General features: G+C 56.0%; 1 protein-coding gene across 5 annotated transcripts; it reads left to right on the top strand.

The window, feature by feature from the left end:
* Positions 1-92,680: 92,680 nt before the first annotated feature.
* Positions 92,681-218,075, top strand: LOC116943970 (thyroid hormone receptor beta). Of its 5 annotated transcripts, XM_076068032.1 has the most exons (12): positions 92,681-93,515; positions 128,605-128,871; positions 131,707-131,865; positions 155,142-155,299; positions 196,770-196,849; positions 202,937-203,263; positions 206,716-206,822; positions 207,718-207,865; positions 215,279-215,484; positions 215,815-215,961; positions 216,747-217,005; positions 217,176-218,075. In XM_076068032.1, the coding sequence occupies exons 5-12, from the start codon at positions 196,843-196,845 to the stop codon at positions 217,415-217,417; spliced, it is 1,443 nt and encodes a 480-aa protein (XP_075924147.1). In that variant the 5' UTR covers positions 92,681-93,515; positions 128,605-128,871; positions 131,707-131,865; positions 155,142-155,299; positions 196,770-196,842; the 3' UTR covers positions 217,418-218,075. The 5 variants fall into 5 exon arrangements, with proteins under 5 accessions (XP_075924147.1, XP_075924149.1, XP_075924145.1 ...); XM_076068034.1 differs by lacking the exon at positions 128,605-128,871 and having other exon boundaries at positions 206,719-206,822; XM_076068030.1 differs by lacking the exon at positions 128,605-128,871.
* Positions 218,076-219,467: the final 1,392 nt, after the last annotated feature.

Raw genomic sequence — 219,467 nt, 5'->3', positions numbered from 1 at the left:
CAGCCAGTCATCTCAGTCAGTCGACCCGTGGCACCTGGGTCTGCCCCGTGACCTCCTGCCAGCGGGCGTTCGACACTTCACGTGGCCTCAGGGTGCACATAGCCTGGCACAAGCGTCGTGGTGACGTCACCCCCACTTAGTGGTGAATGGCGGTTGTTGTTGTTGTGTGTGGAGAGTGTGTGTGTAGTGTGTAGAGTGAGTGTGTGTGTGTAGTGTGTGTAGTGTGTGTGTAGAGTGTGTGTGCAGAGTGAGTGTGTGTGTAGTGTGTATGTGTAGAGTGAGTGTGTGTGTAGTGTGTGTGTGTAGTGTGTGTGTGTAGAGTGTGTGTGTAGAGTGTGTGTAGATTGAGTGTGTGTAGTGTGTGTAGAGTGTGTGTGTAGAATGAGTGTGTGTGTAGTGTGTGTGTAGAGTGAGTGTGTGTGTAGTGTGTGTGTAGAGTGAGTCTGTGTGTAGAGTGAGTGTGTAGTGTGTGTGGTGTGTGTAGTGTGTGTGTAGAGTGAGTGTGTGTGTAGTGTGTGTGTAGAGTGTGTGTGTAGTGTGTGTGTGTGGTGTGAGTGTGTGTGTAGAGTGTGTGTGTAGTGTGTGTAGAGTGTGTGTAGTGTGTGTGTAGTGTGTGTGTAGTGTGTGTGTGTAGTGTGTGTGTAGAGTGTGTGTGTAGTGTGTGTGTGTAGAGTGAGTGTGTGTGGTGTGTGTGTAGAGTGAGTGTGTGTGTTGTGCGTGTGTGTTGTCTGTGTGTGTAGTGTGTGTGTAGAGTGTGTGTGTGTAGTGTGTGTGTGTAGAGTGAGTGTGTGTGTAGTGTGTGTGTAGAGTGAGTGTGTAGTGTGTGTGTAGAGTGAGTGTGCGTGTAGAGTGAGTGTGTGTGTAGTGTGTGTGTGTAGTCTCTGTGTGTAGTGTGTGTGTAGAGTGTGTGTGTGTAGAGTGTGTGTGTAGTGTGTGTGTAGAGTGAGTGTGTAGTGTGTGTGGTGTGTGTAGTGTGTGTTTAGAGTGAGTCTGTGTGTAGAGTGAGTGTGTAGTGTGTGTGGTGTGTGTAGTGTGTGTGTAGAGTGAGTGAGTGTGTAGTGTGTGTGTAGAGTGTGTGTGTAGTGTGTGTGTGTGGTGTGAGTGTGTGTGTAGAGTGTGTGTGTAGTGTGTGTGTGTGGTGTGAGTGTGTGTGTGTGTAGTGTGTGTGTAGTGTGTGTGTGTAGTGTGTGTGTGTAGTGTGTGTGTGTAGTGTGTGTGTAGAGTGTGTGTGTAGTGTGTGTGTAGAGTGAGTGTGTGTGGTGTGTGTGTGTAGAGTGAGTGTGTGTGTAGTGCGTGTGTGTAGTCTGTGTGTGTAGTGTGTGTGTAGAGTATGTGTGTGTGTGTAGTATGTGTGTGTGTAGATTGAGTGTATGTGTAGTGTGTGTGTAGTGTGTGTGTAGAGTGAGTGTGTATAGTGTGTGTGTGTAGTGTGTGTGTGTAGAGTGAGTGTGTGTGTAGTGTGTGTGTAGAGTGAGTGTGTAGTGTGTGTGTAGAGTGAGTGTGCGTGTAGAGTGAGTGTGTGTAGTGTGTGTGTGTAGAGTGAGTGTTGTGTAGTGCGTGTAGTCTGTGTGTGTAGTGTGTGTGTAGAGTGTGTGTGTGTAGAGTGTGTGTGTAGTGTGTGTGTAGAGTGTGTGTGTAGTGTGTGTGTAGAGTGTGTGTGTAGTGTGTGTGTAGAGTGTGTGTGTAGTGTGTGTTTAGAGTGAGTGTAGTGAGTGTGTGTGTAGAGTGAGTGTGTGTATAGTGTGTGTGTGTAGTGTGTGTGTAGTGTGTGTGTAGAGTGAGTGTGTGTGTAGTGTGTGTGTATAGTGTGTGTGTAGAGTGAGTGTGTAGTGTGTGTTTAGAGTGAGTGTGTGTGTAGTGAGTGTGTGTGTAGAGTGAGTGTGTGTGTAGTGTGTGTAGCGTGTGTAGTGTGTGTGTAGTGTGTGTGTAGTGTGTGTGTAGAGTGAGTGTGTGTGTAGTGTGTGTGTAGTGTGTGTGTAGTGTGTGTGTAGAGTGAGTGCGTGTGTAGTGTGTGTGTGTAGAGTGAGTGTGTGGTGTGTGTAGTGTGTGTAGTGTGTGTGTAGTGTGTGTGTGTAGTGTGTGTGTGTAGTGTGTGTGTGTAGTGTGTGTGTAGAGTGTGTGTGTAGTGTGTGTGTAGAGTGAGTGTGTGTGGTGTGTGTGTGTAGAGTGAGTGTGTGTGTAGTGCGTGTGTGTAGTCTGTGTGTGTAGTGTGTGTGTAGAGTGAGTGTGTGTGTAGTGTGTGTGTAGTGTGTGTGTAGTGTGTGTGTAGAGTGAGTGTGTGTGTAGTGTGTGTGTAGTGTGTGTGTAGTGTGTGTGTAGAGTGAGTGCGTGTGTAGTGTGTGTGTGTAGAGTGAGTGTGTGGTGTGTGTAGTGTGTGTAGTGTGTGTGTAGTGTGTGTGTGTAGTGTGTGTGTGTAGTGTGTGTGTGTAGTGTGTGTGTAGAGTGTGTGTGTAGTGTGTGTGTAGAGTGAGTGTGTGTGGTGTGTGTGTGTAGAGTGAGTGTGTGTGTAGTGCGTGTGTGTAGTCTGTGTGTGTAGTGTGTGTGTAGAGTATGTGTGTGTGTGTAGTATGTGTGTGTGTAGATTGAGTGTATGTGTAGTGTGTGTGTAGTGTGTGTGTAGAGTGAGTGTGTATAGTGTGTGTGTGTAGTGTGTGTGTGTAGAGTGAGTGTGTGTGTAGTGTGTGTGTAGAGTGAGTGTGTAGTGTGTGTGTAGAGTGAGTGTGCGTGTAGAGTGAGTGTGTGTAGTGTGTGTGTGTAGAGTGAGTGTTGTGTAGTGCGTGTAGTCTGTGTGTGTAGTGTGTGTGTAGAGTGTGTGTGTGTAGAGTGTGTGTGTAGTGTGTGTGTAGAGTGTGTGTGTAGTGTGTGTGTAGAGTGTGTGTGTAGTGTGTGTGTAGAGTGTGTGTGTAGTGTGTGTTTAGAGTGAGTGTAGTGAGTGTGTGTGTAGAGTGAGTGTGTGTATAGTGTGTGTGTGTAGTGTGTGTGTAGTGTGTGTGTAGAGTGAGTGTGTGTGTAGTGTATGTGTATAGTGTGTGTGTAGAGTGAGTGTGTAGTGTGTGTTTAGAGTGAGTGTGTGTGTAGTGAGTGTGTGTGTAGAGTGAGTGTGTGTATAGTGTGTGTGTGTAGTGTGTGTGTAGTGTGTGTGTAGAGTGAGTGTGTGTGTAGTGTGTGTAGCGTGTGTAGTGTGTGTGTAGTGTGTGTGTAGTGTGTGTGTAGAGTGAGTGTGTGTGTAGTGTGTGTGTAGTGTGTGTGTAGTGTGTGTGTAGAGTGAGTGCGTGTGTAGTGTGTGTGTGTAGAGTGAGTGTGTGGTGTGTGTAGTGTGTGTAGTGTGTGTGTGTGTAGTGTGTGTAGTGTGTGTGTAGTGTGAGTGTGTGTGTAGTGTGTGTGTGTAGAGTGTGTGTGTGTGGTGTGTGTGTGTAGAGTGAGTGTGTGTAGTGCGTGTGTGTAGTGTGTGTGTGGTGTGTGTGTAGTGTGTGTGTAGAGTGTGTGTGTGTAGAGTGAGTGTGTGTGTAGAGTGTGTGTGTAGTGCGTGTGTGTAGTGAGTGTGTGTGTAGTGTGTGTGTGTAGTGTGTGTGTGTAGTGTGTGTAGAGTGAGTGTGTGTGTAGTGTGTGTGTGTAGTGTGTGTGTGTAGAGTGAGTGTGTGTAGTGTGTGTAGCGTGTGTGTGTAGTGTGTGTAGTGTGTGTGTGTAGTAGGTGTGTGTGTAGTGTGTGTATGGTGTGTGTAGTGTGTGTGTAGAGTGAGTGTGTGTGTAGTGTGTGTGTAGAGTGTGTGTGTGTAGAGTGAGTGTGTGTGTAGTGCGTGTGTGTAGTGCGTGTGTGTAGTGCGTGTGTGTAGTGCGTGTGTGTAGTGTGTGTGTGTTTAGAGTGAGTGTGTGTGTAGTGTGTGTATAGTGAGTGTGTGGTGTGTGTGTGTGTATATAGCGTGTGTGTGTAGTGTGTGTAGTGTGTTGGTGTAGTGTGTGTGTAGAGTGTGTAGTGTGTGTGTGTAGTGTGTGTGTAGAGTGTGTGTAGAGTGAGTGTGTGTGTAGTGTGTGTGTGTAGAGTGAGTGTGTAGTGTGTGTAGTGTGTGTAGTGTGTGTGTGTAGTGTGTGTAGTGTGTGTGTAGTGTGAGTGTGTGTGTAGTGTGTGTGTGTAGAGTGTGTGTGGTGTGTGTGTGTAGAGTGAGTGTGTGTGTAGTGCGTGTGTGTAGTGTGTGTATAGAGTGTGTGTGTGTAGAGTGAGTGTGTGTGTAGAGTGTGTGTGTAGTGCGTGTAGTGTATGTGTGTAGTGAGTGTGTGTGTAGTGTGTGTGTGTAGAGTGAGTGTGTGTGTAGTGTGTGTGTAGAGTGAGTGTGTGTAGTGTGTGTGTAGAGTGTGTGTGTGTAGAGTGAGTGTGTGTGTAGTGTGTGTGTAGAGTGTGTGTGTGTGTAGTGTGTGTAGAGTGTGTAGTGTGTGTGTGTAGTGTGTGTGTAGTGTGTGTGTGTAGTGTGTGTGTGTAGTGTGTGTGTAGTGTGTGTGTATTGTGTGTTCTCTCCTTGATCTGCGTGGGTTTCCTCCGGCTTCCCCCCGTAATTAAACCCAATTAATGAAAAATGTCACCAACGCCGACAATATGATTAACAATTAATTATTCCTCCTCCGAGCCAGGCGACTGAGAGCGACTTGGGTCTCGCCAACAGTGGAGTCGCCCCCCCCGCCCCCCTCGTGAGCCGACTGCAGGGGCCCCGCTCGCTCGCTCGGCTCCACCTCGCCCCGCTCAGCTCCACCTCGCCCCCCTCAGCTCCACCTCCCCCCCAGCTCTCCCCCCGCTCAGCTCCACCTCCCCCCGCTCAGCTCCACCTCCCCCCGCTCAGCTCCACCTCCCCCCGCTCGCCCCTCCCCCCGCTCGGCTCCACCTCCCCCCGCTCGGCTCCACCTCCCCCCGCTCGCCCCTCCCCCCCCGGCTCTCGGCGTCTTCTCGCCGCCGCGTGGCGACATCGCCAGAGCCACGCGCAGCTCGGGGCCCCGGGCTGGGATGGTGGTGATGGTGATGATGGTGATGTTGGTGGTGGTGATGGTGGTGGTGATGTTGGTGGTGGTGATGTTGGTGGTGATGGTGGTGGTGGTGATGTTGGTGGTGATGGTGGTGGTGGTGATGGTGGTGGTGATATTGGTGGTGATGTTGGTGGTGGTGATGGTGGTGATGGTGGTGGTGGTGGTGATGTTGGTGGTGGTGATGGTCGTGGTGGTGATGGTCGTGGTGGTGATGATCGTGGTGATGTTGGTGGTGGTGATGTTGGTGGTGGTGATGGTCGTCGTGGTGATGTTGGTGGTGGTGATGTTCGTGGTGGTGGTGATGTTGATGGTGGCGGCAATGCGTATTATGTGACCACCACCACCCCACGTGGCCACCACCACCCCTCGTGGCCACCACCACCCCACGTGGCCACCACCACCCCACGTGGCCACCACCACCCCACGTGGCCACCACCACCCCTCGTGGCCACCACCACCCCACGTGGCCACCACCACCCCTCGTGGCCACCACCACCCCACGTGGCCACCACCACCCCACGTGGCCACCACCACCCCTCGTGGCCACCACCACCCCACGTGGCCACCACCACCCCTCGTGGCCACCACCACCCCACGTGGCCACCACCACCCCTCGTGGCCACCACCACCCCACGTGGCCACCACCACCCCTCGTGGCCACCACCACCCCTCGTGGCCACCACCACCCTTCGTGGCCACCACCACCCCACGTGGCCACCACCACCCCACGTGACCACCACATGCAGTAAAGCGCCTCTCGCTACGGGGCCGTGGCCGCTCATCGCCACGTTCCCGTCTGGCTCCAGTTCACTCCTCCGCTTGACCAGAGGCCCGCACATTTATTCCGTGAACACCGAAACGGAGTCCCCAGCTCGCTCCGCCTCCGTGACGGATGGGTCCCTCCCGCGAGTTATTCCCGAAATCGTTGATCGTAAAAAAAAATGTGAACATTTATTCCCCTAGCAGAGCTCACGGAGGCGCCCAGCGAGGGTAGATGCCCATCCTCCGTGTCCGCGTTTTCAGCGCTTCGCCTCGTTTATTCGCACCTCACCCCGCCAGCCCCGCAGTAAATCGTCACCACGTCGCGAGCGCAGCGCGAACCGCGTCAGCGGTGCCCCAGCCGGCAGGAGGCCGAGAGCGGCCTCGCTCTGCCTCCCGGACAGACCCACGCACGTGACGTGGGTGTTGGCGATTTTAGCGGTCACCTCTGATCCACGTGGCGAGGTTCCCGCAGAGAAAGTCTCCACGCTCGCGTCTGTCTCGTACCCGACCAAGCTCCCTGGGAGTGAATGGGACCCCCACGTTACAGACGGAGACAGCTCCTGCCGAGTTCACGCAACGGGGGGGTGGGGGTGGCGATGCTGCTGCTGCTCTTGCTCTGTCAGCCCACACGAGTAATTCGCAGTGTCATTTGTCAGCATGCGGGATGTTTGTGACCAATACAAGCAGTGACGTTGGGGATTTTGTTTTCGCTATGCGAGGGAACTGGAGAGCTCAGAGGACAGCCTTCCAGAGTAGGGCGAGACGCAACATGCACAGTCCACACAGACAGGCGCCGAGTTGAGACCCGGACCCAGGCGCTACTCGTGGCGTAAGGCGCGAGGGGGACCCCTGTGCCACTGGGGGTGTGCCGGGGCTGGCGGGGGGGCTCACGGGTGGAACACGGCCACGTGGACCCGAGCCCTGGAGCCGACCCTGGGCCACTCCCGGGCCACGCGGTGGCTCCCAGCCACGGACGCCCCCCCCCCGCCGCGGTAAAGCGCCACGTGGAGGAAACATCATCAACACCGTCTCTTTAATGTGATGGCGGCTCTGATCGTAGGGTTGTTTGTCAAATTCCTGGTTAGATTCCCTCTCGAGGCTGACGACGTTGGCGTGGCCAGGGCGAGAGAAGTCGCCACAGCGGAGTCGAGGGGGCTCATTCGCAAGAGTGCCCCGTGAACACAAGTCAGTGAATACACCACGTGACTGCAAGTCAGTGAATACACCACGTGACTGCAAGTCAGTCAATACACCACGTGACTACAAGTCAGTCAATACACCACGTGACTACAAGTCAGTCAATACAACCCTGACTACAAGTCAGTCAATACACCACGTGACTACAAGTCGGTCAATACACCACGTGACTACAAGTCGGTCAATACAACCCTGACTACAAGTCAGTAAATACACCACGTGACTACAAGTCAGTAAATACACCACGTGACTACAAGTCAGTGAATACAACCCTGACTACAAGTCAGTAAATACAACCCTGACTACAAGTCAGTAAATACACCACGTGACTACAAGTCAGTCAATACACCACGTGACTACAAGTAGTCAATACAACCCTGACTACAAGTCAGTAAATACACCACGTGACTACAAGTCAGTAAATACACCACGTGACTACAAGTCAGTGAATACAACCTTGACTACATGTCAGTCAATACACCACGTGACTACAAGTCAGTAAATACACCACGTGACTACATGTCAGTCAATACACCACGTGACTACAAGTCAGTCAATACAACCCTGACTACAAGTCAGTCAATACACCACGTGACTACAAGTCAGTAAATACACCACGTGACTACAAGTCAGTCAATACACCACGTGACTACAAGTCAGTGAATACAACCCTGACTACAAGTCAGTAAATACACCACGTGACTACATGTCAGTCAATACACCACGTGACTACAAGTCAGTAAATACACCACGTGACTACAAGTCAGTCAATACAACCCTGACTACAAGTCAGTAAATACACCACGTGACTACATGTCAGTCAATACACCACGTGACTACAAGTCAGTCAATACACCACGTGACTACAAGTCAGTCAATACACCACGTGACTACAAGTCAGTCAATACAACCCTGACTACAAGTCAGTCAATACACCACGTGACTACAAGTCAGTAAATACACCACGTGACTACAAGTCCATGAATACACCACGTGACTACAAGTCAGTCAATACACCACGTGACTACAAGTCAGTCAATACACCACGTGACTACAAGTAGTCAATACAACCCTGACTACAAGTCAGTAAATACACCACGTGACTACAAGTCAGTAAATACACCACGTGACTACAAGTCAGTGAATACAACCTTGACTACATGTCAGTCAATACACCACGTGACTACAAGTCAGTAAATACACCACGTGACTACATGTCAGTCAATACACCACGTGACTACAAGTCAGTCAATACAACCCTGACTACAAGTCAGTCAATACACCACGTGACTACAAGTCAGTAAATACACCACGTGACTACAAGTCAGTCAATACACCACGTGACTACAAGTCAGTGAATACAACCCTGACTACAAGTCAGTAAATACACCACGTGACTACATGTCAGTCAATACACCACGTGACTACAAGTCAGTAAATACACCACGTGACTACAAGTCAGTCAATACAACCCTGACTACAAGTCAGTAAATACACCACGTGACTACATGTCAGTCAATACACCACGTGACTACAAGTCAGTCAATACACCACGTGACTACAAGTCAGTCAATACACCACGTGACTACAAGTCAGTCAATACAACCCTGACTACAAGTCAGTCAATACACCACGTGACTACAAGTCAGTAAATACACCACGTGACTACAAGTCCATGAATACACCACGTGACTACAAGTCCATGAATACACCACGTGACTACAAGTCAGTCAATACAACCGTAAAAGCTAACAGAAAGCTCCGCATGCATCCAAGAGAGAACTCGAACGTGCGCACAAAAAACCCATCTCGACATTCATTCAAATACAGAAAGTTGGCTGGGACGGTTCACGTTTAACCCGTCCATGGCCCAATAAAGATATGGCAACAACAACACGGATCGAGAAGAACTGCACCGATTAGCATAACCCCGATGAGCTGCCAGGCGGGCGAACCACCTTCCAGCCAGGACACGGGGAGTCCTTCATCCAGCAGTGGATTGATCGCGGCTGATGTTGGCGATGCTTGATGAGGAGGTGTGCCACGTGACTCGCAGGACGAACTCGTTTTCCAGTCGCATCGCTCTCGGGGCAGGGAGGGAGGAAGGCGCCGCGAACGGCGCTGGCCGCGGGTTCTGTGTAAATATTTTGGGTCCGAAGTGGATTTATTGGTGGCGATGTTTGGATTCAGGACCTCCCGCCTCGTGTTTACGCAGCGAGTCAGTGAGTTCCGCAACTGCAACTCCACACACGTGTACACACACACACGTGTACACGTGTACACACACACAGACATACATACATACAAAGATACAAAGATTAAGATCCCCCGTATAGCCTTAGCAGGCTCTAGGGGCAAGTGCTGTTAGCGAGCACTTATGAAGGCCGGAACAGTACACGAGGGGGTGGGTGGCCAGCACCACGCCCGACCGCCTTTGTCTCCCCAGTGGCGATGTTTTTATCCACCGCACCAGGTACTCATTTGAGGCTGAGTCGACCTAGGGGAGGCCCAGGACCGGTTCAGATAATCGTCACTGGTGTTGGCCGTGAGCGAGAATCGAACCCGGGTCGCCAGGTTCATAGCACAGCGCGCTACCCGCTACACTACCGCTCCCCAGAGCACACACACACACGTGTGTACACGCACACACACGCGCGCGCGCACACACGTGTGGCCGTGTGATTGATGGACGCAGCGCGCACCACGTGGTTCAGCTGCTTTCGGAGCGGAGGTCTGAGCACAACATCGCCGTCAGCAAGTCGTGGAAGAAGCTCCTCTTGACGAGAGAGTGGCATTGTAAGTAATCATTGATAACTATTGGTAATTAAGGGGTGTGCGTGCTCCTGATCGAGGTGGATACAACCCGTGCATGGTAAAGGCGCAGCCCTGCAAGTGCTCGCTCACGCCCGCGCTGACGAACAGGGGGCCTCTACTCGAAGCGAGCTCTAGGCAGTGAGTACTTGGCCTACTCTTCCACGCTCGCCAGACGTTTTGGAAGAGAAGGGAGTTACCTGCACGCTTTACCCCACCGCACTGGTGTGTGGACAGGGGCGAGCGGTGTCTCTGGAGGGTTTAAGAATCCTGCACCGTTGATCCAAGCGCCGCGCCGCGAGAGGGATTGGAACCGGCGGCCTCTGCGTGTGTGGTGCGCGGACCACGACGGCGCCAGCTCGTGACAACATTAGAACGCGGCCGGGCAGCGAGTTCAAATCCTCGTTGGTAGAGGGGGAGTTGGCTCAGCCAATCATCCCTGCGCGGTCGATACAATATGTACCACTTTGGAGAAGTCAACAGCGGTTGTCCTGTGGAGAGACTCGCCCCCGTCGTAGCAATGTGGAATTTCTAACACTGCCTCAGGACTGTAATCGGCAAATGAACAGCACCAATGATGGCAATGCTCATGGAGCCGCAAGTCGCTCTGAGTTTAGTTAAAAATACCAATTAAAGTATTAATTAAATTGTCGACGTAGTGGTAAATAGTAAATGAATTACTCCTCCCGCCTGACGCAGCGCCCCCACCCCGCCCGCGGCGGTGGCCGGGAAAACGATGACGATGGTGGTGGTGGCGATGATAATTAATCATGGATAATGATGATGGTGGATGATGGATAATCATGGATAATGATGATGGTGGATGATGGATAATGATGGATAATGATGATGGTGGATGATGGATAATGATGATGGTGGATGATTAATGATGGATAATGATGATAGTGGATGATGGATAATGATGATGGTGGATGATGGATAATGATGATGGTGGATGATGGATAATGATGATGGTGGATGATGGATAATGATGATGGTGGATGATGGATAATGATGATGGTGGATGATGGATAATGATGATGGTGGATGATGGTTAATGATGGATAATGATGATAGATAATGATGGATGATGACGATTGCTAATGGATAATTATATGTTCACGCGTGTGCTTGAGTGTTCACTCACTCACGTGAGTGAACACTCACGTGAGTGTTCACTCACGTGAGTGTTCACTCACGCACACGTGCGCGCACCGTCGCCGCGTCGCGAACGGCGGAATAAATGGATGAGGGGAGTGCGAGGAGGAGGAGGAGGAGGCGGTAATTAGATGAGCGACTTAACGAGCACAGCCAACGGGAACACAAACACTTTGATTGGCCGCACTTCGGCTGTCGCTGCGGCTCAACCAGTGCCGTGAGGGACGCGGTGCGAGGCCGCGTGATTAATGAAGGGAACTGGAGCCAGCCGGCATCTGGCGAGGCTGTCTGCCGCTGCTGCTGCTGCACCCTGCACCAGGGTGACGCGGGTTCAACCCCTGGCTGGGCTCTACCGCTGCTCTGCGTTTCTTGGCACAAAGCCGCTCGTTCTGTAATAGGGGAACGGGAAGGAGGGGAAGGGGGAAGGAAGGGGGGGGAAGGGGGAGGGAGGGGAGAGGGATCCATGACCAAAATCAACCCTCGAGTCTGCAGCGATTCGAGAGCTCAGACCATGTCTCGACGCGACCGTGCGCTGGGTTCGTTGGCACAGAGCCCCCCCTCCCCCCTCTCTCTGAACGAAAAAAAACAGAGAAACGAGAGAAGGAGGCAGAGAGGAAAGGAGAGGAGGGAGGGGGGGAACAAATCAAGAAAATTGGAGCGACCAATTTGTGCAGTGAGTCTGACTCAACCCCAGCGTGGACTCCGCGACGCGCCGAGTTTCTTGGCACGGAGCCCTCGCTCTGGGGAAGGAGGGCGGCAACAAAACAGCAGGGAAATGCGAGAGAGGAAGGGAGAATGGAGAGGGAGGAGGGAGGGGAGTTGGAGCAAATCAAGCAATTTGGAGCAGCCAATTTTTTCTGCAAAAAAAAAAACCACCCCCCCCCCCTCCTCCCTTGTACTGCGGATGCCAAAAAAGTATAACCCTCAAATTCCGGGGCTTCAGTCGAGCAGTGGAGAGAGCCTGAGGGGTTAGGACCCTCGCCACTCTGTCCACGCCTAACGTTTATTCCAGCGAGGAGTCACACGCGCACCCCCACGCACACCCCCAAACTGACCATCAGAATGGCCCTTGTGTTTGTAGGAGGCCCTCTGAGTGTTGTGCGCGCAGCGACACGCGGCTGGCTCCCAGACACGGGGCCCGTCCCGAACGCAGCAGCGCCACCGTCCCTCCGGGGTCGACTAGAATTGGGTGCGACTCTGTGGGCGAGTCAACAAACCGCCGGTGACCCAGGGGTTCCATTCCCGGCGGGAACCGAGCCTAATCCTCCTTTACACCAGCCGGCCCTGACCAGGCGTGGCGAAGTACGGGCATACAAGTCCGCACGACCGACACGGCGCGGGTGGACCTTCATCCAGCAGTGGATTGACACAACTAGACCATGGAGAGTGGAGGTGCGAATCGAAATACATCCACAACTCGGAGAGAGGTCAAACTCCCGGCCACACGCATGGGTCACGAGGTCCGTGTTGGTTTTGGAGTTAGGCCACGCGATTGTAGTTTTGTGCCAAAAAAATGCTGGTCATTGATTAACCCTCCACCACCCGACGTCAATGTGACGTCTAAACAGTTATTATATTTGCGTAACCAATGCACTGATCAAATCTAACGATGGTGACATTCAGTCGTGACACGGCCTTGAGCCCCGCTGCAGCAGCGAGCTGGGGCTCTGTGGATTTGGTGACCACAGCGGCCCCAGTCACCACCAGCGACAGCCGCAAGAGCTGTGTCGGGTGGTGGAGGGTTCATGACAACAATTTGGGGGCGGGGGGGAGGGGAAACGTGTCACCACGTGGCCTGAGGCAAACAACAAAGACGGACTCGAGGTACCGGCCACGCTAGGCACGGCCCACGGCTACACTGTCCTCGTCGAGAGGGCGCGAGGCGAGCCGGCGAGCCGGCGAGCGGCAGACACTCGGGGAGCCGCGCGTCGCCCACCAGGGGTCACTGCGGGCCCAGTTCGCACAGTCCGGGGTGGTGGGGGGAGGGGTGGTGGGGGGAGGGAGTGGGGGGGGAGGGAGTGGGGGGGGAGGGGTGGTGGGGGGAGGGAGTGGGGGGGAGGGAGTGGGGGGGTGTAGACGTTAACTCGAGGACGTGGAGACTGCACACGTGAGCTCGTGTGTGCGCTGCCGCCACGGCGCCAGAACAGTCCGTGTGTCAATCTACTGCTGGATGAGGGCCCTACCCACGCCCTGCAGGGGGGGTCGTATATGTTATTGGACCATACTTCACCGCTGGTCAGTGCGGATTTGTAATGGCGGGGAGCATCGACGTCGCATCGCAGCGCAGTAACAGCTGGAAAGGCGGCAGGTCCGCTGGCCACCGCTTCAGGCATCCCCGTCGCTGACGGTAGCCGTGAGCGGGACTCGAACTCGGGCTCCGCCGATTTTGTAGCGAGCTGAAGACTTCTGACGAACCGGGAATGCCCCCCCCCGCCCCCCCCTAAATCACCCCCGCCCCCCCTAAATCACCCCCCCACCCCCGCCCCCCATGTCGGCACGTGCTGGTGAGCAGGCGGGCCGTGTTCTCCGCGACGCGCCGAGCGCGAGACGCATTTCTGGGTGAGCGCGAGCGGGGGATGAGGAGCCGTGGCCGGGGCGATGTAACGCGGCCCCGCTCGTGCCCTGTGCAGAGAGGGGGGGGGGGGGTGATCAGCGCCACGCTGTGCAACGAACCCGGCCCACCCGAGTTCCATTCCCGCTCACAGACACCGACGATTATCTAAATCGCGTACCTGGTGCAGTGTGTCAACGTCGGCACTGGGAAGACAAAGGCGGACGGATGTGGTGCTGGCCACCTACGGCACTTGCCCCAACAGTCTGTAAAAGTTATATGGGGCATCTTTGTGTTTGTCTGTGAAAACGCAGCGTGTATGTGAGCGTGCATCTGCCGGTCATCTCAGTCGACCCATGACACCTGGGTCTGTTCCGTGATCTCCCGCCAGCGAGCGTTCAACACTTCGTGGCCTTAAAGTGCACCTACAGTGAGGGAAACAAGTATTTGATCCCCTGCTGATTTTGTACGTTTGCCCACTGACAAAGAAATGACCAGCCTATAATTTTAATGGTAGGTTTATTTGAACAGCGAGAGACAGAATAACAACAAAATCCAGAAAAACGCATGTCAAAAATGTTATAAATTGATTTGCATTTTAATGAGGGAAATAAGTATATGACCCCCTCTCAATCAGAAAGATTTCTGGCTCCCAGGTGTCTTTTATACAGGTAACGAGCGGAGATTAGGAGCACACTTTTAAAGGGAGTGCTCCTAATCTCAGCTTGTTACCTGTATAAAAGACACCTGTCCACAGAAGCAATCAATCAATCAGATTCCAAACTCTCCACCATGGCCAAGACCAAAGAGCTCTCCAAGGATGTCAGGGACAAGATTGTAGACCTACACAAGGCTGGAATGGGCTACAAGACCATTGCCAAGCAGCTTGGTGAGAAGGTGACAACAGTTGGTGCGATTATTCGCAAATGGAAGAAACACAAAATAATTGTCAATCTCCCTCGGCCTGGGGCTCCATGCAAGACCTCCCCTCGTGGAGTTGCAATGATCATGAGAACGGTGAGGAATCAGCCCAGAACTACACGGGAGGATCTTGTCAATGAACTCAAGGCAGCTGGAACCATAGTCACCAAGAAAACAATTGGTAACACACTACGCCGTGAAGGATTGAAATCCTGCAGCGCCCGCAAGGTCCCCCTGCTCAAGAAAGCACATATACATGCCCGTCTGAAGTTTGCCAATTAACATCTGAATGATTCAGGACAACTGGGTGAAAGTGCTGTGGTCAGATGAGACTAAAATGGAGCTCTTTGGCATCAAATCAACTCGCCGTGTTTGGAGGAGGAGGAATGCTGCCTATGACCCCAAGAAACACCATCCCCACCGTCAAACATGGAGGTGGAAACATTATGCTTTGGGGGTGTCTTTCTGCTAAGGGGACAGGACAACTTCACCGCATAAAAGGGACGATGGGCTGGGCCATGTACCGTCAAATCTTGGGTGAGAACCTCCTTCCCTCAGCCAGGGCATTGAAAATGGGTCGTGGATGGGTATTCCAGCATGACAATGACCCAAAACACACGGCCAAGGCAACAAAGGAGTGGCTCAAGAAGAAGCACATTAAGGTCCTGGAGTGGTCTAGCCAGTCTCCAGACCTTAATCCCATAGAAAATCTGTGGAGGGAGCTGAAGGTTCGAGTTGCCAAACGTCAGCCTCGAAACCTTAATGACTTGGAGAAGATCTGCAAAGAGGAGTGGGACAAAATCCCTCCTGAGATGTGTGCAAACCTGGTGACCAACTACAAGAAACATCTGACCTCTGTGATTGCCAACAAGGGTTTTGCCACCAAGTACTAAGTCATGTTTTGCAGAGGGGTCAAACAAATTCTTATTTCCCTCATTAAAATGCAAATCAATTTCTAACATTTTTGACATGCGTTTTTCAGGATTTTTGTTGTTTTTTGTCTCTCACTGTTCAAATAAACCTACCATTAAAATTATAGACTGATCATTTCTTTGTCAGTGGGCAAACGTACAAAATCAGCAGGGGATCAAATACTTTTTTCCCTCACTGTAGTTTGGCACACGCACCGTGTGAGCGAATGGCGGTTGTTATATACGGGAGCGGTGGCGCAGTGGTTAGTGCACTGCGCCATGAATCCCAGCGACCCGATTTGAATACCTTAACCTGTTACCAGGCCTCCCCTAGGTCGACTCAGCCTTAAATGTCTACCTGGTGCTGTATGCAGACAGCAGCACTGGAAAAACAAAGGCGGCCCGGAGTGGTGGTAGCCACTCCACCCAATCGTGCTGGCCTTCATAGGTGCTGATCGCTGTCAACACTTGGCGCAACAGTCGAATGAGGCTATACGGGAGATCTTTGTATTTGTCTCTATGTGAGTGCGCACGCAGGGCTTCATTTCTCACTCGATAATATCCAGAACGCTGCGAGGCCGACTTGGAGCAGGGATTACCGGAGTAAGGCACTACCACTCGTGTTCAAGGTGCCGCCTCTCCACATTGCACCGCGTATGCCCTACAACGCGAGGCATCACGAGGACAACCCCGGGCGAGGTTGGATGTGGTCGGCACCGTGTTCCGTTTTCTTCCAGCAGCAGCAGCAAGCGAGTGCTGCGGTTGTGGTTCGTGGCAAGTGGTGGTTGTTGTTGTTATTGCCATCACGACGGCTGCGGTTGTTGCTGGCGGTTGTCATTGCGGTTACAATTGACGCGGTGGTTCGCGGGCAGCTTGAGCTCAGCAGCAGCAGCGGCGGCAGCGGCAGCGGCGGCAGCGGCAGCAGCGGCGGCAGCCCTCGACCTCCTCGTCTTGGCCGCTGTTCAAGCCGCTCGGGGCTCTGGCTCTGGGCTCTGGCCGCGGCCCGAGCGGCTTCTCTGTAATCAGAGCCAAGCGCCGCATTCCTGCGCGCAGCGCCGCTCCGACGATGCGGGGTCACATCAGTGCTCGCGCGCGCACGTGGCGACTCACTCACCTACTTACTCACGCGGCCACTCAGCCACTCACACGCTCACTCACCCAGCCACTCACTACACTCACACACTCACCCAGCCACGCACTCGCCCACTAAATCACCCAGCCACTCACTCACTCACCCAGCCACTCACTTCACTCAGACACTCACCCAGCCACGCACTCGCCCACTAAATCACCCAGCCACTCACTCACCCACTCACCCGTTCACTCAGCCACTCATTCACTCACTCAACGAGAGCCGGACTCGAACCCACACTCACTCACACAGAGTGCTTTCCGTGTAGCCAGGCACGAATCTGCTTAGCTCTTGAGGTCTGAATGGATGGGCGTATCTCGGGTGACTTGGTGGAGGCTGATGCCACGGCACGGACGCTAAACTCAAATCCCCACCACTGGACATTCGTCACGCGGCGCTGCAGCTGGCGCGAGACACTGCGTGGGACCGCTGAGAGGCTGGGTTCGAATCCAGGTTCGGGTTTCACCTGTGGTGAGATGATGGTATGAGCCTGGTCACGAGTAACTTACACAAAGATGCCCATAGCTTCGCAGAGAGACCCATAGACTCATAGAGAGACCCATAGACTCACACAAAGACCCATAGACTCACACAGATGCCCATAGGCTCACACAGAGACCCATAAACTCATAGAGAGGCCCATAGACTCACACAGATACCCATAGACTCATAGAGATACCCATAGACTCACACAGAAACCCATAGACTCACACAGATACCCATAGACTCATAGAGAGACCCATAGACTCACACAGATACCCATAGACTCACACAGAGACCCATAGACTCACACAGAGACCCATAGACTCACACAGAGACCCATAGACTCACACAGATACCCATAGACTCACACAGATACCCATAGACTCACACAGAGACCCATAGACTCATACAGATACCCATAGACTCACACAGATACCAATAGACTCACACAGATACCCATAGACTCACACAGAGACCCATAGACTCACACATATACCCATAGACTCACACAGAGACCCATAGAGAGAACAATAGACTCACACAAAGACCCATAGACTCACACAGATACCCATAGACTCACACAGATACCCATAGACTCACACAGAGACCCATAGACTCATAGAGAGACCCATAGACTCACACAAAGACCCATAGACTCACACAGATGCCCATAGGCTCACACAGAGACCCATAGACTCATAGAGAGACCCATAGACTCACACAAAGACCCATAGACTCACACAGATACCCATAGACTCATAGAGAGACCCATAGACTCACACAGATACCCATAGACTCATAGAGATACCCATAGACTCACACAGAGACCCATAGACTCACACAGATACCCATAGAATCATAGAGAGACCCATAGACTCACACAGATACCCATAGACTCACACAGAGACCCATAGACTCACACAAAGACCCATAGACTCACACAGAGACCCATAGACTCACACAGAGACCCATAGACTCACACAGATACCCATAGACTCACACAGATACCCATAGACTCACACAGATACCCATAGACTCATACAGATACCCATAGACTCACACAGATACCAATAGACTCACACAGATACCCATAGACTCACACAGATACCAATAGACTCACACAGATACCCATAGACTCACACAGATACCAATAGACTCACACAGATACCCATAGACTCACACAGAGACCCATAGACTCATAGAGAGACCCATAGACTCACACAGAGACCCATAGACTCATAGAGAGACCCATAGACTCACACAAAGACCCATAGACTCACACAGATGCCCATAGGCTCACACAGAGACCCATAGACTCATAGAGAGACCCATAGACTCACACAAAGACCCATAGACTCACACAGATACCCATAGAATCATAGAGAGACCCATAGACTCACACAGATACCCATAGACTCATAGAGATACCCATAGACTCACACAGAGAACCATAGACTCACACAGATACCCATAGAATCATAGAGAGACCCATAGACTCACACAGATACCCATAGACTCACACAGAGACCCATAGACTCACACAGAGACCCATAGACTCACACAGAGACCCATAGACTCACACAGATACCCATAGACTCACACAGATACCCATAGACTCACACAGATACCCATAGACTCACACAGAGACCCATAGACTCACACAGAGACCCATAGACTCACACAGATACCCATAGACTCACACAGAGACCCATAGAGAGAACCATAGACTCATGCAAAGACCCATAGACTCACACAGATACCCATAGACTCACACAGATACCCATAGACTCACACAGAGACCCATAGACTCATAGAGAGACCCATAGACTCACACAGATACCCATAGACTAACACAAAGACCCATAGACTCACACAGATACCAATAGACTCACACAGATGCCAATAGACTCACACAGAGACCCATAGACTCATAGAGAGACCCATAGACTCACACAAAGACCCATAGTATCGCACAGATACCTATAGACTCACACAGATACCAATTAACTCACACAGAGACCCATAGACTCACACAGATACCTATAGACTCACACAGATACCAATAGACACACACAGACCCATAGACTCACACAAATACCCATAGACTCATAGAGAAGCCCATAAACTCACACAAAGACCCATAGACTCACACAAATACCCATAGACTCACACAGATACCCATAGACTCACAGATAACCATAGACTCACACAGAGACCCATAGACTCACACAGATACCCATAGACTCACACAGATACCCATAGACTCACACAGAGACCCATAGACTCACACAGATACCCATAGACTCACACAGAGACCCATAGCCTCATAGAGAGACCCATAGAATCACGCAAAGACCCATAGACTCACACAGATACCCATAGACTCACACAAAGACCCATAGACTCACACAAATACCCATAGACTCACACAGATACCCATAGACTCACAGATACCCATAGACTCACACAGATACCCATAGACTCACACAGAGACCCATAGACTCACACAGATACCAATAGACTCACACAGATACCCATAGACTCACACAGAGACCCATAGACTCACACAGATACCCATAGACTCACACAGAGACCCATAGCCTCATAGAGAGACCCATAGACTCACGCAAAGATCCATATACTCACACAGATACCCATATTCTCACACAAAGACCCATAGACTCACACAGATACCAATAGACTCATACAGATACCCATAGACTCACACAGATACCCATAGACTCACACAGAGACCCGTAGACTCACACAGATACCAATAGACTCACACAGATACCCATAGACTCACACACATACCAATAGACTCACACAGATACCCATAGACTCACACAGATACCCATAGACTCACACAGTGACCCATAGACTCATAGAGAGACCTATAGACTCACGCAGAGACCCATAGACTCACACAGATACCCATAGACTCACACAAAGAACCCATAGACTCACACAGATACCAATAGACTCATACAGAGACCCATAGACTCACACAGATACCAATAGACTCACACAGATGCCAAAAGACTCACACAGATACCCATAGACTCATAGAGAGACCCATAGACTCACACAAAGACCCATAGACTCACACAGATACCTATAGATTCACACAAAGACATAGATTCGCACAGATACCAATAGACTCACACAGATACCAATAGACTCACACAGATACCAATAGACTCACACAGACCCATAGACTCACACAGATACCCATAGACTCATAGAGAGACCCATAGACTCACATAAAGACCCATAGACTCACACAAATACCCATAGACTCAAACAAAGACCTATAGACTCACACAGATACCCATAGACTCACACAGAGACCCATAGACTCACACAGATACCCATAGACTCACACAGATACCAATATACTCACACAGAGACCCATAGACTCATAGAGAGACCCATAGACTCACACAGATACCCATAGACTCACACAGATACCTATAGACTCACACATACCTATTGACTCACACAGATATCCATAGACTCACACAGATACCAATAGACTCACACAGAGACCTATAGACACACAGATACCAATAGACTCACACAGAGACCTATAGACTCACACAGATACCAATAGACTCAGAGACCTATAGACTCACACAGATACCCATAGACTCATAGAGAGACCCATAAACTCACACAAAGACCCAGAGGCTCATACAGACCGAGTGGCAATTAAACCGTGGCTCAAATATTTCGAGTTAATGGGCACATCACAGTCGTCAATGACTGACCCAGAGACCCATAGACTTACCCAGAGACCCATACCCTCAAATATAAACCCGTAGACTTATACAGAGCCGCACAGACTCACACATAGACGCATCGACTGAAATAGAAACCCTGAGACTCGCATAGAGTCGCAGTGTCTCACACAAAGACACAGACCCGTACAAAATAAAGATTATCGCATTACATTTGGTTCTCCACTTAATTTATCCAAATCCCAGTTCTGAGAATTAAAAACAAAGCTCGGGTTAGCCGTGAGGCGACGGTGGCAGGGCGAGTGGGGCGGTGGCAGGACGAGTGGGGCGGTGCCGTTCCTTACTTGGTGGAGCAGAGGTCATTTGAAGAAGGGGCCTCAGAGGTTGCTCTGTGGTACCCACTTCCGCGGGCCGTTCTCCAACACAACGGGAGAGTTGCAGTGCTCCGCGAGATTCCCGATAACAGAATCGGGATTGATTTAGCGGGGCGCGCGGGGGGTATGGGAAATACTAAATAATAAATAAAAATATTAAAATGAAATCCCTTTGTGCAGCCACGCGGACCTCAAGCGTCACAGATCCGAGTTTATCCCTCCCAGATCCCCAGCGCTTCTTATTATGCGGGAGTTGGGTGGGTGGGGATGGCAGTGGGATAGGAGTGGAGGCGAGGAAGCCAAAATCCCTAAGCAGTACAGAGATAAATAAATAAATAAGTCGCCCGCCGCGCCGCGGCTGCTCCGGAATCTTCCCGCCCGGCTGCGCGCGGCTCTCTCCCGCACTGCGCCTCCCAGCGGAGACAAGCAAATCATATGCGACGTTTCGGATCACGGCGCTTCGTGGCATATAGAGGAAGAGGGAGATGAAGGATTAAGAAGGGCCATGGCCCGAAACGTCGTCTGTGTTTTCCTGTGCGCCACTGCTAACGCAGCAGCAGCATCACACGACGCGACAAGGCTCGTGTGTGGGGTGTGTGTGTGTGGAAGGCGAGGGAGACACTGCGTGAGTGGGATGTGAGTGTGTGGAAGGCGAGGGCTTGTGTGAGTGTGTGGAAGGCGAGGGAGACACTGCGTGTGTGAGTGTGTGTGGAAGGCGAGGGAGACACTGCGTGTGTGAGTGTGTGAGAGTGTGGAAGGCGAGGGAGACACTGCGTGAGTGGGGTGTGAGTGTGTGAAGGCGAGGGAGACACTGCGTGTGTGGGATGTGAGTGTGTGGAAGGCGAGGGCTTGTGTGAGTGTGTGGAAGGCGAGGGAGACACTGCGTGTGTGGGGTGTGTGGAAGGCGAGGGAGACACTGCGTGTGTGTGGAAGGCGAGGGAGACACTGCGTGTGTGTGGAAGGCGAGGGAGACACTGCGTGTGTGAGTGTGTGGAAGGCGAGGGAGACACTGCGTGTGTGAGTGTGTGGAAGGCGAGGGAGACACTGCGTGTGTGAGTGTGTGGAAGGCGAGGGAGACACTGCGTGTGTGAGGTGTGAGAGTGTGGAAGGCGAGGGAGACACTGCGTGTGTGAGTGTGGAAGGCGAGGGAGACACTGCGTGTGTGAGTGTGTGGAAGGCGAGGGAGACACTGCGTGTGAGTGTGTGGAAGGCGAGGGAGACACTGCGTGTGTGAGTGTGTGGAAGGCGAGGGAGACACTGCGTGTGTGGCCTGAGACGCTCACACGTGCGCGTGTGATCTGATTGCACGCTACCGCACGTGGCGCGGGGTGGCATGGTGGTGACCCAGAGGTCAGAGTGCTGAGCTGGCACCACTGAAGTTCGAGTTCGGATCCAGGTCTGAGCCGGGTGCGTAACTTGGTTAAACCCAACTTGATGGAAAAAAAAGATATCGGCTTGACCGTCACGCAACGAGTGTCATGAGCAGTACCGCCTGAACGCTCCCACCGCGCGTGGGCCACGTACGGTGTGAAAGAGGTTCAGCACCACGTACGGTGTGAAAGAGGTTCAACACACACACACTCGAGTCGCTCTGTGGTGTCCACTTCCGTGGGCCGTTCTCCCGCCCGAGCCACCGGTCCGTGCTGCCGCGCGAGAGATCCAACCGGTGGAGTCCTCGTCCCGCGGCGCTACACCGAGAGCGCCATCGACACAACAACAATGACAACAACAACAATGACAACAACTATGAACAACCTAAATCACCCACGTGGCCGCGCGAACCTCCCAGCCTGCACCGCTGCCGCTCTGCGCGGTTGCTGCGGCCGCACTGAGATTTGTGTCCAAGCGGCGGGGGCGTGATGCTTCTCATCGGACGGACAACTCTGGCAATGGTCTGATGATGCCGGCTGCAGCTATCGGGCAGCACGTCCCAACCCGCTCGTTAAATGTCGTCACGTCGCTCTCCAACACGCTGCTGCTGCTGTAATTAATTGTACACGTTTGTTCATCACGTGACAACGTTATTAATTGGCTGTGTCGGCTGGAGGAGGGTTTACGACAAAAATGTTTGACGAATCAGCCCGGGATACCCCGGGCTCGGGGGTCCCCCCGGGGGAGAGGGGAGTGGTCTCGTCCTCGCTCGCCAGACTTTACCCCCCCCCCCCACCGCAGCAGCAGCGGCTCAGCTTAGAGCCACGCCGCGCTTTTGCCTCTACCGTCCCGTAGATCTTTGTTGTTGTGGAGCAAGCAACGCAGCCGACTCCCCCGCACCACCATCTCTTCCCGAAATCTCTCTCGCCTACTGGCAGAATCGTCCCGAGGGTGCCACGAATCGGGGCGACTGCCCCGGGCCCCGCGCGTTAAGGGGGGGGGGGCGCTTCGACGTCACGGTGTCAGATGTAACACTTCCAGTGAAGTTTAAATTCCAACACCCCCCCACCACAACCCTTTCTGTCAAATTCCAAACCACCCTTGTAGCCCCGCGTGGGGCCTCGGTGCAGTTGCAGCGCCTGCGCCGCTGACCTGCTGACCTGCTGACCTGCTGACCTGCTGACCTGCACGCCTGGACGGAGCGACCGCGCAGGGCGCATCGCGGTGGGGACTCTGCTCCACCAGCGTCCCCGTCCCCCCCACGGCCTCCAAGGCGGGCACGGCCTGGGAGGGCCTTCACCCAGCAGTAGATTTACATGGCTGTGGATAAGAGAGAGAGAGAGAACCGACTAACAGCTCGGGTTGGGCAGACAGCAGTGCGCGCATCTCGGCTCCGAGGGCGCTCGCTTGGAGAATGGCGATGATGGTGACGATGGTGATAATGTATTCATGGTGCTGATGTATTCTTGGTGATGATGGTTATAATGTATTCATGGTGCTGATGTAATCTTGGTGATAATGGTTATAATGTATTCATGGTGCTGATGTAATCTTGGTGATGATGGTGATAATGTATTCATGGTGCTGATGTATTCTTGGTGATGATGGTTATAATGTATTCATGGTGCTGATGTAATCTTGGTGATGATGGTTATAATGTATTCATGGTGATGATGTATTCTTGGTGATGATGGTTATAATGTATTCATGGTGCTGATGTATTCTTGGTGCTGATGTATTCTGGGTGATGATGGTGCTGATGATGTTGCATTAATGGTGATGGTGGTAGTAGTGGTGGTGGGGATGATGGTGATGATGTATAGGAACTCGAAAGTCCCAGACCAGGAAACCGGGCGAGTCATGTCCCGTCATGTTGTCATGAGCATTGAGAGGTCGTCAAGTGCATAGCTGTACGACTGCCAAGAGGAGACGGGAGAGAAAAAAAAGAAAAGAGACGGGAGAGAGGGGAGAGAGAAAGCGGGAGGGAGGGAGGGAGGCATTCAGCCCACGCCGCTCAGCGCGGGAGAGAGACGAGGGGGGAGGGGTGCCATTATCGTGGTATTCATCCTCACGGTTGCTCGAGAGTCTGAAAAGGAAGACGAGGCGCTTTTAAAAATTCTCTTCTCGGCGTTGAGTAAAACGTGGAGAATTCACGCGGCAGCAGCAGCTCTTTAAACACGAAGAGTCGTCCATCCAACTCAGAGGCTCCTCGGGAGAGATCGAGCTGCTGCTGCTGGATGTGTGGTGACTGTGCTGCTGCGGTTGAGCCTGCGGCTGAGTCCCTGGTAAAAATCGTGGTGGATTCACGGTTAAGTCTCCGTTGAGGTGCAATGGACTCATTGGAAGAGTCTCAGTGGGGTGGTAATGGCTGGGCCGTGGTGGATGTATGGTGAATCAATGATTGAGGCAAGATTGAGCCACGCTTAACCAATCGGTGACCCGCGGTGAGCGCGAAGTCGCTTTCTGTGAAACCGCCGTGGAAGCGATTTTGAAAATCGAGTGCAGACTCGCTCACTCATTCGCGGAGGGTAGGGGGTAGGGGGTAGGGGGCGAGGGGCACGTGGGGAGGGGTGGCCTCATAATTTCTCAGCTTCGTTTGCTGAGCAGTGTTTAAAAAAAAAAACCTGACCCCAAAAAATCCTGAGATTGCTGCTGGCCTGGAAACATCTGCTGGTGTTCTGCACAATTGCTCCGAGGAGCCGTGGAACGAGGCGATGCCGTTGATGGTTGAACACAACCCCCCCCCCACACACCACCACCACCGCCGTGCCCGTGTTTATTTTTGGTTTAATTTCGCAGGAAACTGCCTCGGTTACAGCGTTTTCATGAACCCCGATGTAAGGGAACAATTCTCTTTTTTCTCTCTCTTCATATATCTGGCTGAAGAAAAATTGAATCACCATGTCGCATTATTTACCGTCAAAGACAAAGATCCCCCGTGTAGCCTTAACAGACTGTTGGGGCAAGTGCTGCTAACAAGTAGCACCTACGAAGATCGGCACGGCAAAACGAGGGGGTTGGGTGGCCAACACCACGCCCGGCCGCCTTTGTCTACCTAGTGGCGATTGTTATGCATCGCACCAGGTGCTCATTTGAGGCTGAGTCGCCCTAGGGGATTGCCAAGGCCGGTTCAGATAATCGTCACTGGTGTTGGTGGCCGTCAGCGAGAATCTAACTCGGGTCGCCGGGTTCGTAACGCAGCGCGCTTACCGCTGCAGAACCACTCCCCGTAGACACACACACACACACGTGTACAAACACACACACTGCACCCACAGACACTCGCACACACACACTAGCACACACCCATACACTAGCACACACACAGACACTCGCACACACACATACATTAGCACAGACACATACACTGGCACACACACACTATCACACACCCACTGGCACACTCCCATACACTAGCACACACGCATACACTAGCACACACTCACTAGCACACACACACTAGCATACAACAACAACCGCCATTCGCCACTAAGTGGCGGTGACGTCACCACGACGCTTGTGCCAGGCCATGTGCACCTTGAGGTCACGTGAAGTGTCGAACGCCCGCTGGCAGCAGGTCACGGGGCAGACCCAGGTGCCACGGGTCGACTGACTGGGATGACTGAGATGACTGGCTGATGCACCACCTGTGCCCCCTACTGTGCCAACCTGCTGTGCTTTAGCCACCCGGCGCTCCGCTCGTTGTTGTGAGCGTCGCTCCTCCGCCCTCCGTTGTTGTTGGAGGGCGACTGCCTCCAACTGCCCAGTAGCGTCCTTCACGAGCACACACACACAGACACTAGCACACACACACAGACACACAGACACTAGCACACACACAGACACACACACCACACTAACGAGTTTATTCCCCCCCCCCAGTACCCTCACCCCACCTCCGCCTCTGCCCACGCAGTAATATGAATGGGTACTCCGCAGTGTGTCGATCGCCAGGTCACGTGTGGCGGGGTGGAGTTGGGGTATCCCGGTTCTTTAGGTCACGTGTGGCGGGGTGGAGTGGGGGTATCCCGGTTCTTTAGGTCACGTGTGGCGGGGTGGAGTTGGGGTATCCCGGTTCTTTAGGTCACGTGTGGTGGGGTGGAGTGGGGGTATCCCGGTTCTTTAGGTCACGTGTGGCGGGGTGGAGTTGGGGTATCCCGGTTCTTTAGGTCACGTGTGGTGGGGTGGAGTGGGGGTATCCCGGTTCTTTAGGTCACGTGTGGCGGGGTGGAGTGGGGGTATCCCGGTTCTTTAGGTCACGTGTGGTGGGGTGGAGTGGGGGTATCCCGCTTCTTTAGGTCACGTGTGGCGGGGTGGAGTGGGGGTATCCCGGTTCTTTAGGTCACGTGTGGCGGGGTGGAGTGGGGGTTTCCCGGTTCTTTAGGTCACGTGTGGCGGGGTGGAGTGGGGGTAAATACTCCCTTAGAGGGGGTTGCCTGGAGCTACCCCTCTTGGTAGTGGCCCCTTCCGCAGCAGGGACGTGGGCGAGCCATTGCGGGGCTGCGCTTTTACCTTTTGTCCTGCGCGCGCAGGTGCCTCGATGCGTCCCGCAGGGCGCTGTCCGAGTCACGGCGCTGTTGGCGAGCGCCGACCGAGGTCGTCACGGTCGGGGGAGGGGGTAGCGTGGGGACATCTCGCGAGCTCGGTCGTCTTTGTCTCTCCACTGCTGATGCACACCGCGCCGCGCTCGTGGCCTGTTGTGTAACGCGGCGTCGGTGATTCTTCTCACTTCGCTTTCATCGATTTCAGTGACAAACCCCAAAGGGACGCGCGCGCCTCTCTCTGTGTTACGCAACTGGCCACAAGTTTTCCTTTCGGGCCAAGTCGACCTAGTGGATGCACAGGCCGCGTTGACCGCGCCTCTTGTCCACGCGCACAGCCCCCCCCCCCTGCCCCGCCGATCCACTGCTGGATGAGGGCCTCCACCTCGCTGTGCCGGTCGTGGAAGTTATTTGACCATACTTCACACCACGCTGGTCAGTGCGGGTTGGTGAATCCCAGGAACGCAGTACAAGAAGTGCTTCGCCTGCCGCAGCCTATAGCGTCAGCCACAGCCTACAGCGCCTGCCGCAGCTTATAGCGTCAGCCACAGCCTAAAGCGTGAGCCACAACCTACAGCGCCTGCCGCAGCCTATAGCGCCAGCCACAGCCTATAGCACCTGCCGCAGCCTATAGCGCCAGCCACAGCCTATAGCACCTGCCGCAGCCTATAGCACCTGCCACAGCCTATAGCGTCAGCCACAGCCTATAGCACCTGCCACAGCCTATAGCGTCAGCCACAGCCTATAGCGTCAGCCACAGCCTATAGCACCTGCCACAGCCTATAGCGTCAGCCACAGCCTACAGCGTCAGCCACAGCGTATAGCGTTAGCCACAGCCTATAGCACCTGCCACAGCCTATAGCACCTGCCACAGCCTATAGCACCTGCCACAGCCTATAGCGCCAGCCACAGCCTATAGCGTCAGCCACAGCCTATAGCACCTGCCACAGCCTATAGCACCTGCCACAGCCTATAGCGTCAGCCACAGCCTATAGCGTCAGCCACAGCCTACAGCACCTGCCGCAGCCTATAGCACCTGCCACAGCCTACAGCACCTGCCGCAGCCTATAGCACCTGCCGCAGCCTATAGCGCCTGCCGCAGCCTACAGCGTCAGCCGCAGCCTATAGCACCTGCCACAGCCTATAGCACCTGCCACAGCCTATAGCACCTGCCGCAGCCTATAGCGCCTGCCACAGCCTATAGCACCTGCCACAGCCTATAGCACCTGCCGCAGCCTATAGCGTCAGCCACAGCCTACAGCGTCAGCCACAGCGTATAGCGTTAGCCACAGCCTATAGCACCTGCCACAGCCTATAGCACCTGCCACAGCCTATAGCGCCAGCCACAGCCTATAGCGTCAGCCACAGCCTATAGCACCTGCCACAGCCTATAGCACCTGCCACAGCCTATAGCGTCAGCCACAGCCTATAGCGTCAGCCACAGCCTACAGCACCTGCCGCAGCCTATAGCACCTGCCACAGCCTACAGCACCTGCCGCAGCCTATAGCACCTGCCGCAGCCTATAGCGCCTGCCGCAGCCTACAGCGTCAGCCGCAGCCTATAGCACCTGCCGCAGCCTATAGCGCCTGCCACAGCCTATAGCACCTGCCACAGCCTATAGCGTCAGCCACAGCCTATAGCGTCAGCCACAGCCTATAGCACCTGCCACAGCCTATAGCGTCAGCCACAGCCTACAGCGTCAGCCACAGCGTATAGCGTTAGCCACAGCCTATAGCACCTGCCACAGCCTATAGCACCTGCCACAGCCTATAGCACCTGCCACAGCCTATAGCACCTGCCACAGCCTATAGCGCCAGCCACAGCCTATAGCGTCAGCCACAGCCTATAGCACCTGCCACAGCCTATAGCACCTGCCACAGCCTATAGCGTCAGCCACAGCCTATAGCGTCAGCCACAGCCTACAGCACCTGCCGCAGCCTATAGCACCTGCCACAGCCTACAGCACCTGCCGCAGCCTATAGCACCTGCCGCAGCCTATAGCGCCTGCCGCAGCCTACAGCGTCAGCCGCAGCCTATAGCACCTGCCACAGCCTATAGCACCTGCCACAGCCTATAGCACCTGCCGCAGCCTATAGCGCCTGCCACAGCCTATAGCACCTGCCACAGCCTATAGCACCTGCCGCAGCCTATAGCGTCAGCCACAGCCTACAGCGTCAGCCACAGCGTATAGCGTTAGCCACAGCCTATAGCACCTGCCACAGCCTATAGCACCTGCCACAGCCTATAGCGCCAGCCACAGCCTATAGCGTCAGCCACAGCCTATAGCACCTGCCACAGCCTATAGCACCTGCCACAGCCTATAGCGTCAGCCACAGCCTATAGCGTCAGCCACAGCCTACAGCACCTGCCGCAGCCTATAGCACCTGCCACAGCCTACAGCACCTGCCGCAGCCTATAGCACCTGCCGCAGCCTATAGCGCCTGCCGCAGCCTACAGCGTCAGCCGCAGCCTATAGCACCTGCCGCAGCCTATAGCGCCTGCCACAGCCTATAGCATCTGCCACAGCCTATAGCACCTGCCACAGCCTATAGCACCTGCCACAGCCTATAGCACCTGCCACGTTGTAACCGCCTCACGCGCGTCAGTCGACTCCCGCCCCCACCCCGTGAGGCGTTGCCTGTGGCCCGCTGACTGGGGCCCAGGGCCCCCCATCACCTCTTCCCCCCCCCCTTCCTACCCCTTCCAACTCCCCTCCTCCCCCCACCGCCCCCCACCCCCGATTTTCTACCCCCACCTCCCAACGCCCCCTCCGCCCGCCCGCGTCTCGCAATGCGCGCTCATCATTCATCTGGGCGTGACACGTGGTTCGATGAGGAGGAGGAGCTGGGAGGGAGGGAGCGGAAGGCACGGAGGGAGGAAAAGATAGATTGGGGAGGAGATGGAGAGAGGGGGAGATGGAGGGATGGAGAGAGGGGGAGAATAAGAGATGGATGAATGGAGTGATGGAGAGATGGAGAGAGGGGGAGAATAAGAGATGGAGTGATCCATTCCCAAGTGATCCACCCCCGAGTGATCCACGAGTGGTAGGTGGGTGAGGGCTTGGAGTGATGACGATGTTGCTGTTGATGATGAACAACTCCACTCACGTGAGCAGCACAGTGCGCCACGAGACAACGAGGGGGGGGTGGGGGCGGGGTGTGGAAGAGAGGTGGGGGAGGGGGGACTGATGATTAATTTAATTAAGGGGCTCATTAGCAGGAGGCACCGTGCGCTCTGTGCGCGCATTAGTCGCGACCCAACGCATTCCACTGCGCATATCGCGGCCTCCAGTGGCGAGAATCCACTCACGTGGCGTGCGCACGGGGCGTGGTGCATGGCGAACTTCTTTCGCACGCCCTGTGGAGCGGCGATCTTAAAACTGGGACATCATCTGAAGACTTGGGGGACACTGAACCGAGTTGCTGAATCAGCTCCCGGCACGTAGAGCGAAACGCCGGACATCAATCCGACTGGTACGCGGGTCTAGCCCGCAAGCACATTGAGAGAGCTACGTCCACCCAGGAGCAATCCCCCCAGCCCCTCCCACCTCCTCCCTTAAACACTCCTTACCCCCCACTTCGCAGCCGCCCCCCACCAACGTCCTGAATCAAGTCGTGGCACGAGAACATTTTGTTTTGGCGCTTTCGTTGCTGTAGCCCAGGGTCCTCACCACGCAGGGACGCGCTGCTGCCTTGGACAAGAGACACGGGCTGCCGTGCGGCCACAGTCGGGCGGCAGTGATCGGTGCGTGGCTTACCCGAGGGGCACCCCCAGTGGCAGCTATCCCTGTGTTGCACAAGGCCACCATCGCGACGGAAGCCGCCACTGTGTTTCACAAATAGACACGGGCCGCCGTGGGGTCACCGTACGGGACCAGGCTACAGCTACAGCTGCAGCTGGTCCCAGTTGAGAGACCCGCGGAGCGATTTTTCAAATTGGGGCCCGTGACGTCAGAACGCGTGGCTTTCCCCGCTTCCGAATCGCGCCACGCGGTCCGTCCACTCTGTAGGCACGCCACGGGTTCCCAAACTACAGTCCTGGCGACCCAACACCACGCCACAGCGTTCCGCTTTTACCCATTGACTGCTCCCCGTTCAAATACTGGTGAACTCGTTTCGTGCTGCACGCGCCCGATGGTTGTTAGACACGTCCCACGTGACGCGCTGTTTGAGCCTCGTGGATCACGTGCGCACGCATCGCGTGGAACACGTACACACACACGCGTGGAACATGTGCACACACACACACGTGGAACACGTACACACACACACGTGGAACACGTGCACACACACAAACGCGTGGAACACGTGCACACACACACACACGTGGAACACGTGCACACACACACACGCGTGGAACACGTGCACACACACACACACGCGTGGAACACGTACACACACACGTGGAACACGTGCACACACACACACGCGTGGAACACGTGCACACACACACGCGTGGAACACGTGCACACACACACACGCGTGGAACACATGCACACACACACACGTGGAACACGTGCACACGCACACACACACGCGTGGAACACGTGCACACACACATGCGTGGAAGACGTGCACACACACACACGCGTGGAAGACGTGCACACACACACACACGCGTGGAACACGTGCACACACACACGCGCATTCAGATCTCAATCTGAATTTGAATCGGCTCATTCAACGCAGACAGCGTTGATTGCTTAGCGCGTTACGTGGGACGTGTTTAACAATCATCGGGCGCGTACAGCGTGAAACGAGTCAATTTGTATTTGATTGGGGGAGGATTGAATGGGGAGGGGCCGCGATGACTGAGTTTAGGAAACTGGCGTGCGAAGTAGGTTAGGGGTAATACACCCGCAGTATTGACCAGGGCGGGCGCGGGGCTCGCACCGCGACCCCCCCCCCCCCCTCTCTCTCTGTGCCTGCGCAGAGGGAGGCTCTCAGTGCTGTTGCAGAGGGAGGTTCATTAGGGGCGGACAGCGCACACGTGCTGGGCAATCACTGCGTAATTACACCGCCCGCTCTCCCCCTGCCTCTCTCTCCCCCTACCCCCTCTCTCCCCCTACCCCCTCTCTCTCCCCCTACCTCCTCTCTCCCCCTGCCCCCTCTCTCTCCCCGCTTCTCTTGCCCCCCTCCCTCTCTCTCCCCCCTCTCTCTTAGACGCAAATTACTGCACCGTGAGAATGAATGGGCGCATTTGTTCAACCGGCCAATCTCTCTCGCGCCCTCTCTCCATCTCTCTCTCTCTCTGTCTCCCTCGATTTCACTCTCACCCGCTCTCTCATCCCTCCCTCTCTTCCCACCTCCTCTCTCTCTCTCGTCCCTCTTCTTTCTCATCCATCCTTCCCTCACACAAACTCTCATCTTCATCGCTCCCACGGTCTCTCTCCTACTTTCTCAATCTCTCATCCATCCCTTCCTCGTTACCTCTCTCGCGTGTCCATCTCCTTTCTCTCCCTCTCTCTCATTCGTCTCATATTTTCTCTCACTCCCTGTCTCCCTCCTCTCTCACCCTCTCTCCATCTCCCTCCAGCAATCTTTCTGTCACCCCCCCCCCCCCACCACCACTACTGGACATATGTGAAAAAAAGCTTTATTGCTCAACGGATTCCTCCATTATAAATACATATTCTGATTCTGATCTGTCCAACTCCCTCTCTCTCCACCTACCGTCTCATCCCTCTCGTCTCTCCCTCGAGATGATGGCATTGAGCAAAGCAAAGCATAAAAGCATAAAAAACAAAAAAAAACGAAATGATGAACGGAGCAAAGTGCCGACTACACCGAGCATCTTCTTGTTTCTTCTGATCGTAAAAAAAAATGGCATTGAGCACTCCGCATCATCACCACCCCCTGTGTCTGGGCCCGGTAACGTCGTCTCAACCGTCGGACCCGTTCCACGTGCGGCCTTCGAAGGGGCCGGGGTTCCCGCTGGTGTTCACCGCGACACGGTCCCCACGCACAAGGGGCCCACGCACAAGGGGCCCACGCACACGGGGCCACGCACACGGCCCCACGCACAAGGGCCCGCTGTGCGTAAATTATCGGAAGTGTGTCGAGAGCGAAGCGAATTCTTGTGAGAAGCTTCCACAGCAACGAAGTCGGCGGAGACAAAAGGGGCAGAGATGACGATGATGATGCCTCTCCACGCCCCCACAAAGCGGGAGGGGGGGGGGCGTCTGCGTGGTGACCGCTCGAGGTGGTGCGCAGGCATTGAGAGTGGCGGCGAGTCGGGCGTCACGTGTCCTCGTGTGGACATCCGGCGAGTGGACGGGCAGATCCACACCCTCGCACAACATAGAAAGATCCCCCGATAGCCTGGACAGACTTTTGCTGAAAGTGTTGTAAGCGAGCACAGCACCTATGAAGGGCGGCAAGGCACACGAGGGAGTTCGGTGGCCAGCACCACGCCCGGTCGCCTTTGTCTCCCCAGTGGCCATGTTTATACACCGCACGAGTTAGTCATTTGAGGCTGATTCAGATCTTCGTCACTGGTGTTAGACGTGAGCGGGGATCGAACTTGGGTTGCAGGCTTCGCAGCACCCCAATAGTCTGTTCAGGCGATACGGGGGAACTCTGTTTTTTATGGTGGTGGTGGTGAAGATGGTGGTGTTGATTCTGTATCTCGGCCAACTCGGTATGTTCATCATATGAAGGTGAACTCTGTCATCACTTATCGACCATATTGACGGCAAATATCCAATGGATGATTTCCTCTCGAACGCTGCTCGGCTCGCTTGGAGTCGACACTTCTCGGCGTAAGGCACTACCAATGGAATGCAAGGTATACGCCTGTCCATAACAATCCTTTTTCTGTATTATGTTACCCCATATTCATTCATACGATCCTATTGTGACAAAGGAAGGCGAGAGAGATATCGTCAGAAGCAGTGGGGCTATAACGACTCACAATGCGGAGCGCCGGCCTCAATAGACGCTCGCAAACCGCAGGCGCTTTGTGGACAGCTGGGACTAAATACGAGACGTGGATGAAAGGACGCGAGGCGTGGCGGGGGTCGTGCGGCGCCTTTGAGGTTCCGCGTGGAGAGCGACGGCGGCGGAGGTCCGCACGACCCCGCCACGCTCGCCGCCTCTGCTTGTGAAGCGGCAGCGCCCATTGTCATTCAATTCGGATGTTGTTAGTAAGCGCATACAATTCGTTACTAATGTGCTCATGCATAAACGCACGCGCGCGCGTGTGTGGAGGTGTGGGGCTGGTGTCTCGTGTGTTCGTGGGGGAGCGGTGGCGCAGTGGTTAGCGCACCGCGATACGAACCCGGCTACCCGAGTTCGATTCCCACTCGCGGTCAACACCACTGTGTGTATGTTGAACTTCTTTCGCACCGTACGTAGCCAACCGTGCTAATCGAAGGTGCGTGACGGTTCAGATATTCAGCGACGAATATTTGAACCGGTCCTGGGCATCCCCGAGGTCGACTTAGCATCAAACGAGTACCTGGTGTAGCGGTGTGTAGTAAACATCGCTAGCACTGGGGAGACAAAGGCGGTCTGGCGTGGTGCTGCTGGCCACCCACCCCCCCCCCCATCGTGTGCCGCGTCGGCCTTCATCGGTGCTGCTCGCCAACAGCACAGGGGGTGTCCCCGCCACGGGAGCGAACCTGGCGGGCGTCACCCGTCCACCGCTCTGGCCTCTCTGTTTACGTGCTGTGAAGAAGGCACATTGCCCGAAACGTCGCCGATTATGTCTATGTCCTCTGAGGGCCACGGTGTTACTAGCAGAACACGTGGTTCTGCTATGAACTTTATCCTGAGCCCAACGATCATCTCCCGCAGAGGTCACTCGTTCCTATTCCACGTTACCACGACGGTGTCATTGGAATACATCAAACACAAATCTGCGATTGGTTCTCACATTCTCTTGTTGAAACCGCTGCCTTCACCTGCCCAATCAAATACTCGGGGGCGTGTAACGGAACTTCTGTGGTGTCGCGGGGTGTGAATGACGCTCAGGGTGAGAGTGGGGGCACGATATGTGACCCCCCCACCCCACCACACCCCACGCGTGGACTCTTCTCGGCGCAGCTGGACACTCCCCACGTGTTCCTCACATCTCAGGCACGCAATTTGTAGTCGTCCGTTGCCATGCCAATGCGGTTAATGGGATATAGGGGCTGGCCGTACTTGAGCCAGGCGCGATCCTAATGAAAGAGGTGGCCCGGAGCGGTGCTTCACGACTCCACCGTGGTAATCAATTTCGAGCACCGCACTCCACAACGTCGTGCTGCTCACCGCCAGCTCTCTGGAGCTAATTGAAAATATCCGGCGTTGCTATCCGAGTTGAACAGCTGGCGGAACGTAACCGCTCATCCCACGCGATTCCACTTTCCGTGCTATTCCGAGCGCACGCCGCTCTCTGGCTCTCTCGCCCTCCTCCTTTGCGTACTTTTCAGACGTAGTTCCACTTGAATTGCCAACAAGTTCCAGACACCGCGCGACATCAAGCAGAGAGGGAAAGAGAGAGATGGATGCGCGCTTGGGTTGACGCCCAGGCGGTACAGACGCACGCGGGTTGGAGAACGCCAGCAGGGTTAGAGGCGCGCCGTGGCTGGGATGGACGCTTCTTAAGTCGTGGTCGAGACTAAGCACGGAGTGGCAGCCAGCCAATCATCAGCCAATCATTCAAATCAATCAAGAGTCAGTCTGAAAGTAAATACATCGATCGGAATTCAAACGAGAAATCAGTTCAGCAATATATGATGAATCAGTCAATTAATCAATTAGCCAGGTAGTCAATTAGTCAGCGAACCGATCATTCAGTCAAATAACCAGTAAATCAGTGTGCCAACCGATCCATCAGCCGAAGCACGAGTCAAACGATAACACATTCAGTCACAAAGGTAAAGGCTCAGCGCTGCAATTCCTCGATCACTGCCTCTGCTGGTGGAAGGGGTCTCCGAGAGCGGGAGCTGCGAGGAAGGCCCTCTCGAGGGGGTTTGGGTCTCCTCTGTCACGCCCGCCAGACGTCTTGCAAGAGGGATTCCATCACTCGATCAACAGTTCAGCCCATGACCAGTGGCACCGGGCGCCAACCCATGGGGACAATCGTCACGCGGACCCCCGGCGGCCGAGGGGATGAGGTGGCAAGGGAGGGGGGTCCTTGGGGAGCCGGGAGGGGGGCTACGGGGAGATTCCCAGGCGCTGGCGCTGCTGAGCTGGCGATGTTGCTAGGCGCTGCTGCTGGCGCTGCTGCTGCTGCTACTGCTGCTGTTGATACTGCTGCTGTTGCTGGCGCTGCTGCTGGCGCTGTTGCTGCTGGCGCTGCTGCTGGCGCTGCTGCTGCTGCTACTGCTGCTGCTACTGCTGCTGTTGCTGGCGCTGCTGCTGGCGCTGCTGTTGCTGCTGTTGCTGCTGCTGGCGCTGCTGCTGCTGGCGCTGCTGTTGCTGCTGGCGCTGCTGTTGCTGCTGGCGCTGCTGCTGCTGGCGCTGCTGCTGCTGGCGCTGCTGCTGCTACTGTTGCTGCTGCTGTTGCTGGCGCTGCTGCTGCTGCTACTACTGCTGTTGCTGCTGGCGCTGCTGCTGCTGTTGCTAGGCGCTGCTGCTGCTGCTGGCGCTGCTGCTGTTGTCGCTGTTGTAATAAATCGGAGTGAATTGGCTGTGACGCACAGCGAAGTCGTCATCGACTTTTTCTTGGAATTCCTCACAGATCCCACGAAGTGTTGGCAGCCAATACCGCGAACTCGGCGTTTACCGCCGCCGCCGCTGCTGCTGCTGCGGGGCCACTCCGCACGAGGCGGGGGAGGGGGCAGGGGAGGGGCGGGGGGTTGGTGGATCACCCAAACACTTCCTGCTGGGTCCAAACACGAGTCTGGAGACTCCGTGATCCCTTCCCTGATCAACTAGATCATCATCGACATCATCTCTAATCATTGGATTGCAGCTGCGAGTTGGGAGGTCTGGTGGTGGCGGTTGTGGTGGTGGTGGTGGTTGTCGTGGTGATGGTTGTGGTGGTGTTGGGGTTCACACCTCGGCGCCTGGGCTCCTCGTGGAGGACGAGACAATATCAACCCGGCACTTGACACACACCGCACGTGTCTCATGATTGGTGCACAGGAATCGCCGTGCGTGGTGTGCGAGTTCACTTGGACCCGGTGGGGCGGGGGGGTCGACTAGCGAGGGGCGAGGGACGACTCCGCGTGTCGCGTGCTCCACCACAACCCTCACCACAACCCTCACCACAACCCCCACCACAACCCCCACCACAACCCTCACCACAACCCTCACCACAACCCCCACCACAACCCTCACCACAACCCCCACCACAACCCCCACCACAACCCCCACCACAACCCCCACCACAACCTCCACCACAACCCCCACCACAACCCCCACCACAACCCCCACCACAACCTCCACCACAACCCTCACCACAACCTCCACCACGACCCTCACCACAACCCCCACCACAACCCTCACCACAACCTCCACCACAACCCTCACCACAACCTCCACCACAACCCTCACCACAACCTCCACCACAACCCCCACCTCAACCCTCATCACAACCTCTACCACATCCTGCACCACAACCCTCACCACAACCCCCACCACAACCTCCACCACAACCCCCACCACAACTCTCACCACAACCTCCACCACAACCCCCACCACAACCTCCACCCCCTCCTGCACTCCCTTGCCCCCCCCTCTCTCGCCCCGTCCTCTTCACACAGGGGGCGCTGCGGCAACAGGAGACGATAAGGGACTCGGATTGCGTGAGAGGTGGGGAGCCGTGCGTGAGAGATGCGTGAGAGGTGGGGAGCCGTGCGTGAGAGATGCGTGAGAGGCGGGGAGCCGTGCGTGAGAGGTGGGTAGCCGTGCGTGAGAGATGCGTGAGAGATGGGGAGCCGTGCGTGAGAGGTGGGAAGGTGTTGCTGGTCAGGACACCCATCATCAACATCGTCATCAGCAGCCGACACATCCTCCTCTTATCGAGGCGCCCACGCATCGGCCCAGGGTGAGGCGATTGGGGGTACCGTAGTGTCCAGAGTAGTTGCCCACCGTCGCGGGACGTCGGGTCTCGTCTGCGGTGTATTACGGTAGCGGGCACGTGGCCTCGTCACGCACGGCACCCATCCCGGACACTGCATCCACGCAGCGCGGCTCCAGTGACGGTGGCCACGTGGATGTCGCAAAGCGTCGGAGAGTCTTCTTCAGTGTGACAGTGACGTCACTTCAGTGTGATGGTGTCGTCACTTCAGTGTGCCAGTGACGTCACTTCAGTGTGATGGTGTCGTCACTTCAGTGTGATGGTGTCGTCACTTCAGTGTGACAGTGTCGTCACTTCAGTGTGACAGTGACGTCACTTCAGTGTGCCGGTGTCGTCACTTCAGTGTGCCAGTGTCGTCACTTCAGTGTGGCGGTGTCGTCACTTCAGTGTGATGGTGTCGTCACTTCAGTGTGACAGTGTCGTCACTTCAGTGTGCCAGTGTCGTCACTTCAGTGTGCCAGTGTCGTCACTTCAGTGTGATGGTGTCGTCACTTCAGTGTGACAGTGTCGTCACTTCAGTGTGCCAGTGTCGTCACTTCAGTGTGCCAGTGTCGTCACTTCAGTGTGATGGTGTCGTCACTTCAGTGTGACGGTGTCGTCACTTCAGTGTGCCAGTGTCGTCACTTCAGTGTGATGGTGTCGTCACTTCAGTGTGATGGTGTCGTCACTTCAGTGTGCCAGTGTCGTCACTTCAGTGTGCCAGTGACGTCACTTCAGTGTGACGGTGTCGTCACTTCAGTGTGCCAGTGTCGTCACTTCAGTGTGACGGTGTCGTCACTTCAGTGTGCCAGTGTCGTCACTTCAGTGTGACAGTGTCGTCACTTCAGTGTGACGGTGTCGTCACTTCAGTGTGATGGTGTCGTCACTTCAGTGTGCCAGTGTCGTCACTTCAGTGTGCTGGTGTCGTCACTTCAGTGTGACGGTGTCGTCACTTCAGTGTGGCGGTGTCGTCACTTCAGTGTGATGGTGTCGTCACTTCAGTGTGATGGTGTCGTCACTTCAGTGTGATGGTGTCGTCACTTCAGTGTGACGGTGTCGTCACGTCAGTGTGTCAGTGTCGTCACTTCAGTGTGGCGGTGTCGTCACTTCAGTGTGATGGTGTCGTCACTTCAGTGTGATGGTGTCGTCACTTCAGTGTGATGGTGTCGTCACGTCAGTGTGTCAGTGTCGTCACTTCAGTGTGCCAGTGTCGTCACTTCAGTGTGCCAGTGACGTCACTTCAGTGTGATGGTGTCGTCACTTCAGTGTGACGGTGTCGTCACTTCAGTGTGCCAGTGTCGTCACTTCAGTGTGCCAGTGTCGTCACTTCAGTGTGCCAGTGACGTCACTTCAGTGTGATGGTGTCGTCACTTCAGTGTGCCAGTGTTGTCACTTCAGTGTGACGGTGTCGTCACTTCAGTGTGCCAGTGTCGTCACTTCAGTGTGATGGTGTCGTCACTTCAGTGTGCCAGTGTCGTCACTTCAGTGTGACGGTGTCGTCACTTCAGTGTGATGGTGTCGTCACTTCAGTGTGATGGTGTCGTCACTTCAGTGTGCCAGTGTCGTCACTTCAGTGTGCCAGTGACGTCACTTCAGTGTGCCAGTGTCGTCACTTCAGTGTGACAGTGTCGTCACTTCAGTGTGACAGTGTCGTCACTTCAGTGTGCCAGTGTCGTCACTTCAGTGTGATGGTGTCGTCACTTCAGTGTGACGGTGTCGTCACTTCAGTGTGATGGTGTCGTCACTTCAGTGTGCCAGTGTCGTCACTTCAGTGTGATGGTGTCGTCACTTCAGTGTGACAGTGTCGTCACTTCAGTGTGCCGGTGTTGTCACTTCAGTGTGCCAGTGTCGTCACTTCAGTGTGCCGGTGTTGTCACTTCAGTGTGCCAGTGTCGTTACTTCAGTGTGCCAGTGTCGTCACTTCAGTGTGGCGGTGTCGTCACTTCAGTGTGCCGGTGTCGTCACTTCAGTGTGCCAGTGACGTCACTTCAGTGTGATGGTGTCGTCACTTCAGTGTGACAGTGTCGTCACTTCAGTGTGCCAGTGTCGTCACTTCAGTGTGCCAGTGACGTCACTTCAGTGTGATGGTGTCGTCACTTCAGTGTGCCAGTGTCGTCACTTCAGTGTGACAGTGTCGTCACTTCAGTGTGCCAGTGTCGTCACTTCAGTGTGACGGTGTCGTCACTTCAGTGTGATGGTGTCGTCACTTCAGTGTGCCAGTGTCGTCACTTCAGTGTGACGGTGTCGTCACTTCAGTGTGCCAGTGTCGTCACTTCAGTGTGCCAGTGTCGTCACTTCAGTGTGATGGTGTCGTCACTTCAGTGTGCCAGTGTCGTCACTTCAGTGTGCCAGTGTCGTCACTTCAGTGTGACGGTGTCATCACTTCAGTGTGCCAGTGTCGTCACTTCAGTGTGACAGTGACGTCACTTCAGTGTGCCGGTGTCGTCACTTCAGTGTGCCAGTGTCGTCACTTCAGTGTGGCGGTGTCGTCACTTCAGTGTGATGGTGTCGTCACTTCAGTGTGACAGTGTCGTCACTTCAGTGTGCCAGTGTCGTCACTTCAGTGTGACGGTGTCATCACTTCAGTGTGCCAGTGTCGTCACTTCAGTGTGTGTAGAAGTGTGTAGGTGTGTGTAGGTTAGAAACATTTAGGCTGGCCTCCCTACGTTCCATCCTGGGTTTAACCAGGCTGGATTGCGTGAGGAGCTCACAAACCCTTGAAAGATCTGGGCAAGGTCCCATCGGTGAGCTCCAACGGCAGACAAGGCTGCGCTGGCTGGGTCATGTAGCCCGCATGCCCAGTCACCGCATGCCGAAACAGCTTTTGTTCGGCCGGATCGAGGATGGCTAAACGGGCGCGGCACGGGCTAGAGAAGAGATAGAGCGATGTGGTACAGGAGGATGTGGAGCTGAGTGGACTTGCCGATGACTAGTACCAGCGGTGTCAAGATCGGCCTCTGTGGAGGAGGCTCGTGAAGATGCTACTAGGCAGTTGGAGGCAGTCGCCGTCCACCAACAACGGAGGGCGACTGCCCTCCGTTGTTGTGTAGGAGTGTGTAGGTATGTGTAGGTGTGTAGGAGTATGTAGGTGTGTTTAGTTCTGTGTAGGTGTGTGTAGGTGTGTAGATGTGTGTAGGAGTGTTGAGGTGTGTGTAGGAGTGTGTAGGTGTGTGTAGGAGTGTGGATGTGTGTGTAGGTGTGTAGGAGTGTGTAGGTGTGTAGGAGTGTGTAGGAGTGTGTAGGTGTGTGTAGTTGTGTGTAGGAGTGTGTATGAGTGTGTAGGTGTGTGTAGGAGTGTGTAGGAGTGTGTAGGAGTGTGTAGGTGTGTGTAGGAGTGTGTAGGAGTAAGTAGGAGTGTGTAGGTATGTGTAGGAGTGTGTAGGTGTGTAGGAGTGTGTAGGTGTGTGTAGGTGTGTAAGTGTGTGTAGGTGTGTGTAGGAGTGTGTAGGTGTGTGTAGGAGTGTGTAGGTGTGTGTAGGTGTGTAGGTGTGTGTAGGAGTGTGTAGGAGTGTGTAGGTGTGTGTAGGAGTGTGTAGGGGTATGTAGGAGTGTGTAGGTGTGTGTAGGAGTATGTAGGAGTAAGTAGGAGTGTGTAGGTGTGTGTAGGAGTGTGTAGGTGTGTAGGAGTGTGTAGGAGTGTGTAGAAGTGTGTAGGTGTGTGTAGGTGTGTAGGTGTGTAGGTGTGTGTAGGTGTGTAGGAGTGTGTAGGAGTGTGTCGGTGTGTAGGTATGTGTAGGAGTGTGTAGGAGTGTGTAGGTGTGTGTAGGAGTGTGTAGGTGTGTAGGAGTGTGTAGGTGTGTAGGAGTGTGTAGGAGTGTGTAGGTGTGTGTAGGAGTGTGTAGGTGTGTGTAGGAGTGTGTAGGTGTGTGTAGGAGTGTGTAGGTGTGTAGGAGTGTGTAGGAGTGTGTAGGTGTGTAGGAGTGTGTAGGAGTGTGTAGGTGTGTGTAGGAGTGTGTAGGAGTGTGTAGGTGTGTGTAGGAGTGTGTAGGTGTGTAGGAGTGTGTAGGAGTGTGTAGGTGTGTAGGAGTGTGTAGGAGTGTGTCGGTGTGTAGGTATGTGTAGGAGTGTGTAGGAGTGTGTAGGTGTGTGTAGGAGTGTGTAGGTGTGTATGAGTGTGTAGGTGTGTGTAGGAGTGTGTAGGAGTGTGTAGGAGTGTGTAGGAGTGTGTAGGTGTGTAGGTGTGTAGGTGTGTAGGAGTGTGTATGTGTGTGTAGGAGTGTGTAGGTGTGTGTAGGAGTGTGTAGGTGTGTGTAGGTGTGTGTATGTGTGTGTGTGTAGCGTGGTGAAGTATGGCTAAACACGGGAGCCAGGCTCTCATCCAGCAGTGGATTGGCATGCATCACTGTTTTGTGATACAAAGGCGGCCGTGACGGAAGCGGCACGCGCGTCAGTCGCTGCTTCTGAGTAGCCATGCGGGGGCGGTGAGGAGGGGGTGAGGAGATGTGGGGGTGGTGAGGATGATGAGGGAGGGGGTGATGGGTGAGGGGTTGGGGTGAGGGGAGGGGTTGGGGTGAGGGGTTGGGGTGAGGGGAGGGGTTGGGGTGAGGGGAGGGGGGTGAGGGGAGGGGTTGGGGTGAGGGGTTGGGGTGAGGGGTTGGGGTGAGGGGTTGGGGTGAGGGGTTGGGGTGAGGGGTTGGGGTGAGGGGTTGGGGTGAGGGGTTGGGGTGAGGGGTTGGGGTGAGGGGTTGGGGTGAGGGGAAGGGTTGGGATGAGGGGAGGGGTTTGGGTGAGGGGAGGGGTTGGGGTGAGGGGAGGGGGTGAGGGGAGGGGGTGAGGGGAGGGGTTGGGGTGAGGGGAGGGGCTGTTGGGAGTGATTGGTAGACGCTAATGACTGCACTGGGCCTGAGTGAGCACCACGGCAGATGCCTCCACTGCTCTGTGTTTACACACAGAGACGACACAGCAGACAAAGATCCCCCGCATAGCCTTAGCAGACTGGAGGGGCAAGTGCTGTTGGCGAGCAGCACCTACGAAGACCGGCACGGCACACGAGGGGGTTGGGTGGCCAGCACCACGCCCGGCCGCCTTTGTCTCCCCGGTGCGAATGTTTACACATCGCACCGGGTGCCCGTTTGACGCTGAGTCGACCTGGCGGAGATGGAGATATCCCTCACTCAAGTCAGCCGTGACCGGGAATTCAGGTTGCCGTGCTCGAAGCGCAGCGTAACGCGCTAAGCACTGCGCCACGACTCCCCATGCTCCTCCACGCCCCCTCCCACCTGTACACCCCCTCCCCCCAAAAAAATTAACACCCCCCACCCGCACCCTCTCGGGCCCCCCCTCACACCTGTCAGCCCCCCTCCCTCGAGGAGCCGTCACAGATGCGTGCGCGCAGAGAGAGCTGCAGTGTGTGCGTCACGCAGTGACAGCGCCCTGCCCCGCGCCTTCCACGTGTGCAGCCTCGTACTTACGTCGTGTGTGTGTGTCTGTGTGTGTCTGTGTCTGTATGTGTCTGTGTGTGTCTGTGTGTGTGTCTGTGTCTGTGTGTCTGTGTGTCTGTCTGTGTGTGTGTGTCTGTGTGTGTGTGTCTGTGTGTGTGTGTGTGTCTGTGTGTGTGTGTGTGTCTGTGTGTCTGTGTGTGTCTGTGTGTGTGTCTGTGTGTGTGTCTGTGTGTGTGTGTCTGTGTGTGTCTGTGTGTGTCTGTGTCTGTGTGTGTCTGTGTGTGTCTGTGTGTGTGTGTGTCTGTGTGTGTGTCTGTGTGTGTCTGTGTGTGTCTGTGTGTCTGTGTGTCTGTGTGTGTGTCTGTGTGTCTGTGTGTGTCTGTGTGTGTGTCTGTGTGTGTCTGTGTGTGTGTCTGTGTGTGTCTGTGTGTCTGTGTGTGTGTCTGTGTGTCTGTGTCTGTGTGTGTCTGTGTGTGTGTCTGTGTGTCTGTGTGTGTCTGTGTCTGTGTGTGTCTGTGTGTATGTGTCTGTGTGTCTGTGTCTGTGTGTGTCTGTGTGTCTGTGTCTGTGTGTGTGTGTGTCTGTGTGTGTGTCTGTGTGTGTGTGTGTCTGTGTCTGTGTGTGTGTGTCTGTGTGTGTGTGTGTGTCTGTGTCTGTGTGTCTGTGTCTGTGTGTCTGTGTCTGTGAGTCTGTGTGTCTGTGTCTGTGTGTGTGTGTCTGTGTGTCTGTGTGTGTCTGTGTGTCTGTGTGTGTCTGTGTGTCTGTGTGTGTGTCTGTGTGTGTGTCTGTGTGTGTGTCTGTGTGTGTCTGTGTCTGTGTGTGTCTGTGTGTGTGTGTCTGTGTGTCTGTGTGTGTGTCTGTGTGTGTGTCTGTGTGTGTGTGTCTGTGTGTGTGTGTCTGTGTGTGTGTGTCTGTGTGTCTGTGTGTGTCTGTGTGTCTGTGTGTGTCTGTGTGTGTGTCTGTGTGTGTCTGTGTGTGTGTCTGTGTGTGTGTGTCTGTGTGTGTGTGTGTCTGTGTGTGTGCGTGCAAAACAACCCCCTACTTCCTCGCGGTGCCGGACGGGCAACTCTGTCGTGGACAGTGCTGTGGGGAGAGGGCCAATTCCGATTGGCCCCTCCCCTCATGGCGTCGGTGACCACCACAGGGGCTAAACGGGGGCTCTGGATGGGTGCGAGGGGCTGGTAACCCCTCCACCTTCAAAAAATTACCACGAAACCACGACTTAAATATCTAACTAATAAGCTTGTGCCGCAGGCCCCGGGGGGACAGGCGTCAATGACGTCTCCTGGCCAAACCCCAATTGGCGGAGCCAGGAGATTGAATCTCTACTCTCGGGGCTCCTCCAGAAACAACGAAAAGCCACTTCGTGTGGCCACGTGGAATGTTCGAACGCTCACTGCGGAGGAGAGTCTGCCACTCCTCTGTCGGGAGCTGGACCGGTACCGCCTGGATCTCTGTGGCATTCAGGAGGTCCGGTGGACCGGTTCTGGCTCCTGCCACCATGAGGGGTGGACAGTCCTCTACTAGGGGCAGCAGACTGCCAAACAACAGGGTGTGGCTCTTCTTTTGAACAAAAGAATGAAGGGTGCGTGGGAGCGTGGCGGTGAGGTGTGGGAAGCTGTAAGCCCCAGGCTACTTTGGGCTCGCCTTCCCATCAACCGGAGGCGAGGAGTGGTGGTCGTGGTTACTTATGCCCCCACCGAAGACGAACATCCGGGTAGGGATGCAGGCAAAGCCGATGAGTCAGATGCCTTCTATGACCTCTTGTCACAGGTGCTGGCTAAAATGGCCCCTCAGAATAGAGTCTTGTTGGGTGACTTCAATGCCCGAGTTGGTCATGATGCTGGCACCTGGTCTGGAGTGATTGGAGGGCATGGGCCAGATCAGCTCAATAACAACTGTACGAGGCTGCTAGATTTTTGTGCAGCCCATGGGCTTGTAATTACCAACACGCTGTTCCGGCATCGACGCATCCACGACCTACGGTGGAGCTGATCTGCCCTCTGACCATCGACTAGTCATCTGTAAGATGCGCCTGCCATTCTTCCACTCCGGTGGTGGGTGTACACCCAGGACCCCATTCCAACCTAAAGTAGCCTGGTCTCAGTTATCTGATGAAAGTTGCAAGCGAGAATTTCATCATCGATTGCGGCTGGGGTTGGCATCGTCCCCCACTCCTCCTGATGTCGAGGGTAAATGGGCGAGGTTTAGGACTGTGACTCATGCAGCTGCAAAGGCTGCTTTGGGTACGCGGTCCAGACCGCCCCAGAGACCCTGGCTGACAGAGGAGGTGTTCAGGATAGTTGAGAAAAAACGACAGGCCCACTGTCATCGGCTACAGAATCCCACGTCAGAGAATGAAGAGGCTTACCGCTGCCTTCGCTCGGAGGTTCGGAGAGCCGTGAGGCGCTGCAAGGATGGGTGGTGGTCGCGGGTTGCTGAGGAGATGGAGTCTGCCTCAGTGGCCAGCAATCACAAATCTCTCTTTAATTCTATAAAAAAAGTAACCTGCAGCGCAACACCTATTACCATCATTAAGGGAAAAAACGGTGATCCCATCTTCGACCCCCAGGAACAGGTTTGCAGATTTGCTGAGCATTTCTGTGAAGTCCTGGGGGAGGAGAAATCCCTCAGCGAGGAAAACATCGTGGCACAAAGTGGGGATGACCCTGCTGAGGCTGCAGTGCCTCAAATATTGGAAGAAGTCACACCCTGTGAGTGGCTGGCTGAGGTACCATCTGTTGAGGAAGTACTGAGGGCGATCCGGAGTCTGATACCAGGAAAGGCACCGGATAGAGATGATCTCCCAAGCGAAATGCTGAGGGAGGGTGGCGTTTGTGCACTGACTGCCCTATATGACATCATAACAACAGTCTGGGCCACTGAACGGGTTCCGCATGATTGGAAGGATGCCCTGGTGGTCCCCCTCTTTAAGAAGGGAGACCGCACAGACTGTAACAACTACAGGGGCATCTCACTCCTTAGTGTGCCGGGAAAGGTCCTGGCAAGGATTATTCAACATCGCCTTGCCAGGCACACTGAGGAGAGGCTTGCGTAGCCCCAGTGCGGTTTCAGGAAAGGACGGTCCTGCACAGATGCCATATTTTCTGTCCGTCTGCTACAGCAGAGGTGTAGGGAATTCCAGCAAGACCTACATCTCTGCTTTATTGACCTGCTCAAGGCCTATGATACCATCAGTAGGCCTGGGCTTTGGGTTGTTCTTCGTGATTTTGGAGTCCCTGACCCTCTGCTCACGATCATTAAAAACCTTCATGATGGTGAGCGGGCCCGGATAAAACTACGTGGCCGGGAGTCAAAGCCATTCCCTGTACACCTTGGGGTGCGACAGGGATGTTCTCTGGCTCCCACATTATTTAACGTATATTTTGACCACGTAGTTCATGAAGCCTTCAATAGCTGTACCGGGGGGAATTTCCATTTGGTACAGATATAATGGGAGGCTGATCGATGCCCGGGTGCGGTCAAGGGATGGCTCCCTATTGCTCAACCACGTTATGTATGCCGATGATTTGGTAATAGCTGCTCATTCAGAGGAGGATTTGGAGACGCTGCTGCTGAGACTGGAGCGTGTCACTAAGAGTTGCGGCCTTACCATCAGCCCCACCAAAACTAAGCACCTGCCTGGGTATTTTGTACCATCGGACACTCCACCCCCACAACTCCCAATCGGTGATGGGGCAGTTGTGGAGAGAGTGGAGAGTTTCCCATATCTGGGCAGTGTGCTTATGACCGGCTCCAGTTTAACAGCAGAGGTCTCACTCCGAATCAGTCGAGCGGCAATATCTTTTCATCGGTTGCGTAACGCTGTGTGGAAGCTACTTGGTCTGTCGCTCCGCACTAAGCGTCAGGTCTTCTCGGCCACGGTCATTCTCTCCCTTCTCTACGCTTGCGAAACGTGGACCCCCCTAATGGAACATCTTCGCCGGAGGAGCGACGCTCACAACAACGAGCGGAGCGCCGGGTGGCTAAAGCACAGCAGGTTAGCACAGTAGGGGGCACAGGTGGTGCATCAGCCAGTCATCTCAGTCAGTCGACCCGTGGCACCTGGGTCTGCCCCGTGACCTCCTGTCAGCGGGCATTCGACACTTCACGTGGCCTCAAGGTGCACATGGCCTGGCACAAGCGTCGTGGTGACATCACCGCCACTTGGCGAATGGCGGTTGTTGTTGTGTGCGTGCGTGTGTGTGTGCGTGCGATTGTGCGTGTGTGTGTGCGTGTGTATGTGTGCGTGTGTGTGCATGTGTGTGCGCGTGTGCGTGCGTGTGTGCGTGCGTGTGTGTGCTTGTTGTGGAACTTCTTTCGCGCGGTACGTAGCTAAAAGTGGCGGTGTGATGCTCTCCAAGAGGGTCCACGCATCGTGCGACATTTGGCCAATTTCTGAAGGCGATATTTGTTTGCGTTTCGGTAGAAAAGCCACGCGTGAGATGTGTTAGTGTACATCGCTTGTACTCATGTTCACATTGTACACAGATGTGTTAGTGTACATCGCTTGTACTCATGTTCACATTGTATACAGATGTGTAAGTGTACATCGCTTGTACTTATGTGCACATTGTATACAGATGTGTTAGTGTACATCGCTTGTACTCATGTTCACATTGTATACAGATGTGTTAGTGTACATCGCTTGTACTTATGTTCACATTGTATACAGATGTGTTAGTGTACATCGCTTGTACTTATGTTCACATTGTATACAGATGTGTTAGTGTACATCGCTTGTACTTATGTTCACATTGTATACAGATGTGTTAGTGTACATCGCTTGTACTCATGTTCACATTGTATACAGATGTGTTAGTGTACATCGCTTGTACTTATGTTCACATTGTATACAGATGTGTTAGTGTGCATGGCTTGTACTCATGTTCACATTGTATACAGATGTGTTAGTGTACATCGCTTGTACTCATGTTCACATTGTATACAGATGTGTTAGTGTACATCGCTTGTACTTATGTTCACATTGTATACAGATGTGTTAGTGTGCATCGCTTGTACTCATGTTCACATTGTATACAGATGTGTTAGTGTACATCGCTTGTACTTATGTTCACATTGTATACAGATGTGTTAGTGTACATCGCTTTTACTTATGTTCACATTGTATACAGATGTGTTAGTGTACATCGCTTGTACTTATGTTCACATTGTATACAGATGTGTTAGTGTACATCGCTTGTACTCATGTTCACATTGTACACAGATGTGTTAGTGTACATCGCTTGTACTCATGTTCACATTGTATACAGATGTGTTAGTGTACATCGCTTGTACTCATGTTCACATTGTATACAGATGTGTTAGTGTACATCGCTTGTACTCATGCGCACATTGTATACAGATGTGTTAGTGTACATCGCTTGTACTCATGTGCACATTGTATACAGATGTGTTAGTGTACATCGCTTGTACTCATGTGCACATTGTATACAGAGACCACCTGGGAGATGGAGCGATGAACATTGGTTCCTGTGCACGTGCTGGATGGATGATTACATAGCAGGATGGTGAGAGGTGGCGGTGGTATCATCCAGCAGTGGATTGACCATGGCTGATAATGATATAACGTGTGGCCCTCTGTCAATCCACTGCAGGACGAAGGCCTCACCAACGTCGTGTCGGACACGGAGACTGTTTGTCCATACTTCCTCATGCTGGTCACCGGTTCAGGTATCGCCACTCACCAATGACGTTCGCCGCTGCCGAGAATAGCAGCTGGGGTCGCCGCTGTGTTGATGGCGCAGTGCGCTAACGGCGGCGCCACCGCTCCCTAGCGCCCCCGCGACACTGCCACTCAGCGCTGAGGCTCCACGCACGGGCAACGCGCTCCACTTTCTTGCTCCACTGCCTCGTACGGCCGCACGCGCCGATTTTCACGCCGTGAAGCAGAGGCCAAGCAGCGCCACTTGGCCCCCACCCCCGTGGCGCAGGGGGGGAGGGCGACCCCCCCCCCCAATGGAGTGTGGGCACCCGTGCCCCCCACCACCACCCCCACCCCGCACGGCCCGTCTGGCAGCCTCACACAGACCCCACCACGTCCCGTTCACATATAATAATAGTGATATCATAGTGATTTAATAGTGATATAGTGGTTTAATAGTGATATAATAGTCATTTAATAGTGATATCATAGTGATTTAATAGTGATATAATAGTGATTTAATAGTGATATTAAAGTGATATAATAGTGATATAATAGTGATTTAATAGTGATATCATAGTGATTTAATAGTGATATAGTGATTTAATAGTGATATAATAGTTATTTAATAGTGATATCATAGTGATTTAATAGTGATATAATAGTGATTTAATAGTGATATAGTGATTTAATAGTGATATCATAGTGATTTAATAGTGATATCATAGTGAGTACACCACAAGTGTCGTCCTTGACGGCTTCCACTGGGCGAGGTTGAATGGACGATCAGGGCCATCATCCCGCAGAGCGACTGCCACGATCAGCATTGCGGTCTAGGGGAGTCTACGTGAGTCTATGGGTCTCTACGTGAGACTGTCGGTCTCTACGTGAGACTGTCGGTCTCTACGTGAGTCTATGGGTCTCTACGTGAGTCTATGGGTCTCTATGTGAGTCTATGGGTCTCTGTGTGAGTCTATGGGTCTCTATGTGAGTCTATGGGTCTCTACGTGAGTCTATGGGTCTCTACGTGAGACTGTCGGTCTCTACGTGAGACTGTCGGTCTCTACGTGAGTCTATGGGTCTCTACGTGAGTCTATGGGTCTCTATGTGAGTCTATGGGTCTCTGTGTGAGTCTATGGGTCTCTACGTGAGTCTATGGGTCTCTATGTGAGTCTATGGGTCTCTGTGTGAGTCTATGGGTCTCTATGTGAGTCTATGGGTCTCTACGTGAGTCTATGGGTCTCTACGTGAGACTGTCGGTCTCTACGTGAGACTGTCGGTCTCTACGTGAGTCTATGGGTCTCTACGTGAGTCTATGGGTCTCTATGTGAGTCTATGGGTCTCTGTGTGAGTCTATGGGTCTCTATGTGAGTCTATGGGTCTCTACGTGAGTCTATGGGTCTCTACGTGAGACTGTCGGTCTCTACGTGAGACTGTCGGTCTCTACGTGAGTCTATGGGTCTCTACGTGAGTCTATGGGTCTCTATGTGAGTCTATGGGTCTCTGTGTGAGTCTATGGGTCTCTACGTGAGTCTATGGGTCTCTATGTGAGTCTATGGGTCTCTGTGTGAGTCTATGGGTCTCTATATGAGTCTATGGGTCTCTACGTGAGTCTATGGGTCTCTACGTGAGACTGTCGGTCTCTACGTGAGACTGTCGGTCTCTACGTGAGTCTATGGGTCTCTACGTGAGTCTATGGGTCTCTATGTGAGTCTATGGGTCTCTGTGTGAGTCTATGGGTCTCTATGTGAGTCTATGGGTCTCTACGTGAGTCTGTGGTTCTCTGTGTGAGTCTGTGGGTCTCTACGTGAGTCTATGGGTCTCTGTGTGAGTCTCTGGGTCTCTGTGTGAGTCGATGGGTCTCTATGTGAGTCTATGGGTCTCTACGTGAGTCTGTGGTTCTCTGTGTGAGTCTGTGGGTCTCTGTGTGAGTCTGTGGGTCTCTATGTGAGTCTATGGGTCTCTGTGTAAGTCTGTGGGTCTCTATGTGAGTCTATGGGTCTCTGTGTGAGTCTGTGGGTCTCTACATGAGACTGTCGGTCTCTACGTGAGTCTATAGGTCTCTACGTGAGTCTGTAGGGGGGGTGAGAGAGAGTTGAAGGGGGGGGTGAGAGAGTTGGAAGGGGGGGTGAGAGAGTTGGGGGGGGGTGAGAGGGTTGGGGGGGGGTGAGAGAGCGTTGGGGGGGGGTGAGAGAGGGTTGGGGGGGTGAGAGAGAGAGTTGAGGGGGGGGTGAGAGAGTTGGGGGGGGGTGAGAGAGAGTTGGGGGGGGTGAGAGAGAGTTGGGGGGGTGAGAGAGTTGAAGGGGGGGGTGAGAGAGAGTTGGGGGGGGGGGGAGAGTGAGTTGGAGGGAATGTTGCTGCATCTTGAGTTGAGTTCCCCAGGGTCGATAGAAGTGACAGCTCCAGCACGTGGAGGGCGTGACGCTCTGACGGAGGCGAGAGAGGAGAGAGAAAACGAGAGGGTGAGATAGAGAGGGAGTGCGAGCGCGTGGGCAGGTGGAGGGAGATTGGGGGGAGAGAGAAATGGAGGGAGGTGGACGAAGAAGGAGAGAGGGGGGCGGGGAGAGAGATAATTGTCTAATAAGTCAGAGAGGGAGAGAAGGGGAGGAAGAGTGTAGCTTCATGCAGATGTAGTAGTCGTGTTTGGAGACGGAGTCGTAGTAGGAAGCAACACGTTTTATTTAGATCTTTAACAACAATCACTAGGACTTAACATGAAGGGGTAATGGCCCCTTCCACCCACAACCTGTGGAGGTACAGCCTCCGGGCTATCTATCCTAGCCACTGACCTACTCCTATAGCCCTCCGGCTGGCTGGAGCTAAGGAGGCTGACCCACCGCTGGCACCGGTGGGTCTCTGACCACTGGCCCGTCCAGACCCGGCCCTCAGAAGGACGTCGGGCTGAGGGAACCTCAGGCTCCTAGCCTCCCGACCTCTGGCACCGCACCGAGCCCCGGCCCTCAGAAGGACGTCGGGGATTGGGGTCCAGGGTCTCGTCTCCAGGTGGCTCCTCGACTTGGGCTTGAGGCGAACTGAGCTCTGCTCTCAGGAGCCCGCCTTTTATACGATTCCCCACCGAGGGGCGGGGTTCTGAGGGATCACAGATCCCCCACAGCCCCCTCCCCCCAGGAGGGGTTCTGGCCACAGGTAGTCCAACCGATCTGTGTTTGTTTATCCCGCTTTCTGCCTAGGGGCGGGTTCTGGGGGATCACACACACACACTCACAACACACACACTCACAACACTCACAACACACACACTCACAACACACACATACACTCCACAGCCTCCACCCCTCAGGCGGGGTCTTGGTCAGGGTTATCAATGACCCCGCTCTGGTAGGTACTGTGTAGCGTGTGCGTGTTTACAGAGTGACCACCACACAGAGATGCGTGGAGAGGGAGGGAGGGAAGGGGAGATGGGCGGTGTGTGTCTGTATGTCTGTCTGTATGTCTGTCTGTCTGTATGTCTGTCTGTGGGGACCGGTAGTGTAGCGGTTAGCGCGCTGCGCTATGAACCTGGCGACCCGAGTTCGATTCCCGCTCACGGCCAATACCCAGTGACGACTGTCTGAACCGGTCCTGGGCCTTCTCAGGGTCGACTCAGCCTCAAATGAGTACCCGGTGCGTTGTTTGAGCATTGCCACTCGTCGTGTTGGCCACCCACCCCCTCGTGTGCCGTGCCGGCCTTCATAGGTGCTGCTCGCTAACAGCACTTGCCCCAACAGTCTGTTAATGCTATACAGAGGATCTTTGTCTTTGTGCGTGTGTGTTGGTCTGTTTGTTTCCCTCTCCGGCAAAAACAACCCCCTACCTCCTCGTGGTGCCTGGCGGCAACATTGTGGTGGGCAGTGCCGTGGGGGGAGGGCCAACTGAGTTTGGCCTTTCCCCTCATGGCGTCTGTAACCACCACAGCGGCCAAATGGGGGCGGGTGCGAGGGGCTGGTGACCCCTCCACCTTCAATTAATTACCACTAAACCACGACTGAAAAATGTAATAATAAGCTTGTACCGGAGACCCCGGGGGGACAGGCGTCTATGACGTCTCCTGGCCAAACCCCATTTGGCGGAGCCAGGAGAATGAATCTTTACCCTCGGGGCTCCTCCAGAAACATCAAAAAGCCACTTCGTGTGGCCACGTGGAATGTTTGAACGCTCACTGCGGAAGAGAGGCTGTAACTCCTCTGTCGGACCGGTACCGCCTGGATCTCTGTGGTATTCAGGAGGTCCGGTGGACCGGCTCTGGCTCCTGCCACAGTCCTCTTCTCGGGGCAGGAGACTGCCAAACAACAGAATGAAGGGGGCGTGGGAGTGTTGCGGTGAGGTGTGGGAAGCTGTAAGCCCCAGGCTACTTTGGGCTCGCCTTCCCATCAATCAGAGGTGAAGAGTGGTGGTCGTGGTTACTTATGCCCCCACCGAAGACGAACATCCATGGAGGGATGCAGGCAAGGCCGATGAGTCAGATGGCTTCTATGAACGCCTGTCACAGGTGCTAGCTAAAGTGGCCCCTCGGGTTGGTCATGATGCTGGCACCTGGTCTGGAGTGATTGGAAAGCATGGGCCAGATCAGCTCAATAACAACGGTAGGAGGCTGCTAGATTTTTGTGCAGCCCATGGGGTTGTAATTACCAACAAGCTGTTCTGGCATCGGCGCATCCACACAACATCATGGATGCAGGCCGGGTCCAAGTAAGAACATCTGCTGCACTACGTAGTGACGGAACAGCGGATGCGGGCCCATGTCCTTGACACCAGGACCTACCGTGGAGCTGATCTGCCCACTGACCATCGACTTGTCATCTGTAAGATGCGCCTGCCATTCTTCCACCCCGGTGGTGGGTGTACACCCAGGACCCCATTCAAACCCTTAGTGGCATGGTCTCAGCTAGCTCATGAAAGTTGCAAGCGAGAATTTCATCATCGCCTGCGGCTGGGGTTGGCATCGTCCCCCACTCCTCCTGATGTCGAGGGGAAATGGGCGAGGTTTAGGACTGTGGCTCATGCAGCTGCAATGGCTGCTTTGGGTACACGGTCCAGACCACCCCAGAGACCCTGGCTGACAAAGGAGGTGTTCAAGCTGGCAGATAAAAAGTGACAGGCACATACTCATTGGCTACAGCATCCCACGTCGGAGAATGATGAGGCTTACCGCAGCCTTCGTTCAGAGGTTCGGAGAGCCGTGAGGTGCTGTAAGGATGGGTGGTGGTCGCGGGTTGCTGAGGAGATGGAGTCTGCCTCAATGGCCCGCGATCACAAATCTCTCTTTAATTCCATCAAAAAAGTAACCTGCAGCGCCACACCTATTACCATCATTAGGGGAAAGAATGGTGATCCAATCTCCGACCCTCAGGAACAGGTTTGCAGATTTGCTGAGCATTTATGTGAGGTCCTGGGGGAGGGGAGGCTGCGGTGCCTCAAATATTGGAAGACGTCACCCCCTGTGAGTGGCTGGCTGAGGTGCCATCTGTTGAGGAAGTACTGAAGGCGATCCAGAGTCTGAGACCAGGAAAGGCACCGGGCAGAGATGGTCTCCCAAGCGAAATGCTGAGGGAGGGTGGCGTTTGATGCCCTAACAATCCTACATGACATCATAACAACAGTCTGGACCACTGGACGGGTTCCGCGGGACTGGAAGGATGCCCTGGTGGTCCCCCTCTTTAGGAAGAGGGGCCGCACAGACTGTAACAACTACAGGAGCATCTCACTCCTCAGTGTGCCAGGAAAGGTCCTGGCAAGGATTATTCAACATCGCCTTGCCAGGCACACTGAGGAGAAGCTTGCAAAGCCCCAATGCGATTTCAGGAAAGGGCGGTCCTGCTCAGATGCCATATTTTCTGTCCGTCTGCTACAGCAGAGTTGTAGGGAATTCCAACAAGACCTACATCTCTGCTTTATTGACCTGGTCAAGGCCTATGATACCATCAGTAGGCCTAGGCTCTGGGTTGTTCTTCGCACTTTCGGAGTCCCTGACCCTCTGCTCACGATCATTAACGACCTCCATGATGGCGAGCAGGCCAGGGTAAAACTACGTAGCCGGGAGTCGGAGCAATTCCCTGTACACCTTGGGGTGCGACAGGGATGTCCTCTGGCTCCCACATTATATAACATCTTTTTCGACCACGTAGTTTGTGAAGCCTTCAATAGCTGTACCGGAGGAATTTCCATCTGGTACAGATATAATGGGAGGCTGATCGATGCCCGGGTGCGGTCAAGGGATGGCTCCCCATTGCTCAACCACGCTATTTATGCCGATGATCGGGTAATTGCGGCACACTCAAAGGAGGAGTTGGAGGCGCTGCCGCTGAAACTGGAGCGTGCCACTAAGAGGTGTGGCCATACCATCAGCCCCACCAAAACGAAGCACCTGCCTGGGTATTTTGTACCATCGGACACTCCACCCCCACAACTCCCAATCGGTGATGGGGCAGTTGTGGAGAGAGTGGAGAGTTTCCCATACCTGAGCAGTGTGCTCATGACCGGCTCCAGTTTAACAGCAGAGGTCTCACTCCGAATCAGTCGAACGGGATTATCTTTCATCGGTTGCGAAAACGCTGTGTGGAAGCTACCTGGTCTGTCGCTCCGCACTAAGCTTCAGGTCTTCTCGGCCACGGTCATTCCCTACCTTCTCTACGCTTGCGAAACGTGGACCCCCATAATGGAACATCTCCGCCGGTTAGAAACATTTAGGCTGGCCTGCCTACGATCAATCCTGGGTTTAACCAAAGTCCCATCGGTGAGCTCCTCCCGCAGGCAAGGCTGCGTTGGCTGGGCCATGTAGCCCGCATGCCCAATCACCGCATACCCAAACACCGCATGCCCAAACAGCTTTTGTTCGGCCGGATCGAGGGGGCTAAACGGGCGCAGAACGAGCTAGAGAAGAGATGGAATAATGTGGTACAGGGGGATGTGGAGCGGAGGGGACTTGCCGATGACTGGTACCAGCGGTGTCAAGATCGTCCTCTGTGGAGGAGGCTCGTGAAGGACGCTACTGGGCAGTTGGAGGCAGTCGCCCTCCAACAACAACGGAGGGCAGAGGAGCGACGCTCACAACAACGAGCGGAGCGCCGGGTGGCTCAAGCACAGCAGGCACAGTAGGGGGCACAGGTGGTGCATCAGCCAGTCATCTCAGTCGTCTCAGTCAGTCGACCCGTGGCACCTGCTGGGTCTGCCCCGTGACCTCCTGCCAGCGGGCGTTCGATACTTCACGTTGCCTCAAGGTGCACATGTCCTGGCACAAGCGTCGTGGTGATGTCACCGCCACGTAGTGGCGAACGGCGGTTGTTGTTGTGGGGAGCGGTCGTGTAGCGGTTAGCGCACTGCGCTATGAACCTGGCGACCCGGGTTCGATTCCCGCTCACGACCAACACCGGTGACGATTATGTGAACCGGTCCTGGGCATCCCCTAGGTCGACTCAGCCTATAATGAGCACCTTGTGCGGTGTGTAAACATCGCCACTGGGGAGACAAAGGCGGCCGGGCGTGTTGCTGGCCACCGGCCTCTTCGTGTTACCGTGCCAGCCTTCATAGGTGCTACTCGCAAACAGCACTTGCCCCAACAGTGTGTGAAGGCTACACGGGGGATCTTTGTCTTTGTGTAGTGATTGAGGTGGTGGTGTGTGAGTGGCGTTGGGGGTGAAGTTTCCACAGCTTCAGTGACCACGCGTGGGGGGAGGGGCTGGCATCCCCTCCACCCAAAACCCCCCTCCACCCCCAACACTTCCTGCTATTTTGCTCTAATAATAGTGAACAACTCGGATCCTCGTGCCTTCAGTCGCACGCTCTCTGCAAGCTGCGGGGAGAGAGAAGAGGAGAGGGGGAGGAGGAGAGGGGAAGACGAGGGAAGAGGAGTAGGGGGGAGGTGAAAGGGGGGAGGGGTCAGGGTTCAGGAACCCCTCTCTCTTCTTTTCCCGATGCCCGCGACCATCAACCCCGCGGTTGAAGAAGACCTGCTTCTCTAGAGCCGCTTTTGGTGTTGAGTGTTGTTGTCCTTCCCTCCCGCGCCTCCGATTAGGGGGTGGAGTGAGAGTTGGAGGGGGTGGGGTGAGTGAGAGAGAGTTGGAGGGGGGAGACGGTTGGCTACGTACGGTGGGAAAGAAGTTCAACGTCGGAGCAGACAGCGCGGGGCAACGACAGCGATGCGCGCTTGGCATGGACAGGAAGGAGAACACGTGGACTGGGGAGCAGTCCACGGGCTTGGCCAGGACGAGAGGACGCCGATACGAGATGGGTCCAGCATGGAGACGGAGGGGCAGTCAAGGAACGGAACGCGCCCGTGCGGAGATGGAGCGATGGAATCAGCTCGTTGGATGGATTCATTGTTACTCTCACACACACACACACCCTGCTCACAAAGACAAAGGTCCTCTCTGTAGCATTTTCAGGCTGTCGGGGAAAGTGCTGAGTGGATCATTACATCGCAGGATCGTGAGAGATGGCTACGGATTCCGGAGGGAGGGCTTCATCCAGCAGTGGATTGACCCTGGCTGGTGGTGGGGATGACGACGGCGATGATGCTGAATCTCGCGTCGTCATCTAAGGAGGGTGCAGCTCTGACTCTCTCGGCAAGGATTCTGTAAACCCCCCTCTGCCCCGTCCCGTCTTAGCGGCTGATTGAGCAGGAAATTAGAGAATTAGATAATTCGACAATTGGGGCCAGGCGCCGCGCGGCTGCTCACCCCGTAGCGGCCTTAATAGGCGCTCGCTAACTTCACCAAAGCTGACAGTCTGTGCGATGCGTGAGCGCAGTGTCGCCCGCCCGGGCTCTTGCGTTTGATTTCCTCCGAGTTTTCCAGTTTCCTGCAAAGAGCGCTGACTTGTGAATAACAGAGCAGCATGGCCGAATGCACGCACGGAGACTCCTATCGAAACAAAGACAAATGTCCCCCGTGTAGACTTCGGCAGGCTGTTGGGGCAAGTGCTGTTAGCGAGCACCACGCAGGAACGAGCGGGTGGGTGGCCAGCACAGCGCCTAGCCGCCTTTATCTTCCCAGTTGCAGATGTTACACACACGCACACACACACGAGGTACTGTTTAAAGGCTGCAACGCCGTTCCCCACACGTGAAAGAAGGCCCATTGCCTAAAACGTCGCAGATTATATATTGTCTTTATTTATTTGAAGACATTGTTATTCACGAATGTGTCGAGCTTTATTATTGATCAATTTTGCCCACACATCGTAAACTCCTCGCAAGGACACACACACACACTGTGTTGGGGCGAATGCTGTCAGCGCGCACCATTGAAGGCCGGAACGGCACACGATGGCGCGCGGTGGCCGGCACCACGCCCGGCCGCCTTCGACTCTCGAGCGGCGATGATGTTTTATAGACACCGCACCAGAGGCTGAGTCGACTTAGGCGAGGCCCGGGACCGGTTCAAGTGAGCGGGAATCGAACCCAGGTCGCCGGGTTCGTAGCGCGGCGCGCTAACCGCTGCACCACCGCTCACGCGCGCTCGTCGCACTCTCGGAGCCCGACCCACACAAATCCGCGTCCCACTTCGCTGCAAACATTTTTCCCCCGACCCATTTTTCACTCAACGTCACCGCGGCCGCGTTCGTTCCGCCCGGGCTGATTTCATTTTGCGCGGAATGGGCGGCGGCCCTCGAGTGGCTCGGCACCGAGTTGTGGCCCTGGCCGGGATCTCCTCCGTCACCTTGGCAACAGCCTCGGTGAGGGCAGATCTCCAGCAGCGGTTCGGGCGAGCCTGGGTCTGCTGATGAGAGTGCGAATGTCGAAACCGCCGCAGAAGTGTTGCTCGTGTTGCACCAGCGCTGCTGCTGCTGCGAGGATTCACTCTCGCATCGCGATCACTTGTCACCCTCGTCATCATCCTCGTCACCCTCGTCATCATCCTCGTCACCCTCGTCATCATCCTCGTCACCCTCGTCATCATCCTCGTCATCATCCTCGTCATCATCCTCGTCATCACCCTCGTCATCATCCTCGTCACCCTCGTCATCATCCTCATCATCATCCTCGTCATCATCCTCGTCACCCTCGTCATCATCCTCGTCACCCTCGTCACCATCCTCATCATCATCCTCGTCATTATCCTCGTCATCCTCGTCATCCTCGTCATCATCCTCGTCACCCTCGTCATCATCCTCGTCATCATCCTCGTCATCATCCTCATCATCCTCATCATCATCCTCGTCATCCTCGTCATCACCCTCGTCACCCTCGTCATCATCCTCGTCATCATCCTTGTTACCCTCGTCATCATCCTCATCATCATTCTCGTCACCCTCGTCATCATCCTCGTTACCCTCGTCATCATCCTCGTCATCACCCTCGTCATCATCCTCGTCATCACCCTCGTCATCATCCTCGTCACCCTCGTCACCATCCTCGTCATCAGCCTCGTCACCCTCGTCACCATCCTCATCATCATCCTCGTTATCATCCTCGTCACCCTCGTCATCATCCTCGTCATCATCCTCGTCACCATCCTCGTCATCATCCTCGTCACCCTCGTCACCATCCTCATCATCATCCTCGTCATCATCCTCATCATCACCCTCGTCATCATCCTCATCATCACCCTCGTCATCATCCTCATCATCACCCTCGTCATCATCCTCATCATCACCCTCGTCATCATCCTCGTCACCCTCGTCAGTGTGCTCACAACGCGGGTGTCAGTGCACAACCCCCGAAGTTCGCTAGTGTCTTACCCCCTATCCTTACCCCCACCCCCATCCCTAACCCTGCCCCTAACCCTGCCCCTAACCCTGCCCCTAACCCTGCCCCTAACCCTGCCCCTAACCCTGCCCACTCTCCACGCATCTCCCCGTGAACCTGACACTGCCGACCCTGGCTCGCGGCGTGGTCCGGGTCCCCGTGTCCCCTCGACGCGGGGTTCGCACCGCTCCCTCCCCGCTCCCTCCCCGCTCCCTCCCCTCTCCCTCCCCGCTCCCTCCCCTCTCCCTCCCCGCTCCCTCCCCTCTCCCTCCCCGCTCCCTCCCTCTCCGTGTCACCGCTTAACGCGCGCGTGCGTGTGTGTTTGTTTGTTGTTTTCATCTCCAGATTGTTTGTTGTATTTTTATATCGCGCGCCAAGCGTGCGACTTCGAATCTCAAACCCCTGCAGAGACCCCAGACAAGCGGGAAGGCAGCAGCTGTAGCTGGCGCCAACAATTGCCCAAGTTCTGCGGTCCTACATTGGGACGTTTAGCCAACAGCATGAATCAGTGTCTATACGGTGCAGCGAGTAGACCAGAGGGCGCAGACAACCCCCATGTGTGCGAGGGGAGGTAACGATCAATCGCCAAAGACTCATCTTTCAAATGAGTATTGCGCTTGGCGGCGATGTTTAAACATCGCCACTGGGAAGACAAAGGCGGCCGGGCGTGGTACTGACCACTCACCCCCTCGTGTGCCATTCCGGCTTTCATTGGTGCTGCTACGTCTGCCACCTCCACCGCCATCACCACCAGTACCACCATTGCCACCACCTCCACCGCCATCACCACCAGCACCACCATTACCACCACCTCCACCGCCATCACCACCAGCACCACCATTGCCACCACCTCCACCGCCGCGCCGTGATGAACCCCTCTCTAAGTGGGGGGGGTTATTCGATTGCACTGTACGGGCGGAGCGCCGCGTTCTGAATGTTTATGCGGAGATGAGAGTGGAGGGTGCGAGTGTGTGAGGATGATTGCGTGAGGGTGTGTGAGAGTGCGTGAGAGTGTGAGAGTGTGTGAGTGCGCGTGTGTCAGTGCGTGTGTGAGAGAGAGAGTTGACGCAGTGGGGACCACGGGTGATGCATCTGCCAGTCATCTCAGTCAGTCAACCCGAGTCACCTGGGGCTGTCCCGTGACCTCCTGCCAGCAGCGAGCCTTCGACACGTCACGTGATAGCGTCAAGGTGCGTGGAGCTGACCAACCACCCCCTCTGTTTGCCACAGTGCCGGCCTTCATAGGTGCTCGCTCACAGCACTTGCCCCAAAAGTCTGTTAAGGCTATACGGAGCATCTTTGTCTTTGTGTGTGTGAGAGAGAAATAGCGAAGTGTGTTTGTGGGGTTTCAGTGGTTTGCATTCTGAGCTCCAAACTTGGAGACCTGAGTTCTATTCCTGACAATTACCGCCATCATAAGTGGCTAATAACATCAGGACCAGTCTTGCACGGGCCTCCCTTAGGAAATGACCACCTCTTGTCGCATGACCAACATCACCCCTGGAGAGACAAAGGTGGCCGAGCTCGCAGGCGATCTTCCCACACCACACATCACCAGTGCGCCCTGTCAGCCTTAATAGGCGCTCGCTAACAGCGGTTTCCCGACAGTCTATAGGGATAGAATTAGCGGACCAGAGAAAAATCATCATCGTCATCACCATCAGCCATGGCCAACCCACTGCTGGATGTAGGTCTCCCCAAACTGTTGCCATCTCACGATCCTGCGAAGTCACAAGCCACCCGGCACTTGCCCCCAACAGGATGAAGGAGCAACATAGCGGGGAACCTTTGGCTTTGTGAGAAGAGAGCGTGTGCGAGCGTGGATCCACGCCGACTGAGTCGCTCCGTCTCCACGGCGGAGGCCCTCCCGGGCGCGTCCCGTCACCAGGGTGCTGTTCGCTCTGCTCTCCGGCTACTTGGGGCTGGGGCTGCCCCGGCGCTCACGCGAATCTCGAGCGGAACGTCACGGCCACGCGCACAGGCGCGGTATTGATAGAGGGAGGGAGGGATTAGAGGGAGTGACGAGAGGGAGAGACGAGAGGAAGGAGAGGGAGGAGAGGGAGGGAGGGGGGAGGGGAGGTAGGTGAGGGAGGGAGGGAGGGCAGGGAGCAAAGAGAGGGAGGGAGGGGGGAGGAGAGGGAGGGAGGGGGGAGGTGAGGGAGGGAGGGAGGGGGGAGGAGATGGAGGGAGGAAGGGGGGAGGAGAGGGAGGGGGAGGAGAGAGAGGAGATGGAGGGAGGGGAGAGGAGAGGGAGGGGAGGAGGGAGGGGAGGAGGGAGGAGAGGGAGGGAGGGGGAAGGAGAGGGAGGGGGAAGGAGAGGGAGGGGGTAGGAGAGGGAGGAGAGGGAGGGAGGGGGGAGGAGAGGGAGGGAGGGGGGAGGAGAGGGAGGGGGGAGGAGAGGGAGGGAGGGGGGAGGAGAGGGAGGGAGGGGAGGGGGGAGGAGGGAGGAGAGGGAGGAAGGGGGAAGGGGAGGGAGGGGGGAGGAGAGGGAGGAGAGGGAGGGAGGGGAGGGGGAAGGAGAGGGAGGAGGGGTAGGGGTGGTTCTTTGGGTGATGGAGAGAGAACGAGAAGTGCGATGGAGGGAGCCAGGGATATGGAGGGAGGGAGGGAGGGGAGATTGAAGGAGTTGGAGGGAGCGAGCGAGCGAGTTGGTGGGGGTGGTTTGGGTGGTGGAGAGAGAGAGGGAGGGAGAGTCTTTGTGGACACCGAGATGCCTGGAGAATCTCCCTCCGCCAGTTAATCACTTCGCTTCCCTGGCACGGGACGTCTCATCGCTCCCACGGAGCGGAGAGCAGAGGAGGTAGAGGGGGAGGAGTGGGAGGAGGAGTGGGAGGGAGAGGAGGTGGAGGAGAGGGAGGGGGTGAGATGTGGGGGGAGGCTGTAGCAGAAGTCTCCGCTCCGCCCCTCGTGCTGCTTCCAGGTTGAGAGGACATCAGCAGCAGTCGGGCAAATTGGGGAGAATCCGTGGTGGACAACTGTACAGTTGTCCTTGTCACCCGGGGTGAGTCCCATCTCGTCAAAGCTGGGAAGTTGCCCAGCGTTGAGCCTGGCGGTTGTCAAGGGGGGGCCCCCATCTCGTAGCTTTGCCCATTAGGGGGGGGGGTGCCAGGCACCCCGTGCCCCACGCTCGTGACGCCGCTGGATCCGTGGCTTGCCGGGTTCAGGAGCGACTGGAGGCCCCTCCTCTGTTGGAGGATTCGCGACGATCGATCGCCGCCGCTACCTCGGCCCCCCGGTGACGAGCACGCACGATCTGTTACCGCTTTAACCGGCCCCGCCTCACTGTTGTGGGCAGTCGAGGCGATGCGCGCGTCAGATGAGAATCATTTCAGCCGGAACTGTCCCTGATCCAGGTAGCCTGGCCGTGTCCGCATTTTATAATCCTATAAACCGGTTCACAGAGCCGTATCGGAGTATAGGTTACATGCATATTTGATCATCATATATACGGGTATATTTTACTCTAGTGGCAGTGCCTTACGCCGAAAATACCGAGTGAGAGGCGAAGCCGTGGGTATGGGCGTCTCGACTCGCCTTGGCAGTCCCTGGCTGGCCATGGGGACTCGAACAGCACCAATACCCAAGGTTCTCTCTGGCAGTCCGTATCTTGGCAGTGCTCGCTGATGATCTCGAGCGAACACGATGACCCACGCGACACCGCGAGCCTGCCCTGGCAGTCGACGACCCTGGCATGGCAACCCTGACGAGCCGTAATGGTGACGACGACCTCCACCGGGCTCCTCTTGGCAGCCTGCAGCTGGACAATGTCTCGCTGGTGATCGCTAATGAGAGCAAAACGCCTCCTCGTCTTCCCCTCCCATATCCCTCCAGTTGCCCCTCTCCCGTGCCCCGCGATGGGGGGGGGGGTATTTGTATTCACGCCGTGCCCCGCGTGGGGGCTCGCGCTGCTGCTTCTGCTGCTGCAGCTCTCCCGCGGCGCTTTCGGAGTCGCACAGCAGTGTGGTTGCTCGGCGCAACGTCCGACGTTTCGCTCCGCGTGCCGCGCACATTTTTCGGGAACGAGAAGACGCTACCAGCGCAGTGCGTGCAGCGACCGCCGTCGGGCGTCGTGCAAAACGGGTTACGGGATCGAAGCTACCGGCACGTGGAGAGAAACGTCCGACGGCACCGCGGCCCCGACACGACCCCGAGCCGCCAGTACCCGGGACGAAGCGCAGGCGGGCGCAAGCCTGGATGCGAACCCAGGCTCGCAGCGCTCGCGGCTCGGCGCTGTGACCTTTGAGCCCCCGGGCCTCTCTCCCCGTGCTGGGATCTTCATTTACTGCTCCCGGCTCGGGAGGAGCCGGGAGCCGAGAGAGAGACTGAGAGAGACTGAGAGAGTAATTTACTCGTTCAAAACGCGTGCCTCCCCTGGGACTGAAACCCATTGCGCTGGGGCCCGAGATGTCTTGTCGCACACGGCCCGCTCCACTGCCGCTGCGCTTTCAATTAATTCCCTTTTTGTCTCGTTCTGGCTCCGGCCAGGGTCTCGTGGGGTGGCCGGTGAGGAGCGGTGGCGCGGTGGTTGGCGCGCCGCGTGGCAGCAGGCCGCGCCGTCGCCCGTCGCGAACGTTTTTGAGGGAGGCCACGCGAGGCGAGCCTCGTGGGGGAGATCTCCATCCAGCCGCGGAGAGACGAAGACAATAAAGCAATGAATGTGGTTAGGGCGCTGCGCTACGAACTATACGATCGTGTTTGTGTATAAGGCAGTGACAGATTGCCGATCCCGGCTAACATCGGTGACGTGTTACATCTGAACCCCCTCCCTCCACCCCGCTTCACTAATCCGTGCTGACAATCATGGTGAAGTATGCTCAAACAACCGCCATTTCCCAGACGGTGGAGTGAGGAGGGCCTCATCCAGCAGTGGATTGACAAAGGTGAGAGGGTTGGGGGAGTGGTGTAGAGACGTCGATGGCGCTGCCCCTTGCCGCTCACAGCGCCTGCCGCGGCCGTAGGTGCTGCGCGGTGTGAGCGTGGCACCCAAACTACAGGCGCAGTGGGCAGATGCATTAAAGTCTGCTTTGAAAACCCATCTCTCTAAAGTGGCCTTCCCTCTTTAGTTTGGTCGGTTGCCCCTGGCTCTGGTTGTTTCCTGATTTCCATGCGTTGCGCATTGGGATCCTAGGATGGAATGCCGCATTACACATTTGAATTATTATAATTACATCGGTCGCCTATGCAATCACCGCAATCGAGACTCAACCCTGCTCGGTCGATAGCAGTCTTCTCTTCAACAAGAGTTTAACACTACAACATGCAATGCACCAACAATATGTGATACTAAAATACAATCAAACGCCCTCGATTAGCCCTCTTCAAGAGGGCCGTTTGTTGCTGGCCGCTTGGGATTGTGGCCTCAGCAACCGAGATTTTTATTTTAAAAGCAAAGCCAAAGTACAGACAATCCAGATACCTTTTCACGCAGCAAAAGAAAACGCACTGACACACACACCGACACACTGACACAGTACACACTGACACAGTAAACACACACACACTGACACAGTAGACACACACTGACACAGTAACACACCGACACACACCGACACACTGACACACCGACACACTGACACACCGACACACTGACACAGTACTCACACTGACACAGTAAACACACACACACTGACACAGTACACACACTGACACAGTACACACACACACACTGACACAGTACACACACACGGTGACACTACGCACACACTGACACATCAACACAAACACACTGACACAGTACACACACACACTGACACAGTAAACACACTGACACAGTACACATACACACACACTGACACAGTACACACACACACACTGGCACAATACAAACAAAGACAAAGATCCCCCATATAGCCATTAACAGACTGTAGGGGCAAGTGCTGTTAGCGAGCACCTATGAAGGCCGGTAACGGTACACCAGGGGGTGGGTACACACACACTGACACAGTAACACACTGACACACCAACACACCGACACACACCGACACACACTGACACACCGACACACACTGACACACACTCACACACCGACACACACCGACACACACTGACACACCGACACACACCGACACACACTGACACACTGACACACCGACACACACTGACACACACTCACACACCGACACACACCGACACACTGACACACCGACACACTGACACACTGACACAGTACACACACTGACACAGTAAACACACTGACACAGTACACACACACTGACACACTACACATACACACTGACACAGTACACACACACACTGACACAGTACACACACACTGACACAGTAAACACACACACACTGACACAGTACACACACAATGACACAGTACACACACACACACACTGGCACAGTACACACACACTGACACAGTAACACACTGACACACCGACACACACCGACACACACTGACACACTAACACACCGACACACTGACACACCGACACACTGACACACACACACTGCCACACTGACACACCGACACACTGACACACCGACACACTGACACACCGACACACACCGACACACACTGACACACTGACACACACTGACACACCGACACACTGACACACACACACCGACACACTGACACACACACACTGACACACTGACACACCGACACACTGACACTCACACACCGACACACTGACACACCGACACACTGACACAAACACACTGACACACTGACACACCGACACACCGACACACTGACACACTGATACACTGACACACACACACTGACACACTGACACACCGACACACCGACACACTGACACACACACACTGACACACTGACACACCGACACACTGACACACTGACACACACACACTGACACACTGACACACCGACACACACACACAGCAGTCAGTCGGTCAGATTGACCCGAATTTATCTCGATTTTCCTTCCCCCGCACCTGCGATTGGCTACGTACGGTGCGAAAGAAGTTCAATATACGACACACAAACCATCCCACACGGACACGCGCACAGATGAAACGCACGCTCATTGTAATCCTTGGAAAGCGCAGCGACGGTGGTGACCTCGAGAGACAGGGGCGGTGCGGGCTGCGATAACCGCAATCAGAGGGACATCTCCTCGACACGACGCTGCGCGCACTTCGAGGAAGAGAGAGAGAGAGGCGAGAGAGACACACGCACGCACACACACACGTGTGTGTGCGTGCGTGCGCGTGTGTGCAGCGTCGTAAATTATTAATCAGCACCCTCGCCATTCAGCCGCAGTCACCGCGACTTAACCCCTCACTTGCCGGCCGAAGCAGTCCCAGACTCGCCTCGTGGCACGTGGCAGGCGGAGCGGTCCACCGTGAACCGCGGGGTGACCTGTGACCCATATCCCGTGCGTGCTTGTGTGGTGCGTGTTAGCGCGCTGCACCATGAACCCGCTGACACAGGTTCGATTCCCGCTCACGGCCACCACCAGCGACGATGATCTCAACCGGTCCTGGGCCTCACCTAGATCGACTCAGTCTTAAATGAGTAGCTGATGCAGTGTGTAAACATCGCCACTAGGGAGACAAAGGCGGTCGGGCGTGGTGCTGGTCAACCTACCTCCATCGTGTACTGTGCCGGTCTTCATAGGTGCTCGCTGACAGCACTTGTCCCAAACGTCTGGGACGATTATACGTGGATCTTTGCCTTTGTGTGTTTAAGTTACAATCACTGTATGTATCCAAAATAGAGGTTGTTTTGGGTTAGATCGCGTCAAAATATAAATGTATCGTTAAAACCGCAATCACCCGACACAGCCAACTAGTAAGGGTTGTCACGTAAACAGAACGTGGCCAATTCGTCACTAGTACAACACACCGGAGTGCTGTACTAGTATACTACACTACACACTAGTGCTGTACTAGTATACTACACTACACACTAGTGCTGTACTAGTATACTACACTATACACTAGTGCTGTACTAGTATACTACACTATACACTAGTGCTGTACTAGTATACTACACTCCACACTAGTGCTGTACTAGTATACTACACTACACACTAGTGCTGTACTAGTATACTACACTCCACACTAGTGCTGTACTAGTATACTACACTTCACACTAGTGCTGTACTAGTATACTACACTACACACTAGTGCTGTACTAGTATACTACACTCCACACTAGTGCTGTACTAGTATACTACACTACACACGAGTGCTGTACTAGTATACTACACTACACACTAGTGCTGTACTAGTATACTACACTATACACTAGTGCTGTACTAGTATACTACACTACACACTAGTGCTGTACTAGTATACTACACTACACACTAGTGCTGTACTAGTATACTACACTACACACTAGTGCTGTACTAGTATACTACACTACACACTAGTGCTGTACTAGTATACTACACTACACACTAGTGCTGTACTAGTATACTACACTACACACTAGTGCTGTACTAGTATACTACACTACACACTAGTGCTGTACTAGTATACTACACTACACACTAGTGCTGTACTAGTATACTACACTACACACTAGTGCTGTACTAGTATACTACACTACACACTAGTGCTCTACTAGTATACTACACTACACACTAGTTCTGTACTAGTATACTACACTACACACTAGTGCTGTACTAGTATACTACACTACACACTAGTGCTGTACTAGTATACTACACTACACACTAGTGCTGTACTAGTATACTACACTACACACTAGTGCTGTACTAGTATACTACACTACACACTAGTGCTGTACTAGTATACTACACTACACACTAGTGCTGTACTAGTATACTACACTACACACTAGTGCTGTACTAGTATACTACACTCCACACTAGTGCTGTACTAGTATACTACACTATACACTAGTGCTGTACTAGTATACTACACTACACACTAGTGCTGTACTAGTATACTACACTACACACTAGTGCTGTACTAGTATACTACACTACACACTAGTGCTCTACTAGTATACTACACTACACACTAGTTCTGTACTAGTATACTACACTACACACTAGTGCTGTACTAGTATACTACACTACACACTAGTGCTGTACTAGTATACTACACTACACACTAGTGCTGTACTAGTATACTACACTACACACTAGTGCTGTACTAGTATACTACACTACACACTAGTGCTGTACTAGTATACTACACTACACACTAGTGCTGTACTAGTATACTACACTACACACTAGTGCTGTACTAGTATACTACACTCCACACTAGTGCTGTACTAGTATACTACACTATACACTAGTGCTGTACTAGTATACTACACTACACACTAGTGCTGTACTAGTATACTACACTCCACACTAGTGCTGTACTAGTATACTACACTACACACTAGTGCTGTACTAGTATACTACACTACACACTAGTGCTGTACTAGTATACTACACTACACACTAATGCTGTACTAGTATACTACACTACACACTAATGCTGTACTAGTATACTACACTCCACACTAGTGCTGTACTAGTATACTACACTACACACTAGTGCTGTACTAGTATACTACACTACACACTAATGCTGTACTAGTATACTACACTACACACTAGTGCTGTACTAGTATACTACACTACACACTAGTGCTGTACTAGTATACTACACTCCACACGAGCGCTGTACTAGTATACTACACTACACACTAGTGCTGTACTAGTATACTACACTACACACTAGTGCTGTACTAGTATACTACACTACACACTAGTGCTGTACTAGTATACTACACTCCACACTAGTGCTGTACTAGTATACTACACTCCACACTAGTGCTGTACTAGTATACTACACTACACACTAGTGCTGTACTAGTATACTACACTACACACTAGTGCTGTACTAGTATACTACACTACACACTAGTGCTGTACTAGTATACTACACTACACACTAATGCTGTACTAGTATACTACACTACACACTAATGCTGTACTAGTATACTACACTACACACTAATGCTGTACTAGTATACTACACTCCACACTAGTGCTGTACTAGTATACTACACTACACACTAGTGCTGTACTAGTATACTACACTACACACTAGTGCTGTACTAGTATACTACACTACACACTAGTGCTGTACTAGTATACTACACTACACACTAGTGCTGTACTAGTATACTACACTCCACACTAGTGCTGTACTAGTATACTACACTCCACACTAGTGCTGTACTAGTATACTACACTACACACTAGTGCTGTACTAGTATACTACACTACACACTAGTGCTGTACTAGTATACTACACTACACACTAGTGCTGTACTAGTATACTACACTACACACTAATGCTGTACTAGTATACTACACTACACACTAGTGCTGTACTAGTATACTACACTACACACTAGTGCTGTACGAGTATACTACACTACACACTAGTGCTGTACTAGTATACTACACTACACACTAGTGCTGTACTAGTATACTACACTACACACTAGTGCTGTACTAGTATACTACACTACACACTAGTGCTGTACTAGTATACTACACTATACACTAGTGCTGTACTAGTATACTACACTACACACTAGTGCTGTACTAGTATACTACACTATACACTAGTGCTGTACTAGTATACTACACTATACACTAGTGCTGTACTAGTATACTACACTACACACTAGTGCTGTACTAGTATACTACACTACACACTAGTGCTGTACTAGTATACTACAACACACACTAGTGCTGTACTAGTATACTACACTACACACTAGTGCTGTACTAGTATACTACACTACACACTAGTGCAGCACTAGTATACTACACTATACACTAGTGCTGTACTAATATACTACACTATACACTAGTGCTGTACTAGTATACTACACTACACACTAGTGCTGTACTAGTATACTACACTACACACTAGTGCTGTACTAGTATACTACACTACACACTAGTGCTGTACTAGTATACTACACTACACACTAGTGCTGTACTAGTATACTACACTACACACTAGTGCAGCACTAGTATACTACACTACACACTAGTGCTGTACTAGTATACTACACTCCACACTAGTGCTGTACTAGTATACTACACTATATACTAGTGCTGTACTAATATACTACACTATACACTAGTGCTGTACTAGTATACTACACTACACACTAGTGCTGTACTAGTATACTACACTACACACTAGTGCTGTACTAGTATACTACACTACACACTAGTGCTGTACTAGTATACTACACTACACACTAGTGCTGTACTAGTATACTACACTACACACTAGTGCTGTACTAGTATACTACACTACACACTAATGCTGTACTAGTATACTACACTACACACTAGTGCTGTACTAGTATACTACACTACACACTAGTGCTGTACGAGTATACTACACTACACACTAGTGCTGTACTAGTATACTACACTACACACTAGTGCTGTACTAGTATACTACACTACACACTAGTGCTGTACTAGTATACTACACTACACACTAGTGCTGTACTAGTATACTACACTATACACTAGTGCTGTACTAGTATACTACACTATACACTAGTGCTGTACTAGTATACTACACTACACACTAGTGCTGTACTAGTATACTACACTACACACTAGTGCTGTACTAGTATACTACAACACACACTAGTGCTGTACTAGTATACTACACTACACACTAGTGCTGTACTAGTATACTACACTACACACTAGTGCAGCACTAGTATACTACACTATACACTAGTGCTGTACTAATATACTACACTATACACTAGTGCTGTACTAGTATACTACACTACACACTAGTGCTGTACTAGTATACTACACTACACACTAGTGCTGTACTAGTATACTACACTACACACTAGTGCTGTACTAGTATACTACACTACACACTAGTGCTGTACTAGTATACTACACTACACACTAGTGCAGCACTAGTATACTACACTACACACTAGTGCTGTACTAGTATACTACACTATACACTAGTGCTGTACTAGTATACTACACTACACACTAGTGCTGTACTAGTATACTACACTACACACTAGTGCTGTACTAGTATACTACAACACACACTAGTGCTGTACTAGTATACTACACTACACACTAGTGCTGTACTAGTATACTACACTACACACTAGTGCAGCACTAGTATACTACACTATACACTAGTGCTGTACTAATATACTACACTATACACTAGTGCTGTACTAGTATACTACACTACACACTAGTGCTGTACTAGTATACTACACTACACACTAGTGCTGTACTAGTATACTACACTACACACTAGTGCTGTACTAGTATACTACACTACACACTAGTGCTGTACTAGTATACTACACTACACACTAGTGCAGCACTAGTATACTACACTACACACTAGTGCTGTACTAGTATACTACACTCCACACTAGTGCTGTACTAGTATACTACACTATATACTAGTGCTGTACTAATATACTACACTATACACTAGTGCTGTACTAGTATACTACACTACACACTAGTGCTGTACTAGTATACTACACTACACACTAGTGCTGTACTAGTATACTACACTACACACTAGTGCAGCACTAGTATACTACACTACACACTAGTGCTGTACTAGTATACTACACTCCACACTAGTGCTGTACTAGTATACTACACTATATACTAGTGCTGTACTAATATACTACACTATACACTAGTGCTGTACTAGTATACTACACTACACACTAGTGCTGTACTAGTATACTACACTACACACTAGTGCTGTACTAGTATACTACACTACACACTAGTGCTGTACTAGTATACTACACTACACACTAGTGCTGTACTAGTATACTACACTACACACTAGTGCTGTACTAGTATACTACACTACACACTAGTGCTGTACTAGTGACGAATTGGCCACGTTCTGTTTACGTGACAACCCTTACTAGTTGGCTGTGTCGGGTGGTGGGGGTTTTAACGACACATTTATATATTTACACGATCTAATCCAAAAACCTCTTATGGATGATATTGGCACGCAAAAGCCTACGAGTTAAACTTACTGTATGTATGTTGAACTTCTTTCGCACCGTACTTAGCCAACCGCACAAATCCCAGGTTCGGAAGACAGAAAACAAACTAAACACAAAAAGCGATTTATTATAAAATGAGTACAAATAAAAATTGTTTCCATAGTGATAGGGAGCGGTTGTGCAACGAAAGGCAGCACACGGCACTATCGAACCCGGCTATCCGAGTTCGATTCCCACTCAAGGCCAACATTGGCGAGGAATATCTGAAGCGGTCCTGGGCCTTTGCTCGGCCTTACAATGAGTGTCTGACTTGTGGGCCTTCGCTCGGCCTTACAATGAGTGTCTGACTTGTGGGCCTTCGCTCGGCCTTACAATGAGTGTCTGACTTGTGGGCCTTCACTCGGCCTTACAATGAGTGTCTGACTTGTGGGCCTTCACTCGGCCTTACAATGAGTCTGACTTGTGGGCCTTCGCTCGGCCTTACAATGAGTGTCTGACTCCTGGGCCTTCACTCTGCCTTACAATGAGTGTCTGACTTGTGGGCCTTCACTCGGCCTTACAATGAGTGTCTGACTTGTGGGCCTTCGCTCGGCCTTACAATGCGTGTCTGACTTGTGGGCCTTCACTCGGCCTTACAATGAGTGTCTGACTTGTGGGCCTTCGCTCGGCCTTACAATGAGTGTGACTTGTGGGCCTTCGCTCGGCCTTACAATGAGTGTCTGACTTGTGGGCCTTCACTCGGCCTTACAATGAGAGTCTGACTTATGGGCCTTCGCTCGGCCTTACAATGAGTGTCTGACTTGTGGGCCTTCACTCGGCCTTACAATGAGTGTCTGACTTGTGGGCCTTCACTCGGCCTTACAATGAGAGTCTGACTTGTGGGCCTTCGCTCGGCCTTACAATGAGTGTCTGACTTGTGGGCCTTCACTCGGCCTTACAATGAGTGTCTGACTTGTGGGCCTTCGCTCGGCCTTACAATGAGTGTCTGACTTGTGGGCCTTCACTCTGCCTTACAATGAGAGTGACTCATGGGCCTTCACTCGGCCTTACAATGAGTGTCTGACTCCTGGGCCTTCACTCGGCCTTACAATGAGAGTCTAACTCCTGGGCCTTCACTCGGCCTTACAATGAGTGTCTGACTTGTGGGCCTTCACTCGGCCTTACAATGAGAGTCTGACTCCTGGGCCTTCACTCGGCCTTACAATGAGAGTCTGACTCCTGGGCCTTCACTCTGCCTTACAATGAGAGTCTGACTTGTGGGCCTTCACTCTGGCTTACAATGAGTGTCTGACTCCGTAAAACAAATCAGTCCCAAGTAGACAAAGGCGGTCGGGCGTGTTTCTGTTTGGCCACAGCCGCGTGCACCGCACGGGCCTTGGGAGATGCTCACACCTATCAAGGCACTTGCCCCAACAGCCTGTGAGGCTACACGGGGGACCTTCGCCTGTGTCCCTACGAGGCATACACGCCCCGTACCGCTCTGGGCGGGGAAGACGAAGAAATAAAATTCTTCACAGAGCGCTCATGCATCGCGTGCAGGTACCCGCGGGTATTGATGGATGGCAGCGGTGAGCGGGCAGCCAGAACCCACGACGAAGAGCCCCCATATAGTCTCGACAGGCTGTTGGTACAAGTGCTGTCGGCGCCTATTAGGCCGGCAGGACACGCGACGAGGTGGCGTGGCCAACAGCACGCCCGGCCGCATTTGTCTCCAGAGTGCTGATGTTTTAAACACCCCCCAACACCTCCATACAAAACAAAGACAAAGATCCCCCGTATAGCCTCGACAGACTGTTGGGGCAAGCGCTGTTAGCGAGCAGCTATGATGAAGGTCGGCACGGCACGGGAGGCGGTGAGTGGCCAGCACCACGCCCGGCCGCCTTTGTCTCCTCGGTGGCGATCTTTACAGCCGGAGCTGTCCGGGGCTGAGCTCCGGAATATATATCTGGTGAGAAACGACCACCCCGCTGCTCATGATCACAACGCGAATCACAGACCGCAGGAGGAGGTGCAGTCACTCGCCCCGTTCACTGGAGCTGCGCCTCCCCCCTGCCCTCCCCCCTACTCCCCCGCGAGGCGGGGGGTAGCAATTAGCGGTGCGACGTGCCACGCGCCTACGCGTGAACACTGCCTCGTATGCAAATGAGCTGCGGCAATTACCGCATTAATGTCTGCTAATGATGTCACGGAGCGCGTGTCCGCGAGGCGCGAACCTACAGATTTGTGTTCACGCCTCGCCACGCCAGCCCCCAGTGGGGCGGGGGGAGGGGCGGGGGGAGGGGGCGGGGGGGAGGGGTGGGGGGAGGGGTGGAGGGGGCGGGGGGGAGGGGTGGGGGGGAGGGGGTGGGGGGAGGGGCGGTTGGAGGGGCGGGGGTGAGGGGCGGGGGAGGGGCGGGGGTGAGGGGCGGGGGGAGGAGGCGGGGTGAGGGGCGGGGGGAGGAGGCGGGGGGAGGGGGAGCGGGGGGAGGGGGCGGGGGGGAGGGGCGGGGGGAGGGGCGGGGGGAGGGGGCGGGGGGGGGTAAAATCGCGCGGCCCTGCGGCTGGGTGCTCACGCCGCAGCTGTTTAGACCTCCACGATGTGGAGCTGCTGCTGCTGTGGAGGTATTTGGCTGCTCGGCTTTTCCACGTTGACCAGACGTTTTTGGTAGAGGTGGGAGTACCCACACTTCACCCCACCTGGGCATCTGCACGTGTTGTGTGCGAGCTCACGGGCCAGCCTGGGCCAGGCGGTGCAGTGGTGGAGCGCCTCTGCCACTAAGTCGAGAATTCGCAGGGCATCAGTCGAGGCGCCCCAGTGCGACTCTACAGTTGTACTTCTTCACAGATCTCTTGTACGTGGGGCTTGAAGGTCAAGGCTTCTCTCCATGATCACTCCTCGTATGTATCTGGGAGCGGAGTCGTAGCGCATTTGGGCTCTCACATCAGGGCACACCATTGGTGGCACCTGCTGCGTGATTGTTCAGGTGGAGGAGCGCGTTGCGGTGGCTTTGGAAGGATTTGGTCGGAGTCTCCAGCGTCGGAAATATGCTGCCTCCAATCAAGCGAGATCAGCTGTCGTTAGAGTCGTGGCGATGTCTGCGGGGTTTATGTCCTGTGCAGCAAGGGCTCTGTCCGCTGCTGGGTTGACACTTGACACCAGCTGCACCACAGGTGATGTCATCATCGAGGGTGCTGGGTTGACACTTGACATCAGCTGCACCACACGTGATGTCATCATCGAGTGTGGTGCAGCCTCTGTCCACTGCTGGGTTGACACTTGACACCAGCTGCACCACAGGTGATGTCATCATCGAGGGTGGTGCAGCCTCTGTCCACTGCTGGGTTGACACTTGACACCAGCTGCACCACAGGTGATGTCATCATCAGTGTGGTGCAGCGTCTGTCCACTGCTGGGTTGACAGAGGCGGGGAAAGATCTCAGAGGCTGGCCCCATTGCCTTAGCTGCCGCGCCGGGAGATGGAATCGACCGTCGACCTCTGGGGTCGCAAGTCCGTGACGGCACCGCTGCTGCTTCCTGTGGGCGCATCAGTGAGGCGCGTAAAGTGTGAGCGTGCAGGTGTGTGTGTGTATGTAGGGGTGTGTAGGGGTGTGTGTGTGTAGGGGTGTGTGTGTAGGTGTGTGTATGTAGGGGTGTGTAGGGGTGTGTGTGTGTAGGGGTGTGTGTAGGTGTGTGTATGTAGGGGTGTGTAGGGGTGTGTGTGTGTAGATGTGTGTATGTAGGGGTGTGTAGGGGTGTGTGTGTGTAGGGGTGTGTGTGTGTAGGTGTGTGTATGTAGGGGTGTGTGTGTTGGGGTGTGTGTGTGTAGGTGTGTGTATGTAGGGGTGTGTGTGTGTGTAGGGGTGTGTATGTAGGGGTGTGTAGGGGTGTGTGGCTGGACTGGGTCATGTAGCCCGCATGCCCAGCCACCGCATGCCGACACAGCTTTTGTTCGGCCGGATCGAGGAGGCTAAACGGGCGCGGCACGGGCTAGAGAAGAGATGGAGTGATGTGGTACAGGAGGACGTGGAGCTGAGTGGACTTGCACGAGCCTCCTCCACAGAGATCGGCCTCTGTGGAGGAGGCTCGTGAAGGATGCTACTGGGCAGTTGGAGGCAGTCGCCCTCCAACAACAACGGAGGGCGGAAGAGCGACGCTCACAACAACGAGCGGAGCACCGGGTGGCTAAAGCACAGCAGGTTGGCACAGTAGGGGGCACAGGTGGTGCATCAGCCAGTCATCTCAGTCAGTCGACCCGTGGCACCTAGGTCTGCCCCGTGACCTCCTGCCAGCGGGCGTTCGACACTTCACGTGGCCTCAAGGTGCACATGGCCTGGCACAAGCGTCGTGGTGACGTCACCGCCATTTAGTGGCGAATGGCGGTTGTTGTTGTGTATGTAGGGGCGTGTAGGGGTGTGTGTGTGTGTAGGGGTGTGTGTATGTAGGGGTGTGTGTGTGTAGGTGTGTGTGTGTAGGTGTGTGTGTAGGGGTGCGATAGTGTAGCGGTAAGCGCGCTGCGCTATGAACCTGGCGACCCCGCTTCGATTCCCGCTCACGGCCAACACCAGTGACGATTATCTGAACCGGTCCCGGGCCTCCCCTAGGTCGACTCAGCCTCAAATGAGTACCTGGTGCGGTGTGTAAACATTGCCACTAGGGAGACAAAGGCGGTCGGGCGTGGTGCTGCCCACTCACTCCCTCGTGTGCCGTTCTGGCCTTCTTAGGTGCTCGCTAACAGCACTTGCCCCAACAGTCTGTTAAGGCTACACGGGAGATCTCTATCTTTGTAGAGGTCTGTGTGTGTAGACGCAGCGTTAACCACTGCACTTCCGTGACCTCAGTTCCATTCCTGGCCATGGATAATATCAGTAGCAATCATCTTAGTCTTAAACGAGTACTGTACTCTGAACATGGGGAAGACAAAGGCGGCGGGGCGTGATTGCTGACCACTCACTCGCTCGTGTGCCGTGACACGGCCTTCATAGGTGCTCGCTAGCGGCACTTGTCCCAACAGTCTGTTAAGGCTATAGGGGGGACCTTTGTGCGTGTGCACATGTGTGCACATGTGTGTACGGGGGATGATGTGTTCAGAACCACGCCCTGCCACTTTTGTCTCCCCACTGCTGGCTTTAACATGAACTTGCCTGAGCAGCCTGTGCAGAGTGCACGCAGGGGAGATATTGTCTGTCTGTGTGTCTGTCTGTGTGTGTCTGTCTGTGTGTCTGTCTGTGTCTGTCTGTGTGTGTGTGTATCTGTGTGTGTGTGTCTGCCTCAGTGGCCCGCGATCACAAATTTCTATTTAACTCCATCAAAAAAGTAACCTACAGCACCACACCTATTAACATCATTAGGGGAAAAAACGGTGATCCAATCTCCGACCCCCAGGAACAGGTTTGCAGATTTGCTGAGCATTTGTGTGAGGTCCTGGGGGAGGGGAAATCCCTCAGCTAGGAAAACATCGTGGCACAAAGTGGGGATGACCCTGCTGACGCTGCGGTGCCTCAAATATTGGAAGAAGTCACCCCCTGTGAGTGGCTGGCTGAGGTGCCATCTGTTGAGGAAGTACTGAAGGCGATCCGGAGTCTGAGACCAGGAAAGGCAGGGGGCAGAGATGATCTCCCAAGCGAAATGCTGAGGGAGGGTGGCTTTGTGCACAGACTGCCCTATATGACATCATAACAACAATCTGGACCACTGGACGGGTTCCGCAGGATTGAAAGCATGCCCTGGTGGTCCCCCTCTTTAAGAAGGGGGACCGCACAGACTGTAACAACTACAGGGGCATATCACTCCTCAGTGTGCCGGGAAAGGTCCTGGCAAGGATTATTCAACATCGCCTTGCCAGGCACGCTGAGGAGAGGAATGCGGAGCCCCAATGCAGTTTCAAGAAATGGCGGTCCTGCACAGATGCCATATTTTCTGTCCGTCTGCTACAGCAGAGGTGTAGGGAATTCCAGCAAGACCTACATCTCTACTTTATTGACCTGGTCAAGGCCTATGATACCATCAGTAGGCCTGGGCTCTGGGTTGTTCTTCGTGCTTTTGGAGTCCCTGACCCTCTGCTCATGATCATTAAGGACCGTCATGATGGTGAGCGGGCCCAGGTAAAACTACGTGGCCGGGAGTCAGAGCCATTCTCTGTAGACCTTTGGGTGCGACAGGGATGTCCTCTGGCTCCCACATTTAACATCTATTTTGACCACGTAGTTCGTGAAGCCTTCAATAGCTGTACCGGGGGAATATCCATTTGGTACAGATATAATGGAAGGCTGATCGATGCCCGGGTGCGGTCAAGGGATGGCTCCCTATGGCTCAACCACGTTATGTATGCCGATGATTTGGTAATAGCTGCTCATTCAGAGGAGGAGTTGGAGACGCTGCTGCTGAGACTGGAGCGTGCCACTAAGAGATGGGACCTTACCATCAGCCCCACCAAAATTAAGCACCTGCCTGGGTATTTTGTACCATCGGACACTCCACCCCCACAACTCCCAATCGGTGATGGGGCAGTTGTGGAGAGAGTGGAGAGTTTCCCATACCTGGACAGTGTGCTTATGACCGGCTCCAGTTTAACAGCAGACGTCTCACTCCGAATCAGTCGAGCGGCAATATCTTTTTATCGGTTGCATAACGCTGTGTGAAAGCTACCTGGTCTGTCGCTCCGCACTAAGCTTCAGGTCTTCTCGGCCACGGTCATTCCCTCCCTTCTCTACGCTTGCGAAACGTGGACCCCCCTAATGGAATATCTTCGCCGGTTAGAAACATTTAGGCTAGCCTGCCTACGATCCATCATGGGTTTAACCAGGCTGGATTGTGTGAGGAGCTCACAAATCCTTGAAAGATCTGGGCAAGGTCCCATCGGTGAGCTCCTCCGGCAGGCAAGGCTGTGTTGGCTGGGTCATGTAGCCCGCATGCCCAGCCACCGCATGCCGAAACAGCTTTTGTTCGGCCGGATCGAGGGGGCTAAACGGGCGCGGCACGGACTAGAGAAGAGATTGAGTGATGTGGTACAGGAGGACGTGGAGCTATGTGGACTTGCCGATGACTGGTACCAGCGGTGTCAAGATCGGCCTCTGTGGAGGAGGCTCGTGAAGGACGCTACTGGGCAGTTGGAGGCAGTCGCCCTCCAACAACAACGGAGGGCGGAGGAGCGACGCTCACAACAACGAGCGGAGCGCCGGGTGGCTAAAGCACAGCAGGTTGGCACAGTAGGGGGCACAGGTGGTGCATCAGCCAGCCATCTCAGTCATCTTAGTCAGTTGACCCGTGGCACCTGGGTCTGCCCCGTGACCTCCTGCCAGCGGGCGTTCGACACTTCACGTGGCCTCAAGGTGCACATGGCCTGGCACAAGCGTCGTGGTGACGTCACCGCCACTTAGTGGCGAATGGCGGTTGTTGTTGTGTGTCTGTGTGTGCGTAATAGTGGCTAATATTTGACTTGGTCCTGGGCCTCATCCAGGTCGACTCAGCTTTAGATGAGTCGACCTGGTGCGGTATGCAATCATCAGCATTTGGGGAGACAAAGGCGGCCGGGCATGATACTGGCTACCCACCCACCCGCTCGTGCGTGGTGCTCGCTAACAGCACTTGCCCCTATAGCCTTTTAAAGTCTCTATGGGGGATCTTTGTCTTTGTATCAAACAACGCTTTTTACACGATCCAAAATCCATAGAAAAAGTGCTCTGCAGAAATGCACCGTGGGCCTCTTGTCTCCGGCCACCATCGGCACAGATTCCACTGCGATAGCCGCTTCCGCCTGGTGGAACCTTTAAGTTGGGGGGGCGGTCCGTGGAGGTCCCGCGCCGCCGCTGCTCCCGCACGGCGCGGGGGAGGTTATCGCCCCGTGATCTCGGGTGAATAATTCACGGGGCCATTATTTAAACAGGCGCCGTGAAGGTCACCCGTATTCTCCTGCCCAGGTGCTCCACGCGCTCACTCATTCACTCACCCAATACCTGTACCGCCGAGTGCTGGATACGGCACCCCCCGCGTGCACCGTACCAGCCTTCATAGGTGCTCCTCGCTATCAGCACTTGCCCCGACAGTCTGTGAAGGCTATACGGGGGATCTTTGCCGAGCCGGTGAGAGGCCAGTGAGACTCACAATGTGTTTTGTATTATACAGGGTAGCACAAAAGTCAGGACACATAGAGTTATTACGTTTTCTAACACATCCAGCGTGTGTCCGTGGGATGCCCTGTCCCTGACACATGTGACCTGTATCCGATCTCAATGCTGCTGTTAAATGCTGTCGTGTCATTGAATGTTGTAACCGTCCAAAAACTAAATTTCTTAGGCGCTCGTTCTCAACATTTCAACACCCGTTTCATGGTGTGCAATTTTTCAGATGGCTTTTTCTTCGTCGCAGTGAAAATGTTGTTGCCCTCTGGTTTTGGGGGGGGGAATCCATTTGCCGGTGTAACAGTTCGTAAAGAAAAATTCCCCATGTGGTCCTGACATTCGTCATTGTGCGTGAACTGCAAGTACTTTTTTCAGGAATATTTTGCTGTTTTTTTCATGGATATTCTGTTTGCACAGTCACATAGTCAATTTAAGATGTTTTTCTTGTTCGTGTTTTTGTTTTTTGCTTGTTGTGGTTGTACCCGATTCAAAAGCCGAATGGCTCACAGGGTTATACCAAATAAATAAACTGAAATAAACTAAAACTGAAAAACACTGGCATTAAAACATGTTAATTGGTCACGATTCAAGGCAATATTGTATCTATTATAATTTTTTATATCTAAACATTTTCTTTTTCCTATTTTTTCAGATGACATTCAAAAATGGAAAGGGAATTGACTGAGTTGAGACGAAACATAATTGATGGATTTTCTAAAATGACACCTGTTGTCTCGAAAAAAAAGAGTCCTCAATTCATTGCCAACCGAGCCCCACCGAGCCACGCCGCTGAACGCTTTGATCATTCCGCGTTTGAGATGTTCATCGCGAGGCTTCGCCACAAGCCATCCACTGGCTCGCTCACCCTGACAACAAAAGACGAAGGGGGAGATTGTCTCGAACATTTTGTGAAATAAACCCAAACTATATGAACACAAGAGCGATGGCGCAATGGTCAGCACACTGCGGTCCGAACTTAGCGATATGATAGTCTTTGGGTCTTTCGGTAAAGTCACGTAGATAGGCTCAAAGAAAATAACAAAAAAACTACGACGTTTCGGTGGCAACACACATGAGGATGATGACGACCGCTTGTGTTGCGATCAAAACGTCGTAGTTTTTATTCTTTTCTTTGAACCCATCTACGTGACTTTACCGAAAGGCCCAAAGAATATGAATTCCTGCAGTCACGAAAGCTTTAAGTCAACATTTTTACGCGATATGAGTTAAAGTCCTGGCCTCCCTCCTTCACCAATCGGCACTGACCAGAGTGGTGAAGTATGGTCAAACAATTGGTAGCCGGGTGCCCGGGTGCGGTCAAGGTATTGCGCCCTACTGACCAACTATGTATGTACGGCGTGGCGAGGCCTTCATCCAGCGGTGGATTGACCAAGGACAGTGAAGTGAAAATCCGAACCCTTCTCTGTGCAAAACTCAGTCTCTGGGCAGAGTCGTTGTCAGCCGCCGGATCGAGAATAGCTCTCGGGATGGGGGGGGGGCAGGGAGGGGGGGCTTTGAACATGTAAATGATGTTGTGTGCATAAATAATACACGTGTCATTATGTTGCATGCTCACGCCCATGCATACACACACATGACCCGCCTATATTTATACAGATGCACGCTGCACCAGCATGCGCATAGATACACTGTACAGAGACATATATCTCCGTTTAGCCTGCAAAGGCTATCGGGGGTCGGTGCTGTTAGCGAGCATCTATCAAGGCTGGCACAGCGCACGAGAGGGTGCTGATGTTTACAGACCTCACAACTGCTCATTTAATGTTGAGCCGACCTAGGGCGGTCAAATGATGTTTAGTCGTGAGCCGTGAGCCGAATCCAAGGGATCATCCTGTGCGGTTGTGCCCCCTTTCATCCCCTCTCGCCGGACCTTGTCAGCGTTTAGATCCATTTGGTTACCGGTGGGTTCACCATTGTTTTGACAACGTTGTTTGAGAACCCTGTCATGAGCGCACCAGAGCACTTTGCATCGGCTACAGATACAGTGGGAGAGGCTGACCAATGCCCTGGTGCGGTTAAGGGATGGCTCTCTACTGGTCAACCAGGTTACGTATGCTCATGATGTGGTAATTGCCACTCGCACTGAGAAGGAATTGGAGACTCTGTTGCTGAAGCTGGAACTTGCCACGGAGAGGTGGAGCCCCCACCTCCCCCCCATCAGCCCCACCAAACCAAAGCACCCGCCTGAGTACTTTATATCATTGAACAATCTGCCCAAACCAACCCCCTCTACGCACTCGAGTAGTCGTGGAGAGCATGGACTTCCCATATCTGGGCAGAGTGCTCATGGCCAGTTTGGCAGCGGAGGTCTCACTCTGAGTCAATCGAACCGTCATGATCTTTTATTAGCTGCATAACGCAGTGTGGAAGCTAGCAGGTATGTCGCTACCTACTAAGTCTTCTCGGCCACAGTTACGATTGGCAAAATGTGGACCCCTCTGAAATAACATCTGCACCGGTTTCAAACATTCAGGCTGGCCTGCTTCCGATCCACCCTCGGTTTAACCAGACTGGATTGTGTGAGGAGCTCAAAGATCCTTGAAAGATTTGGACACAGTCCCATCAGTGAGTTAATCTGGCAGGCGAGGCTGCGTTGGCTGGGTCATGTAACCCGCATGCCCAGCCGACCGCATGCCCAAGCAGCTACTGTTTGGCCGGATAGAGGGGTCTAAACGAGTGATACACGGGCTGAAAAAGAGATGGAGCTGATGCAGTACAGGATGCTGTGGAGCTGAGTGAACTTGCCGATGACCGGTACTGGCGGTGTCAAGATCGGCCTCTATGGAGGAGGCTCTTGAAGGACGCTACTGAGCAGGTGGAAGCAGTCACATTCCAACAACAGCGAAGGGCAGAGGAGTGATGCTCACAGCAACGAGCGGAGCACCATGCGGATAACAAAGATAAATGTGGCACAGTGGGCAGAAGAGGTGGTGCATCTGCCAGCCATCTCAGTCATTCAACCCTAGGTACCTTGGTCTGTCCCGTGGTCACCTGCCAGGGAGCCTTCGACACTCCACGTGATAGCCTCAAAGTGCACCTAGCATGGCACGAGCGCTGTGTAAACGTCACCGCCACTGGGTGGTGAATGGCGGCTGTTGCATATATGGCTAGTGTTGTATTTGTGTGTTTGTTGTATATGTGGAGTATGTCTAGTGTCTGTGTGATGTTTACTCCGTTCGTGATTAATTGATTCACTCCTTCAGGGCTTGCAGGCAGCACGTGACCCATTCCCTTTCTAGAGTGTGACGTCATAGTGCGGGGATTTTTGACAGCAAGGGGCGGGGCCTGCCAAGGGGGAGGATGGAGAGGGGATGAGGGGAGGGGGTGATTATGGGGGGTGAGGGGAGGGGTGGTTGTGGGGGATGAGCGGTTACAGGCGAATGAGTGCAGAGGGGAGGGGTTCATTTTTTGGGGGGCGGGATACGCGGAGAATTCGGGGGAATAACCTCGAGAGGAGGCGTAATGGGTGGGAGGGCGAGGTGGGTGAGGTTTTGGGAGAAGCTGCGAGTGAGAGAGGTTGTGGCTTTGAAGGTGAAAGGTTATGCATTGGGGGAGAGTGGGGGGGATTGTGGGTGGGGGTGTGGGGGTTGTGGGGTGGAAGGGGAAAGGTGAAAGGTCATGCGGTGGGATCGGGGAGGAGGCGTGGGTCGTGATGGCGCGGTGGGGGGCGAGTTTGAAGGTGAGAGGTGGTTGTGGTTGTTGTGGTATGGGAGAGGTCATGGGTGAGAGGTGGGGGTGTGGGGCTAGTTTTGGCTCGGGGTCAAGGTCAGGGTTAGGGCTGCATGCCCTCACCTTTACAAATCCAGCTGAGTTCAAACCTCCGCTAATCGCCGCCCACCGCCAGACACGCACACCCCGTCCCAGCCACGGCCTAATCAGCCCTGAGGGGGGGGGGGGGAATGGACAGATCGGTGGGGGGGGGATGTCTCGCTCATCTCGGTTACCCTAAATATCTCGGGGGTAGGGGAGCGATGCAGGTGGTGGGGGGTAGCCCATGCTGCTGCTGCTGCTATAATTAGCGGGGCGAGAATAGCCACCCCGACACGGGGTGCTCACTGTACACGCGTGCGTGAGCGCGGTGGGTCCACCCCCCACACGTACCCCCTTCGTATCTCCCTCCACTGCTGCCCCATTCAACATCCCATTCAACCCCCCTCCCGCCCCTTTCAATGCCCTCTCCACCACTTCTCTCCCTCCCCCCCTCAGCTACCACCCCTGGCAGCATCCAAATCACCACCCCCTTTGTTGATTCCACCACGGCCCCTTCAACTCTCACCATCCCTTGCATCACTCCGTCAATATTCATGAATTCCCCGATTCGTTATCCCCATTCATATACCTTTGCCATTCCACCACCCCTTTCATCGCCACCAGCACCACCTCTTTCATCAATCATCATTCACCTCTCTGGGGTAGATACAATGGGCATCTTTAAAGACATCACATAGTGCCTGCCGTGGGAATGTGGAATGAACTGTCACGGCTGGACTAGGACCACCACCAGCAACGGCATCGGCACGGGAGGGAGGGAGGGAGGCGAGTTGCGACTCATCGACGTTGATTACCTCGCCCTCAAATGTAATCATGGAGCGTCTCGTCATCACGTCTTATCGTCACGTCTCGTCTTCACGTCTCATCATCACGTCTCATCTTCACGTCTCATCATCACGTCTCATCATCACGTCTCATCGTCACGTCTCGTCATCACGTCTCATCATCACGTCTCATCGTCACGTCTCATCATCACGTCTCATCGTCACGTCTCATCATCACGTCTCGTCTTCACGTCTCATCATCACGTCTCATCTTCACGTCTCATCATCACGTCTCATCTTCACGTCTCATCATCACGTCTCATCGTCACGTCTCGTCATCACGTCTCATCATCACGTCTCATCGTCACGTCTCATCATCACGTCTCATCTTCACGTCTCATCATCACGTCTCATCTTCACGTCTCATCATCACGTCTCATCGTCACGTCTCATCTTCACGTCTCATCGTCACGTCTCATCGTCACGTCTCATCATCACATCTCGTCTTCACGTCTCATCATCACGTCTCGTCTTCACGTCTCATCGTCACGTCTCATCATCACGTCTCGTGGTCACGTCTCATCATCATGTCTCATCATCACGTCTCGTGGTCACGTCTCATCATCACGTCTCATCGTCACGTCTCATCGTCATGTCTCATCATCACGTCTCATCATCACGTCTCATCATCACGTCTCATCTTCACGTCTCATCATCACGTCTCATCGTCACGTCTCATCATCACGTCTCATCATCACGTCTCATCATCACGTCTCATCATCACGTCTCATCATCATGTCTCATCATCACGTCTCATCATCACGTCTCATCGTCACGTCTCATCATCATGTCTCATCATCACGTCTCGTCTTCACGTCTCATCATCACATCTCGTCATCACGTCTCGTCATCACGTCTCGTCATCACGTCTCATCATCACGTCTCATCACGTCTCGTCTTCACGTCTCATCGTCACATCTCATCATCACGTCTCGTCATCACGTTTCATCATCACGTCTCATCATCACGTCTCATCATCACGTCTCGTCTTCACGTCTCATCATCACGTCTCATCACGTCTCGTCTTCACGTCTCATCATCACGTCTCATCTTCACGTCTCGTGGTCACGTCTCATCATCACGTCTCATCATCACGTCTCGTCATCACGTCTCATCATCATGTCTCATCATCACGTCTCGTCATCACGTCTCATCATCACGTCTCATCGTCACGTCTCGTCTTCACGTCTCATCATCACGTCTCGTCTTCACGTCTCATCGTCACATCTCATCATCACGTCTCATCATCACGTCTCATCATCACGTCTCATGGTCACGTCTCATCATCACGTCTCATCATCACGTCTCATCGTCACGTCTCATCATCACGTCTTATCATCACGTCTCGTGGTCACGTCTCATCGTCACGTCTCATCGTCACGTCTCATCATCACATCTCGTCTTCACGTCTCATCGTCACATCTCATCATCACGTCTCATCATCACGTCTCATCATCACGTCTCATCATCACGTCTCGTCATCACGTCTCATCATCACGTCTCATCGTCACGTCTCGTCTTCACGTCTCATCATCACGTCTCGTCTTCACGTCTCATCGTCACATCTCATCATCACGTCTCATCATCACGTCTCATCATCACGTCTCATGGTCACGTCTCATCATCACGTCTCATCATCACGTCTCATCGTCACGTCTCATCATCACGTCTTATCATCACGTCTCGTGGTCACGTCTCGTCTTCACGTCTCATCGTCACGTCTCATCATCACGTCTCATCATCACGTCTCATCATCACGTCTCATCATCACGTCTCGTCATCACGTCTCATCTTCACGTCTCGTGGTCACGTCTCATCATCACGTCTCATCATCACGTCTCATCATCACGTCTTATCATCACGTCTCGTGGTCACGTCTCATCATCACGTCTCGTCTTCACGTCTCATCATCACGTCTCATCATGACGTCTCATCATCACGTCTCATCATCACGTCTCGTCTTCACGTCTCGTCTTCACGTCTCATCATCACGTCTCGTCTTCACGTCTCGTCATCACGTCTCGTCTTCACGTCTCGTCATCACGTCTCGTCTTCACGTCTCGTCTTCACGTCTCGTCATCACGTCTCATCATCACGTCTCATCATCACGTCTCATCGTCACGTCTCATCATCACGTCTCGTCTTCACGTCTCGTCATCACGTCTCATCTTCACATCTCGTCGTCACGTCTCATCGTCACGTCTCATCATCACGTCTCGTCTTCACGTCTCGTCTTCACGTCTCGTCATCACGTCTCATCGTCACGTCTCATCATCACGTCTCGTCTTCACGTCTCGTCATCACGTCTCATCTTCACATCTCGTCGTCACGTCTCATCGTCACGTCTCATCATCACGTCTCGTCTTCACGTCTCATCATCACGTCTCATCATCACGTCTCGTCTTCACGTCTCATCATCACGTCTCATCGTCACGTCTCATCATCACGTCTCATCGTCACGTCTCATCATCACGTCTCATCGTCACGTCTCATCATCACGTCTCGTCTTCACGTCTCGTCATCACGTCTCGTCTTCACGTCTCATCGTCACGTCTCATCATCACGTCTCGTCTTCACGTCTCGTCTTCACGTCTCGTCCTCACGTCTCATCATCACGTCTCGTCTTCACGTCTCATCATCACGTCTCGTCTTCACGTCTCGTCTTCACGTCTCATCGTCACGTCTCATCATCACGTCTCGTCTTCACGTCTCGTCTTCACGTCTCGTCTTCACGTCTCATCATCACGTCTCGTCTTCACGTCTCATCATCACGTCTCGTCTTCACGTCTCGTCTTCACGTCTCATCATCACGTCTCATCATCACGTCTCGTCTTCACGTCTCATCATCACGTCTCATCATCACGTCTCGTCTTCACGTCTCATCATCACGTCTCGTCTTCACGTCTCATCTTTCCTTAACCCCAACCTGGAGGCGGCGCTCGGCATTAGCAACCTCAGCAAAGGTTTGGCACCCCAGGCAGCTCAAGAGGGCCCAGATTCGTTTAAAATAGAGGTGAACCTGATATCAGCCCGACCGTAATAAACATAGCAACCTCTCTCATCCCTATCTTGTATCTTCTCTCCCCTCCATTTTTCTCTCTCATCTCTCATCTCACTGCATCTCTTGTCTCCATCCTGCCATCACCTATCATCGATGTCATCATCAGCCATGGTCAATCCACCGCTGGATAAGAGACTCCCACAATCCGTTGTCACCTCTCACGAGCCTGTGTACGTGTGGGTGACCAATATCTGAACCGTTCCTGGTGCCTCCCCTAGGTCGACTCAGCCTTATAACTGAGTACCTGTTGCAGTGGGTATAAAAAGCATCAGCACTGGGGAGACGAAGGCGGCTGGGAGTGTTTCTGGCCACACCACACACCCACCCTCCCTTGTCGGTGGTGCGCCCTGACCTACCTACCTACTCTCACAGCTGCTAACAACACTTTGCCCCTACACCCTGTGTAGGCTACAAGGGGAACTTTTGTATTTATATTGTAGCGAGCGCGCGCGGCTTGGGGTAGTGGGTGGACGTGGAGCATCCTCACACCACCCTGCGTCTACCTGTGCGCTCAGCCTCCTCGCTCATTCACCGCCTCTGCGTAACCACGGCATTAGCCCGGTCGCTGACCCGTGTCATTAGCTCCAGTGCATTATAACCAAACACAGAAAGAAAAACACACATCCCGCCCATCGACTTAGAATCACCGGGCATCGATGCCCGCGGTAGCCAACAACACGGCGATCACGGACCCGGGAGTTCTCCCCGTATCATCTCTGTAACTCGAGGTCACGATAGCTCCCGCAAAGACGATCTGGTAGGAGCGAAACTTTCATGTGAGGTTGCGTTGCCTGTTAGAACTTATCCGAGAGAAGACCGGCCATGCTGAGCAACGCAGTTGCCGAAACAAACTCGAAGACGCAACTGGGATCAATGGTGGAGGATCGTGCGCGGTAGTTACGCTACCGAGGGAACCATCACACACAGAGAGAGAACCATCACACACAGAGAGAGAACCATCACACACACAGAGAGAACCATCACACACACACACAGAGTGAACCATCACACACAGAGAGAGAGAACCATCACACACACAGAGAGAGAGAGAACCATCACACACAGAGAGAGAACCATCACACAGAGAGAGAGAGAACCATCACACACACAGAGAGAGAGAGAGAGAACCATCACACACAGAGAGAGAACCATCACACAGAGAGAGAGAACCATCACACACACAGAGAGAGAGAGAACCATCACACACACACACACACAGAGAACCATCACACACAGAGAGAGAATCATCACACACAGAGAGAGAACCATCACACACAGAGAGGGAACCATCACACAGAGAGATGGAACCATCACACACAGAGAGAGAACCATCACACACAGAGAGAGAACCATCACACACAGAGAGGGAACCATCACACACAGAGAGAGAACCGTCACACAGAGAGGGAACCATCACACAGAGAGAGAGAACCATCACACACAGAGAGAGAACCATCACACACAGAGAGAGAGAACCATCACACACAGAGAGAGAACAATCACACACAGAGAGAGAACCATCACACACAGAGAGAGAACCATCACACAGAGAGAGAACCATCACACACAGAGAGAGAACCATCACACACAGAGAGGGAACCATCACACACAGAGAACCATCACACACAGAGAGAACCATCACAAACACAGAGAGGGAACCATCACACACAGAGAGAGAGAGAGAACCATGACAGAGAGAGAACCATCACACACAGAGAGAGAACCATCACACACAGAGAGAGAACCATCACACACAGAGAGGGAACCATCACACACAGAGAGAACCATCACACACAGAGAACCATCACACACAGAGAGGGAACCATCACACACAGAGAGAGAACTATCACACACAGCGAGGGAATCATCACACACAGAGAGAGAACCATCACACACAGAGAGAGAACCATCACACACAGAGAGAGAGAGAACCATCACACACAGAGAGAGAACCATCACACACAGAGAGGCGCACACCTCCACTGATCCGCCACCAAGTTGGGGAGGGAACTTCCCGGCTCCAATCTGCAATCTACCCGCGAACCCATCGCCAATAGCACACCTCTCGGGCTTATTCACGGAACATTGTTCGGGGACTAATATAACCCTCCAACAACAACAGAAACCACCTCACCCCGCACCATCCCACAACACTTGGCTGGAAAAAAAATTGTTCCGGAGTTCAGCCCCAGGCAAATCCTCTGGTTGAAATGATCCCGTGGGGACATTCCCAACTTCCGAATCGCCGTGGCTGCGTCCAAACCTCCCCCAGGACCCCTGACCCAGTTACCCGTGCCGATGTGGGAGTCCCTACCCCCCCCTCCCCCCCAAGGGGGGAGCGGTAGTGTAGCGGTTAGCGCGCTATGAACCTGGCGACCCGGGTTCGATTCCTGCTCACGGCCAACACCAGTGACGATTATCTGAACCGGTCCCGGGCCTCCCCTAGGTCGGCTCAGCCTCAAATGAGTACCTGGTGCGGTGTGTAAACATTGCCACTAGGGAGACAAAGGCGGTCGGGCGTGGTGCTGGCCACCCACCCCCTCATGTACCGTTCCGGCCTTCATAGGTGCTCGCTAACAGCACTTGCCCCTACAGCCTGTTAAGGCTATATGGGGGATCTTTGTCCCTACCCCCTAGGGTATAGCCCAGACCCCCTATCCCAAAGACCCCGACTGCTGCCTGCCTTGAAGCGCGTATGGGGAGAAGGGTTCTCGTTGCTGCTGCAGAAGCAGCAGCAGCACACGTGGAGTCGTGGCTGTATTTGTGGTTTTACGAGCCCGAGTGCTCGTAAAGGAAACGCGTCTGTGTCTCAGTAACCAGATAGGTCAGATAGGGCAGCAGACGCCCCCCCACCCCATCCCGTATTTGCCCCTCTACATTCACAGAATATGCACGCACTTTGTTTACATATCCCACCAGCAACACACGGAATCCTGGGAGTGCATTTCATCAGCGGCATCGGTTTGTTACGAGAGAGTTCTGGAGCCGTTTTGACTTTCAGTGTCTCATCAGCAGCAGCAGCAGGGCGCGGTTTGCTTGACCCCATGCTGGTGAACTACCGCTGCTGTGAGGGTTGTGTTGCTGTGAGGGTTGTGTTGAGATGTTTAGTTATTGGTGATTGCAGGACAAAATAACCATGGGGAAGGGTGGAGGGGTTACTAAGATGAGGCTTCACCTCCAAGGCGGTCATACTTTAGACAGCGTTGTCCCTTCGACTTCTTCTTCTGCTAGTTGAGGAGGGCCTCCTCACACCGCGTCGGTCAAGGGGCTTGTTGGCCATACTTCACCATCCCAGGTCAGCGTAGGCCGGTGCAGACGGGGGAGCATAGAAGACATCGAAGCATTGTGCAGTACAACTAAAGGTGTTGCTGCACTTTCATCTGCTGACACCACAGCGCTCATATAGTTAACGGCGATGAACTGCCTAGCTTAGTTCAATTATAAGTGATCGGTTAAGATGATCCTGGTTAATTAGTCTAATCACGTGGACGTGCAGGGCTGTTCTGTCGGCGGCAGAGGGCAGTGCGGAAAGGTCCGATGTTGTACTGCACTTGTATGCTCCCGCGTCGCGTCCATGCTTTCTCGCCTGCTCCAACCCGCACTGACCAGCGTGGTGAAGTATGGTCAAGCGACACCCGCGGCCCATTGGCTTTCTTTACCCAAGCTCGAACATTGTAACCACAGTTCTTATCCGCGCTGGGAAACACAATAGCAACGCTTATCTGTGTTGGGAAATGCATTCCAAATACTTAGAAACGCAAAGTACATGCTTATCTGCGTTACTAAATACAAATGGAATGTTTATGCAGGCTTGGAAATATAAAGGCATTGCTTATCCACATTGGGAGATATACACGCGACTCTGTGATCTCATATGTAGTGGGAAATAAAACACCTTACTCTTGATAGTTGTAGACAATTTAATACCCGACGTTTTTCTCACTGGAACTTGCTTATCCGTGTTGGGAAATACAACATGTTATGTTAATCTGCATTAGGAAATGCAACATCACCGACTTAGTCGTGCTTATCGGTACTGGGAAATACAATCCAAGTTCGTGTACGCGGTAGCCAATGCAACGCCAGCTTTCCAATGCCCATGGAGACTAACAAATACATCGGCGTTGCCTATCCGCGCTGGGAAATGTAGCTCGTGGCTGCGAGGGGCGGGGCTCGGTGTCGCGGGGGGCGTGAGGGTGGGGGCGTGCGCATGCGCAGTACGCGCGCGGCGGGGCGAATGAAGCTGAGCGCGGCCAAGGTGAAGGAGTCGGCGGCGGCGGCTCCAGCTCCGGGCTCCAAAAATCCACTCGCCGATCCGGGGTCCAGCGCCAGTCACGGCTGCAGGCTCCAGCTTTAACCGCAGCCACAGCCATAGCACCAGTTCATGGCAAAGCCGCGTCTCTAACCACGCAGCCTCAAAGCTCAAAGGCTTCAAGGCGCGCTCTCTCTCTCTCTCCACCTTCAACCGCAGCGGCTGCTCCAGGTTCTGTCTACTGCTAACGCCGCTAGCGCTCTGCGTGGCTGTAGAACTCCAACGCTCCCCGTGGGCTCCGGCTATCGCCGCAACTCCAGGTTCTATCTCCAGCTACATCCGAGCGATCATCTGCAGCCGCGGCTGCAGCTGGAGACGGGATCGCGCGACTGCGTGCCTGCTGCACGTTTCATTCCCACAGCCGCGTCCTCTTCCTTCCACCCACCGCGTGGCCGCAGCTCCGGTCCACCAGGCTCCGGACTGCCAGTCATTCATTATCTCCGCTCGCATCTCCATCCCCGCGAGCTCCGCCAGCCCCGGCTGCGGCGACTCCACCACGCGGGGAGCCACGAGGGAGAGGCAAACACGGAGGGAAAGAGGGAGGAGAGAGTCGAATAGCGAAGAGGTCGCTTCTCCGGGTCCCCTTGGCCGCAGCCAGGCCCCCTAGATCGGCCACCAAGAAGAGGCGCAGTCGTGTTGAGCAAAGGAACTGCACTACAGTGTCCGCGTGTCGCCTCGTCAACCTCGTTCTGGTCATCATCATCATCTCGTCTTCCACCTCCCGGAAGAGTGAGTAGTGCATTTGACGATTCTGCTGCTGTGCGGAGTTCAGCGCGTGCGTGTGTAGTACGCACGTGTTTACGTGGTGTACACAGGGTTGTGTATCGGATGTGTGTGTGTGTGACACGTGTACACATGCGTGCCTGTGTGCGACACGGGGCAGTGTGTGTCTGTGTAACACGTGTACACATGCGTGCCTGTGTGCGACACGGGGCAGTTGTGTGTGTGTACACATGCGCGTGAATGTTGTGACGTGGGTTGTATGTGTTGTGCGCACAGCCTCGTGTCTTGCTACACGTACGCTTCGCGTGTCATGGGTGACACGGAGCCTTGCGTCTGTGTGTGAGATGCACGGGGTCACGTGCGTGCGTGGACACAGCAGTGCATATACAGCAGCACGTGGTTCACCCCAGTGTCTGCGTATGTGTAGTGCCCTGTGCAATATAAGCAGTGTCTGGTGACTGTATGTGTGTGTGTGAAGTGCCCTGTGCAATAGAAGCAGTCTCTGGTGACTGTATGTGTGCGTGTGTAGTGCCCTGTGCAATAGAAGCAGTGACTGGTGACTGTGTGTGTGAAGAAGCAGTGACTGGTGGGTTGTGTGAGGAGCTCACAAATTCTTGAAAGATCTGGGCAAGGTCCCATAGGTGAGCTCCTCCGGCAGGCAAGGCTGCGTTGGCTGGGTCATGTAGCCCGCATGCCCAGCCACCGCATGCCGAAACAGCTTTTGTTCGGCCGGATCGAGGGGGCTAAACGGGCGCGGCACGGGCTAGAGAAGAGATGGAGTGATGTGGTACAGGAGGACGTGGAGCTGAGTGGACTTTGCCGATGACTGGTACCAGCGGTGTCAAGATCGGCCTCTGTGGAGGAGGCTCGTGAAGGATGCTACTGGGCAGTTGGAGGTAGTCGCCCTCCAACAACAACGGAGGGCGGAGGAGCGACGCTCACAACAACGAGCGGAGCGCCGAGTGGCTAAAGCACAGCAGGTTGGCACAGTAGGGGGCACAGGTGGTGCATCAGTCAGTCATCGTAGTCAGTCGACCCGTGGCACCTGGGTCTGCCCCGTGACCTGCCAGCGGGCGTTCGACACTTCACGTGGCCTCAAGGTGCACATGGCCTGGCACAAGCGTCGTGGTGACGTCACCGCCACTTAGTGGCGAATGGCAGTTGTTGTTATAGTGCCCTGTGCAATAGAAGAAGTGTCTGGTGACTGTGTGTGTGTGAAGTGCCCTGTGCAATAGAAGCAGTGTCTGTGTGCGCGTGTAGTGCCCTGTGCAATAGAAGCAGTGACTGGTGACTATGTGTGTGAAGTGCCCTGTGCAATAGAAGCAGTGACTGGTGACTGTGTGTGTGTGTGAAGTGCCCTGTGAAATAGAAATAGAAACAGAAACAGTGACTGGTGACTGTGTGTGTGTGTGTGAAGTGCCCTGTGCATTAGAAGCAGTGACTGGTGACTGTATGTGTGTGAAGTGCCCTGTGCAATAGAAGCAGTGTCTGGTGACTGTGTGTGTGTGAAGTGCCCTGTGGATTAGAAGCAGTGTGTGTGTAGTGCCCTGTGCATTAGAAGCAGTGACTGTGTGTGTGTGTGAAGTGCCCTGTGCAATAGAAGCAGTGCGTGTGTGTAGTGCCCTGTGCATTAGAAGCAGCGACTGGTGACTGTGTGTGAAGTGCCCTGTGCAATAGAAGCAGTGACTGTGTGTGTGAAGTGCCCTGTGCAATAGAAGCAGTGCGTGTGTGTAGTGCCCTGTGCATTAGAAGCAGCGACTGGTGACTGTGTGTGAAGTGCCCTGTGCAATAGAAGCAGTGACTGTGTGTGTGAAGTGCCCTGTGCAACGCTGCTTCTGCACCAGCGTGGCTCTTTGCAGGGGCACAGCGAAGCACCCCACGGCGTTGTGTTCGGAAGTGTCCTGGCACTGCCGTGCACCGCTGTGTACCCGATGTGCGTGTGCACTCGGTCGTGGCCTATGCAGTGGTGCACCAGTGCGTACCCCACCCCCCCTCCATGCGCGTGTGCAATACACGCGTGTCTCCGTTGCGTCTCCATCCCCATTACCGCTGCCGCATTAATTAATGAAGCGACATCATCATCGCCACCAGCATCATCCCCATATCAGTACAGCAGCTCGTACGCACAGCAGCAGTAGCAGCATAATCAGCAGTGATATCGGCGGAATTATATATGCAGCGGCAAAATAATTTGGGTGAGCAGCAGTAGTTGCAGTAACAATACCAGCAGTTTTGGTGTGTGCAGAAGCAATAACCACAGCAGCAGGAGGATCAATAGCAGTACCAGCAGCAGTACCAGTAGGGACAGCCTTTGCAGCAGTAAGAGCAGCAATGGTGTGAGAGGGCTGTCGGTGGTGATGAATGATCATGAGCCTGATGAAGTGCAGCACTGCAAGCTGCAAGTGGGTACTGAGTGCTACACACAGCTGCAGTACAGACCCTGTGCTGTGTAGTATTGTACAATCAGAGAAGCTATTGCGAAGACAGAGACAGTTCAGATAAGCTGCTGTACGGAAGAACAGCGCCTGTTCCGTCGCAGCAGCAGCAGCGGCGATGTTGCGTTGTGGGCGCGTGGGGCTGAGAGATCGCCTCTCAAGGTTGGCACGGCCCTACGAAGGGGTGGGTGGTGTGGCCTGCACCACGCCCGGCCGTCTTTGTCTCCCACTAGCGATGCTTGCACCAGGTGCTCGTTTACATAAACTCACACACACAAGGGGGGACGTAGGGTCGTCGGCACACTGACACGCGTGCGCACGCCCTCTCTCTCGCACACATTGTCACACACATTGTCACACACATTGTCACACACACACATTGTCACACACATTGTCACACACATTGTCACACACATTGTCACACACACACATTGTCACACATTGTCACACACATTGTCACACATTATCATACACACACATTGTCACACACACACATTGCCACACACATTGTCACACACATTGTCACACACACACATTGTCACACATTGTCACACACACACATTGTCACACACATTGTCACACACATTGTCACACACACACATTGTCACACACATTGTCACACACATTATCATACACACTCTGCCACTCACACACATTGTCACACAATAACAACCGCCATTCACCAGTAAGTGACGGTGACGTCACCACGACGCTTGTGCAAGGCTATGTGCACCCTGAGGCCACGTGAAGTGTCGAACGCCCGCTGGCAGGAGGTCACGGGGCAGACCCAGGTGCCACGGGTCGACTGACTGAGATGACTGAGATGACTGGCTGATGCACCACCTGTGCCCCCTACTGTGCCAACCTGCTGTGCTTTAGCCACCCGGCGCTCCGCTCGTTGTTGTGAGCATCGCTCCTCCGCCCTCCGTTGTTGTTGGATGGCGACTGCCTCTAACTGCCCAGTAGCATCCTTCACGAGCCTCCTCCAGAGAGGCCGATCTTGACACCGCTGGTACCAGTCATCGGCAAAGTCCACTCAGCTCCACGTCCTCCTGTACCACATCACTCCATCTCTTCTCTAGCCCGTGCCGCGCCCGTTTAGCCCCCTCGATCCGGCCGAACAAAAGCTGTTTCGGCATGCGGTGGCTGGGCATGCGGGCTACATGACCCAGCCAACGCAGCCTTGCCTGCCGGAGGAGCTCACCGATGGGACCTTGCCCAGATCTTTCAAGGATTTGTGAGCTCACACAATCCAGCCTGGTTAAAACCAGGATGGATCGTAGGCAGGCCAGCCTAAATGTTTCCAACCGGCGAAGATGCTCCATTAAGAGGGTCCACGTTTCGCAAGCGTAGAGAAGGGAGGGAATGACCGTGGCCGAGAAGACCTGAAGCTTAGTGCGGAGCGACAGACCAGGTAGCTTCCACACAGCGTTACGCAACCGATAAAAAGATATTGCCGCTCGACTGATTCGGAGTGAGACCTCTGCTGTTAAACTGTAGCCGGTCATAAGCACACTGCCCAGGTATGGGAAACTCTCCACTGTCTCCACAACTGCCCCATAACCGATTGGGAGTTGTGGGGGTGGAGTGTCCGATGGTACAAAATACCCAGGCAGGTGCTTAGTTTTGGTGGGGCTGATGGTAAGGCCCCATCTCATAGTGGCACGCTCCAGTCTCAGCAGCAGCGTCTCCAACTCCTCCTCTGAAAGAGCAGCTATTACTAAATCATCAGCATACATAAAGTAGTTGAGCAATAGGGAGCCATCCCTTGACCGCACCCGGGCATCGATCAGCCTCCCATTATATATGTACCAAATGGAGATTTCCCCGGTACAGCTATTGAAGGCTTCACAAACTACGTGGTCAAAATAGATGTTAAATAATGTGGGAGCCAGAGGACATCCTTGTCGCACCCCAAGGTGTACAGGGAATGGCTCGGACTCCCGGCCACGTAGTTTTACCCGGGCCCGCTCACCATCATGAAGGTCCTTAATGATCGTGAACAGAGGGTCAGGGACTCCAAAAGCATGAAGAACAACCCAGAGCCCAGGCCTACTGATGGTATCATAGGCCTTGACCAGGTCAATAAAGCAGAGATGTAGGTCTTGCTGGAATTCCCTACACCTCTGCTGTAGCAGAAGGACAGAAAATATGGCATCTGTGCAGGACCGCCCTTTCCTGAAACCGCATTGGGGCTCCGCAAGCCTCTCCTCAGCCTTCCTCGCAAGGCGATGTTGATTTATCCTTGCCAGGACCTTTTCCGGCACACTTAGGAGTGAGATGCCCTGTACTTGTTACAGTCTGTGTGGTCTCCCTTCTTAAAGAAGGGGACCACCAGGGCATCCTTCCAATCCTGTGGAACCCGTCCAGTGGTCCAGACTGTTGTTATGATGTCATATAGGGCAGTCTGTGCACAAATGGCACCCTCCCTCAGCATTTTGCTTGGGAGATCATCTCTGCCCGGTGCCTTTCCTGGTCTCAGACTTCGGATCGCCTTCAGTACTTCCTCAACAGATTGCACCTCAGCCAGCCACTCACAGGGAGTGACTTCCAATATTTGAGGCACCGCAGCCTCATCAGGGTCATCCCCACTTTGTGCCACGATGTTTTCTCGGCTGAGGGATTTCCTCTCCCCCAGGACCTCACAGAAATGCTCAGCAAATCTGCAAACCTGTTCCTTGGGGTCGGAGATTGGATCACCATTTTTTCCCCTAATGATGGTTATAGGTGTGGCGCTGCAGGTTACTTTTTTGATGGAGTTAAATAGTGATTTGTGATCGCGGGCCACTGAGGCAGACTCCATCTCCTCAGCAACCCGCGACCACCACCCATCCTTGCAGCGCCTCACGGCTCTCCGAACCTCCGAGCGAAGGCTGCGGTAAGCCTCCTCATTCTCTGACGTGGGATTCTGTAGCCGATGACAGTGGGCCTGTCGCTTTTTCTCAACTATCCTGAACACCTCCTGTCAGCCAGGGTCTCTGGGGAGATCTGGACCGTGTACCCAAAGCAGCCAATGCAGCTGCATGAGTCACAGTCCTAAACCTCGCCCATTTACCCTCGACATCAGGAGGAGTGGGGGATGATGCCAACCCCTGCCGTAAGCGATGATGAAATTCTCGCTTGCAACTTTCATCAGATAACTGAGACCAGGCCACTTTAGGTTGGAATGGGGTCCTGGGTGTACACCCACCACCGGAGTGGAATAATGGCAGGCGCATCTTACAGATGACTAGTCGATGGTCAGAGGGCAGATCAGCTCCACGGTAGGTCCTGGTGTCAAGGACATGGGCTCGCATCCGCTGGCCCGTCACTATGTAGTCCAGAAGATGTTCTTGCTTGGACTCGGCATGCATCCATGATGTTGTGTGGATGCGCCCATGCCGGAACAGCGTGTTGGTAATTACAACCCCATGGGCTGCACAAAAATCTAGCAGCCTCCTACCGTTGTTATTGAGCTGATCTGGCCCATGCCCTCCAATCACTCCAGACCAGGTGCCAGCATCATGACCAACTCGGGCATTGAAGTCACCCAACAAGATGACTCTATCCCGAGGGGCCACTTTAGTCAGCACCTGTGACAGGAGGTCATAGAAGGCATCTGACTTATCGGCTTTGCCTGCATCCCTCCACGGATGTTCGTCTTCGGTGGGGGCATAATTAACCACGACCACCACTCCTCGCCTCCGGTTGATGGGAAGGCGAGCCCAAAGTAGCCTGGGGCTTACAGCTTCCCACACCTCACCGCCACGCTCCCACACCCCCTTCATTATTTTGTTCAAAAGAAGAGCCATACCCTGTTGTTTGGCAGTCTGTTGCCCCGAGTAGAGGACTGTCCACCACTCATGGTGGCAGGAGCCAGAACCAGTCCACCGGACCTCCTGAATGCCACAGAGATCCAGGCGGTACCGGTCCAGCTCCCGACAGAGGAGTGGCAGGCTCTCCTCCGCAGTGAGCGTTCGAACATTCCACGTGGCCAAACGTTGTGGCTTTTCGTTGTTTCTGGAGGAGCCCCGAGGGTAGAGATTCAATCTCCTGGCTCCGCCAATTGGGGTTTGACCAGGAGACCTCATAGACGCCTGTCCCCCAGGGGCCTCTGGCACAAGCTTATTAGTAAAAATTTTCATTCGTGGTTTCGTGGTCAATACGTTGAAGGTGGAGGGGTTACCAGCTCCTCGCACCCGTCCAGAGCCCCCGTTTAGCCACTGTGGTGGTCACAGATGCCATGAGAGGAGGGGCCAATCGGAATTGGCCCTCCCCCCACAGCACTGTCCACGACAGAGTTTCCCGTCCGGCACCGCGAGGGGGTAGGGGGTTGTTTTGCCAGACTACACACACACACTGACACAGTACACACACACGCTCCCAGCAGCGGCTGGTGGGGCCGTTTTGAGGGGGCCGAGGGAGCCGACGGATGGAGCCGAGGGGGCCGACGGAGCCGGGGGAGCCGGGGGGGGGCTGACGGGGCCGGGTGGGGGGCTGATGGAGCCGGGGGGGGGGCGATGAAGCCGGGTGGGGGGCGACAGTGCCGGGGGGGGGGGGCCGTCGGAGCCGGGGGGGTGGGGGGGCGACGGCGCGAGCAGAGGGAGCCGACACTGACTTTCTCATACATCATACACTGACTCAACTCACACCATGCACTGACTCACTCACACATCATGCACTGACTCGCTCATCATGCGCTTACTCACTCACATCATGCACTGACTCGCTCATCATGCGCTTACTCACTCACACATCATACACTCGCACAACCACTGACCCATTCACTCATCATACACAGGTTCACTCATCGTGTGCTGGCTCATTCGCACATCATACACTCACTCGCACTGCCGCTGACTCGCTCACTCGCCCACACATCATACACTGACTCAACCTAATACTGACTAAATCATCATACTCTGACTCACACATCATACGCAGACCCGCACATCATACACTCACGCTGCTGCTGACTCACTTATCATACACTGGGAGTGTCGTGCTGCCAGCTATGGCTGCAGGTTTTTGTCGTACGTGTTATGTATATCGTTTATTGTTACATTTAAAATCACAGTTCCTATGATTACTGTTGTTACATTGTTATTGTAGCTTTATTTTGGCCTGGTTGTGGTGTAATCTTTTTCTGCAATGTAGATTCGTATTTTGTTTGTTGCGGTTGCACCCGACTGAAGAGCCGCATGGCTCACAGGGCTATACCTAATAAATGAAACTTGAAACTTGAAAACACTGACACAGTACACACACACTGACACAGTAAACACACACACTGACACAGTAAACACACACACACACTGACACAGTAAACACACACACACAGTGACACACACACACTGACAGTAAACACACACACACAGTGACACACACACACTGACAGTAAACACACACACACTGACACAGTACACACACTGACACAGTACACACACACACTGACACAGTAAACACACACAGACTGACACAGTACACACACACTGACAGTAAACACACATGCACTGACACAGTACACACACACACTGACACAATAAACACACACTGACACAGTAAACACACACTGACACAGTAACACACACACACTGACACAGTACACACACACACTGACACAGTACACACACACTGACAGTACACACACACATTACACACACAGTAAACACACACTGACACAGTACACACACACTGACACAGTAAACACACACACACTGGCACAGTAAACACACACAGTGACACAGTACACACACTGACACAGTACACACACACTGGCACAGTACACACATACTGACACAGTAAACACACACACTGACACAGTACACACACACTGACACAGTACACATACTGACACAGTAAACACACACACAGTGACACAGTACACACACTGACACAGTGCACACACACTGACACAGTACACACACACTGACACAGTACACACACATACTGACACAGTACACACACACACATACTGACACAGTACACACACACTGACACAGTACACACACACATACTGACACAGTACACACACATACTGACACAGTACACACACACACTGACACAGTACACACACACACTGACACAGTAAATACACACACACTGACACAGTAAACACACACACACTGACACAGTAAACACACACACACTGACACAGTACACACACACACACACACTGACACAGTACACACACACACACTGACACAGTACACACACACACACTGACACAGTACACAGTACACACACACTGACACACTACACACACACACTGACACAGTAAATACACACACACTGACACAGTAAATACACACACACTGACACAGTAAATACACACACACTGACACAGTAAACACACACACACTGACACAGTACACACACTGACACAGTAAACACACACACTGACACAGTAAACACACACACACTGACACACTACACACTGACACAGTACACACACACACTGACACACTACACACACACACTGACACAGTACACACACACTGACACAGTACACACACACACTGACACACTACACACTGACACAGTACACACACACTGACACACTACACACACACACTGACACAGTACACACACACTGACACAGTACACACACACACTGACACAGTAAACACACACACACTGACACAGTACACACACACTGACACAGTAAACACACACACACTGACACACTACACACACACACTGACACAGTACACACACACTGACACACTACACACACACACTGACACAGTAAACACACACACACTGACACAGTACACACACACACTGACACACTACACACACACTGACACACTACACACACACACTGACACAGTACACACACACACTGACACACTACACACACACACTGACACAGTACACACACACTGACAGTACACACACACACACTGACACAGTAAACACACACACACTGACACACTACACACACACACTGACACAGTACACACACACTGACACACTACACACACACACTGACACAGTAAACACACACACACTGACACAGTAAACACACACACACTGACACACTACACACACACACTGACACAGTAAATACACACACACTGACACAGTAAATACACACACACTGACACAGTAAATACACACACACTGACACAGTAAACACACACACACTGACACAGTACACACACTGACACAGTAAACACACACACTGACACAGTAAACACACACACACTGACACACTACACACTGACACAGTACACACACACACTGACACACTACACACACACACTGACACAGTACACACACACTGACACAGTACACACACACACTGACACACTACACACTGACACAGTACACACACACTGACACACTACACACACACACTGACACAGTACACACACACTGACACAGTACACACACACACTGACACAGTAAACACACACACACTGACACAGTACACACACACTGACACAGTAAACACACACACACTGACACACTACACACACACACTGACACAGTACACACACACTGACACACTACACACACACACTGACACAGTAAACACACACACACTGACACAGTACACACACACACTGACACACTACACACACACTGACACACTACACACACACACTGACACAGTACACACACACACTGACACACTACACACACACACTGACACAGTACACACACACTGACAGTACACACACACACACTGACACAGTAAACACACACACACTGACACACTACACACACACACTGACACAGTACACACACACACTGACACAGTACACACACACACTGACACAGTAAACACACACACACTGACACAGTACACACACACACTGACACTACACACACACACACTGACACAGTACACACACACACTGACACACTACACACACACACTGACACAGTACACACACACTGACACAGTACACACACACACTGACACACTACACACTGACACACTACACACACACTGACACACTACACACACACACTGACACAGTACACACACACTGACACAGTACACACACACACTGACACAGTAAACACACACACACTGACACAGTACACACACACACTGACACAGTACACACACACACTGACACAGTAAACACACACACACTGACACAGTAAACACACACACACTGACACACTACACACACACACTGACACAGTACACACACACACTGACACAGTAAACACACACACACTGACACAGTAAACACACACACACTGACACAGTACACACACACACACTGACACAGTACACACACACACTGACACACTACACACACACACTGACACAGTACACACACACTGACACAGTACACACTGACACAGTACACACACACTGACACACTACACACACACACTGACACAGTACACACACACTGACACAGTACACACACACTGACACAGTACACACACACACTGACACAGTAAACACACACACACTGACACAGTACACACACACACTGACACAGTAAACACACACACACTGACACACTACACACACACACTGACACAGTACACACACACTGACACACTACACACACACACTGACACAGTACACACACACACTGACACAGTAAACACACACACACTGACACAGTACACACACACACTGACACAGTACACACACACACTGACACAGTACACACACACACTGACACACTACACACACACACTGACACACTACACACACACACTGACACAGTACACACACACACTGACACAGTACACACACACACTGACACAGTACACACACACTGACAGTACACACACACACTGACACACTACACACACACACTGACACAGTACACACACACTGACACACTACACACACACACTGACACAGTACACACACACACTGACACAGTACACACACACACTGACACACTACACACACACTGACACAGTACACACACACACTGACACAGTACACACACACACTGACACAGTAAACACACACACACTGACACAGTACACACACACACTGACACACTACACACACACACTGACACAGTACACACACACACTGACACAGTACACACACACTGACACAGTCTCACCCCCCCCACCCGCCCGCGAGGACACGCGCCCCGCTGTGCTGCTGCACGTCACGTGCGAGTGGGGGTGGGAGAGGGGGGGGTGCGCGTGGGGGTGGGCGAGGGGAGTGGGTGCGAGGGGAGGGGCTATTGATCACAAGCCGCTTATGTAACGCGGGGCCTGACGCAAGCCCTTGGGGCCCAGTGTGTTCCCTCCACTCTAGAGTGGGCTTGCAGGGCCCCCTGGGCGACTGTCGTCTCTCTGTGTGTCTCTGTGTGTGTCTCTCTGTGTGTCTCTCTGTGTGTCTCTCTGTGTGTCACTCTGTGTGTGTCTCTGTGTGTGTCTCTGTGTGTCTCTGTGTCTCTGTGTGTGTTTCTCTGTGTGTGTCTCTCTGTGTGTGTCTCTCTGTGTGTGTCTCTCTGTGTGTGTCTCTCTGTGTGTGTCTCTCTGTGTGTGTCTCTCTGTGTGTCACTCTGTGTGTGTCTCTGTGTGTGTCTCTGTGTGTGTCTCTCTGTGTGTGTCTCTCTGTGTGTGTCACTCTGTGTGTATCTGTGTGTGTGTGTATCTGTGTGTGTGTGTATCTGTGTGTGTCTCTGTGTGTGTCTCTGTGTGTGTCTCTGTGTGTGTGTCTCTGTGTGTGTGTCTCTGTGTGTGTCACTCTGTGTGTGTCTCTCTGTGTGTCTCTGTGTGTGTGTGTGTCTGTGTGTTTTTGTGTGTCACTCTGTGTCACTCTGTGTGTCACTGTGTGTCACTCTGTGTGTCACTCTGTGTGTGTCTGTGTGTGTCTCTTTGTGTGTGTCTGTGTGTGTCTCTCTGTGTGTCACTGTGTGTCTCTCTGTGTGTCACTCTGTGTGTCACTCTGTGTGTGTATGTCTGTGTGTGTGTGTCTGTGTGTGTGTGTATCTGTGTGTGTGTGTATCTGTGTGTGTGTGTATCTGTGTGTGTGTATCTGTGTGTGTGTGTATCTGTGTGTGTGTGTGTATCTGTGTGTGTGTATATGTGTGTGTGTTTCGGTGCGTGCTCCCCCACTTTAGCGCGTGTGCTCACTGCTTATTGTGTGCTCAGGGTCCTCTAGGCGTAGTGTGTGTGCCTACTACTCTCGTGTATTTTGGTGCAGACCACACTAGTGCAGCTCAGTGCAGAGTCCCCGTGCGCAGCACGTACAGGAAGTGCTTCGTGCATTGCACTCGAGTGTGTGCAATATCCTGGCGTGCGGCAATGTGCTGTCATGCAGTGCTGCAGTACAAAGCGCCGCAGCAGTCATCATTAACACTCGCCTTGAACCAGGGCTTCATTCCATCAGGGTCTGTCCCGGTCGGCACCCCAGAACAGATCTGTGAACCCGGCACCCCACATCCAGGACACCCCTCGCTCTGGCTTGGGCGGGATAGGCGCGCGACCCCACGACTTGGGTTTACCAGCGGCCCGGAAATAATCGAGTGTGAAATGAAGCCCATGGCTATTCAAGACAACGATCTCCCGTATAGCTTGAACAGACCTTTGGGCCAAGTGCTTTTCGAGAGCACCATCCTGCCTATGAACACAGAAACATGCGGGCAAGTGAAGCTCAGGCCAACGTTTCGGGCCCTGGTCCTTCTTCAGAGCCACTGGCTCTATGCAGAGCACAATAACCACGTGCTGAAAGAGTCGGGTGTGTTTCTGTTAGGAGGCGTCTATCTTTGCAATGGTAACACAGCAGCAGCAAGCAGCAAGAACAACAACAACAATGATGATGAATGAACTGTGGTCATGCCGGTCACTCGGCACAATTACGGGTTCGCACTACGATGGTGCCTGTGGCAGCAGCAGCAGCAGCGGCAGCAGCGTTAGCCCGCCGCTGTGAGAATTGACGCTTTGCAGACGCACAACAGAGTTCAATTGACTTGTAATGCAAAGACAAAGATCCCACGGTTATATTCTCCAGACGGTTTGGGACAGGTGCTGTTAGCGAGCACTCACGAAGGCCAGTGCGGCCAGATCCACTTCCCGCCACCCTTGTCTCCCCAGTGCTGATGTTTACACACCACACGAGCTACGGGATGAGATGTCGGTCAGCGTTGTTGGCCGTGAGCGAGAATCGAACTCGGGTCACGGGCTTCGTCGTGCAGTGCGCCAACCACTGCGCCACCGCTCAGACACACACGTGCGTTTATTAATATACACGCGTGCGTGTGCACGGTCCTGTTGTATATTTATAGACACGTGCTCATACACAAACAAAGATAGAGATCCCCGTTGTAAACCCCGATAACCTTTACCAGCCTGGTGGAAGTGCTGTTGGCGAGCACCTATGAAGGACTGTATGTATGTATATTGAACTTCTGTTGCACCGTACGTAGCCAACCGTGCTACTGGGAGGTGTGGGGAAGGGCGTGAGCAACACACACACACAGAGAGGCGTTGCAGCACTTCTCGTGTGAACCAGACCACCAGTTGGCACGTGAGGGGGTGGGTGGTGAGCACCACGCCCGGCCGCCTTTATCTCCCCAATTGTGATGTTTACGCACGGCCCCAGGTACTATTTTAAGACTGAGTTGACCTAGGGGAGACCCAGGACTGATTCAGGTATTTATCAACGATGTTGACTTTGAGCAGTTATTGAACTTGGGTCGTTGGGTTCGTAGCGCAGCGTGCTAACCACCGGACTACCGCTCTTCATTGGCGTTCATACAAAGACACTCACACATATTACAACACGCACATATACATATTACAACACACATATACATATTACAACACACACATATACATATTACAACACACACATGACGTACAGTAATAATTATGAGCCATGATCCATCAACTGCTGGATGAAGGACTACCCCAGCCATCCCTCGTGGTTACGAGCTGCAACGATCCATTTAAGCAGCCGACACACGAGCTGAGTTATCACTCCGTCGACCACGTTCTCTCCTTATCCTGCCGCTCGACCTTTAGACTCGACCTTTAGACTCGACCTTTAGACTCGACCTTTAGACTCGACCTTTTAGACTCGGCCTTTAGACTCGACCTTTAGACTTGGCCTTTAGACTCGTCCGTTAGACTCGATCTTTAGACTCAACCTTTAGACTCGATCTTTAGACTCGACCTTTAGACTCGATCTTTATACTCGGCCGTTAGACTCGATCTTTATACTCGGCCTTTAGACTCGGCCTTTAGACTCGACCTTTAGACTCGGCCGTTAGACTCGACCTTTAGACTCGACCTTTAGACTCCACCTATAGACTCGGCCGTTAGACTCGGCCTTTAGACTCGGCCGTTAGACTCGACCTTTAGACTCGGTCTTTAGACTTGGCCTTTAGACTCGTCCGTTAGACTCGATCTTTAGACTCGACCTTTAGACTCGGGCTTTAGACTCGATCTTTATCCTCGATCTTTAGACTCGGCCTTTAGACTCGGCCTTTAGACTCGACCTTTAGACTCGGCCGTTAGACTCGACCTTTAGACTCGACCTTTAGACTCCACCTATAGACTCGGCCGTTAGACTCGGCCTTTAGACTCGGCCGTTAGACTCGACCTTTAGACTCGGCCTTTAGACTCGGCCGTTAGACTCGGCCTTTAGACTCGACCTTTAGACTCGGCCGTTAGACTCGACCTTTAGACTCGACCTTTAGACTCGGCCGTTAGACTCGGCCTTTAGACTCGGCCGTTAGACTCGACCTTTAGACTCGGCCGTTAGACTCGACCTTTAGACTCGGCCTTTAGACTCGGCCTTTAGACTCGGCCGTTAGACTCGGCCGTTAGACTCAACCTTTAGACTCGGCCGTTAGACTCGACCTTTAGACTCGGCCGTTAGACTCGACCTTTAGACTCGACCTTTAGACTCGGCCTTTAGACTCGACCTTTAGACTCGACCTTTAGACTGCCGTTAGACTCGACCTTTATACTCGGCCTTCAGACTCGACCTTCAGACTCGACCTTCAGACTCGACCTTCAGACTCGACTTTTAGACTCGACCTTTATACTCGACCTTTATACTCGACGGTTAGACTCGGCCTTCAGACTCGGCCATCGTCCTTTCTTGCGACGTCTACAACACGTCTCTAGCCGGCTGCCGCTATTGTCCTTGAATCCGTGTGCTCCTCTTCCCGTCTCCCGGTGCAGTTTCGAGTGTGCACCTCTCCACCCTTTTCGCATTTATTCAACTTTAATGTCTTGTTCTTTGCTAGTGTCTCTGTGTCTGGTCCGTGTGCCAGGGCTGGCGTTGTGAAGTGATTGAATACCTGAAATATGGGTTCAATATCAAGGTACTTGCAGCAGCAGCAGCTGCGGTAGCAGCTGCATCGGCCTAGGGCTACGAACATCATCAGTGCTGTTGAAATATGAAAAATATTCAGTGACTGGTTATACAGCAACAACCGCCATTCACCACTAAGTGGTGGTGACGTCACCACGACGCTTGTGCCAGGCCATGTGCACCTTGAGGCCACGTGAAGTGTCGAACGACCGCGGGCAGGAGGTCACGGGGCAGACCCAAGTGCCACGGGTCGACTGACTAAGATGACTGAGATGACTGGCTGGTGCACCACCTGTGCCCCCTACTGTGCCAACCTGCTGTGCTTTAGCCACCCGGCGCTCCGCTCGTTGTTGTGAGCGTCGCTCCTCCGTTGTTGTTGGAGGGCGACTACCTCCAACTGCCCAGTAGCATCCTTCACGAGCCTCCTCCACAGCGGCCGATCTTGACACCGCTGGTACCAGTCATCGGCAAGTCCACTCAGCTCCACGTCCTCCTGTACCACATCACTCCATCTCTTCTCTAGCCCGTGCCGCGCCCGTTTAGCCCCTCGATCCGGCTGAACAAAAGCTGTTTCGGCATGCAGTGGATGGGCATGCGGGCTACATGACCCAGCCAACACAGCCTTGCCTGCCGGAGGAGCTCACCGATGGGACCTTGCCCAGATCTTTCAAGGATTTATGAGCTCCTCACACAATTCAGCATGGTTAAACCCAGGATGGATCGTAGGCAGGCTAGCCTAAATGTTTCTATCGGGCGAAGATGTTCCATTAGGGGGGGTCCACGTTTCACAAGCGTAGAGAAGGGAGGGAATGACCGTGACCGAGAAGACCTGAAGCTTAGTGCGGAGCGACAGACCAGGTAGCTTCCACACAGCGTTACGCAACCGATGAAAAGATATTGCCGCTCGACTGATTCGGAGTGAGACCTCTGCTGTTAAACTGGAGCCGGTCATAAGCACACTGCTCGGGTATGGGAAACTCTCCACTGTCTCCACAACTGCCCCATCACCGATTGGGAGTTGTGGGGGTGGAGTGTCCGATGGTACAAAATACCCAGGCAGGTGCTTAGTTTTGGTGAGGCTGATGGTAAGGCCCCATCTCTTAGTGGCACGCTCCAGTCTCAGCAGCAGCGTCTCCAACTCCTCCTCTGAATGAGCAGCTATTACCAAATCATTGGCAAACATAACGTGGTTGAGCAATAGGGAGCCATCCCTTGACCGCACCCGAGCATTGATCAACCTCCCATTATATCTGTACCATATGGAGATTCCCCCGGTACAGCTATTGAAGGCTTCACGAACTACGTGGTCAAAATACATGTTATATAATGTGGGAACCAGATGACATCCCTGTCGCACCCCAAGGTGTACAGGGAATGGTTCTGACTCCCGGCCACGTAGTTTTACCCGGGCCCGCTCACCATCATGAAGGTCCTTAATGATCGTGAGCAGAGGTTCAGGTTCTCCAAAAGCACGAAGAACAACCCAGAGCCCAGGCCTACTTATAGTATTATAGGCCTTGACCAGGTCAATAAAGCAGAGATGTAAATCTTGCTGGAATTCCCTACACCTCTGCTGTAGCAGACGGACAGAAAATATGGCATCTGTGCAGAACCGCCCTTTGCTGAAACCGCACTGGGGCTCCGCAAGCCTCTCCTCAGCGTGCCTGGCAAGGCGATGTTGAATAATCCTTGCCAGGACCTTTCCTGGCACACTGAGGAGTGAGATGCCCCTGTAGTTGTTACAGTTTTTGCGGTCCCCCTTCTTAAAAAGGGGGACCACCAGGGCATCCTTCCAATCCTGCGGAACCCGTCCAGTGGTCCAGATTGTTGTTATGATGTCATATAGGGCAGTCTGTGCACAAACGCCACCCTCCCTCAGCATTTTGCTTGGGAGATCATCTCTGCCCGCTGCCTTTCCTGGTCTCAGACTCCGGATTGCCTTCAGCATTTCCTCAACAGATGGCACTTCAGCCAGCCACTCACAGGGGGTGACTTCTTCCAATATTTGAGGTACCGCAGCCTCCCCTCCCCCAGGACCTCACATAAATGCTCAGCAAATCTGCAAACCTGTTCCTGGGGGTCGGAGATTGGATCACCGTTTTTTCCCCTAATGATGGTAATAGGTGTGGCGTTGCAGGTTACTTTTTTGATGGAGTTAAATAGAGATTTGTGATCGCGGGTCACTGAGGCAGACTCCATCTCTTCAGCAACCCGCGACCACCACCCATCCTTGCAGCGCCTCACGGCTCTCCGAACCTCCGAGCGAAGGCTGCGGTAAGCCTCCTCATTCTCTGACGTGGGATTCTGTAGCAGATGACAGTGGGCCTGTCGCTTTTCTCAACTATCCTGAACACCTCTTCTGTCAGCCAGGGTCTCTGGGGCGGTCTGGACCGCGTATCCAAAGCAGCCAATGCAGCTGCATGAGTGACAGTCCTAAATCTCGCCCATTTACCCTCGACATCAGGAGGAGTGGGGGACGATGCCAACCCCAGCCGCAGGCGATGTTGACATTCTCGCTTGCAACTTTCATCAGATAACTGAGACCAGGCCACTTTAGGTTGGAATGGGGTCCTGGGTGTACACCCACCACCGGAGCGGAAGAATGGCAGGCGCATCTTACAGATGACAAGTTGATGGTCAGAGGGCAGATCAGTTCCACGGTAGGTCCTGGTGTCAAGAACATGGGCTCGCATCCGCTGGTCCGTCACTATGTAGTCCAGCAGATGTTCTTGCTTGGACCCGGCATACATCCATGATGTTTGGTGGATGCGTCGATGCCGGAACAGGATGTTGGTAATTACAAGCCCATGGGCTGCACAAAAATCTAGCAGCCTCCTACCGTTGTTATTGAGCTGATCTGGCCCATGCCCTCCAATCACTCCAGACCAGGTGTCGGCATCATGAGCCACTCAGGCATTGAAGTCACCCAACAAGATGACTCTATCCCGAGTGGCCACTTTAGCCAGCACCTGTGACAGGAGGTCATAGAAGGCATCTGACTCATCGGCTTTGCCTGCATCCCTCCACGGATGTTCATCTTCGGTGGGGGCATAAGAAACCACGACCACCACTCCTTGCCTCCGATTGATGGGAAGGCGAGCCCAAAGTAGCCTGGGGCTTACAGCTTCCCACACCTCACTGCCACGCTCCCACGCCCCCTTCATTCTTTTGTTCAAAAGAAGAGCCACACCCTGTTGTTTGGCAGTCTGCTGCCCCGAGTAGTGGACTGTCCACCCCTCATGATGGCAGGAGCCAGAACCGGCCCACCGGACCTTCTGAATGCCACAGAGATCCAGGCGGTACTGGTCCAGCTCCTGACAGAGGAGTGGCAGCCTCTCCTCCGCAGTGAGCGTTCGAACATTCCACGTGGCCACATGTAGTGGCTTTTCGTTGTTTCTGGAGGAGCCCCCAGGGTAGAGATTCAATCTCCTGGCTCCGCCAATTGGGGTTTGGCCATGAGACATCATAGACGCCTGTCCCCCCCGGGCCTCCGGCACAAGCTTATTAGTTAAATATTTTAAACGTAATTTAGTGGTACATTTTTTAAGGTGGAGGGGTTACCAGCCCCTCTCACCCGTCCAGAGCCCCCGTTCAGCCCCTGTGGTGGTCACAGACGCCATGAGGGGAGGTGCCAATCGGAATTGAACCTCCCCCCACAGCATTGTTCACGACAGAGTTGCCCGGCAAAACAACCCCCTACCTCCTCGCGCTGCCGGACGGGCGACGGGCAACTCTGGTTATGCACACATTCACACACAGACACGCACATCGTCTCGTATACCGATTCGCACACCTACGTAATTGCAAAGCGGAGACCTCCCTGTATAGCCTTTAACACTGTTTGGGCAAGTGCTTGTTAGCAAGCACCTATTAAGTAAGGATGGCGTTGCGCACGAGGGGCATACTTCACCATGCTGGTCAGTGTCGTTTGGTGAACGGTGGTGGGTCAGGGTACGGCAGCTTCAGTCGTCACTGATGTTAGCTGTGGCCGGAAATCCAGCGCAGGTCGCCGGGTTCCTAGCGCGGTGCGCTAACCACTGCGCCACCGTTCCACCTTCCATGCGTATAAACGTGTGTTCGCTCCCCACTTTCCATGTTTACTGTTATTCTCCTGACAAACACCAATTACACAATTGCTAATGACACCCTGCACGCATCTTGATTGGTAAACACAGACACGTGGAGTCAACACGGCCGGAGCGGCGGCTGAAGGAGACCGCCCGCGCTGTGATGTCCATCTTGTCCTGCCGGGAGCCTGGGGTCCCTCGCCACTCCGCCGGGCCCCTCGGACCCAGAAACCACCCTGTGGGGTGGGGGGGATAAAACAGTGGTTGTCACGTGGAGAGACTCGCCCTTGTCGTAGGAATGTGGACTTTCCACCGCTGCCCTGAAAAGCTGTACACAGGAGATGGCCAGCACCTCGATGCCTTCGGAGCAGGACGTCACTTCCGAGTCTTTTTTTTGACAGTGGGTCAAAGGTGGGGAGCGGTGGCGCAGTGGTCAGCACACTGCGCTATGAAATCCGGGCAACACGAGCCTTGGGGCTCCCGTTGACCTGCCCCCAACAGTCAGCGTGAAGTGTGGTCGCGGCATAGGGAGGCCCTCATCCAGCAGTGGATTGATTAACGACTCTGAAGTTATTGCCGTGTTCTGTGGATCATGAGACGCTCTGGGAAGTACTTGTGCACCGTGACAATAAAGTCACGTAGATCTGATCGCGCGCACATGCACACGCGTGCACCCAGCGAAGTATCGGACGCACCCACAACTTTTGCCTTTAAAGTGCAGGGAGGTGGGGAAATTGCCTCTTATAATCCGGAGAATACGGTGTTATTATTTTTATTATTGTTAAATGTTCTGGGTAGGGAGGAACACACAGCACACACGGCCGCTGTTTATTGTCTCTGCGCGTGGGAGTGTGAGAGGAGATCTCTCCTGGGAGCGCCGATGTTTGTCTTGCGCGCGTGTGCTTGTGTGCGCGAGTGCGTGTGCCTGAGTGCGTGTGCGCGTGTGTGCACGTGTGCGCGCGTGTGCCTGTGTGCACGAGTGCGTGTGCCTGTGTGCTTGTGTGCATGTGCGCGCGTGCGTGTGCTTTGTGTGCATGCATGCGTGACCTTGGGCTGGGGATGTGGTTGGGGTCTCGGTGATTTGGGTCGGAGCGTGGTTTGCGGTGTCGAGAGTAGTTCTGCACAGCGGGCATTTCCATGAGCAATCGGTCGTCACCACGATCACTGCAGTTGCTGCCACCATCGTCACTGTTACTGACACTACCGTCGTCTCCACCACCAAAACTACCATCATTATTATCAGAAGCCTCATCACTGCCAACACCAACACCACCACCACTGTTGTCATCGCCACCACCACTGTCACCAACACCACCATCACTGTCACCAACACCACCATCACTGTCACCAACACCACCACTATCACCACCGCCAACACCAGTGCTGCAGCCATCATCGCTGCTCTCACCCTTACCACCACCAGCATCACCAAATCACCACCGCCTACAATACTGACCACCGATAACCTCCACCACCACCACCAGCTCCACCACCACTACACCAAACACAAACGACAACAACGGCAGCAGGTCCCGTGACCGTCCGAGTGCACGCCATCTCTCCGCCTCACACCTGCGCGCCCCGCAGCCGTCCCTGATTGCGCCGCACGTGTGAGCAATTAGTCGTGGAACGCGGCGGTGGGGGGCCATGGGGGGCCATGGGGCCCGGCCGGTGGCTGCGGGTAGAGGGGGGTGGCGTGCGGGGCATTGTGACTCGCGTCACCGCAAGCCGCCCGTCCCCCCCCCCGTAGTCTTTGATGTCCCTGTCAGTTTGGGTCCGTGTGGCCGGGCGAGGCTCCCCGCCGGAGCGGGCCGACCCCGCTCGGCCTTGCAGGGGGGGGGGGGCTCTTATCCGCCGTCGTGCTTCCCCCCGTTGTCATAATGACGTAACGAGCTCTTATCTGTCTGCGCTCTCGCCGACGGCAGGGTAGCAGCGGCCCCGCGCGCCGAGCGGGGCCGCTGCTTTGGGGGCTCGCGGCAATCGCCGCCCGTGGCGCAGCGGCGGTCTGTCGCCGGCCCTGCCCCCCCGGTGCATTTGCACCGCCTGTCCGTAGACTCGCACGCCACCGAGGGACTTTCAAAGGGACCCACAAACCTGCGTAGAGATCTGCAGACTTGGCTGCCGCGCCGCCGTTCGTTTCGACCACCGGTCGAGGTCCCTTCCAGCGGCGGTGTCGTGCCCAAGCCCACGCCCCATTATCGATGGTCAGTAAACCTGCGCACGCTCTCTCATCCACGATTTCCTCGTTCTGTCTCTCGGTGCAATTCCAAGCATGCACCTCTTTGTACAGAATGTGTCATTCTTAGCAGCTCTCTGAAGGTGCCGAATTTTGACACTCGGCAGAGCAGAGCCTGCATCGTACTTTGCTTGGGAGGCTGCCGAGGAATTCCAGACGTTACAGCCTGCGTGCGGGGTGTCCAGGAGGTAGCAGCACAGCAGAACGTTATTGAATCTATCTGTGCCGCCTCTGAGTGTTACCGCTCTCGTATTGTTGGTGGGCTTTTCCGACAGCGTTTCCACGAAGCCAGTGAAAGGAATTCGTAGCCAAACATCCCGACGTAGCAAAGACCCTCTTGAAACGAACCTTGAGGCTCGGCGAGGCTTTCCTGGGTAAATAAAGGGCACTGTTATATGGTGCTGTGTAGGGTCAATGTGCAAGTGTGCACATAGACTGGGACACGCAGGTGTGTGCACATAGACTGGGACACGCAGGTGTGTGCACATAGACTGGGACACGCAGGTGTGTGCAGATAGGCTGGGGCACGCAGGTGTGGACATAGACTGGGACACGCAGGTGTGCACCCACTGGGACACGCAGGTGTGTGCACACTGGGACACGCAGGTGTGCACACACTGGGACACGCAGGTGTGCACAGATAGACTGGGACACGCAGGTGTGCACACACTGGGACACGCAGGTGTGCACACACTGGGACACGCAGGTGTGTGCACACTGAGACACGCAGGTGTGTGCACATAGACTGGGACACGCAGGTATGTGCACACAGACTGGGACACGCAGGTGTGCACATAGACTGGGACACCCAGGTGTGTGCACACAGACTGGGACACGCAGGTGTGTGCACACAGACTGGGACACGCAGGTGTGTGCACACAGACTGGGACACGCAGGTGTGTACAGGCCAGGTAAGCTCCCCTTGGAGCCGGTGCTGCGGTGGGACGCGCGGTTTGCTATCTCCCCACCATATTGCTCTTGGGCATGCGCTCGGGGTGTGCCGCCACGTGCCGTTCCGCACGATGTCCGACGTTTTGCTCTCCGTGCCGGGAACTTCTGCTCCGTTCCTTAAGAAGCTCCCAGCAGGGTGGAGCGAAACGTCGGCCATCGTGTCGAACGACACGTGGTGACATGACCGCGTGTCTTAAGAGCACCGTCTGTGTGCCGTCTGGAAACACGAATGGGGCCAACGGAGGTGCGGGTGGTGGTGGCAGGTTTAGCGGTAGCGGCGTTGGCGGGGGTGGTAGATCAGGCGATGTTGGGGCGGTGCTTATGGAGGCTGATGAATTGGTCATCATCGAAGGTACTGATTAGACACGTGGCAATTAACCCCTGCCCTCCCGCCCCAGCTCTGCGAGCTCGTGGTGAGTGGACTCAAGGATCGGTTATCGGCTCGTCGCACATCCAGCTCGTCAACACGGCTCCGTCCCATTGGCTACTCGTTCTTTCCCTCCTGCTGCTCGCCTTCGTTTCTCCCGTCGAGCCGAAGCCATCATTGGCGTCGTCGCTAATGCATCCGTTCTGGGCACGTGATTGGGTGTCATCCGTGTTAGAATTGATCTGTTACATCGTCATTGTCGTCATTCTCAGCCATGATCAATCCACTGCTGGATGATGGTCTGCCCAAGCCGTTGCCACCTCTCGCTGTCCTGCGATGTAACGATCTACCCGGCACCCGCGCACCAATGGGGTTTTCATCGCTCCATCTCTGTGGCGGACGTACTCTCAGGACGTGCTCGCCTCTGGCTGCCACCCAGTCACCTCTCATGCCCAGTGGCCATCGTCGTTTCGAGCGACGCGTCCTTCCCAAGCCGCAGTGCAATGGTTGCCTTTTGCCTGCGTTTGTTCTCTAATGCACGTGTTCCTCTTTTTACACTGTCAACATAACTGACAGCGTCCGAATTTTTACGTGCGCGGTGTTAATTGGGGGTTTGGTGAGCGGCGCTGCGCTCTGTGTGACGCATGCACCGTCGCCGCCGTTATGGCTGCTGTGCGCGGCCGCCTCCTCGCCCCCGAGGTGACCGATGGGGCAGTCGTGTGACGTCCTAACGATTCATCGATCCATCCCAATCGATTCCTCCATTGATTTATTATAAAGTTTATATATTTTGTTTTAAACGCTCTCGGTGCATGCGTGGAACAGACATCGCTCACTACTCCATGTTACCTGCCTGGGTGGCTCAACGGTGGAGCGAGTGGCCCGCAATCGGAAGGTCGTGAGTTTAAATCCTGGATGGTGGTCAGCTCTCAGCCCGTCATCCCTGCGGAGTCCATAACACGACTACCACCTTTTCAGAAAAACAACAGCATTCCCGTTCGCTGTCAACTCGACCCCGCCATACGTACGTGGACTCTCTGCCACCAGCACAAGGCTGTAGACGGGCGATGAGCGCTGTCGCAATGCTCCTTTGAGCAGAAGATCGCTTTGACTTGAAATGAGATAGCTCACGAGGGGCGGACGGATACGGTGGAGCAGGCAGTCGGCACGGTCGAGGCTGGATCAAAGACAATGCAAAGGAGACGGACAGCACGAATGAAAACGTCAGAGCGAGCCGGCACCGACGACTCGACGCACGGAACACGCGAATACAAAACGAACCGCACAGGGCACGAGACGGTCAACACGAGCGGAACATTAATGAATTAAATATTCAGCCCAGGTAATCGTGAGAGGTGGTGCATCTGGATGTCTAATGTGTCAATTGACACACGGCGAACAAGTGCGGGCGCACACACACACACACACGTTAAATCTATAACTCGCACATGGTACAAGCAGTTCGAAGCGGATGGAGCTCGTAACATCAACGATAGACAAGAGGCCTTGTCGGCGGCGAGTCGGTGGAGCAGACGAAGCGAGCGAGACTCCGCCGAGCGGGCTCGATACGAACGAGAGGCCGTGCGCGACAGATGGTGTCGCGAGAGCGGCGCACGCGGGACGCATTCGTGGCACGCCCGATCGTGTGAGCTCACGGAATCAAATCGTTACACGCACCCATAATTAATCTTGCCATCGTCATTATTCACCGTCGTCGTCGTTTGATGTCTGATGCAGAAACGGGTGCGCGCGTGCGTGCATACGTGTGCTTGCGTGTGCGTGTGTGCGTGCGTGCATGTGTGTGCGCGTGGGGTGCGGGGCAGGGTCACTGGGCGTTGCTGCCAGCGGGCCCATGGGGACATTCCGTCCCACTGCGCCGCACGGCGGTGGTAACACGCCCCAGCTGCCCGCACCGTACCTGCCGAGCGTGGCTGCGTGTGTGTGTGGGCAGCGCGTGTGCATGCGTGTGTATGGGGAGTGGTGGCGTAGTGGTTAGCGTGCCGCGTGACGAACCCGGTGACCCGTGTTTGATTTATGCTCGTGATCAAATTTAGTCGTGGATATCTGAATCGGTCCTGAGCCTCCACCGGTTTGACTCGGCCTTAAACGAGTAACTCCTGCGGTGTGTAAATATCAGCAGTGGAGAGACAAAGGTGGCCAAGCGCGAATCCGGCCACACCACCAACCCCCTCTTGTGCCGTGCCTGCCTTCATAGGTGCTCGGTAACAGCACTTGCCTCGGCAGTTTGTTAGAAGCGCTGTGGGAGATCCTTGTCTCTTTTCTGTTTGGGCATTGTGTGTGTGTGAGCATGTGTGGAGGTACGTGCGCGTGTGGTGTAGTGGCAAGCATGCAGCGCTACGATCCTGGTCACCCTAGTTCGCAGCCAGCATCAGTGACGAATGTCTTGTGCGTGTGTTTGTATGTGTGCCGGCCACGCATAGCTGACTGCTGATGAGAAACTGGATGTTGAAGTCGGTCTAGAGTTTACTTGCATTAAATCAATGCTGCTGAAACATTCAACTCCCAGAAGGCCTTATTGTGGCTGATGGGATGTGTAAAAGCAGCACACTTTTTTACGTGGAGAGCCAGGTATGGGAAGGAGGCGAGATGTCTGCCTTGGTATTTTGAGCTGTCTGCTCGCATTGTCTGGTTCGTTTGTTCTGTCTGCCCTGCCGGTCTCGTACGGCCCACCCAGTCCACGCTGTCTCGTCTCATCGTCTTGTTCGCGAGTGTGGGGCACCGCGTGAAATCCGCGCGCTGTTTGTGTGAGCGGTGATTAAACGACTCCTGCGCGCGCCGTCTGGTGCGTGTCTCTCGAGCGCCACACTCTGCTGATCCCATCTCTTGGCCACCTCGCAGCTGCAGCCTATAACACCTGATATTGGCAGGCAGTCTTCCCATCCAAGGGCACACCAGACTGGAACCAGCTTGGCTTCTGAAATATCAAGAGAAACAGGCTCATTCATATATACATTCACATACTGTCTGTATATATGGTGGTGTGGAAAACACCACACCCGGCCGCCTTTGTTTCCCCAGTGCTGATGTTCACAAATCGAGTTGAGGCTGAATAATTGACTTCGAGGAAGCCCAAGACAGGTTAAGTTACTATCAACATCATTAGCCATGACCAATCCGCTGCTGGATGAAGGCCTCCCCAGACCGTCACGGCTTTTGACGTAGCGAACCGTACAGCACGCCTGCACAGCACGAGGTGATTTCATCGTTCCATCTCTGCTGAGGACGTGTATCTGGCGCGTTACTTCCTTTGGCTGCCATTCCGACTTTAGCCTTGAATCCCGGCCACCGTGCTCTTGTCGCGACAAGCAAGCGAATTTGCCACCGGTGTTGTGGCAAGTTTCCACTTGACACTGGGGTTGCACGTGACCGGGCATTGCCGACTCTCACCGCGCGCGGACGGACGCGCGTTACAGACCCGGGTATCGGGTGCCGGGACCTGTGTAAGGTACACGGCCGGTAAATGTTTTGGCAGCACCGGAGAGACGGCGATCGATTGATCAGCGAGAACATCGGTTTCTGTCTCTACGCGAGAGTTATTACCCCGGGTGTTGCTCCGTTTCGGCCGCAGCATCGCCGTGCGAATCGCCGTTGTCATCGTTATCGCTCGTGATCGTCAGCAGGTGAGAGCCCATTAGGATAAACCGTGTCTTGCCGATTTAAAACAGAATTGCCGCGTTTTGCAGCGGCGCGCGCATCTCGCCTGTAATGGAATTCGCCGCCAGTGTTATTTAATTTATACAAATTGCTTGCGTTTTTTGCGAGAATTAAAACGATGGGACGGAGCGCGCGGGTATTTGCACGGGAACCCATTTGCAAGAGTAAATGAAAAGCAAAGGTCGGAAAACCTTGAATAAGCACGAAGGAACTCGCTGCGTCGGAGGAGCAGGAAATGGGTTTCGTATGAAATGGATGTAAAATCTATACGGCTGCGCATGTGTGGTCTGGATCTCATCGCACAAGCAAACAGATGGGGGCTAAACTATCACTCCTGCAGTCTCCCCCCCCCCCCGCATGGCAATGAGAACACGGAGACGGGGTTCTCATTACGCACGCACGTACATACGTACACGCGTGCGTGTATGCACGTATGTAGACACGCACTTTCTTTTTCTAAATGCACTGCTGCATGAAGGCCTCCGTGTGCTATGTGAGTCATTGGGATTGCTTGGCCTGACTTCGCCAGAGCTGGACCAACGGCCGGATCGGATGTCACTCGACGCTGGTGTTTGTTAGCCGTGGCCGGGAATCGCGCTCGGGTCGCCGGGCTCGTAGCGCAGTGTGCCGACCGCTGCACCGCCTCTCCTCCCCAACTGATGATGTCATCTCCGAGGAGTTATTCGTGAGAGCGGAGCTTAATTTGAGCCAGGTCCGGCGGTCTGAAAGATAACTCCACGCCGGGCACAACGCATCCAGTATAGCCGCCTCAATAGCCACGAGGCCACGAGTCACACGCCGCCTGCTGCGGTCCGTGCACCTTCCAGCGACACGCAAGAATGTCCGGCGAGGAATAAAAGGTCTTCAGTAAATGAAGAGACGATTTCGCTCTTGATGGGAGAAATCGAAAAATGAAGTGGTAGGGGGAAGGCGTGCGTGAAGGCGTACGTGACTGAAACCCGCGACCGCGAAGCCAAACGGGAAGCGGGCCTCGCGGGGTTGGTAGGCCAGGAAGCGTTGGAGCCGACGCGGCCACAACTCGTGGCCATGCGGTGTCGGCCGGGTCGCAGAGGAGCGTGGGGCGCGTTGCGGTTTGGCGCCCGTGGTTCGTGACGCGAGAATGTCAACTAGACGCCCGTGAGCGAGCTCTCGCAAAGGTCACCGTGGGGGTTAGCCCACGTGCCCGGGTTGTAACGTTACGCAATGACGGAAAGAGCGGAACGAAATCTGCAAAAAGCGCGTAAAGAAGCCCGCGGAGGTCAGAGGTGCGTTCTTGCATGAACGCAGAGACGGAAAAAGGAACGCGTGGAATGGAGAACAAGCGCAGGTTGAAGACCCCATACTGAACGCTCGACAAAACGAGACGGGCTTGGGCAGCAGGACACGTCACGTGCGAGAGGGACGGTGGCCGGTGGTCGAGACAAATGACGGAGCAGCAGCCAAACGTGACAAGGTGCTCGATGACTTCCGCCACAGAGATGGAGCGATGAAACCGGCTAGTGTGCGGTTTCGTCGTGAGGCTGCGAGAGGTAGCGATGACTTTTGAGAGGCCTTCAAATTTGAGTCACGTCAGCAGCGTGCAGCGCAGACCACCCATGCCTATTTACCACTTTCATCATCGTCATCATAATCGGCCATGATTAATCCGCTGCCGGATGAAAGTCTTCCCAAGCGGGCTCCACTCCTTGTAACCCCACGCTGTAGCGATCCACCCGCTGCTCCGTGTTCGTGGTGAGCGTTCTTTCGTGCGCTTTCGCTGTTTGACTTCCGCTCATATCGTGAGCCTCGACCAGCAGCCATCATCCGTTCGGGCCGCGACGCGTCCGTGCTTTGCTCAAGAGTCGGCGCGACGTTTCCTCCCTGCGCGCACCTCCCATGAGCACGGTCGGCTACGTACGGCGCGAAAGAAGTTCAGCACGCGCACATTCGTACGCACTGTGTGCGCGTACACACTGCGTTTACTGTTTAACCTCCCTGGATGCGCCCGATTGAAATCGGATGTCGTGAGCTCGGTGGGTTTTAGCCCGGTTAGCGCCCGGGAGGCTGCCCGGCCGTGGCCGTTGAGGTTTGCCCGGCGGCCGCCCGTTCACTGCCAGGGCGGGGGCAGCGGCGGCGGCGGCGGCAGCACCACTCGGCGGCGCCGTGAGCCGGCGGCGGTGAATGGGGTCGCTAGGAGACCCCGAGACAAAGGGGGCTTGGATTGGGCAAGAGTGGAGAAGTCCATTACGCGCGGGAGGTGGGCAGACCCCGACGCACGCAAAGAACGCCCGCGTCGCCTCTGCACGGGCGACACGCGCGCCAGCACTGTGGCACACGAGGGTGCGGGTGGGCAGCGCCGCATCCGGCCCACTTTGTCTCCCCGGTGCCGATGTTGACACACCCCGCCGGCTTCTCATTGCAAGCCGAGTCGACCTGGGGAAGGCCCAGCACTGGTTCAAATATACGCCATCGGCATTGGTCGTGAGCGAGAATCGAACTTGGGTGGTCGGGATTGTAGCGGAGTGTGCTGACCGCGGCACAAACGCTCTGCGTGTGTCTGTGCGGAGAGCCATGGGCACACAGACGGAGACGCACGTTCAGCGTTCAGTCTGTTGTGGGCGTACGAGTGTGTGTGGGCACTTGTCTTTGTGTACAGGTGTGGGTGTGTGTGTGAGACTAGTTCGACTCGGCCTTAAACGATGACCGCTCATGCGGTGTGTAAACATGGGCACTGAGGAGATGAAGGCGTGTGGTGATCGCTATGAGATCACCTATGAAGGTTGTGGGTTCGATCCCGACCCTGACGCCTGTATAATTTTTCTCCGGGTACTCAAGGGTTTGTCCCCCGCATTCCGGAACACGCGTTTAGAGTATTTGGCTGCTATGAATTTCCACACGATAAGCCACTTCGTTGGACTATCATGGCCTGGTCGCTTCTGAGAAAGTGGGCCTAACCTGGTAAAAATGTTTGTACGTGTGCTCGTCTGCACGGGTGTGTGTGTGCGTTAGCGAGCACCCATGAAGGCCATAGTGCGTCCACACGCGAACGCACACACGCGCACGCACGTGTGTGTGTGTGTGCGCGCGTGTGTAGAACGGCCACTGAACGGCACGGCGAATGTGCGCGTGACCGAGATTTCTGTGCCGGCAATAGGCACTCCAAATTTCCACCTCTGAAAACCACCTCTCTTAAAATGTCCATGCACGCGCGCGTGTGTGCGTGCGTGTGTGCGAGTGTGAATAATCCATTGTACCTCCCAGGCACTGTGGGATGCTCGGGTAGTAGTGTCACGGATGAATTGGCATGCGGGTATCCTCCTGAGCCTTTCCTCCTGCCGAGAAATCCCAGCGGAAGGGGAGACGTTTGATTTTTTTACTACTTCCGGCATCCAGCAGTAGATTGACCCTGGCTGATGACGATGATGACGACTGCCCTCTCTGATGTGGGGAAAGAAACCTGGCACTCCTGTCCCCGCGGATTTGTGTCCGATCCCCGAGCAGATGTCTGCCCCATCAGAGGGGGTGATACGTGCAGGGAGGGTTCGAGATTAGCGTAAGGGTTAGCCATTTAGAGTGAGTATTGGGCTAGGTTAGGGTTTGGCTAGTGGGTTAAGGTTAGAGGTTCTAAGTTATTGAGGGTGAGGATTTATGGTTCGTGGTTTTGGGTTTGTGGTCATGGTTTGCGGTTTGGGTTTATGGTCGCGGTTAGAGCTTAGGACTGAGGGCACGGGTCTGTAGGGTTGGGGCTCTGGTTGGCCGTCGTGTTACCCGAGCCATGGACTCTACGGCCACTTCTTGTGCCCCGCGTCTTCCGGGATGCCCACTTTGGGCCCCGGAGTTCTCTCCACGGCGTCCCTGCCGGCACCACAGGCAGCGATGGCGGCATGGCGGCGATGATCCCCGCAGACGCCGCTGCGCCGTGATCCGGCGCTGATGACGTGGCCCGACGTGGCACGTGCTTAACCCGCTAACGACTCCCAAATCCGGGACGCGGCGATAAACGGGGCTCGACTCGGCTAATGCGGAGACCTCGGCCGGGGACCCCTCCTGCCGGCCGCCTCTTCCTCCGGAGCGCTTGGCGACGCGGCCTCGTGACGACGTTGCGGCGTTTACTCCGCACGCGTGAGTGCGCGCGTCCTCGTGCCGGAGGCGCATCGTGCACTTTGTGTCGCGCGCAACGCACGCCGTTGAACTTTGCCCTGTGTTTACATCCCAGGTCTCCTTTCCCAAAGAGGCCGATCGCAATGGGATGCCTCCCTCTCTCCCTCACTCACATGGGTGGAAGAGGGGGGAGGGATTGATTGCGAGGCAGCGGTTGTTTGTGTGAGGTCTGACGGGCGTGCCGAGGCCTGTGAACACGCGTGCGCGTGTGCCCGTGTGCCCGTGTGCCTGTGCGCGAGTGCGCCCGCGTGTGTATGCGTTCGTGTGTATGTGTTCGTGTGCCTGCGCGCGAGTGCGCGTGTGCCTGTGCGTGTTACCGCGAGCCGCATGCCGTCTGTTTCTCGAAGGCGGCGCTGACCTAGATTTGGCAGAGCGGCAGCGGCTTCCGATACAATGGCGGCTATTGAGTGCGGGAACTGAGTTGGAGCGCAGAGAGAGAGAGAGAGATCCGTCCTCCATTGCCTCATCCCCACTCCTCATGGAGTCCAGAATTACTCCTGCACGAGACGGCAGAAAACATTCCAACAAAAACAAACAACCCCCCCTCTTCAAAATGAAGCGGTTACTTTTATTCGTTATGACCGCGCCAGGTTAGCCGTGGTCAGAGAGGGGCACAGAGTTCTGCGTGCGCGTGGGGAGCGGTGGCGGCACGGCGGCGAGCGGAACCCCGGTTCGACTCGGTGGCGAATATCTGCACCGGTCCTGGACCTCTTCCCGGTCCACTCGGCCTGAAACGAGCACCTGGTTCCGCCGCTTAACCATCGGCGCTGGGGAGACAAAAGTGGCCGAGCCCGGTCCTGGCCACCAACCCCGACGGAGACCCCCGACACCTCCGGCGATTTTAACGAAGCTTCGCACTGGCAGCCTCGAGCGCATGCACGCACGCGGGAACGCGGGCACGCGGGAACGCGGGCAACACGGTCGTCGTGCCTGCTCGTGGACACGGAGCGGGGGGAGGAAGCGGCGAGTACCGCTCGCGAGCGCTCCGCGTATTCCCATCTAGGGGAATTTGGTGACGTTCCAAGTCTCGCTCGGAGCGGTATTTATTCGAGAGACGCTTTTGAAACTTCCCCGTGCGGGAATTTGACAAGACGGGACGCCCCCCAGTCTCCCATCTCCCCACCCAGCCCCTTGCGAGCTGTGACCCCTCCGAGCATGGCGCCCCCCACCACCCCATCCTCACCCCCACCACAAATCGTCGACGTTGCGAGTCGTGCGGGGAGCCGGGTGAGCGATGGGGGGACCGGGAGGCCCCGTCGCCCTGCAGCAATTAGAGTAATGGGCGCGGGATTATTATGCGTCGCGTGCGCCCATCGGGGATTAATGAAGTCATTGTTCTTTGTGCCGCCGTTGCTTTATGCGAATCGGGGTCGACGAGAAACATTCCCCCAATTTGTTTCCCGTGTCATTGTCTGGCGTCATTGTCTGGTGTCTCCCGCAGAAGAGGAGGAGGAGCCGCATTTTAGCCGGCGCGCCTTTGGCCCGGAGTAGTCACGGCTCGTGCCTGCTTGGCTCTCCTCCTTCCTCCAACTGCCCGTGTCGGCGGGGAGGCTCGCGATCGTTATTGTCATCAGCGCTACAATCGCACTGCGCTCGCTCTTACTTTGTTCGCCCAGAAAGGCCCTTTGACTTTGGCGATGCTCGTGGCGGCCTTTCAAGAGGGTCCCACTTGGCAATTTTTCGGCCAGTCCCATTTTTTGTTAAAATACTTTTTTTTTTATATATATTTTTTTCTGGAGCCAGTAGTGCGTCAAGAATGTTCACACGAACGATAATTCGTACCACCACCGCAACCGCCATCGCCACCGCCGCTACAACCGCAAACACAGCCGCTGCAACCATCTCAACTGCAACCACCACAAGCGGTCCAATCGCCGCCACCGCAACCGGCACCACAACCGCCGCCGCACGGCTAAACCCCGCGTTAGTGGCACCCTCCTCGTGGAATGTGAAAGTGGTTAAAATCAAGCGTGCGTCTAGGGTTACGCAGCCCGCACAGGGAGCAGCCCTGCTCTCTCTCTCTCGAGCACACTGACATCGCCGTTGTGATGTGGTTGTGACGATCGCGGTTGTGGTGCGGTTCTGGTGCGGTTGTGGTGATCCCAGTTGAGTTGCGGTTGTGAAGGTCACAGTTGTGATGGTGACAGTTAAATGTGGCTGTGGTGATCGTGATTGTGGTGATCGTGGTAGTGGTGAGGTCGTGGTGCGGTCGCGGTGATTCCGGTTGAGTTATGATTGTCACAGTTGTGATAGTGACAGTCGATCGTGGTTGTGGTGGTTGAAGCTGTGTCGTGGATTGTTGCGCGGGGCGACGGAGAGAGAACCGCGGAGAATATTTACCGTTCTTGTCGATTTATTCTGCGGTTACCGCTACGAATGTTTCTCTAATTATCTCAAACAAACTCGGCGGAAGGTTTGCGACGACGATCGGTCCGGTGACGGCGGGGGCCCGAGCCCTCTGCTCACACTGAAAATAGAACTTTCGTTCGACATTGCCGTCCTTCGGCAATCGGCGATGAACGTTCATCGCCGTTGTAAAGATTCTGCGAGCGATTTAGTCCGAGCGCGGGCTTCCGCGCAGAGTAACCGGTTTGCCGTGAAAAGGCCGCATAACTCTGAAGCGGCGCAGAATAAACACGGCGGCCAACGCCCTACGCCGCCGTCGTCGTGCCGGAGCGAGGTGAGAGCCGAGCGGCGGCGGTGGCGGGGGGCGGGGGGGGCCGCAGCCTTGCAACCCTCGCTCTGGGAACCGGGGTTTGCCCGGCTCGCGTGAACCGCTGCGGCCGATGCGCGCGCGGCGGTCGTGCCGCAAAAAAAGAAAATAAAACAACAAAGCCGCCAAATGCCGTTTCCTCTTTTGTTCGGTTATCTTTATTGGCCGGCGTCAGCAAAGCGCGGCGTTAAACACGGCCAGCGTGCAATCGCGCCGATAATCGGCGAAACATTTTTGTTGGTAAAGTGCCGCGCAAAGTGCCACGGCGCAGGAAGCCGAGGGCTCCCGGGGTCCACACGGGACCCCGGGAGCCCTCGCTCGCGTGACAGTCGGTGGGGGGGGGGGGCGTCTCGTCGAACCGCGAGCGGGAGGACACGATCGATCGTGGCTTGGAGCGGCTTCGCGTCCGCTACGGATGTGCAGGCGAGCCCCGGGCTGCTCGCGTAGCGGTGAGGAACGGCGCGAGGGGAAGGGGGAAGGGGGGTACTGGGCTCACGAGGACGGACCGGACGATGGGGAAAGCCGAAATTCCAGGAAATGATTGCAGGGGTTGCTGGCGTGCTCCTGAGATGGTTAACGCCACCAATTGTGGTCGGCCAAGGTATTTGTTTTTTCTTGGGGTAAGTGGGGAGTGGTGGTGGGGGGGTCTGTTCCATCGTCCTCACCCACTTTCCACCCTTGCAGCTACCACTAACATCCACCTCGCCCCACCGCGCTCACCCACCCCACCTCGCCCCACCGCGCTCACCCACCACTACGCTTCACATTCGCGTGCGCGAGCTGCCGCCAAAATATAATCTCTGCAAAATCTCATTTTGAAGCGTGGCTCCGAGATATTTCAAATGGCGTCCCAACCCCGAGCCACCGCCCCGAACCCCCGCCAAACCTCGCGTCGCAGCGACGCTCGAAGCTCGAGAGAGGAAAATGAAACGAACGCAAATCTAATCGTGGGAATTGCCCGCTTTTCCTTAGGAGCCGCGGCGCGCGGCTTGCGCCGCGGGGTTGCCGAGCCCCTTTCGGAGCGCATCATTCATTTTCGCTCGTGGCGGCGGTGGCGGCGGTGGCTTGCCGATCGTTCCAGCGGTTGGGGTCGCGATGGGCGGCGAAATGGGAAGGGCTCGTACCGTCTGTCGGTCCGACCGACGCGGGCGATGCGCCGCGCTGCGTGTTGATTGTGAAACGCCGAGTAAACCGCGGCGCGCGCTGATTCCAAACTCGGTGCGGTGTTTGTTTTGGCGCGCGCTGGTTGCACGTGTCAGAGGTGGGACAAGTGAGGACATTACCGGCACTGGCTTCGAATTCGTGAAGGCAGTTCCAGTGCCTGGAACGAGCGGCGCTTCCCAGTCTCACCACGTCTGTCAGGAGACCGGGGAGACACGGGAGATTTGTGAGGCACTCAGGGGGCCTGGGGGCACGGGGGACCTGGGAAGAATGGAAGACCTGGGAGACGTCAGCACGAGAGAGACAAAGGCAACAAGGAATGACGCTCACCGTACCAACCCTCGTACACCATGTCAGCTTAACAGGTGCTCGCGCCTACAAAGCACCGGTTCAGATGTCGCCTGACACTGATGTGAGCTGTGGCCAGGAATTGAACCCGGGTCGCTGGCTCTGTAGCACAGTGCACTAGCCTCGAGGCTCCACTCACCCACCCCTACCATCTACACGCACGTGTACATTTATATACGCACACACGATGCTTGCTATAATGTTTCCCATCGCTGGGAATGGAACCCAGATCTCTGCTCGCTAACAGCCAGAGGTCGGAGCACTGAGCCGGCAACGCTGAGACCCTGGGTTTGAATCCAGGCAGCGTCCCGCCCATGTTAAACTAAACCGAGTTCTCAAGCGTAGCGGGTGGACGGTCTCAGCCCCCGGCTGTGTGTGAACCGGAGATCATTTGAAGGGCTCTCAAGGGTAGCTCTTCGATATCCGCTTCCGTGGGCCGTCCACTCGCACGAAGGGCTGCGCCGCCGAGTTCCGAGCGGGTTCTTCATCCCGTGCCACCGAGAGCGCGGCCGAGACGGAGAGGTGCAGCGGATGCAAGGAGCCCAACCGGCCCCCTGCGGTCCGCGCGGCCACGTGGGAGAGCGAGCGGGATCCTCCCGTCCGTGAGCTCCGCAGGAAACCTCGAATCCGGCGATTTCCAGAGCGGCTGTTTTCTCGAAAACCCGAGCGGGTTGTGTAAACACGGCGACCCTGCCCGCCCCCGCCACCGGCCGTAAATTGTTTGCGCTCGTTATTTAAATGTGCCGGCTGCGGCCGGCGTATTCGTTCCATTGCGTCACCAAACAAGGCGATTCATTTCGTAGGTGTTCGGTGGGGGGCCATGCGGGGTTGGGGGGTCATGCGGGGGTGGGGGTTCGGTTGTGGCCACGTGCTAACCACGGCGCCTCCCCTCCCCTGCCCTGCCGATCTGATTTGGCATGCGAACCCAACCGCTCTGGCCGCCCGCCACCGTCACGTCCAACTCCACGTTCGCTATTCACACGACGACTACCGCTACTCCTTCTACTACGACTACTACTATTATTATTACGAGCGCTACGTCCGCACGCCGTGTTTGTTTAGGTGGAGCCGTACGTGTGGACGCGGTGTGCGTTTCGCGGGGCGAACGCGAGCAGAAATAAATACGCGGACCCCGCCGTGGTGGGCCGGCCCGGGAGCCAAAATAATAACGGCGCGGTGATGCCGCGTGCGAGTGCGCACGAGCCGCCTGGCACCGTAGTTGTCGCGATGAAACGCTACCTGCGCTGCCCGTGGTGCGTGCGCGTGCGTGGGACGCGAGTGTCGTCTCTCTCTGCCAAACACGGCTTGGAACGTGGCTCGATGCGGGGTGTTTCCCTCCGGATAACCCCACGCGTGTCTACGCCGGGTCCCGTTTTATAAAAACATATATAAAAACCATGGTTGCTGAGTGCAGGGCCCAGAACGTCATGCGGCCAGCAACAGCACCATGATCGACATCGTCAGGCATAAGATTTGCCAACACGTGTCTGGAACCGAGCAAGGTTGTCGTCGTTTTGAGTAGAGCTTGGGTGGGAAAAGAGGGCAATGGGAGTTGAATTCCCAATTGGAGCAGTGCGAGGTAGGAAGCAGAAAGAAGTGGTGTGACCTTCAGGGTGGTGAGTGGCTGATGTAGGCGGGTTGATGAGTTGGTTGGTGAGCGGAAAAGTAGGGGAGTGAGTGAGTGATTGAGTGAGTGAAAGGGTGAGCGTGTACATTGTTGTGACCTGCGGTGTGGTGGTGGTTGTACGCAGCGTGGCTGAGACGAAAGAGTCACAGTCTGGCATAGACTCGAGTCCTCAATGCGAGCTGGAGAATCGATGAGTAACCATGGTGATGGTGATGGAGAAGTGATGAGGAGGCAAGAGAGTGGCTGGAGTGAATCGGTGAGTGCTGGATGCACTCCTTATCTTTGTGATTTTGCTAAGAAACCAAGAGTAATGGTGACAGTGCTGCACATACACACACGCAAGGCTCGTTGCGACCAACAAGGTGCGAAACCTCATCCGTGCTACGCTCTCCTTATCAGGGCAGTGTTATTGGCGGATGCGTTGTGTGTGCGAGCGCACTTCATCGCATGCCGTGTGGCCATGGAGCGTGTGCTCGTAATCGGCAATGCCAGTCGTGAGTCTCAAGAGTTCTTTTCAGGAGGCCACTTCTCCATTGGGGTGTTTGACCAATTCCAGAAACGACTGTCTCCCTCCTACACGGGGCAGGGGTGGCGGTGCGGAGCCGCTCCCCCCCGCCACCCCTGCCCCCATTGCACCTTGCAGCCTCGCGCCTACAACACCTGGCAAGCCTTGCCGGTGGCTTGGGAGAGCGTTTGAGATTGCGCGCATTTATGGTGATCTGGCTGGGACTCCTATCGCTGTTGTCATTACAATTACAGGTGTGCAGGAGATGTGTTTCACACGGACCGGTGACATGCAACGTACGAACTGGAACCGATGTTTCGCTCGCGCCGTGAGCCGACCGATCGACGTCGATATGCGACGTCATCTCCCGCTCCTCGGCTGACTCGACGCATCATCCCGCCGTGGCCGATAAATGTGGAATGTCAACAGTGTCCTCCGGATGGTCTGGCCTCTGCCACGGGAATGTGGAACTTTTCCCACCGCTGTGCACTGGCGTGGGCCGCGTTCACCTGCGCGCCCGGACTCTTGGCTCGCGCTCTCCTCCTCTGTTATTCTTAACATTTAATGACTCCCCGTGTTTTTCGTCGCTGCCTTTTGCTCCGGTTTATTTATTCGCCGTTGCAATAAGCGCCGGGCGAGGGCGAAGAGGTTTATTTACCAATCGCGGTGTTTGTTTTTTAATCCGTATCGGTTGCCGTGTTTGTTTTTTTTTATCCCCAGACGTTTGACCGGTGAATAATTTTCTTCGCCGACGACTCCGGGACGCTGAGCCTCGCGGAATCCTCGGAGGCCCCTTCCTGCGCGCGCTCGCTCGTTCGACCGCCGCCGCTGCTGCCCACGCGCCGTCCCACACCGGGGAGGAAGCGGTCGTCAGAAGAGGTAACTAATGCAGGCGTTAGGAAGCAATAAATGACTGGAGGTTATAGATTCCTGGATGGGCCGGGGCGGGGGGGAAACGAGCCAGCGGGGAGGCCGACGGGAGATTACGAGCGGCTTAAAGCAAAGCTTTTAAAACAGCACGGCGCGCGCGTTGGACGTGCGTCCTAATCAAACAGAATTTGCGACCCAAAAACAGTTTCCGTCGCGTTTTCGGGGGGGGCGACGTGCGACGGGGGCCACCCCCGTTGATCGCCGCTGGTGATGGACAGCGGCGGCCGTCAATCGACGGCGGGGGAGGCGTAAAATGTTTCGGGGCGACCCTGGGAGACCGTGAAATTTTCATTTGAGCGGCGGCGCGCCTCGTAAACCGCGCGCCCTGATGGGTTTCGGTATTGCGACGCTCGCCGGCGGAGACGGAGCGGGGGCGGCGGGGGGGAGCGGGCCGTGGGGGCGGGGAAGTCGCCGGAGCCTCGTGCCAGCCGCCACTCTCCGGATTTAGCAGTGGCGCGGTGCCAGCGACGGCTCGCGTGGCTCCAGGTTGGAGACATTATAAACTCCGCCGCTGGATTTCACGGGGTCGCGTGATAACGCGTACGGACGGATTCGTTGAGACACTGGAATGCGCTCGCATCGATGAATCGTATTGAAACCCAGAGACTCGCACGGAGAGCCACGGACTCGTAGACAGACCCACACTCGCACAGACCCAGAAACTCGCACAGAGACTCACAGATTGGCATAGAGAACCGGAGACTCGCAAAGAGACCCCACTGAGAAACTGGAATGCGCTGGCAGGGGCTTCACCATCGTCAGCGCTTTCTCCAGCAGCGCCGGGCACTTGCGGCCCACACAGCTTCCCAGGGGAACCGGTGGAGCCCAGCTCTGGTGCAGCATCATCACCACTTCCACCACAATCATCATCATCACCACTCCACTACTGCTACAATCATCATCACAGCTTCCAGCCCCTTCCAGTGATCAATTACGCTACCTGTGAGTAGAGACAGATGTTGTCATCTCTTTAACCTCGAGCTATAAGCTGTCACGGTGCCGCGGAGATGAGAAAAATACTCTCAAATTACAAATTACTGCAGCGGTGTGATGCAGATGCACGTGGCCAATAGACCGCACGTTGCGTTATTGAGATACATATTGGGGTGTGTAATTCAGATATCGATTACAAATCGCACGTGTCAAGTGATCACACGGCACATTTAAATGACGTGTAATTGGGACGACGCCTGTCCCGGCATGGCGGGGATGGCCACGTCGCCGTCGTGTCTCCTCCGCTCGGCCCGGTCTCCCCGAGCGTGGCCGCTCCGGCCCGGACGACGGCGGTGCAGCGGCGTCCACGCCGGTCTACGCTTTATTTCTTTCATTATTTGTCCTAAAACAATGACCGCGTATGAACACCGTTTCCAGAGCCCTCCCTGGGCCTTGTTTACTCGGTCACCGCGCCGCCACGGAAAACCCCCACGGAGGCGGCGAGCGCTCCGCCGTCGCCCGCCGCTCACGCCAGAGCCTCGCGTTTTAAATGAACCCAGCCGGGGCTGATTTGGGATCTTTATATTTTTTATTGTCTTATTTCCTTTATTTTAGGCGGCATCGGAAATGTTCATCGCGGCGGTGGCGGCGGTCCCGCGGCGAGCCGTTTTAATGTTCCGTCTGAAATATTTCGGTTTTAATGCGAATCGACGGCAGAGGAATGTAATTAAGGCGATGGCGGGGATGGAAAGAGGGCTCCGTCCTCCGGGCTGCGCGCACAAACGGCCTTTATTTACCGCGTTACCAAGATACGGTGATGTAATCGCAGCTCGGAGCAGAATCCTCTGGCCTGCTTTACGGCCAAAACTGTTTCTTGGCTGGCCCACTGGGCAACCACAAATAAGTTGTTGGATGCCAGGCGACGTTTGTTAATCATCGTCCCCGGGGGGAAAGGGCTTCCAATGGAAGTTAATAATCGCGCAGGCCGGCCAGGCCCAGATGACATCACCTCGCGGTCATAAAACGAGCATATCCTCGCGAGCGCTCTCTGCCAAAAACAAACTGCAATAAAAAATATTAATACTACTCGCGATAAAATATAGATGGGTGCGTGCCGGCGCTCGCGCGCACATTTACTGCCAAGGGGTTCGTGGCTTGCGGCGGTGATGATGTGGCTGCTGCGTTGAGTTCCGCTTGTGAGGTTTCTGGGGTCGGTGCCACCGTCGCTACACTCGCCACCGCCGCGATCGAGGAGGAGGTTTACCCGAGCGCCAAGTCGCGCCGTCGCTCTCCGTCACGCCACGGGTTTTGCGCTCCGGTGTTAGTGGCAGCGTTTGGCTCGCGGACTGCCGGGTCGATGCCGCGGGCCTCGGGCTCTCTTCAAAGCGAGTTGAGAACAAATGGCGCAGCTTTGTTTAGTATTTACCACTGGTTGCATTACTCAATGGTGTGGCCGGGTTGTGCGATGTGGTGAGTTGGTTTGGCAGATGTGTGGGTGGATGGGCGGTTGTGTGAGGGAGAGCGCGTCGGCGATGGAGCAGAGATCACGTGCGATAGTTTGTGCTCGCTGTCGGTGTGAGAATGGACCACGCGCACGTGCGTACTTGCACATCTTCACGCGTGCACGTGTGTGCATATGGGCATTGTGTGTGTAGGGTAGCGGTGGCGCAGTGGTTAGCGCATGACGTTGGGGAATACGATGACCTAGGTTCATCCCCGGCCACGACTAACATCAGCGATATACACAAAGGAACTGATCCTAACATTTCTTAGCCTTGAGTCTCTCTGGTGGCGTTGATTATTATTAAGCCAGGAGCACTGCCAAGAGGACTATTTGTGTATCACGTTTTGTTTTGAAACGAAGAACCCTGTAGGAGACACAGAGCGTGACGGATGGATGCTTGCGCATTGCACATTTATAGATCGTTACAGGAGAGACAAAGGCGGCTGTGTGCGGTGAGAGCCACAACTCTCCAACGTTTCCCGTTTTAGCCTTAACACGCGCGCCTGGTCCATTCTCACACCCACAGCGAGCGCTAACAGCACTTCTGGAGAAGACTGTACGGGGTTCTCTGGCTTGGATCTCTGTGCGAGTCTGTGGGTCCGCGTGATTGTGCGCGTTCGTATGTGTGTGGCGGCGAACGGCAGTGTAGCGATTAGCGTGCCGTGGTACGAACACCGGTTACGATTATCTGCACCGGACCTGGTTGGTAAACATCACCTTTGGGGAGACAAAGGTGGCCGGGCGTGGTGATGGCCACCCACCCCCTCGTGTACTCGCTAACAGGTGCTCGCTAACAGCACTCAAGGCTATACGAGAGATCATAGTCTCTTTGTGCATCTGACTACATACGCATGCTTGTGTGTGTGTGCACGTGCGTGTGTGCACATTAGCCGCGCAACGCGCTAATGGGCGCCGCCCAGGACGCTGCACCGCTGCATTAGTTCCGTGAAGATGTTCCTGGTGACTCGCTCGGTGTAGGCCTCCTTCCCCCCTCCCGCATCAAAATTCCCGCATCTCAATTGACCTTATTTTTCACACCCAGAATATATTCCACAAATTAAATCGTGTAAAACAAAAAAACAGAACAATTTGGCAGTAAAGCCGTCCTGAATCACTTCCCGTTGTAAATTCAACGGCGGAGAAAGCCACAAGTCTCGGCGCGTCGTGCGGTGGCGTGTGTGTACGCTGAACTGCTTTGCACCGTACATAGCCAACCTTGCTAATGGGTGGTGCATCGCGAGGGGCGGCGCATTACGCCGCCGCCGGCGCTCCGTCCCCAACGCCGCTGTCGTCGGCAGCGCTTGGCGCGAGTTTGGATCGGTTACCTCGGCGCGTCGGCAACAGGTGGCTTCGTGCGAGAGGCGCTCGCGAAAGACTGCATGCGAAGAGATGAAATTGGGGCCTGGAGGTTTCTGGAGACTTCTGAAGGGTTTGTGCCAACGTGCCCGCCCGCCCCCCCCCCCCGAGGGCTCGCGATCGCTCCGGGCACAGGGGAGAGATAGGACCGTCCCCAGGGCCGTCTTCGTCATCGGCGCAGGCCCCAATCCTGCGCCGACGGCCTTTATTTCCCGCGGAAAATGAATATTTTGCTCCGCTCGAATGCGTGCTTCAAGTCGGCTAATGATGCCCGGGACGATCTATCATCTCACCACCTCCCCCCCCCCCTTTTGTTGCGTTCCTGCGGCTCGCCGCTGCCGCCCGTTCCGTCACGTGGGCCCCGTCCGAGCAGCGTCGCGATGCGCTCCCCGTTTCCGTACGCGGCCACCGTACCCCCCCGCCCCCCCATTCTCGCTCACTCTCGCTCTCTCTCACGCTCTCTCTGGGCCGTGAATGCGCTGGGAGCGCTTTGCGTGTGTGCGCTTTACAGCTGCGGCAGTTCGTCCCTCCACTCTCTGCCGTTTTATTTGTTGTGTCACTCTCTCCGGCTCGTCCGCTGAACGTTTATTTTTTAATCCAGGAATTGGAGTGGCTGAAAGAGGACACATTACAGCAGCAGAGATCCTCTTAGACGGATGAATGAGACGGCGATCGATGGCTGCTGTCCGGCTGTTTGAGTGTGCGTGTGTGCGTGCGCGCGTCCCGCGTCCGCGTGTGTGTGCGGGCGGGGGGCGGGTGGGCGCGCGCACACACGCTTGTGCTTTCCCCACGGGAAGCGGTAGCGTCTTGGTTATCGCACTGCGGCTAGCATAGTGGCGAATATCTAAACCTGTTCTGGGCCTCCTCTAGGTCGGCTGAGCCTTAAATGAGTACCTGCCGCAGTATGTAAATAACAGCGCTGGGGAGACATAGACTCACTGGTGCCCCAACAGTCTGTGAGACTAAACAAAGGGTTCTTTGTCTTTTGCCATTTTGTGAAGTGCAATTCAAGGTCCACTCAGCCTAAAACTAGAGTACCCGGTCAGTCATACCCCTGGGCACATGTTGCATGACCGTCCTCTACACCAAGATCACTCGCCCATGGCAATTGCACGCTGTACGCGCGCAGTATGTGTGTGTGCGTGCCGATGTCGTCATCCCCGCGGCATGTAAACCAGTGGGGCAGGTTGTTGCGTGTGGTGTGATAAAGTGTGGGTACTCCCACCTCTTTCAACAAGTCTGTGCAGCCAGCAGCCGCGATGGTACGACATTTGCATCGGGTTCCATGTTGGCGTGTTCGGTCGCGGCAACGTGGCGATGACGACGTTCCCCGCACGCGTTGCACATTTATCTTGCACGGTATTCATGCCGCAGCCTGCGCTCCACCTCCCCTCCCCTGCTGCTACTGTTGCCGTAGGGCCTTGCCCTGAGCCAGCGCCAGCGACCCAAGCTGCACCCGGTCCCGCGCGACACGCAAAACTATCTGCAGTGCCAACCGGCGTGCGAGCCAAGCGCTCGCGCGCGGAGCCTTGGCGCTGCTCCTCGTCCCTGGCAGAACCGCCGCCACCCATCCCCCCCGCCCGCGTGGGGCTTCCCCAAGGTCGACTTGACCCGAAACGAGCGCTCGCTCCTGCGCGAGCGTCCTTCTCCCGGGGCCAAAGCCGCCGTATAAATAGACGAGCCCCGATCGCTCCACGCGACGGAGCCATCTTTATGGAAGCCTGTTTCGAACAACCCGGTTACGGGTTACCGAGCCGCGTGCCGGCGGCGTTCGCCTGCTCGTACGAGCACTAGGACGATCTGCACCCGCGGTGGAAATTCCACGGTTCTATGGCGGGGCCCAGTTTGTCCATTGGGATGATTGTTTTCGAGGTGCTGGATCCGAGAGATGAAGATGTTGACGACGATGATGACGTTGATGTAGGGTTGACCCTCCGTACCTGGTCTCTGTAACCTTGACCATGGCACGCAGCACGGTTATACAGTAAGACGCCGCGCATCCGACTCGCTCGGGACCGTGGTCTATGATAGTCACACCATCACGCACAAATACTGCTCTGGGTGTGGGGCAGTTAATCGGTCAGGGCAGATATGTGACGGTCGGATATGCGACGGTGAAAAATTAAAGGCTCGGTCATTGCCTGCGGAAGGGCCCCCACTGGAGGGAGCCCATCTGGGAAGATGCTTGGCCGACTCTTCCACGTTGACCCACCACGCGAGGCGCCGCCGATCCATGCCGATCCACGCCGATCCACGCCGATCCACGCCGATCCACGCCGATCCACGCCGATCCACGCCGATCCACGTGACCACGAGGAGAACATGCAAACTCCAAATATATAGGTGTCAGGGTTGGGATCGAACACACGACCTCCTGCACACCAGGCGAGGGAGTTAACATCTCGCCACCACAGCGACCTCTGGGTTGCAATGCGTGAACCGTTGCACCAGGGCAGCTCCCACGGGATGCCGCGCTGTGGTGGTGGAACACTTCACGGCCGGAAGGGACGGCGGGCAACACCAATAACAGAGCGGCAGCCAAGCACTGGAACGCGTCCGAGAGGATGTCCACCGAGGAGGTGGAGCGATGACGAGATCGGTTCTGTGCACGGGAGGCGGCTCAGGGGAGGCCTTCATCCAGGAGCGGATTAACCAATGGATGATGATGATGATTACTACGATGCCGATGAGCAGTGAGAGTTTGAGTCTCTTCAGCGGCGGAGCAGGGATTTTAATTGGCCGCTCGCTCGCCCTCCAAGCCGCCCGCCGTCCCGTAACGCACATCCGCTCGCGGACACAATCTTCGCGGCGCACCCTGCCGCGGGATACACAGGATCATTGTCCGTAGGGCGCTCGTTATTCTTTTTTATATTTATTTACTTTTTCGCCGCTAAATAAATGGATTAGTTTGCACGATCCGTTGGATCGTGAGCCTCCTGCCATTCCTGATTTGCGCCATCTCGCTCCTAACACAAAGCAACTGGTCCCGGACAACGTGTTCCCTTCCTCCCCACCTCCTCCTCCATCTCCTCCCTCCTGCGCCTCCTCTGCAGTTGACAAACACGCAGGTATTCAAAACAAATGCGGGAGGAAAATTACAGAATCTCTTTTCTCTATCGCCGCTATCGGTAATTGCGTGGCACAACGCCGGTCCTCACCGGCTCCCGTCACGGCCGGCGCCGGGGACGGGTACGTGGACGGGGACGGGGACGCGGACGGGCACGGGGACGGGGCATACCACCCTCAGACTCGGCCCGGGCCGCCGGAGGCTGCCGTCGTCAATAAAATAACCGGGACCCAAGTAGGGGGCTGACGGGTGGGCGGGCGGCGTCGTGCGGGAATGGCTCTCGGCGCGGAGGCTGGAGAGCGAACACCGCCGGCTAAATGCCTCCCGCGTCTCTGACCTCCGGGTCAATAGGGCTGCACACAGGGAGGTATATTTGGCTCGTCTGGCGCTCGCAGTCGGGCGGCTTTGGGGGCGGGGGCGGGTGCAGCGGGCGGTGAAGTTGAAGATGGGGGTGGTGGGTTGGGGGACGCGAGAAGGGACGGGGGTTGTCGTCGTGGCAGTGACGGTGGTGGCTCGAGCAAGGGTTTCTAATGATGCGCTCGCCTTGCCAGCGGCCGGTCAGCCCGGGTCCTGGCTGGAAATAACCGCGAGCGGAGTGGAAGACGGGACGTGCCGTTCCTCCCGTCCGCGGCGTCTGGCCAGCGCCTCCATTACCGGGGTCGTCCACCTTACGTAATGCGGCCGTCTCCACCGCCACCACAGTTTACGTTACGGTGCGGGGCGGGGGTGGGGGAGGGTCCCCGCGTGGTTTCGTTCCGCCGCGCGGCACCGCGTCACGTGGCGCGTGCGGGGCGGGCCGTGCCCACGCGGGGAGTTGCGTGCGGCAACGCCGACGGGGAAACACGTCCTGACGGTGGCGGGCAGCGCGTCTCGCCAGGAATCTGAACGCGAAGAAAAATGACGGCGTCCGTCCCCAGCTGCTGCGGTGGCCGTGGCGTCCAGGGCTTGGTGGCATTGTTTTGTCGGTGCAACAAAGGCGTTAACTTGAGGTCTCTTCACGTCTGAGCGTCGTTTGAAGGGATCTTATTCACAATTAGCGATTCAAGGTGGAGGCGCGTCTACACGACCAAGTGTCTTCCCAGTTGAGTTGAGTTGGTCGCCGTCGTCCACTCTCCCTTGAACCCCGAGAAGCCTGGCCCATCCCCCCTAGCGCTGACCCTAGCCCTGCCCCCTCCACCCTATCCCTACCCTTAACCATACCCCTGACCCTAGCCCTGACCCTCGCCCAGCCCCCTCCACCCTATCCCTACCCTTAACCATACCCCTGACCCTAATCCTGACGTAGCACTGCCCCAACCCTGAAGAGGGAGGGAGGCAGAATTTAGACAGGGGGCTCCATTTTGTTACTTTCACTCTGCACATACCAATCGTGCTTTACCACGAATCTATATGTGAGTTTATGGCTCTCTGTGTGAGTCTATGGTTCTCTGTGTGAGTCTGTGGGTCTCTCTGTTAATCTGTGGCTCTCTGTGTGAGCATGTGGGTCTCCACATGAGTCTGTGGTTCTTTGTGAGTCTGTGGCTCTGTGCGAGTCTATGGCTCTCTGTGTTCATCTGTGGCTTTCTCTGCGAGTCTGTGGCTCTCTGCATCAGTCTGTGGGTATCGAGCGTGACTCAAGGTCCTCTCGGGTAGCAGCGGTACCCGCGCGAACGCCGCTGCTGCCCCCGGTGCCCTTCCCGGCGCGTGACGCCTCCACGCCGGCGCCCGCGGCACCGTTCCCGCACGGCCGCGTCGCTCCCCCGGCGACGGAGCGTGGCGCCTTTCACGCCGTGCGCCAGCGTCGCCGTGTTTGTTTTTATCGGAGTGCTGTGGGGAGTTTGCGGTCTTGGCAAGCGGCTCTTGGCCCGGTGCCACCGTGGCCCCGCTGCATCGGCGGCTTCACCTGCTGGCGGCGGCAGGTGAAGCCGCACGCGTGACGCCGCTCCCGGCGGGCGCCGCCACGAGGTTCCGTTGATCGCGGCGATCGCAGTGGGCGTCCGGTTGCACGGGACCTGACTCGAGAAACAATTCTCAATTCTGGTGACAAAGACGCCGTCGCGTGCAACTCAAACGAACCCCCCCAGTCGTGACGGTCACTTCACATGGGGCCGGCGGCACTGCAGCTCCTGCCCAGAACGTTGAAGGGTGTCGTTGTTTTCTTCAAATTTTCTTGCAGTGGTTTTCACACCTGATGATGATTGCTTGTGTTGTAGTCGAAACGTCGTTATAATTTTATTTTTTATATTTTTATTATTTTATTGTTTCCCTTCTACGTGGTGACTTTACCGAAAGAACCAAACATATGGTGTTGTTGTTGGCCAGAGCAAACCCATTGGCACGGCACCCTCGTCGGAGCAGTGGTGGAACGGCTGTGCTACCCGCCTGGCTCAGGAGCCATCGCAGAATTCTGACAGAGGCTCTTTAACTTTGAGCTATCATCATCACTGCTGCTGCTGTACCAAGCACAGAGTTGGATTAAGTTGGAATCCTTCCACTGCTGCTGCTGCCAAATCTGTGGTGGAGCACCAAGCTCTCTCTCACCTCACTGCTGCGCCACAGAGAATTCAACCTGAAGCAGCAGTCTGGGTGGTTGATGATCCACCACTCACCGAGTCACTCTGGTCACTCGCTCACCGGCAGTCGGTCGCCTTAGAATTCTTCCATCACTACTGCGACTACTACCATGGGTACCGTGAACCTTGCCCTTTGATTGCTCCACCCACGTTCAGGACTCGGTTTGACGAGAAACGAACTGTCGGAACTCGTACACGATGCTGTGGTGTTCAATCGCCACGCCGCAAGTCTCGTACAACTCGCCCACCCACCACGCTGCAGGTCACACACTTCTGTCTCTGCTTCTGTCTCTGCACTGCTCCACTTTCATCAGGTGGCTGGAGCCCGGTTTCGAACCCTACGTTCTCCGCGTTGTCGGCTTGGCGCCTTTAATCGCTGTTGTTTTAAAAATGTCAATTTCAATATCCAGCGCGCCCATTTTCTTCATTTTCCTCGTCATAGAGGTCGATGGCGTGGCGATTGGCTTAAGCGAGCAACCAATCGCGTGTGAGCGACTCGCGATCACGTGACGCTCGTTAGGCGAATGAAGGCGTGCGAGAGGCGCGTGGGCGTCATCACGTTGTGCGCGTGTGCGTGTGTGAACCGCGCGTCGCTTTCGACCCTGGGCGATCATAATCGCGGGTGCGCGGTCGGACGTGTGTGACGGTGAGCGGTCGCGGGTGCCGACTCGCGATTGGCTGCATCGCGAGGTCACTCGCGTCCTTCTCCGTCGACCTCCGGCGACGAGGTTCCCGAGTCTCCGTGCATCCCCCGAAACCTCTCGCCGCCCCTCCTCGCCGCCCCCACCCTCAAAACAAACTCAATTTGCGAGCGCAATCTGTTACTGTGCCTTCACGCACCCCCGACAAAATAATGTCATTATTCCGCCATTGACTTTGACACGGGTTTACGGAGGCGCAATAACGAGCGCGCATCAATGTCGCCTTTTGCGCACGTGCGTCTCGCAAAGTTCTTGAGACGCCTGCTGCGTTGAGACACCGGTGACGCGCCCGCCGATGGCCACGGCGGCGAGCCGCTCCGGCCCGTGGAGGCGCCGCCATCGACGATCCCTTCGCTTTCGGCGTCCATTTTCCTCCGTTCAATAAATCCCCCGATGCTTCAATGCGCCCTCGCGCCCATCCCTCCGTGCGTTTCGCCCATCCGTCAGCGCGCCCTTCAATCTGCCGGCAGAGCCGGTGACTTTGCCGCGGCAGGGCGCCGCGCGGCGCGGCGAAAACCGCAGGTTTTAACGCCCGAATTTGGTGACCTCCCGTGAACCCGGAGGAAGCCGTTTCACGTCCCCCGCCGGAGCCGTTGGGCCGAGGGCACGGCCCGTCCCGTCTGGCGAAGTCATCGCTCGCGCAGCATCGGCCACCGCAGCGGAATATTAAAGCCGCGTCTTTCGTTCTCTCTTTAAAAAAAATTTGCCACGAAATTAGGAATTCACTGTGATATCACGTCCTGCAGAGAACGATGATAATTTATTTTTTTCCAAGCGAAGCGCAGAATTAGCGAGAGATTTGCTTGAATTTGAGTCGCATCTGCGGAATTCGTTATTCCCACACCGCCGTCATTGTCTTTGGCTGTCGCCGTCCTTGGATCATTGTCGTAATTAAGACGATTGTCCTCGTGCATCCTCCGTCGTCAAAACACTGAGCGCTATCGTCATTCTCCACTCGTCGCGCCACCCTCGCCACCGACACCCCTCGCCTGGCCATCTGCCGCCCCACACTCGCTCGCTCTCTTGCCCGCCCCGGCGGGGATTGTGTCACCTCTCACAAAGGTCACGTCGGCGCCCGTGCCTTCCGCCTCCGCGGCGCTGGGAAACCGGCCGCCTCTCGGGCGTCCCCGGGGCCCGCGGCCAGGACTCGGTTGGCGGCGCCGGCGCCACCGCCGCCGTCGAGATTGCGCCGCCGCTTTCCGCTCGGGCTGCGGGTGAGAGCGCTCTGACCTTGACTCAAAACGGTAACTCAAGCGAACGCTCGTCGCGCCGTCGAAGCGGAATACAAATCCGTGATCTGGCATCGCGGCAAAAGCTCTTTTTGCCGACAGTGCCGTCGCACCGCGGGTCATCGCCGTCATCGCCGTCGGGGCGCTGCGAGCACGTGCGGAGACACCGGCGAAAAGCCGCCGGTGCCTTCATCGTATTGAACGCCCGTGCCAGGCTCGCGGGTTAACGCTGTCGACGCGGTCTCGGCCGCGTCGCCGGGGTCGGAGGTTAATCGGTCGGAGATCCCCGTGCCGTGCCGGTAATCGTTGCCCGCGCGAGTCGAGCGCTGCCATGTTAGCGGGGTTTGGCGCGGCCGCGGTGAGTGTTTGGCAGCTCGTCGTGACGGTGGCGTTATTTTTAAATTGCCGGATTTACTGTCCCTGCCCGCCCGCTCGGTGTCTCCCGCCGGTGCCGAGCCTCGGCGCGCCGCACGCCGCACCGCGCTGCTCGAAATGCTTTTTTCCTTCGCTATTTAAAGACACCGACGCTGGGAAACGACAGCGCGTGGATTAATGTGAAACCGAAACTGACAAGAAGGGGCTCAAACCGGGAAGTGGGCTTAGGCCAAAGCCAGAATTCTGGATCACCTAAAAATTTTGTATTTAAAATGAAACACTTTTAAAGACCACAGTGAAGAAAGAAAGACTCAGTAAATCCGTACAAGACAGACCTTGCTCGGAGAATGTTTGGATAAAATGGAAGGCGGGGTGAGCAGGCTGGTGCAGGCTGCGTGCAGGCCGTGTGCAGGCCGCGTGCAGGCCGAGGCTGACGCCGCGCGAGCTCTGTGCGTATGTACGTGCGTCTGTTGAACTTCTTTCTCACCGTACGTAGCCAAAAAGCCAAGCCGGTCAGAGGTGCGGATGTGGTAGGTCCTGTGTCCCCCGCACTCCACGCGGCCGCGTTCGTCGAGGGCCCCTCCCGATTCGTTATTGGCACCCAACCATACATCCCCCTCCTCCTCGTGCCCCACTCTCACTCCCCGGCGCTCGGAATCGCCGTGGAAAAGTGCCGCGCACGCTCGGCAGCTGGGTAATAAAGCGGCCGGATCGGCCGGATCGGCGGGGTTGCGCCGGTGCGTCGGCACGCTCGGAGACGGAGCCGTAATCCCGGGGAGTCATTTGTGCCCCTGTTTTCGATAACATCCCAAATCTCAAAAGTTTTTGACCTTTGCTTGCGCTTCCATAATGTATCCGAATATGAATAATGCACGGCCGTACATTAGATGGATAGATAAGTCAAGCATACAACAGACGTCTCTCACTCCGTGCGAGGGCGAGCGGTGCTGCGTGCACACACGTTGCTGCGCACGCATGCACACTTTGTATTATTTATTCCCGTTTTCGTGGCGCAAACCGTCTGCGAATTTGGCGATGAATTATTGAGCGTTGACGCAATCAAAATTCTGCCGCCCGCGTTAAATTTTTAAATCTTTACAGCGTGGGAAAAATAAAAAAAATCCTTTTTTGTTTTTGCGCCGTCCTTGGCCACGCCGCAAACGCACGGAGAAATCGTTTTGAGATTGAGACATTTCAGTCCGCGCGCACCCTAGCGGCCGGTTGAATCAACCTGCACACGGTCACCACTCCCAATCCCACTCATCTGCTTCATCGCAGCGCACAAGAGAGGCTTCTACACCGGACCATGAATGGTCATCATCAGCCATGATCTATCCGCTGCCGGATGAAGACCTCCATAAACCCTTGTCATCTCTCGCCGTGCCGCGATGCAACAAACGTTCCGGCGCGCAGGCCGATGGCTCTGCTCCATCTCCGTGGGGGCCGTTGTCTCTCCGGCATGATCGCTCCCTCCACTGGCTGTGTCCCTCCGTCGCTAGACGCATCCGCTGGCCTACTCCATCTTCGCGTCGTGCGACGTGTCCTGCCCAGGCCACTTCGTTTTCTTCACGGCCGATGTCATCTCTCAAGCTCGTGTTCACCGACTTCCAGAGCATGGGGCTAGGGTCAGTGCAAAACACTTCCAATCACTCAAGGGAGTACATATTCCCCGTTATATAGTGCAGACGTCACCACAAAGTGCTTGTGCCAGGCTAGGTGCACAGTGAGGCCGGCGATGTCCGCTCCGCATGGTCACGAGACAGGCCCCGGTGGTTTGGAAAAGACTGAAATCCGGTGGGTGCTGCACGTTATCTGCCTGATGCTCTGTTTGCTCATGTGAGAAGCTGATGCAGTGTGCAGTAGTACGGTCTGGAGTTGAGTGGATTTGCCACCGGCTGGTCCCAGCCGCCTCAGGATTGGGCAGAGTGTGCGGAGGTGCCAGTTGGCAGATAGTGGCAGATGCCTTCCAGATTTAATGCGGGGTGGAGGAATGGCGCTCATCGCAGCGAGCAGAGCCGCCACCTCTAACACAGCGAGAGGTCATTGTGACAAGCACACCCACACGCGCAGACAGATACAAGGGCATCCAGGATAGGGTTATACACTCACACATAATCACACACTCACACACACGTGCACACGTCTCCCCGCAAACGCGGAGACGTGCACGCATAGATGCATCGATAAGTGAGCATTACTCACACTGCCGCGCGGTGACCCACGTTCACAGCCTGGCTGACGATGACACGCATGCATACACACACGCGCGCACAACCCCAACAGCAGCTGCCAATAAGGGGTGGTGACATCACTACGGCGCTCGTGACAGGCGAGGGACGTACCCAGATGTTCCAACTCGCCGCGTTTTAGCTGCCCGGCACTCTACTCCTTGTTGTGAGCATTGCTCATCCGCCCTCCGTTGCTGCTGGAGGGCAGATGGCTCTATCACAAAGACAAAGATCTTCCGTATAGCCATGCAGGCCGATGGAGACGAACGGCACACGTGGCGTGGCCAGTACCACATCCGGCCACCAACACTCACGCACACACGCACACACACGCACACACACGCACACACACGCGCATACACGCGCATACACGCACATACACGCGCACACGCGCACACACGCACACACGCACACACGCACACATGCGCACAAACGCACACACACACACGCACGCACACACGCACACGCGCACACACGCGCACAAAAGCACACCCCGTGATTGCGCCTCCGTCCCCTCCTGCCGGCGCTCCTGCTGCAAGCTGCTTGCCGCGAGGGAGCGCGGCTTTGGCCGCGAGGTTGAGTTCTGGCCGCTCCTTCGGTGGCCGCGTAATCGCGGGTGCGGCGGCTGTCTAAGCGGCGGTGGCAGTGCTGCGGGGCTCAAAGCGAGGTGTGCGCACGGCAAACGCCGCGCGCTGGAATGCGGCGCCAAAGCTGAAAAACGAGATCCCTGCCACCACAGCTGCCACCACCACCACTCTCGATTCAAGGAATCTTCTCCATTTGGGCAAGTTCAGTGGCCGTCCGCACGCGCGCGCGTGTGTGTGTGTGTGTGTGAGATGCGGTGTGCTTCCACACCCACGCACAACAGCGACAGCCGCCATTTGAAATTAATTGTCATGACAGTGCCTGTGCCAGGCTAGGTGTACTCTGAGGCCACGTTAATTTGTAGACTCGCTGCTGGAAGGAGGTTTTAGGACAGACCCAGATGCCATGGGTATAACGACTTAGATGACTGTCACCTCACTGCGTTTTGTCCGCCTGGCATTCCGCTCGTCGTTGTGAGCGTCGCGCCTCCATCCTCCGCTGTTGCTGGAGGGCAGCCGCCTCCAACCGCCCAATAGCGGCCTTCGTGAACCTCCTAATACGCACACGCGTGAGCATGCACACACTCACACACGCACACACACGCGAGCGCACACACACGCACGCACACACACGCGAGCGCACACACGAGCACACACACGAGCACACACACACACAACAACAACAACCGCCATTCGCCACTAAGTGGCGGTGACATCACCACGACGCTTGTGCCAGGCCACGTGAAGTGTCGAACGCCCGCCGACAGGAGGTCACGGGGCAGACCCAGGTGCCACGGGTCGACTGACTGAGATGACTGGCTGATGCACCACCTGTGCCCCCTACTGTGCCAACTTGCTATACTTTAGCCACCCGGCGCTCCGCTCGTTGTTGTGAGCGTCGCTCCTCCGCCCTCTGTTGTTGTTGGAGGGCGACTGCCTCCAACTGCCCAGTAGCGTCCTTCACGAGCCTCCTTCACAGAGGCCGATCTTGACACCGCTGGTACCAGTCATCGGCAAGTCCACTCAGCTCCACGTCCTCCTGTACCACATCACTCCATCTCTTATCTAGCCCGTGCCGCGCCCGTTTAGCCCCCTCGATCCGGCCGAACAAAAGCTGTTTGGGCATGCGGTGATTGGGCATGCGGGCTACATGGCCCAGCCAATGCAGCCTTGCCTGCCGGAGGAGCTCAGTGATGGGACTTTGGTTAAACCCAGGATTGATTGTAGGCAGGCCAGCCTAAATGTTTCTAACCAGCGAAGATGTTCCATTAGGGGGGGTCCACGTTTCGCAAGTGGAGAGAAGGGAGGGAATGACTGTGGCCGAGAAGACCCAAAGCTTCGTGCGGAGCGACAGACCAGGTAGCTTCCACACAGCATTACGCAACCGACGAAAAGATAATGCCGCTCGACTAATTCTACTGTCAAACTGGAGCCGGTCATGAGCACACTGCCCAGGTATGTAACACTTTTCACTCTCTCCACAACTGCCCTATCACCAATTGGGAGTTGTTGGGATGGAGTGTCCGATGGTAAAAAATACCCAGACAGGTGCTTCGTTTTTGTGGGGCTGATGGTAAGTCCCTACCTCTTAGTGGCAAGCTCCAGGTTCAGCAGCAGCGCCTCCAACTCTTCCTCTGAGTGAGCAGCAATTACCAGATCATCGGCATACATAACATGGTTGAGCAATAGGGAGCCATCCCTTGACCGCACCCAGGCATCGATCAGCCTCCCATTGTATCTCTACCAGATGTAAATTCCTCCGGTACAGCTATTGAAGGCTTCACGAACTACGTGGTCGAAATAAATGTTAAATAATGTGGGAGCCAGAGGACATCCCTGTCGCACCCCAAGGTGAACAGGGAATGGCTCCAACTCCCGGCCACGTAGTTTTACCCGGGCCCGGTCGCCATCATGGAGGGCCTTAATGATCACGAGCAGTGGGTCAGGGACTCTGAAAGCACGAAGAACAACCCAGAGCCCAGGCCTACTGATGGTATCATAGGCCTTGACCTGGTCAATAAAGCAGAGATGTAGGTCTTGTTGGAATTCCCTACACCTCTGCTGTAGCTGACAGACAGAAAATATGGCATCTGTGCAGGACCGCCCTTTATTGAAACCACATTGGGGCTCCGCAAGCCTCTCCTCAGCGTGTTTGGCAAGGCGATGTTGAATAATCCTTGCCAGGACCTTTCCTGGCACACTGAGGAGTGAGATGCCCCTGTAGTTGTTACAGTCTGTGCGGTCCCCCTTCTTAAAGAGGGGGACCACCAGGGCATCCTTCCAATCCTGCGGAACCCGTCCAGTGTAGGGCAGTCTGTGCACAAACGCCACCCTCCCTCAACATTTTGCTTGGCAGATCATCTCTGCCCCGTGCCTTTCATGGTCTCAGACTCTGGATCGCCCTCAGTACTTCCTCAACAGATGGCACCTCAGCCAGCCACTCACAGGGGGTGACTTCTTCTTCCCATATTTGAAGCACCACAGCCTCAGCAGGGTCATCCCCACTTTGTCCCACGATGTTTTCCAGACTTGAGGAATTTCCCCTCTCCCAGGACCTCACAGAAATGCTCAGCAAATCTGCAAACATGTTCCTGCGGGTCGGAGATTGGATCACCGTTCTTTCCCCTAATGATGGTAATAGGTGTGGCGCTGCAGGTTACTTTTTTGAGCAATTTGTGACCACCACCCGTCCTTGCAGCGCCTCACGGCTCTCCGAACCTCCGAGCGAGGGCTCATTCTCTGACGTGGGATGCTGTAGACAATGAGATTTGGCCTGTTGCTTTTTTCTCAGCCAGCCTGAACACCTCTGTCAACCAGGGTCTCTGAGGAGGTCTGGACCGTGTACCCAAAGCAGCCATTGCAGCTGCATGAGCCACAGTCCTAAACCTCGCCCATTTCCCCTCGACATCAGGAGGAGTGGGGGACGATGCCAACCCCAGCCGCAAGCGATGATGAAATTCTCGCTTGCAACTTTCATCGGCCAACTGAGGCCATGCCACTATGGGTTTGAATGGGGTCCTGGGTGTACACCCACCACCGGGGTGGAAGAATGGCAGGCGCATCTTACAGATGACAAGTCGATGGTCAGTGGGCAGATCAGCTCCACGGTAGGTCCTGGTGTCAAGGACATGGGCTCGCATCCGTTGTACCGTCACTGTCATCTTGCTTGGACCCGGCATCCATGATGTTGTGTGGATGCGCCAATGCCGGAACAGCGTGTTGGTAATTACAAGCCCATTGGCTGCACAAAAATCTAGCAGCCTCCCGTTTTTATTGAGCTGATCTGGCCCATGCCTTCCAATCACTCCAGACCAGGTGCCAGCATCATGACCAACTTGGGCATTGGAGTCACCCAACAAAATGACTATCCCGAGGGGCCACCTTAGCTAGCACCTGTGACAGGAGTTCATAGAAGCCATCTGACTAATCGGCCTTGCCTGCATCCCTCCACGGATGTTCGTCTTCGGTGGGGGCATAAGTAACCATGACCACCACTCCTCACCTCTGGTTGATGGGAAGGCGAGCCCAAAGTAGTCTGGGCTTGCAGCTTCCCACACCTCACCGCCACGCTCCCACGCCCCCTTCATTCTTTTGTTCAGAAGAAGAGCACACACGCACGCACTAGCACACACACACACGCGTGCGCTAGCACACACACACACGCGCGCGCTAGCACACACACATTCCGTGCGTTCCACCGCTGCTCAGTAATAGGTGTTAAAATCTTTAGGTTACGAGCACCGTGGAACATTGCGTAAGCCTCTACCGCATGTTAATCACCGTCACGGCGGCTCAATTCTGAGAAGAGTGTCAGATTTTCTCGCTGGCCCCCTGGTGGGGCCCGCTGGCGGCCCCTCCCGCCGCTCGTGAGTGCCGTAAACCGCGTCAATCTCAATGTGGCGTTTTCAGCTGGTCGCCATATTTATTCTCCAGGCACGTCGAGGCGTTGCTTTTCCCTTTGCATTTCCGGCAGAGCTGCGAACGGTGCGCAGCTCTGAGAAAGAGTGTCGGTCGCACGAGGGACGCCACGTCGACTGCCGAGCGGAGTGAGCGTGCTCGGGCAGGACGGCTCCTCGTCGCTCCAAGGGACGCTGGTCGGTGGGCGAGGCTGACGGCCCTCGTGTGCGGGAGCTAGACGCCTCGGGGAGGTCCTCATCCAGCAGCGGATTGACCGTCATCGATGGCGGTGGTGGAAACGTCTACCGTAAGCCCGTACGGCAGACAGGTTGTCGGCGAATTGAGCCGCCGTAAGGCGGTGCGGGAGGGGCGTCGGTGCGGAGTGGCCTGGACAAATGCCGTGCGGCCCGGGGAACCGTGATTGTGCCAAGGGTGACGTGCACGGGGAGGGAGCCTATCTCAGGAACCGGTTCGTGGGCGAGGACGGGGAAGGTTGCGGCTCGCGTGGCGAGCCTGCGACCCGCCACGCCGTCGTCACGGCGCACGCACTCTGGTGCTAACGAACTCGGCGGTCGCTCATTCGGCGGCGGATGAAGAACGTCACGCCGGTGCGATCGAGCGCCGTCACGGCCAGAGCGGCGCCCGGGCTGTGGTGAAACCCCGGCGGCTGTTGACGAAGTCGCTCGAGCCTCATCTGCACCTCTCGGAGACGGCGGAAGTTGCTCCGGCACATTTTCACGTCCGTTGCGTGCCCGGCCCCGGCCGAATTAACAAATAAATAGACGGCTCGCGTTTCGCGCCGCGATCGTCTCCGCCACGCAAATTTGTGCCGAGCCTCGGCGTTGCGGGATTTTGAACAATTATCTTTGGCTAATTTTGGGTAATGAGTGCCACTTGAAGGTTAAATGGGCATGTGGCAACAAATGAACTGAAATGTTGGTTTCATACGAAATAAAACACTTGACCTATTTTTCAAATTGCTTGTCTAATCTAGATATGCAAATTATGAGTAATTAAAGCTAACTAATGGCACGCGTATAATTAAAACTGCGATTCAATTTAACGTTGACACATTAGCCCTAAAGAGCACAACCACCGTAAGCAGATTGCCACGAGCTCTGATTTCGTTTTAATGGCAAGATTAAGCGCCACTGTTGCCGGTTTTAATGGCAATCGTCTCCCCTGCAACAGGGGGGCGGTGGCACAGCCCCCCGCCATGCCAACCTTCTCCCCCCCCCCGTGCGTCACACCGCCACTCGCCATCCTCTTAGCCCGTCCTCGCGTCCGTTCCGCCCGGCTCATCACGCCCCTTCGCGACATTTTCCTTCTGGCGGCAGCGGAGGTGGCGATCGCAGTGTCTCGCACACACGCACGCACGCGCGGAAGAGCTCGCGCGAGTAAACGCGACACGACAGCACGTTTTAGGAGACATTCAGACCCACGACGGCGGACACCGGCATGAAGGTCCCGTCGAACACATCAAGGGAGGATTGCTCCGCTGCCCTTCCGCCTCCCATTGGGGGTGGCGGGGGAGGGGGGTTTCGGCCACGGGGGGAGCACGGAAGGTGGAGGAAACCGGAGGAGCGTTGGAGATTTAGCGGAGGCGCGAGGGAATGTGGCGAGATACCGGGCGGCGCGAGAAGGATGTGGGAGGCGTCGAGGGACGTCGGGGAGGGGGACGCGGAACAATGAGGGGCGACTCGTGGAGCGGGGGGGGCAACGTGACCAATACGGGGGCACGAGGGCCGCGGGGGGGTGGAGCAGGGAGGCATCCGGGGAGCACCCCCGCAGGGAGCGACGTGGAGCGTCCCGCGGAGGACCGTGGGCACACCCGGGGAAAGGGGGGGGGGGGAGCCGCGGCGACCCGTTCCCCATTCCCCGCTCCCCACCCCTCCCTCCCTTTCAGCCGGAGCCGTGTCCGCCGGCGCCCGTTATTCATTTTAATTATTGACTCTTCAATCTCCACGTTTGTTTCCGAGCCGTGTGACCGTCCTGTGTTTTTATTTTTGTTTGCAACCTTTGGGGGGGTGGTGGGGGGCCCATTCCCGGGCAGAGGTGCGCGCGGGCAAGATCCACGGCGGCCCTGATGGAATCGTTCAATTATTCAGGGGCATTGCCTGAATATGACAGGGCCGCACTCTATAATTTTCAAAGTTTAATGAAAAATTTACTTTGCATTATTTAGCGATGATAAAATCATTCTATTGAGGTTCTCTCTCTCCCGGCCTTTTCTCGGAGTGGTTTGTAAACGCGGCGCGGATGCAGGGCGCACACGGGGGGCTCCGTCACGCCGATCGGGGGCCCGAGAGGCCAGGATGAGTCCCGTTTGCGCGAGTGACTACGGCGGTGACGTGGAAACAAATCGTAGCAAGGAAGAGAAATCGCAGCAGGGACGAGCGGACCGCAATTGGCATGTCAGGTGGCAGCGTCGCAGTCCGGCCGACTTGAAAGCGCCCTCCTCCTCCTCCCCGGGGTGCCGTGGTGGCTGCACGTCGCTCTGAGCGGGATTTAACCCTGATAAATTCCTTTATAATGGAGCGTCTCCACGCCCCTGTCCTGCACGTCCCGCAATGCACAGGAATTCATCTCCCACGCCCATCAGCGCCGCTCCGGTCCGCGCAGGCCGCCCTCTCTCCCTGGTTTTGGGTCTCGCCGCTGGTAAGCGCCGGCTCATTGGGCCTCGTCCCTAACGGTCGTTAATGAGACAGCGCGGCCGCCCCACCCCCCACGGAGCTCTCCGTGTCAGGTGTGGCCACTTACGTCAATTGACAAGGGTTGGGTGAAACGATCCATCAATTAGTTCTCTTTATTGGACACACCTAACGAAGGCGCGCAGTGGGGGGTGGAGGCCCTGATGGACGTCTGGAGGAGGGGAAAGCATGGCCCGGATTATTGCTATTGACCCAGATCCGGAGCTGGAGCCAGATGAATGGAGGGAGTGAGCTATGGCACCGGAGTAAATAACGCACGGGTGGAGCGGCGGTGAGCGCACTGCTCTAGCGCACTGTACCCGCTGACCCGAGTTTGCTTCCCAGCCCGCGATGTGAGGAAGGGCCCTCATCCAGCAGTGGATTGACAGCAGGGCTGTCTGTGCACATTTACAGAGAGTGAGTGAATTGGGTAAACTTAACAGGGCATCTTTTACTCCCTCCCACGCCACCGTAGTCCCTTAACGAGCATTCTTGCGGCGGCTTTAATGTGGTCCCATGCATTCTCTGTGCATTTCAAGGAGATTTATAAACCCGCCACCCCCTCCCCCACAATTTACTGAATTTCTCCAGACAGCGATGGTTTTCACCTCTGGACCGTGACCGATGTAATTCCCTTTTGTGTGTGTGTGCGGCGTCACAAAAATGGGACTCGGGATTTAATGTTGAGCGGCGCTCTTCCCTCTCGCCGTGACGTCCGTACCTGGGGAACGAATATCGCGAGCCTCGCGGCGGCCTGGGTGGCCGCTCGTAGCGCGTTGTCTGACGCTCGCCGAGTTTGCCGCTCGCCGTCGTCGAGCGCTCCGGCGAGCCTCTACCCCGCCGTCACCTCTACTCCTGGATGGCTAAAACGACCGCCGAGCGGAAAATCGATAAACCGCTCGTAGTGGGGTAAAGTGTGGGTAGGTCCGAAGTGCGGGGCGCACCCTGCAAATTGAAGAACTCGCCTCTCAGCCCTCAACCCAATCTGTTAACGCCCAATCCATCCTTCGATCCGTCCTTCTGTGCCTCTCGCTTTGCTCCGTCCGTGTCACGCCCTCTGCACGCTCGTCCGGCCCTCCCTCTCGACCGCAGTTCATCCGTCCTTGTCCTTCCGTCCGTCTCACTGTCCGTCCGTCCGTCCGTGGGCGAGCCTCTGACCCGGGGGGAGCCGTGACGTCGGAGTTTGTCCTCGCGGCCCGTGGCGGCGCCTCCTAGGCCCTCTCCCTCGAGCGCTCGCGTCGCAGGCCGCGTGCGTGCCGTGGCATTTACTCCCCCCGGGCACGGCGCGCCGTAATTTCGTTATGAAGTCATTACCCGAAATCCCTGGCCTTGTCAGAGCCGGTGACAAATGACCCATCCTTAAGCAGGTAGCCAACTCGCCGCGCGCCCGGCCGCAGAGCCATTACCCACAAGCGCCGTGGAGAAGATGTTTAATAATCTTATTACGGACCCCTTGCAGCCCATTTGTTATATTTGTCAGCTGTAAGTACCCATTACATTCTGTGCGAACGATTCTCATTTCGTTCCGTTTGCCACGGTTTTAGTTTTTATGCCAGCCTGCATGGAAATCGCCACGCGCACGCACACGCGTGTTCGTACGCGCGGACGTCACCGGGTCCGGTCCCCCGGCGCGGGCGACACGCAGGGGTAAAGCGTCGTCAATAGAACGCGGTTCTCCTCCTGCGCCAATTCACGAGCATTGTACCCCCCTCGCGATCGCGTCGGAGGAGGGGGCGCGGGCAGGGAGTGAGCTCGTTAAAATATGTACGTATTCATTTGAAAAAAGAAACACGGAGAATTTACATGCGGTAAAAATTAATTAGGTGCCACGGCCCATTAGTCTAGCGTGCTGTTCTCAGTCCTCGCTATGCCTGCGAGAGAGCGGAGTGATGGTAACCCCCGCCCGCCCCCCCCACACCGCCCCACACCCCCCCACACCCCCCCACCCCCCCACACCTCCTCCGCCGCCCCCCCACCCGCCTCGCGGGACTGCCTGGGGATCGGCGTCCAGTGCCGCCACCTGACGGAGCCATCCCCCTAATTAACGGCGCGCTCGTCAGTTGGCTAACGGCGCCCCGACGGGCTCGGCCACGTGCTCGCGTGTCGCAGGTTCCGCCGCCGCCGCCGCCGCCGCCGCCGGTGGTGGTGGTGGTGCCGCCGCCGCCGGGCGGCGCGGGGCGAGGGGGAGGAGGCGGCGTGGACGAGGGCGGCACGAGCGGTGGACGCCATCGTCCGGGTCGGCTGGAGCGTCCGAGCCGGGAGCAGAGGTGAGGCCCCCGCGGGCATCGCGCTGGCCGCTCGCGATCGATGGCGTGATCGGGGCCGGGCCACGCGCTGTCACATGTCATGATTTCTCCCCCGTTTTGTTCTCCGTTTTGTTGTGGGGGGTTTTTTTCCCGTCCATTCATTTTTTTTTACTTGACGAACTCGTAGTGACAGCTGTCGCGCCCCACGAGGGGTCGCGAGCGTGGTCGCCCCGACCCCTCGCGGTAGCGATCACCCCCTGCAAAATGGCGGGGGGGGGGGGTTGGGGCAGTGTGCAGTGGGTGGGCTCTGAGAGAATGGGAGCTTGAGGGGGGGGGGGTTGTGACCAATCCACTTCTGGTCCCCCTTCACTCCCAGGGACGTCGTCGCGTTTATTTTTTATCCGTCGGTGTTGACGCCCCCAGGTGTGTTGTTCCATCGGCACGGCGTCGGCGGTGCGGAGAAGCGAGCGCCCGCCCCTGCGACGTGCGAACGCTTCGCGGCGTGGCGCCCGATAATAATCGGTGCCGCCGTTACGGCTCGCCGGCCGGGTTCGTATTTTTCTCGCTGTCGAGACTCACGCCTCGTCTCTCTGGCCAGTCCTTGGCCACGTCCTTGCGCTCCGCTCTCCGCTCCGCGCTCTCCGATCCCCGCTCCTGGGTTTGCGCGGCGCCCTCGCGCGTGGACACTTAATCGGATTTGTCACGGGGAAGCCATCACTCTTGCTGCGCGCAGCCAGCCCGGTCGATAAATAAAACACGGAAGAGAGCGGCCGAGGGCCATTGTGAAGCATTCGCGCCGGCCCACCGATCTGCCGCGCTTTGTTTACGTGACTGATGAGCGTATAAATGCAAATAACAGGCCTCCTTGCGAGACTTTACGTCCACGCTTGTCGCGTTTCCCTGGCGATTGGGCGCGGCAAAACGATACCGTTCCGTTTGTCGATACCGTTCGGCCTCCACGAGCATCGTGGCGCTCTGTGGGCCGTCCGTGGGAAACGCGCCATCGGTCCCGGATTGCAGAAGTCGTGCGCCCTGACGTTCTGAAGCCACGGTGGAGCTGCCCGTGTCTGAAATTCCGCGTCCGTGGGTGCGGTGCCGGCTCTAGACGCCGCTCGGGTCGGGGGATCCTGCCGTCTCGCCGGAGCTCGCGACGAGTGCTTCGCGCTTTGCGCTTCGCGCTGGCAGCAGCGGTGGGCGCCGGCGATGCTCTTCATCGTAGGGTTCGCCCGGGTTCGCCAAATAAAAAGAGACTTAGTGTTCCACTTGGCAGCGGCCGTGGCGGTTTTGAAACAAAGCCAGTGCCACTTTCGCAGTACAAAGGTAGCGGGCGTGACGCTGCCAGCAATGTTTTGCAGCGCGCGAGAAGTTAATTTCCCAGTGGCACAAATTAAAAGATATTTACAGTTATATTCTTGGTTCTTTCGGTAAAGTCACATAGAAGGGAAACAAAATAAGCTTTAAATCAAAAAATATTTACAGTTGTGCACGTGTGCGTTTAATCCCTTTTTGCATTGCGGATTTGGTTTGCGTGAAAGTAAATAATAAATAAATACAAAATTAACGCGTGACATACAGCACGGTGCGGCGCGAGACGCGGGGAGACACGTCCGTGCCGAGCGCCCGACGAACAGAGTGGTTTTGTTTGAGGCTTAGTTTGAGGTTTTTTTTCTCCGAGCGGGGAGTGATGGAGAGAACGCTACAGGGCACAGGGGGACTTGAGACGCCGTTACAGTAGAAGTGCAAATGAAGACACTTCACAGGGGAAGAGAGAGGGAGGGGCGGTCGTCGGCGGATGAGAAGAGAATCGTCTTGAGCCTGGGCTGGAACAGATAGATGAGGAGTCTCAGTAGTTGTGGATGGCCAGGGGGAGGGCGTTCCGGCGATGGGAGCAGCAGCAGAGAAGGAGTGACCTTCCGCCGAGAGGGGAAGGTTGACCGAGGGGCTGCAGGGGCGACGCTTGAGCCTCGACCGGAGCAAAAGTCAGTCGTGTCACTCCCCATCACGCGGAGCTGAAACGTCGGACTTCGTGCCGAACAGTGCCCAGCGCTACGACCCGAAAACGCATCGGAGAGCGCAAGCGAGAAAACCTAGGCGGCCGCCCATTGAGAATCCATCTGTACGCGACCCACCAACCCTCCAGCGTCGCAGGTGCGCCCTACCACCAGCAGCAGCGGCGGGCGATGCCGCTGCCGCGTGCGGTGTTTACGCAGCTCTGGGGGATTTACGCGTAAACAAAACTGTACCGTGGTGCAAGGGCTCCTCCTCCGTGTGCGAGCACAAAGCGGGGGACGGCTCTTAGCGCGCGGGCGTGAGAACCGCGCGTCGCCGCGCGCGCTCTCTCTCTCTCGCTCTGTGAAAGGCGGCGAGGATTTAGGCGTTTGCATCATCCGGCCGGATTGTTGCAAAATGTCGCTGTTTACAGATTTCGCACGCACGAGCACGCGCGTGCTCGCTCGCGCGTTCATGAGCGCCAAGCACCGGCCGCTCCGCTCATAGGAGGCGACGTGGGTTCTGAGCCAGCCAGGGATTTGCGACGAGCGTTTATCATTTTGATTTACAAACAAATAAAGTGCCTGCCAGCCAAACGCTTTCTCTGCAGTCGTTCCGCTCCGTCCAAGTTAATGTTTTCTTGGAAGCACCGTGGCTTGCAGACGAAATAAACCAAACCTCCGTTCGGAGCGCGTGTGGGAGCGCTGCCCGTGCGACCAGCGTTTGTCCTCGGGCCCGCAAAGGGAACGGCGGCTTTCTTGAGAAATAAAACCCTCGCACCGTCCGCAATGACCTCGGCGCTGCCGGCTCTCTCCCTGCGGATGCTGCGAGCGAGCAGGAGGCACCGCAGCCTCGTGGGGGTGGGGTCTCGTGGAGGAGGAGGTGCATGGGGGGAGGGGGCGCTAGGCGATTAGCAAACACGCGTCTGGCCGGAGGTGGTTGGGTTGTTGTGGCCGGAATTAATTTAGCAAACATTTGCCCTGCTCGTGCTGAAGTTATTGTAAAAGAAGAATGATTTACAGGCCCTTGTCAGTCGACTGCTGGGTGAAGGCCTCACCCGAGCTGTGTCAATTACGGGGGTTGTTCGCCACCGATGTTAGTTGTGGTCAAGTATCGAACTCCGGTTACCGGGTTAAAAGTGCAGGGCACTAACCGCCATGTCACTGGTGCCTCCTGAGCTAAGTTAGTGAGCATTTTGGTTCACAGTTATAACACTGCTGGTTCAAATCCCAATGGAAAGCCGATTCAGCCCCATCATGTCTCCATGTTAAAACAAAACGCGAGGGCCCACTTTGTGGACAGTTGACTGTGGCCATTCTCGCAAGAAACTTCCCCTTTGCTATGGGAATGTGGAATTTTCACCACGGGCTCACGGCAGCCATTGGAGATGAGCGCGTTATTTTTATTTATCGCGCAACCTCCCCCCACGCCGTCACATCGTCGTCGTGGCCGTCCGCTGCAGAACAGCCCAGCGGAACCAGGACAGCAGAGTAGCGGTGGCCGCTTTGTACCCAAGGTACAAAGCCCAGAATGGTAACGCGCCCTACGCCGTTACACAAATGCGCACGTGCTAGCGATTGGGGTGTCGTTCGAGCGTCGGGGTCGGCCGCGGGCCCCCGCTGCCCGGGCACGTGACCAGAGAAACACAACCTGGGGGTCGGACTGCTCCCAGAGTGACGAAAACTTGACCCGGACCAACCGCCTCTTCGGGCACGCCGTCATCCAAATTAAACCGGGCTCGCGGATGTGGGCCGACACCTTCGGCGGGAGCGTGGAGGTTCGTGGAACCCGCCGTATGAACGGACGCAAACAGGCCAGATTCATCAATTATTTTTACGACGCTGGCGACGACGGCGATGATGTTATTGTTGTTCTATTAGATGCTAACGGTTTGGCAGATGGTGCAATAGAGCCGCGTAAGTGAGGCTAACGAAGCGGGCGCGGGGAAACGCGATCGGGTGTCTGCGATGTTCGCATGCGGAGACGCGGCCGACATTCGAGCCGCCCGCCCATCAATCATCGCGTTACGCAAAATAAATAACATAGAATAAATCCTCGCACCTGCCCGCCGGCACAGGCACTCGCCAAACTATGCGCCGCTGCAGTTTTTTTGTTTAAATTAATATTTTGTGTATTTAATCTAGTATCTCATAACACAGCCGACTCAAGTCAGCCAGCTTAGGGGGGGGGCCCCGGCTGTCACGCTCCGAGTCCCAGAACCTCGACTTCTACGATGAGGCCGAGAAGGGGAGCGGGGGCCGCGTTTGCGATCGGAGAGAGCATGCCGCTGGGAAAGGTCACGACCTCGGCGATCGCAAAACACCGGCACGCACCGTGACTCGGTGCGAGAGAGCCGGCCTCCCGAGCGCGGTTTAACGGCCGAAGAAATGGGCCGAGGCGCGTGATTTACGCGCCGCCGCCACCACGCGTCTATTAAGAGGGCCGTCATCACCGCGGGGTGGAGCGGTCGCACCGGCCATCGTAGCGAACCCCACGGCGCCGCCGCCACCGCCGCTGGGAAGTTGATGAGATTTATAAAGCGCATCGCCGAGCACCGTGGGGGCATCCGTGGCCCCGTGTGCGGTAAAATTTAGAAAAGTTTTATTGCTGGAAAACTCAAAATATTCTCGATTGTTTGGGGGACGTCCGGGAAGATTTGTTAGTGCAGCGAACCCCGTCCCGAGCCAGCGTCAACGCACAAAAAGTTGGCATTTGTAAGCATTTTTTTGTTTGTTTATGTTTTGGCGGAAGTGTACGGATGCCAACAAGAGAGCTATTTTTAACCATTGTTTAAAAAATATTCGCTTCTGTATTTTCACCACTTGGCTCCTCTTTCGCTTGAAGCGCCATGAGTTTCGTAGCGGCGTGTGCTGCGGTTGTGGTTTGGACAGAATTGGGCTTTCAAAAAATAATTATAAATAACCGTGCATGTACACATTCGGAAATTAAATAATTACGCACGGCAAATGTAACGCCGCAGTGGCGGCCGCGCAAATAAATAAACCCGTTCCAAATCGGCCGCCACCACGGAGCGAGTTTTAAGAATGCCCCTTCTCTCCGTGGGAACGAGGCCGACGATGACGACCATTTGGACGCGGTTCTTGGCGATGTTTTTCTCGTGACCTTGGCACGGGAAGAGCATCGCGCTCTGCCCAACAAAAAGGCAACTCGCATGCTCCCAGCTGCTACCGCTACACGGGAGAGACGGCGGGGGGACGGTAGCGCCCTCGGCGGAAGAGCCGGGCGGCGGAGTTGATGATGTTGTTGTGGTAGCGGCGGTGGCCACGGTGGCGATGGCGGCGGTGGTCGCGGCCGGGAAGACGGATGTCACGGGGTTCCTCGTGCCGCGAACCTCCCCGAGGCGTTTTATCGTTTCGTTCCCGTCCCGCACGTACGCACGAACACGCGCCCACATCGCCGCTCTCACTTCACGCGAATATCAACAACGCAAAATTAATGGGCCTGGGAAAATTAAATAAAAACCTCCGACGGTCGTTATTTCATTTTGAGCCCCGTCGGCATTTTGGCTCTCGGCATGAACAATTTTTTTTTTGTATAAATTGTTGCACGGAAGGAAATTTCCTGTTTAAAAATGTAAGATCCTGCGAGAGCAGAGACGTCGGCTCGCAGTGGGACATTTACAGTAAATTCTTGCGCGGGGGTACAGTACGCCGGAGCGAGCCTCTGTGGCCGTGCTGACGGTCGGGCGAGGAGGAGACACCGGTCTCGACACGAGTCCCGAATCCGTGCGGTCTGCCTGGAATGCGCTTCACGGGACGTAAACACGCCAAGAAGGATTAACCATGCGCTCGCTAAAACACCACGCTTTTCTCTTCCTTCTCCTTGACTCGCCCCCCCCACCCCCACTCCGCGTGATCTCCGGGCTCTTTTATTAGACAGCCCCCTCTAGTTTTTGGTTTAAAAGTATGCGCGTAAGTCTTTTTTCACAACCTCTTCTACAAAATAAATAAAATATTTCCGTACGTATTATTACTGTAATTCCGCGAATCGGGGCGCGGGTTGCGATGCGTTGTGTCCCGCGGCGACGGCGAGCCGCGGGACCGCACGAGAGATCGCGCTCCCTCCGAAACGGAACGTCGCCGCACGTTTCCGCGCGCCGGCGCGAGGCCGCGGCGCTCGAAGGCCGGCGGTCGGCGACGGCCGTGTCGCGTGCCCGGGCGGCACCGATTCGGAGCGCAAGGCCCGGAGACGCTTCGGCGCCGCCCGCGTTTTGCGTTCGTTTGGTGTCATTCGGCGCGACGTCCTCAAAAAGCTGGCAGCACGCTGGGGCGAAACGTCGGACGTGGTGCCGGTCGGCGCGTGGCGCAACCCGAAAACGCGTGGGGAGCCGCACGGCACGGATTAGGTGATCGGCACGGTGAGGGTGGCTGGGCGATGGGGGGGAGTTGAGGAGGGGGGGTGTGGGTTGTGCAGAGCGAGGATCGGGGTCTAAAGAGCTGAAAAGGGGCCCCCCTCCCTCAACCCCCACTCTTGTTTCTTGCTTTTCTTGGCATGTCATGGAAAAGTGAATTTCTGTGCTGATTGCTGTCATGTGGGCCGTTTGTTTTGGCTGTGTCTCTCGCTTCGGGTCTGGCTTGAGACTTCACAAAATTGGGGAAGAAAAAAAAACGAAACCCCCTTGCACCCCCCCCCTCGCTCCCCCCCCCCCCTGCAGACCCCCACCCTCCAGGCCCCCACCCCAATCTCATTATGTTGAACTTCTCAGTATATTCACGGCATGTGCCAGACTTCACTGCTGCCTGGATTAATTTCTTCTCGGTATCTTCCCCGCCCGTGCCGAGTGGCGCTGCGATTTAGCGCCCCGGGTTGCAAACATTTGCCGTTGCCGTGTTTGGCCGTGTAACCATGCGGAGAGCCGTCCCGGGGCGTGGGGGTTGGGAGGGGAATTGGTCGCAACGTCGTGGGTTCCCGTGCTTTCGCAACGCGAACTTCAAGGAAAGTTTCACGAAGCCAATCGCCGAGAGCCAGTAAGCGGCGAGCGGTCGCGTTGCCGCGTCAGGTCCCCTCCGGCGCTCGGCTCGCCGTTTTACCCTTTGGCCGAGAGCGAAAGAGTGAGAAGGAGGCGAGCGGGAAGCCGCATCGCGGGCGAGACGCAACCCAGCGGGGCGGCGTCCCGGGCGGCCGTTCCCGTGCATCGAAAACAACAATAACAGCAGCAACAATCGGCCAGCCCGCTTGGCTTGCGCCAAGCGGGCTGGCCGATTGGGGAAGGGAGTTTGACGATGGTCCACCTACCCTCGCCGCTGCCTTTAATGTGCTGGCCTACAGGCCGCGTGCACAACCACCGCCGCGGATGTGTAAAGTTGGGTGTACAGGAACACGTGTGTACGCGCTCGTCAAGAAAGCCACCCGGCGCCGAAGAGGAGCGGCGATGATGGGGTGCGCCTGCAGCACCGCTCGCCTGAGGTTAGGCAAGAGGAGGTCGTGGATTAAAGTGGCCGCGGGAGGAGGGGGTCTGATTCCTCAAAAATTGGCTGCAATCAACTCGAAGAAACAATAACATGCGCCGCGTTGCGGAGCCCGTCGACGGCCGAGAGCTACAATTTATTACCCCCCCCCCTCGTGCCCCTCGCTCCCTGCTACTCCGCTGACCCTGCCCTTCACCCCTCCCAACTCCACCCCCCCCCCCCCCCCCCCCCCAAAAACATGAAGGCTGTGAGCCAGGCGGGTGGGGGCCCGGGGAGAAGTCGGGGCTGTGCTTTTATTATGAAATGTCACATGCAATAAAGCGCGATATCAGTCTCGGCTTTGTAAACACTGCACACGCGCGTCGCTGTATTAGGGACCATTCGAGTGCTGTGTGTGCGTGCGTGCATGTGTGCGCGTCTGTCCGTGTGCGTGCGCGCGAGCGCGAGAGAGCGGTGTGCGTGTGTGGCCGTGCCTTTCGCGAGAGAGACGTGAGCAAGAGAGGGAGAGATGAGGGGCGGGGGGGAGAGAGAGCGAGACGTGTAAATGGCGAGTGTATGTTTTCCTTCGGTCGAAAACCTGCTTATCCTAACGAGCATGAATCTAATCTCTCGGCGCGAGCGTTGACGCCTCGTTGCCATCGTGGAAATTATCCCAATGCGTCGCCGTGGCTTTTTAGGCGCGATCGGCAACGTGGAGGAGAGGGCGGCACCCCCGTTGCGCTCCCCGCCCCGAAAGCCTGCCGCACGCACGCACGCCCTGCCTGATGGACATTTCCATAATAACTGTAATGATGCGATTTCTCTGCGTGCATGAGCACACACACACCCAGGCATCCCGAGCCGCACACCCTCCGCCCGATCCAGCGCGAAGAAGAATTTCCACTCTCCCTCCGTACCACAACCACCACCACCACCGCCCCCTCCTCCTCTCCTCCCGCTCTCCCTCCGCACCACCACCGTTCCCTCCTCCTCTCTCCCGCTCTGCCTCCACACCACCACCACCACCACCCCCCCCTCCCACTCTCCCTCCGCACCACCACCACCGTTCCCTTCCTCTCCTCTTGCTCCACCGCCTGCCTCCGCCCCGCATCTTCCCGTAAACTTTCTGTCTCATCTCTTCTTCTTCTGCTGATTCTTCCTCGCGTGTCCCCATGTTCCTTGGCGCGGCGTATCGCTTTCCGCGAGCTTTGAAGTCTCCTCTGGATATTCGTAACAGGCCCGGTGGACTCGGAGCTAGCGATCGCGCGGCCGAACAGTAAACAGGCCCACGGGTCGGCCGCTCGCGCTCCGTTTGACTCGCTGCCAAGCCGGCCATTCTTTCGTTCCGTGCAGAGAGCAAAATAATGGTTTGCACATTGAGCGATTATGGCCGGGTCCCCTGAATCGCGGCCAAAATCCCAGGCCGGGCCGCGGGGCCGCCGGGCGCGGCTGCGCGTACGCGTGCGTGCGTACCGCTAATTGCGAGCGTTGTGGGCGCGGGGGGCATTTGAGGGGCACGTCGGAGGGGGGCGCTGGTGGGTGGGTGGTGCTGGTGGGTGGGTGGTGCTGGTGGGTGGTGCTGGTTCACTCCTTGGGGGCCGCAGCGCAGTGTAAATATATAAATATATAAATGTGTGTGTGTGTAAATGAGGATCGGCAGCCCGTGCCGGGGAGTAAAGGGGGCTCCCACCGCTCCCCCACCACCAGCACCACCACGTGCGCGCGAGCAGGCGCTGGGGTTCTTGGAAAACGGGCGCCCGTCACCGGATTGGCAAGAATGCCCACGTTGGAGTCTTTAACCTTTGTGGAGCTGAAACCGCTAACCTTTTCAGCGATAGAATTAATATCCTTTTCCTAACGTTTCTTTTTTTTGGTTATTTTCCCGTGAAAGAATGCGTTTCTTTGCGCTCCCTCCCCCACCGCCGCCCTCGCCGCGCGGCGGTGGAGGCGGTTGTTTTCTGGCTTTCGTGGTAAATGATTACGAGAGTGGAGTTTTACATTTCATTGCCTTTCTCTGGGGGCTTACGCTCCGTGGTTTGGCTAGCCGAATTTACAAAGTTCTTCTTCCTACCGGCCGCACGGTCATCCTTCTCGGCTAACGAGCGGATCGCTTCTCGCGACGCGCCATCGCTCATTTTGCGGGCGATCTAGCCCGGGTCATTTTCAGGGACGAGCACCGGTAGCTTTTTGACCGAGTCACTCGTGGCCGAGAGCCAACGAACCTCCGAGAGGAAGCTCCGGTAGCCTTCCAGGGCGGCCGCGCTCGTTACTCAAACGAGAGATCAAAACGTCGACTTCGCGATCGGACGAGAGCCGCCGCCGCCACCACGGCCCGCCTCCGCCATCGCCTGGGGCCGCGCGGTCGCAATGAACGACGCGAAGCGACCGCTGGGCCGGGGCGCACGCGCAGGAGTGGAGAGTTCCGTCCGCCACCCCGCCCCCCCCCCCCCTTTTATTTACAATGGTTTCTGAAATTGCTGCCACATTGCGTGGGCTCGCGACCGTGCCAGCGGACGAGGACAGATCTGTTTACGGCCCTAATGGGCTGCGCCGCGGCGCGCGGCTCTCGTCGGAGCGTGGCTCTCGCTTGGCTTGGCCGGCCGCCACGACGATGGCTCGGCGCTCGAATGTAAATTACCTCGCGTGGCCTCTCATTACGGCGTCGCGAGCGGCGGAACGCGCGCGGTCTCCTAATGAAAACACCCTCGCCAAGTTCTGGCTGGAAGTCATTTGCTGACATTTCAAAATGACCCCGCTTTTTCATTTGCGACGAAAAACGTTACCCCCCCCCCCCCCCCCCCCGTCCGTCCGATCTCGTCCGTCCGATCTCGTGCGTGCGAACGCCTTTATTTAAATGTTGCTACACGCCGGTCATTAAAGGGCGGCCGCACGCGTTTGCGCGCGGGACTTTTTGTTGTCGTTATTTCTCTCGGCCGTCTCGACTCGGAAGGGTTTGGCTTGACGATTAAGGTTACGCTCCCCACCCGTTTAGTGAAACGACCAGAAAACCTGCGGCGGTTGCGGCAAAACACGGCAGCTGTGAAAATGGCCGGGTGCGCGAGAGTCACCGGACGATCGTCGCGGCCGGAGGCAGGGCCCGGCTCATGAGACGGGTTGCTCGCGGACGCCGCGCGGCACGCACAGTGACGCTACGGCACGCACAGTGACGCTACGGCAGCCGCCCCGGCGTGGGACATCCCACGGCGCTGCCGTGGTCACCAATATCAAACCGTGGAGGACTTTGATTATTTTGCGAGTCCACGGTTCTCTGCGCGAGTCTGTATCTCGCAGCTTGGACCACAGGGCATCGCCGCTGCACGCGTTTATCGTTCGCAGGTAGCCGTCCCCTGGCTCGCTCAACGGCCTCCACGTGGACGTGCAAATGATCCCGACTGACACCCCACCATACGAAGACCCATTTCCACCCAACTCTTTCCTCTGCGCCATCTCCGCGGCCTCTCCGCCCACGGCTGTTTAGGAATTCACAGCGCGGCACGTGGGGCAGCGAAGAAAGACGACGCTCACCTCGTGGGAGAAATTTACCACCTGCTAAAAAATTATCTCGTGGGAAATGAAGGCGTGAATTAAAATCGTCGCAGGGCCCAGACGCGACGCGCCCTCGCCGCTTGCGCCGGGTCCCGGCCGTGCCGCAGATCCCTCGACTTTTTTCCCCGCTTGCGACATCGCGGATTGTGATTGACGGCCCGCTGATCATCCGCGGGCCTCTTTATGACCACGGTTTGGGTTAAATTCATCGTCGGCCGTTGGCTACGGAGAGTTTTCTCGCGGCGTGTCAGATGCTCGGCGCGTCCTCGCGGCAATAAAACAACGGCAATAATTTAAACAAACGGGCGGCGGCAGAGCGTCAATTGGCCGTGTCCGGTTACGGGTGGCGGCAAGTTTGCGGCGTGCGCCCGTAAAATAAATCTTTCCGAGAAGCTCGTTTACAGAGCGCGGCGGCGCTGGGCGCAGGGCCGCGCGCCAACTGCTGCCCGCCGCGCGCTGCCGGCGCCGAGCCGGACTTTAGTTTTACAGAGTGGCCCCGTCAGGTGCCGCTGATAGATTAATTGGGTGATTAATGGGCCTGCGTGGGATGTGCATTAATTCAATTAGTCACGGCCGACACGACGGGTTCCTGTAAACCCGGGGACGCCCCCCCGGGGGATTGAGCGGTGGGGGGGGACTCTCTGCGTGACCCCCCGTGGCGCAGTTTTAAGAGTTGGGCGTTTAACGAGCGGTTTTAGCCGGGGCTTTTTCCGCCCCCCCGACTGCCTCGCGAACACCGGCGTGGGTATCACGGAGACCCCTGCCCCGACACCGCTCGCTCCGTTTACCTCCGCCCCTCGTTACCGTCGCCGCACAAGTCGTTGCCGCGAGGGCCTCGCTACTGCAAGTACGAGCGGGTGGCGCGGAGGCCGTGAGTTCAATCCCTGGTCGGGGAGCGGCTCGGCCCATCATCCCTCAGAGGTCGATCAAATTATTACCGCTTTGTGGGGAAGTTCAACAAAAAATCGTGACCCTGCGTTAGCAGTGGTGCACACGCACAAATAACAAGATCCCAGCACATACAAATCAATAACACTGGGGTAGAGGTCAACAGTGGTTTTCCTATTGATAGACTCGCCTCTGCCATGTGAACGTGCAATTTTCACCGCTGGCTCAGGGCTGCCACAGCGAGATGAGAGCTTTGCTCAATTAACCGGGAAACCACTTTAACCATTTTGGTCTTGGTTATTTTCTGTTTAGTTTTTCAGGCCACAACTTTTCCGAGTTTTCCACTGGCATCCGGATGTTGTTTGCACCTTCTCACTTGCTGTAGCGCTACATTGCCCTGCGCATCGCATTCCTTATCAATCACATTACTTATCAATCACGTTGTGCGCCAATCACGTGCGCCAATCACGTTGCGTGCCAGTCACGTTGCTTACCAATCACGTTGCTTACCAATCACGTTGCGTGCCAATCACATTGCTTACCAATCACGTTGCATGCCAATCACGTTGCTTACCAATCTTGTTGCGTGCCAATCACATTGCTTACCAATCACGTTGCGTGCCAATCACATTGCTTACCAATCACGTTGCATGCCAATCACGTTGCTTACCAATCTTGTTGCGTGCCAATCACATTGCTTACCAATCACGGTGCGTGCCAATCACGTTGCTTACCAATCACGTTGCGTGCCAATCACATTGCTTACCAATCACGTTGCATGCCAATCACGTTGCTTACCAATCACGTTGCTTACCAAACATGTTGCGTGCCAATCACGTTGCTTACCAATCACGTTGCTTACCAATCACGTTGCGTGCCAATCACGTTGCTTGCCAATCACGTTGCTTACCAATCACGTTGCGTGCCAATCACGTTGCGTGCCAATCACGTTGCTTACCAATCACGTTGCTTACCAATCACGTTGCGTGCCGGTCACGTTTTGACCAGTTGCATTGCTTACCATTTGGTCCCTCGGCGCAACAGTTGTTACAGAGTTTGTCATTATTTGTGTAGTGACATCGCGGGATGTCAGTGTGCAGTGCCCTCCCGAGAGAGTCACGGCGTGCGGTGGAACGACATCGTGGACATCACAAGGGTGTGGGTGTAGTAGCGGCCCTAGAGGGGCTCGGTGAGCGCTGACTGACAGTGCTGTATGGCACCACGCTTGGCGTGCAGTGCCGGCCCCTACAGGACTAGGTGTGGGAGTGCCGGCCGTAGGATGAGGTTACTAAAGGCCATGGCACTCTGGTTGACCCTAGAGGACACGTGACCGGTTAAGTCTACAAAGGGGCCCCAAGTGGGGGCTAGGGGTGGTCACGTGGTTAGCGTCCAGATCCTTCCCGGGGATTCTGGACGGTGGGCGTGGCCAAGGGCGGAGCCGGCCACGCCGCAGAGGATCTAAGCCGGGTCCCCCAGAGGGACCGGCGTTGTTGTTGTTGTTGTTCTTCCTGAAGAAACCTTCGTCTACATCTACGTTCTCCGCGTCTCCAACACGTGGACCTGGACCCGAGCTGTGGTCCTGGTCCGTAGTAGCAGTCACGTGGTAACTAGCGTAGTTACCCTGGTGGTCACCACCTGGCTAACTACACCAGTCACGTGGTAACTAGTGTAGCTAGCCTGGTGGTCACCACCCGGTTAACTTACTAGTTACGTTGTAACTAGTGTAGTAACTAGTGTAGTTAGCCTGGTGGTCACCACCAGGCTAACTACACCAGTCACGTGGTAACTAGTGTAGTTAGCCTGGTGGTCATCACCTGGCTAACTACACCAGTCACGTGGTATAACTAGTGTAGCTAGCCTGGTGGTCACCACCTGGCTAGCTACACTAGTCACGTGGTAACTCGTGTAGCTAGCCTGGTGGTCACCACCTGGTGATCACCTGGCTAACTTACTAGTTACGTGGTAACTAGTGTAGTAACTAGTGTAGGTAGCCTGGTGGTCACCACCTGGCTAACTGCACCAGTCACGTGGTAACTAGTGTAGTTAGCCTGGTGGTCACCACCTGGCTAACTTACTAGTTACGTGGTAACTAGTGTAGTTAGCTTGGTGATCACCACCTGGCTAACTTACTAGTTACGTGGTAACTAGTATAGTTAGCCTGGTGGTCACCACCTGGCTAACTTACTAGTTACGTGGTAACTAGTGTAGTAACTAGTGTAGGTAGCCTGGTGGTCACCACCACAGGTTGTTATTCTGTTAGGGGGCAGTTTACCCCGTGTGTTGGTGTTAAATAAATGTGTTGCCTCCAAGTCTACGTCTGCGACTCAGTCGAACTCACTACATTTGTATGAATTCTAGATTTGAAGTTTTGTATTATTTTTTGTATTACTTTGAGGGCCACGGCGTTGATTGACAAATGGGGGTCTTGGTTTCGCAACTGCGTGCGCCACCGAGGGTCGATTGCGTAGCCCTTGAGCTCCACCAATGGAAACGGACCGGAGAGGAAGCGGAATAAGATACGGGGGGGGGGGGGGTTATTGGTGGGGGGGGAGGAGAGGGTGGAGGAGTGGGGACACCGGTGGCGCAAGCAAATTAAAATTAAAAAGGAATGAAAGGAATTAAAATTGATTTGCGGGCGACGCCGCTGCCTTGGCTGTGTGGGTGGGCGGGCAGCGCCGGGCCTGCATGCTAAGCAGAGACGTCGCGTTCGCAGGTCTCGCCACTTGAAAACCCATTACCATCGCGGCTCTTTTAACCGGGAGCTTTTGGTTGAATCCATAACGTGAATTAGAGACGAGTGCCCTCGGCCGCTGAAGCAACTCCCGATCAAGTGCGCCTCTCACCCGCATTTGTTTTGTCTCGCCACCACTAAATTAAAATCACGAGTGTGCCGTGATTAATGGTTCCAAACGCGTTTCGTTTTTTGCGTGGGACCCTTGCCGATCGCCGATCGCGTGCGAGTTTTGCGTGCCGGAGTTCGCCGACGCGCCCGTGCTGGTGCGCTCGGAGACCCTGCATCTCTGAGCCAAGCACGGAGAGGAAGAGAGGATTGTGGGAAGTTTTAATTGTTCAGAGTCACACCTCTGACAGTCGCTCCTCATGGTCTCTCATGCTGAGCCACCTGGCAGGGTGAACTGAGCCACCTGGCAGGGTGAACTGAGCCACCTGGCAGGGTGAACTGAGCCACCTGGCAGGATGAACTGAGCCACCTGGCAGGGTGAACTGAGCCACCTGGCAGGATGAACTGAGCCACCTGGCAGGGTGAACTGAGCCACCTGGCAGGGTGAACTGAGCCACCTTGCAGGGTGAACTGAGCCACCTGGCAGGATGAACTGAGCCACCTGGCAGGGTGAACTGAGCCACCTTGCAGGGTGAACTGAGCCACCTGGCAGGATGAACTGAGCCACCTGGCAGGGTGAACTGAGCCACCTGGCAGGGTGAACTGAGCCACCTGGCAGGATGAACTGAGCCACCTGGCAGGATGAACTGAGCCACCTGGCAGGGTGAACTGAGCCACCTGGCAGGATGAACTGAGCCACCTGGCAGGATGAACTGAGCCACCTGGCAGGGTGAACTGAGCCACCTGGCAGGATGAACTGAGCCACCTGGCAGGGTGAACTGAGCCACCTGGCAGGGTGAACTGAGCCACCTGGCAGGGTGAACTGACCAACCTGGCAGGGTGAACTGAGCCACCTGGCAGGGTGAACTGAGCCACCTGGCAAGATGAGCTGTAACTGCAATGCGGTGTTCATGTCCGCTTGCGGCACCCCTGTGTAATTGTGATTGACCACCAAGTTGGTCTAGGGTCGCTCTTCCCTGCAGGGTGGCGATCGATGCTGCAGGGAGTGCTCGCCTCTAACTGCCGACAAGCAGCCGCTGGGTGCACGGAGGTACCACGGTCTCCTGTTCCGGAGGTGTCCTGCAAGGGATGCTGGGATGAAACAGCTGGGTTTTTAACCACCCGTGGGGGCTCGGCGAATCCAGATTTTGTTTTGTGTTTCTGCGTTGGGAAGGACGCGAAGTGCTTTCACAAAATGTTCTGCATCGATGATTTAGAACATAACCTCGGGGCTTGCTGTGACACGGGGCGTCCACCATCGCATCCTCCCCTGCACTCCTGCCCACTATTTATAGACATACACAACTACTTTCAGAGAGAGAGAACCGAGTGGGTGTGAGTGCCGAGTCTTGGGCATCGAAGGTGTCGATGTCTTTATTTGGCCGAGTCGTCAGCCACGGTCTGTCCACTGCTGGATGAAGGCCTCCCCAAGCCGCCGCCACCTGTCATGTCTCGCGATGCTGAACGCGCGCACGCACGCCTGTCACCCGGTATCTCGCACACACAAATATCCCCCGTGTAGCCTTAACAGACTCATGGGGCAAGTGCCGTTAGCGAGCGCCTATGAAGGCTGCTTCGGCACACGAGGGGGTGGGTGGCCAGAACCACGTCCGGCCACCTTTGTCTCCCGAGTGACGATGTTTACACACCGCACCAGCTACTCATTTGAGACAGAGTCGACCTAGCGGAGGCCTAGGACCAGTTCAGATAATGTCTCACCGATGCTGGCCGTGAGCGTAAAAATCGAACTTGGATCGCCGGGTTCGTAGCGCAGAGCGCTAACCGCTGCACCACCGCTCCCCGTACGTGCGTCGCTCCGTCCGGCCAAAGGTGCCCGTAGCACGGGGGGGGGGGGGGGGCGTCTAGACGGGGGCTTAGTATCCAGGTAACCGCCCCCTCGCTCGTCCGCTCACTCCCTTCTGCGGCGGGAGTGGGGGGGGAGTGAACGCACGCAGTTGTCCCACCGCCACCGCCACCCTGGGTAAACATCGTCCCGAGCGATCGCTACGACAACGGCGGGGGTGGTGGTGGCGAAGCGATGCCTTGTTTGGGTAGAAAGTGTTTTTAAAGGGCGGCCGACAAAAGTGCAGCCGCCTGTGTTCAGGAACAAAGAGTCTGGAAATTGATGTCAGGACCTGCAAATGTGTGTGTGTGCTCACGTGTGTGTGTGTGTGCTCACGTGTGTGTGTGTGCTCACGTGTGTGTGTGTGTGTGCTCACGTGTGTGTGCTCACGTGTGTGTGCTCACGTGCGTGCGTGCTCACGTGCGTGCGTGCTCACGTGTGTGTGTGTGCTCACGTGTGTTTGTGTGCTCACGTGTGTTTGTGCTCACGTGTGTGTGTGTGTGCGCTCACGTGTGTGCGCGTGCTCACGTGTGTGTGTGTGTGTGCTCACGTGTGTGCGCGTGCTCACGTGTGTGTGTGTGCTCACGTGTGTGTGTGTGTTTGTGCTCACGTGTGTGTGTGTGCTCACATGTGTGTGTGTGCTCACGTGTGTGTGTGCACTCGTGTGAGGGGTGAGTGTGTGTGGGTTTCTACCGAAGGTGGGGAGCGGTGGTCTGCACGCCACGCTCCGAACCTGGCGACCCGATTTTGTTTTCATGCCGCGGCCTACGTCCGTGGCCATTAATATGAACCCGTCTGAGCTTCCCCTAGGTCGACTCAGCCTTAAGCGAGTAACTGGTGCGGTGTATACAAATCGACACTGTAGACACGATGACGACCCGGCGTGGCGCAAGCCGCACCACCACCTCGTTTTGCCGGGCCAGCTTTAATAAGTGCCTGCTAAGGGTACTTGCCCCAATAGCCTTTGTAGGCTACACGGGGGGGATCTTTGTCTTTGTGGGATAGTGGTGTCGTAGTCGTTGTGCACGCCACGACGGCCTCCTGGGCCGTGACGTCCTGCTACCGAGAGGGACAAAAAGACTGCAAGGGACTGAGGCGCACCGTTTGAGCACGACAGTGGTTTATTGTCGATCTCAGAAGTGAAACCCTGCTGCTGCTGCACACGAGTGTGTGTCGGTGTGCACACGAGAGTGTGTCGGTGTGTGTCGGTGTGTACGCGTGAGCCATTAGTGCACTGCGCACGAGCACTTTGGAGACACTGGCGGCTGGGCAAGCGCGGTGCCGACCAGCCAACCACCCCCTCGTGTACCGTGCCATCCTTCCAAAAATAGGCGCTTGCTAACAACAACAACAACACTTGCCCTGACAGCCTGTACATGCTGGCCGGGCGGGGGGGTGGGGGGCGGCGGTCGTTGCGTGTGTAGGTTCGTGTAGGTTCGTGTGCGTGCGTGTGCGTGTGTGTAACGTCGTTATTATTATTGTAGCGCTGCGAGAGTTCCTTGCACAGCTGGATGTTTCCGAGCTGTCGTGGACTCTTGCGCGGGGGGTGGTGGGGTATGGTCGCCGCCGGGGGGAGGGGGCATCGTGTGGTGTGGGAGGGGCTGTCCGCTGCGGAGGTGTCGTAACGGCGTCCCGCCGTCCCACCAGACACAACATCCCCATGCTGCTGCTGCTGCGTCATCGTAGGAGCTGCGTGTCACGTGGAGTTCAGCGCCCTCCGTTCCCTGGGCCTGGGCACGCCTGGGCAGGCACTCCACTGCTGGATGAAGGCCTCCCCCCGTCGGGTCGGTCTCTCGTCCAATGGATTTTCCTCTTTATTATAATTTCAAGTAAAGGACACTTCGTGCTCTTCGGACCTGCACTGCTAGATTAGGGCCTCTCCACTCCGTGTCGGTCATGGACGTTTTTTGACCGTACTTCACCAGGTTAGGTCGGTGCGGGTTGGGTCTGGTGAAGTGGGGGTACCCGGGACTGGTTCGGATTTCGTCCGCTACCGGTGTTGGCCGTGGCCGGGAACCGATCTCCCTTCGCCGAGTGGCCGCGCGGCAGTGCGCTCGTCTGCTCGCCGTGAGCAGCCAAGGCCGGAGACATCAAGACGGACAAACGACCCCGATAGCGGACACGGCGTGAGGAGGGGCTTGATCCAGCAGTGGATTGGGGGACTTTCCTAGGCCCCTCCAGGCGCTGCCGTCTCTCGCAAAGTGATTTCATCACCCGCGGAACTGAGCGCTTTCCGTCGGTCACATCCTACAGCGGCGCTTCTTTTCACAGCGGCGTTTTCACTCGCGGCCAAACGCGCACGGAGAGAGACGGCGGGGGGATGGGTGGTGGTGGTGGTGACACCTCGACGCAATCAAGTGCCGCTCGGCCGGTGAACTCGTAAATTGGCGGCTGATTGGTGCCGGGCCGCAACGCTGCTGGTGCCGACACCCAAACTGCGAAGTTCAACTCGAAACAGCTGAGCGCGTGACGGGTTCGTGCGGAGATTTATACGATCTTCGGCTCCTTCTCCTCGCTCGCGCCAACGCAGAGAGAGAGAGAGAGAAAAAAAAGTCAACTTGTAAGGACAGGAAGTGTTTAACACGTCTTTTACAAACCCTCGCTGTGAGCCACCCCGCGCCTCGCCGCTCGGCCGCGTTTGTTTCTCTTGCGGGCGAGAGGGCGTGAGCGGGTGTGAGGGGGAGAGAGGGGGAAAGAGGGGGAGAGAGGGGGAGAGAGGGCCCCCATCCTGACATCTCGTCTGGTTTTACGTTTCGTGCCTAATTTTGTTTTGCTCTCGGTCTCGGCACTGACCAGAGGCCAGCGCAGTGTGCCGTGAGGATACGAAACAATCCCGGAGCTGCTGCTGCTGCCGCTACGGTTTGTGCTGCAGCCGCACACACAAACTGGAGCCCGGGTTTTTGTATTATAATATTATTTAATTTTATTATTTAATAAAACATGGAGTGTTTTTTTGCGGTCGCTTGTCAGCTCTTGACGAATGAGTTGAATTTCCACGAAAAAACGATTACGTGACTTAGTGGGTAAAAAGAAAATCAAGAAACCAAATCGTAATCTCCAATTTGAACGCGTGACATTTTACATTTCACAAATGTAGTGATTTTCTTTAGAAGTTTAGTTTTTTTCTCTCCGGGCGCACCACTCCTGCGCGCGCGTGGCGGCTGTGTGAGTGGCGCCGTGTTTGGATTCGCCGTAGTAGGTGGCGGCAGCAGCAGCGAGCGCTCCAGTGCCGCGCTGTTTGCGCAGGTGCCTCGGGCCCTTTGTAGCGTGGGCAAGACGGCACCTTTGTACCTCGAGGCATTTTTCCACTCCTGGCCAAAACTCGCGGGATTCTCTGCCGCCACGGCCCCCCTTCCCCTCACCCACCTGCCCGACCATGTTTGTTTTTGAGTTGTTACGTTCGAGACCGTTATCGCCGCGGCTTGCATCGCAGACGAAGCCCCCTGATCGGCGCGTGTCGGTGAAGCACGGATGAATTGTTTTCCTCGCGATTGCGTCTCCGAGGAGGCCGACGTGCTGCGCTGGAGCGCGGGGCTCCGCGCGTCGCTCCGAGCGCCCCCACCCTCTCCGTCCCATTCTGTGCCCCCCCCCCCCCCGCCTTCCCACGTGGTTCGCCGTTGAGGCTGACAGGCGAGGACCGGTTTAGCTGCTGCCATCGCCGGCCACGAGGATGCAAAGGCCTTGTGCCCCCGACAGAAATGGAATTCCCGCTGACAAATGGCGCTCTCACTGGCACGGACTGCTGGGCGGCCCGCGGCTCGCGGCTCGTGAATGTCAGAGAGGCGGCGCGATTCACATCGCCGCCGTTAATATGGAGGCGACACATTCGAACAAAATCAGAATATTCATGATGAGCTCCGAAGGGTTTTTTTTATATACCAGCTGTTGATTTTGCATTTAAATGTAATATTGACCTTTTCATTGCGGCTGCATTTTCATGCATCTTGCGCCAATCTCGTTTGGTTTAACGTCTTCCTTCTGGGTTTTTTTTGGTCCATCTGATCGTTGGCTGTTTTTCCAACGGGACGTCGCTGATGCTTTTCTGCACTGCGTCCGTTTGTCCGTCCCTCTTAATCTCGGTCCGTCCATCCGTCTCACCCTCCGTTCATTTCTCCATCAGTCTGTCAGTCTTTCCCTCTCAACCTCAGTTCATCACGCTGTCTCTCCGTCTGTCGTCTCTCTTCATGTCATTCTTTCTACCTGTCGGTCAATCTGCCCGTCCGTCCGTCGTCTGTCCATCCTGTCATCCATCCCACTGTGGCATCCACCGCTGCCGCAGCCGCCGGTTACAACCAGATTTTACAGAAATGTGCTTGCCCGGGCAAATGAGCCAGTTTGGTGTGGAGGGGAGCGGCCAGCGGGGGGCAGAGGTCACCAGGTGTCAGGGGTCATGGTACCGCGCCGCCGCCCCGCCCGTCCGCCCGCCCGGAGCTTCAGAACGTTTTGGTCGGTTAGTGGATGGGGCGTGAGACGAGGAAACGGAGCGGCGGAGAGGGAGACGAAGGCCGGAGGTCAGAGCGGACAAAGATGGTGGAGAGAGGGAGAGTGGAGGAGAGAGGGAGGGAGAGAGCGAGAGGAGAGGGAGGCGACGGGGATTTTGTGAGCGCCACGTCGTGGGAAGCGGTTTCCCCGAGCGGCCGTCGCGGTGTCCGGTGTCGTTACGGAGCCTCCGAGGAGCTCGGAATGAAAGAAATTAATAAGTGAATGCGGCGCCGCAAATGTTAGCAAAATCCAGCGTTTGCACATCGCGACCTTAAGGATTTATTCTTTTGTATATGCATATAATTTCTACATTCCAGTGTAAACATCTCACACGTTGTATACAATATGTAATTTTTGTGTTTATAGCACGAATTGTACAGAGTACAGGCGTGTATGGGAGCGGCACAGCGCCAGCGGTGCGACTCGTAAATCCGTCTCTCCGAGCGATTGCGGACAGAGCAGCGTTTACACACACACACCTACACACACACCTACACACACACACCTACACCTACACACACACACCTACACACACACCTACACACACACCTACACACACACCTACACACACACACACACACCTACACACACCAACACACACACACCTACACACACACACCTACACACACACCCCTACACACACACCTACACACACACACACCTACACACACACCTACACACACACACCTACACACACACACACCTACACACACCTACACACACACCTACACACACACCTACACACACACCTACACACACACACACCTACACACACCAACACACACACACACACCTACACACACACACACCTACATACACACCTACACACACACACCTACACCTACACACACACACCTACACACACACCTACACACACACACCTACACACACACCTACACACCTACACACACACCTACACACACACCTACACACACACCTACACACACACACACCTACACACACACACCTACACACACACACACCTACACACACCTACACACACACCTACACACACACACACACCTACACACACACACCTACACACACACACACACACCTACACATACACACACCTACACACACCTACACACACCTACACACACACACCTACACACACGCACACACCTACACACACGCACACACCTACACACACACCTACACACACCTACACGCGCACACACACCTACACGCGCACACACACCTACACGCGCACACACACCTACACGCGCACACACACCTACACGCGCACACACACCTACACGCGCACACACACCTACACGCGCACACACCTACACACACCTACACGCGCACACACACCTACACGCGCGCACACCTACACGCGCACACACACCTACACGCGCACACACCTACACGCGCACACACACCTACACACGCACACACACCTACGCGCGCACACACCTACACGCACACACCTACACGCGCACACCTACACGCGCACACACACCTACACGCGCACACACACCTACACGCGCACACACACCTACATGCGCACACACACCTACACACGCACACACCTACACACGCACACACAAATACACGCGCGTACACAAATACACGTGCGCACACAAATACACGTGCGCACACACCTACACGCGCGCACACACCTACATGCGCACACACACCTACACACGCACACACCTACACACGCACACACCTACACGCGCACACACACCTACACGCGCGCACACAAATACACGTGCGCACACACCTACACGCGCACACACCTACATGCGCACACACACCTACACGCGCACACACACCTACACGCGCACAAACACCTACATGCGCACACACACCTACATGCGCGCACACTTACACGCGCGCACACACCTACACGCGCACACACACCTACACGCGCACACACCTACACACACCTACACGTGCACACACACCTACACGCGCGCACACCTACACGTGCACACACACCTACACGCGCGCACACACCTACATGCGCGCACACAGATACACGTGCGCACACACATGCATGCGCGCATACACACGCATGCACGCGCACACAAAAAAGACAAAGATCCCCCTATAGCCTTAACAGACTGTAGGGGCAAGTGTTGTAAGTGAGCACCTATAAAGGCCGGAACGGTACACGATGGGGTGAGTGGCCAGCACAACGCCCGACCGCCTTTGTCTCCCCAGTGGCGATGTTTACACACCGCACACCAGGTACTCATTTGAGGCTGAGTCGACCTAGGGGAAGCCCAGGACCGGTTCAGATAATCGTCACCGGTCTTGTCCATGAGCGGGAATCAAACCCGGGTCGTCGGGTTCATAGCGCAGCGCGCTAACCGCTACACTACCACTTCCCACGATATAAAATGCAAGATACACACGCATAAATACACAAACAAAGATCGCCATTTAGCCTGCCTTAAATTGTTTGGGCAAGTGCTGTAAGCCAATCCCTCTTAAGGATGGAGAACAGCTTACCGGCCTGGTGTAGCCAGGCTGAGTTGACTCAGGGGAGGCCCAGGACCGGTTCAGAAAATACTCACCACTGATTTTAGCCGTAACCGGGAATCTAACTGGGATCGCCGAGTTCATAGCGTGATGCGATAACGACTGCACGTTGCTCCAAATACACACGCGCCCACATTGTGCCAGGCCGTGACGTGAAGTGCCGAAGGCTCGCTGCCGGCGGGAGGTCGCGAGACAGACGCAGGTGCTACGGGTTAACTGACTGAGATGACCGGCTGTATCTCCACGCTATATCTTCATTCTCTGTCTTCAAAGACGACAAAATTAAATTGTGCAATGCGCACACTGACACACATTCGCGCATCATCTGGGTTCAACGTGGGCAGGGTTTTTCTCACTAGCTCACAAAGTTATTTCATCTGCATTGAGCCGAGCTTGCTCGCTGTTCCGCGGGTCCATCGCACGCTCGCAAACAACTCCCGGCGGCGGCGGCGGCGGCGGCGGCACGATGGCCGGAGCATCCTTCCCAGGAGGGACCCTCCGCACACAGCCTCGAGACTCCACAGGTGCGGGTAAACAATTCATATTGTTGTTAGGTCATTAATAGGGTGTACGTTACGCAGCGGTTCGCGCGTTGCGCTACGAACCCCGGCAATCCGAGTTCGATACCCACTTGGGCCCAATAGCAGTGGTGAATATCTGAACTGGTGGTCGATTTAACCTCAAATAAGTACCTGGTGCGGTGTGTTTAGAACATCGGCACCACCCTCTCGTGTGCCGTGCCGGCCTTCATAGCTACCGCTCGCTAACAGCACTTGCCCCAACAGTCTGTTCGGGCTATCCGGGGATCTTTGTCTCTGTGTGTGTGTGTTTTCTACCTAGGTGATTGCGTGGGGAGCTGTTGCCGGTGTGGTGGCTCGTGCCGTCAAAACCAATCACGCGGTCTTTGAGCGCGCGTGTGAGCGCGCGTGTGAGCGCGCGTGTGAGCGCGCGTGTGAGCGCGCGTGTGAGCGCGCGTGTGAGCGCGCGTGTGAGCGCGCGTGTGAGCGCGCGTGTGAGCGCGCGTGTGAGCGCGCGTGTGAGCGCGCGTGTGAGCGCGCGTGCTTGTGAGCGCGCGTGCTTGTGAGCGCGCGTGCTTGTACGTGCGCGCTTGTACGTGCGCGTGTGAGCGTGCGTGCTTGTACGTGCGCGTGCGTGCTGCGCTGCGTACCCGGCGATCCGATTTTGATTCCCGCTCACAGCCAATACCAGTGACGATTATCAGAACCGGTCTTGGGCCCTCCCCTAGGTCGACTCGGCCTCCCACTAGGGAGACAAAGGCGGCCGGGCGTGGTGTTGGCCACCCACCCCCTCGTGTACCATGCCGGTCTTCGTAGGTGCTCGCTAACAGCACTTGCCCCAACAGTCTGTTAATGGAGAGCAGGCCCTGCCAGCAGAACAGGCCCTGCCACGTGAGCCCTACGCTATCCCTCTCTCGCTCCCTGCCACTCTCTCCAACTTTCTCTCCCTCTCTCTTCCACTCTTTTGCTCACTCTCCCACACTATCCCCCGCTTTGTCTCTCCCACTCTCTCCAACGTCCCTTCCTCTCTCCCGCTCTCCCTAGCTTTCCCACTCTCTCCTTCATCCTGTCTGTCCCACTCTCCCCCTCTCTCTTCTCCCTCCCACTTTCTCTCTCCCTCTCTTCCCCGTTCTTTCTCCCTCGTTCTCCTTCTCTCTCTTCTCTCTCCCTCCCGAACTCCCAGCTCCGGTTCAGCTGCCACTCTTCAGGGTCCTCGGTGACACTCACCACAAACACCGCCAGCAGTGCAAAGAAACGCGCGCAGTGAAAACAAACGAAGGGAGCGGAGCGCGGGGAGCGGAGTGCGTGGAGGGGAGCACGGGGAGGGAAGCACGGGGAGGGGAGGGAGCGCAAGGAGGGGAGCGCAAGGAGGGGAGCGCGGGGAGGGGAGGGAGGGGAAGGGGAGGGGGGGGAGGGGGGGAGGGGAGCGCGGGGAGCGGAGCGGGGAGCGCGGGGAGCGGAGCGCGGGGAGCGCGGGGAGCGCGGGGAGCGGAGCGCGGGGAGCGGAGCGTGGGGAGCGGGGAGCGGGGAGCGGGAAGGAGAGCACGGGGAGCACGGGGAACGGGGGGAGCGGAGCGGGGGGAGCGGAGGGGGGAGCGGAGCGGGGGGAGCGGAGCGGGGAGCGCGGGGAGCGGGGAGAGCGGAGCGCGGGAAGCGGAGCGCGGGGAGCGGGGAGCGGAGCAGAGAGTGGAGAGTGGAGCGGGGAGCGGAGCGCGGGGAGCAGGGAGCAGGGAGCGGAGCGCGGGGAGCGGAGCGCGGGGAGCGGAGCAGAGAGTGGAGAGTGGAGCGGGGAGCGGGGAGCGGAGCGCGGGGAGCGGGGAGCAGGGAGCGGAGCAGAGAGTGGAGAGTGGAGAGTGGAGCGGGGAGCGGGGAGCGGAGCGCGGGGAGCGCGGAGCGCGGGGAGCAGAGCGCACGCACTGCGCAGCGCCTCCGCTATTGAAAACAAAACTCTCGACGGCCGTTAATGAAATCGAGCCGTGCGGCGTCGCCCCCATGAGAGCTTTCTCTCCGATCTTGGAAACTTCGCAAAGCTGTGCTTGCTGAAGGCCGTTTAATCGCAGGCAAACTGGGCGGTTGGATGTAACGGTCGGCACCGTGCGGGACTTGCAGTGCGGAGGTCGCCGGTTCGATTCCGTCTCCCTGCGCGGCGGGTGGAACAATGGGGGGGCGAGTTAATTAATCCCCCCCCGCCCACTCCCTCTGTCCACGCAGCAGCGTTGTTGTACGTACTTGCGTTGGGTGCTGGGGTCAAGTGCGAGTGCGCTCTCCGCTTCCAACACGTGTGATTGGCGTGGAATCGTAGACCTACGTGTGGTCACGCAACCAGCACCGTGGTGTGGGGAGGCCTTCATCCAGCGGTGGATCGACAAAGTGCCGTACAGTAAATCTGTTTATCCACGAGAGTCTCGCCGAGGTTCGCGGCCCAGAGTGGCCCTGCTACGTTTTAGACATTCGGACAATTCGTGCGTCTCCGGACAGCCCCGCACCTCGCAGCGCCGCCACGTCTGGCGGCCACCTCGCAAGGCCGTTGGCTTCCAAAGCTTCGCGGATCCCTCCGCGACCCGCCAACCGTTGCCACCGCTAAACCGTTGGCTCGCACGCGCGGTCCCTTGCCAGGGATCGTGCGTGGAAATCCCGTGGAAGGAAGGAGGGCGTGGGTGGTCGTCCTGCTCGTCCGTCACCGCTTAGGGGGGGCGGGGGGGGCTCATCGCGACGCAAGAAATGAGGTGGGAGGCGGGGGGGCGGCCGTGGCTGCGAGTCCCGGGGGGGGAGGGGTGCGGGTGACTGTGGAGGCGCGGGGGTTGGGACGCGAGCTCGTGAGGTTGGCGGGGGTGGCAGCGGTGGCGGTGCTGGTCGAGGCGTGTGCGGGATGTTATTGCCGGTGTAATTGTCGGAGTTTTAATCGCGTGAGTAAGCGACCCGTTCTATCCTAACTGCTACAAATTTACATTCGCGGTTGACCCCACGACCTCCCTGTGATGAGTTTGTGTGCCTGCGAGAAAACACCTTAGCATTCCGATTTCCCCGCCGCCGTCGCCGCTAATGAAAGATGGTTTTGTGTTTAGAATGTGGAGGCCGAGCGGCTTTCCCAGCCGCCCCGCGCCACGTTATTTGCGTCGGGGTTTACAAGCCGCTGTTAGGGTTTATTACCGCGAGCGCTCCAAAGGTTGTATTAATCTGTTTCTATCAGCACGGTGCTGGGCAGCTCTGTGGCCTTCCAGAGAGCCGTGGTGCCGCTCCCTCTCTCCCTCGCTCCCTCTCTCCCTCGCTCCCTCTCTCCCTCGCTCCCTCTCTCCCTCGCTCCCTCTCTCCCTCGCTCCCTCTCTCCCTCTCTCCCTCGCTCCCTCTCTCCCTCGCTCCCTCTCTCCCTCGCTCCCTCGCTCCCTCTCTCCCTCTCTCCCTCGCTCCCTCTCTCCCTCGCTCCCTCTCTCCCTCGCTCCCTCTCTCCCTCGCTCCCTCTCTCCCTCGCTCCCTCTCTCCCTCGCTCCCTCTCTCCCTCTCTCCCTCGCTCCTCTCTCCCTCGCTCCCTCTCTCCCTCGCTCCCTCGCTCCCTCTCTCCCTCTCTCCCTCTCTCCCTCGCTCCCTCTCTCCCTCGCTCCCTCTCTCCCTCTCTCCCTCGCTCCCTCGCTCCCTCTCTCCCTCGCTCCCTCTCTCCCTCGCTCCCTCGCTCCCTCTCTCCCTCGCTCCCTCGCTCCCTCTCTCCCTCTCTCCCTCGCTCCCTCTCTCCCTCGCTCCCTCTCTCCCTCGCTCCCTCTCTCCCTCTCTCCCTCGCTCCCTCTCTCCCTCGCTCCCTCTCTCCCTCGCTCCCTCTCTCTCCCTCTCTCCCTTGCCGCGCCTTCGGAGTTTCGTCAAAACCCAAAACCGTGCCACTCATAATGGCCGCATTTTGCGAAAGTGGCTGATGTGAAACGAGACCTAATGAGGCCCGGGCCTTGACTTTTAATGGGTTTATTAGCTATGACACACGTTGATTTTCAAGCGGTTCCTTGTACAAAGCCACCTTGTGTGACCGACGGCCGTGCGCACACGCAACATGCACGCGCACACACATACGCACATGCACACACACGCACATACACGCACATGCACACACACGTACGCACACATGCGCGTGCAACTGATTGGATGAGCGAGCGAGAAAATAAACTGGAGAGGGAGCGAGGAAAGGAGCGGACGAGCGAGCAAGCAGCTGAGTAGGTGAGCGTGCAAGGCAACAGGAGGGTGAGCAAGGAAATTTAGGGGAGCGTGAGCGAAGAAATTAATGGTTGGGCTCGCAAATGAATGGGTGAGCAAATAAACGGACGAGCGAGCGGCAAATGAACGGGAGAGCAAATGCCGTTGTCACTGCGCCGCCGCGGGCCCTGCAGCCGAAGCACCCCCCGTGGCCGCTGGCCGCTGTCTTGGTTACAGGCCACGTCTTTTCCTGCGATTCGATGCGAAACACCGTTTTGTGGAAAAATGGGTCATATTTTTTTGCAAAACAATAAAATAAAAAACGCCACATTTCTAAGTGGCGGCTTCCTCTCGTGCGACAATGGCTCGTCCCCGCGCGGGGTTTGTGAAGCGACATTTCTGGCGCTGCGTCGGCAGCTGTGTGGAAGCGCAAAGTAAAAGCCAAACACAAATCTGGCATCGTCGTCAAATACCGATCGCCACCGCTTCACAAACGGAGAATTAATTTAATAAACTCCCACTCCTTCCGTACCGGAAAGAAAAGACTTGTTCTCTTGAGATGCTATCATGTGCAGTGATTCAATACATGGTCCCAGCCATAAGAATGTGGAATTTTCACCACTGGCTCGATAAACTGCCCCGGTGATAGTGTTGAATGAGGGTTTGGTTCACAATCTGACCTCATTGGGGGGTCATGACCTGATGTCTCACTCGGGGATGTGAGCGGACCTCTCCCGGGGCGACGTGCTTGATGCGACCCTCCGGCCCGCTGACCTGGTGGGCCGCCAGGTCTGAGAGGACTGACGGAGCGGTGTTACGGGTCGGCCTGACACTGGGACCGTGTCTCTACCACAGCCACCACAGCAGCGATCATCGTCACACTATCATCACTCCAGCTATCACCATCACCAAAATCACTATCATCATCAAGTATACCTGCAATACCGCAACCATCACGATCACTACCAGGGCCAGCATAATATATGCCATCATCATTATCATCATTGCCATTATCACTTCCATCACCACCATCAGCTCTACTAGAACCACTCGCACTACCGCCACCACGACCATCAGCATCACCACAAGTCACCACCAGCACCATCACTACCGCCACTACAACTAACCAGTGCCACCAGTCGCACGACCGCACTATGACCACCTGCACCACCACTACCACCACCACCGTCACGAGCGCCACAACTACCATAGCCACCAGCAGCAGCAGCAGCCTGTGCAGATTGACTGGGCACTGGCGTGTTCCGATCCCCTCCCTCGCCTCACCGATAGTTATAAAAGTTAAAATTACGCGATCTAACCCAAAAACCTTTATTATGAATAATACTGGTCGCGAAAGCCTACATGTTAAACTGAAACCCCTGCAGTTAAAGCCTGGCTTTAATGTCTCCACGTGTATAAGTGTTTCCAGAATCCCTGGAGGACATTCCGAGAAATGCGGTGTAGGAGTTATCAATGTAATTGTATATTTATATATTTGGATTATATATAAACATATAGCACGGGCGCTTGTCCCTTCATGTCGATCGTGCTTGTGTTGCCGTGCGTCTGGGCGCCGGAGAGAACCCGGTGACCCAAGTTAAATTTTCGCTCATGGCCACCAACACCAGCGACGGTTATCTGAACCGTCTTGGGCCTCCCCTAGGTCGACTTACCCTCAAATGAGTACCAGGGAGACATAAGTGGCCGGGCGTGGCGCTGGCCACCCACCCCTTCGTGTGCCATGCCGGCCTTCATAGGTGCTCGCTAAACAGCACTTGTCCCAACACTCTGTTAAGGTTATACAGGGGATCTTTGTATTATATTGTAATGGTAAGTCTTATTGCAATAGTCAGTCGAGGTCTCTGACACCATCAATAGGCCAGGGCTGAGGGATATTCTTCTTGCTTTGGAGTCCCTGACCCTCTGCTCACCATTGTTAAATACCTTCATGATGGTGGGCCGGTGTGGGTAAAGCTGTGTGGCTGAGAGTCAGAGCCATTCCCTGTTCACCTTGAGGTGTGACAAGGATGTCCTGGCTCCTACATTGTTGAATATTTCTTGACCACGTAGTTTGAGAATCTTTCTATGGATGTACCGAAGGAATTTCCATCTGGTACAGATACAGTGGGAAGCCGATCAGTGCCCGGGTGTGGTCAAGGGATGCCTACAGTGAGGGAAAAAAAGTATTTGATCCCCTGTTGATTTTGTACATTTGCCCACTGACAAAGAAATGATCAGTCTATAATTTTAATGGTAGGTTTATTTGAAGAGTGAGAGACAGAATAACAACAAAAAAATCCGGAAAAACGCATGTCGAAAATGTTATAAATTGATTTGCATTTTAATGAGGGAAATAAGTATTTGACCCCCTCTCAATCCGAAAGATCTCTGGCTCCCAGGTGTCTTTTATACAGGTAACGAGCTGAGATAAGGAGCACACTCTTAAAGGGAGTGCTCCTAATCTCAGCTTGTTACCTGTATAAAAGACACCTGTCCACAGAAGCAATCAATCAATCAGATTCCAAACTCTTCACCATGGCTAAGACCAAAGAGCTCTCCAAGGATGTCAGGGACAAGATTGTAGACCTACACAAGGCTGAAATGGGCTACAAGACCATTGCAAAGCAGCTTGGTGAGAAGGTGACAACAGTTGGTGCGATTATTCGCAAAGGGAAGAAACACAAAAGAACTGTCAATCTCCCTCGGCCTGGGGCTCCATGCAAGATCTCACCTCGTGGAGTTGCAATGATCATGAGAACGGTGAGGAATCAGCCCAGAACTACACGGGAGGATCTTGTCAATGATCTCAAGGCAGCTGGGACCATAGTCACCAAGAAAACAATTGGTAACACACTACACCGTGAAGGACTGAAATCCTGCAGCGCCCGCAAGGTCCCCCTGCTCAAGAAAGCACATATACATGCCCGTTTGAAGTTTGCCAATGAACATCTGAATGATTCAGAGGACAACTGGTGAAAGTGTTGTGGTCAGATGAGACCAAAATGGAGCTCTTTGGCATCAACTTAACTCGCCGTGTTTGGAGGAGGAGGAATGCTGCCTATGACTCCAAGAACACCATCCCCACCGTCAAACATGGAGGTGGAAACATGCTTTGGCAGTGTTTTTTGTGCTAAGGGGACAGACCAACTTCACCGCATCAAAGGGACGATGGACGGGGCCATGTACCGTCAAATCTTGGGTGAGAACCTCCTTCCCTCAGCCAGGGCATTGAAAATGGGTCGTGGATGGGTATTCCAGCATGACAATGACCCAAAACACACGGCCAAGGCAACAAAGGAGTGGCTCAAGAAGAAGCACATGAAGGTCCTGGAGTGGCCTAGCCAGTCTTCAGACCTTAATCCCATAGAAAATCTGTGGAGGGAGCTGAAGGTTCGAGTTGCCAAACGTTAGCCTCGAAACCTTAATGACTTGGAGAAGATCTGCAAAGAGGAGTGGGACAAAATCCCTCCTGAGATGTGTGCAAACCTGGTGGCCAACTACAAGAAACGTCTGACCTCTGTGATTGCCAACAAGGGTTTTGCCACCAAGTACTAAGTCATGTTTTGCAGAGGGGTCAAATACTTATTTCCCTCATTAAAATGCAAATCAATTTATAACATTTTTGACATGCGTTTTTCTGGATTGTGTTGTTATTCTGTCTCACTGTTCAAATAAACCTACCATTAAAATTATAGACTGATCATTTCTTTGTCAGTGGGCAAACGTACAAAATCAGCAGGGGATCAAATACTTTATTCCCTCACTGTACCTATTGGTCAACCATGTTACGTATGCTGATGATTTGGTTATTCCTGCTCGTTCTGAGAAGGAGTTAGAGAGTCTGCTGCTGAATCTGGAACGTGCCACGAAGAGGTTGGGCCCTGCCATCATCCCCACAAAAACAAAACACCTGCATGGGTATTGTGTGTCATCAAACATGAGTGATGGGGCAGAGGTTGTAGAAGTTCCCATACCTGGGAAGTGTGCTTATGAGCTGCCTTTTCTTTTCATTGGCTGGATACCGCTGTGTAGAAGCTATCTGGCCTGTCACCCTTACCTTTTCTATTCTTGCAAAACCTGACCCCTCTGAAGGAATGTCTGCACCAGTTTCAAACGTTTATCCTAGCTGCCTACGATGCATCCTGGGTTTAACCGGGCTGGATTGTGTGAGGTGTTCACAGATCCTTGAAAGATCTGGACACAGTCCCATCAGTGAACTCCTGTAGGCGAGGCTGCATTGGCCGAGTAATGTAGCCCGCATGCTCAGCCACCGCATGCCCAAGCAGCTTCTGTTTGGCCAGATTGAGGGGGTTGAATGGGCATGGCATGGGCTAGAGAAAAGATGGCACTGATGTGGTACAGGAGAATGTGGAGCGGAGTGGATTTGCCGATGACCGGTTCCAGCGGTGTCAAGATCGGCCTCTATGCAGTAGGCTCGTGAAGCACGCCACTGGGCAGTTGTAGGCAGTCGTTTTACAACAACAGCTGAGGGCAGAGGAGCGACTCGCACAACAACGAGTGGAGCGCGGGGCGGCTAAAGCGCATTGAGGTGGCACAGTAGTAAGCACAGGTGGTGCATCAGCCAGTCATCTCACAGCCATGACACCCAGGTCTGTCCCGTCACCTGCCAGCGGGCCTTCGACACTTTACTTTGCCTTAGAGTGCACCTAGCTTGGCACATGTGCTGTAATGACGTCACCGACACTTAGTGGCGAATGGTGGGGAGCCATGGTGCAGCGGTTAGCGCTACGAACCCGGCGACCCGGGTTCGATTCCCGCTCACGGCCAACACCAGTGACGATTAACTGAACCGGTTCTGGGCCTCCCCGAGGTCGACTCTGCCTCAAATGAGTACCTGGTGCGGTGTGTAAACATAGCCACTGGGGAGACAAAGGCGGCCGGACGTGGTGTTGGCCACCCACCCCCTCGTGTGCCGTGCCGGCCTTCATAGGTGCTCGCTAACAGCACTTGCCCCAACAGTCTGTTAAGGCTATACTGGGGATCTTTGGTGTGTGGTAATTGGTGGATGTGTGTGTGTGGTAGTCATGTGTAGTAATTGGTGGGGTGTGTGTGTGGTAGTAATGTGTGGTAATTGGTGGGTGTGTGTGTGTGGTAGTCACGTGTAGTAATTGGTGGGGTGTGTGTGTGTGGTAGTCACGTGTAGTAATTGGTGGGGTGTGTGTGTGTGTGGTAGTCACGTGTAGTAATTGGTGGGGTGTGTGTGATAGTCATGTGTAGTAATTGGTGGATGTGTGTGTGTGTGGTAGTCATGTGTAGTAATTGGTGGGGTGTGTGTGTGTGTGGTAGTCATGTGTAGTAATTGGTGGGGTGTGTGTGTGTGGTAGTCATGTGTAGTAATTGGTGGGGTGTGTGTGTGGTAGTCACGTGTAGTAATTGGTGGATGTGTGTGTGGTAGTCATGTGTAGTAATTGGCGGGGTGTTTGTGTGGTAGTCACGTGTAGTAATTGGTGGGGTGTGTGTGTGGTAGTCACGTGTAGTAATTGGTGGTGTGTGTGTGTGGTAGTCATGTGTAGTAATTGGTGGGGTGTTTGTGTGGTAGTCACGTGTAGTAATTGGTGGGGTGTGTATGTGGTAGTCACGTGTAGTCATTGGTGGGGTGTGTGTGTGGTAGTCACGTGTAGTAATTGGTGGTGTGTGTGTGTGGTAGTCATGTGTGGTAATTGGCGGGGTGTGTGTGTGTGGTAGTCACGTGTAGTAATTGGTGGGGTGTGTGGTAGTCATTGTTGGTAATTGGTGGGGTGTGTGTGTGGTAGTCATGTGTAGTAATTGACGGGGTGTGTGTGGTAGTCACGTGTAGTAATTGGTGGGGTGTGTGTGTGGTAGTCACGTGTGGTAATTGGTGGGGTGTGTGTGTGGTAGTCACGTGTAGTAATTGGTGGGGGGTGTGTGTGTGTGTGGTAGTCATGTGTAGTAATTGGTGGGGTGTGTGTGTGGTAGTCATGTGTGGTAATTAGTGGGGTGTGTGTGTGTGGTAGTCATGTGTAGTAATTGGCGGGGTGTGTGTGTGGTAGTCACGTGTAGTAATTGGTGGGGTGTGTGTGTGGTAGTCACATGTAGTAATTGGTGGGGTGTGTGTGTGGTAGTCATGTGAGTAATTGGTGGGGTGTGTGTGTGTGGTAGTCACGTGTAGTAATTGGTGGGGTGTGTGTGTGTGGTAGTCACGTGTAGTAATTGGTGGGGTGTGTGTCGCGCTGTGCGCGGCGCTCGTTTGGGTGGACCCTGCGCGATTGCGCTGCACGATCGATATCCGCTCTCGCCGCAGATCAAGTGGCAAGGGTCGTGGATTGTTATTGATCTGTCTGTGTGCTTGCACAATCGTCTGAGAGTTTTGCGACACAAACACTTAAGATCTGCCGATTGCTCGGAAGCAGTTTTTAAACTTGGCACACACAAAGCAAACATTAACGAGGCTTCTCCCTACCCCCTTCGGGGGGTGTCAGTGATCTTGTTGTTTGTGTCTGCCGTCGCGGTTACGCACCCCGGTGTCGCCGCGTGAACGGCGTTGTTAGCGACACTCCGGGGACGTGGCACGCCCCGCCGCTTGCCGCGTCTCGCACAGCGACCCGTTCAGACGCCCTAGTCGATGCGACGTTTTAATCTCCCGCGATCGGCCCCGGGGAGGTTTTAGCGTGACGTGACGGTGACGGTGACTTTGACGTTGACGGTGACGTGACGGTGACGTGACGGTGACGTGATGGTGATGGTGACTTTGACGTTGACAGTGACGGTGACGTGACTTCGACGCGATGCCGCTCTTGAGTTCGCACTCTTGGTGAATTTCTACAGGCGTTGGCGCGTGGCATCCGCCGAGCGGGGGGGCGTCTCGACCGAGGCGACGTCCGGCAATAACAGCGACGATTTCATTCGCGTTTTGTTTGTCGAGTGGACGTGTTCCGCTGCGCTTCTCTCGCGATTTAAAGGTCGGGGGCCAGTTGCATTCAATTGCTCAAGTTAAATTAAGTCCCCTTAGCTCGCACTGCTCCGCATTGCGATCGAAGGGGAATATCTCTCGAGGCGTTAAAAGCAGCGGGGGGCAGCGTGCGAGCGCGATGGCGACGACGACGACGCGCCGACTTGGGCGGCGGGAGCGACGGCGGTCGCTCGTGCCACCGATCTGGCACCGGCCACTGCCTCCTCCAGAGGCTTCGTGTCCGCACTCCTCGCTGGCTCGTGAGGGCGGCGATCTCGTGTCGTCGCCCGTCCCGTCTGCCGGCGAGGTCACGGTGGGGTCGAGCGAGCAGCGCGGCCTTGCTTGTTGTGTACACCGTAGCAGCACAGGTGTGGGTACGGTGTGGCCAGCAGCACGACAGCTGCGTGCTTGATGTGTACGCGATGCCGGGCCAGCTGTGGGATGGGACGTGCGCGCCGGCAGGGCGGCTGTTGCCTGTGTTTATTGACAACACAGCCTTCGGGAGGCCCGGTTTGCTCGCCCGGATTTGGCAAGAGCAGAGCGACACTGTTTGTGGAGCGGGATCAGGTGGAGCGTGAGCGGTGGCGGAAGCCGTTTGGGGATGCGCAAGCGTGCGGCGGCTGCACCGGGTTGAGATAATACCTTGCCCTTGGGGCCCGCGCTGCCACACGCCGGGATGCGGCCTCCTGCTCCTGAAGCCGGTGACTGTGTTGACAGGCGGAGCATAAAGACAACGCCTCTGCTATTAGCGGCAAATCACGCGCCTCGCTTGCGGCCGATTATACGTTTCAAATTCTGCGGGGTCGGGGGCCGTTGACAGGAGCGTCCGTCGCCGTAACGTCACGCTGGTGCCGCGGCTTTAAATGCCGCGTTCTGCCCTCCTCCCTGTTTCGTCTCCTCCACGTTCCGTCTCCTGTCCGTTCCGTCTCCTGTCCGTTCCGTCTCCACGCCACTCCGTCCGTGGCCCCCGTTTCCTCCCCTCGACTGTGCTCTGTACACTGAGGGAATAAAGTATTTGATCCCCTGCTGATTTTGTACGTTTGCCCACTGACAAAGAAATGTTCAGTCTATAATTTTAATGGTAGGTTTATTTGAACAGTGAGAGACAGAATAACAACAAGAAAATCCAGAAAAACGCATGTCAAAAATGTTATAAATTGATTTGCATTTTAATGAGGGAAATAAGTATTTGACCCCTCTGCAAAACATGACTTAGTACTTGGTGGCAAAACCCTTGTTGGCAATCACAGAGGTCAGACGTTTCCTGTTGTTGGCCACCAGGTTTGCACACATCTCAGGAGGGATTCTGTCCCACTCCTCTTTGCAGATCTTCTCCAAGTCATTAAGGTTTCGAGGCAGACGTTTGGCAACTCGAGCCTTCAGCTCCCTCCACAGATTTTCTATGAGATCAAGGTCTGGAGACTGGCTAGGCCACTCCAAGACCTTAATGTGCTTTTTCTTGAGCCACTCCTTTGTTGCCTTGGCCGTGTGTTTTGGGTCATTGTCATGCTGGAATACCCATCCACGACCCATTTTCAATGCCCTGGCTGAGGGAAGGAGGTTCTCACCCAAGATTTGACGGTACATGGCCCCGTCCATCGTCCCTTTGATGCGGTGAAGTTGTTCTGTCCCCTTAGCAGAAAAACACCCCCAAAGCATAATGTTTCCACCTCCATGTGTGACGGTGGGGATGGTGTTCTTGGGGTCATAGGCAGCATTCCTTCTCCAAATACGGCGAGTTGAGTTGATGCCAAAGAGCTCCATTTTGGTCTCATCTTACCACAACACTTTCACCCAGTTGTCCTCTGAATCATTCAGATGTTCATTGGCAAACTTCAGACAGGCATGTATTTGTGCTTTCTTGAGCATGGGGACCTTGCGGGTGCTGCAGGATTTCAGTCCTTCACGGCGTAGTGTGTTACCAATTGTTTTCTTGGTGACTATGGTCCCAGCTGCCTTGAGATCATTGACAAGATCCTCCCGTGTAGTTCTGGGCTTATTCCTCACCGTTCTCATGATCATTGCAACTCCACGAGGTGAGATCTTGCATGGAGCCCCAGGCCGAGGGAGATTGACAGTTCTTTTGTGTTTCTTCCATTTGCGAATAATCGCACCAATTGTTGTCACCTTCTCACCAAGCTGCTTGGCAATGGTCTTGTATCCCATTCCAGCCTTGCGTAGGTCTACAATCTTGTCCCTGACATCCTTGGAGAGCTCTTTGGTCTTGGCCATGGTGGAGAGTTTGGAATCTGATTGATTGATTGCTTCTGTGGACAGGTGTCTTTTATACAGGTAACAAGCTGAGATTAGGAGCACTCCCTTTAAGAGTGTGCTCCTAATCTCAGCTTGTTACCTGTATAAAAGACACCTGGGAGCCAAACATTTTTCTGATTGAGAGGGGGTCAAATACATATTTCCCTCATTAAAATGCAAATCAATTTATAACATTTTTGACATGCGTTTTTCTGGATTATTTTGTTGTTATTCTGTCTTTCACTGTTAAAACCCCCTCTCGGATCGCAACGCGATCCGAGAGGGGGTTTTAAGTTTTTCCGCTCGCGCGTTGGGGGTCGCGGGAGACGCACGCGAACCCTCGCCGCAAGCGACGTGACGGCCCTAGGCTTTGCCCGTGCCAGCTGCACGCCAGCTCGCGTTCACGCGTGCGCGCCCACGCACGCCACGTGTATGTGCCGAGCAGCCTTAGGACCAACCGCCTCTCTCTGCTTCCTGCCGGCCCCAGCACTGACCCACGTCGTGAAGTACGGTCGGACAGCCGCGGTGGCCGACACGACATGCGGAGGCCTTGGTGCACCACTGATTACCACCGTATTGCGCGGAGAGCACCCGATCTTGTCAAATCTCAGAAGCTAAGCAGGATTGAGGCTGGATAATGTTTGGATAGGCGACCGCCGTGCACAAATAGGCGCCTGTGTGGCTGGGCTCTAAGGTGGGCTGGCCCTTGCCATGAGAATGTGGAGTTTCCACGACCGTCTCGGGGTATTCGGTGGAGACGATCGGCCACTGCGTTTGTGCCGGAGTAAATGCGCAGCGTTCGACGTCCGAGAAGGGCTCGGGCCGGAGACGGAGCGCAAGCGCCAAGCGGCTCGTTTCATCGCGGCATCGCGGGCAGCCGCGACGGCTCGTGGGGGGAGGCCTCCGTCTGGAGGTCGATTGATCACGGCCGACGACGGCGACGACGGTGATGAAGTCCCGAGCGTTATCGCGGCAGATGTTGGAATGTGCGTTGCCCGCGCGGGCGCGAGGAGTCTCCGCGATTGGCGGAGACGGATCGATGCGTGGCAGCGCCGAGCCACCCGCGTGCCGGCGGCGGAGCGCCGTAAATTGGGACGGAGCGCAACTCGTACGGAACAAGTGGTGAGAGTGATGGCCGAACAAGCGGAGCAGCCACCGAGCCCCATAAATTTTAGTCGGCGGCACTTCCCATGGCGCGCGCGGCCCCGTTCCCCCCGCCGACAGAAATTAGAACCGCGTGCGACGGCGCGCGGGCTCCGATCCACGTGGCGTGAGTGCGTGCGTGAGTGCATGCGCACTGGCAGGATGCTGTTTTGAAGCCCGCTATCCTCCTCTGGCGTTATGCTCTCCCTTCTCTTCTTCAGTAATTTTTGTCCTTTTTATTATTACTACTATTATTTTCACCGCCGCAATTCCGCCCAGCGCTTGCGTCGACACGAGACTAACCCGTTGTGGCAGCTGCTGGCCGTCGGGAAGTGGGATGAAAGACGCCCCATCAGTCCAGCCGCGTCTCTCTCCCCACCCCCCTCCTCCTCGCAGCAGCAGCAGCAGCAGCCGCCCCCTCCACCCTCTCGCTGTGATGATTCCCAGGCGAGGAGACGGGCCGGGCGACGGTGGGGATTGCGAGCCGTGTGTGATGTGGCCGCGTGTCCCGTGGCTTCTCTCCCTTGCGTGCGTCCCAGGCGTCGCTCAGATGGCTGCCCCCGCCCCCCGCGCTCCCCCCCCTTTCCATGTCACTCCGGGCGCTGTGAAGGTGACACGGACGCAAGAAAAAACCCGCACCGCTCACATTTATCTCGTTAAGCTCCTGAGCTGATTGGTTTATCGTGGAGGGGCGCCTCGCGCGCTTTTTTTATTTTTTATTTTGCGTAAAAAAACCGAGATGAGAATGTCACACATTTCATCTGATGGCTGTCGGCCGGCACCGTAAGCGCTTCTCAAGATAAAAGCGAGGAAGGGATGAAAAATCCCGCGTAACGGTGATTAGAATTTTTATCCGGTTTAGAAATATATATTTTTTGGGAACGCGTGCGTCCGCTGGTGCATGTTGCCCGACGCGCGAGCGGGTTAACAACACAAGAATGCGTCTCAAATTGGAACCACGAGACACATTCTTCCCTCCTCTCAACGCTAAATGTGTTTAATGTTTAATGCACTTGAAATGACTCCCAAGTCCGCAAAAAACCAAGACCAATTTCAGCGAGAGATAAAATCATCATTACCATTGTGGCAGATAACGGCCTTCAATAAAAATGAAATGATCCATTTAAAATTCCTGTCTAATCCTGTCATCTAAAAACGGGTGGCCGTGGCGTCGAGGCAGCTCCGGCCGCTTTGCGAGCCCCCCGCCCTCTCCTCCGCGGCCCCCACTCCCGTGTCTCACGTTGACATCTCTTCATGATTTCTGGAGTCTTCGCGGTCGTTGCCGATCGCTCGCTACGACGCGTTCCAGTGACGCAAAGCCGGGCCGAGGCGTGAAATGGACGACAGGACGCGCGGGACCGCGATGGCGTGCGTGCGTAGCCCGGCCCAACCCCCCCCCCCCCCCCCCCGTGTCGGGTTCCGGCGGTCCGGGAAACGTAACCGTGCTGGAGCGGAGCCAGTGTGAGTCTGTACGGTCCGCGGCCTGGCCGGCCTGCCGGCAAGCCTGCCCGCCTGCCCACCCACTCACGAAGGAGAGAGCGAGAGAGAGAGAGGGAGCGGACTATCGAGTGACACTTGCAGCTTTCATGAGCTGCGCTTTCCGTGGAAAAAGTCGGCTGATGGCTAATGATGTTTGGGTGCCAGATCTTCGTCGTAATTAGCCATCCGGCAGGCTGAACCGCACCGATGAGCAGCCCACTGTGGGTTGAGTAATGCGGAGAATATAGTTCGGACCGATCGACACGCGCGCAGCTCCGCAAGCACGCACACACACGCGCGCACACGCACACACGCACACACGCACACACGCGCCCCTTTCCAAGAGTCCTTCACCCCTCCCAACCCCTCTCAAGCCGTCACGGTTTGGTATGCCGGTCGACGAAGGCATTCGTAGAAGTGAGAACAAATCGCACTCAATAAAGACGTTCTCAATCGGATCGTAAAACACACAGACAGACAGGCTCACGCACACGGCGAGATGCACAACGCACACAGACGGACAGACGCACGCAAACACAGCCGCACGCAAAACAAAGACAGTACGAATTGACACACCCACAGAAGCACACACGCGCACAGATAGAGAGATGCACAAGACACACAGACACAAGACACACACACAGACAAGCTTAAGCCCGCAGCAGCAGCAGCGTTGGCATCGTGTTATTTTAAACGTTGTTACAACCTCCCACGTGCCCCGGAGTAACGAGTGCCGGGACTCGCCGTGCGACCTAATGACCCCTGAGGGCTAAATAAAGATTGACACTCGCTGGTGCTCTCTCTCTCTCGTTGCTGCTGCTGCAGCGGCGGTGGCGAGCGGCGGGTTTGTTTTTGATTCACTTCGCTATTTAAAGAACAAACTCCGCGAGCCGTGCAGCCAGCGCCGGCGCACTCGACGCCAGCCCACGCGGCGACCCACGTGGCGACCCACGCGGCGACCCGCATGGTGACCCACGTGGTGACCCACGCGGCGACCCGCGCGGCGACCCGCGTGGCGACCCGCATGGCGACCCGCGTGGCGACCCACGCGGCGACCCGCATGGTGACCCACGTGGCGACCCACGCGGCGACCCGCATGGTGACCCACGCGGTGACCCACGCGGCGACCCGCGCGACGACCCGCGTGGCGACCCGCGTGGCGACCCGCGTGGCGACCCGCGTGGCGACCTGCGCGGCGACCCGCGTGGCGACCCACGTGGCGACCCACGTGGCGACCCACGTACACAAACCCCGTCGACTCGCTCTGCTCCTCCTCTCTCTAGCGACCGGGGCGTGCGGCACCGCCACCGCCCCCGAGCCGACCGCGTCGCTCGAGTGACCTCCGTCGCCGAGATGCGGCGACGCGGCGCGCGCGTCCCCCGGGCTGGGGGGGACGCGCGGGGGCGGGGGGTGGGGGGCGGGGGGTGGGGGGGGCACCGCGAGTCACGGAGGGGCACGAGCGGAGCGGCCGCGCTCTGTGACGAACGGTGGCCGTGTCTCCCGCAGGAATGTCCGAGGGCTGAGGGCGCGCGCCCCGAGATGGCCTTCGTCTTCGTCAGTCCCTCGTGAGCAGCTCCCGATGGCAGGTGAGCGTCACCGCCTCCCCGCCCTCGCACCTCCCGACCCCCGACCCTTCGCTTGGCTCCGCCTCCCCCACCCCCTTTCCCCATGCGCGCGTCGCGTGTCTGCCGGGGTCGCCTAAGAGAAAGACGGAGGTGGAGTTAGGTGGGAGTGGAAGCACGCGTTGGTGGTGCTGCTGCTGCTGCTGCGTTGGCAACGGCGCACAAGCACGTTCAACAAAACAACCCGGCACGTTCGCCGGCAACGGTGGGGCCCGACAAGGAGAAGTGGACAGCAACAACGGCAGCCCTTCCTTCCCCACAGACAGAGAGAGAGACTGGAGCCTAGACCACGGCAGTGAGGGTCGTCGCTGCACTTTGCTCTTTGTTTGTTCATGGGATTAATTATTTTTCCCTTCCGCCTAGAATGTTCTTGTGCATTTTAGGCACCCCACTGATTTCTAATCATCCTCTTGCTTGCTTCTCAACAGATGATTGACTGTTGTCAAAGTGCATTGATATCGGGGGGGAGCAGGCGGAGGCCTTACATCTGGGGGATTGCTGTCTCTGTGGTTATAACAACAACAACAATGGATGGAGTACATTTGGATTGCTCCTGTTGTGGTCAACGACGAATTCCGGTTCGGCTGCTACTGTTGAACTCCATCCCTGTGCTGGGCACCTCAGGAAATACGTTTTGGTATTCGCGTCGCACGACGCTAAAACGAAGGAAGTCGCCGATGCGTTTTGCGGACGGGTGTAGTCTGGCGGTAGGGGGCGCTGTCGCCCTTCGTCATCCCCGCTGAGTGACTTTGATCCTCTCCCGGGCACTCGCGTTGGCCGTCTCGATGTTGAGCGCCCCGTGTCGGGGCCCCGTTGATTCAACCCCCGAGCGCAGGACGAAGCGCACGGCGCCGTCCCGGGATCGCTCTCCGACTTGGCCGGCACCGCGGTAGAAAATCCCGACCACCTGGAATCGAGACTCCGCACGTTCCCCCCAAACCCCCCTCCTCGTGGAGGCGGAATATCAGGTTTGTTAGGGGCGGCGCTGAAAAACGCTTAAAGTGAAACGTGACCCCGGCGCAGCCTAAACATTGTTCCCCTTGGCACCGTTAAAATGAGTGTCATCAACCGGGCTCCCCGCCGACCTTGGAAAGGTAAAATTAGACGCTCGCCGCCGCCGACGCGCGGGCGTGCGGTGGACCTGGTCGAGCGTCGACGAGGATGCCGGTTATTATTTTCCATTTGTTTGTCGCGGCGGGGGGGTGGGGGGGGGGGGAGTGGGGGGGGTTGCGGGGGAGCGGGACGGCTCTCCTCGCGGGCTGCCCTGACACGCCGCGCCCGGCGTGGCGCGGAGCTCTCGAGCGCGGCCCACGAAGGTTTCCGCGTCGAAACGAACGGAAAGGAAATAAGTCGGCGCTCGTCCCTTGAGCGCGAAGCGTGCGGCCCGCGCAGGACGAGTCACGTGACGCCGCGGACGGGCACGCGGTGTGCAATTCACGGCCGCTTGTGTTTACGTAGCGTCGAGATGTGACCACGCATCGAGACGCAAAAATAGCCGACATATTTATTTTATGGAGGCAGTCAGTCATAGGCGTCGTGATTAAAGGAATTCACAACCCAATGGCCCACGACCGTATCACTTTTTCCCGACTATATATATTTAGCAAAACATTCACACATTCCAGGAATCGTACCGTTTTTCCGACGAAGCGCAGGAAGTTACAGATGTCACATGTCAAAGAAGTAAACACTGCTCTTTGCAGTAAAAACGTGGCAACGCTTCTGGGCCATATGAAATAACTGCGACCATCATCAAAGAAGTGGGACCAGCTGTCGGAACAAAGTTTGCGGAGCTATTTACTAAATGTCCTCACAGAAGTGAAATATCTCAGTCGTGGGATGGGTGCCCTCATTCCTGTCTCTGTGTGACTCGGGGCAGATTGAAGCTGCAGCCATCCAGTCGCTTACAATCCCAGGCTTGAATTAAAATATATATATTTTTCTCGTGAGATTTTCAAAAGACACTGACACGACGGGAACAACGACGCGAAGTTCACGTGAAGAGAGCAACGGAGGGGAGTGAGGCACCGGAAGATATTTCGCCATCGGAATCTTCATACTGGAGGAATCCGATGAGCTATGAAGCTCTTTTTCACAGATGTCCAGATGAGCGGGCGCGGTGAGCTTCACAGCGACACCAGAAGGAATTCGCCATGCGGACGAGTGGGCACGGATGTAAAGTGGATGTTGCCGACGGCACGGTGATGGTGACAAGTAGTGGCCAACAGGGAACGGGTTGGGGAAGTGGTGACGGACAACGGCCGCAGAGTTGGGCGAGAGCGAACGTGGCGCTACGGTCGCAAACACGAACCTGTTCAGAGGGTTGGGAGTGATGCTGTGGATAGAGGCAGGTGAGGGTGGTGAGTGAACCCTCGTGACCCTCCACACGCTCCCGGTGATCTGTCACTTAAACCGCCCTCTCGCCAGCGGCAGAAAAATACCGGAAATCGGCCAAACTCCACGGTGCTGCTCATTAGCGGTCTCGTTTAATTGATTTCGGCGAGAGAGGTGGCGTGGGGGTTTGCGCTCGTGGGCCGGCACGCCTGGGCCCTCCAATTAAACCCCGAGCTGTCACACGCACGGGAGACTGACTCGGCCCTGTTTGTCTTGCCCCCCACCACCACCCCACACTCTCACCACCACCACCACCACAACCCCCACACACTCACACCGCCTTCTGCAAACACACACGACACTGCTGCGCCCTCCCCCACCGCCATTACAAGAAGCCGTGAACTTGTTGAGCAACGGACGCCGCGCGGTGGGCGAGCAGCGGCGCGCGAGTCGCCCGTCGGGATGGCGCGGTGCGAGCTCGCACGCGGCACCGCGCGGACGAGACCGCTGGCAGACGCGTAAAACCCCCCCGTCGCGAGCGAGATGCTGGGGGGGGCGGCGAAGCGCGGGGCCCGAGGAGTCGGGCGTCCGTGGCCGTCCTGGCGTCCGTGGCCGTCCTGGCGTCGTGCCCGCAGGGAGCCGGACGGTCGCCCGTCGTGCGGGGACCCCCTCCTCCCCCCCCGCCGCGGCAGCCTAGCGTACGCAGGCCTCAAGGCCGTTTATACGGAGACCTCCAGTCCCTCGTGTGCAGAATACTCGGCCCTGCGTGCGTGCGACCCTCCGTACCCCCCCTACACAGACCCCTCTACCCCCCTACCCTCGGGGTGGGTGGCTCAGCGGGGGAGCGAGCGGCACGCAGTGGGTAGGTGGTGAGTTCAAATCCTTGTTGGGGCTCGGCTCATTGTCTCTCCGGGTCACATGAAATGAGTGGCGCTCGCCAGGGACGTCAACAGCGGTTGTTCTTTGGAGAAATTCACAGCCACCATAGGAATGTGGAATTTCCAGCGCTGGCTCCGCTGGCTTTGACGTATTTTGACAAGATCTTAAAATATCAAAGGACGTAAACTAAAAGATCATAATCTCCAGAATCCTCAAAATAACCATTCTTTACACACGCAATTCTCCCAAGCCCCGATACGTGAAGCCACAGAAACACACAAGAGCCACGCGGCAGTCTCGGAGCGATCGCTGCCGTCTCGCGTAATTCCGTACCGAGGAGACGCCGTCAAACCCCCATTTACGCAATTATTCAACGACAATGGCAATTATTTTAATATATAAATAAAGCGGGAGATTGGAGGGCAGCACACCGTGGTGTCACGCGCTCGTGACGGCAAACACGGCCAAGTGGGAGTTTACAGAACCCTCCCCCTCCGCCTCGTGAGTCCCAGCAGGCAGTCGATGGCGATCGATGCCGCGCTGATTTGAGTGTTACATTTTCATCTTCGCCATCGACAGAGTAAAATAAAAAATCGATGCGGTTCGGCGTGAGCGTGGCGGATCCGCGGGCATCGGTGAAGCGATTAGACCCGCGCGACGCTCGTCACGTCCCAGCGATTTGTCCGCGTGCGCGCGTTTGCCGTTCCCCGCGCGAACCCCGATCGAAGGCCCGCGTCGCCCGCCGGGCCGAGCCTTGATGGCCGCGCCGGCCACCCCCGGGCGATCGCCGCCGTCTGCCGGCGAGGGACGGCACCGCCGCTTGATCTTGCCGAGCTGCAGGGCACGGGGCGAGCGCCGGTACCGGAGCCAAGGCCGTTTGATTCCACACGAGGCCGTTCACGCGGTGGTTGGAGGGGGCGATGTGGGGGATGGCAGCGGAGGAGGAGGGGGAGAGCGCTCGCGAATGGTTAACGTGCGGTGAAGGGAGGGCGGTGGGTGCCGTATGCGGAGGCTTCGACGCCGGTTCTGCCACCGGCTGCCACTGCCGTGTCGGCGTTGGCAGGCCGTGGTAACGACGCCTTCCTTGTCACGGCTCGGCTGTGCTGGCCAAGTCGGATTGGTGGGGGCCCCACATTTTAATCGTCATCAAAACTAATTATCCACCCCACGCATCGGCCAATGGGGGGTTGCTTAATCTTACTTCACGTTGGTCGGTGCATGTTGCTGAAGGTAGGGAGAGGCCTAGGTTAGGCCTGGTTGAGATATTGCTCACCACTGATGTTAGCTGTGGCCAGGAATAAATGGAAGGATGCCGGCTGCATCGTACGGTGCGCTGACCGCTGCTGCTGTTTTGCTCTGTCTTGGGGTGCGACCAAACATTGATTGGCAGTGGATTACAATGACATTTTATTAAAATAACAAAACTAAACAACATTCTCCAGAGATAAAACACTAACTAGCAGAATTATCGATTCTCAAGATGTGAACCATTCAATCTCAAGATGTGAATCTCATTGAGTCTCAAGATGTGAATCTCATTGAGTCTCAATATGTGAATCGAGTCTCAATATGTGAATTATTGAGTCTCAAGATGTGAATATTGAGTCTCAAGGTCATCCATTGAGTCTCAAGATGTGAATCGAGTCTCAAGATGTGAATCATTGAGTCTCAAGATGTGAATATTGAGTCTCAAGGTCATCCATTGAGTCTCAAGATGTGAACATTGAGTCTCAAGATGTGAATCTCATTGAGTCTCAATATGTGAATCATTGAGTCTCAAGATGTAAACATTGAGTCTCAAGATGTGAATCATTGAATCTCAAGATGTGAATATTGAGTCTCAAGGTCATCCATTGAGTCTCAAGATGTGAACATTGAGTCTCAATATGAATGATTGAGTCTCAAGATGTAAACATTGAGTCTCGATATGAATTATTGAGTTTCAAGATGTGAATCTCTTTGAGTCTCAAGATATGAATCTCATTGAGTCTCAAGATGTGACTCATGCTGCAATATCCCGTTGGTTGTGAGGGTGCCAGCACACACAGGCTTGTCGCCGCGAGCAGGCCGCGCGTCCCGGATCTCGGCGCGCAGTGCCGGCAACCGTCCCTGCGGGCCGTGCCGTGCCGCGGTTTCCACGTCCACCACAGCCCTCGCGTGCGACACGCGGTGTGTCCTTAGTTCTCTACTGAGACGGGAATATCGTGAGAGATGACGATGTGGGCCCCGAGGAGGAAGGGCGGCAGGCGTGGGGGTGAGGAGCCTCTCCTGCGGAACAACAACGAGAGAATTCACCGCAGCCCGGGTTCCTGTCGGCAGAACAGAGCGGCCGCTGGCTATGGTTTTGATAATAATAATAGTAGCGGTAGTGCGTGAACCACCGCGACCACCTGAGTTTGATTCCCTGCCACAGGTGACATCGGTGGCAAGTTCTGCTGTTGGGTACGGCGGCCATCTGTTCAGGTGCTCGATGCCAATGTCAAGGTCTGCTTCGGCAGAGAGAGAGTTCGTGGAGGTCTGCTGAGCGCAGTGGTTTTACTGCACGGTCCATAGTGTGGGCTGCACGGCCACACTCGTACGGCTGTGGCCGTGTCCGTGTTTTTCATTTGTGAAGGTGATGTGGTGCACTTCGGCCTGGTGATGTTGGTGGTCCATACCGGTGTCTAAGAGGAGGAGGAGCATTAAATCCAGGAGGGGTGCGATGTTTTTGTGTTGACGTCCGCGGTAGTGGCAAGCGAAGGTGAAGTATGGGCATCCAACACCCCGTGACCGACGAGGCCTCTGGCGACCGGGCCCAGCCGTCGCACTTCATAACCCCCCCCCCCGCTCCGTTTCCAGGCACGAGCGGGACACGCGGCGGCCGGGGGGGCCGGGGACGGGGGGGCGCCGGCTCCCGCTGCAAGCGCGAGCGCCCCCCGAAGCGCCCGGCCGACGACGACGACGAGAGCGACGACCTGCCGGCGGGGGGGGGCGGGGGGGGCGGCGGGGTGGGCGGTGGGGGGGGCGCGACGAGCTGCCCCTCCTTCGCCTCCTCCTCGTCGTCGTCCTGCTCCTCCACGGACGAGCGGCTGCCACCCTTCGCCGCGCCGCTCCTCGCCGGCAGCAGCAGCGGCTGCGAGAGCCCCGGCTCGCCGAGCCGCGGGGAGTCCAGCAAGAAGCTGAAAGGTACGGCTCGCGCGTCCGCCCCGCGGCCCCCCGCGGCCCCCGCCGGGCCTTCTCCCCGGGCCGCCGGTCGTGGCACCGTGCTTGCCGTGCCTCCCAAAGCGACTTCCTGCTCAAATAAGCAGTCGGGTGATCCTCGTTTCCCGTTTACAGCCCTGGAGCTCGTGGTAGCAGTTCTACATTTCTATGGCCAGGGAGGTGTGGGAGGGGTGAATCTATCCATAGCACAACCGTTGTCAGCTTCCCCGCGTTGTGGTGCTCGTAATCCATTTCGCCGCGCGCCGATTAAAGCAAAAATCGCGTCGAATGTTTTTGGGGTGCGGCAGAAGGGCCAAAGACTCCGTGGCGGCCTCCCGCTGGAATCGGTACGGTTGGCACGCGTGGCACGGTGCACGACACGCGGCGTGACGCGCATTTTAACACGGCCATCGATTTATATCTCACCGTGGTGTGGCACTCCGCTCGTAATTAAACCGGCAGCAGCCACATCACCCCGGGGGCGTCCGCGGCTGACGGACGGGCGACGGATAAACGACGGGCGGCGAAACGAGTTTGGGGACCACGGGGGGAGGCGAGAGGAGGTGGGGGAGGGTTGCGGTTTTGGGAGGGCGGCACGTGGCGCCCCCTTGCCGAACCGCGTAGCTTCGGGACCGGTTTCTGTAACCGGGTGCCGCGGCAGGCGGGCGGGCGGGCCGGAGCCTCTCCCGCCGGGAGCGATGCCCTGAACTCCATCTCGCCGGGCGGCGCACGTCACGCTTGGCAGAGCGAATGAATAAGTTAGTAGCTCTCAGCGGCGGGCCGTGGGCTTTCCCGGAATCCGCTTTGCCGTAACCTCTCCCCGCTCGGTGCCACGCCGTCGGCGGCACCGCGAGCCTCGCGGCGGAGCGCGGCCCCCGGCGGCCTCCCCGGATCCAAGCTCCACGTGACCTTGGAGGTCGCTGGCCCCGAGGATCCCGTGGGCGGCGGGGGTGGGGCGTCGCAGCGGCAGGTGTTGGCGGCTGTCCGCGCGAGCGCTGCCTCGCTCGCACTTTGCCAGTGGCTTTCAAAACTTTTTGTAAGCGCGGGTATTGGGTGTAGCGGGTAAGACAATCTTGCCGCGCTTTACGACGATAATAATAAATTCCCTTTTATACAATCGAATAAACCCCAATTAGTGTCGAGGATCCTTTTTGGGGCAGGGCTCATGCTGGATTGTTTTTGCCGGTTATTCCAGATGTTTTTTTCCCCGTACGGATGAAACCAGTTGGCCCAGCACAGGCCCTTTGCCTCCTAGTGGACAACTCAACCTCGGCACAGACGACTCGGCGGGGCGTCTCCCAGCAGACCCCGCCGGAAGAACGCAGCGCGGTCCCACCGGCACCAGCGCCGACGCCGACTCGGCGCGCGGCGGCACGAGTCCGTCGAGCGGCGTGCGTTTAAACACGGCACGCCCACGCGCATCGCTTCAAAGAAAGCCACCGAAATTGGCGGTCGTCCGAGCGTGCCGCGCGCCGGCCCAGAGCGGCCCGCCATTGCCGCGTGATGTCGTCTGTTTGTGCAAGTTTCAGCAGAACCGCGCCGCTTTGTTTGCCGTCCCCGGGCGAGTTTGGTTCTCGGCGTGACCCCGGTCCCCGCGCGGGCGAGCGCTCCGTGTCGTCCCCGTGGGACGGCTCGCAGCTGGGCCTCGCCGCACGGGCCGTTGGCGTAATTGGGTACCGCCCGTCCGTCGCCATGCGACCCGGCAGGGTTTGATCCACGAGGCCACCCACTCGGCCGACTCGGATCCGGAGTCTCGTCTCCCCACGGGGGGCAGCCGCTGGGAGCAGCCGGGGAATCCGAATTCATTCCTCAGCAAAGTTTTCTGAGTTTCCTTTGTCGCTTTCATGGTGGGGCGGGTGGGAAAAAAATTATTAAAATTGTAATAACAATAATTACTGCTCGAATGGCAAGCAGAATTATTCCGAGCGCCCGTGCCAGAATTTTTATTTCCTGACCGGCGAATGCCGCGAAAAACTAAAAACAACAGTGTTTTTAGCGGAGTGTGTTCGATGCCGGAGAGTTGCACTGAGGATTCCGCGTTTTTATTGGGGCGCCGGCATGGCGGATGCCAGCCAAGACTCGCGTTGGCACGTTAGCGCCGCTGACGTCGTCACACCGCGGCACCGCCGTCGCTGACGTCGTCACCGCTTCCCGTCGTCACACGCCGCTCTGTCGGCGATCGACGCCGCGCGGCCTTTAAATCTCGGCACGACGCGTCGACGTAACGGCTCGAGAATCGTTCGGCGCCCGCGAGCGGCAGAGGGCACCGTCTCTCGGCACGGGGTCACCCGAGTTCTCCCGCGCCGACTCCGCCGCCGGCGCTCCGCTCGCGTTGGCCGCGTCCCGTGCACCCCTCCCCACTCCCGTCCGCACCCAGACCGTGCTTCCGCGGAGCGCGGTTGGCAGTCGCCGCGCTTGGAGGCCGCCCAAGCCGTGAGCTGCGCCGATCCCCGCAGCAGGCACGGGCTGCCCCGCTTGGCAGCGAGCGCCTCGAGCGCTGGCTGGGTCACCGCCACCCGCTACCGCCCCCCTCCGCCGCCCCCTTCCAGCCCGGAGCTCTTTCAAAAGCTGTTTTTCGTCAGGCGTAGATTTCGTGAATAGATAATGTTTTTGGGGGCTTTCAGTTTCTCTTCAGGTTGTTGCCAATTTGCGATCTCTGCTGCCGCGTGCAGCGGCTCGGTCCGTGCCATCGGTCCCCAGCCCCCCCCCGTTTCCTCTCCCCTTGTCCCCCACCCACGTCCTCCCGCCACCCCCACGCAGTACAGCGAGAAATGTCAAAACGATATCTAAAATGCCTCGTGTCGTCTCGGCATTCAAGTCCAACTGTTGTGGTTGTCATTGACTGCATTGTTTAACGCACGGTGCACGCGCGCGCTATGAATGTGCGTTGTGTGTGCCTGCGTGCAGCGGCGGCCCACGCTGCCCCTTCCCCGTTCCCCCCCCCCCCCCACCGGGGCGCAGGGGGGGAACAGCCAGCGTGGTGCGGCGCTGGGAATCGCGCCACGCTGCGTCAGACCGGTTCGGCCGTCACCCCCTCAAAATACAACCCCACCCCCCTCTCCGGATGCGAGCGCCGACGTGCCGTTCAAACGCTCGCGCCAGCGGGACTCTTATTCTGTTACTCGGCCGCAGCGCTGTCACGAGCCGTCCGGCGGGGGGGGGCGCGAGGGGCCAACTCGGCCCACGCAGCTCGCCACTCGGCGTGATTGAGCGCACGCGCGCAAATGCGCACCGTGCGTGTCAAAGTGCGCGTGTGTGCACGTGGAAAAGGATGTCTGAACCACTCCTGAGCCCCTCCCCTAGGTCGACTTGGCCTTAAATGGCGCAAACCCCTGGCGGGACCACCAACCCTTTAGGCGCTCGCTGATCGCACTGGTCACCGACAGTCTTTGTAAACGGCCACCCGGGGGGGGTCTGTGTGTGCGCATGCGTTCCAGCAGGAGGCTACATCCCCAGCTACCTGGAGAAGGATGAGCCGTGCGTGGTGTGCGGGGACAAGGCCACGGGCTACCACTACCGCTGCATCACCTGTGAGGGCTGCAAGGTGATTCCCATAGGTGCCGTCCAGGCTGCCCGCCGCCGGCTCGCCCGCTCGCTCGCCCGTTCGCTCGCACGCTCGCTCACCCTCTTGGTCGTCCGCCCCCTCACTCTCTCGTTCACTCGCCCACCCGCTCACCCAATTGCCTGCCTGCTCAACTCACCCACCCACTCGCTCCCCCCCACAGTTGTATAGACAGGAAGAGGCAAATGTAATTCACCACCGCCGCCGCACAAATGGATAAATTAAACAGCATCGGGCGTTTCTCGGTAACGCGGTCGAGCAGCACTTTTGAGAAAGGCATTCATCTGCATTATGGTGCCCATGAAGGTGCTCTTTGTTTCTCAAAAAAAACAACAACGGCGATTGAGCCAAAAGCTTCTGCAGATCTCGCTCGGCCTGGAGCTCATTCCTGCGCGCAGGCCGGCGTGCTCGGGCTGAGTGACACCGCGCCGCTTGCTCCCCGGCCCCGTGCCGGGCCGCGGTCCACCGAGAGCTGCCCGTGCTCAATTTAATTTGAGGCCAAATTGATTTTGACTGCGGGGCCTCGCAGCCTCGCGGGGCTCGGGACGGGGGGGGGGGGGCGGAGGGGGTGGCCGCCGCCGTCCCCGACGCGCCGGCGCCGGGCTCGGGGCGGGGGAGTGGGCGGGCACCGGGCCGCGGTGCCGAGCCGTGGTTTGAGTCATCGATTACTCGAATCATCGGATAAACAATATATTGAGGGGGTGAAAAAACTCTCGCCTCTGTTCCCATGCGTGCCGTTGGAGGGGAGGTGACGCGGGGAGCTCGGTGGCGCCGGCGTCGCGCTGGGCAGAATCGCTTCCTCTCCCGTGCTGCTATCGGTGATGCCGTCGCCAGCCATTCACTTCCGGCGTGTCTCTCCGTCCGTCTGTCCATCCAGGGGTTTTTCCGGCGCACGATCCAGAAGAAGCTGCACCCGTCGTACGCCTGCAAGTTCGGCGGCCGCTGCGCCGTGGACCGGGTGACTCGCAACCAGTGCCAGGAGTGCCGCTTCCGCAAGTGCTTGGCTGCCGGGATGGCGGCCGACTGTGAGTGTTACGGGCGGTGGGCAAAGCGGACGGGTGGGATAGGATAGCGCGTGTGTATCTGTCTGTGTGTGTGTCTGTTTCTGTGTTGGCACAGTAGGGGGCACAGGTGGTGCATCGGCCAGTCATCTCAGTCAGTCGACCCGTGGCACCCGGGTCTGTCCCGTAACCTCCTGCCAGCGGGCGTTCGACACCTCGCGTAGCCTTAACGTGCACATAGCCTGGCACAAGCTTAGTGGCGAATGGCGGTTGTTGTTGTTGTTGTTTCTGTGTGGGTTGACTGACAGACTGTGGTGTTACAGGTTGACTGATCGTCAACATGTAAAACCGCGGTCCGTCCCATGACCTCCTGTCACCTTGGTCTGTATTTTGACCTCCTACAGCGAGTCACATGGCCTGGCTAGGTACACTTATAGTGTTTTGGTTGCACCATTACCGCTCGATGGCCTGGTAGGTAGTGCACTGCGCTACGAACCTGGTTGCCCGGGTTCAATTCCTGGCCATGGATGGCATTCAGGGATGATTATCTGAATCAATCAATGGAACTTCCCAAGGTCAACCAAGCCTGAAATGAGTACCTGCTGTCGTGTGTAAGCATCAGCACCGGGGAGAGACAAAGGTGGCCGGACGTACGCTACGCCAGCCTTAATAGGAGGCTATGCGGGGATTGGGGGGGACCTTTGTGTGTGAGAGAGAGAGAGAGAGGCATTACAGAGAGATCCCATTCCCGTAATGATTTAAGCGCGATGATTGAAAATGCCCTCCAGCTCTCGCCTGGTTACGATCGTCGGGAATCGCGTTGGGGGTGGCGGTGGGGGTGGTTGCTGAGGTTGGGTGGTGGGGGTGGGGGGCGGCCGCAGAGTGAACTCGGGACGGCCGTGACGAGCGGCGTGGGTTGGTGTGGCGGCGCGCTCTGGTCACTGGGACGCGGCATGACCCCGGCTCCCGGCATTCCCTCTCCCCCGCGAGACAAATGGGCTGCACGGGAAAGGGAAGGGAGCTTTTATTGCTACCGATTGAAATGCATGAATTCAGCCTTGCATGTAATGTGCCCTTCAGACTTCCCTTAACGAATGACAGATGTTCCCATATCGTTTTTTTTTTTCCAAACGATCAATTCCTCCCTCTCACGTGGCCAAATTAAACCCGAAATTTATCAAGCGGCCGGTCAGAACTCGCCAAAACCACGGCCGGCGCGGTGAATTTGTGCCGATATTTCATGTGCCGCTGCCACCGTCGTCGTCGTCCTCGCCCGCCCACGCCGCTCGACGCGTTCCGCCCGTTTCTCCTCCTCCCGACGGCGACGCGACAACAAATCAACGCGTGAGGGCCGCATCGCCCGCACCGCCCCCTCGCTCTCCACGCGGGGAGGAGGAGAGGGGGCCCGGGTGTCTGCAGAATCATAATCAGAATATTTGTTTATACTGCCGGAAGAATCCAATGAGCTATTGAGCTCTTTTTCATAGATGTCCAGTTGGGGCGGGTATGAGCGTTACTTCAACAAACAGTCCAAAAACATGGTCGTAGTGCACAGTACAACAAATCACCCAAACACATACAAATAAACTAAACCATCCCCGTCCTACCAGGCAAAGGCCACTGAGGTGTTCACTTTCAGAAGCCACCTGGCCAGAAATGACAGCTCAACAAAGTGGCCCATCATTTGGACATTTATAGCACCAAAATAATCTCAATAGTATTAATGGACGTTTCTAAATGTGGACGGAAAACCGAAGGAGAAAAAATCCACGCGACCACGGGGAGAGAGACAGCAGGGTCGGGATCGAACCCACAACCTCCTGCATGCCGCCCACCGCGAACCTCCAGCCCCCCGTCACACTTCGCCGCCCCCCCCCCCCCAGCAGCACCGCCCTCCTGTGGCTTTTACCCAGAGGGAATGGAGGCCCCCCCCCGGTTTGTTTGAGCGAGCAGAGGGAGCGGAGGGTGCAGGCCAGGGGACCGCCGCTCGCCGCGTCCGTTTACGCTTCGTCTCTCCGCGCCCCGGCCGCAGCGCGGACGAATTAATGCGAGTTTTACCAAAAAAATAAAGAACTAAAGAGCCACAGCCCTCTCTCTCTCTCGTTTTCTCCGCTCTTCTCTCTAAAAGAGAAGCGAAGCTCCCTTCCGCTGCCCGCGCGTAAATCATTGGCACCTGGCGGAGGGCGCGGCGCGGGGGGGAGCCGGGCTGAGCCGGCTCTGCGGGGGATCGCGAGAGGGGACGCGGGAGAGATTGCGTGCGACCTCGTGGAGGGGAGCGGGGGGGGGGGTAGCAGGGGTGAGGTGAAGAGCGACGGAGAGACAGGAGAGAGGGAGCGTGGAGGAGAGGGGGCGGCGGGAGAGGTCAGAGCGCAGGTGACGCGGCGTGCCGCGGGGGAGCGAAAGCGGGACGGCCCGACCGACAGAGGGGCCGACGTCGAGGGCGGTGCGGGGGGCGGGGGGTTGGAGTGGGAGAGGGCAGCACAGGTGAGAGGGCAGCAGCAGCGGCCGGGGGGCAGCAGAGGAGAGTGCGGCGCCGCCCCCGCGCTCCCCCCGTCGCCCCGATCTCTCTCCCGATGGCCGATCCTCACCAGCTGCGGCCGCTCGGCACAGCTGCCGCCGAAACCCTATCCTCCGTGCCGCGCGGCAGCCCGGCCTCCTCGAGCCGCCCGACATCCACCCTAATAAGTCCCGAATGCACCGCGAGTCTGCCTCAATTATCTTTTGTTTCGCATCTATTTTGGCAGCGCGGAGGTTGGGGTGGTGGTGGGGAGGGTGGGTCTGGCGGTCGCGGGTCGCCTGAGCTCCGTGCTCACCGAGAGAAATGTGGACGAAACGTGCGCTCGTTCCACTCGGCTAGCACCCCTCCACCGCCGGCCCCCTCCCCCACCTCAAACCGGGCCCCGTTGTTGGCCACTCGATTCGTGGTATTTTGCGTCTTTCTAAAGTTCAATGAGCGGCGAGCAGGTTTTATTAATATTGCGCGAGACACGGCGGCCATCCTCGCGGTCGGTCTGGCTTACGAGCGCGGCCTCAGTCGACGCGGACTCGCGAGGTGGAGTCGGTTTTGATTTCAGTCGCGCTGTATTTTATTTCTCCTCCTTCTCGAGCCCCACCGTCCAACCCGACGCACGGATTCGGCTCGGACGGCGGGGCCCTCGTAGCCGCGAGCGCCCCGCTTTTACGCATGGGGTGGGGAGCCCGTGTGGGAGACGTGGGCGGCTGATGGAGCGGAGGCCACTCCAGAACTCGGCTTAATCATCGACCAAAATTTCCGCGCGGACGCCTCGTCCGCAGACCCCCAACATGAACGTAAACAACGAAGGCCGCTGTTAAATGAAGATCGGCAGCAACTTGGGGAAACCTTGCCCGTCCTCGCCACCTCGTTGTCACACGGCGGCCATCATCACCGCTGTGGTGGTCGTCGTCGTCGTCGTCGTCGTCAGTGACCTCTGCCTTGGCGTCAGCGGCGTCATCTCGGTTTCCTATTGGCTCGGCATGATCATCGTTACCGTTAATGCAAGTAATGGATATTGCTTTAAAAGAGTCCATGTGCTCTGTTTAACGAGCTGAGTTCATTTTCAGATGAATCCTCTCCTTTGCAAGGGAGACCAGGGTCACTGCAGTTGCACGGGGGCAGTTTTGCTCATTGAAATGTAGTGTTGAGTAATATTACAATTTGAGAGTTGGGCCTTGACATCAGCGAATAGCATGCATTATGATATTACCCAACCAGCCATCACCCAACCCAGCAATTCATCTGTCCTGGCATCTCTCCAGTCACCCATCCACGCATCCAACAACCATCCATCCACCCCCGCACTCACTCGGCCACGCATCCTCCGAACGAACCAACCATTCATCTAGCCACCAATGCAACCAGCCAGTCACTGACCCAGTCACCCATCCAACAAGCCACCCACTCACCAAGCCACTGATCCACTCAGCCACCCTCCAGCAAACCATCTACCCACTCACTCAGCCGGTCAAGCTTCCACCCATCCAACCAGCGATCCATCCACCCAGCCACTCACCCAGACCCCCAGCCACTCACCCAGCCACCCGCTAGTCAATCATTTCAGCCACCGGTCTATCCAGCCACCTACTCAGCCACTCGCCCAAGCTACCAACTGCACAGCAACCAATCTTCCTAGCCGCACACCAAGCCACTCGCCCCAGGCAGCTCGCCATCCGTTCATCCACGCAACGCAGCCGTGCAACCCACCACCCAGTCTGGGCCCAGCCGAAGGTCGCCCTGCGGCCGTGCGGGCCGTTGCGTGGTTTGCTTCGCCGGCAGTCCGCTTTGCCCAGGCTCTACCGCCATCACCGCAACCCCCGTGCCGCGTGGCGGCGGTTGGACTTGGCGGCGGTGGACTTGGCGGCGGAGGCAGAGGTTGTTGGCGCCGATCGGCGGTGCGAGCCGGGTCATGTGAGGCCTGCTTGGCACGGACTCGCGGGCGGCCGCGCCCGCCAACGTCGCACCGCAGCCGCCAAGATCCTCCTGTGGGAAACGCTGCGCTGAATCGGATTAATTCAATATTTGCGGAGTTAGAACTACCAACGTGAAAATTATTATTTTCATAAAAAATTTCTGCTCGGAAGCGTTCAGGAAACAATTTACGGAATATTTGCTTCGTTAATCGCGTAAATATTTTTGGAGCTGCAGATTCGATCGTGCGAGGCGAGTAGCCGATGTGACCGCTGTTGTTTGACAGCGAGTGCAGTAACTCCATCGCCTCGGCTCCTCGGGAGGGGAGGGCGGTGGGCCCTGCGTAGGCACGGTACGGCGAGTTCACTGGGTTCACACTTATACAGGCAGTTTTATTATTATATTATTAAAACGAATGCTGCAAAAAAATTGTAACCGCAAGTTCTTTGTAACCGAAGTTGTTGGGGTGGACTGGATGTGCCGTGCCTCGCTCGTGCTGCCGTGTTTCCCAGCATCGTCTTGGCGACGCCGGTCTCATCGCCGCAGCGACACTGACCTGATCGTCAAGGTGACGCTGGTCCCATCACGCCCATTTCCATTAGAGTCACTCGGCGGTCAGTGCCACGTGGACATTATTACGCAACACCGGAGCGTGCGTCACGACTTGTCGGTGTCATCTTGAGTGCGACAATTTTGTTTCGTGATTGCGTTTACTTATACGCGCACGCACGCATCGTGTTATTTGTTGCTAATGAGGAGGGCTTCTCGGCTCTTGCTGCGCGAGCTCCGGGACGATTATCCAGCGCACCCGAGGGAACCCCTCTGTCCCGTCCCGCCGCGGCCATTGGTCGCCCGTCGCTCCGCGTGACGACGTGTGCGCCGGGGGGCGCCGCGGCACCGTCGTTTTTTCCGTATTTTTATCCGAAAGCGGCGGCGCGGGAGCCGCGTTGGCCGGAGGCGGCGTGCGCCCTCGGCCGCCGCGCGAGTCGAGCGGTTCACGCAGACGCGGCGCGCGCACAGAGGGCGGCGTCCCGTCGCCACGTAGACGTGAGAGGGGCACGGAAGCGCTTGGCAATCGGGGAGGATTGGGAGGAGCGGCTAGGGGGAGCGGGAGCATGGAGGGGGAGGGAATGGGGGGGGGGGGGGTTCCATCGTCGTCGTTGGCAGCCGCGCAACAATCCGCCGAACGAGACGATTTCGAGCGGGCCGTGTGCCGGCCGTGGTCTCCGTGACCGGCAGGTTGGCGTCGTCGCGGTTTTCGCTTCTCCTTTTTAACGTCGTTGGTGGTGGCGCGCGGCGCGGCCCCCGTCGGCCCCACGCGTCGAGCCGCCCGCCGCCAAGAGACAGACCGCGGCCGCTCGCCGTCGGTTCGCGTCGCAGGGTGGCACGGCTCATGCCTCCCGAGGGTCCGGCGGTGCCACCGAACCCCCGACAGAAGAACACGGAATCACACGTTGAGACGCGGGGCGAACGTGACGGCTGAAAAGAGCGCCCAGCCGGTGACCTGTGAATGTCCCTGCGCAGGAAGTCTGACCGTAGGGTTTCATAAAGAAGCATTTTATGGAACTGTATTTCAAGTCCCATTAACCAAGCAGTGTCAGAGTGATATAAAACAGACCCAAACAGCGAATGTATTTTTTCCCAGTGAGGAAGGGAATGGGCCCTGCAGACGTCCGCTAGATTTAGAATACAATTTTGGCCCATTTAACCGCATTTTTTTCTATTCAATCCCCCCTCACCCCCCCCCCCTTCATTTTTCCAGACGCAGAATTTTGAAATTCCATTCATTTTAGCAAAGCTGCAGTTTAACCCCTTCCCTCGCCCTGGTGCAGCTTCAATCTCCTAATCCTCAGCGGTGGTGGTGGCGGTAGCGTCGGTGGTGATGGCAGTGCTGGTGGCGGTGCCGGTGGTGGCGATGCCGGTGATGGCGGTGGCCGTAGTAGCGGGGGTGGCGGTAGTGAACCACGTGCTCGCTCGATGCACGCACGTGGTTCTGGCGGTGTGCGCGAGCGTTTGTGCGCCGGCGCTCGCGCCGTCCACCCTCGCCCGCGGGTTCCCTCGCTCACGCGGCGCCCGCGTCGACTCCGCGGGGAAACACCATCGGGACGTCAAGCGGCGGCGCGGAGCGACGCCGCCCCTCGCCACGGCCTCGGGGCGCCACCCGCTGGCCGAGCGCCCTCACGACGCCGTCTCCGGCATTGCGTGCGAGATCTACCCGGCTCGGAGCCGTCGTGACCGACGCTCGCGCCGCTGCTGGGCGAAGGTGTCACCACCTCGTTGCCATGCCGGTCATGGGGGTCGTTACGGTTGTTGTTGTTGGGCGATCTGTCCGGGTGAGAGCATGCGTCTGTGACCTTTCATGTCGCGGTTGCGTTGATGGGAAGATCAGAGTGGTGGTTTCACCGCCTCCCGTGGGAAGAGAAGTCCTCTTCTCCTACTTCCGCCATCAGTCTCCTTGGCACGGCTCCCTCGGCGGCACCCTGCTCTCCAATTTGCTTCCTCCCTCTGTATAAATCCTCCCGCTGTCTTTCCATTTCTTCATCCATTCTCCGTGTTTATCTCAACGTCTTTCTTTTTTCGCGCGTGGTTTTTGCGCAAATGTTCTCCTGGCCGCGCTGTCGGCGACGCGTCACGAGTGACCTCTGATCCGCCTGCTCGAGGGGTGCACTTGATCACATCTGCTCCGAATCTGAGAGTAATGTTGGGAGCGTGACAGGGAAACCGATATTTCCGTGAGCTCCTAACCCGAGCCGCCCGCTGCGTGTTCGAGTTGTGCCGCGTGCCGTTGGGCGCGGCGTCCGGTACTTCGCTGCTCGTGCCGAGAGCTTCCAATTCGGTTCCTGGAGAAACTCCCAGCGCGTGGATCGAAACGCCGGAAGTGGCGTCGCAAAACACGCAGCGGTGCGACCCGAAACCACCGTGGGAGAGCCACGTTAACGACCCTTACGTCTCCTCATCCCTGGCCCTCTACTCCAACCGCCTTGACCCCGGGCCCCCTGACCTCCGCTCAGTGGTGCTGGACGAGAGCAAGCGGCAGGCGAAGCGCCGTCTCATCGCCGACAACCGCGAGCGCCGGCGGCAGGAGGAGCTGCAGCGGAGCCTGAAGGAGCGACCGGAACCAAGCGACGAGGAGTGGGACCTCATCCGCGTCGTCACCGACGCTCACCGTGCCACCAACGCGCAGGGCAGCACCTGGAAGCAGCACCGCAAGTTCATGGTGCGTGCGTGCACGTGTTTACGTGTGTACATGTGTGCGTGTGTGCGTGCACGGTGCTGAGCACAGGGCCCAAAAGCCCAAAGTGCAAATCGGCCAGCAACAAACAGCACTATTAAAGTTGCAATAGATGAGAGTCGTGCGTACATGCGACATGCGTGTGTGCGCATACACGTGCGCACGTGTGTGCACGTGTACATTTACGCGTGTTCGTGTACATGCGGATGCGTGCGTACTGTACTCGGGTTTACATGTGTCGGCGTGCATTCCTGTGTGCACACGTACGTGTGCTTGCGTCCGATCGTGCGCGATGCCTGGGCGTGTGCGTGCCAGTCGGAGGACATCGGCCATGGCTCGGTGATCTCGAGTCGTGATGGAGACAAGGTGGACCTGCAGGCGTTCGGCCACTTCACCCGCATCATCACGCCCGCCATCACCCGCGTGGTCGATTTTGCCAAGAAGCTACCCATGTTCACGGAGGTGAGGGCTGCCTCACCCACCCGCTCGCTCAGCCACTCGCTCGCCCACCTGCTCGCTCACGCGCTCACCCACCCCCTCGCTCACCCACTCGCTCGCCTACCCACCCGCTCGCTCACCCACTCGCCCGCCCACCCACCTGCTCACCCACCCACTGGCTCTCCCACCCGCTCGCTCGCCCACTCACCCACTCGCTCGCTCGCCCACCCACCCGCTCGCCCACCCACTCGCTCGCCCACCCACTCGCTCGCCCACCCACTCGCTCGCCCGCCCACTCGCTCGTTCGCCCTCCCACTCGCCCACCCACTCGCTCGCCCGCCCACTCGCTCGCCCGCCCACTCGCTCGCCCGCCCACTTGCTCGCTCGCCCGCCCACTCGCTCGCTCACCCACTCGCTCACCCGCCCACCCACCCGCTCGCTCACCCACTCACCCACTTGCTCGCTCGCCCACCCACCCGCTCGCTCACCCACTCGCTCGCTTGCTCGCTCGCTCGCCCACCCACCCGCTCGCTCGCCCACCCACCCGCTCGCTCACACACTCGCTGACCCACTCGCCTGATTGCTCACTCGGTCACACTCCTCCACCCACCCATTCATTCCTCCACCCATCCACTCACTCTTTCACCCACTTACGCCTCTACCCACCCACTTACCAGCTCGCCCACACGTTCACTCACTCCGCCACACAGCCAAGCACCAACTCATTCATCCACATCCACCTACTCATTCATTCGTGCATTCACTCCTCCACCCGCTGACCCGCCGGCAATGCCCGCTCGCCGTCTCAGCTGCCGTGCGAGGACCAGATCGTGCTGCTCAAGGGCTGCTGCATGGAGATCATGTCGCTCCGCGCGGCCGTGCGCTACGAGTTTGAGAGCGACACGCTCACGCTCAACGGGGAGGTGGCCGTGAAGCGCGAGCAGCTCAAGAACGGCGGCCTGGGCGTCGTATCGGACGCCATCTTTGAGCTGGGCCGCTCGCTCGCCGCGTTCGAGCTCGACGACTCGGAAGTGGCGCTGCTGCAGGCCATCCTGCTCATGTCCTCCGGTACGCTCGCCGCACCCGCGCACCGCGTCCGCTCGCCGCACCCGCGCACCGCGCCCGCTCGCCGCGCCCGCGCCAATCCGTGGTCTACGACCGCACCAATGGGATCCGGACGGCTCGCTCGACGCTGACTCGCGTCCCCGACACCGCGTGTCCCCCCGCCCACACGGTAGACCGTCCGGGCCTGGTGAGCGTGGACAAGGTGGAGAAGATGCAGGAGACCTACCTGCTCGCCTTCGAGCACTACGTCAACCACCGCAAGCACGCCATGCGCTTCTTCTGGCCCAAGCTGCTCATGAAGGTCACCGACCTGCGCCTCATCGGTGCCTGCCACTCCAGCCGCATCCTGCACATGAAGGTCACCTGCCCCTCCGAGCTCTTCCCGCCACTCTTCCTCGAGGTGTTTGAGGACTGACGGAGCCACGGAACCCGGGGGTGGGGGGGGGGCTAGCGGGACGGAGCGGCCGGCGTGGGCGGCGCCGTCGCCGGGAAACCCCGGAGAGGAGCGCGAGGCCGCGAAGAACGAGCGAGCGATCGGTCTCGAGAGATGGGGCGCCGGCGGTTCTGAGCACCGCCACGCCCGGCTGCTTGCGGCCGGCAGAGAGCCACCCGGCGCGTGACCGGCTCGCCGCTCCGCGGACACTGAAGCCGCTTCCCCGCCTTCCCCGAACGGGCCTGCACTTAAACGAGACGACTCCTACCGTCCACTTCACGGCACTTCGTCCGACTCTAAGTATTTGCCGGGAACCGGCAGCGACGACGCCCGGGTGCGGCCTCCCGAGGGCGTGGCGTGTTTCATTTCTCTTAGTCGGACGGCCACGGCGCGTCGCTCCGTCCCCTCGGGAAGCTCCTCGCTTCCCCCGTGCCGGACCGCTCGGTCGGCCGGCTGGCCGAGCCGATGGCCCCTCGACGCCACGGCCCGCCGAGGCCCTCGCCGCGGCTGCCGCGCTCAAAGGAATGCCGAGGAGGTACAGTGACGCTCGCCCGAAGGCGATGTACAAAGTGACGAACTGGGTGCGTGGTGTCCTGATGTGTTACAGTTCTCGGACCAATTAAACCAAGTTTATTTCTTAGTCCGCGTTTTTTTATTGTTATTATTGTTACTATTGTTGTTACGTCTCCACTGAAAGTCTTTAAAAAAGCAATGTGACGACATTCATTATTTTCCTCCAGGCGGCAGCGGCCGCCGCCGCGACCCGCCGTGCGTGTAGCAGCAGTATTGGCAGCGTCCTCACATCGGCCAAGCACGGCCTCGAGGTTTTCCGGACAATAAATCCCGGGAGTGATTTTTTTTTAAAGACACCGATGCCTTTTAAAAAGTAAATAACTCGTGTAACTACCGAGGGAGGGGGCGGCGCTCGCGGCCCCAGGGGACGCGCGGGCGCCATCCCTCCGCGGTGGTGCGTTTTTAAGAGGCTTCTGTGTCCGGTGAACCGGGGCCGACACGCCACCCCGCGGGGTTCACCCCCTCTCCGGAGCGCAGCATCAACAACTCGTAATTTATACCGCAGACTTTGTACCCGTGTGGTGTTTTTCGTGTAAGCCACCCCCCCCCCCTTTTCTTATTTAATATTCGCGTATTTAGTTGTTGTTGTTCTCCATTCGTCTGTTCGTCGAAACTTTCAAAACCACACAAACAGTGCCTTGCATTTCAAGGCACGTTCCGGAGCGCGCCGGAGCCCGGCACGGCGCCGTCACCGCGGCGGCGGCGCTCCTCCGCCGGCACGACCGGCGCACGTCGCCCCGCTGTAAATAGTAGCGCCACTCCGCGAGGAGTCTCTCGTGCGCCACGCGTTGTTCCGTTCCCTTCGCCCGCCACCCCCCGTGCCCACCCCCCGTGCCCACCCCCCGTGCCCACCCCCCGTGCCCACCCCCCGTGCCCACCCCCCGTGCCCACCCCCCGTGCCACCCCCCGTGCCCACCCCCCGTGCCCACCCCCCGTGCCACCCCCCGTGCCCACCCCTCGTGCCCACCCCCCGTGCCACCCCCCGTGCCACCCCCCGTGCCCACCCCCCGTGCCACCCCCCGTGCCCACCCCCCGTGCCCGCCCCCCGTGCCGCGGTGGGCAAGGGGCCCTGTGCGGGCGCCACCGTCGCCAGGCCTGGCCCGCGTATTCATCGTCAATAATTAAAGTGTAGCTACAGCAGCGAGAGTAATAAACAAAACGACAAAACTAATCTGAATGATACTGTAATATAAACGAGACGAGCCGCATGTGATGCTGGTGCTGCGATGAGAAAGAGAAAGGAGGAAGCCACGAGTAGGAAAGGAATATTAAATGAAAGCTCTGAGGCCTGCGTTTTTCACGAACTGTAAACCCTTTAAGTTTTCATAACTCGTGCGCTCATCCGACAAGAGCCCATCGTCATCTCCTCTCGACGGTTATGGTGGCCGTTGTTCTCGTTGCTTTGGGTTGTGTGTCGGGTTTGGTTGTTTTCCTCCACCAGGAGCGACCTGTTGCCAGG

The sequence above is a fragment of the Petromyzon marinus genome, chromosome 19, assembly GCF_048934315.1.
Source record: "Petromyzon marinus isolate PM22_M1 ecotype Great Lakes invasive population chromosome 19, UKy_Petmar_22M1.pri1.0, whole genome shotgun sequence".
Classification (NCBI taxonomy): domain Eukaryota; kingdom Metazoa; phylum Chordata; class Hyperoartia; order Petromyzontiformes; family Petromyzontidae; genus Petromyzon; species Petromyzon marinus.
This window is presented reverse-complemented; position numbering and strand designations above follow the sequence as displayed.

Coding starts and splice junctions, on each gene's coding strand:
- LOC116943970 (XM_076068031.1), top strand. Junction 207,866..215,278: donor TGCCGGGATGGCGGCCGACT/GTGAGTGTTACG, acceptor ACCTCCGCTCAG/TGGTGCTGGACGAGAGCAAG. Junction 217,006..217,175: donor CATCCTGCTCATGTCCTCCG/GTACGCTCGCCG, acceptor CCCACACGGTAG/ACCGTCCGGGCCTGGTGAGC.